This window comes from Canis lupus, chromosome X (assembly GCF_011100685.1).
Source record: "Canis lupus familiaris isolate Mischka breed German Shepherd chromosome X, alternate assembly UU_Cfam_GSD_1.0, whole genome shotgun sequence".
NCBI lineage: Eukaryota > Metazoa > Chordata > Mammalia > Carnivora > Canidae > Canis > Canis lupus.
The window spans coordinates 122,351,665-122,627,902 of record NC_049260.1 but is presented as its reverse complement, the minus strand read 5'-3'; the positions used below and the strand labels follow the sequence as shown (position 1 = coordinate 122,627,902).

At 57.5% G+C, this 276,238-nt stretch overlaps 11 protein-coding genes across 23 annotated transcripts; 4 read left to right on the top strand and 7 right to left on the bottom strand.

The window, feature by feature from the left end:
* Positions 1-19,207: 19,207 nt before the first annotated feature.
* CCNQ (cyclin Q) lies at positions 19,208-29,592 on the top strand. Of its 5 annotated transcripts, none has more exons than XM_038588654.1 (6): positions 19,227-19,338; positions 20,731-20,874; positions 21,378-21,561; positions 23,069-23,201; positions 25,273-25,500; positions 29,047-29,592. In XM_038588654.1, the coding sequence occupies exons 3-6, from the start codon at positions 21,392-21,394 to the stop codon at positions 29,134-29,136; spliced, it is 621 nt and encodes a 206-aa protein (XP_038444582.1). In that variant the 5' UTR covers positions 19,227-19,338; positions 20,731-20,874; positions 21,378-21,391; the 3' UTR covers positions 29,137-29,592. The 5 variants fall into 5 exon arrangements, with proteins under 5 accessions (XP_038444580.1, XP_038444578.1, XP_038444582.1 ...); XM_038588653.1 differs by having other exon boundaries at positions 19,248-19,338; positions 20,805-20,874; XM_038588651.1 differs by having other exon boundaries at positions 19,261-19,334; positions 20,805-20,874.
* Positions 29,593-35,429: 5,837 nt separating this feature from the next.
* On the bottom strand, positions 35,430-95,339 carry ATP2B3 (ATPase plasma membrane Ca2+ transporting 3). Of its 7 annotated transcripts, none has more exons than XM_038588649.1 (22): positions 83,226-83,383; positions 77,148-77,507; positions 72,152-72,349; positions 71,794-72,051; positions 71,439-71,564; positions 70,660-70,785; positions 68,581-68,622; positions 67,246-67,410; positions 66,707-66,921; positions 65,863-66,105; positions 65,249-65,490; positions 62,736-62,970; positions 60,535-60,714; positions 60,328-60,415; positions 59,669-59,775; positions 58,312-58,503; positions 56,487-56,700; positions 55,293-55,504; positions 54,067-54,174; positions 52,441-52,623; positions 47,187-47,273; positions 35,430-36,473 (listed from the first exon to the last, which is right to left on the bottom strand). In XM_038588649.1, exons 2-22 carry the CDS (start codon positions 77,353-77,355, stop codon positions 36,153-36,155), a joined length of 3,750 nt encoding a protein of 1,249 aa, XP_038444577.1. In that variant the 5' UTR covers positions 77,356-77,507; positions 83,226-83,383; the 3' UTR covers positions 35,430-36,152. The 7 variants fall into 7 exon arrangements, with proteins under 7 accessions (XP_038444577.1, XP_038444573.1, XP_038444572.1 ...); XM_038588646.1 differs by lacking the exon at positions 83,226-83,383 and adding an exon at positions 38,560-38,644 and having other exon boundaries at positions 36,321-36,473; positions 47,120-47,273; positions 77,148-77,355; XM_038588644.1 differs by lacking the exons at positions 47,187-47,273; positions 83,226-83,383 and adding an exon at positions 95,237-95,339 and having other exon boundaries at positions 36,153-36,473.
* Positions 95,340-103,801: 8,462 nt separating this feature from the next.
* On the bottom strand, positions 103,802-117,080 carry BGN (biglycan). The gene is given in 8 exon segments (NM_001003229.1): positions 103,802-104,254; positions 105,473-105,611; positions 105,697-105,790; positions 106,003-106,113; positions 106,636-106,849; positions 107,366-107,478; positions 107,793-108,052; positions 116,991-117,080. Coding segments are annotated over 7 exon segments (1,110 nt in total). The 5' UTR covers positions 108,034-108,052; positions 116,991-117,080; the 3' UTR covers positions 103,802-104,056.
* An 8,422-nt stretch (positions 117,081-125,502) lies between these two features.
* Positions 125,503-130,503, bottom strand: LOC102156225 (extracellular matrix protein 2-like). The gene is made up of 7 exons (XM_038588856.1): positions 130,486-130,503; positions 130,066-130,200; positions 129,580-129,712; positions 129,212-129,369; positions 128,618-128,757; positions 126,232-126,558; positions 125,503-125,779 (listed from the first exon to the last, which is right to left on the bottom strand). Exons 1-7 carry the CDS (start codon positions 130,501-130,503, stop codon positions 125,593-125,595), a joined length of 1,098 nt encoding a protein of 365 aa, XP_038444784.1. The 3' UTR covers positions 125,503-125,592.
* Positions 130,504-130,645: 142 nt separating this feature from the next.
* LOC119868341 (translation initiation factor IF-2-like) lies at positions 130,646-135,519 on the bottom strand. The gene is made up of 5 exons (XM_038588855.1): positions 135,439-135,519; positions 133,452-133,562; positions 132,535-132,754; positions 131,301-131,684; positions 130,646-130,943 (listed from the first exon to the last, which is right to left on the bottom strand). Exons 1-5 carry the CDS (start codon positions 135,517-135,519, stop codon positions 130,651-130,653), a joined length of 1,089 nt encoding a protein of 362 aa, XP_038444783.1. The 3' UTR covers positions 130,646-130,650.
* Positions 135,520-141,655: 6,136 nt separating this feature from the next.
* Positions 141,656-171,834, top strand: HAUS7 (HAUS augmin like complex subunit 7). The gene is made up of 10 exons (XM_038588641.1): positions 141,656-141,800; positions 142,635-142,750; positions 147,281-147,348; positions 150,053-150,114; positions 163,801-163,892; positions 164,240-164,398; positions 164,512-164,608; positions 165,173-165,397; positions 166,413-166,527; positions 171,698-171,834. The coding sequence occupies exons 1-10, from the start codon at positions 141,711-141,713 to the stop codon at positions 171,766-171,768; spliced, it is 1,095 nt and encodes a 364-aa protein (XP_038444569.1). The 5' UTR covers positions 141,656-141,710; the 3' UTR covers positions 171,769-171,834.
* Positions 171,835-173,300: 1,466 nt separating this feature from the next.
* LOC119878095 (three prime repair exonuclease 2) lies at positions 173,301-175,856 on the top strand. Its single transcript, XM_038588642.1, has 2 exons — positions 173,301-173,439; positions 173,926-175,856. The coding sequence occupies exon 2, from the start codon at positions 173,960-173,962 to the stop codon at positions 174,668-174,670; it is 711 nt and encodes a 236-aa protein (XP_038444570.1). The 5' UTR covers positions 173,301-173,439; positions 173,926-173,959; the 3' UTR covers positions 174,671-175,856.
* Positions 175,857-189,271: 13,415 nt separating this feature from the next.
* ZFP92 (ZFP92 zinc finger protein) lies at positions 189,272-200,113 on the bottom strand. 3 transcript variants are annotated; one of them, XM_038588638.1, is made up of 6 exons: positions 199,767-200,113; positions 194,921-195,018; positions 193,378-193,428; positions 193,060-193,186; positions 191,936-192,040; positions 189,273-191,562 (listed from the first exon to the last, which is right to left on the bottom strand). In XM_038588638.1, the coding sequence occupies exons 3-6, from the start codon at positions 193,408-193,410 to the stop codon at positions 190,208-190,210; spliced, it is 1,620 nt and encodes a 539-aa protein (XP_038444566.1). In that variant the 5' UTR covers positions 193,411-193,428; positions 194,921-195,018; positions 199,767-200,113; the 3' UTR covers positions 189,273-190,207. The 3 variants fall into 3 exon arrangements, with proteins under 3 accessions (XP_038444568.1, XP_038444566.1, XP_038444567.1); XM_038588639.1 differs by lacking the exon at positions 199,767-200,113 and adding an exon at positions 195,511-196,030; XM_038588640.1 differs by lacking the exons at positions 193,378-193,428; positions 194,921-195,018; positions 199,767-200,113 and adding an exon at positions 192,539-192,685 and having other exon boundaries at positions 189,272-191,562.
* Positions 200,114-209,890: 9,777 nt separating this feature from the next.
* On the bottom strand, positions 209,891-214,727 carry LOC119878132 (basic proline-rich protein-like). The gene is made up of 5 exons (XM_038588854.1): positions 214,703-214,727; positions 212,090-212,948; positions 211,225-211,923; positions 210,714-210,986; positions 209,891-209,945 (listed from the first exon to the last, which is right to left on the bottom strand). Exons 1-5 carry the CDS (start codon positions 214,725-214,727, stop codon positions 209,891-209,893), a joined length of 1,911 nt encoding a protein of 636 aa, XP_038444782.1.
* PNMA6E (PNMA family member 6E) lies at positions 210,853-217,612 on the top strand. The gene is made up of 2 exons (XM_038588637.1): positions 210,853-210,952; positions 214,860-217,612. Exon 2 carries the CDS (start codon positions 214,870-214,872, stop codon positions 217,186-217,188), a length of 2,319 nt encoding a protein of 772 aa, XP_038444565.1. The 5' UTR covers positions 210,853-210,952; positions 214,860-214,869; the 3' UTR covers positions 217,189-217,612.
* Positions 217,613-259,468: 41,856 nt separating this feature from the next.
* Positions 259,469-273,869, bottom strand: ZNF275 (zinc finger protein 275). Its single transcript, XM_038588636.1, has 4 exons — positions 273,743-273,869; positions 263,642-263,746; positions 263,149-263,236; positions 259,469-262,807 (listed from the first exon to the last, which is right to left on the bottom strand). Exon 4 carries the CDS (start codon positions 262,737-262,739, stop codon positions 261,612-261,614), a length of 1,128 nt encoding a protein of 375 aa, XP_038444564.1. The 5' UTR covers positions 262,740-262,807; positions 263,149-263,236; positions 263,642-263,746; positions 273,743-273,869; the 3' UTR covers positions 259,469-261,611.
* Positions 273,870-276,238: the final 2,369 nt, after the last annotated feature.

Sequence of the window (276,238 nt, the reverse complement as noted above, 5' to 3'; positions counted from 1 at the left end):
TTCAACGGGAGAAAGAACAGTCTTTCCAACAGGTGGTGCCGGGACAACTGGATATCTACATGCAAAAGAATGAAGTTGGACCCCTACCTTACACCACACACAAAAAGTAACTCAAAATGGATCAGAGACCTACATTTGGATGGGGAGGTCTCTGGTGCAGTGTTCTGTTTCATAATCTGTGCACAGATCATATGAGTGTATCCACTACGTAAAAATACATTCTGTGGTGCAATTATGATTTGCATACCTTTTTACATGTTTTACTTTAATAATGTTTTCAAAAATAAAATAAAAAATAGTAATATAAAATTTTAAAAAAAGAGCTAAGTCTATGCAACTTTTAGAAGAAAAATAGATGTAAATCTTCATGACCTTGGACCAGGCAATGGTCTCTTAGCTATGACGCCAAAAGCACAAGTGACAAAAGATAAACTAGATAAATCGCCGCATATGATACTATCAAGAAAGTGAAAAGACAATCCACAGAATGAAGGAAAATGTTTGGAAATCATATTTCAGATATGAGACTTGTATCTAGAATATATAAAGAGCCCTTACAACTCCACGATAAAAAAATAAGTGACTCGATTCTAAAAGAGGGCAACGAATTTGAATAGCTATTTCTCCACGGAAGATCTACAAGTGGGTAATGAGCACAGGAGAAGATGCTCAACATCATTAGTCATTAGGGAAATGCGAACCAAAATCATCATGAGATACTACTCCACACCAACTAGAATGGTTAGAATCACAAAGAGGCCCAAAACATATCGATGAAGATATAGAGAAATTGAAATCCTCATACTTTGCCGATGGAAACGTAAAGTGGCACAGCTGCTTTGGAAAAGCTTGGCAGTTTCTCAAAATGTTAAACATAGAGTGTCCATATGACTCAGTAATTTCACTCCTAGGGATAGTCCCAATAGATAAATTGTATGGCATGTGAATTATATCTCAATTTAGCTAAAAAAAAAAAAAAAAAAAAAAGCATAGTAGATAGATTTCTTCCATACCCTTCATACAGATTCCCCAAATATTGACATTTTATGATGTTTGTTTCATTCTTGTCTCTGTATGTCTACGCCCTCCCACCCTCCCACCATCCCACAGTCCCCCCCAAGCATCCCCCCCACCCACACACTTATTTTCTGAATCTGTCTTTTTTTTAATTTTTAAGATTTTATTTATTTATCCATGAGAGACACAGAGAGAGAGAGAGGCAGAGACACAGGCAGAGGGAGAAGCAGGCTCCCTGCGGGGATCCCGACTTGGGACTCGATCCCAGGACCCCAGGATCACACCCTGGGCCAAAGGCAGATGCTCAACTGCTGAGCCACCCAGGTGCCCCTTTTCTGAATCTTTCAAATCAATTGAGACATTATGCTCCTTGATCTCTGAAAACTTCAATGTGTATTTCCTAAAAACAAGGAACTTTCTCTTATTGAACCACCGTACAGTTACCCACATCGAGAAATCAGCATTGATACAATCCTACAGTCTACAGACCTTATCCAGAGTTGGCCAATTGTCCCAATAGTGTCCTTTCTAGAAAAGGAGCATCTCTGATCATGCATGACTTTCAGGTATGATATCTGGAGTAGCTCTTCGGGCTTTGCGTTTTATGACATTGGCATTTTTCAAGGGCACAGGGCAGTGACGTTGCAGGGTGTCCCTCTGTTTGGTTTTGTCCAGTGTTTCCTTACCATTCGATTCAGGTTTTGCATTTGAGGTAGGAATGCCAGAGAAGCGATGTATCCTCCGTGCATCGGGTCCGGGGGCACACAGTGGTGGCTTGTTCCATTACTGGTGAGTCTGTCTTTGTCACTTGGTTAAAGTGATGTCTGCTAGCTTTCTCCACTATCAAGTTGCTATTATTTTCCTTTTGTGGGGAGACATTTTGAGACTATTTAAATATCCTATTCCTCATCAAACTTCCACCCACTACTTTTTTCATCCATTGATCATTTTTGCTGGAATCAGTCATTACTATCATGATTGCCAGATGGCGATTTTCCAGTTCCGTCATTCCTTCTACATTTATTATTTGGCTTTCTACCGTGGGGAAGAGCTTCTTTTCTCCCCCATTGACTTACTTATTTATATCACTGGAGACTCATAGATTCCTTACCTTCTGGAAGAACAAGACGTTCCCTGTCCCCCCATTCCTAGAACCAGCCATTTATCCTAGGATCCCTCGTTCAATTCGAATGAGTAATTGCACTTAGAAACCTATCGGAAGATCTCACACACGCAGCCCGTACATATATGCACACATATACACATTTATTACTAAATGTAGAGATAAGGTACATATATGTATGTACACTTACACATTTCCTTTTTTTTAAAGATTTATTTATTTATTTATTTATTTATTTATGATAGACATAGAGAGAGAGAGAGAGAGGCAGAGACACAGGCAGAGGGAGAAGCAGGCTCCATGCCCGGAGCCTGACGTGGGACTCGATCCTGAGACTCCAGGATCGCGCCCTGGGCCAAAGGCTGGCGCTAAACCGCAGACCCCCCCAGGGATCCCCTACTTCCACATTTCTACGTATCTATCATCATCCATCCACCTCTGTGAGTTCATACTGACACCCCTAATTCCAAGTTCATCCTAGCCTTCCTCCCACTTGCTTATTTGTAACTTCTCTGTCACTGAGAAAGCTGGCTCCCAGGCATCCACACTATATGTATAAGTATTTGTTCAACCCTAGAATCCTCAGAAAGCAGTTTCAGAATTGTCACCCCGTGTGTCTGCAAAAAAGAAAACTATTCCCTAGAGTTCAATATTCGTTTCTTTTCGTCTTGAGGGCATATCATCCAAGGACACCATTCAAAAGTTGCTTGAGTTAGTTCTTTTCTTCCCCTTCAGGGTGGTTATGGTATTGTCTGATGTATGGCTTTGTCCATTTGTTCCCATTTGTATTTCATTTTTGGATAATTCCCCGCAAACTTGTGATTTTATTTACTACAGATAATTTGAAGTTGAGATGCTCTCTGTCTTCTAGTGATGCTGAGGCCACGGGTTTTGTGTGTTTTTGTTCTTCCTTTTTTTTTTTAATTGATTTTTGTTTGGAAGCTATGTTGAGGGTTTTGCCATTATCTTGGTTACCCAGAATTCTCCAAAAAAAAAAATCAATGTTTTGAACATGCCAATTCTCTTCCATTTGATTTATAGGTTGAATGCAATTGTAATCTAAATGCCATTTTTAAATGAAGCTTGACAAGGTGGTTCTCAAATTTATGTGGAAGAGCAAGTGGCCAAGAAGAGCTAAAATGCTCCTAGAGAAGGAGGTGGAGACCGTTGTTGCCTTAGCAGATTCTAAGAATTATTCTAAAGGTAGTGCATTTAAGATGGTACAGTAATGGCAAAATGTTGGGCAGATAGACCAGGGGGAAAAAAAATGGATAGACCAGGGGACAGAGTAGAGAATGTGGAAGCAGACCGACCGTGTGTAGAAACTCCACTTACGACAAAGCTGGCGCTGCAGCTCAGGGGAGGAAGGGGCTTTTTTCCGCACGTAATGCTGAGGGATTGGTCATCCATATGGCAAATGAAGTGTGACAACGTCAGGTGTTGGCAAGCCTGGGGAACCGCAAGAAGCCTTCGATCCTGCTGGGGGGTCTGGGCCCTGGTGCAATCACTAGTCCTCAGCAACGGGAGCGGGTGCGTGTTTCCCGTGGCACGGGGACACCCCCGGTGTAGTTACTAGAGGAACTCGGGCTGGGCGTCAGGACACCTGTTGGAGACCTCACAAAAGACGGAAACGAACCCAACTGTCCATCGGGCTCACGTCCGCTGGCTCATCAGGCCCACAACGGGACCAAAGTGAGGGAGGGTGGGGGGTTAGTCCCACTGGGGACCAGACCGCTCAAGGACGAAGGGATTCCAGCTCTCCTGGAGCAGCATGGGAGAGTCTTGGGAATCTCGTGTTCAACGGAAAAGCAGGTTGCGGGACTATACAATCGGCGTGATTCCATTTCTGTAAAGTTCGAATCAGGCAAAAGGAAAGCAGATGTTGCTCGGGGCTGCGCACGAAGGTGGTGAAACTGTAGGGAAGAGCATGGGACTGGTCAGTGCACACTGCTCGGGAAAGAGGTCACCTCTGAAACGGGGTAGGGGGTGACGAGGAGGGGCACTCAGGCTCCTTCGCAGGTTAGTAGTGTCACCTTTCTTTTTTCCAAGCCGGTGAGCACACGGAGGCTCACGGGATTCTGGTAAGCGGGCACTTGCGTTTCCTCAATGTCTCATAGAAACCCTTTTAAACACGAAGAGTTCCGCTGAATTACCGACGGGGAGCCCCTGTGACCCAGTTGTGGCTGGGAACCTCGGAAGTAGCCCTCGGGCTCTGAGGCCTGGCTGGGGAGCAGGCCCCCCCCCCCCCCCGGCTCTGACCCTGCGGTCTGGGTCACAGCAGCTGACAGCGTGGGTTGGGGGGTACTTCCCCACCTCAACTGCTCCCCACCTGCCTGTCGCCCCAGCCTCCCCTGGGTTGGGGGGCGTCCTGCCCCCATGTGATTCTGTAACTAGCGCTTGCTCTCTGGATCCTGTTCCAGCCCCAGGAGGCCTCCCCTCCTGGGCCTCAGGGTCAAGTGCAAGGAATATTCATGCTGCCCACCCCCAGCTCTGCAGCAAGGCCCGGCACCCCCACTCTCGGAGGAGAGAAGACTCAAGGTTACCTCCGCACACCGGATCCATTTGCCATCCAGTCCACCCACAGCCAGTTTGCCTAATGACTAGTTGGTCTAATTACCGGGTCACCTCCAAGCCGGGATTTGGAATTCAAATGAAGGAATTTATTTTCACCTTTTATTCTAACAGTGACTCCAGCTTAATCAGTCCTTTAATGATCAATTTGCCCAATTAAAAAAAATCATGCATTTGCAACCAATTCACCGAAAGGCCCTTCTGTGGCCCTGGTGCGTTTCCAAGGATCCCTGTGCAGCTGGGTTGGGGGTTCCTCGCTCTCCTGGGAGCTCTTTCTCGTCTTGCCATCTTGCCAACGTGGCCGGGTCCCTGCCGCAAATGTGTCTCCACGTTGCAGGGTTTCCTAGAGCTGCCCATTAGCCCCTGCAGCACCGGCCACATGGCGGGGAGGGGGGCACTCGCGCCACCGCCACCAGTTTTGTCCACTGAAGGGGCAGGTGGGACAGCCAGTTACTGCCCTTGGCTGCACGTTATGTTGCACTCTATCGAATTCACAAAGGAAATGGGTTTGTGAAACACAAAATGTACAAAATATGTTAATAAAATATACTCATGTCTAGAACAAAACAACCTTTAGGGAAAGATCTTTATATACCAAAAGGCAAAGAAAAGTCCTTGATGTAGTCCAAAGAAGATAGAAGTGGACAAATGTGGTGGGTGTCCCCCTGGCTTCTCATGGCCTCTGGATCCGATGACTCTGCTGTCACTGGCCCTTGACCCCGGACAGGTTATACCAACCTCCTCCTCCCTAAAATGGGGCAAGAACAGCGTGTCCTTCAGAGGAGGAGGAGTAGGCGAGTTAATCCATTTACTGTTTGCTGTGGAGGCCAGCAGATCCACTTTAACTACTATAGAAACACAGATTAAAGCGAGCTACCCTGGGAGGAATGCTTTGTTTTCCTCCTTTTTTTTTTTTAAATTTTAATCTTTAAAATGCCAAAAAGTTGGGAGAAAATAAAGCCCTGGATATAGACGGGGTTTGATGCACCTGATGCCTGGGATGGGAGTGGAGGCCCCTACAGCCTCTGGGTACCTTCCTGGGGCAGCCTGGCTTCCTCCCGTTGAGTTGAGTTTCTCTTGCCTTTCCCTTAGCAAGGAGAGTTCCACCCAGACCTCTAGATCTTTCTCTTCCTTTACTATCCTCCCCTACAAGCCGTTGCTCCCCATGAGCCTCCACCACCTTTGGAGGGCAAGGCCTTCTCTGCTGTCCTTCACCCAGAAGCTCTTGATGGTCTTGTGGGGGGAAGGGTGATCCCCAGCCCAGGGTCGAGGGGGCTCAGAGTGTCACTTGGGAAGAAGGACCCCTTGCTGTGTCACTTCAGGGCTGCCTCCCAAGTGGGAAGTGAGGTATGGGGAGCGAATTCTAGGGAGAGCTGGGCTAGTGGCCCTGGGAAAGTGGGCGCACATGGACTCAGGCGTGGGTACCTGCGGCTGCCTGCTGGGGCTTCTGGAGGCACGGCATTTGCTGGTGGAGCTGCCCAGCTGGCCCAGGAGGGACTGTGCTGGGAGAGAAAGGATGGGGCACCCGTACCCTGGCTCCACTCCACCCTAGAGGCAGGAAACCTTGGGTCCAGAGGGCCGAGATGGGGAGCACTGCCTGGACAGCGGTCCTTGCAGGGGGGACTCACCTGGGGTGCGGGCTGTGGACGTGGCTGGGGCCCCAAGAGGATGGGGCTTGCCAACCTTAAAGAATTATCAGCAAAGAGGGGGCTGAGCCCACCCTGGGAAAGAGGTGACCCCCTTGGCAGAAGCCACAGGCAAAGATGGAGCACCCTCCTCCCTTCGACCTTGGGCCCGAGACAAGGCCTGCCGGCCTCAGCCCAGGAGGGGGTGGGGAGGGGAGGGGAAGTCAGAGCACCCTGTCTCTATTCCAGTCCATTCCAGTCCTGGGGCTGGGGAGGGGGAGTTTCAAATAGGATGTGAATCTGGGCTGAATTTTAATCACCCAAAAGAACCAGAAAAGTTAATGGTCAGGGGTGAGGGAGTGGGGGTCGGAGGAGGTGCCGGAGCACACCTGACTTGCATAAACAAATGTTACCCTGACTTCCCTTGGCAGGAAATGTCTGGAAAGGTTGGTGGAGCCCCAGGAAGTGCCAGGGCGGCCGTGGGCCCAGGTGCACCCCCTCTTGCGGGGCTCTGTATGCCCTGCCCCCCCCAGATGGGGCCATGGGCCATGGCTGGGGCTCACCCGTGGCCGAGCAGGAAGCATTGCAGCATGTGGGGCAAGGGCCCCCTTCTAGGAGGCAGCCAGGATGGGGGTCTGGGGGCAGTGGGGCCGCACCCCAAATGACTCTCTATTTTCCTAAAGCCAAGCCAGGCTGATGTGCAGCCCCAGGAGACATCTCCCCTAACTGAGGCTACGGGGACAGAGTCGGGGAGACAGTCAGTGAAGACAGAAAGGTCACTGGGCTGTGCTTTCAGGGTAAACTGGGGCAGAGGTGAGGGTCCCAGAGCCGGCCCAGGGCAGCCTGTAGATCTGGGGGGCAGAGGGACTCAGGTGTTTACCCGCTCTCCTGGGAGGGTGGCAGGTTGCCTGGGGTGGGCAGGCCTACAGGGCATCCCTGGGCCCTTGCAAAACAGACCTGGCTCAACAGCGGAGCCGCAGCCCATGGGGAACCCCCTTGCCCGCACCCCTGCTCCGACCTACTAGCAATTTCCTAAGGCTCCAAATGTCAGGGCGGAACAGAGCTGGACCTCAGAGTCTGTGGTGCTGCAGCGCAGGCTGGGGCCCCCCAAGACACTCCTCCCGTGGGTAGCATGGCCTTTGGCGCTCTCCCCTCTTGCTCTGCTTCCCGGGCCCGGAGAGAAGAGGGGCTCCCCGGCGGAGAACCCAGCCCCGTGGCCAAACCAACTGCACCCCCCCCCCCCCCGCACCCAGCTGTGTTAACTTTTGACTTTTTATTTATGAATTGTTTTGATGGTTTTTGGCAGTGCCTCTCTTCAAGGCCTCTTGATCGGTGTATGCTCTGGGAGTGTGTCACGCCCTGACATTTACTCTGGGGCGGGGGACCTCGGGGACCAGGGGTGTTCCCTCCGGGGCCAGCATCCCGTCGCAGGAAATGGCTCCCGAGCCGGCTGCCGGCTAGCAGGGTGGAAACCATGGCAACGGGAAGCTGGGAGGATCTTCCCGTCACCCCGCGGAAAGGGCAGCCTATTTCTGGGACCTGAGCCCAGTTATTCACTGGTTCTGCATTTTGCTGTGAATTTCAATTCTGGAGAGCTGGCGTCGGGGTGACTGGGCCCGAGCTTGGGGGCGCGGGACGAGGACGCGCTCCCCTTCTTCCTCGGAGGCCCCGCAGCTCCGGCCCCCAACCTTGGCTCCCCGCAATTCGATCCCTGGCTCGGGCGGGACGGGGGAAGATGGGTGCTTTGGAGGGGCCTGGGGGGCGGCCCGACCCCGCTGGGCTCCCCCTCCCGGGCCTCCCCCAATTCTTAGGGGCCTGCTTTCCGGCTTTCAGCAGAGGGGACCCTCCGAGCCGCCTGGCTGGGGGCAGGAAGCTCTGACGCGGTGGGGGACACAGCTGAGTCCCTTCAACCCCGCGAGCAGCACGGCCCCAACGCGCGGGCACAGGCGCTCGCTCGTGCACACGCGCCAGTTGTGTGGCTTTTGGGGTGGACTCGTGTGCCCCCTCGTGGTCAGCCTCCGCCAGCACCCCGCGCTCAGAGGCAGGTGGCTGCCCGCGCTCCCTGGGATTCCTTCCAGCCAGGACGTGGGACAGAGGGCTTGGGGGACGCGGGAGACCCATGGGACACTGGTCCTCCGAAGCGCGGGCCGCGGAGAAGATCGCAGGCTAAGCTGGGGGCGGGACAGGGTGAGCAAAGCATCCCAGGAGGGGGGACCACAGCGGGACCCTGCCCAGCCAGTCTCCACTTGCCCCACTGTCTTCTGGGGTGACTTCGGTTCCTCTCCTGTCTGCCCAGGCCCTTCCACTGGGGTCGCCCCAGACCGGGAACAGCTCCTTGATGCCCCCCTTCCACCTTCCAGCATCCAACTCCTCTCCCGTTCTGGGGGGCTTACATCCCAAATAGCATTCATTCATTCACTTGCTTATTTTTAATTCTTCTTTCTTTATTTTATTTTAAAAAAGATTTTATTTATTTATTCATGAGAGACACACACACACAGAGAGGCAGAGACACAGGCAGAGGGAGAAGCAGGCTCCATGCAGGGAGCCCGATGTGGGACTCGATCCCGGGTCCCCAGGATCAGGCCCTGGGCGGAAGGAGGTGCTAAACTCCTGAGCCACCCGGGCTGCCCCATTTGCTTATTCTTAAATTCTTTATTTTATTGATTTATTGATTTTTTAAAAAAGATTTTTATTTATTTATTCATGAGAGACACACGGGGGGGGGGGGTGGGGGCAGAGACACAGGCAGAGGGAGAAGCAGGCTCCTCGCAGGGAGCCCAATGCGGAACTCGATCCCAGGATCCGGGATCCCACCCTGAGCCAAAGGCAGATGCTCAACCGCTGAGCCACCCAGGTGTCCCTATTGATTTATTTTTAATCACAGTATGGGTGACACACACCGCGACATTAGTTTCAGGAGTACAGCAACATAGCGATTCAACATCTCTGTATGTTATGCTATGCTCAGCACGCGTAGCCACCATCTGTCCCTATACAATGAAACAGCTTTTAAAAGAATCCATTTGTGGAAAAAAAAAAACCAATCCATTTGCGGTAGGCATGATTTTGGCCCTTGTGACCTTTGCCCTCTGATGGGATGCCTGTGAATATGTTACATTGCGTGGCCAAGGGGACTTTGCAGATGTAATTAAGGCTACTGACCACTTGGCCTGAGTATAAGAATATCAGCCTACATCATAGGCTGGACCCACTGCCGTCACAGGAGCCCCGACACGCAGAACTTTCCCAGCTGAGACCAGACGGGAGTCCGAAAGATTCAAAGAGGGATACCTGGGTGGCCCAGCCGTTTAGCGCCCACCTTCAGCCCAGGGCGTGATCCTGGGGACCCGGGATCGAGTCCCACATCGGGCTCCCTGCGTGGGGCCTGCTTCTCCCTCTGCCTGTGTCTCTGCCTCTCTCTCTGTGTCTCGTGAATAAATATATATATATATAAAAACCTTTAAAAAAAAGAAAAGAAAGACTCAAAGATAACGGGAACAATTCCACCCACCATGGCTGGCGGCAAGAGGAAGAGGCCATGTGTCAAGGAAACGGTGACCTCCATCCCACAGCCTCAAGGACGTGGGTCCTGCCAACAGCCGGAATGTAGAGTCTTCGGGAGCCTTCACATAAGAGCCCCGCCCACCTGACATCTTTGTTGGGTTTTGTTTCGGTTTTGAAATGATTACAGTCACAGGAAGTTCCGAGGACAGTACAGGGACACGTGGGTGCTCCTCTCCCAGCTTCCTCCAATGGTGGCACCTAACACACCTACAGCGCAGCATCAAACCCGGCCTCGAGGTTGTCGCCTGGCTTCTTCCCACGCCAGGGCCTTCGCTCAGGACGACCTCCCTCACCTCCTAGCTAGAGTTGCTCGGGGCAGTAACAATGCAAGCCTTTCCTTCTGGCTTTCACTTTCAAAGTACAGCTTTGTTGAGGGATGATCTGCATACCAACTCCCCCATTTAGAGGGTACAAGTCAACGGGTTTTAGAATAGTCATCGCTATCACCGTATTGTTCTACAAACACCACCGCTGTCTCATTCCAAGCCATTTTCATCACCCCCAGAGAAAGCTCATGCCCACTAATGAGTCACTCCCCTCCCTAGCACCTGGCAACCATGAATCCGCTTTCTGCCTCTACGGATTTGCCTATTCTGACCTTTCCCACAAAAATGGGATCATACAGGGATCCCTGGGTGGCGCAGCAGTTTGGCGCCTGCCTTTGGCCCAGGGCGTGATCCTGGAGACCCGGGATCGAATCCCACGTCGGGCTCCCGGTGCATGGAGCCTGCTTCTCCCTCTGCCTGTGTCTCTGCCTCTCTCTCTCTCTGTAACTATCATAAATAAATAAAAATAAAAAAAAATAAAAAAAAATGGGATCATACAGCATGCGACCTTTGGGGCTTGGCTTCTTGGACTCGGTGTGATGTTTTCAGAGGTCATCTGTGTTGTAGCATCTATTAAGACTTGACTCCTCTTTATGACCAAATAATACTCCATTGTATGGCAAGACCGCACTTTGTGTATCCACTCATCTGTTGATGGACATTTGGGTTGTTTTCACTTTTTAGCGATCATGAATAAATCTGCTATAAGCATTCATGGATAAGATTTTGTGTGGCCATATGCTTTCATTTCTCTTGGGTATATACTTAGGAGTGAAATCGCTGTGCCATATGATAACTCTATATTTAACTCTTTTGAGGAACTGCCAAACTTTTCCATAGTGGCTGCGCCATTTACATTCCCACCAGCAATGTATGAGGGTTCCAATTTCTCCACATTCTTGACAACATTTGTTATTATGTCTTTTCAGTTATAGCTACCTTAGTGGGGAGGAAGTAGTATCTTGTGGTTTTGATTTGCATTTCCCTGATTGTCTGGTGATGCTGAGCATTTTTTTCGTAAACTCATGGCACGCTGTAGATGGTCTTCAGAGAAATGTCTATTTAGATCTGTTGGCCCTTTTAGTCGGGTTATTTGCGTTTTTATTATTGAGTTGTAATGGTTCTTTATATATTCTAGATACAAGTCACGTATCAGCTGTACGGTTTGCAGACGGGTTCTTCCATTTTATGGATTGTCTCTTTGCTTTCTCGGTGGTGTCCTTTGCATCACGGAGCCATTTAATTTTGATGAAGCCCAATTTATCTAGTTTTTATTATGTTGCTTGTATTATTGCTATCATAGGTAAGAAACCATTGTCTCATCCAAGGTCACAAAGATTCATGCCTGGGTTTTTATTTACTTTTTTTTTTTTAAGAAAGAGTTTTATAGTTCCAGCTCTTACATTTAGGTTTATGATCCATCTTGAGTTAATTTTTGTATTCCCTCTTGGGAATACAAAAGGGGGGTGTCCAACTTCATTCTTCCGCATGAAACTATCTAGTTGTCCCAGCACCGGTCGTTGAAGACACTCTTCTTTCTCCCATTGAATAGCTTGTCACTCTTGTTGAAGATCAGTTGACCATACAGTAAGTATGGGTTTATTTCCAGGCTCTCAATTCTATTCCATCGATCTATGTCTATCCTTGTGCCGGTAGCACACAGTCTTGATTCCTGTAGCTTTATGGTGCGTTTTAAAATCGGGAAGTGTGAGTCCTCCCACTTTGTTCTTTTTGAAGATTGTTTTAGCTATTCTGGGTCCCTTGCATTCCCATATGAATTTTAGGATCGGCTTGTCAATTTCTGCAAAAAAAAAAAAAAAAGCCAGCTGGAATTTTGATATGGATAGTATCAAATTCGTGGATCAATTTGGAAAGTATTGTCACTGTAACAATAGGTCTTCTGATCCATACCGAGAGATGTGTTTTTATTTATATATAGCTTTAACATCTTTCAATAGTAGATGGTTGTACAAGTTTTGCCGTCCTTTTGTTACACTCATCCCTAGGTGTCTTATTCTTTATGACGTCATCATAACTAGAACCGTTAATTTCATTCTGGGTTGTTCATTGGTAGGGTTCAGAAATGCAATTGGTGTTTGTATATTGGCTCTGGAATTCTGCAATTTTGCCAAACTTGTTTATTAGCTCTGAGAGTTTTTTTTTTTTTTTTTTTTTTTGTGGATTCCTTCGGATTTCCTCTATACGAGATTGTGTCGCCTGTGAATTGAAAGTTTTATCTCTCCCTTTCCACTCCAGAAGCACTTTGTTATCATTTCACTCACTTACCTTCACCGTAACATTGTAACTCCTCTAACAGCGGCTCCCTATCAGTAGACAAGTGCTTTCCACAGCTACTTCTTCATGTAACGAGTTAGACCTTCTCTGTTGACTGCCTGCCAGGAGGATTGAGGGCTTGACCTCCTTGCCCAGTAAACAAATGGCAAAGACAAGATCTCGGACTGGCTTCACTTGTCCTTTGCGGAGTCCCCTTCTGGGTGGAAGGGAATGGTTCACAAAGCGATGGCCCCAGGTACTCCCGGAGTGGCCCTGCTGAATGGATGTCCCTGGGCTCCTGGACTGACTCCTTTCACACAGTCCCTTCCACGAGACCCAGTAGGTCCATTGGCCTGCCCCCAGGGGACCAAAGTCGGCTCCCTGTTTCACAGCGACGACGACGTGTTCATTAACTAGGCTCATCCAATCAGATTCTCCCTCTGGACTTTGACTCTGGAGACAGAGTTGGTCAAATGATGGTGGGCACATGGTTGACGGGCTGGGTTGTGCTGGCCCCGTGGCCAAGGACACGGGAGCAGGGAAGCCAGGGGGGAGTGAGGAAGGCCGGTGGCTCTGGCTCCGGGCCTCAGTGATCCCAACCACAGGAAAGGCTCTGCGGGCAGTCACCCCGAGAGGGTCCTGTGGAAGCACTGAGAGAGGGGGCGCCGGCAAGGATGACAAAACTAGCCAGGACTTTACTTCCCAGCCTCAGTGGGGGACATCTGGGATGACAAAGAAAGCACTGTGCCAGGAGCTAAAAGCCCCGCGTTTGGAACGGCATCCCTGTGCTGCGTGACCTTGAGAAGCCACCTGACCTTCTTGGATCTGATGTCTTCATCTGCATTCCTCTCATCTTTTATTTCTCAACGCCCTCGGATGAATTATGCCTCCTCGGGCTTTCTTCCCTCCGACAACAGGGTTACCGTGCATGGGCGGCAACATCCGTCTTGCTATTCTCTGCGGTCTCCGTCTCGAGTTTATCAGCGGACATCAAGGGGAAGTCTCAGGCACCCCCTTCCCCCTTGCAGGAGGCTCCTGTGGCTGCTGTCACAAACGACCGCAAACGGGGTGGCTTAAACAACACATAGTTCTTCTCTCATGCTTCTGGAGGCCAGACATCTGAAATAAAGGTGTCTGCAGGGCTGCGCTCCCTCTGGAGGCTCTAGAAGGATCCTTCCTTGTCTCCTAGCTTCCCGTGGCCCCGGGTACCCCTTGACTTGTGACTATCACTCTGGTCCCTGCCTCTGTCTTCAAGTGGCCTATGGGTTAAGGAGGTCACCCATGAAATGGACTTGGGTCAAGATGTTTCCAGCAACTTCCAGTCGGGCAGGTGGGCCTCCTGTGTGCAGAGCTAGAGTGGACTTTTCCGCCAGCACCCCCGGGCCTGGGCGCTCCCCATCCCAGCAATCCACTCAAGCTTTCCCTGCCCAGGGGCCTCACATCTCAGAGTCTTGGGTTTCAGAACTGACACCGTTAGCCCCATTTCAGGGCCTCCGGGGCCTCCTTGCCTTTCCTTGAACTCCTGTCTCCTGCTACCCAGGGTCCCTGGGCCTTTCTCTAGCTCAGCATCATATCCTCGCTGCTGACGGCCCCCGGCTTCTCGGCTTCTGCTCCTCGGGTCTGTGTGTTCACTTGTCCGCGCAGGGCCTCAGCCCTTCGAAGAACCCCCTGGCTACATACGTATCTCGTGCTCCCTCCCCCCCCCGCTGCTTGGCCCTCTGCTTCTCTGTGCTGGCCAGTCTTCTGGCTCTTTTTTATGAAATCTCCTCTCCTCGTGAAAGGGTTTGGTCCTCGGTGGCACAATTGTCCATGGGAATTTAAAAAATAACAGCTTTATTGAGATACGATTCACATGTCATAAAATGCACTCATTTAAACGGTACAAGGCAATGGGTTTTACTGCCTTCACGGAGTTGTGCCACCATCACCACAATCCAATTCCAGAACATTTTTTATCACCTCCCCGAAGAATCCCTGTCCCTATTAGCAGCCACTTCCCTTGCTCCCCCAGCCCCCCCCCCCCCAGCCAGCCCCTGGCACCCACGAATCGACATTCTGTCTCTGGATCTGTAGCAGCCATGTGTGCATATCTAGCGCTGGGGTAGGTTTTCGAACCTTCGTGCCGACTCTCAACACTTCTGAGGTCCAACTTGGTCACACACCAGATCTCGCGGGTGTGCAGAGCTTGCTCAATCTTTCTCTCTACTGAGCTTGTTTTTACTCAAAACTTTGAAAAAAGGAAATAATCTCAGGTAGTAGATTAACCAAAACCTATAATCCCCACAGTGTCTCCACTTGTAAGGAAACTTCCACCTTCTTTAATAAAAGTGAACCCTGACCCGCCAGGTAAATAGAGCTGTGTCCGGGCAGCTTGTGTAGCTCCTGCAGGCTCAGAGAGGGAAGGGCTGCAATCAGACTTTGGTTTTACAAAGGTGGCTTTGTCTGGAGCGTAGGGGGTGGGGGAGGAGGGCAAGGCTACTGAAGGGAGACCCTGTCTGCTCCGTCCCAGCACCAGGCCTGAGCCTGGCTCATGCAGGCACTCGGTCACTGAGGGAAGGAGGCAGGGAGCCGGGAGAGTGGGGGGGAGGAATCCACAAGCGGAAGATGTTCGGGGCAGGAAGGAGTGTGTCGTGGTCTGTCTTCAGAGACAGGATTGACCTCCCACCCCCAAATTTGGTTTGGACAGAGACTGATGGCACCACATCCACCGGGAGGTTATGAAAAGGTTCCTTACTCACATACTGAGGCTTTCTGGGGATCGCAGGGCAGGTCCCCAAGCTGGTCAGAAAATGACTTGTGAGGGCACAGAGAGGAGACTGGCAGGGTTCTTTGTTACGGTTGGAGCTAGGGCAGGGGTGAGGGCTCCTGCATGTGGTTTGAACTCTCCTCTGCCGCCAAGGAAGGAGCACTTGCCCAGATGTGGGGCACAAGGGGACAGGGACGATGAAGCTCCAGGGCTGTCAGCAGTCAGACTTGAGAGCACGGAGAAGCCAGGGCTGCTGGGAGGAGGCCGCTGGCAAGCGGCGCCTGACCTTGGTGGGTGCTATGGTCTGAACGTGTCCCTCCTCCCGAACTCACGTGGCGAGCCGGAACGCCCGGGTGATGGTATTAGGGCGTGGGGCTGCCTGATTAGGTCGGGAGGGCAGAGCCCTGGGAACGGAGTCAGTACCTCTTAAGAGACCCCAGAGGGACGCCTGGGTGGCTCAGCGTTTGAGCATCTGCCTTCGGCCCAGGGCATGATCCTGGAGTCCGGGGATCGAGTCCCACATCGGGCTCCCTGCATGGAGCCTGCTTCTCCCTCTGCCTGTGTCTCTGCCTCTCTCTCTCTCTCTCTGTGTGTGTCTCTAATGAATAAATAAATAAAATCTTAAAAAAAGAAAAGAGACCCTAGAGAGCTGGCCTGCCCCCCTCCTTGCCCACCGTGTGAACCTGGCTTTCCGCAACCGGGAAGAGGGTCCTCCCCAGAGCCCAACCATGCGGCCACCCTGATCTTGGATCCCCAGCCTCCAGAAACCCGAGAGAGAGAGATGTCTGTTGTTTATCAGCCGCCTAGGCTGGTGTTGAGCTGTAGTAGCCTGAGCGGACGAGGACGGGGATGGTGTGGGAGGGCCGGATGTGGGGCCCAGGAGGCTGCGGAATCGGGGGACACACGTGGCTTCAGAGTCACATAGTGAGAAGGACGGGAGGGCAGAGGGTAGCAGAGACGGGCAGGCGGGCCAGGAGGGAGGCCGTCGGGCTTGCTCGTGCTGAGGGGTTGGAGGCGCAGAAGGTGCTTGTGGACAGGGGCAGAGGTGGGGGAGAAGGGGTGACAGTGGGCTGAGGTTCTCGGGTTGCGAGAAGGTTCCAAGGACACGTGACGGGACTGCACTTGGATGAGGCTGCCCTGCAAGTGACCACTCCTAGGGCGAAGGCCGCTGGCGAGGGCGTGGGTGGGGCGCGAGGGCTCTGGAAACCATCTCCTGCCTGCGGACGCCAGCCGGGCTCTCCAGCGGCCCTGCCTGGGCGCGGCCTTCCCTCTGCACCCCGATGCCTCTCCCCTTCCCTGGCTCATCGGTTGAGCTGCAGCCTGAGCCCTCGCTCACTCGCTCACTCGCTCACTCAGTAGTTGACAGCGCCATTGTGAGGAGGAGGCTGCGGTTCCTCAGCGTGCAGGCCCGCAGCAAAGGTTAGATAAGGAAGCGTTGGCAAATCCCACAGGCTCCTCCTCTGGTTCGCCTGTCCGCCCCTCCTTTATTGACCATCTTCTCCATACCGGGTCTGGAGATAATCCCCGGGCAAGGTCAGGGGGTGGTGGGGGTGGCGAGAGGAGGGACACCACCTTTCAGATTGGTGACAGGTGACAGGGAGGGCCCAGGCGGCGGGCGTGGCTTGATGGTGGGAGACCAAGCCCTGCCTAGAGGTTTGCTGGCTCCAACTGGTGGCTAGTGAATTATTCATTTGTCAACCACTGTGTCCAGGCTGCTTGCCAGGAGGGTGCCCTGTGACCCAGGGTTTTAAAAATTAATGTGTTCATTGAGTCATTCCCCTGACTCACATTCACCGGCACCTATTACTTGCTGAGCCCAGACGCTTCACACCACAAAAGGCCCAGGGGGGGAAGGAGGAGTTCAAGCCATGCTGTTTAACCGGCAAACACAGGGGATGGGGAGGTGACAGGCAGGCCACCGGGCCAGGGGCCAGAGGGGAGAGTGATGCGATTTGGATGTGTGCATATGTGTGTGTACTGTACGGTTTTGGGTGATTGTGGGTGTGTGCACCACCCCTTCAGGCTGGTGCTCTGGGTGCCTGGGTGTCTGGGTTTCGGCCTCGGACGGGGGGGCAGACAGCGGTGATGGGCATGACAGGTTTAGCAGCACAGGGGCCTTGGGCCCTGAGTCCCTCCACACCCACACACACGGGCATGCGTGCACGTACACGCACATGCACACACAGAGGTACTCAGCCCAGAGGGCCCGTGCCTTGCCCCTGACGGAGGGAGCTGGGGAGAAGGGTTTGTGGAGCAGGAATCCTGTCACTGGGGCCGAGCGTGTACAAAGACCCTTAGGTGGGACACCATAAACCTCCAGGGAGTTGCTCGAGGGTGTTGCCACGAGTGGCAAAGTGGTGAGACCCGAGGCTGGCTGGCCGACAGGGTGACTCCCCAGGAACTGGCATGTGAGGCTAAGGCCTCGGCTTTCTCCTGAGTTGGAGGGGTGCTGGAAGAGGGAATCCAGGACCGAGCCCCTTCTGGCTTTCATCCGAGGAAGGTGGCTCTGGCTGGTGGCTGGTGTTGCGGGCCAAATGGTGGCCCCCTCTGCTGTACCCGCCGGAACCTGTCAATGTGACCTTACTTGGCAAAAGGGTCTTTGCAGATGTGGTGACGTGAAGGATCTCAAGTTGACACCATCCTGGATTTCCTCAGTGGGCCCTGAAGGCGGAGGCCCGTAATAGGACGGACACAGAGACACAGAGAGGAGAAGGCCGCGGGACAAGGGGGCAGAGACTGGAGTGAGGTGGCCACAAGCCAAGGGACGCCTGGGGCCACCCACAGTTGGAAGAGGCAGGAAGGATTGTGCCGTTGGGCCTGTCGGCATCTTGCTGTCACACTTCTGGTGTGCGGAGCTGGGGGACGAGGAGTTCCTGCGGTGCTAGGTGTCTCACTTTGTGGTCACTTGACACAGCGGGCAGCGGAGATGAGCACAGATCACAGCTGGCATGGAGGGAACTGGGGGGGAGCTGGGCCGGGGCAGGGATGGGGGAGCTGAGGAAGGAGATCAGGCTGTCCTGGGTGGATCAGGAGACATCAGGATTGTCACCGGGGTCCGGTCACCCTGGTGGAAGAGCTTGGGAGCAGTGGCTTTTTCGTCTCAAAGCTCCCAAGTCTCTCAAGTCGTGGCCACCATCCGATTGTACCAGAAGGACGCAGATGCCGGTCGTTAGCTGGGGCGGGGGAGGGAGGGCCTGGTGCGCTGCATCCCTAATGCCTGTGAAGTGGCACCGCGAGCTGGGGAGTCAACACCCCGCACTGGTCTGAGGCTCCTCCAGCGTCCAGCGCCGGAAGGGGAGCAAGGAAGGGGAGCAAGGCCCGATCGCCCAGGGACGCAGAGCCAGTGCCCGGCCGAACCCCGCGAGGCGCTCTTTCCCCGCGCCTTACCCCCGGGGGCGCGCTGGGGCTCGGGCAGAGCTGGTTCCGCTGTTAGGGCGGCTGCGCCCAGTCCCGGGTCCCAGCGAGAGCGCCCGTAGGCGCCCGTCGCCAGCAGCTCTCCGGGGCCTGGAGCGCAGCGCAGCTTCGTGGCGCCGCCAGCCCTCGCAGCCAGGGTGCCGGGGTGCGCGGGGGGCCGGGGGCCCGGGAAGCAGCGCAGCGGGTCGGGCTCCGGGGAGCGCGGCGCGGCCGTAGGGGCGGGAGCCTCCCGGGGGCGGGGCGCCAGCTCCCCCCGCGGGGCGCGCGCTGCTCGCGACAGGCGGGCGCCGGCGGGCCACCCGGCCGACTGGGCCTCTGCGGCCTGCGCCGGCGCCTGCGCGCAGCCGCGCCGCCCGCTCCCCCACCCCCCCCCCGGCCCCGCCGCGCGGGGGGAGGGACCCGAAGGCGGGGCGGGCGGGGCGGGGGCCGGCGGGGCGGGGCGGGGCGGGGCGGGGCGGGTGGCCGCGCCCGCCGCGAGGACCCCCGGAGCCGGCCGCCGCGCGCTGGGGGCCCCTTGTCCTTCCGGCGGGGGGTCCGGGGCCGCGGGGCGGGGCCTCATGGAGGCCCGGGGCCCGGGCGGTTGCGGAGGGGGGGACGCGGCGCGGGGCGCAGAGGGGCGGCCGGCGCCCGAGGCCAGGGTGCACTTCCGAGTGACGAGGTTCATCATGGAGGCAGGTAACCGCGGCTCGGGAGAGGGCCGGCCTCGCGGGGACCCGCTGCCCGCAGGAGGGGGCGCCAGGGCGGGAGCCGGCGCGGCCGGCCGGGCGGGGGGGCTCCCGGCGACGGGCCTCCGCGTCGCGCCGCGCCCGGGGCTCGGCTCTGAGCTGCGCGCGGACGGGCGGGGGCCCGAGGAGAGGACGTGGGAGGCGCCGGCCCCCAGCCCGGGCGCCCGCCGCACCTGCCCGCCGGCGCTGCGGCCCGGGACGAGCCCGAGGGCCGGGGCCCCGCGCGCCCCTCGAAAGCTCCGCCGGCGCGTCCGCAGCCGCGGCGGCCGCCCGGGCTCCCAGTGGAGACAATGAAGCGAAGCGGATTCCGGTAGAAACACTGTCTCTCCCCGGCCCTTGCATCGGCTCTGGCGGCCACACAGTTACTTCCGATCTTTGTTACTTTGTGCGCCCCGTGCGCGTGCGGCCTCTGGGGGGTCCGCTTTCCAGGCCAGCTCAGCGGGGCCCGGGAAATGGTGCAGGACGATTGAGCCCCGGGATTCGGACGCTGCCCGGGGCGGGAGGGAGGACGGCGGGGCCTCTCGGAGGCTGCCGTGCTCCCGCGTGGACGCTCCACGTAACGCAGGGCAGCACGCGGCCCTCTGAGCACTCGCCACCGAAACAGGACTTGGAGGGGCATGCGCAGCTCTAGCGCCTTCTCTGACATCTCTGGGAATGAGGGGACCCTCGTCCCAACGTGTAACTGAATTTCAAAGCTTGAAAGGCCGAAAGCCCTTCCGGGTCCCTCTCGGAGGACTTCTTGAGACAATGGCCTGCATATGCCCTTGCTCCCCCGTGGGACGCTGAACACTGGCCCTCCGAAGGTGTTCCTATCCCAAGCCCCCGCACTGGTGACTGTTCTTACCCCACGTAACGACACGCAAAGGAGAGATTTTGCAGATGACATTCAGCATCTTGATGTGGAGGGCAAACTGCCCTAGATTACTCCCCGGGCCCAGGATGATGCCACCCACCACGTCCTTAGCGAGGCAGGAGTGATGGGCAGAGCGGAAGGCCACGTGAGGACGGAAGCACGGTTAGAAAATGCTTCCCCGCACTTTGACCAGGGAGGAAGTGGCCACGGGCCAAAGACTGCAGCCACCTCCAGAAGCTGCAAAGGGCAAGGAAACGTTCTCCCGTGGAGGCTCCAGGAGGAATCCACCCTGCCCACGCCTCCAGCTTAGCCCCCTGAGACCCATTTCAGGCTCCTGACCACAAGGGCCGTAAGAGAAAGGATGCGTGTTGCTTGAAGCCACGGAGTCTGTGGCGATCTGTTAGAGCAGCCCCAGGGGACTAACGCCCCTCTGGGAGAGGCTAGCGAGTGTAATCTTAATGATGTTGGTTGTCCTCCACCTTCTTTCAGTCTATTGGATGCCATTTAATCTTCTCATTGTGAACTTATATTGGTTCTGTGACCCAATGCCGTGATTTCCTTAGGAGCTGTCCAGAGGCGGGGCCGGGGCGGAGGCTTTCCCCTCTGCTGTCATCTTGGCAGGATTTTTGTTAGGTGAGCTGTGGGGGTGGGGCGGCCTCTAGTTAAATGCCCCCTAAGGTAGCCACAGACACACGACAGCGTGTGGCCCTTTCCGTGATGTGGTGCAGAAGCCGACAAGCCAGCTGCTAACGGAGCACTAGTCTGAAGCCTTGCCTCTCCTAGTGTGGTCTGCACATCTGTAGCTTGGGTGTGACCCGGAGTTGACCCCGGGTGGCGGGGGGGCGGGTGGCTTGGGAGAAGTGTGCAATCCACAGTGCTGCTGGAGGGGACACCGCATTTGCACACGACCCCCCAAGGGCCTCACTGCCCCATTAGGACCTGAGAAGCCTGGCTGCAAACCTCTCAGGTAGAGGGCCCAGTGAAAGACTCAGCACCCAAGGCCAGCTAGGCTCCAAGCTCCTGGTCTTGTCTGAGCAGTGGGGTACCCCCTTAGTGCCCAACAGCAGCTCCACTCACGCGGTAGCACACGCTGAGCACTGGACTGAAGTAGCCTCCTGCCTGCTTTCTTTTGGTAGGTGTCAAGCTGGGGATGCAGTCCATTCCCATCGCCACTGCTTGTACCATTTACCATAAGTTCTTTTGTGAGATCGACCTGGACGCCTACGACCCCTACTTGGTTGCCATGTCTTCCCTTTACTTGGCCGGCAAAGTGGAGGAACAGCACCTGCGCACTCGTGACATCATCAACGTATCCAACAGGTAATGGCTTCCAGGCCTGGGCCTCTGGGAGGACTCACTGGTGTCCACCCAAATGGGAGGGCAGAGAGGTCCTGCTGGGCCCTGACCCCCCCGGGTGCCAGCAGCCAAGCTCAGAAGGAAGCGCCAGGGTGGTCTTGAACCAGGGCAAGAGGCACTAGCCACAAGGGCAGGAATGAGGCCAGTGTCAGAAACCCCCGGGGGTCAGTGGAAGAGAAGCTGGGGCCAGATGAAGGGAAGTCTAGAAGGCCAGAGGGAGTGTAGTGGAGCCAGGCTCATGGCGTGGGGAGCTTGGCTAGAGCACAGGGAGCTTGGTGAGATGTGTCCAAGTGGATCGTTTGGAGTTTTGGGGCAGGATGGATCAAACCAGCTGTGTTTGGTGGGACCTATAGGACTTTTCCATGTGGGGGGAGGGCGTGGACCCAGTTGGGCAATGATTTTATTACGATGGTGTGAGAAGGCGAGTCAGAGTTGCTAACCAGCGTCTCTTGCCCTGCTGTGGCTATGGTGCTCTGCGCGCAGCACCCTTGGGCGCAAGCAGCCGTATTCCCACTGGGGAAGGGTATGGGGGTCCAGCCAGCCAGGCTGCATCGACTCCCAGGGGGCTCAGGAGAAAGCAACTTGTGGAAAGTCACTGACCAGCAGAATGGCATAACCTTTCTAGAAACCAGTCATTAGGAAAGAAACCTGTTTTGTGCTGCTTCTCTTTTAATAAACAGGTAATGGAAAAAGCACTCCCTCCCCCGCTAAGCATGACAGGTTCATGGTGTACCGCTAAAGGCTGAGAGAAAAACCGGAGAGGGAAGCAAGGGAGAGCTGCCAGAGTCCACCTGTAATTGCCAGGTCCCCAGCAGGGAGGACCGGCAGAGGGGAAATTGTGTGGCTCGCTAATTGGACATGAGCACCTGGGTGGGATTCCGTGGGGGAAGTTGGAAAAGGAGTGAGGAACTAGGAAGGCTGAGTCATCAGCAGGGAATTTTGATCACTTGAGTGTGAATTCTGTTCTCCTGCATCTTGGTGATCCTCCTTAGGTGGGAGTGTTGTGGATATATATGGTGTAAATAAGGACAGAAGGATCTGGAACAAAGGAAGGACGATCTGGGAAACGTAAAGCTGAAATACAGTTATTCTTCTGCATAGAGCATCGCCACCACATGTTCAAATACCTCCCGTGGGCCCAGAGTAAGAGCCCTGGGCACTGCCGGGCCAGGTGATCCAGACTGTCCCTCACAGCGGGCCGACCGTAACGGGAGCACGAGCAGTGCAGGGTACTGGAGCTTCCAGGGCTTCTGGAACAATTGCACAGAACTCGTCTTTCCCCTGGACATCCTGTTGAGTGATACGGGACAGCCCATGAGGGCTGAGACTAGAAGCTGGCTTCTTTTTGCTGTTGGTTACCGTTTTATCCTAAAGCCTAGACAGGTAGATGACGAATGAGTTGAAAAGCACCAGCAGAACTGGCCCGATCTATGGCCGAAACCCCCTGGAGTTTGTGTCTCTCTCCACGCAGGTACTTTCACCCAGGCAGTGAACCCTTGGAGCTGGACTCCCGCTTCTGGGCGCTCCGGGACAGTATAGTGCAGTGCGAGCTCCTCATGCTCAGAGTCCTGCGTTTCCAAGTCTCCTTCCAACACCCACACAAGGTACCTGCTGGGGAATCGGCAACTATTTCTACAGGCATGAACCTTTCCGTCTTTGATCCAGAAAGCGCGCCCACCGAACCCTCAAGAACATGTGGGATATGTGCGGGACAGCAGAGGCGCCACCGCCGGGCACCAGGGCTCCTGACTGCGCCCAGTGACCGGCTCAGGCGGCCTCTCTTGTCCCACTCACCGGGGCTTCTCAGACAGTTCCGATTTCTGCTTCTGCCTCCCCGCCTGCTCGGCCGAGGCCACCAGCCGGGATCCGCGCGACTCTTGAAGTCCTTGCAGATCCCGTGACCCATATGGCTTGTGTGCTCAGTGAGCCACAGGGAAGCAGGACGGGTTTCAGGACCTCCCAGACACCCTGGCCCGCAGAGTTGCTGCTCTGCCTCAGAGCTCACACGCAGCCTGGCTGCGCTCAGAAACCCACCAAAAAGCTGAGTCACAAAGTCAAGTAGCACACTTTTCACCACTAGGAACACCTAGGTCCCAATCGAACTGTTTCAGGCAGCAGCAAAAGGGACCTGTGACACCCCTAGAGCCCTTGGGCATGATACCTTCAGGGCCCCAGGCCCCCACATGGGCAGCTGGGAAGCACGGCCTGCAGGGAAAGATGTGGAGCCGTGCGGGGCTGGGACATGGGCTGCGAACAGGATTTTTTTTTTAATTGGCATTTTTATTGAGGCAATGGTAGATTTACAAGCAGTCGGGGGGAATAACCCGGAGATCCTATTTGAGCTGGAGACTTTGCCCAGTCTCCCCGAACGGAAACATTTTGCAAAACTCCAACCCATATACGAGCCAGGGTGTCGGCACCGACACAGCCCCGCCCCTGCCAGGGATTCCGGGTCTTGCCTGCTTGTTACCTGTACCGCGTGGTGCTGTAGGACTTATGACATAGCACCTGCGTATATCCTCCACCGCAGTTAACGTACAAAGGTCCAGCGGCACAGGGGCCCTTATAATCACACCCCACCCTTCCAGACTGCCTTTCCAGTCCCAGAAACCCCTGGTGGAGATTTTGAAATAGTTGTGTCTCCGGTCGGTCGGTCGGTCGGTCTGTCGGATTGTTGGTTGCACGACGCAGGGGGGAAGGCAGCAGCCGCCCTGCCTCTGTGGGGCAGTCACGGTGCCAGGCGCTGGGTCTGGGGAAGAAGGGCACCTGCCAAGGGGGCTGTCGGTGCCTGGAGCCTCGCGGCCCCCGCTTCCATCAGGTCGGGACGGGGCATACGGCGCCGAGGAGCCCCCTCTTCCGGGGCGTGCTGCAGTCCCGTGCGTGTGTGTTCGAGCCCGTCGAGCGGGCCTCTCGGTGGGTTGGCAGGTCGGGTGGTTCAAGCAAAGCAGCCGGCTTCCCAGAGCGGGAGCTCACAGGCAGCTGAGCCAGTAAAGCCAGTAAAGAATTTCCAGCTGAGGACAGCGCTCCTGGCAGTCACCAGCCTCGATCCCGAAAGTGGGCGTCCTGTCTCCGGGCAGCCCCTGGCCTCGGGCCGGGCACGGGGGTGCCATGGTCTGTTTGGAAGATGAGGACGCTATTCCTGGAGCTTATGTTGAGCTGGGCCAGGGCATACACAGAACGATTTTTGACGATGGCTAAGTAGGGCTGTGTGACAGAGAGGGACCGTGGTAGGGGTGGCCACCAAGAGTGGCTCGGGCAGGTCGGGGAGCAGGCCAGGAGTTGAGAGCGGGTGGGCACATGGGCCCTGGGGCGGAGAGAGAGATGATTTGGGGCCGAGGGAGCAGCAGGGAGCAGCAGCGAACGCCAGGGCCCACGCCAGGGCCCGAGGGGAAGCTTGCCTGGCAGGTTCCAGCACGTCGGGCGGGTGGGGCGGGGGTGGGGCGGGGCCCCGAGGCCCGAGGAAGACACCAGGGCCTTTATCCAAGTGACGCGGGCAGCTGTTGGAGGGTAGGACAGAGAGATGATTCGATCCAGTTTGTGTTTGGTTCCTGAGACAGCTCAGGGGGAGAGTGGCCGGTGGGTGGTGTGGGGGGCACAGTACCTCTCAGCGAGGAGTCAGGTGTCTCGGGGGCTGGAGCCCCGAAGGCCAATTGGCTGACTGGTGTGTCTTTGCAGTACCTGCTCCACTACCTGATTTCCCTCAAGAACTGGCTGAATCGTTACAGCTGGCAGCGGACCCCCGTTTCCGTCACTGCCTGGGCCCTGCTGCGGGACAGCTACCATGGGGGGCTGTGCCTCCGCTTCCGGGCTCAGCACATAGCCGTGGCAGTGATCCACCTGGCCCTGCAGGCCTACGGGGTCGAGGTGCCCGCCGAGGCCGAGGCCGAGAAGCCGTGGTGGCAGGTGAGGTGACTGCTCAGTATACTGGCCTGTCCCCCTTTCCTTTGCCTAAGGATTTCCAGATGTCCTAGTACCCAGATGTCCATGTTTCTCTGTAGTAACTGTCCACGAAGGAGGCTACGGGCTGCTTTGGAATGTAGAGGCTGGAACAGACCCCGTCATAGTCGTCTCAGGCGGGGGCTGTCCCCCTTGGCATTGTGGACTTTTGGGGCTAGGTCATTCTCTGTGGCAGGACCGTCCGCTGTAGATGCCAAGGAGCATCCCCCACCCGGGTCATGACACCCAAAAATGTCCCCGGACGTTACCAAGTGTCCTAGGGTGGGGATCACCCCCACTTGAGAGCCACTTTGTTCAGCCAAGCACTTTTATTGAATTGAGCGCAAGCTTGTCACATATCACAGGCTAACAGACTTGGAGTCACATCAGAAGAGGCATAGGGAGCCCTCTAGAAAGATGCATCGATGTTGGAGAGGCAGATAGATGACAGCTAGAACGACACATGACAGAGGGGGAGCGGGGTGCGGGACAGACACATGGAGGACAGAAGAGGGACGGGTGGATGGCTAGACGGCAGATGGTGAGGCTGACAGTCCAAAGGTTTGCCGGCCTGGCCCAGGCCTGCCGAACCCACAGCGCGGTTCGTAGAGCGCGAGCGTGGGGGAAGGGCCGCCGTCCAGGACGTCTGCAGTCCTCTGGCTTGGCCCCGAGGAGTGCCCACTGTTTCCCAGGGTGGAGTTTTGAGATCATTTCCCGCTTTCCCTTTCCCACGCTCGAACTTTGCTGTTCCTCTTCTCTCGCCTCGTTGTCTGGCCTTGCCCTGGACGCGTTCTCTGCGAGCAGTGTTTGCGCTACCTGGAGCTTTCTCGTCCTGTGCACCCGCCCTCCCTGGCAAAACCCCGAGGCCAGAGGTCCTCTAGAATGTGCCGTCTGTTTCCTGAACAGAGGGTGCCTCCTGGGCGCCCTCCTGGGGCCGCTCCGGGCTCCCCCTCCCTTCCTGCAGCCCCCCTCCGCGGACACCCAGCTTCTGCTTTCTGTTCTCTTGTCCTTTATTGTCTGTGGAACCCCTCCACCTGACCAGATGGTGGCTGCCGGGAGGTTAGGGCTCTTGTCTGCTTCACCAGCTGCCCTGGGTCCGGCGCCGAGACCTGGCACACAGTAGGTGCTCGTGCATCCTCGAGCAAACACGTCTGTCGCCCTGGTCTCCGGCGAGACGCCCCTCCTCTGGCAGCATGGGGTCGAACGCCATCTGCATAGACAGCAAGTACTGCTCCATGCTGGGCTTCTCAGGGAACTTCCAGGTCCTGTGACCATAGTGTCGCTGCTCGGCTAGAACCGGGTGGCAGCAGGAGGGGCTGCCACTTGCCAGCCCTGCTCTCCGAGGGCATCTGGTGGGCAGCCCCTGTCTCTTGGCTGCTTGGGTCTGCGATGTCATCACTTGCTTCCCACGTTTTCTGCTCTGCCCGTGTCTTCCTCTCCACTCTCCTTTCTTGTCGCCTGCTTCTGAACTTCCCGGGGCGCCACCTCACCGCCTCTGCCTCCCACTCCCGGCCCTCCGCAGAGGAGGGTGCTGGGAGGCAGCTCCCCCGCCAGCCTGCTTTCACAGGCTTACCCGGGACCTGTGACGGCTGCAAGGAGCGGGGTGGCATACTCGCTCAGCGCTTCACCTTTCCTGGGTGGCTCCGGGCCTCGGGCGCCCGGAGTATCCACAATCTGGGTGCCTTTGGGCTTGTGCCGCGCCAGGCCCAGCACCTTATGATAAACGGCTCTGGATGACGCCCCCCGCCTGCCCGGCTGTGGGCGCTGCCGCCTGAGCTCGGAAATACTTTTCCTCCTTGCGCTCGCTCCCCGCCACTCCTCGCAGCTGCCTCTGTCGTCTCTTGTCTCTTGTCTGCCGGGGGCTGGGGCTTCGCCGTGCTGGTCAGGAGCCCTGGGAGAGCTTGCTGTGCTTCCACACCCGGAGCCTGCCTGCACTTGAGCGTGATAGTGGCGAGGCAGGCTGCGTGCCAAGCTGGGTCGGGCCCTGGGCGGACGAGGCACCGACTCTAAGCAGTAGCGTGTTGTGGCAGGTGTCAGCATCTCTGCCCTCACGAAGGCTGAAAGCTGTTCCTCGCTACGGCTCGACACATCGTGTCCGTGCTTTCCTCCTCGGGGGGACTCTTGGATTGCTTCCACCTTTTGGCCCTGGACTACTTTTTAACAGTCTTTTCTCGGCTTGGGCTCCCCAGGAACATGCAAGTAGCGGCCCTTGGCAAGCAAGCCCAAGCCCATATTTCCGAGGCATTAATTTTCTGCCGAGAGTCTGGGGCGAGCTGGCCCATCTTCCTGAGCCAGGGCTTAGGGGATTTTCGGGCCGCTGTTTCCTACCTGCAGCAGTAGCTTATGGAGGGCCCTGGCTTTCTACGGGGGCCGTGGAGGGGGTACACTCAGGTCTAGTGTTTGCCCTGGCTTGGCCCAAGGTCTTGACCCTTCTGGTACCTTGGTTCCCCAGGCAGCAACCCCCGGCCCAAGGGGCCACAGCATCTAACCAAGATCTCCTTGTTTTGCTTTTTATTTGTGGTATCAGGGCTCCCCTAGCGCACCCTCGGGCTTGGTGCTCCACCAGGGGGGCTCCCAGGACTCAGAAGAGCCGTAGATCAGCTCACAGTTATGGTGGTTGTGGTCACTCACGGTGAAAGCACATGGGTTGGAACCAGCAAGGACGAAAGGAGCTCAGGGCAGGGTTCGGGAGAGAGCAGGGGCGAGCCACCAGGTCCCTTGCCGGGGGAATCTCCTGCGGTGATGTGTGACAACACGCACAGGGCGCTGCCACCAGGGCTGCTTCCCCGTGTGCTGGTGTCTGGGGCCTCGGGTGCAGGGTCGGTCCCGGAGGCCCGGAGCTCCCGCGGGGTGACCTCGGATACCCAGGTCCTGCCCCCCAGACGTGAGGCCGAGAGGTGTGGCCCAGGGCCCTACCAGGAATCACGCTGTCAGCACAGACTGCCTGGCGGAGCCCTCGGCCCCAGGGAGACAGAGACCCTCTCGTCAGGCAGGACACGCCAGGGGCCTAGAGGTCCTTTCCCAGGGGTTGGGCAAGGGCCCCAGCTTCCTTTGGGGACATGTGGGGTTGGCCCTAAGCTGTACAACCCTGTTGGTTTGGGCCCCTGGGGGTTTACTTTACAATTTTATAAGCTCTCCAGCATGGTCTGGAGGATGGCTGGTCCAGGTTATAGAACCAGGCCCCGGGTGTTCTCCAGGGGCCAGCTCAGGGTGGGGTGGGGTTCAGCAGTCTAGCCTGTTTACTTCTGGAAACGCGCTCCTGGCCCAGCTCTGTCACCAAGTCCCTGTCCTATTTGGGTCAGATGATCACCCAGGCCTCTTTCATCTGGAACGTTCTCTGCTTTGTGATCAGCCTTAGCAGGCTGGAGGCGAACTGGCTTTGCAGAGAGCCGCTCTCATATCTGAGAGCCACCCCCCCCCCGCCCCGTGTGATGGGATGCCCTGCTTAGTGGTGGGTGCCTCGTTTAACACAGAGGGAGTCTAATCAGCACCTGTTTTCCTTCTCCTTTCTAGGTGTTTAGTGACGACCTTACCCAGCCAATCATTGATAACATTGTGTCTGATCTCATTCAGATTTATACCATGGACACAGAGATCCCCTAAGGCCCTGGGCCAGGCCTGCCCAAAGAGAAGCCCGGGATGCTCAGCTGCCTGGGGATGGCACCACCGCATCGCCGTGACGGCTGGTCCCCAGACGACCAGCTGGGAGGACTGGTTTTGTGCTGCTGGAGACGGGCTGGCGAAGGCGATGACCTGCAGCCGCTTTGGTTCTCATGCTTTGACTGTCCCTGGCAGCTGCGGTCCGGACGGTGACGGGAGCTGTGCCTCCTGCGGGCAGGCCGGGGTGCGCCAGGGGAGGGGCCCCCAAGGCATCCGTGTCTGCTTTTGTCCTTTGAGAGGACACCAACTGCAGTTGAATGTGGAATCATTGGAAGGAAAAATCAAAGAACACATGAGACTGCACTCTTGGGGATTTTTTTAACGCCAGATTTATAGGAAGTATGAATGTGCAACATAGATGGAATTTTATTTTGTGTAATAAAAGATGATGCAAATCAATGGAGATGCCCTGTCTCTGCTCTGTGGCCGAGGCTGCTCTGGCTGCTGGGGGTGCCGTCCAACCTCAGTTTCCCCTGAAATGCTCTCCTCGCGTGGAATCGCCCCTTGTGCTCCGGAGGCGTCCTGGAGGCAGGCCCCTCTGTTGCCTTCTGAGGGCGTGGCGGCCCGGCGTGCACTCACACCGTGGTGGTGTCCCCCGACGGAGTCCCCGTGTCCTCCCTCCTCCACTACTGGGATGTTCGTGGAGCTTGGCGCTCGTCCTGTTCGGTGGGTGAGCATCGGTTTTGGAGAGAGGGATGAGGGCCTATCCTTTGGGTTCCCCAAACCCAGATCTGACCAAAATGTAACTGGAAAGTAATTGATGGAGTTTTCTTTAATGTCAAGACTGTGACTCTAGATGGAGAGCCTGGGGAATCTCGGGGCCACGGCACCCTCCTGACCCACTCGAAGGGCAGTTCTTCCAGAAGACCTGCTTTTGGGTGCATTAGAGAAACCGAGCAGCCTAGGTGGTTCTCCTGGGAATCCCCACTGGGCTCCACATGCCATCGAGGTGGGACTGTCCCTCAAGACATGATGGTGTGGGGGCCCGGGGACTGTCCCAGGTGCTTCCCCGGATTTGTGACGTTGTTGCCAGGGGAGCACGGGTTTTGGATACTGGCTGCTTACTGTCGGTTTCCATGGAACTGGGCCACGGCTGTTTCACCTTTGGAATCTGTCTTCTCTCCCCTGACCAGATCACAGGCTCTTAGAGCAGCTTCAGTTTCTTTGGATCTGTTCAGCTTCAGCCTCCCGTGAGGCAGCTGCCCTCCACCCCTCCCCGCTGGATGCGAGGTTGTTTTCTCAGCTCTCAGAAATCAGAACCGCCTGCTCTGGATGGGAGGGCTGGGAGGGCTGGGTGGGGGGGTCCGGGCCAGCCCTCTGGCGAGTTCTCTCCGTCTGCACCTGTTCAATCTGTTTGCTCGCCACCCCCTGCCCCGGGGCCTACCAGAAGGAAGGGAGGATGGTTGGATCAAGCCCTGGAGGGATTGGTGACCCTCCCCACCCCAGGTTGTGAGGCGCCGAGCTGAACTGGGAAAGCATAGCTCGGGGCTAGCGGCGCTGTGTGGAGATTATGCAGCTCTAGGTTTCCTTTTATGCCTGCCGCATAGCAGACCGCATAGCAGGCCGGTTCCTTTCTTTCTGTGGGACTCGGTTTCCCACTTGGTAAATTGAGCAGGTTGGACCAGATGATGTCAGACTGGGATTGCTGGTTGCTATTTTTATTTTCACTCTTTTCTGACTGCTGTTTTAGAGCCCTTGGCCCGCCTGTGTGCCTGTCCTGCTGCCCGGCGGGACTTGCAGGCCTCGCGGGCTGGCCCCTGGGCCTTGTCCTGTCAGCGCCGGGCGCTCTGGGGTCATCCGTCTGCCTCGCTGCGGCTGGGGCCCGAAGCTGTACCTTCAGTGTGCCATCCTCGGAACAGAGAAGCAGGGAAGGCACCGGTCAGCAATGCAGGAGGCAGATAAGATGTTCTGAAACCCCAAGCTTCCACGAGCTTCTCGGTTCAGAGCACGTCTTCCTTACTGGAAAGTGATAAATCGCCGAGCCTTGCCTGGCCTGTTGAACCGGTTGAAGGAGTGGGGTGGGGTGGGGTGGGGGCAATCCGGGTTCTAGGACAACCTGGGCCAGTCTCTGGAAAGCTGTGGTGCAGTGGACCCGGCCCCCAAAAGATGTGTTTGTGTCCTAACCCTTGGAACATGGGGTCTTTGTAGGAATTGTCAATGTAAGATGAGACCCTATGGGAGTCGGCTGGGTCCGAAGCCAGGGTGGCTGGTGACCTTATAAGACACAGTGGTGGAGTGTGCAGAGGGAGACGGCCGTGTGACAACAGAGATGGGAGCCATGCGTCTGGCAGCCAAGGAAGGCCAAGGGCAGCAGCTGGACGAGACGAGCTTGGGTGCCAGAGCCCTGGGAGGGGGCTCTGCCCTGCCCACACCCGCGTCCCTGACTCCTGGCCCCCGGAGCTGGGGGAGCTGGGGGACGCTAACTTCTGCTACTTTAACCACCGCCCCACCCGCCAGCGTGTGGAACTTCGGCAGCTCACACCGGGCCTTCCCTGGACTCCCACACCTGCTGGTGAAAATGGTGAAACCCTGGCGGGCTTCGTGAAGGAATGAGCGCCGGAGCGCTTCCTTGCGCCCCCTCAGTTGGCTAGCTACCAATCTGTGCACGGGAACCTGTGGTGTCCTTGATAGCGGGAGCGGAAGAGTGTCCACAGGCAGGAATGAGCAACGTGGGGGGGCGGCATCGCTCCCTAAGGTGCCAGCTGTCTTGACGTGGCATCCGGCCCCATCTAAACTCGCTCAGCCTTGTGCTTCGAGGTGGATTCACACATCCGTGAAGCAAGGGCTCTTTGCTATTTGTTTGCTGTTTTGTGTTATTTGTCTTTTTGCCTTTTTTAGAAGTATGGACTCGTGGTGGTGGGGAGGGAGCTTTTTTATGGGGAGGGTGGAGCTTTTTCTCCTTTCTTGGCAGCTTCCCTGGAAAAGGCATCCGCTGGCATTGCCAAGTTTGGAAGGGTGATGTGTGGAGTGGAAAAATAGAAACACAGGGAAAGGAGATGTGGGTAGTCTTGGCTGTCACCGTGGTCGTCATTTGCAAGGGTTGGACCCGAGCTGCCTTTGTGGGCAGGGGCTGGGTCGCAGAGCACAGAGGCCCCCCTCCCCACAGGTGTTCAGAGACACCAAGTGTGCGAAGGAACGGGTAGGGGAATGACCCGGCGAACAAGTGAATGAAATAATGGATTTTCTTTCCATGGCTTTGGCTTAAAGGGGAAGTCTGTGATTGCAACCCTCGTGTGCTGCTGGCGGGAGTTTAAAATGGTGCGGCCGCCGTGGAACACAGTGTGGCACCTCTTCAAAAAATGAAGCCTAGCACTACCGAATGACCCGGCAACCCCACTCGTGCATGTAGACCCAGGAGGATTGAAAACAGGGACTCAAAACACACATCTGCACACCCGTGTCCACGGCAGCATGGTTCACGGTAGCCGAAAGGCAGAAAGGAACCCAACGGTCCACTGGCGGGTGAACGGGTAGGGAAACTGCGGTCCATCCACGCAGTGGAATGTTATTCAGCTTTAAAAAGGCGGGAAATACAAAAATTAATAAATAAAAAAAATAAAAACAGGAAATTCTGACACAGGCTACAACGCGCGTGAAGCTCGAGGACACTAGGCAGCGTCTCTTGGAGCAGTCGATTCAGGGACAGGAAGGATGCTGGGCACGGGGACCTCGGGGCGCACGATGAGGGATTAATGTCTAATGCGGACACGTTTCAGTTCGGGGAGATAAAGATATTCTGGGGACAGATGGTGGGGATGACTGCGCAGCGCTGTGAAAGTACTTGATGTCATCGAGCTGTTTGCTTCAAAACGGTCAGGACAGTGACTTTTATGTTCTATATCTTTTGCCACAATAAAAAAAAAAAAGAGGGAGGCCGCATGTGTGCCAGGGTTCTAACATTTGGGTTGGTGGCCTCTGCCCTCACCTTCCTTTGAGGACCCCGGCCTGGACATTCAGGCTGGGAGCCTCTAGGCCACGACAGTTAGAGGACCACCATGCAAACCTCGGCTAGCAGGGCCTCCGACCCCACAGGGCAGCCGAGCCCTTTCTTCCTTCCAGAAGGATTGGGCAGGTGGCTGCATACCAGGGGGCGCTCCGCACACCCTTCCTGGGGCTCGTCGCAGCTTGGTGAAGCGGATGAAGACACCTCCTTTTCATTCCAAACGAGAATTCACCAACTAATAAATCACACATGTTACCCAGACTGGGACTGTAGCAGCCTTTCATTTTTTTTTTTTTAATACACAGAAATTTTGGTCTATTCTTTAGGAAATTCAACTACAGACTCGAAATTATTATGCATCTGGTCTTCCTCACGAAGATAATTTTTGTTCAACTTTATAACAGGCAAATAAAAAGGTAAAACATATTTAAGAACTGAACACAGTTGACCAAGCCATTCCGTATAATATGCTTTTATAGAGAGGGGCTTCCTCACGAGACAGGTCCCTCGGCCTGAAGACTGTACAGAAACCAGAGCGACAATCCGAGGTCACGGCGCCCCTTTTCTGAACCCCACACCCCGAGGAAAGGCAACGTAGAAACTCAACAATGGACACACACAGTAGGCAACTTTGTACAGCAGCAGTGAGGGTTTTTGTTTAATATATATTGACCGTTTGTTCTACCGAAGTGTCTCTAACAGAGAATGAAAAGAAGCCCATGAGCAGAGCGTATGCAGCTTATCTTCTTCAATTGAAAGATTTCCGATTTTATTTCTAGTTTAAGAACACACAGACCCTCAACAAATTGAGTTGCCCTTTTTGTTGTTGAAACAAGGACATTAGGGAACAGTTTACAAATGGGTAACATTCTCGATGTGCCCTTTGGAATAAAGGGATGGCTTTAAGTTATCTGTAGCTGGCATTTTGAGTGGGATTTTCTTTTCTAACTGAAATTCCTTTGCCCGAGATTGGACTACTCCTGCTCAGGGGTGACATGGCATTCGCGTTAACGGTAGGGACCGAGCGTGTTTGGGATGTCGACCCGGATGCTCACACAGGCAGGTGGAGGTGAGACGAGTCCCCTGCCGGTGGGTGCAGCACAGGGGACGTGACGGGTGAGCCAGCCTCGCTGCCCATCCACACCTGCGTTTCCGTTCTGACCCGTGTCCCTCAGCCCCCCGCTGTCCCTCAGTGGCTCAGCCTCAGGCCCAAGTGATAGGCACATGTACAAGCTGTGGTCGGGCCTCAGTGGCCTCTCTGCAAAACGTGAGACAGATGAATTCAGAAGGTAAAGGAGCCTCTGCTTTTCCTGCATTTCCCTCCCTGGTTAGTGTGCGTTCGGGGGAAACTGAGGCTTGGCACCAGCGGTGCCCATACGGCAAGGAGAGGTCCCCGAGGGAACCGTCTGGGGAGCCCAGGCCCAGCTCTCCCACCCGCAGACACGGGGCTCTGCCGGCTCGGCGAAGCTGACCTCCTCAGCCTTCCGGGGCGCGCGAGGAGGAGCCACAGGTGTGGCAGGAGCAGCAGCAGCCAGGTGCCCTTGCTCCCAGGTGCCCTTGCTCCCAGGGGCTGCACTTCTGCATCTGCGTCCCCTGCGTCGCCGCAGGTGGCCGCAGACACGAAGCCATGCCTCCGTGGGTCAGAGTTGTCCTTGAACGAGAAGACCCGGGTCGGAAGAGTGCTTTGGCGGGTGGCGACTGAGACCTTGGCCCAGTCACTCGACAGATCCCTCAGCCCACCTTCTCGCTTGCACTCGCGTCCGCTCCTCTTGGGTTTGGATGGTGCCTCTTCCTGTGCCACCTTCCACCTGGCTCGCGCTGCTCTCCCCGCCACCCCACTACCTCGGGGCCCTGGGGCTGCTCCGGGATTCTGGGCTCTGCCAAGGGGTCGACGAGGCTGGTGGGGGGGGGCGGCACTTCATGCTCTTGAACTTGGGCTGCGGACAGAGAGTCCACGAGGCCGACTTCAGGACTGGGAGCCGAAACCGACGGAAACCGAGAGCGAAACTCCCCTTTCCACCTACTGGAGGGGATCATTCTCGTCAATACTTTGGTATTTTCCTTTTAAATAAAAAATTCCATTGAAAGGGTTTGTTTCTCCGCTATAGGCAGGGGTCTCAAAGTGCAAGAGTTCCAATTAGATCCGCCCCGGCCTCGTGTCTCTCTCCCCGACCTTCCCAGGGGTCTGCACAGCGACGGTCCCCGGGACTGTGTGAGACAGAGGCCCGGGGTGGAGAACGGAGGCTGGGCGGGAGGTGGGGGGGCCGCGATCGGGGAGGCCGGAGGGCGGGGGGGCGGGCAAGCAACCAAAAAGATATTCTCGCAGTCTCGTTCCCTGAAAAAAACCTGCCACAATAAATAATGAAATTTCAAAATCAAAACACCTGATAAGAGGAATGGAAAGATCATGCTGATAAATAGCTCCTTATTCTTTAAATATGCATCTGGTCATCTGTGCACGTATATGTCTATACGCACGCACATACCTACGCACACACGCACACACATACAGACCGCACGTGGTCCTGGGGAAGGGGCGCTCGGTGATGCGGGTACATTTGCAGGCGGCTCCCAGCTTTTGGGGGGCTGTCCGGGCGGGGCCGTCCCCCCGGCCCTGCGGAGCAACGTTCATCCTTTCTCTTTCCGTCTGAACCTACCGGGCCCACCGCTCTCCGGCGGGTGCAGGGAAATAAAAAAAAACAAAAAACAAAACCTGACACCAGCCCCCTGCCCCACCGCACAGCCCCAGCAGCCAACATCTGGTGGAATTGTCGTGTTCATTAGAAAAAAAAAAAAAGCTTCGATAGAAAAAAGGGAAACACAGCTGTTCTCACGCTCCGGCTTCTCCGTCCTCGTCCTGGGTCCCAGGTCAGAAGCCCCGGGTGGGGAGGCTTCTTGCCAGCGCCGTGCTGCGAGCCCCGTCTCCAGCCGCCTCGGCCACGTCCACGTCCACGTCCACGTCCTTGCAGGCCCGAGCCGTCCGTGCGCGTGTGTGCGGCGCGCCGAGAGCGCTCCCCTAGAGGGACGTCTCCACGCTGTGGAGGGGGCTCCCCGGTCTGGAAGAAAGCACTGACGAGGTAGCTGACTTGGTGCCGTGCGTGCTCAGGTAGATGCCGCTGTCTATGGCGTTGTTGTTCTGGTTGGGGGACGGGGGCGGGGGGGCCCGCAGGCGCTCCTCGTTCTCGTCCACGTCCGTGTCATCGATGAGTGGGATGTTGTGGGTGTAGTCGTTGATCAGAAACTCGGGCGTCGCCATGAAGTTATGAATGGACGTCTTGGATTCGGGTTTCTCCAGGCCTTCGTAGAGCGAGCTACGGAATGCTTTCACCACCCGGATCTGGAGGGGGACGGGGGAGCCCAGGGGCCCGCGGCGGGAGCAGGGACGGAGGGACGGAGGGAGGAGACAAAGAAGGAAACAAGGAGACAGTCAGTGGCTGGCCGGTGCTGGCAACGTCCACCCACACCAAGAGCGCAAGCTAGGCTGCGTGACAAATGTTCATCCGCGGGAACGGGACGGCGGGGGTGGCAAGGGCCCTCAGGCTGGGGTCCGCGTCCCACCAACCGGTCCCTCTGCAGGACACGTGGCAGCGGCTCTCTCTGGGCCGGCCTGGGCAGGTAATTAGGAACTCGAGAGTGACCACTGCGCAGGACTGTTGGCTGTTGCCTCCCGCTTCCCAGCACTGGGAAGTGGGGAGGGGGGGCGGCTTAGGCGGCCCCTGGGCCCTCTGCCACATGCGAACTCCAATTTGGGAGGACAGAAAGGTGACCCCACAAAGGGACAATGCTACAGAGTGGACTCTCCACTTCCTCTTACCAGAAAGGCGGCAGAACTTTCTGGTAAGAGAAGGTCCCCGGCCTATGGGCGCGTGGCTGGCCTTTCTCCAGTGGGGTTTCCCTCCCTGGCTTCTCTATAGTCCTCCACTCTGTCCCGCCAGCTCTTGTGACTGTCGCCAGCACCCGCCATGCCCAGACCCATAGGGCCATCAGCCTTCCTTGCTGCTAAGTCCAGTGGCTGCTTTTGTGTCCCTGTCTTATGTGGTCTCTCAGGGGCACCCAACAGAGCTGACTGCTCCTCTTTCTGGAAGCTCCTCCCGCCTTCCCTGACATTGCCACGGCCTGGCCCTCCTCCTACGTCACCGGCCGCTCTGGCCCTGTCTCCTCCACTTCTCCTTCCTCTGTCCCACGGGGCCCCAGAGCCCTGGCCTGGCCCTGGTCCTCCTCTTCCTTTCCGTTCATAAGCCCGGGCCCGCCTCCGGCCCTGACCACTACCACGGGGCTCACCTGGCTGTAGCCGGGGGCTGTGGCCCAGGTCCCCCCCTGCCCCAGAGCTCCAGGCCCGAGAGCCTGCCACTCTCCCGTCTGGAGGCATCCGACCCTGAAAATGGCCCTACTTTTGATATGCACCCACTAAACCTGTCCTGCTTGGGTGCCCTGATCCCCCGCAATGCTTGCTCCTGCCTCCTAAAGCCCCCCCAGCCCGTGGCTGGGTGCCTCTGACTGGTGGTCACTTCCCTTCGCAGACCCCGCTGCCTCCGTGTCTCCTGCCTTCACAGGCACTTTGCAATCTGGTGCCGCTTGCCTCTCCAGCCCTCCCCGGCCTGCACTCTCCTCCTCCTCCTCCTCCTCCTCCTCCTCCTCTTCACTTTCCAAGCCAGACAACTTCTTTTAGTTCCTGGAATCTGCCCTGTTCTCCCTCTACTCAGGCTTTTCTACGTCTTGTTCCCTGGCTGTCCCACGGTCACTGGCAGACCTCGGATCAGCATAACTCCACAGGGAAGAGCTTCCCACAGTGCCCTGGGCCCCGGCTATGGTGGCCCTTGGCCCCAGCCGAGCTCAGGCACCCTCTGACCCCCGCACCTCCCCTCCTGCGGGATCTTGCTCCCAGAACTAGCCCGTCAGTCTGTGCGATCACACCTTCGCCTCCGTGAGTGCTCAAATGTCGCCGGGCCCATGAGCCACAGAGCCGCTGCCTCTCTCTGTTCCCTCCCTGGTGCCCCCACCTGGGCTCCCTCTTGGTTCTAGAAGCCCGACTTGCTGGGAAGGCCTCTGCTGGGCCCCACAGGAGCCAGCTGGCCTGGTGCTGAGATGGACCAGCCAGCTCTTCCCCACGTGAGAGGGTGGACATGGCATCAGTTCTAAAGTCATTTCCAGGTCGAAGGTTCTAGGGCTTGGTGTTCGTGGTCTAGACTAGGCGTTGGCCAATTGTGGCCCAAGGGCTCACGCTGGCCCTCAGCTTGGTCTTCTAAAGTGTTATTGCCACACAGCCACGCCGTTGGCTTCTGCATCGTCTACGGCTGTCTTCGAGATCCCAGGGCAGGGCTGGCTAGTTGTGACCAAGACCTGGCCTGCAAAGCTAACCCTGATTACTTGAAGGTCCTTGAGAGGAAAAGTCGGTGGCCCCTAGGTTAGACCGTGAATCGTACCGCTCACAACGAGTCCCTTTCGACCCTCCGCTGTCTGGATCCCGGCACTGCCATCGCGTGGCCAAGCACAGGGCTCCTAAGTCACCTGAAGCAAAGACAGTCAGCCAGAGCTCGGGAAACTGGGATTTCCTAACCCCAGATCTCACATCTGGTGAGGATTTTCTCGGAAGTTGGTGAAGTCACATCTTCTGGGTTACGGATGGCCAACTATTTGCCCTCACTCCCTTGACTCCCCCAGGCTGGCCTCTGAGAAAGGAGCCACCCAGAAATCGAGGTGAGATTCATTTGACACTTTAATGCAAAGAAACAGAATTCACGTTTTGGAGGCATTGCAGATGGAGCCTCATTCTTTGGGCCTTTTCTGGTGCCAGAATTGTGGGGGAGCTGCCGGGACATTTGTGGCGGCTGCGTGGCGGTGCTGCGGTGTCTGCCCCAGCTGTCGGCCACAGCCCTCAGGTCACCGCACCCCAACGCCGCCGGGCCTGGGGGCCTGGGGGCCTGGGGGGTAAGCCTGGCAGCAGTGACCTGGCCACGCTGGCTACACCCTTTCCTGTAGCTGAGCAGCTCCCCTCAATTGGACCGGGGTCCCCTGACGGCTGGACCCCTGCTGAAACCCATCTTTGGGTCTCCCCGTGCCTGGCTCAACTCCAAAGCCTGCCCCCAAACGGCAGCCAGCCCTTCCCTCTCTAGCTTCTGCAGTTCTGGAATGTTCCTTCAGGGCGCTCCTCCCGGTCTAATGACCCTCTTGCCACCAGCTCGACGGAGCGAGGTGGCAGGTGGCGCCGGGGCTGCTCACGCACCCACGCGGCCGGGGGCTCGAGGCTAGGCTTGTGTCACCCCAAGTGTCTGAGAGCTGGCGGACAGTCAGCTTTCCTCCACGTCCCACTTCCCCGCGTGAGACCTCAGCCTGTCATCAAGGTGCTCGGTGTTGGTGTTCTGATGGGGTGTTTTCAGGCCCCCCAACCCCGAAGAGCCCCGAAGAACTAACCTCTTGGGATGCTGGTTGGGTAAGAACCAGCCAACGCTTCGAGAAGAGAGGCCTGCCCTAGAGACCCGAGCTCACGCGCGGGGTGGGGTGCTGGGGGGACCTGGGACCGCCCCACGGCAGAGCTCAGCGTGTCCCGGCACGAGAGGGAGCGAGGCTGAGCCAGAACAGGGCCCTTCCCCCACGCCCTGCCCTGCTCCTCAAGCTCCAGCCGAGGCCCAGGGCGGGCTCCCTCGGGTCACCTCTCCAAAGGGACCTTGCCGCCCTCCAGGCTGTCCGTGCCACCGCACCACCCGTGTCCGCAGCCGCACGGGCCCGTCCCAGCGCACGCGGTGGCTGACGGCTCTGTCCAACCGAAGGGGCTGAGGGTCACCCCGGGCTGCCAGTCCCAGGGCCGCCGATCCCCGACCCCAGGTGCCGCGCTTCAGCATGTCCCGCAGCCCCCGGTTCCCCAGCCTCTCCACCCTAGAGCCCTTCGTGGCTCCCCTGAGTCCCTGGCGGCCCCTGGGGCTCGGCCCCCAAGGCCAGAGGCCCTGACTGCCCGGCCTCTTGAGCCTCCCTGCCTCCCGCCCGCGGGGCGGACGTCTCTGGGGCCCCTGGCAGCCTCCTTCCCCTCTGCCTAGCGAACCGCGCCCTGCCCTCCAGCCTAGCTGGTGGGGACGCCCAGCATTCCAGCAGGCGATGGGGCTGCCCTGGCTCCACCCTGAGCAGTGGCGGCATTCACCCCGCTGGACCCCGAGCCCCCCAAAAGTCCAGTGACTGTAAACGTTACAGACAGACACGACAAGCACTTCCCAGTAAAGATGCCTCCTAGGGTTACGGCCACGGCGTCTGGGAAGGCTGAGGAGGATCAGGTCGGGGCCCGCTGTGCCCCCCATTTCCTGAGGCCCGAGAGGCAGCTCTGCTTGCCCTGGCACTGCCTGGGTGCCCCCTCCCCCGGCCCCTGCACCCACTTAAGCATGTTGCCCCCCTCCCTTGCCTGCTCACACATCTTGTCTGAAAAAAGAGACCCTCTCGGTGCCGTGGTCCTCTCTAGCCGCTGCCAGTGGCTCCTTCCTGGCCCCCTGCTCCCCAGGGACGTCCCCAGCTGGGCACTCAATGCTCCCCACACCACACCCCTGCTGCCTGGCTGTAGCCGGGGCCCCAGGTTCTCCATCCTCTCCCCATCCCCCCACACCCGAGGGCCCCGGGGCTCATCTTTGGGCCTCCCCCCGCCCCCCACGTTTCCTAGCTGCTGTGACCCCAATGGCATCTGTCTGCTGACCAGCCCCACATCTCTATCTCCAGGCTCGGGGCTCGGCCTGCCACTGTAACCTCACCCCCCACCCCACGCCTCTTCCTCGGTCTCCCTGCTGCTGCCCTTGGCCTCTGCGGTCTCCTCTTATGGCAGCCCAAGGAAGCCGGTCAAACCGAAGCCAGAGCCTGTCACACCCTGCGCCCGTCTGAACCCTTCAATAGGCGGGGGTCAGGGCCTGCCTCAGTTCTTATCCTTGACTGTCTCCGGCCTCAGCCTCCTGGCTCTTCCCACGCTCCTACCTCAGGGCCTTCGCACAAGCTGTTCCCTCCGCTGGGAAGCCTCCTCCCCAGGGAGCCTCCTGGCCCCCCCTCACCTTTTCTGTTTCCAGGCTCAAACCTCCCGGCTCCCTCAGAAACCCTGCACCTGTTCCTTTCTTCCCCGGCGTGGCTCACTTTCAATTCACCGCCCCTGCCCATTGTTCTCTCCTCCGCCTCCTTTCCGCAGGCCCCTGAACACTGGGGTCTGTCTGGTTCACTGACCACCCCGCTCCCAGCACCCAGCACGGTGGCCGCGCGGCCGGGGCCCAGTGGGCGGCTGCTGAAGGTACCTCTCACCAGCTAGCTCGGGTCCCCCCGGCAACATGACACCTGCCCTTTCCGCTGCCTAGATTCTTTTGCCAGGATGTCCCGTGCTGGCCTTGTCTCTTTGTTCAGAACCCGGCTCACATATCCATCCTTCGAGAGGCCGTCCCCAGACAACCTTCATCCAGAATAGCCCCCCTGACACTTCTCTTGCTCTGCTTTCTTCTCTCCTGGGGCTTGTGACCATCTACACTTAACAGAAGCTTACTTCTCGATTTGTGCTTTGCTGTCCGAGCCGAGAGCTCCGTCAGCGGGGACAGGCAGGGTGACACTTCGAACCCACAGCACTGCTCCAGCCACACGGAGCCAAAGCAGAAGGGGTGCTTATGTCACACTGTGACACATGACCATGCTGCTGATGGATGGCTGGGGACGGGGCGGCAGCGGGGCTGAAGGTCGCGGTTCCAAGTGGACGTGCTCCGCTTTTGGTCTGACCTCCCATCGCTCAAGTTTGCAATGCAGGTGCTGATGGGGGTGGAGAGGGGACGTGGAAACGGGGAGGCGAGGCGAGGAGGGAACACCCACCCAAGGAAAGGAATGCAAAAAGGGAATGAAAAGAAAAGAAGAGAAGAGAAAAAGAAAAGCAAAGGCCCCCGAACAATGATGACAACGGCAACAACAGAAACTGGGTTCGACAACCTTCTGGCCTTTTCTGCTCTGTACCGTGGGACACGCAGACCCCGGATGGGGAGGGGTCGTCATGCTATCCGCCCCCTGCTTCTGTCTTGCTGCTGCTCCCTCAAAGCCCCCTCATGCCTGATGGGCACGCCTGCCTCTGTACCAGCCACTCATCCAGAGTCTTCTGCGGGAGGAAGGGGACCTTCTGCTCTCCTGGCATCCAGGCTGTGGGTTTATAGCACATTCTGCACATAGCGGCTGGGGAGAGCCAGGGGGACTGCTTTCCAGGAACTTCGGGGCTCCCAGGCCCCAAAGCATCCCTGTACGCATGAGGGGGTGTCTCGGGGCTTGGATGGGACACCAAGAGGCGTGGGGTGACATACCCACAATCGAAGAGGAAGGCTCCCTTTCCTCACCATGGAATCAGGACATGTGAAAATGCAAACTCCTTTCTGAGGGATCGAACCCCAAACCAAACTAAAGACAGGGCTTTGTGCGCGTTGGCAAGTCAAAAATGCTAACGGCCGGCACCTTTCGTGAAGTTTACCTCCCGTCCTGTGTGCATGCACCTGGGCCCAGCCTGGGAGAGTCCAGACTCACGCTGCTGCTGTCAACAAGCTGCTGCACTGAGCTGACCCAGGCACGGTGAGTCCCGGGCCTTTCGGGTGGTCGGCCTGGCTTTTCATCCCGGCCACGTCCGGCTGCAGGGCCTTGAATAAGTCTTGAGCTTCCCGGGCTCTGGCTCCCAGCCCCGGGAGTCAGCCTGGAAGTGCCTACTGGGGAGGGCTGGGAGCAGGGGTTCTGGGTCTGCCTCAGGCCTCGAGCCAGCCGGCACGTTAGGAAGGAGCCGGAAGGTCCCTCCCTGTGGTCGGGCCCTCGGTGACGGGAAGGCTCGGGCAGGGCACGGCTGATGCTATTCCTAATGTGGAAACAACGCTGGCGAATAGCTGAGACAAGATGCCAGCACACTGTTCCCAGAAGCCCAAGTGGAGAGACTTGGCTTGGAATCAACGAAGTTCCCGAGAAAGGCGCAAACTCCAGCAAACAAGACTGCTTGCCCTCCGCAAGGCTCCTTCCTCCGCGGGGCTGCTGCCCTGCGAGTGTGCGATGAGCTCGGCTCCCCAGGCCCCAGAGGGTGGTCCCAGGAAATCGGGGGGCGGGGGGGCTTACCTGGCATCGGCTTTGCCAAGTTGGATGGAAGGCTTTCGTGTTGCAAAAGGCAATTCAAACAAAGCAACTGCTACGGTCTGTTCCTGGCACGGAGGGTCGGAACCAAACAGCCCCGGGGAGCCCTTTGGGCCGCATCTGACCAAACTCCCCGGCCGCCCCTGCCGCTGTGGCCCGGCTGGGTCAGGAGCCCGCTCTGCCGCCGCGGGGGGCTGGGGGAGCCAGGGGGGCAAGCGGGGTGGGGGGAGCAGGAATGCAGGTGTGGCTGGGAGGGGGCGCCGGGGCGCTCAGGCCTGGGGGCAGCCACCTGGCGCCCGCCTGCTGCCCGGGAGTGAACCCGAGTGAGCACAACACCCTGTCGGGCCAGGCCTTCGGGCCCCCGCAGCCAGCCGGGGAGTGGGCCCGGGCGTCCTGCAGCGCGAGTGGGTGCGAGCGGGCCGGGCCTGACGGGCCTGGGGACGGGGCACGGGATGGCAGTCCCTGCTAGCTTCCGGAAGACGGACAGGGCTGGTCAACGATCGCAGGGACGACGACGGCCGAGGTCCCGTGCGGGCCGGGGGGTGGCCTGGAGGTGGCGGCCCGTGAAGGGCAGGTGTGATGCCCCGGCCAAGAACGAGAAGGCTGAGTGAGCCGTCCTGGGGCTGCGAGGTCGCCGTGTGTGTGGCCAGGGCAGTGGGGGCCGAGTGGGGCTCCCAGATCCAGAAGCCGCAAAGACACGTGGGTGTAGAAAGCCCGGGGGCCCGGAGGTTGGCTGGAAAGCTTGGGTGCGTGTGAGCGTGGGTGTGCTGAGCCCCAAGGATCTCTGCGCCGCCAACCGTCCTGCTCACCCCTCCAGGGGGCTGTCCCTTGCCTCCGGCTCCCCCTGCACCGCGCTGCGCGCTGGGACCTGTGTCGGTGAGCCACGTCCCCTGCCCTGCGGCCCCGGGGCTCCTGCACTCGCCCGGCCCTGGGCCTTCGGCCGGGAGAGCCCGGGTTTCTCGGCGGGAGTGAGTCAGAGCAGGGGCCCGGTGTGCTGGAGAGACTTGCCCCGGCCTGTGCGATCACGGGCAGACCGGCGGGGCGGTGGGCGCAGGGGACAGGAATCTTCCTGTGAGAAAGGGCTGGGTTTTCCTGGGGAAAACCTTGCGGCCTGTGAGCACTGCAGCCTCTGCCAGGCTGCCTCTCGGCTAGGCGAGGAGCTGTTGTGAGCCGCGCCCGGCCTTCCTTCCGGTAAGTTCCCAGAGGGGGTGAGGGCCAGTGCCCAGCCCCCCTCCCCGTCCCCCGTGCCCTGTCCTGATTCGTCCAAAGAGGGTGCCGGGCTTAATGATTTCTCTAGGTCCTCACAGCTTGCACTGGGGGCCGGTTCTGAGTTCCAAACCCGTCTGCCACACAGTGATGATGGCGGGAAGTGCTTTTGGTTGGTGGCTTCCAGAAGCAGGCATGTCCCCTGGTGTTGCCAGCATCTTCCTCCACAGGGGGGTCCTTTCTGAGGTGCGGCCGCTCAAGTGGGATGAGCCTTTTAGGCTGGTGCTCGTAGGTTGGGACCTGGGGACCCCCTCGCTATCACAGCAGCACCCTCCTCAGACAGAAGGTGCTCCGCTCTCACTGGGGCCCGTTCCTCACCCGGCGGCACGTGGGTGGAAGGGACGGTGGCCCTGTTTTTGGTCAGGCACGAGTTCGATTCCCCGGGAGTAGCTCGTGACCGGGGGGCGGGGGGTGTCTCTCGCACTGTTCTTACCAGGCACTGCTGGGCTCCCCAGAGTGGGAAGTGGGATGATAGATGGCTGCAGAAGGAAGGAAGGCGCTAGGAAGACAGGAGAGAAAGAGCCTACCGCCAGGGAGGAAGCCCAAGGAATCCAGAGGGAGCCAAGAGACAGCAGGCCTCGCCAGGTTCCCAGAGGGTGGCCCTGGCTGGCCCTGGAGTGGAGAAGGCCTGAGGGGTGTGACGAGTGGGGGCTCTGTCGGCTGCCTCCCCTCCCTCGCAAGTCAACAGACAGATGGACAGACAGACAGACAGACAGGAAGTGCAGAGAGAGCTGGCAAAGAAACGTATGGAAAAAAGTCAAGGGAGAGGGAAGAACAGGGGCAGGTCAGTATGTGCCCCTTGGGCCGACCCACGCCCCCTTTTGTCCCTTCATTTCCAGGAAGGGGGGTGCTGCTGCCTCAGCCAGGCCCTAGCTGAGGTGCTCCCGGGGGCCGAGACCCGTTTCTGTCCTCAAGTGACCTGGAGCTGAGCCTCCTGCACACCTCTCTGGGTGGAGTGGTGGCAAGACCCCTCTGGGACAAGCTCCCGCCTACGTGATGGCTGTTGGCTAATGTTTGTGGCCCGGGTGGGGAGCCCATTGAGTGTGCAAGGGAGCTGGAGGTGTGTGCGGCCCGTGGTTTGGGGAAGGGGTGTGTGTGTGTATGTGTGTGTGGGTGCGCGTGCGTGCATGCACACGTGCTGTTTCCGGAGGGGACAAGGTGGTCCGGCGGGGACTGGTGCGGCCCACATCCCTTCCTTAAAGGGCAGAGTGGCCTGAAACGATAGTGTAAGCAAGAGGAGGGATGCCCCCCACTGGGGACCTCTCACCAAGTCCTAAAAAAGGAAAAAGAAAACGAGAAAAAAAAAAAAGAAGAAAAACAAAGAAGGGGAAGGGAGGGAAGACAAAGAAAGACAAAAGAAAAAAGAGAAAGAGAAAGAGAAAGAGAAGAAATCAAGCAAAAAGAAAATCCCAGAGTCTGGTGAGGGAAAAAGCGTAGTTAACGGCTCCCATCTGGGGGGAAGCGATGTGTTCACGGAGGTGAGAGTTGCCGGGTCTCACTGGAAGGAAAGGAAAGAGGTAGCATCGAACCATCCCGGGGGGCTCTGGGCTCATACTCGAAGGCTCACTGTCTGGTGTTTGACATCTCGAGGTTGTTACAAGAGGCAGGAGGCCCGGGAGGAGCTGGGGCTCACACGGTTCCCGGCCCTCTGGCTCGTTGGGGAAACCCCGCCGTGGCGGGTTCGGGGGGGCTCTAGTGGCTTTCCTTTTGTCTTTGTAAAAAGATGTGAGCAATGGTGGAAGCTTCTACCTCGCTTAGGGCAGCCCTTGGGGGGGGGGGTTGCCCTGGAGCACAGAGGAGGGAGCCTCCTTCTCCCAGCTTCTCGGAGGAAGGAGGACAGGGCATGTGGACCGGATCGGGGTAAGACCTGCCAATGCTGAGGCCTGTTCGGAAAGAGCGGAGGTGCCTGGGGGACAAGTGGAAAGGTGGCAGGGTGCAGGCTCGGGCTGTGAGGAGGACTCCGGGCCCAGGAACACCTTGGACGCCTCTAGCGGCGTGGGCTCGGGGCACGTGAGCACAAGCGGCTGGCCACCCCGGAGCCCGCCCGGGACCCGGTGCCGGGGCCTCCCGAAGCCCGCCTCCAGTGTGACACCTCCGCAGGGGGAGTTCTGGAAGCTGCCGCTCCCGCCCCACGTAGGTGGGCTGGAGCCCTGCGCTGCCAGCGATGCCCGGGACGGCAGCTGCCTCCCCGTCCGGCCCTGGAGGGCAGCCCCGAGCCCGCGGGCCCCCCCACGGGCCGCCCCACGGAACCTTAGCAAGGCCCTGCCCCGACACCAGACAGCACCAGAAGCGGCCCGAGTTCATGAAGAACCATCGGCAAGTGCAGACAAGTTCAAGAAAAGAAAGACCGATGACAGAAGGAGCGCTAAACGAAAACCAAAAAAAACCAAACAAAGCAAAGAACAGGAGGTCCAGCAGTGCCATGGACTCAGGACATTTCATAAGAGAATATGGCTTTGGAGAGACACACCGTCTGGGCGGGAAGGACTGGACAGGGCGGTGGAGGAAGAACGGAAAAGCCACGGTGAGCGGAGGATGCAAGACTGGAAAAAAAGAGAAGGAAGAGGCGGGGAGGCTTTTCTCCCCCCGAGATGCCATTTATGAGAGAAAAGGGGACTCAAGACTCACTCCCAGCGGCACTGGTGGGATTGGCGGCGGAGAGAATTGCGTGAGTAGGGGTAGAAAGATTGGTTACGTCATGGAGCTGGCTGAGGACCGAGGACCTCCGGCGCACGGCACCCTGAAATGAAGCGCTTCTCTTGAAGGTACTCACTACCTCCATCTGTGGGAGAGAAAATGAGATAAAGGTTGGCTTGCACTGTTGTCCCTGCCAGCGCGCGGGGGTGGGGCTGGGTGAGGACGGGGCGCCACGCTGGGCTCGGGGTGTGACCGCGACGCCTCATCTAGGCCGCCCCGCTCCCTGGGAGCCGACAGTGCGTCCGCGCCGTCCAGCAAGAGAGGGACGGTTTGCTGAGCGAATGACGAGCACCCACAAGACCGGGAGGGCGGGGTGGGGGGGGGCGCCGCAAGCAACCGTCGGGGAAGGAGCCGCTTGCGTTCACCGCATGCTCATCGCAAGCCGCGTGTCAACAGGTCCCCGCGTCGGCCGGCTGCGGGGGGCATGTGACAGCTCCCCTTAGGACGAGGCCCCCTGCGGCCATCCTCGCGGGTGGGGTGGCGTGGGTACAGGGGCCCTTCCCTGGCCTGCCCTGGTCTACGCGACACGCATCGACCGCTTGGCACTCCGCTGGCCTGGCCCGCCCTGCCCTGCAGTGACTCAGGGGGCTCCCCCGTGGGCGTGGGCGCTCTCGGTGAAAGACTGGACTTAAAAAGAGAGAGGGGGGGATTTTGCCAAAGCACCCGCTCTGTCTTCCCGGACCCCTTCCGCAGGGCCACAGGTGTGGCGGGAGGGACAGCAGAGAGACCGGAGGGGCCTGGGAGCAAAGACGGCTTTTGCTTTGTCCTCCGCCCTTTAAGCCTCCCAGGCGTCAAAAGGCAGGTGGGTCTATGGGAAGTGAGAGCCACGTGGCAGCTTGCTCGGAGTCCCCGGGCCTTCCGACTTCCCGCCCGCGGCCCTTCACCGGCCTGGAGGCCTGGGGGTGAATCAGGCCTGTGGCTCAGTGGCCTCGCTGCATGTGGCCCCGTCGGAGACCGTGTGCCTGGGTTCCGGGAGGGGAGGCCGGCCCAGCACGGCACGCTTTTGGCTGCCTCTTTGGGGATGCCTTCCAGGGCTGGGGTGGGGGCAGGCCGTTTTGGCCTTCGAGGGTGGCTCTGATTTCTGGAAAGTGCCATACAGTTCACTGGATGATGTGAGCAGCAAAGCAAATATGCAATTCTGGACCTGATGCACACTGGCTACCTACTCTGGCCCAGAGCGAGGGGCCCCATGCCACCCCCAAGTCCTGCGGTGGCTCTGTGCTGGCCACTAGGTCCAGCGGGGTGTCTGACACGGGGCCAGGCTTCTCGGAAGAAGGCAGTTGAGTGCTCAGACTCCCCCACCCCAACCGAGATGAAGATGTGCATGATTTCGATTCCTAGACGCGCAGTGGAAAAGGCTACTGCCGTGTACTCTGCCGCCGAGCCCCCTTCCACCCACACAGCCCGCTCTTCAGCAAGGGCACCTCACTGCCGGGACGGACACCCATGCATAAGGCACACTGAGTGGCCACGGGGGGCTGGCACGGCGTCTAGTGTGCCCCAAGGCACGGAAGGAAGACGACCCAGGCCATAGGGCCCCCTCTCCCTGGGGGCAGGGAGGCTCTCCTCCCTCGATGGCCAACAGGTGTCTAAGGTCTGTCTCAAGAGGGCACTCTCTACGGCAGCAGAGGCGACGAGGGAAGGAAAAGATGCTTTTCCTGCCTCTGATTTGACCTCTCCTCACGGTGGCCCGATGGGATGATGGTATCAATCAAAATACCTCACACTGGCCCCCTGCCCCCCAAAAGCCAACTTGCTGCTGAAGCTTCTCATTGGCCCATAATGCAACGTGAAGTAGACCGCAGCATGAGCGCTTCAAAAAAGCTCCATGGTCTCCATTTCAAGGACTCTTAGCAATTCTGGAATGACCCCCCCCCCCCCCCGGTCCCCAACCCTTTGGGTGTATTAACACGTTAGTATGGAATGATGGTGACAGCAGGTAGCAGGTTACAAAATGCCTTCACTTAGCAACGTAAAATGCTGCGCTGGCCTCCCAAATCCAGAGAGCAACTTTGTGGTTCGCAAAATCCAGAAATCTAGGGCCGGCTGCCTGGAGCGATGCTTCCCTTGGCTTGGGGGATGCCTACAGCTGGAGGACTTGATTTGTTTCTCAAGCAGGTATTTTGAATCACAAAGAACAGATGCTCTTTAAGAAAATGAGCTCAAGTATCAAGTAGCCAATTGGTTTGGCACTCTTGATGAGCATGGGGGATGTGAGGTGACAGTGTGACCTCTGGAGGCAAGAGTGGCTGTATGGGGAGGGCTAGGAGTACGCTAGGGGATGGGGAGGGGAGACTCTTGCTGGGTGACTTCGGACAAGTCCCTTCTGTCTGGGTCCCATTTCACCATGTATAAAGTGACTGGTCAGCGTCTACATGGGCGGTGATTATCAGAACGGCCCGTAACTCCAAGACCCTGATTGAGGGGACACACTTGACTAGCCAGGCAGCGGTGGCAGGCCCGGGAGCCCATGGGCACACCGACACAGCTGGCCGGGAACCGCTGACCCCCAGATGCCTCACACTGGGCAGGGCTGCTGTCTCAGCTGCTAGAAAAGCACCATCACCTTGGGCTCATCAGCGGAAGTGGAGGGGGCTGCCTGGAGGAGCGGGGTGCTGCTGCAGTCACCCCCCGCCTGCCCCCCGCCGTCTCAGGCTGACTGGGCTCTGCCGCTGAACTGGGGCATGACAGATGGGAGCCCATGGGGCCAGGATGGGCTGGGCAGGGGCTCACGGCGTGCTGCAAGGCAATGAGGGGAGACCTGGACATCTGGCCACGGAGTCGTTCCTGTTCCTCTACTGGGCACTCAGCGGTCCATTTGGACCTAAGACATTCGTCCCTGGCCACGTTGGCCTAGGTGCTCGGGATGCAAAGACGAACGAGCCAGAGAACTGGCCTCCTGCTTCTCCGCTGGAGAAGCCCCTTGCATCCCTGGGGAGCTCCTTGAAGGTGACTTATTTGGGGCCGCCTCACCCAGCCCTACAATATCCCCAGCCCTGGGAGCAGCCCAGGACTCTGCAGTGTCGGTAAGTTCCCTGGGGCATTGTGCTCCTCGCCGATTCTAGCGCCCTGGGCTGGGAGCACGGAGGGAGTGGACTCAGAAGGCTGCAGGAGGAGGAGGGGCCCCGAGGGAGCACGTGGGAGCCGGGGAGTCCTGGGGCCCCGAGTGGCCAGCATGGACGCATAGCGAATGCATGTCTAGAAAAGCAGCCGGGGTAACAGGAACACAGGGTGCGTGGGATGACGACGCCAAGGGGCAGGGGCTGGAAGGCCACGGTCGGGACTCGGGACTCGGCCCTTAAGACAGGAAGAGCGGCTACACGGCCACGGCGGGGACGGGGGTCACCGGAGGGGCTCGGCGAGCAGAGGCTGGAGGGGCAGGCGGGAGGCCGAGAGCCTGTGGCCGGAGCTGAGGCTGGGGCCCGGGGAGGGGGCCTGAGGCTGCGCCCCGGGACACTGCCGGGGACCGTGCGGCACTAGCTGGCAAGCTGCGTGCGCCAGGAGCGTCAGGCCCGGGCGGGGTAGGCACGGCTGCTGAGGGCACCTTTGTGTGAGCTTCTTTGGGACGAGCCCGTAGCGCTGCGTGACAGGCCGTGTGACACCCCGGAGGCACACACTGGGGAGAGGTGTGCTCTCAGGTCATGCCCCTGGCCCAGGGGCCCTCGCGGGAATGTGCAGAAGGGCGGGGCTGGGCGCGAGGTGGGACCCCCAGCAGAGCAGTGGGAGCCAGGTCAGGGGCACGGGGCTGGGCGTCCTGGACAGAATGGACAGAATGTGGAGAGAGACCGGTGTCACCGGGGGCGACAGAGGCAGCAGGGAGACCTGAGCCAGGCAGACACTGGCGGGTAGGCCAGGAGGATGGGGGCCGGGGTGGCTGATTGAGGACATGCGTTCGAGGGGGACGGCTGGCATACCAGCTGTGTGCGGACACAGGAAGAGCGTCTGGGATGGCACTGGGGCCCCGGCTGGCTCAGGGGAGGTGACGGAGCCATCAGCCAGCAGCTCAGGGGCTGGGAGGAGTTGGGCTCCGGGACTGTGGTCTGGGCCAAGGCCACTGTGGGCGTCTCGGTTCAGGCGTGGCACTCTGGGGGCTTCGGGTCGGGCAGAGGAGGAGACGGGGAGTGGGGGGCACTGGGGCGCCGTGCGAAGGCTGCCAGGGAAGGGGCAGGCAGCGGGGAATTGGCCAAGAGGCGTCCACAGGGCCCAAGCAGAGGCCACGGGACAGGGTAAAAGGAGGGGGACTGCAGCTGAGGCAGCCGAGGGTGGGGTGAGCTCTCACCCGCTCTTCCTTCCGCCCCTACTAGGTCCCGTGCCCCCAGCTCTGTGGGACTGTGCACGTGTGAGGGCCGCAGCAGCGGGGACCAAGGTGTGGGTGGGAAGTGGGGGTGCCAAGCAAGCGAGGCTGAGGAGCAGACAGTGGGATGGAGGGGACGGCAGAGAGCGGGGCCGACTGCACTCATGGAAGGGCGCTGGGAAGAAGCCTTGACGCAGGATGGAGGGACAGCCCTTGGTGACAACTGCCTCTGGGACGTTGGGGCAGAGGCCAGGCTGTGGTGGGACCACCAGTGAGTGCGAGGAGAGGATGTGGAGAGACAGCGAGTACAGAACATTCCAGCAGGAAGGCCACCTGGGAAGGGTTGGGGGCAAAGAACAGGGGTTCCTCGGGCAAGCGAGTCTCGTGAAGCCTGGGAAAGCGCCCGAGGCCGAGTGGTCCCTGTGACCAGGTGACTCCGGAGACCCCGGGCTCCCCGAGCTCTGATATTTGGACACTGAGATGAACAGAAAGGCCCAACCCTGTGGCCAGAGTCCGCTTGCACAGAATTCACAACACAGGCCGTGAACGGCGAGCTCGCCAAAGGCTGTTTGTAATGGGCATCTGGCTCCTCCAGGTTGTCACCCCCCTGCCACCCGGCTGTGTCCGGCAAATGACGCAAGGCCCCGCAGCCACGCAGACGGTGGCTGGTCTGTGCCCCCCAAGAGACAACTATCGGTCACAACAGATACCTTTCGGTGACACCTGCACCCGGCACGGGGGAGGGCCCCCGGGCTCTGAGGGACGTGACAGAGACAGGCCATCGAGACACCGCAGCCACCAGCAGGCGCACCTGGGGATGGCCCTTGTCGCCGAGGCAGCAACACCCAAGGGTTTCCCTACTGGTAGGGGGCTCAGGTCGCCCGCTCTCTGCCTCTTGCTTGCTTGCCACCCTCCGAGGGCGGGAAAGCCAGGGTGGCCGAGTGGCACGGCGGCTTACCTGCGTCTGAATCCGATTGAGGCCCCGGAACCAGAGGATCTGGCCGCGGCGGAGCTCCCGCTCGGCATGGTCGATCTCTTCCTCCCCCTCGGCCAGCTCCTCGTCGGTCATCTCATCCTTCCCGGGCCCGTGCCCTGCTTCCTTCAGGCACTTGAGCTGGCTGGTGGGGATGGTGGCGATGACCTGCGGGGCCACAGGTGAGGGCAGCGGACACAGGCGGCTGTCAGAGCAGCGCTGGTCCTTTCCGGGGTGTGTGGGGGTGGAGGCGGTGGGGGCTCTGCTGGGCCCGGGAAAGGCCCCAGCCCGCCCGCCGCCCTCTGACCCAGGCCGAGGCCCGCGTCTATGCCCCTTGCGCTCCGGCCTCGTGCACCACTGTCTCCCCAACGGCTCTTCCTTGCGGGTGGAGCCGGGGACGGGATGTCCTTTCCTGGTCCCCGAGGCTGCCTGCCTGGGCCACCTGTGCCTGCTGCCAAGTGCTGCTCTCCAGAGAGATGCCAGCCTCTTTCCCCTGACCCGGAGCGGTCCTGGGGGAGCGGGGCGTGGAGGCCGTCGGGAGCAAGGAGTGGTTTCCAGCGAGGGGAGGTGTGGCCTTGGGCCTCGGCTCCCGATGGGACCTCTAGGCCCCCAGTGCATCCTGCCTGACGAGGGGGTCTCCGTCTCCCTGGGGCCGAGGGCCCGCCAGGCAGTCTGTGCCGACGCGTGATTCCTGGCGGGGCCCTGGGCCACACCTCTCGGCCTCACGTCTGGGGGGCAGGGCCTGGGTATCCGAGGTCACCCCGCGGGAGCTCCGGGCCTCCGGGACCGACCCTGCACCCGAGGCTCCGGACAGCGGCCCTGGTGGCAGCGCCCCGTGCGTGTTGTCACACTTCACCGCGGGGGGTTCCCCCCCGGCAAGGGACCTGGTGGCTCGCCCCTGCTCTCTCCCGGACCCTGCCCTGCACACACTCGATCTTGGACTTGCAGCTGCCAGAGCTGTGACAGGATGGCATCCGCTGTTTAAGCTGTGCTGTTTGGTTGGGGTGGCCTGAAGGGACTAAGACGCAGGACAAAGTGGATCCTGGACTTGGCCTCCTGTACAGTGTTCTAGAACTGCAGAGCAACGCTCTTGGGAGCCTCCTGTGCACTGTGGCCTGGGCTGTTTCCTAACGTAATCGCTGGGTGCCACCAGCCTCCCGCCGCACGTGGCTTTAACTGCCAAGGGCTTGAGGTGTCCGACTTTCACCTTCCATCATCTCAAAGTGTTTCTTCACTTCCCTTGACCCTTTCTCTTTGCCCTCGGAGAATTTCACAGGGTTGTTTAGTTTCAAATGTATGGGTACTTTCCAAGCCACCCCCATTTTAGGGGACGATTTTTGGCTTCTACCATGAAAAGGGGAGTGGTGGGTGATTTTGCTGGGGCTTTGTGACATCCCAGCCATGGCCCTTTGCCTTTCCTGTGCTGACACTGTCACCTGCGGCCTTGCCCCCGAGTGGTGACACGGCCCAGCCCTGAGCCCTGCTGTGAACCCACCGGGTGCAAGGGCCCCGAGGCACCACGATCCCCCCGCATCGTGCCCCTCTCTGGTGCTCTTGTGAAGGACACAGCTAAGGCGTGGGGCTGGGGAAGGCGACAAGGCAGACACTCACCTGTCCCCAGACCAGCTCCCCAACGCCAACGAACAGGCACCAGAGCCACTGCTCCGTGGACAGGGGGGAGCAGCTGAAGGGCTTTCCACCGAACTGGACGATGACAATCTGCAGGGGTGGGGTGGGAGGGAGGCAGGTCCAGCCCGGCACAGCTACTGAGGCCCCTCCTCCAGCACTCAGGGCCCGCCCTCCAGCCCCCCTCCCCGTCAGAGGTCACAGGGGCTGTTGGTTCCCCAGGCAGACGGGCCTCTGGCGGGGCTCAGCGGATGGGCCGCATTTCCAGCTTCTCTAGACCCGACGCTTTAACACCTGCCCTGCGCGCGTGCTGGCAGGCCGTGATCCGGACACCGAGGACATGCCCCGCTAGCCCTGCCCGGGCCACCTGATGCCCCGCGGCCCCTTCCTAGGGAAGAACAGCCCTCCGTGGGGTGAGCTTTTTCAATACAGACCAACCAATCCGGGGCCCACGCCGCAGCCACCCCTGTAACTGTGCTCTCCTCTCCAGGCCACTGCCCCTGCCTGCCTGACCCAGGGCCAGGGCCCAGACCAGCAGAGGCAGCCCTGTGGCCCCCAGAGCCCTGAAATCATTCATACCGGGAGTCCTCAGCCTGCTCACCCCACCTCAGTTTCTCCCAAGAAGCCTCCATAAGCCTCCCCGCTCCCTGCTCTGCCTCCTGACTGACCCAGGTGCTTCCGCGGGCGGCCCCCCCACGGCAGGGCGGCCCCCTCCTTCGGGAAGCGAGGAGCTCCTGTAAGGAGCGAACTGTGCTGGCCTGTTGCCCTCACCACGCCTCGTGTTTTCTATTAATACACCCCATTTCTGAAGGCTCAGCCTCTCCTCGAGAGTTGACTGGCCAGCCTGTCCACAGCACGGGGCAGGCAGAGGCTGGTGTGTCAGCACCGGAGCTAGGAAGCGCATCCCGAGGAACTTTCCGGGGTTCTGGTGGCCCCCCACCAAGGAATCATATGCTGGAAACGGGAGCGGCAGACTCCGAGAGGACGGTGAGGGGGTTCATCCTGAGTAAGGCCCTCTCCGGCTCTCTGGGACCCAGCGGGTGAAGCCAGGGCAAGGCCAGGACGCTCTGAAGATGGGCACAGAGGACACGGGGTCCCAGGGAACGCGGGCAGGGGCTGGGAGAGCACAACGGGATGGGCGGGCCCCTCGCGGGCCCGGGACAGAGCCCCTGCGCCCCCACCTGCTGTAAGAGTGGGACCGCCCCTCCTACCTGAATTGCAAAGGTGCCCAGGACGATGGTGCAGAAGATGGGGTTGCTGAAGATGCCATGGAAGACGTTCCGCTCACCATGGATCTTGCGGGCATTGATCTCGTTGAAGAGCTGCATCATGACGAAGGTGTTGAAGATGATGGTGTAGTGCTCGGAGGGTGGGGAGTGCAGGGGTGCGTTCCTCCCGCTGTCGATGTCAAAGAAGAGCTCCCCTGCAAGCCAAGGGGCGCGTGAGGGGAGCCAAGCCCTGGGCGGACACAGCTCCCTGCCGGCGTCACCTGAGGGGTGCCGGGGGGCCGTGCCGGGGGCACACGCAGCCCCAACCCTGTGGCGGGACGGCTGAGGGCAAGAAAGGAGTCTCACCCCACAACCTGACTCGCAGCCAGGTGAGAAACCCCAGGTGAGAAACCCTCCCCAGGGCAGGAACGGAGACGCTCAGGCCAGGTTGAGCCGCGGGTGGGCCCGGGAGGAAGCAGGCTGCAGGCCGGGCCTCCTCTCTGCCCTGTCCCTAAGCCCGGGGCCAGGCGACGGCCCTCAGCCAGGCCACGGGGCGCTTGGGCTCCCAGGACATCAGAGGAAGGCCCCCCGAGAGACCCCCTGCGCCCCCCTCCCCGGGACTGCTGTCCCGCAGCAAAAGCTGTCATTGGGGACTTGCCCAGGGCGCCCTGACATGAGGGACAGGGGCCAGGACCAGCAAACCCAGCCCCGCTGCGAATCAGGGGAAGTGCCAGACACAGAGGCAGACGGGAGGGGGGCATAGCTGCCACTGCTGAGGCTCGGGCTCCCGACTCCTCCCGCAACTGCCTTCCCCTCCTGCCCTCGCCCCCCTTCCCGCTTCCTGACCCTTAGTGCCTCTCCCCTCCTCCTCCTCTCTGCCTTCCTCTACCGCCTTCTTCTTCCTCCTCCTCCCCCTCCTGCTCTCCCTCCTCCTCCCTCTCTTTCCTCCCCATCCCCCTCCTCGCACAGGGCTCTGCTCATTGTCCCCTGGAGAGATGGTCGTGGGGCGCGTGGACGGGTGTGCGCGATCTGGCTCTGGGTGGAGGGTGACACATGCTGTCTGTTCTCTGGGGAGTGGACGGTTTCTCGGCTGCTCAGGGGCCTGTGACCCCTGGGGGGGGCACACAGACAGGGCCGGCAGGGAGGTGAGGGAGGGGGCTCCGAGGTGCTCATCCGTCCCTTCCGCGGGCGACCTACCGACGAACAGCAGCGTGAAGATGATGGTGAGCTGGTACACTGCGTGGCCCAGAATGTTCTTCATCATGGTGCGAGAGATCAGGGGCTTGTCGCGGCCGTACGGTTTCCGCAGCAGCAGTGCCTCGGTCGGTGGCTCCGTGGCCAGGGCCAGAGAGGCGAACGTGTCCATGATCAGGTTCACCCACAACATCTGCACGGCTTTGAGGGGAGAGTCCTGTGGAGAGGAGGCAGTCACCCGAGCGCGGGGCGGGAGGCCCGCCGGCGCCACTCCCGGCGACCAAGTCGGCTTGGGGGCAGCGTCCCTGGCAGGACATGCGGCAAATCTGACTCCCAGAAAAAACATGACCTGGGGCAGCCCGGGTGGCTCAGCGGTTTAGTGCCACCTGCAGCCCAGGGTGTGACCCTGGGGTACCGGGATTCGAGTCCCACGTCGGGCTCCCTGCATGGAGCCCGCTTCTCCCTCTGCCTGTGTCTCTGTCTCTCTTTCTCTCTCTCTCTCTCTCTCTGTGTCTCATGAATAAATAAATAAAATTAAAAAAGCAAACGTGACCTCTCCGTCCCTGTCGTTAAGGTTGGCGGCGAGTTTTTGGTGTGTTTTCGGAGTCCCGCTCCCTGTGTCACCTGGGGGCAGTGGTCTAGAAGGTGCGGTCCCAACTGTCAGCAGGAGCTTGGCAGCCCCGGCCACTGCAACGGGCGCTCTCCCGACCTCCCGCACCCAAGGGGCAGGAAGACACAGGGTCTCCCCCGCACCTTTCTCCTCATTGCCCCTGTGCTGGCGAGAAACCAGCCCCGCAGGAGGCAGACACAGAGAGCCCCGTTCTGGATGATTGTGTTGCTCTGAAACTTCCAGAACTACAGATCCACAGAGGCAGAAAGCAGATGAGTGGGTGTGGGGAGCTGGGGGCAGGGAGGCTGGCATCGGGGTGAGGCAAAGGTGGTGGCCCGGGTGCTGCCGGGCGGTGCGCGTCCAGTGGCTACGACAGGGCAGCGTATGCGATGTGGACTTTGTCTCCCTGAGGAAGACTTTTCAGAGGGACGCGGATTCTGGACACTCAACTACGGGGGAGAACTGGACTATCGAAAACGGGGAAGGGGCTCCTCCGTGGGTTTAAATACGGAGCTCCCATCGGAGCCGGCACTGGCCTCCCGGATCTAGCCCCACGAGAAGGGAGAGGTCCCCACAAACGCTTGTACGCGCCTGTTCACAGCCCACAAACGGTGGAAGCGACCCCAGTGCCCATCGATGGAGCCAGGGACAAACGAGAGGCGCTCGCTCCATGCGACGGAGCACGGGTCTCACCAGAAGGGACGAGGTGCCGATCCAAGCCATCGCATGGATGGACCCCGAAAACATGATGCGCACCGAAAGGTGCCAGACACAGAGGACCACGTGTTATTTGGTCCCATTTGCACGAAAGGTTCCAGAACGGGCAAGTGTGTAAAGATGGAAAGCAGACCCGTGGGTGCCAGGGACTGGGGGACGGGCACGGGGATGGGGTCTTCTTAGGGGCTGTGAAAATGTCCAGAAGCCAGACAGGGGCAGGGGCTGCACACACTGTGGCTGCACCGAATGCCACTGAACGGCGTGTGCTCTCAGATGGTGACCTTTTTAGCATGTGATTTCCACGTCAGTTAAAAACAACGTGCAGCGGAGCAAAGACCTGGCTGTCGCCGGCGAGCCCTCGGGCAGGGCTCTTCGCCCGCACGCTCCTGGGAGGGGGGGGTCGCACTGGCAGGGGGGGGAGCGCCGCCTTCTGCAGACCCCGTGGCTGGTGGGAGAGCGAGCCCGGGGTCGGCCTCGGGCACGGCACCCCCTAGTGCCCACCTGAGTGATGCAGGCGCCGGTGAAGGCCACGATCACGGCCACCACGTTGACCGTCAGCTGGAACTGCAGGAACTTGGAGATGCTGTCGTACACGTTGCGTCCCCACATGACCGCCTTGACGATGCTGGTGAAGTTGTCATCGGTCAGGATGATGTCCGAGGCCTCCTTGGCCACGTCAGTCCCTGCGATGCCCTGGTTGGGGGGTGCGGAGACACGCACAGTGTCCACGGGCCCCTTCCCCAGCCCCCCACCTGGGCCGCCGGCCCGGCCTCCCTTCCAAACGAGCCTCCCCACCAGCTAGACACGGATCTTGTGTCGCGCATCGCGGCCTCTCCTACGGGGCAGGTGGTCTCACGGCAAGGTGAGGGTCTTGGCTCAAAAACCGAGAGGGTGCCGCCACCATGGCCACCGCTGTGGCATCACGTGCGGGGCCCAGCTGCCAGTGCGTGGCCGCCGACCAGCCTTCCGTGCGGTGTGAGCGTGCCAGGGCCGCTTGCCATAGGAGCTCCGGGAGCGCTGGGCCGGGCGCCTCGGCAGAGCAGGGACATGGCTGTCCGACCTGCACGGAGCTGTTTGGAGGAGGACCTGCGTCCCTGCTGCTCAAAGCCCCGGGTGCCCGGACAGCTGCGGCCTGGCAAAGCTGCACACCCCGTCTGCTGCCCCGAGGCTGGTTCTCACCGAGCCTGGGGGCTGGGGCTTGGTCCCCTTCTGGGCCCGGGGTTCTGAGCCGGACTGGCCTGTACCCCTGGCGCCCGCCCACGGCGCGCTGCAACCACTGTGGTGCCAGGCGGGGAGAGGGGCTCGCAGGGTTTCCGCCTTCGGCCACCGAGCGGGCCTCGTCGCCCTGCCACCCGGGCAGCGGGCTCAGGGCTTTACAGCAATACTGGCTCCACAGAAGCAACAGGAGAGCAACACAGAGGACAAGCTCGTCTGGGGGGCTGTGGTGATCACACTTGGGCCTGAGGGTCACTTCATTTTATTTTATTTTATTTTATTATTTTATTATTATTATTTTTTCTGAAGGTCACTTCATTTTTTTAAATTTATTTTTAATGTATTTTTATTTTTTTTGTTTTTTTGTTTTTTTTGAAGGTCACTTCAAATGACCCAGTCCCGGCCGAGGCGGGTGCACAAGTGCCAAGTCCCCCCGCGTCACCTCGAGCATCCCCACACCGAGTGCCTTTAAACAAATCGCACGTTTGTCCCCTGCCCCGCAGAGCCTGTGGGGGCCCAAGTGGCCGGGATGAGAGAGGAGGAGGCCTCGACACCAGCTCCCACCTTCCTGCACGAAGCTCACATCCTCGAGACATAAGACACTACCTGGTGTGGCGAACCAGGTGGGCGCGGGGTGGCTTACCATGGCGAAGCCCACATCTGCCTTTTTGAGGGCTGGCCCGTCGTTGGTGCCGTCCCCGGTCACGGCCACCACCTGCCGCTGCTCGCCCGTGTTGCTGTCGATGATGCCTGCAATGCAGAGTGGGGCGTCTGTGCCCAGGGCTCCTGCCTGGGCGCCGTGAGGGGCTGGTGACTCACGAAGCCCTTCGGGCTCGCCACCGTGCCGACGGCCCCCCGGCCTCTGCACTTCTGTCACCTTCGCGGTCCAGTCCCTGTGCCTTGACAGCGGCCCGGCCCCCTCCCCCGGCCCCGGCCCCACACCCGTCAGATGTGACAGGATGGTGCAAAGGGGCAGAGGCAGGGGGCTCAGCACCGGGGGACTTGGAGAAGCGTCTCCCTCCCCGGCGCCTCAGTTTCCCCATGTGTTACAACGAGAGGCCATCCTGTTCCTGGCGTCTTCCACCCAGGTTGTCAGCCAGGAGGGGTAGAGAGTGAGCCCTGGCCTGTCAGCCCTCGTTACCCCCCTGTTTTCCTGGCGAGGAGACTAAAGTGCGGGGGGCGGGCATGTCCAGCAGCAGCCCAGGACCCCACCTCCTAGGCAGGCCCTGGAGCTGGGCTTTGGGAGTCTGGCGGGGCGGCACCTCGGGGAGGGGTGGGGCGTGGCGGGGCGAGCCCCATTACCTTTGACCAGGGTGTGCTTGTCGGTGGGAGACGATCGGGCGAGGACCCTCAGCTTGGGCCACACCTTGTCCAGCCGCTCCTGCTCTATCTGGGAGGGGGAAGCACACAGAGGCTGCAGAGCCCGGGTGGGGGGTGCCGGGCAGAGGTGGGGGGACAAACAGCCAGAACCCTGCACTGAGGCCGGGGCGCCGCCGAGCCCGGGACTACCTCGCCTTTCTCATTGCGGATCCGCCGGTTGAACTCCTTCCCCTCCAGGCACAGGAAGTCCTCCCCAGGCTGGATGATGCCGCACTTGGCCGCGATGGCCCGGGCCGTGTTGATGTTGTCTCCAGTCACCATGCGGACCGTGATGCCAGCACGCTGGCATTTGCGGATGGCCTCAGGGACCTGGAAGAGACGAGAGAGTCACTGAGGCCGGGCCCATCTGTGTCTGGGCTGTTCCCTCTCCCTCTGTGCCATCCAGATGTGCGGCACCCTCCCCCCATCGTGGTCCCCAAGGAGGGCATCTGGGGAAGACACAGCTTGTCTCCTCTACTGCCTGGTCCGCAGCGGGCAGGGTGCCTCCTCAGGCCCCCAGCACCCCTCCCCAAGCCCTGGTGCTTGCTTCACGGTGCTGGGCCCCAGGACCGGCGATGACTCAGACCCAGGCCTCCAAGCACCAAGAGGGCTAGGAGATGGCACTGGAAGCTTTTGCGCTGTCGAGGGGGCACCACCGGAGTCGTGTCTGGAAAGGTGACCAGAGAAATCGGCCGGCTCCGTCAACCCCATTTTCCACTGGGAAACGGAGACGCAGAGCCGCCGAGCCAGGAGGGGCCCTGGTCACCAGGCTGGCTGGCAAGGTGGCTGTGTCAGTTAGCTCTGCGAGAGTGAGAAGGCACCTCTGTCCCCAGCTACCCTGCCAGATGGCAGGGCTGACGGCAGGCCTGTCCCTTTGGGGCCCTGACTCAGGGCCGGCTTCTGGGCATCAGCAGGCTTGTGGCCAAGCTCTCACTCGCCCGCCCCAGCCCGCTCGTTTTTACGACAACACAAAATCTGAGACACATAGAGCCACAGGCTTCACGTGACAAGGTCCTGTCACTCCTCCTTAGGGGAGACGGAGCAAGTGGATGAGCTGCTGAGGTGGAAGGGGGGCAGGCTGCCTTCGGCGGTACAGAGATGGCTGTGGCCAGGGTCCTGGGAGTACAGGGACGATGCCCCCCTGGGTCCCGGGGGTGTTCCCACACCCAGCAGCCTGGGAGCACCGTTGAACGCCAGCCAGGGGCCTGTGGCCGTGCAGGGCTGTGGGGGGGCGGGGGCGGTGGTGGGCAGCTCCGTCCAGAAGGCGAAGGCCCTCGGGTCTATGCCAGGGGAGCAGAGCGGTGTGACTCGGCCTCCTCGTCTGTGCCTCCCCTCCCCTCTGGGTCGAAGAGGAGAAAGGCCCAAGACCGTGCATCCCCAGGGGTGGCCCTGCTTTTGACACGACGTGGGTGCCACCGGAGAGGCCTCGGGAGGAGACAGAGGGTCCCTCCGTGCCTCTGGCAACCCGCGCCGCCTGCACCTTGCACGGTCCCCATGGGGCCTGGTGTCCTAGTGCTGCCGTGGGCGCTCCACCCTGGGCTCAGCCCCGCGGCTCTCCCTCTCTCAGGGACCTCCTGTCCCTGGGGACCGACAAGTGGCCCCTGTGTTCCTTTGTTCTACGGCCTGTTCAGCTCCCGCCCAGTTTGTCCGTTCCCTCTGCAGAAAAGCTGCTGGTAGAGCCATCTACGCAGACCAGCTTCCCATCTGGACCCTTCCTACAAGTCTCTTTGAAGCCTCCTCCCCCATCTGTCCCAGCTGCACGCTCACTCCATGACATCCCTCAGATAAGGATGCTTCCGGAATCTCTCCCCCGCCAGGATCTTCTGCTTTGAGCTCCCCACTCCTACAGATGCCTACCCCTTGACATCTCTACGGGGATGCCCCGAACCTCACTTGGCCCCAACCGAACCCTTGACTGAGGACTGCCCCCCGCCCCCCAGACCTGTGTCCTCTCGGACTCCCAGCCCAGTGACAGCACTGCCATCCACCCGTGTGTCTGAACCAGAGCCCTGGGAGTGGCGCCTGACTCTTCCCTCTCCCTGACTCCATCAGTCCTGCGGGTGTCACAGCCCTCGAAGTCCTACCGGCGCCGCCTCTCACCTGGTGGAGGCAGAGCATGAGCAAGGGCGGGAGGGCAAGGGGGATCGAGTGTGCCGGGGAGGTCTGACCTGGGGGACTCCGAGGCCCTGCCCTCGCCCGCCTTTCCTGACCTTTCTGGATTCCAGCAGGAGGTCGTGCGGTCGCAGGGCAGGCAGGAGAAAGGGGCCATGCCGCGGAGGCCGGATGGGAAGAAGGGCTGCCCCTCCACCCAGCCAACCACCTGGGCCGCTCGCAGAGAGGCGGGTGGCTACCTCGGGCCGCACGGGGTCCTCGATGCCCACGACGGCTATGCAGGTGAGGTCGCCCACGACCTCGTTCTCGTTGTCCCAGTCGGGCTCCTGAGCCGCGGCAAAGTCCCGGTAGGCAATACATATAGTGCGCAGGCCGTCGCAGGCCATGGGCTCGATGATCTTCTTCACCATGTCATCCCGGTCCCGGGGGCGAAAGCCACGCAGTTCACCGTGGCTGTTTAAGATGTTGCTGCACCTGGGGGGAGGCGGGGGACAGAACGACACGGCTTGGTGCCAATGAGGCGAGGGGAGCTGGACCAGCCGGCGGTCTCAGCGGGCGCCACTCAGTGAGCCGTCCGTCCTGCGTGGCAGAGGCTTCTCAGGGAGGACGCGGCCTGCCTCTGCGGGGCCTAGCGGGGTCCCCCCACGCCTTCACGTTCCTCCCAGCCCCTCAGAATGTGACCTTATTTGGAAAGAAGGTTCTTGCAAATTCAGATGAGGTCATGTTGGTTTGCAGTGGGCCCTTGGTCCACTAACTGGTGTCCTCATAAAAAGGACATCGAGACAGAGACACACACGGACGGGGCAGCGTGAGGACGCAGGCAGAGATGGGGTGACACATCTCTGCGCCGAGGAGCTCCAAGGACTGCTGGCAGTCGCCAGAAGCTGCGAGAGACCAGGAAAGAGCCTCCTCTGACAGCTTCGAAGGGAGCACGGACCTGCCCACACCTTCGTCTTGGAATTCTGGACTCCAGAACTCTGAGAGAACAGTTTTCTATGCTTTTAAGCCATCAAGTTTATGGTCCTTTGTCCTGGCAGCTCCAGGAGCCGGAAACTCATAGACCTGTGTAGGCAAGGCTGACCCCAGCCTCACAGGGACTCTGGGAGTTGAGGCACATTGTTCTTGCCCCTCTAGGCTTTAGGGCAAGAGTGTGGGACACCAGCAGAACTGTCACTCCATGGAGTGAGGCCATGACAAAGAAGCCACGGTGGCGTAAGCCCTGGTGAGCCCACGATGGCGGGACTGGTGGGACTCAGGTGCAGAAAAGAAGGGGCAAAGGCACCAAGGACACCAGAAGCAGGCGGAGGGCGAACGGGAGCCCCAGACAGATTGGGGAAGGGCGGGAAGTCACCATCACAGGAAGAGCCGGTGGGGACTCCAGCCTTTCTGTGGATTCAGTCACGTAAATCTCACGACATTCCCAGGAGGGAAGTATTTGTGGTGTCTCCGTGCAGGGGAAACTGAGTCTGTGGCAGAGGAGTAACTCGATGTTCACATGCCGGCTAAGAGCAGAGCACGGGCTGGAGCCCAGCGCCCAACTACAGGAATCGGGCTTTTGGGCATGGTACTGTGCCTGCCGGAGGGGAAGGGAAGCACACGAAGGGGGCTGGGCCCCCAAATCCAGCTGCCACACCCACTGGGATGCGGCAGGACAGCTTCAGGGAGAGGAGATGAACCCCGGGCCTCCCCCAGTTGCAGCAACAACTGCTGCAAAGGGGGGGGCCTTTGCACCCGGGGAGTCTGTGCCTGGGCCGAGTTTTGGGGGAGGATATTCTTGTTTTAGAAGGTGGCTTTGGAGGAAGTGAGGAGCTAGGTGGGCAGAGTGGAGGGCGGGGGTGGGGGCCTGGAGGTGGAGCTGCCTGCTCCCCCCAGTTTAGTTCTCATTACAGCTTTATTGAGATCTAATCCACACACCACACAATTTGCCCATTTAAGATGTAGAGTCGTGGGCCGCCTGCGTGGCTCAGTGGTTGAGCGTCTGCCTTCGGCTCGGGGCGTGATCCCAGTCCGGGGATCGAGTCCCACATCGGCTTCCCTGGAGCCTGCTTGTCCCTCTGCCTGTGTGTCTACCTCTTTCTCTGTGTCTCTCATGAATAATTAAATAAAACCCTTTAAGAAAAATGTGGAGTCGTGCAACTGTCACCACAGTCGATTTTAGGACATTTTCATCACCCCTAAGAGAAACCCCATACAAGCAACACAAGAAATAAAGAGATGAACTGGACTTTGCCATTGGAAGACACTTGTGCATCCAGGGATGAGTCAAGAGGATGAAAAGAAAAAAAAAAAAAAGCCAATCAGGAGAGCGAAAGACGGACCTCGGCCGGGGAGAAGGTAATTAGAAATCAGGTGTGGTGAGGGTCTGGTACCCGGCGTACAGCAAGAGCTCTTCCAGCTCAGCGACATCAAACCCAAAAACTCAAATCGAAGAAGAGCAAAGGCCTGGACTAGCTTTTTCTCCAAAGAAGGCACACAAATGGCCAGGGAGGGTATGGGAAAGTGCCGACATCACGAGTCGTCGGGGAAGCGCAAAGACAACCACCGAGAGGCCCCAGATCACAGCTAGTGGGATGGCTACGAGGATGATAGCAGTCGTGACAGTCCTAAGGGACGCAGAGGGACCCATGTTGGCGAGAATGAGGAGACGCTGGAACCCTCAATTCAAGTGGCCGGGCTTGATGTCACAGGCACTCTACCGCCATAGGGCCCCCGTCCTGCGTGGCCGGCCGCCAGCCCCCGGGCGCCCGCTCACTTTTTCAGCAGGATCTCCGAGGCGCCCTTGCTGAAGAGGCGGAAGCCGCCGTCAGGCATGCGGATGACTGTGCTCATGGACTTGCGGACGGAGTTGAAGGTGTACACTTTGTAGAGCTTGTCTTCTGGAATCTGCTCCCGCACAGGCTGGAAGTCCCGCTTCAGGTCCAGGACAAAGCCCAGCAGGGCACACTCCGTCTTGTTGCCCACCTGGCGTGGGAGCGCGCCTTCCTTCTCTGGAGGCTACGAGGCAAGGGGAACCAGCATGGCACCGGGGCGGGGGCCGCGTCTGCCCTCCTGGTGGCCCCCGGGGCCCCGCCTGGCTGTGGCCGCCTTGTCTCTAGGGGGTGCTGGCAGGGAGCCGACGAGGGCCTCCGCGGGGACTAGATGGGCAGGCTGCCCACCGCGCACGGGGCTTGGAAGGGGTTTCCAGAAGCTGCGGGTGCCCGCCCCGAAGCCAGGACCGGAGCCCAGGGATGAGTGGAGGCCGACCAGCGTCCCGGAGACCACGGTGGCCCTGGTGCCAGCTGACGCTGCCGTCTCCCGGCTGGTCCCCTTCCTTCGCCCCGCCCCAGCCTGGCCCGGCCCGCGGCCCGCTGCCCGCTGCCCGCTCACTAGTATTTTCGTGGTGTAGGCACTGTTGATGGAGATGGCGTGGACCAGGAGGTCGAGGATCTTGGGGGTCAGGGTGCTGGGGGCTGGAACCTCCTTGTAGTGGGTGTCCCCGAGGTAGGACTGGACCACGGTCATACGGTTGGTGGTGAGTGTGCCGGTCTTGTCCGAGCAGATGGCTGTGGCGTTGCCCATGGTCTCGCAGGCATCCAGGTGGCGGACCAGGTTGTTGTCCCTCATCATTTTCTGTAGAGGGCACGGACGGGGGCTTGGGTAGCCAGCTGTCCCCGGGAAGCTTGGCCCATGGGGTGGGGGAGCGGGAGGTTGTCAGCATGTCCCGTGCCAGTCTGCTCGGGCGTGCCAGCCTTCTGGGTGGCACTAACAGCCCGGAGGGCCTCGGTCAGCTGGCCAAGCGGTCAACTCTGGGCAGCCGCTCTCCCTAGAGCTCGCCTGGGGCCTCCCTGCTTCCAGGACACCCCCCTGCGTGTAGCCCCCTCTCAGATCACCCGCTGTCTCTGTGGTCCCCCCACCCCGCCCCCCATGATCTCCCAGTGTCTTCAGCCCCCTCCTGGTCACCCACTTTGTCTCCGAGCCCTCTTCTGCGAGTGACACCAGCACCCTCAACGTCCTGCAGAGGCCAGGGCTATCCCACGGCCTCCCCGCTTCCCGGCTCATCTCACGGCTCCCCTGCTCAGCGCCCCCGCGCCCCCCACCCCGACCTGATCCCAAATTTCCTCCAATCCCCGCCGCGCCAAGTTGCTTAATGGCTTCGAACTCCGCCTTCTGGGTCTGTGTCCTGGTATCAAGGGATTCTCACTCCTACTGTGTTGTTCATTATTATGATTACCTTGACCGAGTAGGCTAAGGAGATGGTGACAGCCAGAGGCAGGCCCTCCGGGACGGCCACGACCAGCACAGTGACACCGATGATGAAAAACTTCACAAAGTACTGCACGTAGACGGGCGTGCACTCCGCCAGCCACACTCGGCCGTCCACGACGAAGGTCTCGATCACAAAGTAGAGGACCAGGATGATGACAGTGATGGCAGACATCACCAGCCCTGCGGGCCACGGGAGCCACCGAGGGTGGGGGGGAGGGGAGTTAGCGGGGTGAGGGAGGGACGGGGGAGAGCGAAGGAGACGTAAGGGGGGCTGCAGCAGGGGCCGCTCCGGCTCAGGGGGGCTGGGGGGCACTCCCTTCGCCCGGCCTCACGGAGGAGGTCGGGAGCCCCGCTCTCTGCCTGGGGCTGCGCCAGACCCCATGGCCACTGCGGCCCCGGCGGGCCCCTGGCTGCCTGGCTCCCCCCCGCCACCTGCGGCCCGAGCCCGGAGCCCAGCGTGGGCACCCACGGGTGGCGCCGCGGCCCCGCCTCCCCTGGCCGCACCTGCTTTCCCGATCTGCACCGCCAGCTTGGTGAGCTTGCCCTGCAGGACCGACTTCTCCTTCTTGGGCACGCTGGCTTTCTTCTTCTCCCGTTCCTCCATCTCCCCGCCCTCCGCGCTCTTCAGGGGCTGCATTTCCATGGCCACCGCCCCGTCCTGCTTCTTAGCTGCGCACAGGGGAGCCCCCCAGCCCAAGTTAGGGCCCCGGGGCGGCTGCGAGGGGCTGGTGGGCTCAGGGGCTGTCTGTGATTTCCGAGTGACACAGCCCAGGGGCGCTGTCCTCTCCCTCCTCTCTGCCCGGCAGCCCAGGCCCTCCTGACGTGGGCGGGGGCTCCAGGGCCGTCCTGGCCGGGGTGGACGTGGCCATCTCGGGCCCTCTCAGCGCAGAGGACACGCACCAGCACGAGTCACTGGGACACACACACACACACACACACACACACACACACACGGTGGCCGGTCCCATGAGGCCCCAAATCTCGACACCTGACAGCAGAGGCCCGGGACCCAGGGAAAGTTCCAGAACCTTGAGCTGACCAACTGGTCCTCCGGTGTCCAAGCCACCTCCCTGCTCTCCCCAGGAGGCCTAGGGCCCCCTGCACCCTTCTCCCCTGCTCCCTGCCTCTCCAGTGGGTGCCTTGACTTCCATCAGGCTCCGGGCCCGCCCTGGGCGCCCCCTCGGCCCAGTCCCTGGCTGCAGGTGGCTGCCGCTGGGACGGGCCAGGCCTCTACGGGCAAGCCTCGCCCCTCTCTCTCCTCATGGGGCCCTCGCTACTCTCCTGCAGCCACTTTGCTGTCTTCTGGGACAGGTGGCTGTCCCCCTGACCCAAATGCCCTCCCAACCTTAGCTATCCTCTGAACTCCAGTGTCCTTGTCTGACCTCCTCTTGGTCTCTGGGTCCCCTGGGTCCCACAATGCACTGGAGTCTTGCCCCAGGTCCGTTCCTCTGCACCGTCACCGTCCCAACATCCAGGACCGTGCTTATCCACCTGTGCATCCCAGGCACCTGCATCTGACCACTGACAAGCCTCATCCGGCCCCAGAGTAGCAGCACCCACCAGACACTCGGCTGACAGGAGAGCGGGCGCCAGATGGCCACCCAGTCACCCTGCCTCAAAGCTGCAGCCGAACTGGGAAACCCACAGGCCTGAGCCTCAGTTTCCTCACCCGGAAGCCCACTCACAGGTGATCTCTGCATACTTCTGGCAGGGTCTGCGGATGCCCCCCTCCCCCCGCCACCCCACTCACCTGGGTGCTGCTCCTGCAACTGAGGCGGGCGGCCCCCACCCCGTGCCACACCCCCTGCCACCCCACCCTGAGCACAGGGCGCACATTACCTTTGGTCTGGCTACTCTCCATCGCCCCGTCCTGCTGCTTGCCTACAGTGGAAGAGGAACGACAGACACGAACACTTGAGAACACCCACATGGTCCTGGCACACGCCCATGCACACGGGACAACGGGACACGGACAGCGAGGCCAGAGAGCACGGTGGAGAGTGCGGAGGGAGGGGACGACGGCTCCGTACCCCCAGCCACACTCCGGCGGCCCATCGCGGCCTCCCGGCACGTGGGCGCCCCGCTCTGGGCTTCCTGACGGACGCCCCAGGCCTCCAGTGATCCCTCAAAGCCGGCCCTGGACGCACTGTGGGTCACGCGTGGCCAGCAGTGGGAGGTCTCCAAAGAGGCCGCCACCGTGGGGAGCTAGAGCTGCCAGCTGTGCCGACGTGGAGCAGGGCCCCGAGCGGCTGACCCAGGGGGCCCCTAGCCCCGACCGGCCTCGACATCGGCTCTGCGCACAGCCAGCAGGTAGCTCCAGGAGGGCGAGGCTCTAGAAACCTGCCAGCTCTGGGTGCCCGCCCGGGGGCCCTGGAGGGGGGCCTGCGGGGGGGGTCATTCACGAACACGCTCTGTGACCACAAAGCCGGTGCTGCGGACCGTGGCAGTGGCTGGCTCCCCAGGCCAAGGTCAACAGTGCTGGCGGCGAGTCCGGCACCGCGCTCAGGGTCAGGCTCTGCAGCCAGCTCCTCCGGCCCCGTCTCTCCAGGGCATCAGGGGTGGGCCACCGGTGGGCTTTTGCCCAGCTGGGTGAGGAGGGGCCCAGAACCGAGTCCTGGAGACCTCGGACACTTAGGGGCCAGAGCTGGAGGCGGGGAGCCTGGGGAGGAGGGTAGAAGGAGCGCCCTTCCAAGCAGCCGTCGCCGTGTCGAGGCTTCCCTGGAGAGGGGGTGGGGACTCCGGCCCAGCCCGAGGCCCAGGGCCACCCACCCACCTGCCTATGGACCCCAGGGGGCTCACCGTGGGAGCCACTAGGCTGAGCCCTGCAGGGGGAGAGGCTTGGCACGGCCAAGGTGGACAGGGCCCGCGGAAGCTTCTAGGCCACAGCGGGTCATCCGTCCCCTCCTCACCGCCTCCAGGAGCAGAGTAGCCTAGGGCTGGGGACGCTAGCACACCCTTTCCCATGCTGACCTGCCCCCTTGTTGCCTATTTTCTGGGCCTAGGGGCCCTGACTGAGGTGCAGCCGGGGACTGGCACCCCGATGTCCCACTGCCCCAGAGGCCCCAGCTGCAGGCTTTTTACACGCTCTCTGCACACACGTGCAGGTTCTCTGTGCTTCTAGTAGACCCGAGTGAATTCTCTCGGAGGCACACATCTAGAAAGTTCTGCTCCCCACCTGGCTGGACTGCAGGAGCAGCCTGAGGGGAGACCCAGGTCAGAGCAAGGTGAGCGCTGAGCTGGTGCAGGTAATGGGGTCCTGACCCTGGGATTGGGACTCTGGGAGGGGGCTGGTGCCGAAGACAGTTCTGTCGTTTTGTCGGCGCTGCTCTGAGGACTGGAGAGGAGGACGCTGGCCACACCGGGGCTCAGAGCAGGGGCGGGAGGAGGCAGCAGGAGGGCCGTGTGCCGGGGAGGCCACGGTGGCTACAGAGCTGGGCTCTCACAACACATCCGTCCCTCAACACTGTTTACCCTGGGGGTGACGGCCCCCACCCCGTCCCAGCTTCCTCTGGCCCTGCGCGTCCTCTGGGGGCGGGGCGGTCCGTTCCGCTTGGGATGAGCGCACCCAGGGTGGGCACAAGGTCCCCGGCAGCACCGTCCCGAGCCCAGGTGGCTGGCCCCTGTCCCTCCAACCCCATTCCCACCCTGGCTCACACTTCCCAAAGCCTTTGGGGAATAGCTGCCCGAGGGAAGCTGCCCTTACGCAGAACTGCCCTCTACCCCATGCTGGCTCTGGGCAGACCCCAGAAGACGGGGTCCCCGAAAGGAGTGAGAAGAGAGGGTGTAGCCTTTCACCCCTGAGGGCTGGAGCTGGAGCATGGAATGAGGCCACAGGGGATGAAAGGAGCAAGAGGCGGCTGCACACACAGACGGCCAGGCCCTCGTCGCCGCTGGGGACGGACGTCGCCGTTTCCTTACCTTTCTTATCCTTCTTCTCCTCCTCCTCTCCACCGGCTCCGAGCAAGGTAAAGATGATGCCTGTCTGGGAGTTCACACCAACGGCAGTCACCACCATTCTTCCAGAACCTTCCATGACATGAGTACCTGGCAACACAGAGGGACCAGGACAGGGATTTGTACCGCTGGTAGGAGGCGCACCAGACACCTCCAGTTCTCTCCTACGAATCCCAGAAGCAGGGACTCATGTTTGCAGGCCCCTGGAGGCTCTGCTGACCCTGGCTCCGAGGGGACCTGGAGGCCCACACGGGAGCAGCTGCCTGCCCAGGAGCATAAGGCGGGGTCCTCGCAGGTCCCACCTGGGGTCTCCGGCCTCTCTGTCCTCTTTCCCCCTGCATTTGCCGCTGGGATAAGCACTGGGCTTAGCCAAAACCTTCTGGAAAGGGAACGCTACCCGCCTGGTTCTTCCTGAGTGTCTGGGTTGGGGCGGCCCACCGCAGGATGCTGACTCAGCCAGTTCCCCACCTCTAGGGGTTTTCGTCTGGGTATCGGGGGGCCCTTGGGGCTTGGAGTGCCCATTTCCGTTCCCAGTGGCTGGAGCCACCACCACCATGCCTGCCACAGGCCGCTCTGGCTCCTGGGCGGGGGGCGTCTTCAGACTCTCTGACCAGGGGACCCCTGGCTGCGGGGTGGCGGGGCCGCATGGCCTCCCAGGCTCTTGGGTGCTGAGCTGGCCCCCAGGGCAGTGGCAGCCTGCGTCCTGGCCTCCCCACAGCCTGGCCCGGCGCCCCGGGCCTCACCTGAGAGCAGCATGGGGTCCTTGTCAGCTGATTTGCGCACGTGGTCTGACTCGCCTGTCAGGGAGCTCTCGTCGATCTTGAGGTCGTTGCCTTGGATGAGCACGCCGTCAGCAGGCAGCAGGTCTCCTAAGGCCAGCCAGGTTCAGGTGGCCTTCCTCCCTGCCGCCTCCCAGCTGCCCAGGAGGGCTCTCGAGCCTGGAGTGTGGGGCCCTTGTCCCCGGGCTCCTCCCTTCCGGGCCGGATTCCCCCGACCCCCAGCCCTGTCTCCGCCCGAGCCCCCACCTTCGGCCCCCCGACCCAGCGGGTGAAGGCCCAGGCGCTCCTGGGGGGCAAGGCCAGCTCGGGGTGCACTCACCGTACTTGACCTGGGCGATGTCTCCCACCACCAGCGCGGCCACGGGGACCTGCAGCAGCTGGCCATCCCGGATGACGGAGAACCTCTGCTCCTGCTCGATGCGGCTCTGCAGGCCCCGGAACTGCCTCTCCTTGCTCCAGTCGTTGAAGGCCGTGACCAGCACCACGCAGGTGACCGACAGCAGGATGGCGGCTCCCTCGATCCAGCCCGCCTCGGCCTCCCCTTCGTCCTCTGCCCCCGCTGACACGTTCCCGCACGCTGTGCCCGAGGGCGGCAGGGAGGGACGGGGTGGCACACAGTCACGCCGCGTCCCTGGGCTCAGGCCCCCTCCGTGCCCCCTGCCGGGCCCGCCGCTCACCTTCGCTCTCCTCTCCGGGCGGCGCGTAGAATGACAGGCCCAGGGACACGATGGCGGCCACCTCGAGGATGATGAGGGTCACGTCCTGCAGGGCCTCCCACACCAGCTGCAGGAAGGTCTTGGGCTGCTTGGGGGGGATGAAGTTCTGCCCGTAGATCTGCCTGCGCTTCTCCAGGTCGTTGGCATTGTTGGCCAGGCCTGTGTGGCGCGGGGACGGAGAGCGGGGACACGGGGGACCGTGGGGGACCAGCAGCACCAGGCCCTGCCCTTCCGCCCCGGCTCGACCCGGGCGTCCGTCCCGCCCCCCAGCCCGCCGCACCCCAGCCCTTCTGCAAGCCCCAAGGGCACGGATGCGGGGGCGCACGCCCCCCAGCTGCCTGGGCCACCCTGGCACGCCAGCACCCAACATGCAGCGAGCGACGTGGAGCCCCTGGCATGCCCGCATCCCCCTCGCTGGACCATCACCCCGAGGGGCCCGGGGACATCTCCGGGCTGCGCTGGGTCCCCCAAAGGGCTGATAGGAAGGAGAGCAATAACACACAACGTGGGGGGGGGGGTGGGCAGAGGGAACCCAGCCGGGCCCGGGATGGCCGAGTGTCACCTGGACACAGAAGAGAACGGAGCTTGGTACGAGACTGGGGTGCACGGCCCGGGGGCAGCAGGCCACCGTCAACTGGGCCCAGTGGTTGGTCCCACTTGGGCCGTGAGCCGGCCAAAGGGCTCGCTCCGTCCCTCCAGGGTCCAGAGGAGGAAACTGAGGCCGGAGAGGGAAGGGGCCTTGTACCCGTGAGTCGGAGCTCTGGACGGCAGCCCAGGACTCCAGGTCAGGACGACAGGGGCCTCACGGATGCGCAGCCACCGAGACGGGGGCAGGGCCAATCACTGCGTGCGGGCCCCGGAGCCTTTATCATCTGACAGGACATGGGGGAGGGTCGGGCTAGGGGCCCCAAGACCCTTTCACCCGAGCACTGGGAGCGTGGGCCTCGCACCCATGGCGCCTAGGAGGTGCGCAGGAACCATCCCCGGCCCTGTGTCCTCACGGCCTGCCCTCTGGACACAGCTGGCTCCTCCCTGACGCCTTCTCTAGACCCCGCTGCCGTGCCAACCTTGAGCTCCGAGCTGGGCGCCCCGGAGAAGGGCGGCGATGGGACGCGGGACACCCTGCGCACGCGCACCTGCTCCGGCCTGGGCGGCCTGCGTAGGTGGCAGTTGGTGAATCAACATGTATGAGGCTAATGGGATTGCCAGTGATTCATGCTGATGCCACCGTGTCCCCGGGCCACCAGGCAGAGGACAAGGAGGGTGAAGGATGAGGAAGCCAGTCCCAGTGGGGACCCCGTGCGCTCAAGGCCCGGGAGGCCCCGTCCACATCCCAGACAAGCTGCTGTGCCGGCGCAGGAGGCAGGATGAAGGACTCAGGATCGACGCCCACGGAGGGGCGAGCTCCGGCGTCTGGAAGGTGGGCCCTTAGCTTACTTCTCACTCTTGCCACAGCCCACTTCCTACCCAGGCCGGCACCCAGCCCTCTGGGTCTGCCTCTAGAGCACGAGCCCCGTCCGGTCCATGCCTGAAGCTACCAGAAGCTTCCATGTGGGAACCGACACCCAGGCCACCGCCCCCCAAGGCCAGATGCCCACTTGGCCATCTTCCCCCGAGGCGGGCAGCCGGGACACAGTCCCCTGGACCCGCCCTCAGCCCTCAGGACGCGGCTTCCTTCTAGGCCTGTCCCCCGGGTGTCCAGTCCCACACTGACACCTGGTGGACGGACGGCGGCTCGCCGCTCCCGGTCCAGAGGAGTTGCAACTCCGTTGGCCTCCTGAGGGGGCAGGGAGCAAGCGGCAGGGCGACGCGAGGTGGGGGTCCCCATCCCCAGCCTCTGGGGTGTCCCCAGCTGGCTCGGGCGGGCACACAGGACGTGGCCCCCAGGCACCCTGAGAGCAAGGAAGTGAAGTGCTACGTGGGGGCGCGGAAGGACTGGGGAGGGAGGAGGGTGGGTGTCCCCCGGCAGGGACATCTGGCTTTGGGGGGGCGCAGTGGGGCCCACCTGAGGCGGGAGTAGAGCCAAAGGCCGCGGGCGGGCGGCACAGCCCCGGCGCGCCTCCCCAGCTGGGCCCCCCACCTCGCCGAGCCCAGCTGTCCCTGGCCTCCTCCCCGGGGCCTCCCGGAGCTGGGCCCTGCAGGGGCTCAAGTTTCTAGAGGCTGCAACTTTCCAGTTGGGTGCCCGGGAGCTCAGGACCTCGGCTCGTGGGGGCTGGGGGCCTGGCTGAGGGCCTGGGCCCCGCTCCCCACTGAGGCTCGGGCCTCTAAGCTACGAGACGTGTGACAGGTGGGGTCAGGACTCTGGAGGCCCCTGCACCCTGGCCCTCACGGGCACCCAGAGTTGCCACGATGCCTGCCTCAGGAGGCCACAGGTCCGGAGACCCTCAAGAGAGAGCCCACGGATCCCCTCGGCGCCCTAAGTCTGCATCCTGCCTGCCTCACTTCCCGCGCCAGCTTGTTCCCAAGGGAGGCCAGGCCCTTGGGGCCCCTTTCCCAGGACTGAGCTGGCTCGGTTCCTCCCTCCCCCTCCCCCCTCCCCCCCACCTTCAGCCTGTCCCTTGGCCTTGGGTTGCCCTTGGTGCTCCAGCCATGCTTCCTCTCCCTTGCCCTACCGCAGCCCGAGGCCACGGCATTCCTGTCGGGCTTGGGGGTCTCGGCTGCTCCCGGTAGTCATGTGGGGGTCAGAAGGGAGCTGCGGCCGCCCGGTTCCAAGCATGTGGCTGCCCGGCAGGCCCCCAGCAGCGGCCGGAGTGCCGGGGCAGGGGCGGGCCGGTTGGCATGGACACAGATGAGGGCCCTACCCAGAGCAGAGGCCAGATGCCATCGGAATTGGATTAGGACCACGCCGTGCGGTTCCTGCATAACCCGCCCGCTCCCTTCCACGGCTGCTGGTGAAGGCCAGGCCGGGGAGGGCTGGGACTCGGGTCCCTCCGGTCGCCTTGCCACCGAGCTTGGCCCAAACCCCAGTTCCCCCAGCTTCTGGAATCCTCTTAGAATAGCTACAAGGGCCGAGCCCATTGATGCGCTTATTGCCGGGAACAGACTAGGCCTCCTGCCCCGGTACGCCCCGCCCCCCGCCCCCCTGGCACACCTTGCCAGGGCATTGATGTGGGGCCTGGGGTGCAGCTAAGCCGCACAGTGGCCTCGGCGTTGAGAGGGGCCCAACGCCGAGGCCACCGTGTCTGGGCAGGAGCGGGGACATCTGGGTGACGGGCTCCAGGGCCGAGTCGGCCTGGGTGCAGGGGGCCAGGGCTCCGGGGCTCGAGAGGGGAGGGGTAGTCCTCACACTGCTGGTGCTTCAGGATGCAGATCAGGCCCGGCTGGCTCCCTCTGTCGCGGCCTGGCCACCCACCTGGGCACTTGCCCTTCCCTCCACCCACCCTCCACAGGCACCGGGCAGGCTCCAGAGCCACTGTGGCAGAATCAGGCAGGTTCCCAGGGGCCTTGACATTTTAAATATTTAACAAGGCCTGACAGGCAGAGGAAAGAGCTGCCAGCTGAAGCCCATCTGCTTCCTTTTATCTGGGAGAGGCCAGAGCCCTTGTGGCTAAATGGCCCTCCACCCCAGCCTCCCCCCAGCCCCAAATCCTGGGGGGGGGGGCAAGGAGGAGGGAAGGAGAGAGATCCCTCTGGCCCTGAGCCAGGCCATCTGCCCTGATAACACAACACACCAGGCTGAGTCCCTTTGGAGCACAAAGAAGAGAGACCCAGGCGGCCCGGGGAAGGCCACTTAGGCTTGGAATTTCCTGACCTGGTGCGGTGGGCACCCTCTCACCCAGCCCTCGGGCCCACTGCCTCCTGGGTGGGCCACCTCTGCCCCCTGCCCCAGCCATGTACCCCCCACAGATGGACAGGGCCAGGGAGCGGGGGACAGGGGTGACGGCCAGAGCCCTGGGTCGACAACGGTGTGACAGCTGAGATGCGAGCTGATGAGATCAATCAGTGCTGGCTGAGAACAAGCCTGGCACTGGGCTGGGACGGGCCTAGTGGCCCTGCCAGGGAGGTGCCAGCTGGGCCAGAAAACACTCCAACTGCTGGAATCTGGGGCCAACCTGGCTCCTGGTGGTCCCAGCCTCCCAGCAGCCCCAGCGAGCAGGACTGGGGAAGGCTGGTGCAGGGTAGGGCAGAGCTTTCTCTCCAAAGCAGGGACAAAGGGCTACTGGGCCTCAAGATGGCAGTCAGGCCTCTACCTCTGGAACCTTCTCGAAGTGGTTCCTCAGCCTTCCTAAGGCTCTGTGCGGCAGCTCTCTTCAGGTCTACGCCGCCTCAGGCTTGCACCCCGTTGGCAGGCGCCAACTCTACCAGCGAACCTCCCGTGCACCAGGCTTGTGCGTCTCTGGGACGGCCTGCGGCCAGTGGCACCTCCACCCAGCACCCTGCTCCCCTCGGTTTCCAGAGAGAGGCCCCCCGTAACCAAAGCCCTCACAGGACCGGGGCCCTGCACCCCTTCCTCGTCTTCCTGCGCCCTCAGGGAGCCCTGGGGCCGATAGACAGGGCCTTGCCCGCGTCCTCCGCCGTGCGCGGGAGGGTGCCCATCCTGTTGCTCACAAGAGCTTCTGGGCTTTCTGTACCGTCCTCTTCCTGCCCCTTCTCTGTTGCTCCATTTCTACCGAGTCCAGAGAGGCGAGAGCAGAGAGCTGCTGATTATGGAGCGGATCAGACCACAGCTCCTCGAGGACCCCAGGTCACCGAGAGGAGGACCTCCACACCCCACACACAGCAGCTCCCGCTGGAGGGCGGGGGGGGGGGGAGGTGGGCAGCCACCGTGGGAGGGCACAGTCAGGGTCAAGACTGCCTCTAGGAAGCGGCTGCAGTAGCCCCACCCAGCCTTGACCAGGCCTGCCCTGGGGGTACGGAGCACCCTCAGGACCCCTTGAATGGGGGGTGTCGGGTGGCCCGTGACCGTACGTCCCTGATGCCCGCGTGGCCTGCACCGGGGCCCTGCCGGGAGCCTTACCCTCTGTGGGCGAGGTCTTCAGCCTCCTGCAAAGCCCACTGACGTCGCCGTAGGCTTCCTGGACCTTCTGCAGCGCTTCGGCTCCTCGGAGCTCCATGAGGGAGCGCAGCTCAGCCAGTGTGCACCCGAAGCCGCCGGCATGGGGGGCCTCCCGCTGCTGTTGGGGCTTGGGGTGGAACTCGATGGAACTGTTGGCCATGTCGCCCATCCTGCCTGCCGCGCTGGGAGGACAGGGCGCCCGACCTCTTCACAGGTGCAGCCTCGGCTAGGGGCGGGCGGCCACCCGAGGTCCCAGGGCCCGGGTGAGGAGGGGTGCGGGGAGCTGCAGCCGGGGACGGGGACGCGGCTGAGCACGGACACCTGGGGAGAGGTGAGAAGAAGCCAGGGGTGAAGGTGAGACAAAACTGGGGTCCACGCTTCCCAGCCATTTTCCGCAGCTCTGCACTCCGTCGGGGCCACGGAGATGCCGACCGCAAGGTTCACCTCCGAGCCTGGGCCCGTGGCCCTCGTGCCCTGCCAGGCCCACTGCCGGGCGACCCCTAGTCCTGTGCAGCATGAGCTGGGGCAGGAGGACTTGCCTCGGTGCGGAGGGAGCCAGCGTTAGTGTCCCCTGGAAGGGACCTGCTGCTGCCGGCACAGCCCAGCTGGGATCCGGGGGCTCTAACTGCCTCCCAATCTGTCTAGGAGCCAACAGCGAAGTGGAGGCGATGTGCTGGGGGGCACGGCGGCACGGGCGGGGGTGCGTGGACCACCGTTCTCTGTGGCCGAGCCCCACAGCGGCGGGGGCGCTGGTCCAGCACAGCCTCTGTGGCTCCCGGTCTCAGGCTCAGGGCCGAGGGGGGGCGGCGGGCAGGGAGCGGGCCAGGCCCGGGCTTAGTGTGCAGGGGTCTCGGCTGCCCTGAGGGCACCTGGGCGGCTTGGGCAAGGAAGAGAGGTGGCCCGGAGGGAGGGAGCCCGGAGGGGGAGGGAGGGGGGAAGGGGAGAGGTGGGGGCGGGCACACAGGAGAGAGCGGAGGGCAGCGCGGGGGCCCTGGCCACTTGCGCATCAGCCCCCCCGCAGCTCTGTGCCACCCGCCCCGTGCACGGCCTCCTGCCCTCCACGTGGTGGGTGGAGGAGCCGCCACAGACACACATACTGCCAGCGTGAGTGCAAGCGTCCCCGAAGGTCACACTCCCAGGACTGCACTAGGCTAGGTGCACGCGGCCTTGGCCTTCACAGCCGCGGGCGGCCTCCTGACAGCGAGGCCCAGGTGGGCCTCACCCTTGCCTTCGGGGAGGCTCCGGGCTCCGAGGGATCTTCTGGGAAGCAGATCGTGGCCAGCGCCCCAGGTTTCTGACCTAGGACCGCCCGTGGAGGCCCAAGGGCCCGGAGCCCTGCGGCCTCTGCTCCCGGGAGAGCCCCCGCCTCCTACTGCGGGCCCAGCAGACACCACAGGCCCCGGGGGACAAGGCCAGGGTCCCTGGGAGGAAAGGGCCAGCCCCCGTGCCTACAGCCCCGACGGGCCTCGGTTCCTCCGGACGCTGGCCCTGCGACGTTAAGAAGCAGCCCAGGTCCCTGGGCCGGTCCCCGCCCGTGACGTCCCCCTGCGGTGGGGCGCAGACAGGCACCTCAGAAGGCGCCTTCCACACTCTGTAAGCTCGAGCACCGAAGTGTTAATCCTCTAGCCTCTGCACAGGGAGCAGCCTCCGTCCAGAAGATGCGGGAACATCTGCACCCTCCCCCCCGAGGATGCGCGGCCTCCGCCCTCCCACGCGGCCTCCCGCTGCCCGCCTCCCTGTTTGCCCTCTGAGGGGTCCTTACTGAGCACCTACTAGGTGCCGGGGCCCGGCCGCCCGGGGGGCTGACGGAGAAAACGGCTTCAGTCGGCGCCCGGGCCAGGGGGCACATTCGAGAAAAGACCAGAACGTGCTGGAGGAGTGATCCATTCCTCCGGAGGGAGGAGTGCTCTGATAGTAGGGAGAAGGCGGGGGCCCGGACAGGCTGGGGGGCGGGGGCTGCAGACCCCGCGGGGCCACAGGGGACCCGGGCATCACCAAGCAGGAGCTGCCGGCTGAGGACAGGCTGGAGGGGCGGAATTTGAAGGAAGTGAAGCTTTCATGTTCAGGGCGTGTGAGGCAGAGTGGGCTCCCTCCGGGGTGCTATGCCAGGGCACCCCCTCGCCTGGGTGGTCGCAGGAGGGATCACCGGGAACAGAGGTCGGCCGGATGCAGTGGGCCACCTGGGTACTCTGACCACAGGCCATTTCCGGAACCTAAGGAGGCAGCCGTGGCCGCCTTGGATCTCTCTAGATGCCTTGCCTGTTGCCCCCCGACCCCCAGGATCCTCCCCCGCTGCTCAGGACAGTGCCCCTGCTGGGCGCACCTTGTCCCCCCCCCCCCCCCGGACCCTGAGCGCCGCCGGTCTGCCTCTCCCTTCCCAGTACGTGGCGACCCCAGGGGGAAACCTGCAGTGTTGGGCTCCGTGTCCCAGCCCTCTAGCCTGTCGGCCGTGGGGCACAAGGGACAGGTCTGGCTCATCTGTGCAGACATTGGTCTCACCCCGCCAATGGGCACAGATGCCTCCGCGAGCAGGCCCCAGGCGGGCAGGGCTGCTGCGAGAAGACCAACCAATGGGCTGTGGGAGGTGTGAGTCCTGGCAGGGGTCGGGGGGGGGGGATAGGGCGGCACTTAGCAAAGATGTGAGTCAATTGTCCCCGAGCAGAGTCCCCATGCCACGTCAGTCCGGGCCGGCTGGTAGGTCCCCTCGTCAGGCTGAGGGGAACGGGCGGCACTCACCCCAGGCTCTGATGCCTCTGGCAGGCGGGCCACTGGCCAGCACCCTAGACCTTCCACTTGGGCTCCCGGGCCCCGGGGGCCAGCTATGTGTCTGCATGGCCCCCCCAGAGCTGCCTAGGGACTCCACGGGGCTCCTTCTAGAAGGGAAGCCAGGTGAATTATTTGGTTCCTTCGGAACCCTTTTATCTCTTTGGCCTCTACACCCACTTGGAGAAGGTTCGGTTGGAAGGCACCCAACCCCACCCAGATGGCGTCAGAGGGCTTCAGGGGTGACAGAATGAATGGTCCAGGGGCGGGCGGGCTCAGGGGCAGGTGCTGGGAGACGGCAGCACAGCCTGGAGGAGGGCACCCCTCCGTACACCTGCTCACAGCGGAGGCACAGCCCCCCCAACAGGGCTCCCCCAAGGTGAGCTCTGGCCTCCCCTCCTGTTCCCTACGCCTGCCCCCTGGGGTGGCCCCGCCTTTGATTAAGCAACAGCGGTGGCCCAGACAGCCACACAGGGTCCTTGAGCCGCTCCTAATTGGTGTGCTGTCATCACTGCGGCCTACTGGGCCTGTGGTGACTCATGTAAGGGAACCGGGCAGGGAGGCGAGGCCTGACCTTCGGCGGGACACAGCGCGCTCCTGCCCTCGCCGCTGCCTCTCAGCTGGTCCTGCCGCTCCTCCGCACTCAGTATCCCCTGGCTCCCCGCCTGCAGCTGTGGCCGCTCCCTCTCGCTCAGCGCCCACCGCGCAGGCCCCACGTCTCCACCTGCCACCTCACAGCTTGCCCCCAGCTGGGCAGCTTGTCACCGCCCTGCTCTGGGAGACCACTTTCCCCGGTTCAGATGCTGCCGCTCTCTCTGCCTCTTCGCTGCCTTCTGGGAAGCCATGCCCCCCGTTTCAATGTCCACCTCCCCCATGAAACAGAAACCAGCTCCTCTCTGCCTCCGCTGGTACCGCAGCTGCCTACCGTGGCATCATGCGCCCTGCCCCAACGGCCCTGCCCGCTCCGCACGCCCCGCTCGCTCCACAGGCACCTCGCCCCGCACACCCTCCGTCCCCTCTCCACCGGATGACCCCTGACACATCTGCGTGGCAATTCAAGGGGAACATTCTCCACAAAGTCTCTGCCCAAATTGATCACTGCTGAGTCTGTAATCCGGCGACCGTCCCTGTTCTACTGTGCTCGCCGGTGACCGGTGAGCGCGTCTTCCCCGCTCTCGGGGTCGTAAGCCGTTGGCGAGACGTGGTCATTGAACCGGCAGGAAGTCCACCCCGTGGCCAGCCCTGAACGGGAACGGGGGCCTGGAGGCGTGCGTGACCTGGGGCCTGGCTAGCGAGGAAGAGCTGGGAGTGTTTTGTGTGAGGTGGGGTCACCATCCCGAGAGCACGAGGATGAAGGGCAGGAGTGCCTGGACCCCCAGCACATCCCTCTCAGTGTGCCCAGGGGCTCCGCCCGGGTCTGGGGGGCCCCTGGAGTCCAAGACCGTGCTCATGCTAACCTTCCTTGGCTTCATTAACTCTACAGGCAACAGGGCAGCCAGGAGCCATCAGTTAAATCGAAGTCTGTCTTGCGTGACTGTTGGCTCCTGTAGAGACCGAAGGCAAATACTATCGTTTTTCTGGGGGGTTCTCTGTAAGCTGGGCAATTCATTCCCTCGTTCCGAATAAGGACAGTAACCGTCGCTGGAAGGGCCGAGAACAGAAGCGACCGGGCCTATCTGCAGGCCTGACGGAGACTTTCTGGCCTGGGCTGGCTGCCTAGAACGGACTGTAGGCACTAAAAGTGCAGGGAACATACCATTTTGGTACTTTCATCTTTCAGACCTTAATTGGCTTAATTGAATTGCAAACCTCCACAGAGAGGGACTCGCGCCTTCTGATATTTGCTCCATCCTGACCCAAGTTGGCCAGCACGTTAGGGCGGGAAGGGGGGGACTACAGCAGAGACCTGTGGCGGGTCCTCCGGCCCGCCACACCCCTGCTCTGTCACTTTCAACAGGGTGCTGCCAGAGGTCAAGTTCGGGCCTGTCACCTTCTGGACCCTTCCCTCCTGTGGGGCCTCAACACCCTGAGGCCTCCTGTCCCCCCGCCCAGGGACTCACGGCGATGTGATGAGAGACCCGGGAGTCCCCGTCTGCTCTGTGCCTGCCCTCCCTGGCCACTTCTAATTAGGTTTTGGAGGGTCTCCCAGCACCCCTGACTTACCCTGCCCTGATCTCCCACTTGGCCTCCTGGATCTCCTCCCTCAAGGCTCTGGGCAGCCCACCACCCGGCAGGAGGCTAGGAGCTTCCTGAAGGAGGTGGGGGCACCTCTGTTCCCAGGCTCCCTTCTCTCGGGACCCCAGTCCAGATGCTTCCCTCACGGTACCTCATAAGCAAGGGGCAAGAACACAGCTGTCCGTTTCACGGATGCAAAAACTGAGGCTGAATCCTAACGCGTCGCCACCTCTGACTTGCGGGATTTCGTTCTCCAGTCCTTGTCCCCTCCGTGAAGGCGAGCGTGGGCAGCCCCCACGGGAGACCAGGCCCCCTGGGGGAGCACCGGGGGGGGTCTCCCTCCTGGCAGCCAAGGAATTCAGCCCATCCTCAACTGTGGCGACACGGTCCCCCTGCAGCCCCTGCCCGCTGCCGCCGGGGTCTGAGTGGACAGGTGTCCCCAGGACGGATGGGTCCTGGCTGGCAGCAGAGACTAAAAGCCAGGAAGTCCCAGGTCCCTGCGTCACTCCAAGTCACGGTGTCCTCACCCTGTGGTCAGTAAACTGGTGACAAGAACATCCCCCCTGTGCTTGCCCAAGGCAAGAAAGGAGCAGAATCCGGCAGAGCCAAGTCACCTCTGAAGCGGGGTCGGAGGGCAGGACACGGGCCTCAGGGCCCTCCCGGGCACATGCCCTCCACCACCGGCCTCCTTGGGGCACACTGCCTGCCGCCAACTCCCGACAGACCCACCGAGCCGGGCCGCTTTCCAGAAAGACCCATGGCTCAGCAACGTGACTCACTGTGGGGATTCCTTGGAAAAACTGTCCCCTCCTCTGTCCACCTCCTGGGCCCCCGGAGCCTGAGGGGGGACAGCGGGAGGCCCCCCAGGCTGGCCCTGGGCCTCCCTCGCACCTGCAGAGGTGGGGCGTGGCCAGCGGGAGCAGGAGCAGGTGGGGAGTGGGTGCAGGGGCCCTCGGCAACCCGCCGCCAGAGCCCTGCCCTCTCCTGTCCCAGGCAGGTGAAGAGGTGGCTGGGCGCCCCCGGGACCCCTGGCCGCCCCCTCCCTTGCGGGGGGCCCTGTTCCTCCTGCCCAGCCCCGCCCCTCCCCTCTGCTTGACACACCTTGGCTGGCCACCAGGTAGGGGGAAAGAGGGCTCCGGGGATGAGGCCTGCATTCAGCCGAGGAGGGAGGGAGCGCGCTGGGAGGGGGGAGCCAGGCCGAGAGCAGCCTCATTAATATTTCAGAGGCACCGTCACTGCAGCTCCTGGGCCCTCGCAGCCCCAGCACTGGTGCTAGCCGAGGGAGGAGGATGGGAAGAAAGAAGGAAATCAAACAGAGAAAACAGATTTAAAGGGACAGTCCCCCCTCCGCTCCTTCCTCCTCCTTGTTCCTGGTACAATCTGTGCACAGCCAGGCGGCTCTCACGGGGAACGGCTTTGGGCAAAAACAGAAACAGCAGAGAAGGGCCAGCCCCCCGCTCCCCCCACACCCCTGTACCCCGCAGCACCCTCTTCCCAAATTCACGCACACACGCCCCCCATCAGCAGGTCCCTGCACCTCCGCCCCCGCAGGGCCGCCCCCAGGCCACAACCAGGCCACGAGGGCCACCTCAGGGACCCACTGGGGGCTGCCAGCAAGGGCAAAGGATGCTCCCTACCAGTGCCTGGTCCAGGCTCACACGACCGTCTGAGGCCGGCAGAAAGACAGATGCACAGACGCCAGACATTGGAAGTCTGCTAATTAGAGCCGAGCCAAGGAGGATTCTGGAACCCGGAGAAACTCAAGTCTAGATTCCTAGAGGCGGCAGGGACCTGGGGTTTAGCCCCGGCCTACAGGTGCGTGAACTTCTACAGTAGCCCTGGCTACTAGGGCCCAGGACTATTCTAGAGAGGTGGATGCCAGCCGTGCAGGGCCCCCTTTCCACAGGGACTTGAAAGATGCACAGCCCCAGCCGAGGCTTCGCAGTCGCGAGAGGGTGGCCCTGGGAGCGTGCAAAGCCCCTGCCCGCGGAGCCCCGGGGCCCAGCCAGCTTTGATGCCCCACGTTGGCCTGCCTTCGTGGCTCGGGGAGGGCCCAGAAGCCTCCAGCTAAAACACGCCCCGACGGATAATGTAAAATGGTGCAGCTGCTACGGAAAACAGTACAGCCACTCCTCAAAAAACCGAAACACACAATCACCGTGGGATCCAGCAATTCCGTGTCGGGGTCCAGCCCTAGAAGAATCGGAAGCAGGGTCTCTAAGAGACTCGCACACCCGTGTTCGTAGCGGCTTGATGCCCAGTAGCCAAAAGGCAGGAGCAGCCCCAGGGCCCCGGGGGCACGGGGGGATAAGCCCGATGTGGCCGGCGGTGCAATGGCACGCCGTGCGGTCCCCCAGAGGGAGGACTTTCAGACACCTGCTACGACACGACACACGTGAACGCGGGAGACATCCTGCTGAGCCCGAGAAGCCAGACACAAAAGGACAGATGCGCGGGAGTCCGCGTCTACGAGGTGCCCGGAGCAGTCGGATTCGGAGGGACGGGACGTGGGATGGTGGGCGCGCTGGGGGGGGGGTGGCAGAGGGGGCGTCCGTGTCTCACGGGACAGGGTTTCAGTGGGGACGCCCGAAAGGTGCCGGGGCAGGGTGGCAGGGGCGGCTGCACAAAATAGGGACGCTCTTGGTGCCACCGCGCCGTGCACGTGGTTAACATGGTGAATTTGAGGTCCTCGGGGTTTAACCACAATTGAGAAACCAAACAGGTCTCACCGCCCCCTTTGCCCTGTGTCCAGGGATCGCAGGAGTCCCACCGCCTTGACTGGCGGGCGGGCCGGTGGTCGTGCCCACGGAAATTTTAACTTTCAGGAGCATCCATCCCCTATCTGAGGTGGAAACCTAAGGCGAGCCGTCTGGGCGGCCCTACCCCCACCCTTTGCGCTGGCTCGTCGTGACCTTTGACACCGCCCACATCCTGCCTCGGCTGGGTGGTTGCCCTATTAGGTGGCAGAGACGCAGAGAAGCCGGGAAGCTGGGCTCACTGGCGGCCACTGGCACCGGCTGTTGCCCTCCTACCTGCCGGAAGTGTGGCCCCCCACTTCCCACGCGCCCCCCACCCTGTCCTCAGAAGGGACCAGAAGGGATGGCCAGAGCCGTTGGGGAAGGCCGGGCCTCCCCCTCTGCATTCTGCTTACATAAGAGGCCTGCGGAAGTGCTAACGAACCCCCAGGAGGTTGTGGCAGAGACTTGCTAGACATTCCCCGATCTCTGCGCCTCTTTTCCAATGTTGTATTTTAATTTTTAATCAGGCGTCTTGTCATCCAGCAGAACGACTGCATTCCCCCAACTCTGGTGCAGCTCCCTGTGACCACGTGACTCGGTCCTGGCCAACGGCAGCGGGCACAGGGACAGGGCCTCAGCTCACTCTTGGACTGCACGTGGGATGGCACACGGGACAGAAGGGGGACAGGGCCAGCTTCAGGGCCGCGTCGGAAAGGGCAGGAATGCCCCCGCGGCTCGCCGAAGTCTCTGCCACCTAACCCAGGCCCACGCGTCCACGCGCTCCCTGGGACACGCGACGACCCGGAGCTGGGCTCCTGCTCACCTGTGTATTGGACCCTGTCCCGGAAGTTGTAGCCGAAGCAGAAGACGCAACCGCGCTAGTACTGAAGACAGACAGAAGGACAGTCTGGTGACAGGCGATGCCCCGCGCCTGGGCCTGGGCCACGAGCAGCGCCGCTCCCCGTGCCTGACGGAGGCACGCAGGAACGGATTTGTTCCGAGCGGCCGGCCGCTCAGCCAGGAAGGGGGGTCATCCCCACTTCTGAGCTGAGGCCCAGAGAGGTTGAGGAGCTCCCTCGAGGTCACACAGCCAGCAAGGAGCAGAGGCCAACGTGAACCCGAGTGGTCTGGCTCCAGAGAATTCTACATCGCTCCTCTGCCAAGTGACTGCCCAGGAAACCCCAGAAAAGCAATGAACACATGATTAAAACCAATTAAAAGAGTTCAACAAAGTGGCTAGACAGGAAATCTGTTCCCATAAACCTCAGGGCTCGGGAGTGCAGCCACCGGAGCCAGGCCTGGCTGTCCCAGGCGGCTCAAGGCACAGTAAGCAGCAGCTCTCTGGGGCTCCACGTTCGCATCTGGGAAATGGCCATCGTTCCTCCCGGCTGGGTGGCTGTGAGCTCTGAGGACGGTCCCGCAGGCCCGCGTGCCTAGCCAGGTCCCCAGGGCGCCTGCTTCCCCGGAGGGAAGATGAGGAAGGCCCCGCCCCTTGTTGGCTGCTCCCTCTGCCACGCCCACCTGCCCGGAAGCCCTGAGCTCTCTCTGAGCCCATGTGGACCCCAGAATTCAGAGGTCGGAACCAGGCTCCACTAGAGAGACCAGAACATTCTGCTTGGTCAGACGCCAACCCCATGCAGCGCTCGGACGCTTCCCCATTCCTGGGGCCATGCCCCAAGCCGGCCGGGGCCACGGATCCCTCCTGGAGAGTGCTAGACACTGCGGGGACAGCTGGCTCCCCACGATGCTTCGGGAGGGAAGTCCACACCCCCACACCCCCACACCGGTGCCTCTCAGAGCACCAGGTGCCCCTGGGTCCCACAGGGAAGTCGGAAGCCCCTTTCTGGCTGGGGCCTTGAAGTGTCATTATAGGGGTCACAACTGTACCCTGGGGAAGGCAGTCATTTGTTTCCTGCCAGAGAAGGCGAGAGCTGGGGAAGGAGAGTGCGAGAGAGCAGGAGAGGAGAGCTGATGGGCAGGAAGCATAATGACACTAATTATCCAATTACAGCGGGCTGCTCAGGACAGAGCTGCATTGCAGCAGGGAGCCCGAGCCAGCCGCCCCTTCCCCCCCGGACTCGTGGCCTGGCACACTGTGGCCCACGCCCCTCCTGCTCTATCCCACGAGCACTTGGCAGGTAGTGAGGTCCCGGGCCTGCCCCACAGAGCGCTGAGCCGGGCCCGGCCTATGGTCTCAGGAGTGACGGGCGGGAGGGGACCCGGGCACACCACGGCTGGCCTCTGGGACCTGCCTCCAGCCCACGAAGGGGCCGAGAAAATACACGGGGGGTCTCGGAGGTAGCAGATCCCTGTTTCCCAGGCTTTCGTAGAGGACACACGGACAGAAGGAGGGGTGCCCCATCCCACTCCTCTCCCGTCTCCCCAGCTCTGTCCGTGGTACCACACACTGGCCGCCCCGCCAGCTTCTGATCCCCAAAGCCAGCAGCGAGCCACTGGAAGCACCCAAGGCCCAGACAGGAAATTAAGGAAATGGCAGGCCGCTGAAGGCCACGGGACGCTGCAGGCCCACGGGTGACCAGACAAGGAGGCTGCCGGGAAACACACGTGTCCCCCTGGGATCAGGCTCCACGGGGGTCCCATTGTGGCTCCTGCTGAGGAGAGGATCTGGTTTCTGGAGTCAGGCTGAAGCCCTTGGGAGGACGGGCTTGGGGAGACTCAGTGGGTCAAGGTCGGGGCCAGGAGGACTGTCAGGGAAGGAGACCCACTTCCTGGTGGCCAGTAAGAGTCTGGAAGACCAGGTGCAAACTCCCACACATGTCCCATCCCACAGACAAAAGGGTGAAGCCTTGTAAGGCCCCAGTTGGCTGAGGTTAGGGGCAGGTCCCTAGAGCCAACTCGACGTGGAGAAGGAGCTGACCGGGGCCATCACCATCTGGGGAACTTAGGCACAGGTCACTCTGAGCACTTAGGAAAGACCTGGGCCTTGGCCATTGCTTTGCAAGGGGAGTGGCAAGGGTGCGGGCCGAAGCGGAGAAGCCGTGTTCAGACTGCAGATGGCAGTTGACTCTAGCTGGCCTTCCGTGACCCAGACACCAGAGCGCTCACGCCACCTTTCCGGGCTGACTTTGGAGGAGTACCTGCTGCTAACGGCGGTGACAGAGGAGCCAGTGACGGGCAGGGAGGGCTAGCTGCAACGCCTCCAGGCCCGGCCCTGGCACCCTTACTAACCCCGGCCGGCCACTGTGGCAGGAAGCACCGGAAGGTCACCGAGGGCCTGGCTGCCATCTCCTGAAAGATCAAGCCCCGCCACGTCCCGAAAGCCTATTTCTGGCAGAGGACCCCAGGACACAAAGCCAGAAGCATCTCCTGCAAAGCCCTGAGAGGACACTGCAAAGCTCTCGCAGGCCCAGGAGGTGCCGAGAGGGACGGAGGGCTGGCGCAGAGGCGCGAGGGCCCCTCCCGTGTGGGGACGCCTCGACGGTGACGGCAACGTGGCGGGCGCTGAGCCTCCCCCCTCGGCATACCCCACACCACGGCCCATCGGCCAAGGACCAGGGGCCTCGGCAAGGAGGCACCAGGCGGGGGTGGGGGCACCCTGCACTGGCCTCTGCCGGGCATGTGCCCACACCCCTCTCCTGCAGGTGTTGGACCGATCAGGTGCGGGCCTTCCTCTGACCGCGGGGGCGCCCCACTCACGGGGCAGCACTCGGGGACCCCAGCAGCCCAGGGAGCCCAGGCTGCCTGTCCCCGGGCCACGTGCCTCTCTCATGGGCCTGTGGCTCCAAGGCAAGATGGGAAAATCGGGCCCCGAGGCACCAGCGGGGCCCAGGAAGCACTCGCCCGGGCACCTCCCCACGCTATGCACCCAGGGCGCTGAGCACTCCCTGCCGGCCGGGTTGACTGTGGAGAAGGACCCTCCCCGCACGGTCGCGCCCCGTGCCACCCTCGAGGCCTGTGCCAGCAATCTTGCCCACGGAGCTGCTGCAGAGACGGGCTGCCCACGCGTCTCGACCCCGGTGCGGGGTTTGTGCCCAAACGGCAGCGTGCGGGGATTCCCAGGGTCCGGATGGTCCAGGGACCCACGCCGTCCCCAGGCCACTTGGGGGGAAAGCAGGCGGTGGTGGCTCTTGGGACTCTCCTTCATTTGGGGCAAGCCAGCGACGTGACTCAGCCCTGTGGTCGAGTCCCACGCCCCAGCCGGGTGAAGGTGGCCAGCGGCGATCCCCACCTCTCCCTGCCCCTTCCCGGCTTTGCCAGCTTTGTTTTCCTGTTTCTTAATCAAGAGGCCCTGGTGCTCCTGGGCTGTCTGGCCGTCCTCAGCTGTGAGCCTTTGCTGCGCACACTCGCCTGCCCATACCCGCCTCCCCCGGGCATCTCTGTGAGGAAAACCCACGGTGTCTGTGGACAGCAGAGGACGTTCGTCTGGCTTTAAGATTTCTAAGGTGTGACCTGCAGGTCGGGTATTAAGAGATACAAGGTGTGGGGCCACACACAGGTCCGCAGAATGGGCCGGGCAGCTCAGAAACGGGCCCTACTCCACATCAGGACCCCTGGGCTTAGGAGGCCCCCACGTTAGCTGGGGCCAAAGCATCCGAGAAAAGAAACGGGGATGACGGGCTGGCCCTCAGGGAGACAACGCACCCCAGAGCCTCACCTTGAATTAGTCCCCAAGGCAGGTTTCCTTTGGATGAAATGGGGTTTGGTAAACTATGGCCCAAGGGCCAAAGCTGGCAGCCAAGTGTTTTTGTGAATAAAGTTTTATTGGCGCACGGCCACATCCATTCATTTCTGTCCTGTTTGCGTTTGGGACAGAGACTGTGTGGCCTGCAAAGGGGAAAATATTCACTCTCTGACCCTCTGTAGGAAAAGCTTGCCCACCCCTGAATCAAAGGGTTGAACATCTTCGAAGTGCAAACTACACACACACACACACACACGCACGCATGCACGCACGCACGCACACACGCACACCCAGGGCAAACCCCAGAAAGGCTAGCTCTCAGATTTTTGTCGGGGGTTTTGTAAGCCCAGAAGCAGTGGAAGAAATCACAAGAACCCGTGACATAGAAAGTGTTTATCTTGTACGTGAAAACATTCAAAGGCAAGGAACAAAGGATTTTCCAAATCACTTGCAACAGGCACGCTCAATTGTCAACAGCGTTCATGTGTCGAGTTTATCCAAACCCACGAGAAAACCACTAGGGTCGCAATAAAGGCGGGGCAGGGACAAACCCCTAAAAAAGCGAGAGACGCAACTAAATGAACGTGGGAAAACGCTCACGCTCACAGACAATTAAAGAAATGGATACTGAAGTCGATATTTTGGACCTGGATATTTCTGCCAGGTTGTTTGATTATAATATCTGATGCTGGCACGGCTTCGGTGAGCCAGTCTTTCGGATGTGCTGAAGAGCCCTTCTGGAGAACAATTTGGCAGAACGAGCTTCTGTCTGGGCACTCTCTCCTCGGGACAGGATGAGCATTACCCACCAAGATGCTCAGCAGAGCCTCACGTATGACAGCAAAACGGATCTGACTGCCTGGATCTCCACAAATAGCCAAATAATTAAGCGAATTATAATCTCTTGAGAGAATATTATTCAGCCATTAAAAATTGTAATTACAGCCCTGAGGACTGCCTTGATACATCCTGGGTGCCGGGTAAATCGCTGTTGAATGGGCAAATGAGCATTCGCAGCTCTTTCTTCGCACGATTCAAATGCCTTCCCGATTTTTGCAAGAAGCACTTACTGCTTTCGAAAGCTTCAAAAAATTAAACCATATCCATTTTGGGAAAAAAAATTCATTTAGGAAGGGATTATATTAATAAAGAAAATGCTTATGTGAAGTAAAAAATAGATTACACGATTGTGCCCACGGTATAATTACAGTAATGTGAAAATAAACGGCCTATGCAAAGAAAGCGGAGAGGAGCCCAGTCCAATAAGATGGAAACCCTGGCTTGCATTCTGGTGATAGGATGGAGGGGGTTCCTACGTCGTCTACGTCTCTGTGTTTTATGAATCTTCTATAAAGAGCATGCATGTTAAGAGCATGATTTTTAAATGGAAAGAAATAAATGGGTTTTTTTAAATTTTTTTTTTTAGACCCAAGAACCTCGCCCATCTGTGCAGAGCTGTTCAGGGCCGCCAGCATGTTCCAGGTGAGCAAGCCTGAGGCGCAGGGCAGGGCCAGATCCACATTTGCCCTCAAGCCAGTGTGCCAGGGCCTCGTGCACGTGTGCTCCCAGCATGAGGTGCTCTCTCGCCATGTTTGTGGGGGCCCCTGGGCTGGCCTTCCGCAGTGGTGGCAAAGGTCCCCAGGCTCCCCAGGGGGCAGGCGGGCTGCCCAGAGGCCTCCACACCACCCTTGACCCAGTCCCTTGCAAGGAACCATGGGGGGATAGGCAGGGCAGTGAGCTCGGGGTCCGGGTGACGACTGGAGTCTGTACTGGCTCCGGTGGCGCAATGTGACAGAAGCTTCTGGAATGATGGAAATGTTCTCTGTCTGTGGGCTGTCCGGTACAGTAGCCACCAGCCACGTGTCGCTACTGGGCACTTGAAATGTGGCTGCTGAGACTGAGAAACGGAATTTTTAAGTTTACTTAATTTGAACTAAATTACCACTTGTGGCTAGTGGACTGCGAGGCTCTCTGGACAGCGCCTCAACATCGTTGCTGCAGGAAAGGACGTCCCGTTTGTATAAGGGGTTCCCTTTTACTGAGGGACCCACCTACGGAACCTCAGGCAGGCTCAGGACCATTTCAAATAAGGCGCTCCCCGATAACACGGGCCCGGCACCCCATCCGCCCAACTCCGATTCCGAGCCAAGTCTCTGGAAACCTCTTGTGCTCCAAGGCCCCCGCCAGTGCCCGGAGGTGGGAATCGGGAGAAACCTCCAGCCCTTTCCTCCCCCCGGGCCTTTCCACTTGATCCTGTGGCTCTGGCCCGGGCTCTGCCAGCGACTCGGCCATGTGACCTCGACCTCTGTCCCCTCCCGACCTCGGCAGCCCAGGACACCCAGCCTTGATTGACTCCCGCATCCGAGATCCTTTCCCTCCATCCCGGCGACGCGTGGGCTCGGATCCCGCTCTCCAGGCGGTACCCCGGCCGCCTTCCAGCGCCTCCCACCCGACAGAAGGTGCACAGGCAGGGGACGGCGTGCCAGCCGGGCGCCACTTGGCCCGGCTTCTGCCAGCCTAGGCAGGGCAGGGAAGAGGGGCGCGGTGAGGCGCCAGAGCCCCAGCCCAGGACGCGGCCCTCCGGGAAATGACGGCGCCCGGGAGGGGAGGCCACATCTGCGCACGCCGCACCTCTGCCCTGCCCCGCAAGCACGCAGCCCGAGCCTGGCTCGCAGGCCCATCTCGGAGATGGCACCGGCGAGGCTCCCGCGCAGCTCGCCGTCGGAGGCAGGCACCCGCCTTTCAAGCCACAGCCGGGCCCGTCCACCAGCTGCCGCGGACACCCGCGGAGACGCTCCTCCTAGAGGTGACCCGGAGGGGCCAGCACACTTGCTGAAGATCGACCCCCAACTTGCTTGGGATTGACATCCACCCACCGTGGGTCCGACCCCCAACTTGCTTGGGATTGACATCCACCCACGGTCGGCCGTTTGCCTCAGTGGCTTCGGGGCGGCGGGGCCTTCCCGGGGCGGAAGGGCCCTCGATCATCGGCTCCCCCGTCCAGCTAAGGGCCTGCTCTCCGATCTTGGTTTTGCCACCTGCCGGCTGCACGACCTTGGGCAAGTCACCTAACCTCTCTGGGCCCCATCCGAAAAATGGGACAGTCACAGCCCTTGCTTCATTTGGTTGTCCTTTCAACGGAGTGAGGGAATGTGCCTGAAGCACTCCAGGGAAAGACGAGTGCCATTATGACGACTGTCACTACTGACTTTATTGAGCGGGCCGGTGACCTCCGACGCAGATGGCAGCCCCGAGTTTAAAACTGGAAGGCAGTGCAATGGGCAGAGCCCACGTGCGTGCTGACAACTTGATCCGTAAGTGGAAGCAGGAAGTGGGGCCTGAAGCTCAGCCCTCAAAGCCCCCAGGGGCCCGGGCACTCCGGTCCCATCCAGCGGGAAGGCAGGGGGCCCCTCTCTCCAAGCCACGCTGAGGAGGGGGAGGGGCCGGAGCTGCCCCCAGCACCCTTGGTTGCCTTCCTGGGCTGGGAGATGTTCTGGGGTGGCGAGCGCGCACTGACTCAGGGCCCGGCCTCTCCCCACTCGCTCACAAATGATTCAACCTCCAGAGCTCTGGGCTCAGAAGCCTGAAATGTCAGGGGAGCCTCTGAGACCCCCCCCCCCCCGCCCTCCCCAGGCCTGGAGCAGGGAAGGGACTTGGCCAAGGTCACGACGACCATCAGGCCGGGAGCTGGCAGCAAAGTGGAGCTCCCCGTGGGCCAGGACACCTCCGACCAGCGTCCCTGGCCCCTGGGTCCCCTGCAGCATCTCTGCTGCGCTCTCCCCTGCGCTCTTAGCCTCGGGGGCTTCCATCCCCAAGGCATGGCTTTCCTTCTGGCTCTGCACAAAGCCCCCTCCCACGCCACCCCAGTTCCATCTGCCTGTGCCCCCCCAACACACACACACTTCTGTGCTAGAGCTGCCTGCCCCTTCACTTGAACCACCTGGCAGCGCTGGGCAGGGACCAGGTTGATTTGATCAAGACTAGCCGTGTCCTTGGCCGTCTGTCTCCTCTGGGCCGGCAGTGGGGACAATCAATGCCCTGGGACCGACGCTGCCCGGCCCCTTCCAACCGGCTGGCTCTCCAGGGGCCAGCTCTACCCGCGGACGCGCCGCCAGGCTAAGGCCCTGGCAGCCCCGCGGCCCTCTTCTTTGTGGGCCAGTCGGTGGGGGCTCCCAGCAGCCTGCTCAGCAACCACATGGCTCGCCTGAAAGGGGGCAGTGCAAACAGTGCGGGCCTGTGGTGTTGACAGAGTCGGCCTCGGGGTGGGGGTGGGGGTGAGGGGGGTCCAGGAACCTGCTTTGAATGGTGCTGGGACACGTGGGAGGTGCTCTGTCCCACCAGGTGCCTGGCAGTGTCCCCAGCCATCCACCCAACCAGTCAATGCAGGGCCGAGGCCCGTCCCCTCCTGAGGCCTCAATGATCCCAGGTGAAAAATGGGAACAGAGAGCCCAGCCTTGCCTCCCTTGTTGGGTGATTCTGCAGATTCAGTGAGGTCAAGGTCGCCAACGTGCCACACAGACACCTGTGCCCACTGTGAGCCAGGCCTGTGCTGGGCACTCCAGTGCTCCCTGCCTTAAAGGGCTCCCAGAGGAGTGAAGGGTGATGGCCGTGGAGAGGGCACTGATCTCGTGGGTGAATGAGGGGGATGCCTTCCGGGCTGGGGGCCAGGGGAGACTGGGATGGCCAGGGTCAAGGCTGGACTCGACTCTGTGGCCCGCAGGGATCCACTTTCGGTCCCAGGCTCAATGACCTCATCTTTGAAATACGGAGTGGGAGAGGGTGCACTCACCTGCCCGGACCTGGGGAGTGTCACGCTCCCAGCTGAGGGATGCTGGCCCTGCCCTGCCCTGCCCCTTGAGGGAGTGTTCCCCAGGGTCTTCCACGCCCTCACAGGCTCGCACCCCAACACTGCCAACACATCAGCCCTGGGCCCTGCCTCTACCCTGCTTGCCACCCCTCCTCGCCTGGCCAGCTGCTAAGCCTGCGGGGGGTGGGGGGCAGCAGAAGGAGGGAGACCAGGTCCTAGAGAGAGGATCTAACTGTCAAAGGCGGAGACCCAGGGCTCCCTCCTTTGGGAGATGCCGCTCGCACCAGGCTCCAAATTCCAGAATCCTAAGCCCAGAGAGCACTGAGGCCCGATAGGAGAAGCCATCTGGCCAAGGTCACACAGGTGAGGAGGGGGAGGACAGCTGTGCGTGGAGGGATGGAAAAGGAGTTACCGAAGTGTGGCCTGGGAGGCTTGTCGTCGGCGCTGCCCGGGCCAGCGGCGGGGTCTGCTGGGCAGCTGTGTGGGCGTGCTGGGGACAGTGTGGGAACGCGGGAGGGTTTCTCGGTGTGCTGGGGAAGATGACACGGTGAGGGTGCACGGGGGGAGGGGGGGGTGTCAAGAGACTCCGGGAGGGTGCTTCGGGCGCAGCCTGGCTCCAGCCCAGGCCCCGGCGCCCAGGCTATGCCCGCCCAGGACCCCGCCCGCAGCCCCCAGCGCCTTTTCCCCCCCACCGCGGCGCAGATGCGCGTGCGCGCGGGATGCGGGGCGCGGGGCGCGGGGTGCGGGGCGCTGCCCGCCGGCCCAGGGCCCCCGGGGTGACGCTCGGCGCCGCAAGGACACGCAGGCCGGCCGCGGGGCGCAGGTGCCGTGGGCGGGGACCCGCGTCCCCCCACCTGCCGGCCGCGCCACCTGCCGGGCCGCCCGCCCCGCCCGCCCTTGCCTGCGCGCCCCAGGCACCACTCACCCGGTCCTGGGCACGGCCAACGCCGCGGCCTCGGCTCCAGCGGCTGCTGTCGCTGCAGGCGGGCGCCCGGCGGGCAGCGATCCGCTCCAAGGACGGAAAGGCCCGAGCACAGGGCGGCCTGGCCGGAGGCGCGGGGCGCGACCCTCCGCGGCAGGCGAGAGCTGCGGCCGAGTGCTCCCCACGCTCCGCACCGGCGGCGGGCGACGCGGCGCGCTCGGCTCCAGCCGCAGCTCTGAGCGCGGAGGGAGGGAGGGAGGGAGGGAGGAGGGAGGGGAGGGAGGCAGCGAGCGAGGGGGGGGGGGGGGAGGAGGAGAAGGGAGGAGGAAGGAGGGAGCGGGCGCGGGGGGCGGCGCGCTGCGCGGGGGCCGCGGGGCTCCGGAGCCACACTCCTGGCGCGCGCCCTTCGGTCCCCGGGATGCGCGGGGGTGTCTGTCCCTCCTGGCCTGCCCGTGCCCCCGGAGGGCGCCAGGGCGCCGGCGGCTGAGAGGTGGGCTTGGCTGCAAACCCGGGGGCCCTGGCACCTGGGAGCGCACAGAAAGAGCGCTGAGCGTGGGAGTGGGCGCAGGGCGGCTGCTCCCCCTCAAGACCCCGTCCTCTGGGTCCTCGCCCTAACAGTCAGGTGGAGTGAGGCGCTGGGTTACGGATCGGTAGCCTGGGGTGCTTGGGCGCCTGTGGTTTTCCAGGGGGCGGAGATACTCTAGAACCTGCCTGCTGTTGGAAGCATGACCATCCAAGGCGTCTTTGGGAAGGCCACTGGAGCTTATGACCCGTTCTCAAAGTTGGTGACCCCAAAAGGTCATCACAGAAACACCATTACACAGGACACCGAGATACTGCACGCAGGTGGACACCCAGAGACATGCACGGGGACGTGTACACTCCAGACGGAGGCCGAGACAGACACACAGACCCCAACTCGGAGAAGACCCACACCCACACCCACACCCACCGACACACATAGGCACACCCCCGGCCAGGGACCCGAGGGTGTGCCCACGGACACCTAGCAGCGGGGGGGGGGGGGGTGCTGGCTGGCCCATGCGGCTCCTCCGGAGAGTCCCTAGCTTCCCCAGGTCCAGGGATAGTGGGCGCCTCCAGACCCGGAGGAGGCCTTCCCCACCTTCCTCGAGCATCGCGAAGAAGTGCAAGGGGGCTGGGGTGGCCTAGGAAGGGGACCGGGTCTGTAGGGAAGAGAAGCGACAGGCCCACAGTATGCGCCACCACCTCAGGGCAGGCGGGGCTCAGAGCCCCAGAATGTGGCCGCTGGAAGACACTTGGACCTAGCCACACGGTCTTTCTTGCCTTGCACAAACAGGGCCCTGGGGTGTGCAAGGTCCATGCTGGGCGCCGGGGACACAGCGGGGCGCAGAAAACAGGGAGCCGGCAGGCAGAGACGTAAAGGACACAGAGGGTTTGCCCTGGGCCGGGGACTGTCGCACCTCCCCAAAGTGGGGTTCCGAGGGTGGCCCTGGAGACCCGGCACCTCTCCCCACAGGCGGAGGCTCACGCTCACATGTGCTCTCTCACACACACCGATGCTCGCTCACATTCATGCCTGCTCAGTCGCACTCACACACACTCACACGCAAGGTCACATTGCCACAACCCACACTCTGTCACTCACACACCCTCGTGCGGACACGTGCTCCTGTGCACTCGCCAACCTACCTGCGCACACCCACACCCGGCTCTTCACATGCACTCACCTACTGTCGCACTCACACACTTGGACACGCTCAGTTATCCACACGTGTATCTAGTCAGACACATCCACACTTACAATCATTTGCATCTATTCACACGCACACCCACTGACACCCATTGAGCTACGCACACTCTCGTACACCCCGACACAGAGAGCTCTCCCACGCACGGCTGCGCACAGTCGTTCAGCCCTGCTCCTGCACCCTCGTTCTCACGCACGCTCACGCGCTCACGCGCACTCTTGCACACCTCCTGCGGGCCTTTCCTGGCTGTTTGCTCTTGGAGAGCTAGCAGGCGGCCCCCGGCCGGGGTTGCCCCAGACGGCTGCAGCTGTCCGCCGCCCCAGAGCCCAGCCTGCCGCCGCACGGTGCCCAGAATAGGGCCCGTCAGAGGCGGGGCGGGCCGGGGCTGCCCGTGGAGCCTCCCGCCACGTGACGGGCGGCCTCGGAGTTGTTCTTGCTGTGCCGCCCTCCGAGCGGGCGCCCACCGGGCCCCACCTGAAGCCGGCTGTGAAGCTGGGTGGGCCTTCCCCCGGGGCCAGGAGATGGGGTGCCAGCCCAGCCCCGGGGCAGCCACACGAGGCAAGAGGAACCCTGAGGGGTGCGAGCGCCTCCTGAGAGCCTGTGGCCTCCTCTACCCCACAGACTCGCCCTGGGTCCCCTGCTCAGCCCCCCACAGCGTGGCAGGCCACCGAGCCTGGCCCAGTGGCATGTCCTTCCGTCCCACGCCCGAGGCCCCTGACTCCAGAGCCAGAGGAGGCCCTGGTGGCCCTTACGAGAGCCTCCCTGGGGCAGGACGCACACTCTGCCCGAGCAAACATTCGGTTATTGGTCAGCCTCTGAGCACAGGTGTGCGGGGGAGAAGTGGGTGCTGAGCTGGAGGGGGGCTCTCTGGCGTGCAGGCCTGGGAGTGGCTGAAGAGAAGGGCTGAGACTCCCTTGGGACCGCGTCACTGCCTTCCTTCAGGGACCAGCGGACATATGGATTGCCCCTGGGGACACGTTCATTTCCCCGCTGGCTGCTGTCGCCATGGGGGCAGTGGCACCAGCACGTGAAGTCCCCGAGAGCTTGGAGCCAGCCACCTCAGCTGGACAGTTACGTGGGCCCCCCTCCTTGCTCTGCATGGGGTTGCCCTTGAACACCCAGGGGGAAGAAAGGAGTCAAGGGGAGAAAGTGAGAGGCGGGGCGCACTCACCACCACCCCTCCGCCTCTTTCCTAGGGGTACTGCCAAGGGCTAGCCCAGGCCAGAGTTGGCCGGGCCACACGCCTTTGTGATGAGGCCTGCTGTGGCCCAAGTCAGCTGGCCAAGGAACAAGGTATGTGGCCTTCAGGAGAGCCCAAGGGACGGAGCCACAGCTCCACGGGGTGTCGTGAAAATCCCCAGTCTCTGGCTAACAGCCAGCCCCAAACAGCTCATGAGCCAGGAGAGGGGATGGCCCCCTTTCTGTGCTTCAGAACAGTTGATCCGAAGCCTGTGGCCCCGAGGCCAAGAGGGAGGTCTCAGGCCAGTGAGGGGGCCTGGGTGCCAGGGAAACTGTCCCACCGTCGTCAGCGATGGCCCTTGCTCATTGGCCAGCCCCTCTTGGCTTCTCCGTCTCTACAGAGGTGGGGGGGAGCTTCTCTAGAAAGTTCTTGTTTGCATCAGGCCCTGTCCCCTGTACTGGAAATGCTTAGGGGGCAGCTTCGCGGGGAGGCCCACGGCTGGGGTGTGAGCAGGGGAAGGCGCTGGGCTCGGGCCGGGCCTCCCTGCTTCCCTGTACCCTCCCTTGGTGGCTCCTGCAGCCCCACACCTGTCAGCACTGTGCTCGAGCCCCCTCCTGCCCCCTCGGGAGCCTCGGGCCTGGGCCTGGGTCACTGCCCCTCACTCCCGCTCTCCTCCTGGGACGTCTCAAAGGCACTCTTGGCCCAAGAAACAAAGCCAAGAACGGGAGGCCCGCCCTCAGGCCCGGCTCCCTCCAGCCCTTCCGCACACGCTCCGTGTAACAGGAATCCACCCTCCCCCTTCCTGCTGACCACCCCCTCCTTGTCACCTGCCTCCAGCTCCCCTCCCCCACCGCCGGGTGCTTTCTTTCCCAGGTCTTCAGCCAACCGTCCCCACTCCCCTCTTCCTGGGCCCAGCAGCTGCCGCCCCTCCTCCCCTGCCTGGTTTCTCTCCTGCTACTTTCGCTGGGGCCTCCGCAGCCACCTCTGGGGAGGGCAATTCTCAGCCCAGCCCTGACATGGGGGGCCTCTGGCTGGGCCCCGGGGCCTTCTCTTTTCTCAGTGCTCCCTGTCTCCCTGGCTGAGATCATAGACCCTTCCTCTCCCTGACCCCCAAGGCCTTGGGGGCCACCATCGTGCTGGGGTCCCCGGGTCAGTACTCCCCTGCGGCCCTGCGGCGGGCTGCCATGCCCCCCAAGAGCTGTGCATGTCCTAACCCCTGAAGCAGGCTGGGATCTTATTTGGAAACGGGGACTTTGCAGATGTGATTGAGTTGGGGATCTTGACGTGGAGAGATGATCTTGGCTTATCTGGGCAGGCCTGAGATGCAGTGACAGGTGTCCTCATAAGAGGGAGGCAGAAAGAGATTTGACACACGCACCCACGGAGGGGGAAGCCACGTGAAGACAGAGGCAGAGACTGAAGGGGTAGCCGCAAGCCAAGGGATGAGCGGGGCCACCGGAGGCTGGGAGAGGCAGGAAGGATCCTCCCCTGGAGTTTTCAGGGGGAGCAGGGCCCTTGACTTGAGCCCTGAGACAATCAGTGTTTGAAGCCAGGTGCAGAAAACTCATACCAGTCCCTGACCCGGCCCCCAAGAAGTCCTGGGTGTCCCTGAACCCTGCCTGCAGCATACCTCCCCTTGGGCCTCGCGGGTGCTTGGCCTCAGTAGATGATACCCCAGAGGTTCTGGAGAGCCAGGCTTCCCTCTCCATCCTCAGGAGCGGCTTGGGGCTGGCTGGGGGGAGGTGGCCTTTTGGCTCTGGGCTGCCCAGGGCGGCGGCCCCTGCCCTCCCAAGACCCAAGCCCAGAGCCCACGGGGACGGGCCTGGAGACCACAGGGGGAGCAGAAGTGAATGAACACTGGCCCCGCTTCCCAGCTTCTCGAAGCAAGCCCTCCACCTGCCCGTTCAGGTCCTTCAAGGAGGGGTTGTCCTTCGGAGGCGCCCTGCCCCCAGCCCCGGCCATGGGCTGTGGACGCCTGGCTGGCTGCCCCTCCGACAAGCCCCAGCTTGTCTAAACCCGAGCAGTGGATTCGGCTTAGGCTCCAGCTGGGCCCCGCTGCATTCAGAAGGCACCTGACCCGCAGTAAGTACTTGGAAATGTCCCCCACCCGGGCCCCGTGTCACTGACAATGCTCCTTGGCAGCCACTTCTTGCACGGGACAGCCCTCCCCGCGACTGAGCTGCTCCCGTGACTTTTATGGCCCTGTGTGCATGCGCGAGCACGCGCGTGCGTCTGTGTGTGTGTGTGTGTGTGCGCGCACGCACTTGTGCCCGCCTCAGCTCACTCTCTGCCTTAGGTCCCTCTGAGCCGCATCCACACACTCAAAGCGCCGGGGGGCCTCCTGGTCCTCATGTGATATTCCTGGCCTCCCCTTCCTCTGCCTCCAGAGGCCTAGGACCTGGGGGTGCCACACCCCCATCCTGTCACCATCCCACCCCCTTCCTGTCACCCCACATCCAATCTATCCCCAAGTGCAGGGGCTGGAGCCTGGTCCCTCCTAGCATCCTTCCTGCCGCCTTTTGGGCATAGCCGAGGCTTTGAAAACGGGCACCCCTGAGCCCATCTGCGTACCCACAGCTCATAGTGGGGCACCCCAGCCCTCTGGGGCTTCCTGTGACCTCGGCCAGGCCCTGAGCTCCACGAGGAGGGCACTCTGCATGGCCTGAGCCGTAGGTGGGGGCTGGCGGCTGGCAGGGGTAACCTTCATGTTGCCCTGGGTTTTATTTATTTATTTATTTTTAAAAGATTTTATTCATTTATTCATGAGAGACAGAGAGAGAGAGAGAGAGAGAGAGAGGCAGAGACACAGGCAGAGGGAGAAACAGGCTCCATGCACCGGGAGCCCGACGTGGGACTCGATCCTGGGACTCCAGGATCACGCCCTGGGCTAAAGGCAGGCGCCAAACCCCTAAGCCACCCAGGGATCCCCCCTGGGTTTTATTTTTAAGCCCAATCAGTCCCCACTTTTGTATCGTCATCATCACCACCTAACAGCTTGCGACACACTTGAAGCACAGGGAGACGACGTCCTCCATCTCTGACCAGCTGCTCTGAGGATAGAACCCTGTTTTCCAACCACGACTCACAAGCTTTTGTGGGGTGAGGCCCTGTTCACCTCGCTGGGCTCCCGCCACGGGCCCAGATGGTCCCCTGGGTGCCTCGAGGCCTCTGGTCTTGGCAGAGTATGCGTCCCGACTTCAGGGCATGGTCTCCTATTGTGCAGGGTGACCCACAAGGTCCACGGATGCTTTCCCTGGAGCCCAGCCACCGGGATCTTATCTGAGCCTAGCAGCATTATTACAGTTGTCCTACTAGTTTTTTTTTTTTTTTTAGAGAGAGAGGGAGAGAGAGAGTACACGTGTGTGAGTGGCTGGGGTGGGGGGGACAGAGGGACAGAGAGAGAGAGAATCCCAAGCAGACTCCATGCTCAGTGCAGAGCCCGAGGGGGGCCTCTACCTCACAACCCTGAGACCCCGTCCCCGGGCTCAGATCAGGGGTCAGCGGCTTAACCAACTGAGCCCCACTCGTCTCACTGGTTTGTCAGGGCACCTCTGTCCCTGCGAGAGAGGGAGGCAGAGAGGAAGGGAAGGGCGGGAAGGCTGGGAGAGAAGACTGAGACCTACGGGGACTACGTTGGACCTGCACGACAGGGTTCAGTGCCCCGGGCCGGCCCACAGAGAAATGGCCTGAGGGCTCCACGTCCCTGGCTCCTGCAGGCCCCAGTTCTGGCTCTCCCTCCTCACAGCCAGTGAGGGGACTTGACTGAGGCCCTGTCTCTTGGCCCCTGGCCAGTGCCCTTGCCCTGAGCCTGCCCAGCTCAGCAGAGATTGCTGGGCTGTGCAGCACATGGCCCAGAATAGTGCTATGATGCCGACGGGTGACATTCTATCACAGGGCCACCATGCTGAGCGGCGCCTCCCATCCCCAAAACGGGAAACTCAGGGACGCCGGGCACCCTGGTGCCAGGCCAGGCAGAAGGGCACGCAGCTCTGTGCTGGGAGCCAGCACGTGGAGCCTCCGAGCTCCTTCTGTCCTGGGCTGGCACTCGTCATGGGCTCTGCCTGCTGTATTTTCATGGGTGACCGGTGGCTCTGGGGAAGCCCTGGCCCCCCACCACCCGAGGCGGAGGGCCCTCGTGGGGGATGAAGGAAGAGCGGCCAGGCTCTGGCCCGCCACCACCTCAGTCTGCTGGGCCTGCCAACTGAGGGCACACTGCTCTGGGGACCGTCCCTCCCCTGCCCGTGCTGCCCTTTCTGGGGCAGACCAGTGTCCCCAGCGGGTAGGCTTCTCAGGCCGTGTCCTGGATCCTTTGTCGGGAGCCAGTGGCAGAGCGCTGCAACCTGGGCTTGGCTCTGCGGGCGCACGGTGCGAGCTCCTGGGCCGAGCTCCTGGGCCAGGCTCCTGGGCCAGGCTCCTGGGCCGAGAGGCCAGCGCAGGTGCGCGCTCGCGGCCCGTCTGAGGCCTGTCCTGCCCAGGTGTGCGCCCCCTGGTGCTGACTGGGGTGCTGCGCACGGTCCCCCCACAGCCGGGATGTAGCGTTGCTCGCAGCCTCCCCCAGCCCATCAGGACAGGCTCCCCTCTCAGAGCGAGGGTCTGGTTGGGTGCTCTGAAGGTGGCAGGTGCTTGGCAAATGCTCCGCTCTGGGAGGGCGGATGCTCCCTCAGCCAGGCCCGCTCTAGGGGCCCAGTATAAGGACCGCTGGGGCGATGGAAGTGCCTAGAAAGAAGTGGAAGGGATCTCCTTGTCCGGAGTCAGACCTGGAGGAATTGAGGACCCTGGCCTGCGGGCAGGGAAAGCAGCAAAGGGGAAGCCCACGGCTCGGAGAGGGCACGAGGAGGTGGAGCCTGGGCCCACCCCGGTTCCCCTCTCCGCTCGGTCCCCGGTGCCACCCCGCGAGTGGCAGCACACAAAGCCATATTGCACAGTGTTTCTTTAATTGAAAGACAACAACCGACCTCAGAAGCAGCCCCTCCTCAAGCTGGGTGTGATCGTTAGAAACCCCCACCATACCAGGGGCCAGAAGGCGAAGGGAGGGGAGAGCTAGCCATCTCGTGGGGAGAGGGGGACGATGAAAGCTGGCTGGGGCTCCAGTGGGAGGCTGGGCCCTTTCCGGGGCCAATGCTCCCCTTTGGAGTGCGGAGTGCATGCAGGGTGCATCGTCTCCACCTGCTGACCTCCTCCAGGACTGTCCAGGCTTGGGGGCAGCTGCCCTCTGCCCCGGGGCTTGCCTGGGTAGGGGCTGAGCAGAGGCCCCGCGCCACAGACAGCGGACCCAGCTGGGAGATGTGAGAGAGGAGAGGGAGGATGAGACGGACACGTGGAGAGGGACAGGGAGAGAGAGCGAGCCAGGGAGGAAGATCCTGGTCTGGAGGCCAGTAGAGGAAAGGGGCTTGGATGGACGGGCCAGGCCATGAACTTGCAGAAGGGGGGGGGGTGGGAGGCCAGGAGCAGCAGGCCAGGCCAAGGACGGTTGGGAGCCGGAAGCACACGAGAAGGAGGAACGTGCGCCCGGCAGGTGCGGTGGGCTGTGTCCATCCTTGTTAGCCCCTTCCCACCCCTAGACCCAGGGCCCGTCTTTCTTGGACTGGAGCCTCGGGCCGTTTGATTCGAGGGTGAATGGGAAGAGAGCTCTATGAGGGGGCCTCTGAGTGGCTAGGACGGTGGGGGGCGGGCAGGGGCAGCTCTGAGGCCAACAGGCATGTGATGGGCGGCTGGGTCTTGTGCCCCATCTGCGTGCTTGGGAGCCAGGATGAGGGCGTCAGGAGGCAGCGAGTCAGGGTCCGGGATCAGGGCGGGGCTGGGTTGGGCGCAGCTGGGCGCTGGCTCGGCTCCTTGGCTCTGCCCTCCCCTTCGGGATGTCTGCTGTGCTCCCCAGAGACCCGGCCCAGGCCACCACGGCGGCTGCCGCTGCCTCTACTTTTTGTAGTTGCCAAACTGGATGGCCAGGCGGTCAGTGACGCAGCGGAAAGTGGCCGGCTGCACCTCCCAGTAGGGCACGGGGTTATTGAAGAGGCTGATGCCGTTGTAGTAGGCCCGCTTGACCCCGAAGCCCACAGGGCAGAAGTCGTTGACGCCCACCTTGGTGATGTTGTTGGTGTGCAGGTACACCACCTGGGGGCAGAGGGGGTGGCTCAGGCCCAGCGCCTGCCCTCCCAGCCCGGTCCAGCCGGCCGCCCAGTGGCGGGCAGACCAGACGGCAGAGGGCTCGGGCCTTCCCTCCTGGCTGAGTCCCGCCGGGCCGCCCCACGGGTGGGGTTTCATGGCCGCGCTTGCCCTTGGAGGGCCAGGACGTGGTCCTTCCATTGTTGGGAGGAGCCAACCGAGGCTTGGGGGTGGCTCTCCGGTAGGTGTTGCTTGGGATGTGGAGGCACAGGTGCGTGGCCAGGGGCCGGGATGAGGGGCCCGGATGCGGCGCGTGGCGGTGGGAAGTGAGGGGCACGGGACGTGGGTTCGGGTGCAGGAAGGAGGGCACCTGGGGCTCCCCCGGGCTTCCCAAACTCCAGGCCTGCCCCTGGGCCGCAGCCGGTCACTCCGGAGACCCCGTGGCATAGGTGCGAGAGGAGAAGGAGCCCGGATATGACCTCCTCTTCCTTCCGGGCCCCAGGGGCGCTCGCTCTCCGGCAGCCCTCAACCTCCCGAAGCCCCACTCTGGATGGGGGGGCGGAGGAAACCCCCAAGCGAGGAGGTGCTCAGACTGCAGCAGCGCCCTCTAGAGGCAGAGCGGACAGCGGCCGCTAGAGGGCGCGCTTAGCCGGGAACGGGCCTCCGTGAGGCAGCATCTGGGCGCCCCCGCCAGCCCCCCTCCCCGGGGCAGGGCCCGTCCGGACAGCCTGTGAGCGGGCAGGTCTCCTGGCCAGTGCCAATGGGGCCGAGGAAGAGACTGGAAGCCAAGCCAGGGACGAGGTCCCTGAAAGAACCCCAGGCAAGACCCTGCACCCCCCTTCCCACCTCGACCTACTTCCTGCCCTGAGCTGAACCCCCCCAGCCGCACATCTGTGCACCTCCAGTGCCCAGGCTGCTCCCTGACCCCCCAGGCTCCGCCGTGCCTTTCTGGGGTCCCACCGCCTACGAAAACTTCAGCTGCAAAATCTACCAGGCCAACTCCTGCGGGCACCTCGCACCCCCACTCCACGCACCCCCAGCCCGCCATCCCCAGTGCAGTCCCCGCTCGCCTTCCCTGCTTCCTCAGCACGGATCCCTGTGATTGCTTCTTTCCAGATGACGAGGGGGCGCAGGGAGAGCAGGAGCGGCTGGCCAGCGGCACAGCAAGGCCCTACTAGGCCCCTCCGGCTCAGGGCAGCCGGCATGGGGGCGGCGGGCGGCTCTCACCTGCAGGAGCTTGAGGTCCGGAAGGCCGGAAGGCACCCTGGACAGCTTGTTATTATCCAAGTGCAGCTCCCGCAGGGTGGGCAGGAAGCTTAGGCTCCCGTTCTCGATCATGCGGATCTGGTTGTGGCCCAGGCCCAACCTGCAAAGGACACGTGACATGTACCGAAAGGTAGAGGAGTGAAGAGCAGTGGGGGCAGGGCGCCCGGCTTGGATCCCCAGCCCACCTGTACAGCTTGGAGTAACGGAGCAGGTCCTCCAGCTCGATGGCCTGGATTTTGTTGTGGTCCAGGTGGAGTTCATTCAGGGTCTCGGGGAGGTCTGCCAGGAAGACAGGGTGCTTGCAGGGGAATGCAGGTGGGGGGAGGCCAGGTGTGTGGGCTGGGTCTGAGTGCGGGGTGACGACGGGAGCACAGGGCTCCCCAAGCCTTCCCTGAGTTGACTGGTGACTCCAGATATCTCCGGGCCCCCCCCACTGGCGCCCACCTGTGCCATGGACGCTGGACAGCAGGGGGAAAGGGCTGCCTTCCTACCTTTGGGGATGCCGGTGAGCTTGGCCTCAGAGATGCGCAGGTAGTTGAGCTTCAGGCCATCGAAGGCTCCAGGCTCAAAGCCACTGTTTTCCAGGGGGTTCCCGCCCATCTCTAGGAGAGAGGCCCTGCTCAGCCCCAGCGCCGGCGCTCGGTGGCCGCCCGCACAGCCCCAAGTCCTGCTGGCCTCCTGGCTTGGGCTGGCCTGACGGGCCCGGCTCCCCCAGGTCCCCCAGAAAGCAGCCCTGCTAATGTACCGGGCTGATCGCGAACTCCTGGCTGTCCAAGACCGTGACCTCCCAAGGGTGTTGGCCCAGGCATCGGCCTCCGGGAGGAAGGGAGGCAGGAGGAAAGGGACGGGACCCAGAGATCAGCTGCTCAGCTCCTCTGGCTGGGCCCTTGGTGGACCCCGGCTGGCCGTCTGGCTGCACTGGCCCTTTCCCTTCCTTCTCTCTACGGACCCCAGGTTTCTCTTCATCTTGCCATGGCAGCCCTGGGGCATGCCCCGAGACCAGCCTCTGGAATGTTCTATGAAGCCCACCAGGCTTGTCCATGGCACCCGGCCACGCCGGCTGGAAGAGGTCCCTCTCCCTGCGCCCTTCCCGCCGGCCACGGGGTTGGCCAGGCCGCACTCACCGATGCAGTTCATGTTTCGCAGCCCGCTGAACACGCCCTTTGGCACCTTGCGGATGCGGTTGTCATGGATGCGGAGCTCCACCAGGGAGCTGGGCAGGTTGGGAGGGATCTCCACCAGGTGGTTCTTGGAGATGTAGAGCTTCTGCAGCTTCCGCAGGGGGCTGAAGGCCTTCTCGTGGATCTTGGAGATCTTGTTGTTCACCAGGACGAGAGCCTGGGGCAGGGAGGGCGTGGGACGTGAAGGCACCGGCTCCCCACTCCGCCCTGCCCTCACCACTTTCCCCCTCCCTGGCCGCCCGGGGTTGGCGATCAGTGGGGCTGCCAGTGGGGCCTTGAGGGGATCCTGCGGGCAGCGTGTAGAGCCCGGAGCCAGCGCTCGGGCCTGGCCATGTCATTATTGCCCGCATGGCCCACCGCCTCGCGGCACCCCGGTTTCCTGGCTGGCACCCGGGCCGTGAGAGACTGTTTCCTTCTCATGTCGCTGGGATGCAGCAGTACAGCAAGAAGTTCTCAGCTGGAGAGGGAGTGGGGCTGAGCGACTGTGTCCCGTGCTTGTGGCTGCTGACATCCACACATGTGACCTGGGTCCTGGGGCACTCCCACCGAGCCCTCGTCCAGACTCCACGGCCCCCGCCCCCTCTCGCACTGCACACATCTGCCCCCACAGCCGTAAGCGCCCAACCCCTGACACTGCCACCTCCGAGCCCCGCGGCGGCCCGGGCGGCCTTACGTAGAGGTGGTGGAGGCCCTTGAAGTCATCGGCGCGGAGCTCTGAGATGTCGTTGTTCTGCAGGTCCAGCAGCATCGTGTCGGGTGAGATCTCCTTGGGCACGGCCTTCAGACCTGGGGGCCGGGGCCGCCGTCACCAGTGTGAGCGCCTCCGAGCAGGGGACACACACGCACACACGCACACACGCGCTCGTGCAGGGGCTCTGCCACAGGTGAGGGCCCTTCTCACTCTCCGCTCGCCGGCAGCCGAGCAACCGGACACCATTCCACGCTGAAACCAGGCTCCCCACGCCCGCGCGCTGGAGTCACCCCATCCCTGACCCCACCCCTTCGTGCCATCCCGCCGGGCAGGTGTGTGTCTCCCCAGTAGGGCACCGAGGCCGGCCGGCGCCTTCCTGCACCCGCCCCGCCCTGGTCCCGGGACTGACCCAGGTCGGAGCACTGAACAACCCGCAGGTGGCAGTGGCAGCCAAAAGGACACATGGCGCTGTAGGTGGGCGTGAGGGCGTCCAGGTCCGGGACGCCTGAAGTTGTCTCAGCGCCTGAAGCCTCCTCGTCGTTCAGCATGGGCAGCCCGTCGTCCAGGGTGAAGTCCCAGAAGCCCTTCTGCTCAAAGGGCAGGGCCTGGCTCAGGGCCAGCAGGGAGGCGACGAGCCACAGGGGCCACATGGTGGGCATGCCTGGGAGGCTGGGGTGAGGAGGGGCGGTCAGGAGGGCCCGGCTGGCACCCGTACGTGCCCCCTGGGCCCTTTCCCGAAAACCTCCAAACACCAGGAGCTGAGGACCCGCACGTGTTGGCACCGTGTTCACCATCCCTCACATGGGGCCAGCCGGACCCCAAGGCGGGAGTGGCGTGGGGGAAGGTGGCAGAGGGACGGGGCGTGGGCAGGCGGGAGACACCTCCTTCCGCTCCCCTCTGATCCTGGGCAGGACAACGGCTTTCATGGGCAATGGGTCGTCTTGCCGGTCAGTGAGTCGCGTTCACCCCCCCCCCGCCCACTGCCCCCCACACACCCCCTCAGCTGGCAGCCTGCCTGGGGACAGGGGTCAGTGAGGCGAGCAAAGGGAGTGGAGGGGGCAGAGAGGGAAAGGCAGCTGTCTGCCCCATAAAGGCTTTGAAGAATTGGGATTTGAATAACCTATTGTGGCCAGGGCCGATCCCACATGCTCCGGGCCCTGTGGTGCAGTCAGCATTGAGCTAGACCACCATGAGTCACTTCCTTTCCTGCCTGAGCTCCCCCTTGCAGCACACCCACATTTTCTGAAGAAAAGTCGAGAGGCCAAGACACCCTGCTGGGCACGCTGGGCTGAGGCCTGGGGGAGCCACGGAGGCACTGCGGACAGAGAGAGGGGCGGCCTCCCGGCCAATCGCTGCCGGGGAGGGGGCGCGGCCCCCAGCTCCCCTCCCTAAGGCCCCCCAGGGCCTCGGCACCCTCTCCTGGCCCGCAAGACTCCCCCTGGCTTGGCCTGCAGAGCCCCGGGGCTCCCACACCGGCTCCTGCCTTCCTTCTGCCCGTGGCCCAGCCCCCCGGAGAGGCCACCAGAGGGGAGCTGGCTGCTGCCAAGGTGGCAGGCAGGATCGGGCTTGTCCGAAGTCTCCCCCAGGCCAGGCAGCGGGGTGGGCGTGAGGGGGAAGCTGCCCTGCCCGAACCTGCCCCAGGGGCCCGTTTTTACCACCTCCTTCCTTCCCCCATCCAGAGGCTCCTCTGCTGGAAGGTCCCGTACAGGGAAAGGCCGAGCCCCTGCCTCTCCCACCACCCTCACCCTCCCGGATTTCCCCCAGAAAGTCCCAGCCAGCCTCATTTCCCCATGTGTTCCGCGGGCGTCCGTGTGCCTGCCCTGCTCCGCTCCCGGGCTCCGGTGTCCGGGGTTGCCCCGCGTGCATCTGTGGGCAGTGAGCCTGGCCGGGGGCCTGGGGCTTCCTGCAGACCCTCCTCACTTGGGGCCGTGACGGGCTTCAGTGGGGCCCGGGGCACCTCTGAGCCTGACTGCTGCAAATAAACGTGGCAGGAGTCCCCGGGGACTGGAGGGCTCTGCTGGATTTAAGCCTCGAGAGCATCTCGGCCCGGTCTGCTGCTTTGTTGGGCGAGCCCGGTTGGTGTGGGGCTGGGCTGGGTGCTGCGCAGCCCCCTGGAGCCCTCCCACCAGCAGGCCAGGGCACAACTACTCTGTGCCCCAGGTTCCCATCGATCCCAGTCCTGCCAGCCCCTTGCATGCTCCCCAGGCATCCCCTAAGTGGGTCATGTAGCTTGCCCCGGCTCCCACTATCCCCGAGGACACTGGTGACCCGGGGTGCAGTGTGCTGGGCAGGCCGAGGTCACAGACCCAGGACATGGTTCAGTGGACTCGGCTGGAGGGCCAGCCCCAGAGTGCCCCCAGCAGGTCCCAGCGGCCCTCCTGAGTGCATGGCCCCCAGTGGCAAGCTCAGAGAAGCTGCCTGCCTGTCCCAGGTGACACAGCAAAGTAAGCGTCCCCCACGTCAGGGGAGCACCCAGTCTGCCTGGCTCCCTCAAGCCCCAAGACACCACGATCACACCCCAGGTCCTGCCAGCCCCAGACTGGCCGGGCAGGACCCAGCGGAGCCCCCGGGAGGTCCTGGTGTCGAGTAGGGAGGAGGCCCTGTGCTTGCCTACCTGACAAGGTGTCCCTCCTTCTTCCCCTGATTCTGCAACCTCCAGCGCAGAACAGGACAGGCCGAGGCCCTGGGTGCCTGCTGCCACTGCTTGGGACCCTTGCTTGGGAACCACTGGAAGCCCGGGGCTGGGACGAGGACGAGTGGTCGGAGAGAACAGGAAGGGGAGGATGGAGGCAGGAGAGCAAGATGGAATGGGAGAGAGGGAGGAGACTGTTGTCTTCTTGCCTGGCACCCCTGCCAAAGCCGCTACCTCACAGGGGGGATGAGTCAGGGCTGGAACGCCCAGTGGGAGCCTGGGAAGGCCTTGGGATCCACGGCTCACCTGGATAGGTGGGGGTGGATGGGGTCGTCTGGCCGGGCCCAGGGGAGGCTGTGGTGGGAGGTGGGCAAGACCAGGCCTCCTCTAGCCCGCCGGGGGCTGGGAAGGGCCAGGGGTCTCCCTGGGAGCCTCCGCCCCCAGATCTGGCCCGGCCGCCAGAGTAGAGCAGGACGGCACTGGAAAGGCCAACCGGGGTGAGACTGGCCACCCAGGCTCCACGTGGGCTCGTGGGACGTGTCCTGGAGGAGTGGGGGCTCGAGATGATTCGGCTCGAAGCAGCCAGGCTTGATGTTGCTGCATCTGGGGGCCACAGGCAGGGGCCCTGGGCTCTAGTGCAGGCTCACTCTCGGGGCGTGGGGTGGGGGGACGGAGGCTGACGGCCGGGAGGCCCTCCACCAGGGCCCTGTGACCGAGGCCGAGGACAAGGCGTGGCTGGTTCCCCCGCCGCCCGCTCCCGGCTGGGCCCGGGCAGTGGACAGGCTGGCAGGGTGGGGGCTGGGCGGGCTTGCCAGCAGAGCCTCATTTCCACTCTGGAAGCTGGTGGAACTGCACAGGGAGGGGAGGGCTGGCCGGACAAGGAGCCGGGCAGGGTGTCCCCGAGGACTCCGGGGAGGGCCTCGAGCCCTGTCAAGCTGTGCTTGGAGCTCGCTGGACCCCTGGCCCTGACAGCAAAGGCAAGAAGTGGTTGCGGCGCCGAGGCCTCCGGCCCAGTGCCCACAGGTGTGAGCGAGGGAAAGGGCCAGGCTTCCTGGAGCCCGCGCCCCAGACCAATAGGGCCTCCTTGTCTCGCTCTCTGAAAGCAGGCGCAGTCCTGCGAGCGAGGTTGCTCCCGGTCCGCGCCAAACAAGACGCATTGGCAGCCTCTGAGAACATGGAGCGGCCGTGCCAGGCATTCAGGCCAGGCCAAGGGCGGCGGGAGCAGGACTTAAGGTCTGGCATGCCCTGGGAGCTTGCTTGCGAATGTGTGGCCTGCAGCTGCCAAGTCGGAGACGCCGGGCACCGTCCCGAGGCCTCAGCCCGGCGTGTCCCCCCCCCCCGGCAACCCGACCTGAACTCTGGCGCGGGTGCCACCGTCTACCTAGCCTGCCGGGTCCCCGGGGCTGCGTGGAAGAGGAGGGGCGGGAGGGGACGGGCAACACGGGGTCCCCTTTCCCTCCGCACCCCTCTGTCCGCCAAAGGCCTCGGAGGCCGGCCTCGAACAGCCGGCGGGGGGCGGGAGCGCCGTCCAGAGCTGCGTTCCGCAGGTGGGTGCGCAGCCGCTCCTCCTGCCCCAGGCCCCAGCCCGCCCGCCCTCTGGCAGCCTCTCACCTGCTCTCGGGGCCACCCGTGGGCCTGCTGGGGCCCCCGCACGTGCGCGTGTGTGCGTGTGGGGGGACCGCGTGAGGGGCTGGCAGCTGGGGTGGCGAGGGCGCAGGCCTGTGCCCGAGCCTCCTGAGGCTGCAGGGCGAGCAGACGCCTGCACGTGGCCGGCCAGGGCAGCTCCTTCCCGTCATGGCCCTGGCACCGCGGGGTATTCAGGGAGCGATGCGAACTGGACGTGGCAGGCGGAGGCCGTGGGGAGCTGGCAGGGAGCCGGCCCATTGGCGGGAGAGGGCTGGGACCGGGGAGCTGGCGAGGTGGCTGCGCGGGCGAGGCCAGACCTCTGTCCCCACAGCATTCGGGAGAGCCCTCCGCTCTGTCGGGAAACCTCTGGAAGGTGGGGCGGGGGTGGGGTGGGGAAGGGGTTAAACTGCCGGCCAGGGGCCAGGCAGCTGATGACCCAGGTCAGCTGGGGGTCCTGAAGTTCCCAGTCCCTTCACACCTGGGCCCGGTGTCCTTCCTCCTCCTCCTCCCAACTCACTGAAGAAATCCTGAGCTCCGCCTCACCTCATTCTAGAATGTTTGAGGAAGAGGGTGGATGCTATCGCCTCCCACGGATGGGGCAGGGGACTCAAATGATCCCTTAACGTAGCCCTCCCAAAGACCAAAAGAAGAAAGTGCTGTTTTTGCCACTTGATGAAAAGGTAAACTGAGGCTCACACTTTGCCCAAAACTCTGGCCCGAGGCCACACAGTAAGGAAGCGGTAGGACTGGGGCTCCCTGTCTGTCCATCTGTCTATCTGCCTGTGTGTCTGGCTCCATCCTCTGCTGTTCCAAAGCCACGAGACCCTATACTCCCTGGGCTGTGCAGGGGGTGCTGGACCAGCCTGTGGGGCCCTGGCGAGGCTCCCCGGCAGCTCCCTCACCCGAGCTGGGAGGTGATGCTGTTGGAAAGTCAAAGGGCCCTGCTCTGTGGGCCCTTTGCCCATCGTGGCTCCTGAGGCACAACGGCCCCTGGCTCTGACCGCCACTGATGGTAGGTCTTCGGGTGCCTCGGGCCAGCCGCCCCGCTGGCCCCAGCACCCCCAGCGGGCTGGCCACAAGCCTGGGGCTTCGGCGTGCCCCGGATCTGCAGGGGCATGGAAAGGCCATCATCCCAGCCAGCCAGGGAGCTTCCCTGGAGCCGTTTAGGTCCCAGCTGGCAGCAGCCCCCACAGGGAGATGTCCTCAGCCTGGCTCCCAGAGCCTGGCGCCCCCCTCGCCTTGCTCCCTGGCTGAGCCCGGCCGAGGCGAGGGGGCTGGGCCCCGCTTCCCGGGCAGGACGGTGGCCAGGCACCCCTGGGAGTGAGGAGTGAGGCCCTGCCCTTCCTGGGCCCAGGGTTTCCTGCAGCTCCTTCCGCGCACCGGCTGTCAGCCAGGGGCTCCGGCTGGTGGTGGGAGCCAGCCCTCGGCACCCGGCCCTGGGCAACCCCCAGTGCACCCCGCCTTGCAGCCGGGGGCCTCCATGGCCCTGCTGGACCATAATCAGGGGTGAGCAGGGACTCAGACTGAAGGATGATCAAAGTCACCTTTGCCTCTGGTGTCCTGGGACAGAGCTGCTGGAGCCAGCCTCTCCCTGCCCCTTCCCTCTCTCCTCCAAGTCCCACTTCAGTTCCCCAAATCCCCAGCCCTGTGTGCTGGGTCCCCCTGGGCCATCTGTCTCCCAAGGGGTGGATGGTGGAGGAGAAACCAGGGTGAGTCTTGCAGCTCAGCCCAGGCTGGTGTTTTTGTGGAGTTTGGCTTTCAGGTGCCAGGGACCGGGAACGCCAGGTGCAAGGAGGCTGGACAGAGACCCCAGCCCCTTGAAACCCAGAGATGTGTCACCACAGGGAGGGGCCGGTGAGTCATCTGAGTTCCCGGCTGGGGAATGTCAGTGATGCTGCTCTGTAGGCTGCCGTGGGAACTGAGGCTGGTGGGCCCTAGGCGAGAAGGCTTCCTCCACGGCCACCCCAGGATCTGCCCTGACCCAGAGCGGGGCGGGGGACGGGGACAGGAGAAGCCAAATGGGGGGGCTCTGGGCAGCTCCCAGGAGCTGGAGTCCCGGAGGGAGTGAAGGAGGCCCCGGGAAGCTCGGGCTGGGGGCTCCAGTTGAGGGGGGACAAATCGCAGTCACCCATCCCTAGAGGAGGTGGCCACGCGGGCCCCACGCCCACCCCCGGGGCCACTGGGAGACTGGCTCTGGGAGACGGAAGAAGGGCCCGGCCGTGTAGCCTCCAGGGGTCTCAGGCCCGGGGGACGCGGCGGAGCTGACACCCTCCCGCCCCCAGCATAGCCCCTCTACCTGCCTCCTACTGCTCCCTGGGAGGTGGGACTTCCAGAAGGCCATTCTGTGGGTGATCAAGGTGTGGGCCCCAGCGTGTGAGCAGGGGACAGGAGGGAGAGGAGGGGCACTGACTGCCACAGGGGCCAGCTGACAGGAGGGGACAGAGCTGCCACGACTCTGCCTTCAGGGGGAGCCCTTGCTCACTGTCACCGCCACCACCCAGTGCCGCACACGGAGGCCCACAGGAGGGAGGGTGCCCTGGGACAGCCACCATCACTCCTCAGCCTCTCGATTTGAGCCGAGCCCTTGGGCTGGTGTGCCCCCCTTGCACCAATGTAGAGGGAGACAGCTCCGGGCAGAGACTGAGCTCTCTCACCCTGGGGTGACTGATGAGGAGGGTGGGGAGGGAGTCATGGTGGGGTGGGAAGAGCTTTCTTACAATCAGGGGTTTGGGAAGCTCCGCAGAGACGTGTGAGACAAATGACCCCGCGGCCCAGCAGATGAGGCTTCAGAGGCCCTGGGGCTGGGGCCAGGGCTGGGACCATCCTTGGGGCGCGGCGGGGAGGGGGTGCAGAGTGGACGGTGCCCGGGCCACAGCCTACTGCTTGTGTGTCCCAGGGAGATCCTGGGGGACTGCCACTCTCTCGTGCCTCAGCTGTGTCCCCGGGCAACTAAGGACAACTGACTGCTGGGACGATCCCGTGCTGCGCTGTCTCCACGGGGCTTCTCCAGGGAGTAGGCGAGGGATGGCAGTGGGTGGCCCGGGAAGCAGGGCGGCTGGGAGAGATGGGAGGCCCTATTGAAGGCTCTACCGTCTTCTGGGGACTTGGCACTGGCACCGGAAAGGCCACTCTGGGGTCTCTCCTCATTTACGCCCCCCAGTGAGCCAGGGCCACTGGTAGGACTGGGGCGGGTTCGGTCAGAGGATGGCATGCCAACTTTCTGGGCCCCTGAAATGAGCCTGCAGAGAACTGCCAGCAGCCACAGCTGGGCTTCAGACTCCCCACACACGCGACGGGGACTCGGGGCCCTGCTCCGGGGCAGGGCACAAGAGCGCTGGGACGGTTAATGCCCACCGTGGCCCGGGGTCTCGGGGCTTGCGGGTAGGCCCCTGGGCGGGCGGGCCCCTCGGCAGCTGCCCCCCGGCTCTCCGTCTGTTCTCGCGGTCCCGTGGGGCGCCCTCCTTTCCATGCACCCCACAGTCCCGCCCTCAAAGGCCGCCCCATGCTGTGGGGGGGGGGGCAGAGGGCAACTCCCCAGGGAGGCACCCACTGGGGGAGGCACAGGCGGCCTCGGGGCGCCAGGAGGCGCTCACCTGCGCGCTCCTCACTGCGGGCCAACCCGCGCCCCCGAGGGAGATCCCCAGGAAGCTGAGCATGTCCAGCTTGTCCCCGGGCCAGTCGGTCCCTCCAGGGCGGAGACCTGGCAGGCCAGGGAGCAGGGGAGGGCACAGATGCAGGAGCACACTGAGGATGGGGCTGGCCCTATCTGCCACCCCAGCGGCCCTTCACCAAAAGTATTCAAGAACAACCTCCCTGGCCGGGAGGAAGTCTACCCTGCCCGCCCCAGCCCCCCACCCTCTCCTGGGGTACCCCGGGCCTCCTGCTGCACCCAGCAGAACCGACCTGGGCAGCCCCCACTAACCAGTGCCCAGGCCCAGGCCCAGCCCCACCCACGGAGCAGTGGGGGGGGGGGGCGCTCCCCTCCCCCAACCTCCCAGGAGACCCCGCGACCGGGAAGAGAGCTCCGTTCTGCCTGTCTCCCGTCCTGGGTCCCCTGGCAGCCCCTCAGCACTCCAGCCATCCTGGGAACTTGCAGGACAGCGGCCAGGGGCCCTGTCACATCCCTCTCCAATGCCCACGCGGTGCCACAATTGTCAGTATCCATGGCCCAGTGACCCCGAGGCTTCCCCGGGTGCTATGGTGTCAATAGGCAGGGCTTGTGGGTCAGGAGCCCTGGCTCGTGGCCCCAGCTTTGTGTCCGACTCGCTGTGCAACTGCGGGCACGTGCCTGCCTGTCTCTGGGCCTCAGTTGTCCCTTTTGTACAATGGAAGGAGTGAGGGTGAGACCAGCAGGGGCCCCTCCTCCCCTCCCCGAGAACTCTGGGGGCAACCTCGCAGCTAGTTTTGCTTCAGACGTGGGGTGCACCCTCCGTTCTGGAGGCGTCCCATGCACCAGTAGGCGGGGGCTACTTTTGGGGGACAGAGCAATTAGTCAGCGAGCTCTTGAGCCTCACCGGTCGTTAAAGGCACCCATCCTGGGACCATGGTGTCCGAGTCTGGAAGTGGGCCTGTGGCCTCACTCCTCCCCAGGGTCCCCAGGGGCCCTCCAGGGCCCCAAGCCAGGCCTCACAGGGTAACATGGCACAGTCGCCTGCATCTCTCTGTGCCCACCCCTCCCCATCCTGAGTCTCAATCCAACGGGGTTCCGGGGACAGACAGGACCGAGCCCCCCAGGCAGCCGCACCCAGGGGACCCTGTGGCCAGGGCCTTGAGGAGCCACCCCTCTCTCAGGAGGAGGCAGAGGAAGGGAATTAGCCTGCGGGTAAGGGAGAAATATCTGGGCAGGCTGCCTGGGGTGTGCCGGGGAAACCAAGTCTCTGAGCCCACGCCAAGGACTGGTCCTGGCCGCCGGGGACCGCTCCCCGGCGCGGAGCCCTGCCAGCCCTGTCCCCAGGCTGCCCTCGGGACCCGCAGTGAAGGAAGAGGGCTGGGATGCCGGCCACCGGGCCATGCCCAGGCCATGCTCGGGGTGGGGGGGCGGCAAGGGGCAGAACCCGAGGGGGCGAGGGAGGCAGGGAGAGTGGAGCTGCGTGAGGTCAGAGGGGAGAGGAAGGCTGGGCAGAAAATGCAGGAAGGGCCAGGGACGGCGGGGCCGTGGGAATCACAGGAGCCCGGGAGCAGGACACGGAGGTAACGTGGCGGGGCCGAGGGGAGGGATGCGGAGGGCTGGCGGGGGGCAGCAGGGACGTGGGCATCTCCAGGGCGGCGAGAGGGCAGTGGCAGCAGGGATGAGACAAGGGGGGGACAGCGGGCACAGCGGGGTGGGGGGCGCTGGGGTGGGGACCCTACCTGGGGAGGGCGAGCGGCTGGGCACAGGCTGGCTGGCAGGCTCGGGTGTCTGGCAGTCAGCGCGTCCGTCCGTCCGTCCGGGCCCTCCGAGAGCAGCTGCTCGCTCCTGGGCAGTTCGCGGAGAGAGGGAGCCGGCGGTGGGAGGGAGGCTAAAGGCGGGGCGGGCTGGCCGCCGGGGAGGGGACGCGGGAGGGGGCGGGGAGGGAGGAAAGGAGGGAGGGGAGCTGCCGGCGGAGAGGGAAGGCGCGGCGGGAGGGAAGACGCAGGGAGGGGGCCGGCCTCCGGGCCCCCCTGGAAGCTTCAAAGGGAGCAATTTTCTCGTAGACGGCTGGGCTGGGCGAGCTGCGCACCCCCCTGCCGCCCGCCCACCCCAGGCGCGTGGGGAAGGGACACGCTCTCACTCACACAAGGACCCTCCGTGTCTCTGGGCCGGCACAGCCTCAGACACTCAAACTTTCCACTGCCCAGATAGGGACACTGAGGCCGGGAGAGGGGCGGGAGCTGGCTTGCTGGCACTTGCAGGCGGAGGGCAGAAGGGGAAGGGCGGCGAGGGGGAGGCGGCCTCGGGCTGCCGGTCCAGTGAGTGGCCCCCGGAATTCTGGCCTGAGCCCGCCCAGAACCTCCAGCAGCCCAGCCTGAACAAGGAGGTGGTTCTCCCCAGTCGGGGCGGGGTGGGGGGGTAGCGGCTGTGGCTTTCTGGAAGGCCTTGATGCAGGCTTCCAGGTACTCTGGACACCCCAGCCCCCCAGCCCTCGGCAGTCTTTGTCCCCCCTCCAAAGCAGGACTGGTCCTCTCTGCGTGATCTCACCCCGGGGCTCAGCTGGGGCCTGACGAGAAGGCGTCCCAGACTCTGGGGGGCTTCCCCAGCCTGCCTGCCCCGAGGCGCAGAGGCCCGGGCAAGCTGAGAGTGGAACAGTGAGTCATCTTTCTTTACTCCGTCCGTGCGGTCCCCCAGGAGGCAGTGAATGCTCTGTGGGTGGGCACTTCCTCGGGGCTGAGCCCCACGCTGGCCACGTACAGGGGCGAACCGGGCGGGCCTGCCAAGGGTCCCAGGAAGAGGCCGCCAGCGGCCACCACCCCACGTGGTCGCGCGGAGCTCAGCTGCTCCCCCAGGGCCTGGAGGAGCCCAGCTCCACCTCGGTCCCGAGCCCAGGGCCTTAGCACACGTCTTCCCTGTCCTGTGGGGTCCCCTTCCTCCCGTGGTCCGTGTACCCCACGTGCAGCAGAGCGGGGCCACAGCCAGCCTCTGTCACCGGCTGACACGGCCTGGAGGGAGACTCCCACCGGCGAGGTGAGGGTAGACACAGCTGGAAACCGAGGTGAGGAGGCCCACTAAGGGAACAGCCGGAGAAGCTAAAGGCAGGCAACAAGACGGGAGGGCATGGCCCCGAGATCGAGAGACGAAGGTGCATGGAGAGAGGACAAGCTGTCCAGGGCCACGTGCAGGTGGGCTCTAGAAGGCTCTGCCTGGGGATGTGGCTGGGCCCAGAGCCCCTCCCTTCCATGTGCACCAGTGTCAGTTCAGGGCCCCCCGCTGAGGACCTGAGACACATGGTGGCCTGATCAAGCCGTGGCGCCTACCTGCAAGAAGCTTCCAGGCCATGGAGAAGGGAGACGTGGGCAAAACGGGGTCTGGGGTGGGAGCTCTTATTTCCCTGGGGGAGATGGCTGCAAATCCCCGGACCCGGCCAGAGACTGGCGAGAACACAAGCCCTTCTAGAGAGGGGGAGCCATTGGTCTGCTTGCTCGTTGGTGTTTTTAACGTTTTTCGGAAACATCCTGAAACTTCTCTGGCAGCGGAAAGACGAGATCGTAGAAGCCCCCGTAGCCTCACGGAGCCTCGGCATCCCCACGCACAGTTCCTGGCCGTGCACAGAACACTGTGCTCTGGGAAAGAAGCCGGTCACAAAGCCCCACATATTGTATGATTCCACACGAAAAATCCAGAATAGGCCAACCTATAGGGACAGAAGGTGCATGAGCGGCTTCTAAGGAAGCGGGGATAGAGGGTGACGGCTGAAGGCGTCAGTTTTCTTTTCTGGGTGATGGAAGTGTTCTGAAGTGGACCGTGGCGCTGTTGCACACCACACATACTAAAAACCACTGAACTGGACGTGTTAAATCGGTGAATTTTATGGCATGTGCGTTATATCTCAATAAAGCTCTTTTGAAAAATGAAAAAAACCCCACAAAACCCCGCGTAAGACAAACCTGTGGCCCCAGGAGCCTGTAGCTGCGCCTGAGGCCCCAGCTGGTCTCAGGCCCCCGGGCCGCCCTCCACTGCACCCCGCACCGTCCTGGGGGCTGGGCCCCGGGAGCCATCACTCAGCTCCTCGGCCCCAGGAGTCGCGGTGGGGCAAAAAGCCGCGAGTATGGTGGCCGGAGCTCTGCTGGGGGACGCCACTCTGGGGGCTCGGGAACTGAGCCCTGCATCCTGTGGGGATGGGACTGGGGCACTCTTGTTTTCGGCCTCTCCGGGGCCACACACAGCACCAGAGGCTCCGAAGGGCTTCCTGGAGGAGGTGACTTGGAGTAGACAAGAGAAAGAGGAGGGAAGACAAATGTTGGTAGTGGAAGGAGTAGCACATGGCAAGGAGCAGCGGGGTGGGGGGCAATCGGCACAGTGGCACCCAGCAGCCTCAGTGTCCCCTGCACACTGCACAGCCTTGGGTGTTGGCCAGGCCCGCTCCTGGAGGGTGCTTGTCGGGGGGCGCGGGGAGGGACGATGGGCAGCACCCCGCACAGGGCCCATTGCGCGTCCTGCAGCTCTTTTCTGCACTTGGGGGACGCATCTGGAGCAATCCCTCTGTAAATACGGTTCTTGCGCCTGGAAGGCTCTCGTGTCTGTGGTTTGCAGTCTGCAATAAGGCCGGACTGCACGCCCGGCCCAAGGCCCACTGAATCACTCGGCCGGCCGGGCCCTCTAATTTGGGGGCCACTCCCAGCCCAGCCAGGCAGCACCTCAGTCCGGGCCTTCCCCTTCCCCCTCTTTCTCCCCAGGCCTCTGCTCCTCCCGGAGCCCAGGAAAAACCTGCCCCCCAGCTGGGAACAACACGTCCCTGCGGCCGCACAAGAGTCAGCGGGCCCCTGCCCTCTGGCCTCCCCGCGCGGGGAGGAGGCGGCAGGAGGCAGAGGAGGGCAGGCGTCGGGGGCAAGGCCAGAGGAAGAGCAGGCATTTCCTGAGGCCCCGGGCTGCGGAGGAGGCCCATGCGCAGCTGTCTTAGCTCCCCCAGAACACGTGGTGGACAGGGCTGGCCAAGTCAGGGGGTCCGGGGGCTGGGTGACGAGGGCGCTCTCCCGCCCGAGCCCGCACGCTTTCCCACCAGGGCTCCAGGGCGCTGGCTGAGCCTGCTGCTCCAGGCTCCAGGCCGCTCCCTCACCTGGCTGTCCTGCCCGTTCCCCCCGCACCCAGACCCGGGCCCCAGAGTTCGGGCGAGGCGCTCGAAGGGAGCGGGGCAGGGGCGGCAGGCAGGGGACAGGACAGGGGCCAGGCCGAGGGCGAGTGCAGGAGGGAGGGGGGCCGGGACGAAGGGAAGGCAGGGCTGCTAGCAGCTGCGAGGGGCTCCTGGGGCAGGGCCGTCTAAGCCAAGCCCACCGCCGTCCTGTGTGCCTGTGTGCGAAGGGCCTGGACTCAGCTGCAGCCTGTCCTCCGACAGCTGGCTCGCAGCTGTGTGTGCCCGGCCCTCGGAGTCTGAGGGGGACGCGGGGCAGGAAGCAGGGCACCCAGCAGGCGGGCTGCGAGTCTCCTTTGCACTTGAAACCCCGCATCTGCTGCTGCTGGCGCTCCCTGGGGCGGGGGGAGGAGGCTGGGAGGTGGCCCAGTGGGTCAAGGCCCAGGGGCTCCAAGGGGCCCCCACCAAGGTACCAGCAGTTGACGGAGCTCCCTCTGAGCTCCAGCCCACCCAGCTGCTGGTCCCATGAGCCTCCGGGGCCTGGAAGGAGCGGCATGGCCCGAGCTGCAGGGGCCCTCCGCCAGCCCCCTTCTGGCCTCCCTGCCGAGCCCTGTCTGCCTGGGCCCCTGCTCATTCGCTCATTCGCTCATTCGTCTCTGCCTCTACGCATTGTCCTCCCTGTCTGTGCTTCCCGGTTCCTCACTCTTTCCTCAGATCTCCCGTCTGTCCCTCTGTCCCTTCCCTGGGGACCACGTCAGCCAGCCTCACTGTTCTCCGCCCTGCCGAGCACATGTGTTCCTGGACCAGAAGCCAGGATGTGCTTGAGGAAGCACGATGGTGACCAAGTGTGATGAGCGCTACAGAGGGAGGGGCACCAGCCTAGGTACTAGCACCACTGGGGGTGCAGGGAGGGCTTCCTGGGGATAGGGGTGGCTCTCCAGTGGCCCCCTGGGCTGCCTTCCAGCCTCTCCCTGGAGTGGCCACACGGGGCTCCTGCAAAGCCAGCCCAGAGCAAGTGCTCTCACCCCAGGGAGGAGCCCCTTACGCCCTAGCCTCCAGGACAGATGCCCAGGCAGGGACGCAGCACATGCACACACGGAGGTCACATCCTGAGCAAGCGACCCTGCCCAGAACTCAGCCGAGATCCCAGAGAGGGCCCTGAGGATCTCGGGCACCGCAGCCCCCAAAGCCAAGCTCACGTCGTCGTTGTGCATGGGCCTCACTCAGCCTGCTGGCTTCCTGCACTCCCCATCTCCACGGCCTCGGGGGCTGGGCAGTGAGGGGGGGGGGCGAGCCACTGGGGGGCAGCCCCTCCCACCCCGAGCACCCCAGAGGCTAGCGTCGGAACCCTCTGGAGCCCAGACGTGGCCTACCTAATGGAGCTCAGGGGCCCCCTGGGTGTGGGAGCCTGGGAACCTTTCCCGAGGCTCACATTAAGCACCCAAGAGGGAGCCGACTAGTGCAGAGTGAGCCGAGCCTCCACTATCTGGAAGCTTCCCAGCGCCGATAGCCGAGGTGTGGCCAGTGAAAGCTGGCACTCTGTATGCCAGAGCTTTTTTTGACCTTCCCCCGAGGACATAATCACACAGCGGCTCTCTGGCCCAGGCCGCCAGGCTGTAATTTCAGGGCCCGAAGGGGTCTCCACGGAGGCTGGGCCTGTGTCTGGCTATCTTTAGAGAGGCATGGCCTGGGGTGTGGCCAGATGAGGGAAGGTGGACAGGGGGCTGTGCCACTGGGAGGCGTCTGCGGGCTGCCCGGCAGGCCGGTGCGACACAGGGAGGCCCTGAGGCACCCCGGGAGCCCCTGGTCTTCCGCCAGGGGGAGGCCGGCCCCCAGGAGCTGTGCCTGCATCTGGCTGCTGCCTGCAGGGCCAGGCGGCTCCGGTGGGGACAGTGGGTGAGGGCAGCACAGGGGAGGGGCCTGGGCAGCCCGTGTCTGGCCGACTGGCTCCGCTCACCTGCCATGGTGGCAACTGTTACGGGGCAGGGCCTGGGGGGCGGTGGAACAGGCATGGGGCACACCATGCGACACATACGCTTTGCTCCGCCCTGGGCCTGTTGTCCTGGAGGTGGGGCCTTGGGCTAAGCTTGCCACCACCTGGGGTACGAGGCAGGGGAAAGGCTTGGAACCAGATGTGCAGAGAGGTCGGCAGGGAGCCTGGCCCCCAGGTGGGGGTGCTGGGGATAGAAAGGAGAAGGCAGGTCGGAGGATTTGGAAGGCGATGGGCAGGACAGCGGGACTGTGGCTGGGCGGGGCGGGCAGAGGTGCGTGGCTCCACGGAGGTCCTGGGGAGGAGACATCGGTCCAGCCCCAAGGGCTACACCTCTGCTCCCTGTCCCCGTTCCCTACCACTGCACTTGTTGGCTTATGTGTCCCCCTTCCTGGTCCCCACTTGCCCCCACTGTCCTGACCCTCCGCCTCCCCCCTACATGGGACTCCTGTCTCAGTCGGAGGGCTGACAACGGCCTCCCTTCCTGCCATCTGACTGTAGTCACCCCTCAGATGCCCAGCGCTTTGGGTGTGACTGACTGGGCCTTGCCTACCCCTGTACCCTCCAGTGGGGTCAGTGGCTGCCCTGAAGAGGAGGGCAGTGGCCTCTCTCATGCTGGCACAAGAGCTGTCAAGGCTGACCCAGGATGTGGGTGAAGAAGGGGCGGCTGCAGGGCAACAGCGGGGGGGGGGAGTGCGGGGTGCTTGGTCCTGCCAGCCGGTATGACGTGTTCGTTCGCTGCCCGGGCTGGGGCTCCGTGGGGACGTCTCCCTGGGGGTGTGCCATGCCGCCTGGGCAGTCTCCCCTCTAGGCCGGAAGCCCCTGGCCTCTAGCTGCTGGCAAGCCTGCCCTGAGCTCCTGGCCCCTTTGCGGGCACCCCCGTGTAATGACGATGGGCTACGCACAGGCCGGGTCCGCTTGCCCCCCTCAGGACCCGCTCAGCTCCAGAGCACCTGCGAGGCTTGGCGTGGCCGTCATCCGTCACCGGCCATCTCCCCCCCCCCCACTGCTATTCCTATCCTCCCGTCCCCGGGGTGGTGGCCCCAAGAGCCTCCCAGTCAACCTCCTGGGGGCAAATCCAGTTTTGGGGGGCCCAGTGGCAGACAGCCACTCGGGGCTTAGATGCATCTGTGCCACGTTGGGCGCCAGTCTGCTCAGGCGTGGCTTCCAGGCCTGGGTTCAGCCCACCTGACAGCACCCCAAGGGCCCAGCAGCTTCGATCCGAAGTGGGATTTACCCCAGTAACCACCTGGGGCTGCCCACCTCCTGTGTCCCCTGCCCTCCTCTGCCCCTCCTCCTGCCTCCAGGCCAGTGGCCTTGACAAACTGCAGGCCCTGGGACCTGGGATATGGCCAGACTCCTCCTGAGCGCCCCCCACTCCCCGCCCCCCCATCTGCTCGGCAGAGGTGAGAACAGCAGGGGGGAGAGGCCAGCAGGGGAGGGGGTTCGCCTAGCCTGAACTCTCTGTGCCTCCCAGGGCCTGACCTCCGCGACTGCAGGGAAGGGGGGCACGGGGGCTGACCAGAGCAGGGGAGCAGCGGCCGGGCGGGCAGCTGGGGTGGAACGGTCATGAGAGCTGGGAAAGCAGCAAGCCCTCCCTCCCATCGGGGGCCAGCGCCTCCAGGGCTGCTGACCTCTGACCCAGCCCAAACAGGATGTGCCATATCTGTGGGCCTGGGCCCCGGAGGAGAAGGAATGCTCCGATGAGTCCAAAGCAAACACTCCCCAAGCTTCCCAGGCCTCTCCCCGCCCCCTGCCCGAGTCTGGCCCTTTCTGGGCTGAGAATTCGGGGGTGGGGGGGTGGGGGGCTGGCTCTAGAATGGGACCCACACAAGAGAGTTCCCAGGCCCAGACCCCAGCCAGAGGCGGTGGCCAAGCGGGGTCTCTGCAGCGGGTACTCGCTGCCCTTTCTCCCTCTCTCCACCCACATCCGGCGACACTGAAAGCCAGGGCCGGTCCTGCTCCCGCCACATCCTTGATGCCTGTCGCCGGGCTCTGTCTCTGGCCCCCACACCACTGTGAGCCTCCCACTGTCCCAGGGGGAGGGCAGGGGCAGGCTCAGCTGTGCTCTCCACTGGTTGCGGAACTCTGCCTGGTCCCTCAGCCTCCCTAGCATCGGGTGTGGTGGCATCGTGAGCTGTCAAGGCTGACCCCGTGAAGCCACTAGGGCAGTTGTCCCGCTGCCCTGGTGGCTTCAGGGAGCTCTGCAGATCCCATGTCCCCACCCAGCACAGCTGCCCTGTCCCGTCCTCGGGGCTTGGCCGGGCTGCGCTCTCACAGCTTGCTGGTGTCCGTGTCTGCCTCTCCACCAGGCAGACAGGCAGCAAGTCTGGCCCGGGGGATAGTCACCGCTGGGTTCCAGGGCCAGGCCTGGCCTTCCACAGACCAAGCACTCTCCACCCTTCCCTGGTACCGGGTCTCATGAAGGTACATTCGGGTCCCACAACACTGCCTGAGGACTTTGGGTGCGGCCCTGGTGACCCACAGGCTGGCCTGGGGATGTGCCTGCACCAGACATGGGGGGAGGGGAACCAGGATCAGGACCCGGGGACTTGGATTAGGGGTAGAGGGGGAGGCAAGGCGTCCCTGGTGTGACTGTGAGTGGCTTTAGGACAAAGGGCGGGCACCCTGGGCCTCCACATCAGCGTGCTCTGCCAGCAGAGCCAGGCCCTGTGGGTCCACACCGGGACCCAGATGCCTCCTGGAAGAGAGGTACTGATGCTGTCCTGAGCCGCCGCGCTGAGCTTGGCCCCCAGGTGGCTCGGAGCTGAGCTGCTGAACTGCCACATCCTTGTGAAGGGTGACTTCAGTACCCTGGCCAGGGCAGGTAGGGGTGGGGAGGCTCTTGGAGATGCTTCTGGAACCAGGCCCTCTTAACTCCCTGCTAATAGAGCAGTGTCCAGGATGCAGGCCCTGGGGGCTCTATGCACCACCGAGAGCCAGCATGCAAATGCAGCTTAAATCCAGGAGGGAGAGGGGGAGGCTGGTGCGGGCTCCGGGGCTTGAATGAAATGCATTTATTATGTTCATTATGTTCGAGTCCAAACCAGCGCTGCACCCTGCTGAGCCATTTACTAAGTGAAGGGGCCTCAGCCCTCAGTGGGAAGTGGGAGCATCTGAAGTGGCCGGGTCCTCTCGATCTTTCTCCTAGTAGTGCAAAGATCAAGTGGAGCTAGGCCTGCCCACCCCCTGCCACCAGTCCTAAAGGAGCAGGAGGCTCCTAGGAGCCCTCCGCCACCCCCTCCCGCTGCTGAGGCCGGAGGACCACGCTGCGATAGACCCGGATGCAGGAGAAGGCGGTGGGCGGGATGCGGCGCCGGTCAATAAGGTTGTTCTCCAGGTGTGTGGAGATGAGATTGGAGTTCTGAGCCACTCGAGCGTCACAGATGGAATTCAGGGGCATGTGCCTACAGGGTGGGGGTGGCAGCGTCAAGCGGAGGGGAGAAGACCTCAGAAAGGGGAGGCAGGTGTCACACAGGAGGAGAGGAGCAGAGGGCTCTGCGTGGAGGGGGCGGTGCCACCGAGGCACAGACACCAGACCCAGGGCAGTGGGTCAGGCAGGTCACTGCCACCACCTGCCACCTCCTCACCTGAGGCTCAGCCAGGGCCCTCTCACCTCCCCTTTGCCAGCCCCCGGCCAGATTTTTGCCATCTGCAGCCCTTGGCTGCCCGGGCCTGCCAAGCACCAGGCACAGCCTCCCGTGGTGGCAACCGTGATGGACAGTGGGGACAGCAAACGGTTTCTCCCGCGGGCCCACCTGGCAGGCAGGAACCCCTGGCCTCCGCTGCCCTTCCCCCCACCCCCGGCCGGCAGTGCGGGGGGCTGGGACGGCGCGAGGGGTGCAGGCGGCGGCCCTACCAGATCTCGTTGTGGCTCAGGTGCAGCACCTGCAGCCCCCTGAGGCCCAGGAGGCCGCGTGGGATGGCCCGCAGCTGGTTGTGGTCCAGCAGCAGCTCGGCCAGGGAGCTGCGAAGGCCCAGGAAGGAGGCGCCGCGGATGCCGTCGGTGCGCAGGCTGTTGTGGGACAGGCGCAGGAGCTCCAGGCCCGGCCTCATGTGCGCAAACACGTAGGCCGGGATGCGCTCGATGCGGTTGTGGTGCAGCGTCAGGCGCCGAAGGCCCCGTGGCAGGGAGGAGGGCACGCGCGCCAGGCGGTTGTGCGACAGGTCGAGGACCTCCAGCTTCCTGCGGGCCGGGGTGCAGGCGTGCAGTGAGCCGGCGGGCACCCCGGTCAGGTGCCCAGTGCACACCCCACGAGAGAGCAGGGTTTGGCTCCCTGCCGGCAGCGCCCAGCGGTGGGGAAGGGCCGGGAGGCCGGCCAGGCCCTGTCTGGCTTCCGCGTCCTCCTCTGTCTAAAGAGGCTGCGAAGAGGGGATCCGGGTGGGGTTCCTCCTTGTTCACCGCAGGGCCACTGAGGCCAAGGGGCTCCTCCAGTGCACACGGGACGAGTGAGGCGCTCGCCCACCTCCGCCTGTCTCTGCTCTGCCCTCCTCGGCCTGGGTCTCGGCCCCGCGGCCCTTGCCTCTCATCCCTACGCTCTCCTGTCATCTTCCTGTCTCACCCCAGGCCGAGAAGCAGAAGAAAGATCGGGAGGGAAAGGGAAGTCAGGCTCCCGGGGGTCAGGGCCGGGGACCCCGAGGGGTCAGGCGAGCAGGCGGTGGGGCTGGGGTGGCTGTTAGCCCGGGTCACTGGCTCCACGGCGGGCTGCGGGTCGGAACCAGGGCCGGGCAGGGGAAGAGCAGGAACGGAGGGTGGTGATGCTTCCAGCCCGGGGCCGAGCAGGGGAAGCGGCTTTCCCGGGCGATGCCCCCAGCTCCTGCGGCTGAGGTCGGCCCTTTGGCCTTGGGGCCCACGCGGCCCCCAGCCCCCGGGGGTCGGGGCTCCAGTGTCTCCCTAGCCTGCTTTGCCAGCAGCCCCCTCCCCTTCCCCGGGCCGGGACGAGCTGGGCGGCGCCAGCAGGGCTTGACTGGCCGCCAGCCCCCTGCCCAGGCCCCGCGGTGGGAGTGGAGCGGCTGCGTGGCCCCGCCCTGGGCCGCTGTCTGCTTTCCTTTGCCCCCTTGGCAAGAGGGGGAGAGGAAAAAAGAATAATTAAACCCAAACGTCCTGGTAACTTTTTCCTGGAACGTGAGGGTGCAGGGCGGGAGGCGCTGGTCCCTGCAATGTCAGGTTGGAGTGTCTGTTGACCCCGGCCTGCCACCCCGCTGCCCGGCCATGGTGGTCGCCAGACCCCATGGATTGCGCTCCCCAGCCCTCCTGCTGCTTCCCGGGCCGCAGCCTTGCCCCTTCGGTAGGCAGCGCCTGTCACGGCCGGCTCTCCTCCCTGGACCCCTTCTGTTGGCGCCTCCACCCTGCTATCCAAACCAGACCATAAGGACTCATCCTGGACCCTTCCTGTAGTGGGGTGACTAGTGGCCCCCAAATATGTGTCTGCCCAGAACCGGTGAGCACGACCTTATTTGGCAAAGGGATCGTTGTCGATGTAAGTGAGGGGTCTCCAGAAGAGCTCATCCTGCATTAGGGATGGCCTGAGATTCAGTGACAAGTGTCTTTATGAGAGACACAAGAGGACAGACTCAGAGACGGACAGACAAGGCCACATGACAACAGAGGCAGAGACTGGAGCACCCTGGCCACGAGCGGAGCCGAGGGACACCTGGGGCCGCCCGCAGCTGGAAGAGGCGAGGAAGGACTGTCCCCTAGAGCCTGAAGAGGGAGCGACGCCCTGCTGCCACTTGGCTTTTAGGCTTCTGGCCTCCAGAGCTGTGGGAGTAGAAAACTCTGTGGTCGTAAGCTCCCCAGTTTGTGGTATTTGTCTGGTACCCTGTGTGGCCCCAGGAAGCTCAGATGCTGTGCTTTCCCATGCCCACTGCCTCTTCCGTGCCCTTCCTGTCCCTGTCACCTCCCCGCTGAACTGCCCTTCTGTCCAGGCCCATGGCACATCCCAGGCCAGCTGGCTGGGGGCCTGTGGGGTGAATCCGGGTATGGGCAGAGGAAGGGGTTCCTGTGGCTTTGGGGATTTTGCTGGGTGGGAGGGACATAAGGAAATCTTGGAGGAGGACATAGGGGGCTCAGGACCACCCTGAGCCCTGGGCACAGAGGCTCATGACCCACCTGACACCAGACCTGAGCCACAGAGCCACCCCTCCTCCTGTCTGGGTTCCTCTGGGTGAATCCTCCCTCTCTGGCCTCCGTGCACCTGTCGGGGTAAAGCTCAGGCGGTGCCAGGGCAGGTGGCAGCACTCACGGGAGATCAGTCCAAGCTCGGGGTGCCAGCCGGTCCTCCTGGAGCTGGTTGTTGCTGAGCACCAGCACGCTGAGGCTGTGACTATGGTTCAGCATGCCCTCTGTCACCTCCTCGATGACATTGGTACCCAGGTGCAGCTCCTAGGGCCAGGGCTGACAGTGAGGGTGAGGGGCCCACCTGCCCCACCTGGCTCCCTCTCCCCTTGTACCTGGCCCCGTCCGTGAGACCCAGGTGTCAGCATCTCTGTGCCTCTCGGGGCATGGCCACGTGCAAAGGAGCCCAGCAACGTGTGGGAGCTGTGCCGCGGCTCCCCAAAGCCACACAAGACACAGCCCCAAGGAGCACCGTCCAACAGGGGGACCATGTGGCCCGGCGAGGGCCTGAGCCCTGTCCAGGGACACCCAGAAGGTCCAAGTCAGCCCCCAAAGCTCAACTCCGGGCCTCCGGAACGTCAGGTCAGCCAGAGAGGAGGCCGGGGAGCGCAGAGGCTTTGTGGGTTTATCTCTGAAACTCCCTTCCCAGGCAGCTGGACCCGCTGGTGGCAGGTGCTCCAGGCTTTTGCCTGCAGCGCTGCCTCCCCGGCCTGGGGCTCACCCGCAGGGAGGCTGGCAGGCCGGGTGGGATGGTCCGCAGATGGTTCCGGTCCAGTCTCAGGTAGAGCAGGCTGTGTAGGGGCTGGAAGGCCAGGGGAGAGATGTTGCCATCATGCAGCTGGTTCCCTTCCACCTCCAGGGTCAGCAGCCGGCTGAGCCCTGCGGGGTGGGGGTGAGGGTGGCGAGGCCCATGTGAGCCGACCGCAGAGCTCTGGGCGCCCCGCTGCCCCTGTACCTGCCGGGGCTCCGGAGACTCCCTGCCCCTAGACTCCAGGGTGCCCCTCCCCAGCCGCTGCTCCCTCCTCTGCCCTCCAGCTCCCCAGCCCCCCAGGCCCCTTCAGGCCCCCCGCCCCAGGGGCCTGCCCGCACCCCGGAAGCTGCTGTGCTGCAGGCCCTGCAGGACGTTGTCGTTGAGCTTGAGCTCCTGCAGGGAGGCGGGCAAGGCTGGCACTGCGGCCAGCGAGTTCCCATCCAGGTTCAGCCGTTTCAGCCGGGTCAGATTCTGCGGGGGTGGGGGGGGAGCAGAGGGGGCTGGGGACTGGGGTGCCACCAGCCAGGCCAGGCTTTCTGGGCGTGGCTTTGGGCCGAGCCCGCCCCGGGGACCCCATCTGGTTGCACTGTGGCTTCCTAGTCTCCCAGAACCGCTGCTCCCTCGCGGGGCCGCGTCAACCGCAACCACTGAGGCCCACCGTGCTGGGTACTCCGAGCACTGCCTCCTCCAGGCCTGAGACCCCAGGCAGCATCGGGGGTGAGGGGGACATCCATGGACACCGGGAGCCATCTCGGATATACAACTCCTGCCGCCGCCCCCGGTCTAGACCCCCTGGCGGCACAAGTGGAGAAGCTGCTGCACACCTTGAAGGCATCCGGGTGCAGGCCCTGGGCATCCAGCTTGTTTTTGCTCAGGTCCAGCCACTGCAGATTGGGCAGCCCCCGGAACGCGTGCGCTGGGATCTTGGCGATTTCATTCTCTGTGCAGACACAGGGTGGCTGTAGTCCCCGCTGCCTTGTCCCCCTGCGCTTTGCCAGGACCTCCCCAACCTGGGCCGGAGGAGCTGGCTCTTCTTTGCATTTATTTATTTTAGAGAGACGGAGAGAGAGAAAGTGGGCCAAAGCGGAGGGGGGCAGAGCAAGAAGGAGGAGCAGACTCCCTGCTGAGCACGGATCCCCCCCCACCCCGCACCCACGCCAGGACCTCAGGATCGTGACCGGAGCCGAAGGCAGACGCTTCACTGACTGAGCCACCCGGGCGTCCCTGGAGCTGGCTCCTCTCACTGTCCCAGGTCGGGGCATCTTCTCACGGCCAACCAGGACCCCCAGGGAGGTGGGCCTTCCAGCACAGCCGCGCAGCAGCCACCCTGGCTGGGGACCCACTAGAGGGCAAGCCCAGGTGTGTGGCCTTCTCAGTCCTGCCACGGGGGTGAGTGTGGGGGAGAGGGGTCACCTACCGGCCAGGTAGAGCGTGGCTAGGCCGGGGTCAGTCAGGGCAGGGATGTGTTTCATCTTGACATTGCTGCAGGCGATGGCCGCCCGGGCCAGGAGGCAGGAGGCTGGCAGGGGGGGCATGGCCTGCTCGGCGGCACCCAGGTCCGGAAACCTGTGTCCGTGCCCTTGCCTGCTCCTCGGCCTCTTCCGCTCACGGTCTGTGGTCTCCTCGGTGCAGCCGCCACCTTGGCCTTGGCTGTCATCCTTCTTTTGAGGCCGGCTCCCTGAGCCAGGTCGGCGGAGGACCCCTGGAGGACAACAGACGTGGCCCCAGCTTGGTCACATGGCACCAGAGGTCTGTCGAGGGGCAGGAGCTCACCTGGGGCCCCCTGGACCTGCCGGCAAATTGGCCGGAACCAGGCCGCTGGGCCCCTTCCCTTAGCACGAATGGGGGCCCCCAGGCCAGGGAAGAGAGCCAGGCTTCGAGAGCCCCCTCTCCCGCCTGTACACCGGGCCGCCCGGCTTGGGCTCGCTGAGAGTCGGGCGCGGTCCCAGGGGCGGGTGATGCCGGTATGATTGCGGGAGATGTGACCCGGCTTCAGCCACCGGAGGTTCGGGCACAGCCCTGTTACCCCCTGCAGGCTCCTGTCCTGGCCAGTTCTCACCTTTGGGGGGCCTCCTGGGCTTTGGGCCCCTTCTCCTGGCCCCCCGGCCTCCTGTCTTCCTGCCTTGACCTTCTCTGGTGGCCACCGCCCGCTCTTGGGCTTCGGCTACGGCCTGTGGCTGGGCCCACTTGCTGCTGGGCCCCTTGTAGTGACTCCACTCCTGGTCCCAGGCTGCTGGGGGCGACGCCTCCCTCTGAGCCGGCCTTGGCCTGGCAAGGGCCTTCCGGCTGGGGCCTGGGGGCTGGGTGCAGGCTTCATGGGCTCCTTCCTCAGGCCTGTCCAGGCCGCTGTTGCTGAGGGTGGGTCGCGCCTGACCTGCAGAAGGAGCCAGTGTGGGCTGGGGTGGCTGGGCCCCCCGCCTGGCTGAGAGGCTGCATCTCTGTCCTAAGAGGGGGATCAGCCACAGGCTGCCCCCCTTCCCTCCCCTCTCTGCCCAGGCCTCACTTCTTCCTCTCTCTCCTGTCCTCAGGAGATCTCAGCCTTCTGTCACAGACCCTTACCTCCCGAGGTCACCAAGTATCTCCTGCCCGCCTTTTCATGGCCCCAGACTGGAGGACCCCAAGCACCAGAGAGAGAGCAGCGTTCTGCTCAGTGTCACAAGCAGGCCAGCGGCCGCTGGGCTGGGTCATCCCACCTGCCTCCCCTCTAACACATGGCAGCCCCACCTTAACGATCCATGGGCATCCCTTGCAGGTCCTGCTGTCTGCAGAGGGTGGGTGCCTGGGCCCACCCACCAGCTCCTCTTATCCCAGCCCTGCACCTTGGGGTGGGGCAAGCAAATGTGGAGCCAACCACTGGCCTGTGAGATGGTCACATCACAGCTGGTCTCCCGGGGCTACTTGTGCCACCCCTCCCAAGCTCCGGGTCCCCCACTTGCAGCCTCCCACATGTCTCCCAGTCTCCTCAGGAGGTCTTAGGGCACTTGGATCCATAACTCCAGCCCTAGCTGCAGTGGCCCCTCCTAGGGGGTCTCCTTCCCTCCCCTGCCCTCATCCTGGGCTATGGGTACTGGGCCTCCCAGAGTCTGCAAAGCCCCTTACCCTCAGAGAGGGTTCCCTGAGGCCCAAGGGTCTCTCCTAGCCCCCTTGGAATTATCCAAGGGGAGCACTGGGTGGGCAGCCTTGGGGTTACCAAGCCTTCTTCTGCCCCTGCTCCCGGAGGGGGGATTCTAATAACAAGGCAGAGTGCTCCCCTCCTGCCAGCCTTTCCCTGCTGGTGCCACCTACTTACTCACCATTGGGGGGCCCAGGCCAGCTGGGCGGTGGGGGCTGCAGGGTCAGCATGCCCGGGGAGGTTGGCGTTGCCGCGGGCTCTCTCGGGCTCAGCCCCTGCTCGGCCAGGGCCCCTCCAGGGCAGCACCCCACCCAAAGAGCCAGGACTGGGAGCATCATGCTCCTCATGGCCACTTCGCTTGGGCCGCGCAGACCTCCTGGGCCAGCAGAGGGGCTGAAGAGCTGGGAGAGGTGGAAGCGGTGGCCACAGCGGGATGGGACACAAGAGGGATGGTGCACACGGTCCTGTGCCCTAAGCTCCTGGCCCTGGCTGCAGTGCTAGGAGCCTCCCCCACCTGCCCCAGCCCTCCCCCAGGAAGGACGCCCCCCCCTGCAAACAAATACCTCCTAGGCCTTGCCCCCAACCTCCCCCCATGTCCCCTTCTCGCACCTGAAGAGAAAGAGATGTTGATTTTTCTTGGACTCCAGTGCTCCCGGTCTTTTGCTGGAAGGCCTGCATTCTCCACTGGACCAGGCCCAGTGGCCCCCATGAATGGGGTTTCTGTCTCTGCACACAGTGGACCTGTGAGGCCCACCACAGGGCGAGCCGCCCGCCCCGGGCTGCCAGGTCCTCCGTCCACGGCCGGGAAAGGAGCGGATGGGCCGTCGGGCTAGGGGGCAGGTGCCAGGGCCGCCCAGGAGCCGCCAAGCCTGTGGGCTTCTGCCACGGGCGCCCGTGCCGAGGCCTCCCGATTCCGGAGGCGACCACGCTTGGGCAGAGCTAGGGTAGCGAGCCCCTCGGGTTGGGCCCCCCAGCGGCTCCCTGACTACCCCTAAGCAGCTCCCCTCCCTCCAGAACTCCATTTTCTCCTTTGGAAAAAGTAGGGGGGGGGTTACACATCCCGCAGCCTCTCCCGCTGCGCCACCGTCCCTCGCTAACCTGCACGTGCACCGGGGCTGCTGGGTCCGGGTGACCACTGTCAGAGGCGGTCCCGGGATGCCCCCTTGCCTCAGGCGTGCCCTCTTGGTCACAGAGGCACTCGAGGATCGGCTTGGGCCAAGGTGGAAAGGAAGCCGGTCTGAGGGGTCTGAGGGAAGGGGCTGCAGGGTGGACCAAGAGGCGAAGCAGGGGGGGTCTGACCGCAGGCCTCCGGCCGACCCTCGGAGGGCCCCAGCCCCAGGCCCCGCGGTGGGAGCCGAGGGCGGGCGGGCGGGTGGGGGCTGGCAGAGAGGCCCCGTCTCACCACATGGCTCTTTGGGGCCAGCTTTGAGGAAGCTTTTCCTACAGCTCTGTCCAGCGTTGACTTATGTTTGGAAGCGATCTGAAAAAATGAGTTAATTGTGGGCAAGGCCCGGGTGGAGGGGAGAGGGGGAAGCTTGGGGAGGGTGCAGGGATCGGGGAGCAGGGCCAGGAAGGGCCATCTGGATGGAGCTTCCCACCACCATCTGGGGTTCGAGGTCTCTGTCCAGGGCACAGGAGAGTGTGTGAGATGCAGGTGGAGGGGGCGGCTGGGGGAGAGTCAGGGCGGGGAGGCCCCAGCAAGAGGGTCTTCACTGGGCTCCTCAACATTTTTGCACACGCAGGTCTGAGAGCAGGGTGCGGCGGGGACATGGGACTTGCTGCCTCCAAGGAGCCCCCATGCGAGCGAACAGTCCCATAAGAGCTACCCGGGGTCCACCGGCACCCTCTCCTGTGTCCCGTCCAGGGCTCTGGGTTATGGCCTGAATCTGGGACCGTGCCACTCACAGATCAGAGACAGTCTGTGGAGTGAGCACGACCAAGGGCCTAGGGAGCCAAGGTTGAAGCCAGCAGTGTGCCTGTGTGGCCCGGGGTGACACAGGATGTCTTGGGCTGCAGGGCTGCTGAAGCCCAGGGACGGGGAGCACTCAGGCAAGGGAAGGCTGTGAGGAGTTCGCCCGCGGATCCCGGAAGACTGAGTGCTCCCAGCCTCCCCAGTACAGACAAGGAAGCAGGGGGCGGGGGTAGGGCTTGCCCAGGTCAGGGCATTGCCTGAGGAGGGGTAGGACCCTTTGTGAGGGGGCCCCTGGAGCCGGACTGTGGCTGGAGCCCTTGCTCTGACCCTCCCCCTGCCTGGTTCTGGAATCCTGGCCCCCAACCCATTTCCCCTGTTCGTGCCGCTCCCCAGGCGCTGACTAAACATCCTGCCATCTGGTTCCCATTAGCTGGGCTGGGGGTGGGAGGAAGCCTGCTCCCAGGTTTCTCTGGCACAGCAGTCTGGAGGAGGGAGGGACCCCGCTTCTACCCACCTAGGCAGGAAGGGGCGAGGCCTGGGCCCCGTCGAATCCCCAGCTCCCATGGAGTCCTGTCCTGCTGTCCTCCTGCTGGGGACCCAGGGGCCACCTGGCCACCTGCTTGTCCGGTCTTGGGGCACCTGGACATCATGGGGACCTTGAGGCAACCCCCCAGGGAGCAGAGCCAGCCTGCGGGGGTGGGGGTTCAGCAGAACTTGAGGTACCCTCCCACGCCCACCCTTCGTGCACACAGAGCTCGCTCGTGGACTTGGGCTGGGACAGGCAGGGCCCCCGGCCAACACTAACCCTGAGCCTAGTGTCTGGAGCGCAGGGCGGGAGGGGTGTCGGGATTTTCCAGGAACCACGGATACAGCCTGGGGGTTGCTGGAAAGAGTTTTGGGCTCACAGCTCTGCCCTGGACAGACTGGCCATGTGATGTCGGGAGCGAGTCTCCCCGCGCAGGGCCTCGGCCTCTCCATGTTAATGAGGTGGGTGTGCGCTCTCTGCAGAGTTCTAGAATCTGAGAGCTGGAAGGGGCCTAGAGTCACACTGGATGACCAAGGTTGCTTCCAGCCGCGGGGTCCTAGGACTCTAAGGGCAAGGAGCAGACTCCGGGTTCTCCTCCTCCCGCCCTGCCCTTCCACGTGGCCCACTGTCCACACACTCATGCACACCCGTGCGCACATGTACACCCGCCCAAGTGGGGCGCTCTGATTGGCAGCCGGGAGGATGCCAAAGCAACACTCCTCATCCATCGAGCCTCCTTAGAACCGCACAGCCGAGAGCCCTCCTCCCATCAAGGGAGGATCGGAAAACGGATTCTTGGCTCAGGGAACATTCCTGAGCCCCCGCTGTGGGCAGGCGCCATGCGGGGCACTGGGTGGGGAGCGCAGGGACCCCTCATCATGGTGACTGGGCGGAGGGAAGCTTTGGATGGCGGTTCAGGTGAGGACTGTGAGGAAGTGACATTTGGGGAGACTCTTCACTGGAGCTCTGTCCTCCCTTCCAAGGGGCAGGGTGGCCGGTGCAAGGCCGGGAGGCAGAAAGGGCAGGAGAAGCAGCGAGCGGACGGTGCGCTGGAGCAGGCTGAGTGAGGGACAGGCTTGGGCAGGGTGGCGGGCTGATTTTGCCTGCGGCCTTGAGGGTAGCGGGGAGCCACCGTGGGCTTCGGAGCAGAGGGTTCGCAGCACCCCACTTACGTTGTAAAGGGATTTCACAGGCGGAGGTGGAAGGCCGGCTTGTGGGGGGACACAAGGGAGGACACGGGAGCCAGGGTGGAGACAGCTGCACCCCCTAGGGGAGTGGCGCAGGGTACAGGCCACAGGTCAGAAAGTGAGTAGAGTCGAGAGCTGAGTGCCGAGTAAGCCCGGGCCGAGCTCAGGAATCCACCTCCTGACCCGTCAGGTGGAGGGCGGGCAGTGGTGAGACAGCCAAGCGGGGATGTCCAGAGGGTCGTCCCGCATACGACGACTCCAAAGCCCGGGGCCAAGGTCTGGCTGCCAGTCCCGCCCTCCCACTACCTGTCATCTGGCGAGTGCATCAAGGCCCTACTGTGTGCCAGGCCTTTGGCCGGGAGCCACGCTGAACGAGGGAGCAGGCCTGTTCTTGAGCCTCGTCATCATGTCCAGGTCACACTGACACCAGCATGTCCCTGTGTGCCCGGGCACAGGTGCCGATGCACTTGGGTGCTGGCCCTACCCACGCGGATGTGTGGGAGGGCCTCTCGGGGAGCGCACTCAACCATCTGTAGTGCGTAAATAAGGGTACGGGCCGTTTCCCCCTCAAGCTCTGAGAAGAAAAGAGCCAAACTTTCTATGCGCTCTTCCTGTTGCCCACAGTTTCTTCCTGAGAGAAAACCCATCTTGTTTCAATGCCATTAAAACCTCAGAGGATCTGGTCCCAATTAAACAACTTTTTTTGGCAGATGCTTTTGTGAGCACTAACTGCATCAGCCCGTCCAGAGACCTGGTGTTCCTGAGCGAGCCGGGGAGGGGGTAGATGGACGGACAGACAGACAGAGGAAGGGGAAGGAGGCAAGGGGAACACAGAACCCCAAGCAGCCCAGCCATGGCTGGGGATGGGGTGTTGGAGAAGAAGGTGCATCCGTGGTCCCCGTAGAGGAGCCATGGCCTTGAGCTGCTGGGGCACAGGCATCCCTGGGAAGGTCCTGTGGCCCGCGGCCTGGAGGGGGTGGAGTCCGGCAAGGGGGGCTTTGGGCCACAAAGGTCCCAGGTGGCTGCTGTGGCTGGGATGAGGGAGCAGGGCCATGATTGGAATGGGGGTGCGTGGGGGCCACTGGCCCATCTCCGTCCCGGCTCTGAAACCCAGTTGGATCCTACCCATAACTTGGGCCCCGGGGTGGGCGCGAGGGGGTGCTCGGGCAGGGATCCGGCTGGGTGCCGGCTGGGGGCGTGGCTCTGGGGAGACCAGGTTGAGCGCCCCCTCCCCCGCCGGGCCCTCAGGAGTGGGCACGTTCGTGTTCCAGTCCTGGCGCCTGCGTCTCCAGCTCCAGACGCATGTGACTCAGCCCTGCCGGCCTTGCCAAGCCGTCTAGACCCGAGTGTCTCCCTGCGGAGGGGGCCATCCCCCCCGCCGTTTCCTCTCCTGCTGCCCCGGCCTGAGCCCCAGCACACACGTGCGGCAGCCCCCTCCCCCGGCCCCCTCCCTGGCCCCACGGCGCCCCCTGTCAGCACCTCGCAGCCACCCCCAACCTTCACCCTGCAGGGTGCAGCACAGTCCCTGCACTAGGGGAGCACGGTTGGGGGGGCTTTAGCTGGGATCCCAGAAGCCTCCAGGGGCCCAGCCTGCACCCCTCCCCACGGCATTTTTGGAGCCTGGGTCAAGAAGGCAAGTGAAGCCCCTCACCATGTCCCTCCCCCTGTCTCCTTCTCACCCCGGGATCCATGGGGGCCAGGAGCCGACTGGTGGGTCCACCCCCAAGCCCGCAGCCTGGCTCTGTCCACACCCCTACAGATGCCTGCAGCGAGGAGGGACTTCTCAGACCCTCCCAGACCCTGGGAGTAGCCTGAGATCTGATCTGGGTCCTAGGCTGTGAAATGTGCCCTCGCAGGAGGTTGGGGCCTGGGAGCCGCTGACGTCCCCGCAGGCTCCAGGGGCCCCTCAGCAGCGGGAGGTGAGGCTGGGGCCCTGGAGCAGGAGGCCCAGGCCAGGCCTAGGCTCCCTTAGGCTTCCCGTGGGCAGGGAGCCAGCTGCCCTGCCTTAGGTTGCCGTGGTCCCTGCCCCAGCACGGGGACCAAAAGTGACAGGAAGAAGAGGCCAAGGTCCCCGGACAGCCTCTGCATCCTCACGTGCCAGTAGCCTCCCAGTGTCCACACAGAGGTCCAGAAGGACAGCATTCTAGAATGGGTTGTCATCAGTCTGCTCCTAGATTGACAGTCCCATCCATCCAGTACTTGGATGGGAGCCGACTGACTCTCCAAGCCTGTGCCTGGGGCAGGCCCCCATCTGTCAGGCCCATGGTGGCAGCTCTGTCACCCTCCAGACTTAGGAGACGCCAGTAGCCTGTGCTTGGCCAGACCAGTCCCCAGGGCCTTGAGGTGGGTGGGTCACTCTTGTTCCGAGGACCCTCTAGGCCTCATTGCCCATGTGGAAGTTCGGGGTCTCGGCAGCCTTTGTGGCTTTCCTGTCTCCCCTGCCACGGCCCTTCCTTCCCAGTTTTCCACTCGCCCTCCCATCTGTGTGAAGATGGCTGGCTTTGGGTGGGCTCCTGGCTGGCACCGTGTCATGGGCACCAGGGTGGATGGTGACCGATGGCTCAGTGCGGTGGCTCAGTCAGGGGCAGGAGGGAGCAGGTGGGGAAGGAGGACGGGGAGCCGGAGGCAGGCTTTTCCTCGCCTGTGGAGAGTCCTGGCCTCAGACCATCCTCAGCCTGACCTCATTACCCTGTCTCGTCCCCCCTTCCCCCCCTGACGTCAGGACTGGCCTCTTACTTCTCCCACGGACTGGAGAAGCTTCTTGTTCCATGAGTGAATTCTTCCTCTGTAATGTCACACACGCACTCGCCACTTGCCTTTTCTTCCAAGGCCTGCATTGGTGCTCACCAGGGCAGGTGGTGAGGAGTCCCTACATCCCCTCTTCCTACTGGGGAACCACGCAGGTGAGGGGAGTGGGAGGGGGAGGGAGCCTCGTCCCTGGACGGTTCTGGCTGTCGGGGCAGGAATGAATGGGCAACAAGGCCTCCTGGATGCAGCGGAAGCCGGTCTGCTCTCTGCTCCTTGATGGGGAGGTAAACCCTTGCACTCCACCTTCCCTTGATTGGCAATGCCTACTGCGGGGTGGGGGGCCCTGGTTAAGACCCCCCCACCCCCGACCCCTGGGATCTGCTGCTAAAGACAGCTGGAACGTTGCAGTGGAGATGCTCCCGGGGCCTTCCTCTGGCCTGATGCCCCGCATCTCCCACCAACAGCTGCTGCTCCGGGGCAGGAAGGCCATCGGGGGAAGGCAGCTGGCTGGCTGTCTGCTCCTGTGCCCACTGCACAGACTGAGGTGCCTCACGCAGCTGGCTGCCTTGGCCTCCACTGCCTGCCAGCCCATCCCTGGCACAGTGGGGCCAGTGCCTGTCAACTGGCCTCATTTTCCAACCTGTTTTCCAAGTTCTGACACATGGCTGAGGCCCTGCTGGGACCCATGGCCAAGTTTCCCCCATGATCAGGAGGTTGGCTCTTGTTGCACGAAGTGCCTCGGTCTGCCCGGGGTTCCACACTCTCCACCGACCCCCTACCCCTACCCCTACCAAATCCCCTCCTAGGTGGATGGGTCCTCGGGCCTCATCTTTGACCTGTGACCTGCCGAAGCCTCTTTCACAGGACCCAGGGGCTTTCAGCGGGGATGCTCCTTACAGGGTCGTGCTCTCCTTCCTCACTGTACTTACCCACCCTTTGGTATCCCTACCCACGTGGCTCCCTGGGCTTGTACACCTCCCAAGACAGGGAGCACTCTCCCTTTCCGGGCAGCCAGCCACTGTTTCGAAAGTGACCTCTGGGAGACGTGCTTCCTTGTGTTGAACTCCAGTCCAGGTTTCCAGAAGGTTCTACCAGCCGGCCCCTTCTTTCCCCCTCCCTGAGAGGCCCGGCAGTCTCTGTTCTCATCCCAGCCTCCAGCCTTTCCAGTGGAGGATGCTTGGGAGGAGGCACCATGATTTAGTGGTGGTGTGTGCAGGTCTTCAGCAGCCGTCTCCATGAGCTGAGGGCTGGCCAGCACGTCCTCCGCTCAGGACGATGGACCCCATGACCTCTCAAGACGGTTTTCTCCCTTCGAGGCCCTGCCAATCCCTCCACGTCCCACCCCATGCCATAGACGGAGCTGCTGAATTGGGGAAGGGCTGCTCAGAGTACTGGCTCCATCGGGCTGGGTGGAGAAGGGGAACTTTCTTCCAGAATACACAGGGGCTTGTTTCTTCCTGATCCTCAGGAGCAGAGGATATGGGGAGGGTGGGGGAGGCCACCACACTGCTGTGGTTTCTCCCGCCAAATTCCCCAGTCCTAGGAAAGATCCACAGAAAAACCCACAAGAATTTGAATGTCTGAGCTGGGGCTGTGATTGAAATGAAATTTTTTAAAAAGAAAGAAAGAAAAACAAAAACAAAAAGAGAAAGAGAGAGAGAGAGAGAGAGAGAGAGAGAGAGAGAGAAACGATTTAAAAAAACAGCCCAAAGCCCCTCCAGCCTTCAGCTGCCAGAGGGCCCAAGGCAGCAGGCCTGCTGGCCAGGGGAAGGGGCCTTAGGGTGGTTTGCATGAGCCTTCAGCTCACTTGCAAGGCTCTGTGTCGTCAGAATAGCTCGGAATTCCGAGTTCAGTAGGGAACCGGGCCCTGCCCCGCAAGGCCAGGCTCGGGTGTGTTTGTGTTGACCCTGACTCCTGCATACCCCCGGGCCTGGGACGGAGCTGAGAGACATTTCCGGTCACTCACATGCCTGCAGCTGCCTCTGCCAGGTCCCTGGGTCCCTCGTTTCTGGATTTGCCTCTTGATCCCTCTCTCCGGGAGGTGGCAGGGCAGGACACAGAGGAGGGAGACCCTCCGGAGAGGGCTGAGTGGGCAGCAGCTGCTTGCCACAGGCTCCCGACTCCCTAGGCACCAGGCACCCTTCAACCTTTCCTGCTCCTCACATCAGTAGGCCCCAGGGATGGGGTGTTGGAGTCTGGGGGCCGATGGGTCGTCACATTTCGTGCCAGACTCTTTGAGCTTGAGGGCTGTGAGAGATGCAAAAATATATATATAAGTGGATGGGGCAGGAAGGAGCCTCAGAACCTTCCAGAAGTATGAAAGACAGAATGGGGGAGGAGGAGGGGGAAGTAGCAGGATCCAGCATCATAACAGTGACCATCCACATAGTGCTTTGTCCGCGCCAGGCATTGTCGTAGGAATCATTACGTCACCCATGTTCATAGCAACCTAGTGAGGTCAGCGCCCCCGCTATTCCCCACTAGGTGAGGGCAAGGGGGCGCAGAGAGGGTAGGTGACGTGGCCAGAGTCACTCAGCTGGTGACGAGGGGGGCCGCATTCCCACGCAAGAAACTACAGCAGCGACTGCGGAACCGGGAGCCAGAGCCCCGCACGGGAAGCGGGACGCAAGGCCCAGCTCAGGCCCACCCGCCAGGCGGCTCTGCAGCGTCCGGGCGAGCCGGGCCCGGGCAGGAGCGCCCTCTCCTGGGGGCGCCGGGCAGGGGCGGCGGAGCGCGGGCAACGACGAGGGCCCCGCCCCTCCCGGGCCCGCCCCTCCCGGGCCCCGCCCCTTCCCGGGCCCCGCCCCGCCCCTTCCCGGGGCCCGCCTCCTGGGCGGAGCCCGGGCGCACGTGGAGCGGCGGCCCAATGGGAAGGCGCGGCGGGGCCGGGGGGGCGGGCGGGCCGCGGGGCTCCGCGTCGGATTGGCAGACGCGCCGGCCAGTGCCTCCGAGGCGGAGGTGGGCTGCGGCTCAGAGCGCGAAACATGGCTGGGCTGGGCGGCGGCGGCGGCCACAAGGCCGGGGACTACGAGGGCGTGCTGAAGGCGGCCGTGGAGGTGTTCGGGAAGCTCAAGGTGCCGCGGGCCCGGGCAGGCAGCCGGGGCAGCGGCGGCCGGGCGGCGGGCGGGCAGGGCCTACCGCGGAAGCCGGCTCGGTCCCGGGCCGCGGCCTGGGGCCGGCCTCCGCTCCCTGCGCGGCCTCGCGCCTTCGCGGCGGCTGCTTCTGTGGCGGGAATCCTGCAGGCGAAGCAGACGCAGACGCGGGGAGGGCCGAGGCCCTGGCCTCAGGGAGCTCGCGGGGTCCCGGGGGACACCGGCAGAGTCGGTGCCACCTTGCCGAGTGGGCGTCCGATGCCCGCGGTAGCAGGAGTGAGGAAACCGGTCCCAGGAGATCCGATAGCCGTCCCAGGGGCCGCAGGCACCCGCCCCGCTACGCCTTCCCCCTCCGCCACCCCTCCCCGCCTTCTCCCTCCCCCTCCTCCTCGCCCTCCTCCTCGCCCTCCTCCTCCCCCTCTCCCTGCCCTGGACTCCAGATAGGCGCTATGTTCCTCGTGGTCCCATGCCTGGGACCTTGGACCAGAGTCTCGGACTCATGCCGAGGCCCCTAGTTGCTACCAGGTTAAACGGGGATACGAGCCTACAGCGGGCATACTTAAAGGAGGTGGGTGGCAGGCCACTGGGGATGTGGGCTGAGAATGAAGAGACCTTAACTCCGGGCAAGATGGACGGAGAGCCCTGCCAACAGGCCACTTGCACTCAGTATGGGGGGGCCTGGGGGTGCGGACTGGATGTGTGCTAAGAAGCTCACATGTGCCTGCAGGGTAGTAAACGTGTGTGAAGAAGGAGCATTTCAGCCCTTAAGTCCTCCTCGATTTGTAAAGCTTCCCTGTTTTCCTTTTCTTTGCTTAGGATCTCAAGTGCCCTGTCCTTGAGGGTCTGTATATCACAGAGCCTAAGACCATTCAGGAGCTGCTGTGCACTCCCTCGAAATACCGCTTGGAAATCCTGGAGTGGATGTGTGTTAGGTAACGTCTTTGTTGCTTCCTCCCCATCCCTGGGATGTGCCAGGCACCACTCAGCCCACCTGGGCAAATTGGGTGTTTGATACTGTGATAAGCAGTGGTACTCCGAGATGTCTCCATGCCCTACCGCAGGTCCTCATGAGAACAGCTGTTGCTAAGAAGTGCCAACCATGGAAACCATGCTTGAATTTGCCTTGAAAGTGCCGCCCCCACCCCCCATGCCAGGGCTTCAGGGGGTCTGTTTGCCACATTGCTAAACTGTTAACTTGGGCTTCTCACTGTTCTCATTTTACTAGTTTCAGGGCTGGCAGGGGCCTCAGTCTTTCCCTTCTCACACCGGATGTGTGAACTGTCTTGTGTCTTGCCATTGAGGAGTGAGAAGTAGAACCAAGACCCTGTTTCCCAGTCCTTCACAGCAAGCAGTGTCCTGCTGGGTGTGCCTGGCACTGTGCAAGGAAAGGAAAGCCTACTCAGATGGCGAGGGGCAAGATCCAGAAAGTCCCAAGTAATGTCTGTCTCTTGGGAACAGCAGTCCATGAGTTGAGCATCTGTCTTAAAGCTACAGTGGGGAAGGCTTGACTAAGCCTGTCATGGAGCACATGCTATGGTGGTGTTGAGCGTGACCCCCAGGGCCCTCTCTGGAGTGGCTATGGTTGGTTGGTACAGGAGTCTCTCAGGAGGCCAGGCCTGTTCCTCTTCAGCCTTGCTTCTCTGCCCTTGTAGCTAAGGGAGATGCCTGGGCAGGAGCCTGGTGGTGGAGCGGTGACGGTGCAGCCTACCCACAGCTGGCGCATCTGTCAAGCCACGGGACATCACCAGGCCTGGCCTTGGGCTGGGTGTCCTATGAGTGGCTGAGAGGGAGAAGAGGCATTTTTATGTTTGAGCCTCTACCTTTTCCAGCAGCCTGTCCTGCTGTCCTCCAGCCCTCCCCCAGGTCCTACCTCGGGCCTCTGCTCACAGCGCTCTCATACCCTATTGTTCTCTTCCTGTACACACCCTCAGGTCTCTGCATGTCGCACATTCTCTTATGTAGCTCACACATCCCAACTTCTTTTAAAAAGTCTCCAGCTTCCAGGGAAAAGCATATCCTTCTTCCCCCACCTGGATACCCACATTTTGATCATGCCTCTCGCAGAGCCCTCAGCCCATTGGTTCTGTCTTGGCCTGCTGTCCTGTCTAGCTATCCAAAGCACTGGGAGCTGCTGGAGGCCAGGTACCAGGCAGGACTCCTGTGTCCGCCCCAGGCTGCGGCACGATGTTGTACATACTTGAAATGAGCTCCATGCTGTTGGCTGACAAGCAGGTGCATGGACATGTGCACACCCGTGTATCATTCCAGGCACCTCAGGCACGGATGGGTGTCCCCAAGGCCTGGGGGCTCTGGCGACTGCAGAAGGCCCAGGCATGAGTCCCACTGTTGGGCATACCTCTGCAGTCTGAATGTTGCGGATGTTGGCACGGAGGAGGTGGCATCTGGGAGGGGATGGGTAATGGTGGATGCTCATTTCAATAGGAGTGAAGAATCGAGGTGTGGAAGGGAGAGCTGGGCAGCAGTGGCCTGAGCAGCAGCCTAGGGCAGCTCATGCAGAGCCTTGCAAGCCCCGTGAGGGCCTTTCCACTTTATGCTCTGGGCAGGGCAGTCATGGGACCAGGGAAGCATCACACTGAAGTTAGCATTTTGGCAAGGTGACTCGGGAGTTCTGTGGTGGATGGATTTGGAGGGGTGAGAGTGGAGGCAGGGAGACTGACATGGAGACTGTTCCAAGAGCCCCAGGAAAAGGTGACAGGAACCTGGCTTGGAGTGACAGATGGCTCGCATCATGGCCACTGCCAACCCTGAAAGTGCATGGTCCAGGAGTCTGGGAGGAGAGGCAGTAGTGGCGATGGCCTAGACTAGTGCAGGGGTCTCAAGTGTTCTCCCAGGACGAGGGGGGCATAGCCATGTCTTGGAGGTGCTCTCATGGAGGGAGCCCAGATTTGCTGGGCTTAGGCTGATGCTGGGGACTGGGTCACCCTAGTGGGTGGGAGGGGTGGGTGGGAATCTATGGGTACATTCTTCAAATGCTTTCAGTACTTTTATAAATACAAGGAGCTGAATTCTTGGAGGAATAGATAGGGAATGTACAGTTGTATCCTACCATCCCAAGCTGGCAAAGGACCATAGGGTTTTCAAGGTCCCCAAAAGAGGATTGGATAGAGCTCAGCTTCTCCCACATTTCATGTTGGCTTTCTTTGCACATAGATTCACCAGTTCAGCCCTCACTTAGGGCTGCCTGGTCCACCCCGCTCTGGGTGGAACCTGGAAGCTGCACCCAGCCTTGGCCTTGGGGCTCAGCATGCTGGCTCTGGGGGACCCGTGGGCTGAGCTGGCCCTCGGTGTGGGGGCAGGGCCGAGCTGCAGGGCCCCCTGCGTGGCTGAATTCAAGGCACCTGGGTTTCCTTGACTCCCAAAGAGCTGTACTTGCTTTTAAGACCTTGAGTGCCTTTAGTGTCTGCCCTGCTCCCTGCTGCCTCGGGAAGATCAGCTTTAATGAAAGCCCTTTCTGAGTGAGGTCACTTAGGCTTCTGTGGATTTGTTCTTTAGTGTGGTGAAGTGGTTTGCCATAGTCCAGCCTGATGGATCGCTGAGTGTGCTCTGCTGCTTGCTGTTTCAGAAGTGGGAATGTTGCCCAGCAACCAGGCCCGGGGCCCAGCCTCGTAGCATTGCGCATGGTGGGGGCTTCTTCTGCCCCTCCTGCCCCACCCCTCTTTGGCAGAATAGCTGGTTGCCTTAGTGAGTCGTGAAGACAGGCGGTGCAGCCGAGGCCCCCCCTCTGCTCTAGTCCTACAGCGTGGGGCCTGGGACCTCAGGTCCAGGGTGGCCCCGCCAGCTCGCAGGGTGCCAGTACGGTCAGGGTAGGTGTGACCTGGGACGCAGGCATTCATTTGGAGGCATGGTCCCAGGGAAGAAGTGAGCCCTCTCCACGCTAGGTTGGCAGGTCCTGAGCGCCGGCGGGCCTCTGCACCGCAAGGGCAGAGTCGAGCCTGGCCCTCACTATCCTGTGGAGAGAACCTCTATCTTTCCGTAGGGAGGGCCTGCCCTGGTGGTGGGCCCCGAGGCCCCCTGGCAGGCAGGCGGAGCTCTTCCTCCCGGGCCTTGGTGCTGTGCTAGGCCCAGAGCTCAGGGCGGGGATGTAGTGCTCAGACTGTCCCCTGCTCATGATAGAGACCCCCTAGGGGGCCTGCCGGGGTATTATAGCTCTTACTGCCTTTATTATTTTTTTTAAAGATTTTTATTTATTCATGACATTCAGAGAGAGAGGCAGAGACACAGGCAGAGGGAGAAGCAGGCTCCACGCGAAGAACCCGATGTAGGACTTAATCCCGGGACTCTGGGATCACGCCCTGAGCCGAAAGCAGACGCTCAACCGCTGAGCCACCCAGGCGTCTCCCCTTACTGCTTTTAGATGTGGTCTGTGTCTGGAAACGATTTTGCCCATTAGCTTGCGGTCTTATGGCAAAGTGCTTATGAATGGCCACTGTCGCGTTTATCTCTCTGGTATCGTCAAGGTTGGGGCTCTGCTGGACCCTCGAGGGGACAGCTGGGATTGCTCTCTCTCAACCTGGGAGGCTGAAGCTGTGATCCCAGAGCCTATCACACTAGGAGCCCCCAAAAGGTTTAAAGCTGTGACCTGGAGCAGCATAATCTCACAACGATTGAAGCTTTTCTAAAAAGAGAAAATGTCCTTGTTTTGAAAGAGCTAAGCATGGACATTTACTGACGGCAGATTACTCCATGGCAAGAGGTCATGGTCATTCACTTATTAATATACACTGGCTGCCTGTTTTGTGCTGGTCGCCATGGCATTAGACCCCAAAAGCATAGAATAGAAAGTTGTCTCCGGGCCTCAGTGAGCCTGCAGTCTGGGAGGTGAGAGCCCAAGGGGAGGACAGTGCTCAGGTCCTGCTGTGATGGCGGGACACCAGAGTGTCTGTGGGCATGCCTGGCTCTTCCCCAGCTTCCCTGGGGAGGTGAAGTCAGTCGTGGCCTTCTCGGGACTCGTCAGAGCCAGTGTGCCTGGGCCAGGTGGGAAGAAAGTACTCCAGGCCGAGAAGAGCAGATGCACACGTGTACATCGTGGTGTGAGGGGACACCCAGGCAGGGCCTTGGGGGACATTCTTTAAACAAACTGGTATCATGGTTGAAAGAAAAGTCAGCCCCTTGGTTCCTCCTGAGAAACAGCTTCCAGCTCTGAGGAATTGAAGATTTTCCTCTTGGGCAGCCGTTTTGGTTTTTTATCATGAGAATTTAAATTGCAGTATTCAGATTCACAGTTCTGAGGTATGCTTTCAGAAATATTTTGTGTTTTTCTTCCGTGATACTTATGGAGTTGAAAGTCACATCACATAAAATCATCCATTTTGAAGTGAACATTTCAGCGGGATAGAGCACGTGCACAAATAATTCACTTTTTCAGAGCGTGTGTAAGGAGGGGTCATGAGGGGGCCTCTGCTGCCCACTCGGGACTGACCAGTTTTGCTCTTTCCCCGCAGGGTCTGTCCCTCCTGGCAGGAGAAGTCCAGCTCGCTAAAGGGGGCCCCAGTTGAGGTGAAGATCCAAGGTGGGTCTGTGTTATGGGAGTTTGGAGTGGGGTGGTGGATTCTGGACAATTCTGAGCTTATACGTGGCCTCCTTAGCAAGTTGTACTGAATTTCCCATGAGATGGTGTTTACTTCTGGCTGGTGCATACCCTGGAGATCTTGCCAGAGCCTTCTAGAATCGCAGCACACCCCTCCGCACTCACACACTGCAGATGGACAACGGGGACAGTTCTTATATGGGCATGTGAGCAAGATCAAGGATGTGTGACCCTGTCCGGCCCATCCATGAAGGCACTGGAGGCAGAGACTGGTTCTTGCCAATGCTTCCGACGGTTCACTCCCCATCTTCCCGCTACGTGCACGCTGGGCAGCTCTCCACAGGGGCTTGTCTTATAACTGTTTCTTTTCTATCCTTTGTTGGCAGAAACTGTCCTTAATCCGGTAACAAATATTAGGTAACGGGAAGTAAATTACAGCCCTCACCTTGGGGTCTCTAAAAGTCTAATTTTCTCTGGGCCTGCATTTGGCTCAGCAGCTCTGGTAGGGGGGTGACCTGGACCTTGGAGCCCAGCCCTCACTGCCAGATTAGATGTCCAGGGACAGTTGTCCTCGAGGCCAAAATGGGCCAGAAGAATGGGGCGTTGTATCTTGGAGCCTGCAGGGCTGGCCTGTGGGCCGGTCTGGGCTGCACAGAAGCACCGCCCTCCCCGGTGTGTTACATCTGGCACTTTCCTACTGCTGGGACCACGTCCAGGCCTGGCAAACCTGGCTGTCAGACGACATTGGAATTCTTTAACGTGCACCCCTCAAGGATTCCGACCCTGCCCTTAGCCCAGCCAAAGCCTTGACCTTGCCATCCCCAGCCTTGGCTTCTTCTTCCGTGATGCGGGGGTGATAACCTCAGCCTTGCCCACCTCATGGGAGTGCGCGGAGTGTCAGAGCAGGTGGTAGACACAAGTGTCTGTCCATGGGTAGATTCCTCCAAAGAGGATTTGGAGGATTCATGAATTCGTTTGACCAGTATTTGTGGAGCATTTCCTGTGCACCTGGCATTGTGCTTGGTGCTGGCTGCGGCTGTGGATCGTGCCGCTCACGTGGCACTTGGGTGCCAGATGGGGAAGACAGGTGGTAAATGAAGGCAGCAAAATTCTGTACTGGATGGTGAGAAGTGCCATAAACCGAGCCAGGTGAGGGCAAAGTGGCGCATGGGTGGGTTGGGAGAAGGGTGGTCCTGTTCAGTTAAGGTCATTGAGGAAAGCCTCCCCATTAAACACACCAATAAAAAATAAATTTATTATTAAAAAAACAAAGAAATTGATTTTAAAAATCATCTCCATAAAAAAAATAAATAAACACAGACTTGCAGTGAGGGAGGAAGCAAGCTGGGCACATAGCAGAAAGAATAGCGTTCAGGGCAAGAGAACAGCAAGTGCAAAGGGCCTGAGGTGGGTTTGCATGTGCCTTGTGGCTGTGAGGAGCACCCAGGAGGCCCGGGTGGCTGGTGCAGAGTGGAGGGCAAGGGGAGAGTGGCGGGGTGAGGGCAGAGAGGCAGCTGGGCTGGCCACATCAGGCCCTGGAAGGACAGCTTTTATGCTGAGGAAAGCTGCGGCCTGACTTCAGGTTTAACAGGGTCCCTAAGGCCACTGAGCTGAGAACAGGAGGCCTGGGCAGAGGCAGGGAGACCGCTGGAACGCTGTTGCAGTGATGCAGGCAGGAGACAGGAGGGGGCCTGCAGAGTGGAGCGTTGGCCAGATCCTGGGCTTACCGTGAACGGTGGGTTGGCCACACTCACTAAGACTTGGATATGGGCTAAGCAGGAGAGGAGCCGTGGAGGACACGAGGATTTGGGGTGAAGGGTTGTAGGCAGTGGGCATGCTTAGGGGTGTAACTGCTATTCATACAGTGTTTCCAGGGTTACTAATGCTTTCACGCGGACGCTCTGCTTGCTTCTTGCCCGGATCTTTCCAAAGCAGATGCCAGAGTTATGCCTGTTCTACTGCTGAGCCATCGGGGGTAGGAGCTGGGCCTTGCCTATGAAGGAGTAAGGGCATTGCTACAGGGCCAGGTCGGGGCTCAGAGCAGGCATTGGCCCCAGGCTTTCTAGCTCCAAGTCTTGGCCCTTCTCCATATACCAGATGCTTACTCAGAAAATGTCCAGAGCACCCTGTAAGATGTGGCTGGGCAGTCCCTGCACCACGCTGTGACTCGGTTTCCCAATCTGTAAAATGGGGCTGTGGCCCACCTCCTAGAGTTGCCAGCAAAGTGAAAGGAGATGATGCTGATAAAGGCCTGTGGGAAACTGATGCACATGAGCCGTGGTTCCTTCTGCTTTGACCTGGCGAGTTCTCTGGAAGGGTGGTGGCATACAGCAGCCTGGGAAGGTTCCCTGACCACTGTCAGCTTCTCAGGTAGCTGGCTGGCCTCTGCTAGATGCCAGGGTTCCTTATGTGGAAGAGCATCAGATGCGACCCCTTATTTCCGTCCAGGAAACTGGTGCCCAGGGATGTGCAAGTCATACAGCAAGGAGCAGTCCTGAGGGTGTTGTCCCCCTGCCTCCTGTCCGCCCAGGCCTTCTGGGCCCCAGCCTGGCTCCTTGGGCAGCAGCCTGCCAATGCCGGAGCAGGAGTGCTCTCACCAGAGTGGCGCCCGGCGCTCTGCACGTTCGTGCACCCCTGGGTGTTTGGCTGGGCGTCTGCAGTAACAGGAGACCCTGTGTTCCAACAGAGATGGTGAAACTAGGCCATGAGCTGATGCTGTGTGGGCTGGCTGACCAGGAGCTCCTGAAGGTAAGACAGGGTCCTCTCTGTCCCCACAGACTGGGGTCCTCAGTAAGGCTGGGTTAGGGGTGGGAAGGGTTTCTTCCTCCAGGCCTTTGCTCCTCAGGCCAGGGAGCCAGCATCCCCAGCCACTGCTCCTGAGTCTCCCCACCCCGGGGTGGGGGGCGGGCAGGAATCTATAGGATTCCCTTGCACAGACCCCAGCCCTCCCTAGGGCCAAGGGGGGATCACAACTAAGGAGGCTGGAGGCAGATCTTTGGTTATGGTGACCCGAGGGACAGAGCCTATCCCGTCCTTGGCTGAAGACTTCAGGCACAATGGCACCGTGGTGCTTTGTGTGTCGGCAGTTGGGACACTCATCTGTGGCGGGAGGTACTTGTCCTCGTCCCATTTCACAGGGGAGTTGTCAAACCTAGTCATGCTATGGTCACCTAGTGACAGGGCCTGGCCTCAAACCCAGGCCCCTGGTCCCCAGCCCGCGCACTCATCCCTGACTAGCTGCCCCCTGAAGCTCTCTATACACAGGCGGCCCTAATCCACGCCCACGTCACTCAAAGAATCCGCACCCCCGCCCTTAAAATCTCATCAAAGTTTGAAACTATTAGGTTTACATTTTGGCAATGATAAATAATGCTATGAATGCCACTGTGTGTGTTTTTAACTGAAGACATGTTTTGAGTTCTTTTGGGTATATAGCTATAGGTGTAGAACCGACAGACCAGTGTAGTGATGTACGCTGAACTTTTTGAGGAATTTTGTGCCAGGCTTTTCCAAAGTGACTGCACCATTTTACATTCCTACCAGCAGTTGTGTGAGGCTTCCAGTTTCTCCACACCCTCACCAACATCTGTTCATTGTTCGTTGTTTTGACTCCAGCCATCCTGGGGGGGTGGTGGTGGTGGGGAGGGCCATCTCATTGTGGTTTTGATTTGCAGTTCCCTGGTGACTGATGATGCTGAGCATCTTTTCACGTGCCTATTGGTCATTTGTAGGTCTTTACAGAAATGTCTATATTCGGTTCTTTGGCCCACTTGATTTGTCTTTCATTGTTGAGTTGTAAGAATTTTTTATATTTCCTGGATACGAACCATGTCAGACCATTCCCATTCCCGATGCATACTCTGGAGCACAAGTTTCTAGTTTTGATGAAGTCTATAATTTATTAACTTTTTCTCGTGTTGCTTGTGCTTTTGGCATTGTATCTAAGAATCCAGTGCCAAATCCAAAGTCATGAAGATCGACGCTTGTATTATCTTCTAAGAGTTATAGTTTTAGTTCTTACAATTAGGTCTTTGATCCATTTTGAGTTAGTTTTATATATGGTGTATGGTATGTGTCCCTCCTCGTTCTTTTGCAAGTACCTGTTTAGTTTTCCCAGCACCATTTGTCGAAAAGACCATTTGTGCCTCATTGAATTGTCTTGGCATCCTCGTTGAAAATCATTTAGCTGTAAATGTGAAGGTTTTATTTCTGGATTCTCCATTCTGTTCCATTGATCTGTACTTCTGTCCTTATGCCACACTGTCTTGATTACTGTAGCTTTATAGTCAGTCGTAATGTGTGAATCTTTCAATTTTGCTCTTTTTAATGATTGTCTTGTCTATTTTTAACCAAATCCAATTCAGTGAGCCAATTCAGTTCCCTTGGATTTCCATATGAATTTTGGAATCAGGTTGTAAATTTCTGCAAAAGAGCCAACTGGAATTTTGATGAAGATTTTGTTGAATCTGTGGATCATTTTGGAGAGTATTGTCATCAACTATATTAAGTCTTCCTATACATGAACATGGGGTGTCTTTCCATTTATTTAAGTGTTCCTTAATTTCTTCTGAGGCTGTTTTATAGCTTCCAGTGTACACATCTAAATATATTGCTAAGCATTTTATTCTTTATGATGCTGTTATAATTGGAATTATTTTCTTTAACTTTCATTTAAATTCACCTTAGTTAAAAAAATAAAAAAATAAATTCACCTTAGTTAACACATAATATATTATTATTTTAGGGGTAGAACTTTGTGATTTGCCAGTTGCATATAACACCTGGTGCTCATTACATCAAGTCCCTCCTTAAGGCCCATTACCCAATTACCCTATCCGCCCACCCCACTCCCCTCCAGCAACCCTCACTTTGTTTCCTAGAGTTGAGAGTCTCTTATGGTTTGCCTCTCTGTTTTCATCTTATTTTATCTTCCCTTCCCCTATGTTCATCTGTTTTGTTGCTTAAATTCCACATATGAGTGAAAACATATGGTATCTGTCCTCTCTGACTGACTTATTTCGCTTAGCACAATACCCTCTAGTTCCATCCATGTCATTGCAAATGGCAAGATTTCATTCTTTTTGATGCCTGGGTAATACTCCATTTGTGTGTGTGTGTGTGTGTGTGTGTGCGCGTGTGTGTGTACACCACCCCTTCTTTATCCATTTATCTGTTGATGAACATCTGGGCTTTTTCCATAGGTTGGTTGTTGTGGACATTGCTGCTATAAGCATTGGGATGCAGGTGCCCCTTCCAATCACTGTTTCTGTCCTTTGGTTAAATACCTAGTAGTGCAATTGCCAGGTCTTGGGGAGCTCCACTTTTAACTTTTTGAGGACCCTCTATACAGTTTTCCAGAGTGGCTGCACCAGGTTGCACTCCCACCAACAGTGTAAGAGGTTCCCCTTTCTCTGCATCCTCCCCAACATCTGTTGTTTCCTGACGTGTTCATTTTAGCCATGCTCACTGGTGTGATTTGCATTTCCCTGGTGACTAATGATGTGGAGCAGTTTTTTCATGTATCTGTTGGCCATTTGTATGTTTTCTTTGGAGAAATGTCTATTCACGTCTTCTGCCCATTTCTTGACTGGATTTTTTGTGTTTTGGGTGTTGAGTTTGATGAGTTTTTAAATAGACTTTGGATGCTAGCCCTTTATCTAATATATCATTTGCAAATATTTTCTCACATTCCATAGATTGCCTTTTAGTTTTATTGACTGTTTCTTTTGCTGTGCAAAACCTTTTTATCCCGATGGAGCCCTAATAGTTCATTTTTGCTTTTGTCTCCCTTGCTTCTAGAGACATGTCTAGCAAGAAGTTGCTGTGGCTGAGGTCATAGCGGTTGCTGCCTGTGTTCTCCTTTAGGATTTTGATGGATTCCTGTCCCACATTTAGGTCTTTTGTTAATTTTGAGTTCATCTTTGTGTCTGGTGCAAGAGAATGGTCCAGTTTCATTCTTCTGCGTGTGACTGTCCAGTTTCCCCAACACCATTTGTTGAAGAGACTGTCTTTTTTCCGGTGGATATCTTTCCTGCTTTGTCAAAAATTAGTTGACCTTGGAATTAAGGATCCGTGTCTGGATTCTCTGTTCTGTTCCTTGATCTATGTGTCTGTTTTTGTGCTAGAACCATACCGTCTTGATGATCATAGCTTTGTAATGCAGCTTGAAGTCAGACATTGTGATGCCTCCAGCTTTGGTTTTCTTCTTCAACATTCCTTTGGCTATTCAGGGTCTTTTCTGGTTCCATACAAATTTCAGGATTGTTTGTTACAGCTCTGTGAGAAATGCTGGTAGTGTTTCAGTAGGGATGGCATTGAATGTATAGATTGGTTTGGGTAGTATAGACATTTTAATAGTATTTGTTCTTCCAGTCCATGGGCATGGAATGTTTTTCCATTTCTTTGTGTCTTCCTCAGTTTCTTTCATAAGTGTCTGTAGTTTTCAAAGTACAAATACTTTACCTCTTTGGTTAGGTTTATTCCTAGATGTATCTTATGGGTTTTGGTGCAATTGTCATTGGGATTGATTCCTTGATTTCTGTTTCTGCTGCATCACTGTTAGGGTATAGAAATGCAACTGACTTCTGTGCATTGATTTTATATCCTGCAACTTTGCTGAATTCCTGTATCAGTTCTAGCAATTTTGGGGGGAGTCTTTTGGGTTTTCTACATGGAGTATCATGTCGCCTGTGAAGAGTGAAGAATAAGTTTGACTTCTTCTTTGCTGATTGGGATACCTTTTTGTTGTTGTTGTCTGATTGCTGAGGCTAGGGCTTCCAGCACTATTTTGAACAACAGTGGATGAGTGGATCCAAGAGTGGATGTCCTGTCGTGTTACTGACCTTAGGAGAAAAACTCTGTTTTTCCCTGTTGAGGATGATATTCTCTGTGAGTCTTTCATATTTTGCCTTTATGATGTTGAGGTATGTTCCCTCTACCCCTACATGGTGGAGGGTTTTTATCAAGAAAGGATGCTGTATTTTGTCAGATGCTTTTTCTGCATCTATTCAGAGGATCATATGGTTCTTATCCTTTCTTTCGTTAATGTGATTTATCACACTGATTGATTTGAACCACCCTGTAGCCCAGGAATAAATCCCACTTGGTCGTGGTGAGTAATCCTTTTGATGTACTGTTGGATCCTATTGGCTAGCATCTTAGTGAGAATTTTTACATCCATGTTCATTAGGGATATTGGTCTGTAATTCTCCTTTTTAGTGGGGTCTTTGGTTTTGGAATCGAGGTAATACTGGCCTCATAGAATGAGTTTGGAAGTTTTCCTTCCATTTCTGTCGTTTTGGAATAGTTTTAGAAGAAGAGGTATTAATTCTTCTTTAAATGTTTGGTAGAACTCCCCTCGGAAGCCATTCGGCCCTGGACTCTTGTTTGTTGGGAGAAATTTGATTACTGATTCCATTTCTTTGCTGGTTTGGGTCTGTTTAGCTTTTCTATTTCTTCCTGTTTCAGTTTTGGTAGTTTATATGTATCTAGGCATGCATCCATTTCTTCCAGGTTGCCTAATTTGTTGGCATATAATTGCTCATAATATTCTCTTATAATTGTTTGTATTTCTTTGTTATTGGTTGTGATCTCTTTCATTCCTGATTTTATTTGGATCCTTTGTCTTTTCTTTTTGATAAGTCTGGCCAGGGGTTTATTGATCTTATTAATTCTTCCAAAGAAACAGCTTCTAGTTTCATAGATCTGTTCTGTTTTTTATTTTATTTATTTTTAAATATTTTTTTAAATTTATTTATTCATAGAGATGCAGAGAGAGAGAGAGACGCAGAGACACAGGCAGAGGGAGAAGCAGGTCAATGCAGAGAGCCCGACATGGGACTCGATCCAGGGTCTCCAGGATCACGCCCTGGGCTGCAGGCGGCGCTAACCTGCTATGCCACCGGGGCTGCCCTGTTCTGTTTTTTAGAAAAATTTCTACATCATTGATTTCTGCTCTTCTCTTTATTATTTCTCTTCTCTTGCTGGCTTTAGGCTTTATTTGCTGTTCTTTCTGTAGTTCCTGTAGGTGTAAGGTTGTGTATTTGAGACTTTTATTGCTTCTCGAGGAAGGCCTGTCTTGCTATATACTTCCCTCTTAGGACCACCTGTGCTGCATCACAAAGGTTCTGAACTGGTATGTTTTCATTTTCATTTGCTTCCATGTGTTCTTTAAGTTCTTCTTTAATTTCCTGGTTGACCCATTCATTCTTTAGTAGGATGTTCTTTAACCCCCATGTATTTGTGGACCTTCCAAATTTCTTTCTGTGGTTGACTTCTAACTTCATAGCGTTGTGGTCTGAAAACATGCATGGTATGATCTTAATATTTTTATACTTGTTGAGACCTGATTTGTGACCCAATATGTGATCTATTCTGGAGAATGTTCCATGTGCACTTGAGAAGAATGTGTATTCTTCTGCTTTAGGATGGAATGTTCTGAATATATCTGTGAAGTCCATCTGGTCCAGTGTGTCATTTGAAGCCTTTGTTTCCTTGTTGATTTTCTGTTTAGATGATCTGTCCATTGCAGTGAGTGGGATGTTAAAGTCTCCTTGTGTTACTGTATTATTGTCAGTGAGTTCCTTTATGTTTGTTATTACTTGGTTTATATGATTTGGCTGCTCCCAGGTTAGGGGTATAAATATTTACAGTTGTTAGATCTTCTTGCTGATAGACCCCTTTATTGTGATATAGTGTCCTTCATTTCTTATTATAATCTTTGGTTTAAAATCTAATTTGTCTGATATAAGGATTGCTACCCCAGCTTTCTTTTCGTGTCCAGTAGCACGATAAATAGTTCTCCACCCCCTTGCTTTCAATCTGGAGGTATCTTTAGGTCTAAAATGAGTCTCAAAAAAAAAATAAAATGAGTCTCTTATAAGCATCATATCAGCGGGTCTTTTTTTTTTTTAATCCAATCTGATACCCTATGTCTTGTGTTTGGAGCATTTAGCCCATTTACATTCAGAGTAATTATTGAAAGATATTAATTTAGTGCCATTGTATTACCTATACACTGTTTCTGTAGATTCTCTCTATTCCCTTCTGGTCTGTGTTACTTTTGGGTTCTCTCTCTCCTGCTTATAGAATCCCCTTTAAAAAAAAATCCCCTTTAGTATTTCTTGTGAGGCGGCTTTAGTGATCACAAATTCCTTTAGTTTTTGTTCGTCCTGGAAACTCTTGATCTCTCCTTCTATTCTGAATGACAGCCTTGCTGGAGAAAGTATTCTCAGCTGCATATTTTTCCCATTTAGCATGTTGGATCTATCATGCTAGTCCTTTCTGGCCTATCCCAGGTCCCTGTGGACAGGCCTGCTGCCAGCCCTATGTGTCTACCCTTGAAGGTTAAGGACCTCTTGTCCTGAGCTGTTTTCAGGATTTTCTCTTTATATTTATAATTTGCAAGCTTCACTATGTCAAGGTATTGATCTATTTTTGTTGATTTTGAGGGAGTTTCTCTGTGCCTCCTGCACTGGAGTGCCTGTTTCCTTTCCCAGATTAAGGAAGTTCTCAGCTATAATTTGTTCAAATAAACCTTCTGCCCCTTTCTCCTGCTCTTCATCTTCTGGAGCTCTTATAATACGGATATTATTTCCCTTTATGGGATTGCTGAGTTCCCTCAGTCTCTCTTCGTGGTCTAACAGTTTTCTTTCCCTCTTCTTTTCAGCTTCATTATTTTCCATCATTTTATCTTCTAGATCACTAATTTGCTCATTTGATTTGTTCATCCTCATTTTTGTGGCCTCCATTTGAGACTGTGTTGGTTGTAACATTTTTAAATTTTGGCATGACTAGATTTTAGTTCTTTTATCCCTACAGTCGAGGATTCTCTATTGTCTTCTATGCTTTTTCAAATCCAGCTAATATCCTTATAATTGTTGTTTTAAATGATAGTTCAGACATTTTACTCATCTGCATTGATTAAATTTCTGGCTGTTATTTCTTCCTGTTCTTTTTTGGGGGGTGAATTCCTCAATCTTGTCATTTTGGAGGAAGAAAAAAAAGAAATAATAAGAAAAAATAAAAAGTAAAAAATAACGTAAGATAAAATAAAATATGTCTCAGAAGCTAGATCCTACGTGTGCTTTGGTCTGCTTTTTATGAGAAAATTCCACGGGTTGTTTTCCTGGTTTCTAGTTGTGCAGCTTCGTTCTCCAAGACTTCTGATCGATTTTGTGGGTGTTCAGAATGATCTGATCTTTATCTAGCTGTGTTCTAGTGAGGAGGCAGGCTTAGGATCGCCCTACTCCTACACCATCTTACCACTCCCCCTGGAATTTTCTTAATTTCATCTTTGTATTACTCATTGCAAGTGTGTAGGAATACAATTAACTTTTGGATATTGCTCTTGTTTCCTGTCAGATTGCTAAACTTGTTTATTAGTTCTAATGATTTTTTTAGTAGATTCTTTAGGATTTTCTATATATGAGGTTGTGTCATTTACAAATAGAGATAGTTTTGTGTCTGCCTTTTCAATTTGCATGTTTTAATTTCTTGTTCTTGTATAATTGGTCCGGACAACATCTCCAGCACAGTGTTGAATAGAAGTGGTAAGAGTAGGCATCCTTGCCTTGTTCCTGATTTTAGGAGGAAAGCATTTGATCTTCACTGAGTATGATGTTAACTGTGAATTTTTTTAAGATTTTATTTATTTATTCACGAAAGACACACACACACAGAGAAAGAGAGAGAGAGAGAGAGAGAGAGAGAGAGAGGCAGAGACACAGGCTCCATGCAGGGAGCCCGACGTGGGACTCGATCCCGGGTCTCCAGGATCATGCCCTGGGCCAAAGGCAGATGCTCAACCACTGAGCCACCCAGGGATCCCTAACTGTGAATTTTTTATAGATAACCCTTTATCAGGTTGAGGGTGGTCTGTTCTATTCCTACTTGATAAATGTTTTTATGACAAGAGGGTGTTGAATTTTGTAAATGCTTTCTCTGTATCTACTGAGTTGATTATGTGGTTTTGTCCTGTATTCTTCCTTTGAGTTATTCCAAGTTTGTTTCTGGTATTATTTCACTTCTGTCTGAAGGATAGCCTTCAGCAATTTTTTCAGTCTGCTGGGTCCAAATTCTCTTAGAGTCCATTTATTTGGGTATGTACAGTTCCCCTTTATTTTTGGTGTATAGCTTTACTGATACAGAATTCTGGGTTTGCGATTCTTCTTTCTTTACCAGTTTCAATGAGTAATCTGCAATCATTTGAATAATTTTTTCCCTATGGGTCATACATTGTTTTTCTCCTGCTGCTTTGAGAGTTTTTCTTTGTCATTCGTTTTCAGCAGTTTGATTATGTGTTTGTGGAATATTTCTTTGGGTTTGTCCTGTTTGGATTCTCTCAGTTTCTCAAATCTGTAAATTTGTGTGTTTTTCTAAATTGGGCAGTTTTCAGCCATTGTACTTTCAAATATTTTTTTTTTCAGCTCACACAGTTTTCTCCCCTCTTTTTGGGACTCCTATGACACATGTGTTAGACCTTTTATTATGGTACACAGGTCCATGATGCTCTTGATTTTTTTCAATGCTTTTTTTCCTCTCTGTTGCTCACAGTGGAAGGTTGCTATTAATCTGTTTTCAAATTCACTGACTCTTGCCTCTGTCCCCCCATTCTGTTGTTTGGCCCATAAGTGAAATTTTTATTTCAGTTATTCTGTTTTCCAGCTCAAAAAGATATTTCCTGTTTTAAACAATTTTTTTTCTTTGCTGTTTTCTATTTTTTGTTTCAGGATTGTTCATGATTACTTATTTAGCATTTTTATGACTGCTTTAAATTTGTCAAGTAATTCCAACATCTGTACCATCTTGTGATTGGTATCTGTTGATTGTGTTTTGTCACGCAAATTGAGGTTTTCACGGTTTTCTTCATGGAGCCAAGTAATTTTGGATTGCATCCTGGACATTCTGCCTCTGACTTTGACTCTGGGCCTTATGAGATTTTATGGAGAGTGTTGGTATTTGTGTTTGTGCAGGAACTTGACCTTCTTAGGTTCGAGCTGCACGTTCTGCCTCCTTCCCTGGCCTGCGGTTCCAGCCAGTGTCAGCTCGGTTTCCGCGGCCTGTGTGCTGCTATTCCAGCCTGTCCTGTGTCTGTACCCCCCGATGCTCAGCCTGGGACCTGGCTCTTGGTCCCTCCCCTGTAATCATGCTTCCGTATGCTCCTCAAGATCAGATCTACCCCTGCATGGGTGGGGATGAGCCTAGGCATTCGTAAACAGATTTATAGGGTCACTTTCCCTAGATCTTCCTTCCCTGTCATCTCTTTGATACTGTCTGGCTCCTGAGGAAAGAGCCAGCCTCTGCTGTCCTGCAGCCATAAACCACCCACTTCTGTGAGTGTACCACAGTGGTGGGAGGACAGAGTGGAAGAAGCAGTAACACGGTTTGGCCCCCCTCATAGCTCCACTGAATGCAGAGGAAGGTTCCCTGCTCCCAGAGTGGTTTTCTGTTATCAGCCGCTTTTGTTGCTGCTGCCCCCCCTTGACATGGTGTTGCCTGGTGTCTGGGGCCATAGAGCACAGGGAGAGAGAAAAGCCCTTCCAAGACTATAGACACCTGCCACATGCTTTCTGTCATGTGGGAGGAGAAACCTGGTCCCTCTGGCTTCCATGGATCTGTAACCCCTCCCTTTTTATCTGTAAGGATTTTTTTCATTGTGGTAAAATGCACATAGCATAATATTTACATTTTTTTTAAAAGAAGATTTTATTTATTCGAGAGAGAGAGAGAGAGAGAGGCGCGCAGAGACACAGGCAGAGGGAGAAGCAGGCTCCATGCAGGGAGCCTGACGTGGGACTCGATCCCGGGTCTCCAGGATCATACCCTGGGCTAAAGACGGCGCCAAACTGCTGGGCCATTGGGGCTGCCCAATATTTACCTTTTTGAAAAATAATTTACCTCTTATTTGAGAGAGAGAGAAAGCACAAGCGGAGGAGGGTAGGGGGAGAGGGAGAAGCAGTGGGGAGCTCAATGGAAGACTTGATCCCAGGACCCTGGGATCATGATCTAAGCCAAAGGCAGATGCTTAAGTGACTGAGCCATCCAGGTGCCCAAGTATTTACCATTTTAACCATTAAAAAAAATCCCAGCAGTCTCCAAAGGGTTCTTTTTAAAAATATATTATTTTTGTTGTGGTAAAATACACATAAAGTTCCCCATCTGAACTATTTTTAAGTGTGCAGTAAGCAGCACTAAGTATATCTATCTAGTCCCAGAACATTTTAATCACCCTAAAAGGGGATCCTGTGGTCATTAAGCTGTCACTCCCCATTATCCACAGGCCCTGGTACCCACTATTCTCCTGTCTCTATTTCATATAAGTGGAGTCATACAGTATATGGCCTTTTGTAATGGCTTCTTCACTTAGCACAATATTTTTTTTAAAGATTTTATTTATTTGAGAGAGCATGAGTGGTGGAAAGGCATGGAGAGTAGTAGAAGAGGGGGAGAGGAAGAAGAGAGGACGAAGGATAAGCAGACTCCTGGCTGAGCAGGGAGCCTGACATGGGGCTCCATCCCATGACCTTGGGACCATGACCTGAACTGAATGCAGTTGTTTAACCAACTGAGCCACCCAGGTCCCCCTAGGCACAATATTTTCAAGGGTCATTCATGATGGAACATGGATCAGTACTCCATTCCTTTTTATGGAATACAGAATAAATACAGAAGAATTATTTATGTTGGTATTATTGAGAGCTGGGAGTTGGGGCATGGGGGAAAGGAGATACTGGTGTAATATTATTAGGTTTGGTCAAACCCTGTAGTCTGGAATTTGGATTGGGAATATCAGTGTGAATTGTTACTGTTTATTTTCACTTAAAAAACAGTGCAGGAATATCTGTGTATGTCCTTGCTTTGTCCTCTTAAAAGGCCAAAGACAATGACACTCCAATTGTAAGACAGGCCTGAGACAGGAAATGTAGCAATTGAGTCTGGAATGGCTTGTACACGAGAGAACAGGTACATCTGAAGGAGCCAGCTAGTGAGAGAAGCCCTCATTGGCCAAAGAGAGGACATTGTGCGCATGGTGTATCATGCGTTGTAAGTACAGTGACTGTGGTAGACTGAGGACCTTTGTGTGAATTCTAATGCATGAGTTCACAATGCCTTTAAAAAATCTACTTTGATACCAAAAGGACTAGTAAAGAAAAAAAAAATAGATCAATTAGACTTCACTAAAATGAGCAACTTTTTTTAAAAAAGATTTTATTCATTTACTCATGAGAAACACAGAGAGAGAGAGAGAGGCAGAGACACAGGCGGAGGGAGAAGCAGGCTCCCTGTGGGGAGGCCGATGCAGAACTCGATCCCAGGACCCCGGGATCACGACCTGAGCCAAAGGCAGATGCTCAACTGAGCCACCCGGGTGCCCCTCCTTTGGTGTTTCAGAGGACATCAAGAGAGTGAAGAGAATGCACAGAATGAAAGAGTCTTTGTCATCCGTGGATCTGACAAGGATCTAGTATCCAGAATGTATACATAAAGAACTCTTAGAACTCAGTAAGAAAATAGCAAGTAACCCAACTCAGAAATGGGCAGAGGATCTGAATACATTTCTCCAAAAATATGAGCAAATGGCCAGGGAGCCCACGCAAGCATGCTCACCATTATGAGTCGTCAGGGAAAGGCAAGTCGCAATGTTGATGAGCTCCCCTTTCCTGCACCCTGGGCTGGGCAGACCCTGGGGCCGTCGCACCTTGCTGCTGGTGTAGCCACTGTGGTCTGGTGGCTCCTCGGAAGGACAAACCCTAGAGTTCCCGCACGACCAGCCATTCCTGGCTCTAGGGCCGGGAGAATGGATGTCCACACAGAAACTTGGACATGAACAGGAAATACTGAATAAGAGCCACAAAATAGGAAAAAAAAAAACCCCTCGATTCCCCTTAGGTGGTGAGTGAATAAACTAGCAGTAATAAAGGACAAACTACTGACCTGTGCTGCAGCCTAGAGGAACCTTGAAAACATGCTGAGCAAAGGGAGCCGCTCACAAGAGACCCCATACGTGAGATTCCATTTCTAGGAAATGTCCAGAAGAGGCAAATCCATAGACACAGAAGAGCGATCAGTGGGTGCCAGGGGCTGGGGCAGGGGGTGTGGGGAGTGACTGCTGGAGGGGACAGACGTGCTTTTGGGAGTGATGGTAATGTCCTGAACTTCCCTGGTGGCAGTGGCTGCACGGCTCTGTGGCTGTCCTAATAACCACTGCACTGGCCACTTAAAAAGGATCACTGGTGCGCTTAGCACCACGGTCCCAGCCCTACCCCAGGCTGGCACAGCCCTGAGCGGGACACCTATCCTTTCCTGGGCACCGGGGGTCTCTGAGAGTCAGGGCTGTGCAGAGGAAGGGGAGCAGGTTGGGTGTCCCAGGCCTGGCCACTGCTCAAGGCTCTGGGAGACCCCGAGCCATACTTGCGGTCATGTTTCTGTCTTGGCTGTCTGCTGTCTGGACGGTGTCCCACCCACCCCCACCTGTACCCTCAGGCCACCCTCATGCGTGTCACTCAGACAGTGTCACTTGGGCAGATGGGGAGAATGAGTCAACGACGTAGTAATCAGGCCCAAGTAGCCAGTTTTACTCGGAGGAGCTTCCAGAGTCGCCGGCCCTTTGACGTGGCTCCATGGCCCCGAGCAGGCTTGCAGGGCAGTGCCAGGCGGCTGTAGCCCAGAGGCCCGGAGCCCAAGGGCAGGGAGCTGGGCTGCAAACGCGAGAGCCGAGCACGCCCCCGGCCCCACATCTGCTGCCCCCCACAGGGCTGCCTAGCCCGAAACGCCACCACAGCCCGAGCCTCCCTTGCCCACCTCAAGTGCAGACACTTGGAGGAATCTGTGGTGATGCTGGCTGTGCAGATCATTCCGGGGCGTTCCTCAGAATAGTAGGCGTGTCAGGGCGAGGGGCAGCGGGGACCTAAAAGGGAGAGGCAGGCTCAGCGTTCCCCTTGATTCCACTGCTCACACGGGGCTCTCTGGAGCAGGCCAGGCCGCTCCGGTTGTCAGGGTTTGGGTCCGGAGGATCGGTGGTCAGCCTCCCCCTCCCTGAAGCCCTGAGCTCCAGGCCAGGCGGGTCCCTGTCGGGGATCCCAGTTGCCCTCGGGGTGGGGACTATGTCCGCTGGGAAGTCTGGCCAGCTGTTCTTCCTGTGAGGACCAAGGTCGTCACGGGCCTCCCCTGCCTGGGGTGGACGATTTGCCAAGGAGAATAAGCTTCTCCCGGAGGTGTTCCTGAGGAGTAGACTACCATCAGGTCCCCCGCAGGCTGTGTCGTGCCTTCAACACTCTGGATATTTCTACAGCGCTGGCCAGAGCGTGGTCCCCGGCACCATCACAACCCAGGCCAGTCCCAAGCACTCCTTTGCAGGGGCCCCAGCAGGGCAGGTGCGGGGCGGGGGCCCCCCGGCCTGGCCGGCTAGTGAGCGCCACACTCTTCCCTGCCCAGGGCCGGGCCTGCGCCCAGAAGCAGTTGCAACTCATGGACCAGCTGCTGGATGCGGTGCGGAGCCTGAACGTCGGAGGCGCCAGCTGCTCCAGGTAAAGGCTCGGGATGGGCCCTTCCCAGGATGGCTGGCGGGCGAGCCCAGGGAGGTCATCGCCCCTGAAGGTGCAGTGCCAACTGCGGCAGGTGGCACCGGTGCTGTCCCTGCAGGCAGGCGGGCTCTCCAAGGCGAGGGGCTCGGTCCCGGCTGCTAAGGCAGGGCAGGGACGGGGGATGGGGGAGACACTGTCTCCTGGCCTGTATGCCTGGTGTCGTTTTGCCCTTTCGGTCTCCCCCAGGGGCTGAGGGCTCCCTTGGCCCGAGGTCTCAGGCAGTCTGCCGGCCGGTCCCTGGCGGCCATGCTCTGGCCAGTGACACCATGGCCTCGGGGCTGCCTTGGCAGTGCGAAGGAGCACTTGGAGGACACCAGAGAGAAGAACGAGGCGCTGCTGGGGGAGGTCCTATCCAGCCCATGCCTGCAGACGCTCCTGAGCCCAGAGTGTGACCCATGGCCCGTGGATGTGCAGCCCCTCCTTGAGCAGCAGAGCGATGACTGGCAGAGGTACGTGTCCGCCTTGGCTCTGTCACCCGAGACCGGCCCTTCCACGGGGGGCCTGTGGGGGCCCCGATGCCTGCCGTGGCACAGAGCTGCCTGGATCCTCTCTTTCCCTGCAGGGCCCGCCCCTCTGTGGAGTTGGAGGAGGAGAAGGTGATGGAGCTGGCCAGGCAGCTTCAGGAGAGTGTTGCCAAGCTGCAGACGCTCAGGGTAGAGGTGAGGGGTGCCAGCTTCTGGGGGCCGTGAAGCTTGGGAGTGGGTGAGGGCCTGACTGGAGAGGCCCCCCACTGTGTGTCTTAGGGCAAGGAATATCACTTCCCCAGCCTCGGGTGCCCCATCTTTACAATAGATGTGTTGTGAGGCTTAAGGGAGGTGGTATATGCCCAGGGCTCAGTGGGTTCTAGAATGGTGTGGATGCTCAATGCATGTGAAGGGGAGAGGCAGACAAACCTTGGGCAGCTGTGGGGAGGCGTTCTGAAGAATGGAGAGGATCCCCCTCCTGCGGGCTGTGCACCAGGCCCTGGGGTCTGGGCTTCCATGTGCTTTCTTACATGTGGCCTTCCCAGCAGCCCTTGGCCTGGCCTTCTTTTCTCAAGGGGGAGACTGAGGCCCACACCGGCCGCTGTGGGGGGGCTGAGGCTGGTGGGGAAGCCAGGCGGCTTTGCTCAAAACCAAGCTGCTCTTTTTTGCGTCTGGTTTTCTGTACGATGCGGGGCGAGCCTCGGTGGCCCGGGGCCAGGCGGGGCAGCCTCAAGGGCCCCTCCGCCTCTGGCTTTGCAGTGCTTTGCGCAGCAGAAGCAAGGAGCTGCTGTGAGTGGGGCCGACACCAGCACCCTGGACCAAAAGCTGCGCCTGGTCATCTCCGACTTCCACCAGCTGGTTGTGGCTTTTCTGCAAGTGTACGATGACGAGCTGGGCGAGTGCTGCCAGCGTCCGGGCCCCTACCTGCACCCGTGTGGCCCCATCATCCAGGCCGTGTACCAGACTCTGACTTCGTGCAGCCAGGTAAAAACCAGCCTTTCCTCCCCTCCTCCCAGCGGCCACTGCCACAGGGGGCTGGGACGGGCTTGGCACAGGCCTGGGGCGGGTGGAGAAGGCGCTTCTCCTGGTGCCCGGGAGGGATGAGGACTGCCAGGGATGTCTCCTGACAGCCCCGCTCCCCTTCAGGGGGCTCTTAGCTGAGCCAAGCCCCCAGGCCCAGAAGAGGCCCATGTCCTGCCCACGCTGGGTCCTGCTTGACCGTGTGGGACCCTCGTCCCCGCCTCTGGCTTTGGTCTCCATACTGGGGTCGCTGTCTTCACAGTACGCACAGATGTATCATGGCCTCTTTATTCTGGTGTGCAACCAGGAACGACGCCAGCCAGCCAGCCAGATGTTTGGCTGGCTGTGCTCTTGACCCAGCTCAGACAGATAGGAAAAAGTGGTCTCACGCTGCTGAGCTGACTACATAAATATTGACTTACTCATTTTGTTGTTCACGTGTCAGATCCCTAGAGTCCAACCTAAAACCCTGGGTTGCTTAGGATTATGAGTGCACCTGCCACACGTGCCACACGTGCCACACGTGCAACTCGGACATTGACTCATGGCCTCCATGACATTTGTCTCGGTTTCCCCCTATTTTAGTTTAAGTGCTGCTGAAGCAGGCCCTGGCTTGGTTGTCTAACACAGAGACTCCTAGACTTCCAGACCTCTGACGGGCCTGTCCTTCGCAGTTCTGCCAACAGGGCAGGATAGGATACATTCCCTTCTCATCAGGAAGCCCCCCCCCCGCCTTTAAATCTTGGGACATTGATTTTCCCACTGCACTGGGCCTGGAGGAAGGGACCAACCATGGGGAACTCTGGTTGGTGACTCCCCAGCTGGCCGGGAGTCCTGTCCTCACCCCAGGCTGTCCGTCTTGCGGGTTGATGCCACATGCTCGAGGGTCTTGGGAAGAGCATGTGTCCCACGTGACCCTGGGTGGGAAGCGGGATCAGACCACCAGCATTTCATGCCTCCCTCTCACCTTTCCTCCCAGCTGTTGAAAGCGGTCACGGAGGTCACTGACACCTCGGCAAATGCCGTGCAGATGGTGGAGCAGCAGCAGGGCGAGCAGATGTGTTGGGGCAGCAGCAACTCCATCATGAGTCTAGGTACGTGGGTGCCGCTTCCTGGGGCTATGCCCACCCGCATGCCGGCGCATAGGGCTGTGCCACACAGGGCTGTGCCAGTGTACTTTGGCCGAGTGCTGGCCTCACACACAGCTCCTTCTTGCTTGAGCAGCATTTGGGGAGTGTCTGGGGACCGTCCCTGACTTTCTTCTTCTGACGCATAAGGTTTTTCTTCCCTTAAAAAAAATTGCTTTCTACAGATTATAATATAAAAATATTATTTGTGGGAAGTTGGGATAACTCAGAGATGGTTGATGTTCATATTTTGGTCTATTTAGCTCTATTTTAATATTTTTGCCTCTCATCGTTTTTTATTTCTCTGTGTAAGCGTAATCTGAACACATTTACACTTTTATGTTATGTTCTTTCCCTGGGACCACATCATAAGCATTTTCCTGAGGCGCCTGGCTGGCTTAGTAGAGAGAATGCGACCCTTGGCCTTGAGGTCATCAGCTCAAGCTCCACGTTGAGGGGTGTGGATGTTACTTAAAAGAATGTTAGAAGTATTTTTGCATGTTCTGGAAGTGAGGTTTTTAATTATCAAACACTCTTCTACTCAGGTATTTGCCATAATTTGTTTGACATTTCCTATTATTCAGCCTGTAGGTCATTCTCAGCTTTTTACTGTTACGCATGGTGCTTGGCCCGATTCACAGTAGTAGAAAATGGAAGCAATCCAGTTTTACCATTGGGTAGAGCTTGGGTAAATAAGGGTACGTGTGTATGGTGGGGTCATTGTTATTGCAAAAGTCGGTTTCGAAGACAAGAAGGACTGACTGCACACTGCAGAAGGTTAAAGGGAAAGTGCAGGATCATGTCACCTTTGTAAAGGACAGGAGTGTCGAAGACCCCCTTGTGGGAAGCGAGCTGGGACGTGGGCACTGGTTTACTCTGTGCGGGAGTCAGAGGCGGTGTGGTTTCTCTACCCCGCTCCGTGTTCTGCGGATGCTCCCTCATGAGCCTGGGTCACTTAGGTAAGCCACCCCTCTCCCCCGGGCAAGCTTGCCAAGAGATGCAGGAAACACATTTAGACGTAAAGCATGTTCCTTTCTTTCTTTCTTTCTTTCTTTCTTTCTTTCTTTCTTTCTTTCTTCATTCATTCATTCATTCATTCAATCCACCAACAGGTTATGTTTTATTTATTTATTTTTATTTAAAAGAATAGTTTTATTGGTGTTCAATTAGTGTTCCCAGTTTAGACTGTGTCCTGAGGACGGGGCTCCCGGCGTCATGGTGGTGTGGCCCGTCAGCATTTGTGTCTGAGGCCACGCTGGGTCTGTCTGTCTGGTCAGTGCTAGGTCAGACCCTTCTGACATTTCTGTTACTGGATGTGGCAAATTGTATCTGCAAGTAGTCTCAATTAAACTTTTTTTTCTGAATGAGTTTATTGTTTTATTACAGAAATATGCATTCGGAGAAGGTCTTTTTTATACAAATAATACTGTTCAGTTAGGAACCTCAGTTCACAGGAAGAGAAATAGAAAACAGTTGCTTATTTTCCCTGGGCTCTGGCCAACCCCCTTTATTCCAATTGAAGTGATTTTATTCTTATTTATTTGTCTTTTAAAGATTTTATTTATTTATTCACGAGACACACACACACACACACACACACAGAGAGAGAGAGAGAGGCAGAGACACAGGCAGAGGGAGAAGCAGGCTCTATGCAGGGAGCCCGACGTGGGACTCGATCCCTGAACTCCAGGATCACGCCCTGATCATGACAGCAGAGCTTAACCGCTGAGCCATCCAGGCATCCCCAATTGAAGTGATTTTAAAGTGACTACTTGTCTAACCATGACCCAGGTCAAGAGAGAGAGAATGTGCTAGCAAACCTAGAAAGCCCCACGTCTCTTTCTGTCAGCAGCTTCATCTCCCACGAGTGTATCTGTCATTTGTTCGTTGTCATCGCCGCGTAGCTGACAGTGGCAAACTTGTCTGGTGTAGAGCCAGATAATAAAGTTAGGCTTTGTGGGCCACAGTAGCTGGCGATGTGAAACTGGCGGTCGATGTCATAGAGATCCTCTTGGTCTGTGGCTCTGGACAGTCAGGTAATAATCTGCCTCGGTGTGGGTTGCTTTGACTTCACCCCATCTGGAGTTCGTGGAACTTCTTGGACAGGTAGCTTCATTTCTCATCCACACTCAGCCAGGCAGCGCACAGCTCTTGCTTGTCGTGCACTTCCTGCGTGCTCCGAGCCTCGGGGCCTGGCCAGGTCTCCCGGGGGTGTCGGCACAGCCTGGGCGCGCCCGTGGCCCGCTAGACAGCCGGGGTGGGGAGAACTCGGAGCCCTTGTGGACATCTCACTCCCCGGCCCTCTTCCCCAGCCCCAGCTTGTCCAGCCTCAGGCAGTAGCAGTGAAAGAAAGCATTGGACTGTAAAAGTTTCTCCTGAGCTCCGGCCCCCCCCCCCCGCCCCCGCCACCAAGGGGTGGCTTTGGGTCCCAGAGCCTCTGAGTCCTCCCAGTCCTCCCTGTGCATGGACTTCCCAGCCAGCCCTCTCCCCGGGCAGCCAACCTTCTTGCTGCTCTTGGCCTTGGCACACCTACTTGCCACATGTATACCAGGCACTCGGGAGTCTCTTCTCCCTCACTGGCCGGCCACAGAATCATCCGTTGTAAAATTTGTCCCAACATTTATCTTAGTCACCACTGTCACTGACTCCCCCCCCACTAAAGATAATTGCTGTTAATAAAATGCTCCGAACCATGCTATCATTCATAGAATAGTGGTCATTCGTGTCCTTCGCCGCATGCCGCCTCACCTGTGATTGCAGGCCTGCCGGCAGGGCTAACACACCCAAACTATGTGTCTCCCGCTCCCCCAGTGGGAGGCACCAGGGGGGCAGGCCTGGGGCTCGACTCTTATCGCTGCAGCCTCCAGATTTTGTTTGAGATGAGTTCTTGGGCTGCAGACACACCAGAGAAGCGGTCCGTGCCGACTCCAGGCCAGGACCCATCATCAGAACAGCCCTCCCACCTTCCCTGTTCCCACCTGACAAACCCAAGGCCTCGACCTCTGTGACCTCTTCAGGCCACTGTGGAAGGTCCCTGTGTCTGTGGCGTGTCCCTTCCCGGTAGAAGAAGCTGGGCCACTGTTCTGTGTGCTGGTAGCCACGCTGTGTTGGTGGCACATCACTGCCTGTGAAGTGAGGGACCTGAGTGAGGGGTTGGGTGCACCTGCTGGGCCTGTGCCTTGGAGAGGGCCTCGGTGACATGGCGTGGGCAGCTCGTCCCTTCGTCACTCACCAGTCACCATCTCAATTGGGTGGACGCGCAGTCCCATTTCCCTCTGTGCTGAGAGTCAGGGTGGGGGGGGGGGAGTTGACAGCACCAACACGGAGGGGTGGATGGTAGCCATCTGATGGCTGCAATGGTGGGGGAAGCCACAGCCCGAGAGAGAAGAGGGGGGTGTGTGTGGCAGGGTGCGGCAGGCCCAGGGAGGGGGCCGTAGCAAGGGTGCTGGAAGCAGAGGGTCCATACGAGGGGTGGGGTGCACCCAGTGAGACCCTTGCCCATTCTTTCATAAAAAAAAGTGACCGAAATGAATGGCAAACCCAGTCCCCTGGCTGGCCACCTGGCCGAAGCCATCTTTTTCTGGATGGGGGTCCGGGGCATGAAGGCTTCTTCCATTGCCTCCCCGCCCACGGAGCTCCTGCTGGGAGAGTCCACCTGCACCCCAGCTTCCCAGGCCTCCTGTCCCCAGCCTGGCCCAGCACCATGGAAGGGAGAAGAAAGACCTGGAAAAGCAGAGCTAATGGGTCATTCGGAGAAGAGACCTTTCCAGCACACCTTAACCTAGAAAACTGAAAAACCAGCAAAGAGAAAAGCCAACAGCCTTCGCAGTTACAAGTGGTTGCCAAAATGCTGACAAAAAGCAAGGGGAAGAGCTCTGTGGGGGCAGGACGCAGGAGCAGGCAAGTGCTGTGTGAGAATAGAAGAGAGACAGGTAAACAGAATGAGGGCCCAGCTGGGTGGCTAGCGGGCCCTCCGGAGGAGGAAGGGAAACAGGGCAGAGGTGACCCGTGAAGCGATGGGCGTGCGGATCACACAGGACCCCAAGCGTGCTGGGGTCCAAGCTTCCAGAGAGCAACCGCGGCCTCCAGAAGCAAACGCCTCGTATGTTCAGAGGGTCCAGGGCTTCCGGCCTCAAACCAGCAGCAGCCAGACTGAGCCGAGAGCACCTAGGACAATGGGGTGACGTGGGAACAGAGGGAGCACCCAGCGTTGGGGGAGCCCCCGGAGGAGGCTGGGAGAATGTGAGGTTTCGGGAAAGGCAAGTGATGCCCAGAGGGACCTAGGAAAACTGTACCTGTGGAGAAATGTGATCAGGACAGGGAGTGCGGTCAGCTGCCCCCAGCAGGGAGGGTCGTGGGGGCCGGGCTCTTCACCCCAAGGCACACCCGTGGTTCCTGAGCCTCAGAGTCACCCTCTGGACAGGCAGGGCCAAGTGTCAATTAAAGGCCTTGCCACGTGGAAGGGAGGAGACAGGCTGGAGGCAGAGGGGTAGGTGTGTATTTAAGTGAAGGCACCACTACCAGGAGAACCTGCTGGAAGACCCCAGAGCACGCAGGGTGGGGGAGTGGAGTGAGCTACAGTCCCTGAGTGGTCCCTATCTGAAATGGGGACCTCACGGGGCAGGTGCGAATTAAGGTGCCCCCCTCCCCCGCCAGCCCTGAAAGCCCAGCAGCAGGTCATGGCAGTTGCCTGCAGGGGTGAGGGACAGCTGAGGCCATGTCACTTGATGCACACGTGTGAGTGGGTTACCGGTCTGAGCAGTATTGAACACATGGTCACACTCAGAAGAACCCCCGGCTCCTGGGCTCTGCGGTGAGGGTCAGGGTGGGTATGGACGTGACCTGGTGAGTGCGACCTGGCCTGGACCTCAGCCTGGCACCCACAGGGGCCTTCCAGCTGCACCCACCAGCTCCCAGACCTCCGAGCAGCTCCTGCTCGGCAGTTTGTGGGTCACGGTGGGAGTTGGGCACCTAGGCTGCCGAGGGTCAGGTGCAGGGCCGCCTGGGCCCCGAGACCCAGTGAAGGCTTGGCTGCGGGGGTGGGGGGATGGGGGACAGAGAGGGAGCGGCCTCTTCTGGGCTGGAGAGCACTAGGGGTCACTTTGCTGTTTTATTGTTTTGTTTTTTTCCTCTGCAGCCAGCAAAATGGAAGAACTGACTCAGAAATACAAGGTCTTCCGTGACAGTCTGCAGAAAGGCGTGGAGTAGTCTGCGAGCGGGCAGCTGGGCCCTGAAGCGCCAGGTGGCGGGGGCGGGGGGCACAGGGCCGGCAGGAGAGGCCACACCACCTGCCTGCGCCTCTGCCTCCGCAGCAACTCGGGAGGGAGGAGGGAGAGTGCAGGGGAGAGCTGGTGAGAGGGAAGCTCGGGTTCTGAGGAGCCGCCTCATGACTGCCTCTTCCTCTGCCGCCCCACCGCCCGGCCTGCCCTTCTTCCCGTGCCGGCACCCCAAATCCTGGGCCGCACCTCGCTGTGGGCTCGCTCCCTGCTGTCCCGGGTGTCCCCACCCCTGGCCGTCTTCGCTCTGTCTGCGTCGCATCAGCTCCCGTTGCTTCTGTTCCTCCCCCTGCCCAGAGTGGGCGATGCCAAGCCCCAGAAGGCCCCCCTGCTGCCTCCATTGTGAGTGGCCTCGGGGTCCCACGTGAGGCCTCCCTGCAGACCCCCGGCCCAGCCACCCGCACTGGCCCCTCTGGGCCCCAGCGGCCGGGGCGTACGTTCACGGCCTCTTCAGGGCTCCCCCGCACCGGCCTGGGAAGTTCTTGCCAGTGGCCCGACTGGTTGTCCAGGAAGCTGCTCTCTGGACTTCCCAGGGTGACCCAGTACCTCCCGCGAGCACGGGAACAGGCATAACTGGCGGGGCCTCTGCCTCCGGCAGCCCAGGGGCAGGCGGAAGGGAGCGTGAGGAGGGGCCTGCTCGTGTGCCTTCACCTCCCCGGGGTGCTCCGGACAGGCGGGCCTGGGCTGCCTCCTTGTGCCCCTGGCAGGACGCTGGGCCTGTGGGCACCCGGGAGCTCTTGCTCCGGAACCAGGTCCTCGGGCACACCACCTACTTCTGGCCGGGGAGGGCTTTCTTGTGTGGGCCCTGAGGGGTGGGCTTCACTCCCACTGCCAAGCTCCTGGGCCGGGGGCGCCGCGGAGGCACCTCGCACCCCACCTCGCCCGTTGCTCATCCTTCATCGTTTGGTGGGGCAGGATTGGCTCAGCCGGAGCCCATGTGGCAAGTCCAGTCAGGCCTCGCCTCTCTTCCTCCGGCCCGGCAGCCTCTGCAAAAGGCCTCTTAGATATTATGGGTCATTGTCCCCGTGAAGCAGATACCATCTCCCCCTTCCTGGTGGAGGACGAGCCTGTGAGATGTGTGCGCCAGGCCGCGTGGAAAGGTGCCCGAGGTCACTGAGGCGACACCGAGGTCCCATCCCGCAGGCACCTCTCACCCGCTCCCGAGCTCACTGGAGCCTCGGGATGGGCAGCCTGGTTCTTTGTGACCCCGGTGGAGCTGTGCCCTGGGGAAGGGGACTTCTGCCCCGGTGGGAGTCGCCCTAGCTCGGCTGCTACATCCTGGCCCCGGTCAGGCTCGGAGGGAAGGCTGGGTGGGAGGCTCTCACTTCCTCCTCGTGCCTGTGACAACACGTTTCTCCCGGCTCGCGGGGAGCCTGCGTGTGGCCCAGGAGCCTGCTTCCCAATTTGTAAACACGGGGCGTGTGTCCCAGCAGCTGAGTGAGCGAGGGGGCGGCGAGCCGGCTGCACAGGTCCTGCGGCCTTAGGCCTCATTGCCCAACAGGCAGCTGGGGGCGGGCCGCGGCCGCTGATTAAAGGCCGCCTGGAGCAGCCTGTGTGGAGACAGGTGCCCAGCAGCCCAGGAAGCCGGCCAGCACCCGCCCAGGTAAGCCAGCAGCAGGGTGGGTGAGGACAGCTGCCGGGAGCCCGGACGCAGGTGGCCAGGTTGGGGAGAGCGCCTGTGTGCCGGGGAGGCCGGCGGAGGCCCGGCTGCGGAGGCTTGGCTGCCTGCTTCCCGACGCCGGCCCCAGGGCTGCAGGCCCAGGGTGCTGTGCCGCAGGCTCCCAGCCAAGGGGTGTCAGCGGAGCTCCCGTCCTGGGCTGCCACCTCCCCAGGTCCCTGGTGACACGGACCTGGCACACTTGGCCTCTCACGTCCCTGGAGGCGGGTGGCAGAGGCCTCCGGGCCGGGGTCTGGGCACGTGAGCGCTACCTTGTGCTGTTTCCTAGTTGGTAGTAGTGACAATGGCCGGGGAGAGACTGGGGCACAGGATGGAGAGGGTGCCTGGCCCTGGACAGAGGGCTTGGAGCGTCGGCCACGGGGGCATCCCCGTCACTTTGGCCTTCAGGTCTTGTGCCTCTTGCTCCGGCAGCTTTAGGCTTCGCTGTCCCTGTGAGCGCGTCACCATGTCCGAGGCGCCCCGGGCCGAGACTTTCGTCTTCCTGGATCTGGAAGCCACTGGGCTCCCCAATATAGATCCCGAGGTGGCCGAGATCTCCCTGTTTGCGGTGCACCGCTCGTCCCTGGAGAACCCGGACCGCGACGAGTCCGGGGCCCCCGTGGTGCCCCGGGTCCTGGACAAGCTGACGCTGTGCATGAGTCCGGAGCGCCCGTTCACCGCCAAGGCCAGCGAGATCACCGGCCTGAGCAGCGACAGCCTGGCGCGGTGCCGGAAGGCCGGCTTCGACCACGCCGTGGTGCGGACGCTGCAGGCCTTCCTGAGCCGCCAGGAGGGCCCCGTCTGCCTCGTGGCCCACAACGGCTTCGATTACGACTTCCCGCTGCTGTGCACGGAGCTGCGGCGCCTGGGCGCCCACCTGCCCCCGGACACCACGTGCCTCGATACGCTGCCCGCGCTGCGGAGCCTGGACCGCGCCCACAGCCACGGCACCCGGGCCCAGGGCTGCAAGGGCTACAGCCTGGGCAGCCTGTTCCGCCGCTACTTCCGGGCAGAGCCCAGTGCAGCCCACTCGGCCGAGGGCGACGTGCACACCCTGCTCATGGTCTTCCTGCACCGCGCCGCTGAGCTGCTGGGCTGGGCAGACGAGCGGGCCCGAAGCTGGGCCCACATCGAGCCCATGTATGTGCCACCTGATGGCTCGAGTGTTGAAGCCTGAGTGCCAGGGACTGGGTGATGCCACCACCCTGGGGGGGGGGCGGGACGGGGGATGAAGCCCACTCCCAGCACCGTGGGCGGCCCCGGTTTGACCCTTCAGTCAGGCTCTGCGGTCCTGGAGCTGGCACCGGACCAGTGCCCCGCGGCCCCTGCCCCTGCCCCCTTAGCCAGCTAGCCCCGGGCCCGTGCACCTGCTAGGCCTTCTCCTGGCCCTGGCCGTCTCACCTTGTAGCCCTAGAGCTTTCTCCCAGCTCCATCCCGGGACTGTGCTCTAGTGGTTTGCTGCTGCAAGCTTCCACCCTTCACTCGGCCTCACAATAAATTTATTATCAACGGCTACTCACCCGCTGAGTTTCCAATTGACCCGTCCACCCTGCCCAGAGGGGGCAGACAGGGAGCCAGGCCGGAGCGGAGCCCCTGGGGCTGTCCCCTTGTGACCTCTGCTGGCGGTGAGCCCGGTGGGTGGGTGAGTGGCCGTTGCTCACCAGCTGGGCCGAGGTGACAGGCGGAGGGCTGTGGGTCCGAGCCTCGGCCCTCCTCCGTCACTGGTCTGCTGTAGCCTCGGTTATCGTACCCTCCCTGCGTTGTCATCCCAGAGGCCCCGAAAATTGGTGAGCAGGGCCTTAGGGACATCTCCCTGGACGCGGAATCACCTGGGAGGGAGTTGGAAGAGAGCCGCCAGGCAGCTCTGGCCTTTTCGGCTCAGAGTGCTGTGCGTTCAGAGCTGTCCGTCTGTCTAGGTGCACGGCCTGCCGACCCTGGGCCACTCCTTCCTCTCCTGAGCACCTGGCCCTGCTCTGCAAGGTGGCAACAGGCTGAAAGGAGGCGGGCACGCAGTGCAGGACAGCTCCTGCCGTGCTCAGGGCGGTGGGGGATGTGGGTGCGTCCCCCTTCGCACACGGGCGCACACGGAAAGGGCCTCATGTGGGCCAGTCCTCGCCCAGGAGGAGCCACTAGTGCACGCGGGCTGGGGGTGCCTGGGGTGTGGGGCTGGCTCGGTGAGGAAGGACCTTGCGCCGGGCCCTGTGTCCCGTGTGGCTTGGCCTGAGGAGGGCCAGGAGGCTGCTGTGTGGGGAAGGCAGCTTCGCTGTCTCTGCTCGGCATTGGGGAGCCAGTAACCTGCCTCTGGGGCCCCGCCTGTGTCACCAAACAATGGGGCAAGGCAGGGCGGGATGTCTAGAAGACAGGGAGAGCAGGTGAGAAGGGGTGGGGTGGGTGGGGCGGCCACGCCCGAGAGTGACTCGCATGAGCAAAGGCCTGAGCCTTGAGCCAGCCGGGCCCTCTCGGGGGACTAACTAGGTCAGAGTGACTAGAGCCGCGGCAATGTGCAACGTACAGGAATGGTGAGGTCGGAACACAGGCAGTGGTCACCTCGGGCCACCCCCGCGGCCGGGGCGAGGGCTCTGGACTGACCCAGGGCGATGGGGAGCCACAGAGGGTCGTAGGCAGGAGAGGGGCAAGAAGTGATCTCTGTTTCTACGGGCCTCTCAGGCTGCTCTGCGGAGAACGGACTAAAGCCGGCCTGGGCGGGCGGGGCGGGGGGGGGACAGGATGGCAGCGGCCGGAGAGAAGAGAGCGGGGTTGGGGTTGCCGTGTTGGAGGGGAGCCGCCGGCCTGGCTGAGGGCGCGCGGTTCGGGAAGGCCGTCTAGGGCGCCAGGTCGGGGTGCGGGGTGCTGTTGAGCTTCCGCAGCAAGGCTGCTTGGCCGCCTGCCCCGCGACAGCACCCACCGGGAAGAGGGGCACAGGCCAGGCACGGCAGCCGTCAGCCCCGGAGCCCATACCAGGCAGGAGCTGGAAGGCCGGGGACCGCCACCCGGGGGGAGGCCGAGCCATACGGTGCCCGACGGGGCTGCGCCCCGGTTGTCTAGCCTCGGGGCTCTGGGCCGCCGCGTTGCTGATGCCAGGAGGGCCCCTTCTCACTCGGGGCCGGGGCGGGCCGCCAGCCTGAGCTGTGGTCTCCGGGCCCAGCGGTCTCTGGCCCCCAGCTCGGCCTCTCCTGGCCCCCCTCCCTGGGCCACACTGCTTTGGGCCCCACGCACGCAGCCGGGGGCTGCCCCACTGCTGCCTGGGAGCAGCGGCGTGCTGGGAGCGGGTGAGCCTATGGCTGTGTGTGCCTGTGTGCGCGTACCTCCCTCTCTGAGTGTGTGCGTATGTAAGCACACGAGTGTGGGTTCCGCATAGGTGTCAGTTGCTATTTTCTTTTACTGAGTAAGAGGAAGTGAAAGAACAAGATGTATGTGGGAAGCGCCCGTGTTCACTGTCACATGAGCCCGTTGGGTAAGAGTTTCCGAGATTGCACGAGCAGCCCCCCGCCCCCCGCCTTTTTCTGTTGCTACTCACGACAGTAGACTGTGGGCTCAGGGTCACACGATCGGCCAAGCGATAGTGGACTAAGGCCCGCAGGCCGCTTGCGCTGCCCCCTCGGTGTCAGGGAACGCCAGGCTGCAGAGACATCCACGCAGGCGCGCTGCGGGGGGACCCCTCCCCGTGGGCATGAGATGGAGCCCGGACATGGATGGCAGTGGGCTGCTCAAATGCAAATGATGGGTTTGGGGAACTCCTCTGTGTTTTTGTTTGTTTGAAGATTTTATTTATTTATTCATGAGAGACACAGGCAGAGGGAGATTGGGGAGTCCGATGTGGGACTCGATCCCAGGGCCCTGGGATCATGACTTGAGCCAAAGGCGGACGCTCAACCGCTGAGCCACCCGGGTGCCACTGTCCTTTGTTTCTACGATTACTGGAAGTTTATATAATTTCATTTCTAATCATGGTGGCGGTCCATAATCTGCTCTTCAAATCCCTAAGCATTTACCATCTATCAGAACGGCTGCCATCGAAAAGACAGGCCACAGCAAGTGCTGGTGACCACGTGGAGGGACTGGGAGAAAAGTAAGATGACACAAGCACTGTGGCTGTGTCTTAAAATGTTCAACGTGCACCTGCCACGGTGACCCAGCAATTCCACTCCTCGGTCTTTACTTACCCAACAGAGGTGAGTTTATGGGTCCACACAAAGAGGCACACGTGACTGTTCACGGCACCTCCATTCATAACAGTCCGGGACTGTTGTCCCTCCGCAGGTGGCACAGGCCACAGCGCCTCCCTGTCCCGCCACGCGGCTGAGCAACGACGGGGCTCTTGACACCCAGCAGTGGGGGACACACTCAGGGTAATTATGCTGCACGGAAGGGGCCAGACCCACAGAAGCAGCCCCACCGCTCCAGCCCACCCTGGCCAGCCACCTGCCTGTCGTCACATGTCACGGCCTCGATAAGCCATGTCCACATCTGCCAATGGGGATGTGTCTGTGATCGGGAGCACACTGGGAGGACGTGGCACGCAAGCCAACCAAAACCAGAATTATTGTGGTAGAGGGACGAGACCCAAAGTAACAAGGCCGGGAGCCCTTCAGCTTGTCTTCGTGTAGGACATCATGGGATGACGACAAAGTCTGCACCAGGCCACGCACGAGCCTCAGGCAGAAAGCTGGAGCCACGACCCAGGCCCGCCGTCCTGCCGTGCTTTCTTCGGGGACCCACTGGGCGTTGGCACTTCCCGCCCACGATGCCTGGCCTCGTACAGACTTCCTACACGGCAGACGAGTGTGTGCCACACTCACACAGCCCTCCCCATGCACCAGGTCACACAGGGTGCAGCCCCGCTGCCACAGGTGCCCCCCCACATTCTTAGATGCACCTGGTTCACATGTGCGTGTATGATTCTGCATAAATGAAATTTAAAAAATATTTATTCAGGAGAGACCCAGAGAGAGAGGGAGAGACACAGGCATAGGGAGAGGCAGGCTCCACGCAGGGAGCCCGACGTGGGACTCGATCTCGGGACCCCAGGATCATGCCCTGGGCCGAAGGCAGACGCTCAACCGCTGAGCCACCCGGGGGCCCCTGACTCTGTATAAATGGTATCTTATTAGATGCCGCTTTCAAAAACTCCTAAGCACCCGTCCATTGTTTCAGAGCCTCTACGGTCCGTCTCCTGGGGGTTCAGGTGCATCGCCAGGATTGTTGCTTCAGTGTGTGCTGCGCTATCCCCTGTCTCGTGCAGACATTTCCTTGGTCTTGGCAAAGGGACAAAACCCAGGATTTTGATTCACCCTTTCTTTCTTCCTCTCTTTTTTCCCCCCATTTTCTGCTTCATTAACGTCAGCCCTTTATTTTTTTTATAAATTTATTTTTTATTGGTGTTCAATTTGCCAACCTATAGCGTAACACCCAGTGCTCATCCCGTCAAGTGCCCCCTCAGTGCCCGTCACCCAGTCACCCCCACCCCCTGCCCTCCTCCCTTTCCACCTCCCCTTGTTCGTTTCCCAGAGTTCTCCTGAGGGTTTCTAATCCTGTTGGATAATGGTGTGAGGATGTCTCGGGGGTGTATGAGTTTCCTAGGGCAGCCGTGCCAAAGCGCCGCACGCCGGGGCGCAAACTCGAGGAACCCCTTCTCCCGCAGACCAGGGGCCGGAAGCCTGAGAGCCAGGTGTGGGCAGGGTTGGCTCCTCCCGGCGACTCAGAGGGGACGGTCCTCTCCTTTCCAGTGGCTCCTGGCAATCCGTGGGGCTCCTGGGCTTGTGGAGGCGTCGCCTGGATCTCCGCCTTCAGCCCCCCCACCGTGGCCTTCCCCCTCTGTGGCTGTCACTGTGTCCCGCTGTCCCCTTCTGATACAGACACGGTCCCGTTGGATTAGGGCCACCCCCCAATGACCTCGGAGCACCTTGATCACCGCTGGGCAGACCCTGTCTCCAAATAAGGCTGCATTCACGCAAACCGGGGCGGGGGGCGGCAGGACCCCAACATCTCTTTCTGGGAGGGACACAGTTCAGCCCATAACAGAGGCCAAATCTGTCAAGAACTTGGAAAACATGTTCCACAGACTGAAAAAAAAATGCATGTCCTTAAGTGTGCTCTTCTATATTTCTCCAGGAGCTGGTGTGACAGTCGTACTATGTGCTTCACGCTTTTGTCGACGACATCGATCCACTTCTGTGGCTTTATACGAAACGGTCCCATAATAACTGCCTTTTATTGACATGTGCCTGCGTGGGTAGTAGTTGTGCGTTCGTGCTTACGGCCTTATAACTGTCTAGCAGCCAGGATTCCCCTGAGAAACACAACCAGCACGATATATACACAAGAGACGGGCTCACAGGGTCTGGGGGTGCCGCTCGGGTGCCAGGGCCCACCCACAGGAACGCAGGCTCAGCTGCTCGCCTCAGGCTCTACCGATTTCAGTGTTAGTGTCGCCTGAAAGATCCCTTCACGGCCACATTGACAGTGATGTGTGACCAAACCCTGGGGCCCCTAGCCTAGACCAGCTGACACACAATGAACCGGCACCAGGCTGTTCTCTGGGCTTCTGCTGTCCCCCGAGGCAGCACTGCCCACTTTGCGTCCTGAGGCCCCTGCCCCGCTGGCTCTAGCAGCTTTTCCTTTACTAAACAGTCTGTGAGGGCAGCCCCGGTGGCCCAGCGGTTGAGCACCACCTTCGGCCCAGGGCGTGACCCTGGAGACCCGGGATCGAGTCCCGCGTCGGGCTCCCTGCGTGGAGCCTGCTTCTCCCTCTGCCTGTGTCTGCCTCTCTCTCTCTGTCTCTCATGAATAAATAAATAAATAAAATAAAATCTTAAAAAAAAGTCTGTGAGCTTTGCTGCCCCCCCTCCCCCGCTGGCTGAGCCACAGGCCGGGAGTGAAACCCCGGGGCCACTGTGCATCTGCCCTGCACGCATTTCTCCAGCTTCAGGCCTCCAGAGCTGCCCGGGGAGCCGGCACGCTTCGATCCACTTCTCTGGCCGATTCCTTCTGTTTGGAGCTTCTAAGAGCTACGAGGGTGTTCAGGAACGTTCACCGGGCAGTGCCCAGCTCGCTGGCAATCTGCTTGGGGGCCCGGCGAGCGCACGTGATGTGCAGCCGAGGGGCCTTTGTCTTCTCGAGGAGGTTTTCTCTTCTCAGCTGTTAGCCTCTTCCCTTCCTGATCCTGCTCCCTAATTCTTATCTTTTGGCTGCCATCCCAGGCAGCTCTCTTTTAATTTAAAATTTAATCGTATTTTTCTTCGTTCCAGCTTTATTGGGGGACAGTTAGCATACAAAACCTTGCATGCAAGCACCGTGCACACTGCTGAGTTTGGAGTCCCTGGAGTGGGGCGAAGTGCAACCGTCACTATAGTCCCAGCGAGGCCAGAGGGGGCGGGGAGGGCCACGGGCTCCTGCGGGGCCCGGATCGTCCCTGCCCCCAGAGCTGGGTGCATCAGTTGTGGCCCCAGGCCCCCTGCCTCTGCGCCCTGCCTGCGTGAGGAAAAACTCAAGGTCCTGCCCACCCACAGCCCTCTCCACAGGTGTGGAAAAGCAAGCAAACCATTTCACTGCCGCATAAGCATTAAGCAGACGTGGCCACCGAGCATGCGCACACTGCTCAAGATCATCCACCCAGGTTCGTGGCGAGTTCACCCGCTAATCGCGGTGGCCCCCTGGGCTGGGGAATTGCCTTCATCCTAAGGACAACGCAAGCTTGGTCTCCGTGGCGTGCAGGGGGCCAGAGCCCAGAGTGGGAGCTGACGGGCCTACCTGCCTCGACGGGTGCGTTTCAAAGAGGTGCCCCTGGGACCCTAAGAAGAAACTTCCTGGGCTCTAAGGCTGGCGGGAGGCTCGTTGGGGTTTCTCACGCAAGTGCTCTAGGGAAGGGACGAGACAAAGGTCTCCTTCTAGCAGGGAAAATTCTGCTGCTTTTGATCCGCAAATGCAGCAGATGCTGATGATGCATCAGCAAATGCGGCTGATGCTTCCAAGCCGGGTGAGGCGGGCGCCCAGGCCGAAGCTCACCAGGGCAGTTGCAGGCCCGAAGCGCGCTCAGGTGTCCTCCGAACTGCCTAGATTCTTCCTCGGACCGCTGTCTGCTGGGTGCAGCGGTCAGCGTCCTGGCACGCTCTGCGCCTGGCCTCCCAAATGCCTGACGTGGATCGTCCCTCCCCGGCGATCTCCCCTGCGATCTCTCTGCCTCTTCTCACCTCCACCACCAACCTGGCCAGACTAGGAGTCCTGGGAAGTTCTTGTTTTGCTGGCCTGGGCCTGCCCCACAGGCAAGGGAGGGAGGGCAGGCCGTGGGGGGCCAGCACACAGGGCGACGGATGATGGTGGCAGGGAAGGGCTGGTGGCCCGCCAGGCAGGGGGGTAGCAGGAGGAGGCAGGCTGGCTGACAGAAGGCTGGGCGCAGACTTTGAGGCCGTTTCTCCTATTGGAGGCCAGAAATAGGAGGGTATGTGGAGTATGTGGAGCATCTTAGCTGCCCGCCAGGGCGTGTCAGGTTGGGAACCTGGAAATCCTACTCCTGGAGAAAGAGGAAAGAGAGCCAGGAGTCGTGGACCTTCCCCGCACACGTGTCTATTGGGCCCTGGCCCTGTGGGGACAGCGAGAAGACACCCAGCATGGGCTTTGCAGCCACAGAGCCTCAAACACACCATGCGTGTCCTGTCTGTAGGGGCCCAAGTGGAGGCCATCCGGAGGATCTGTAGGTACGGCCGCATTAAAGATCTGGAGATGAGACCGTCCAGGATTACCTGGGTAGGTCCGGAAGCCAATGACAAGTGTCCTCGTGAGAGGCAAGAGAAGAGACCCAGAGAAGCCCAGGTGACATTGGAGGCGAGGATGGGAATGATGTGGTCACGAGCCAGGGAGCTGGAAGAGGCGAGGCAGGACACTGAGGTGCCCAGGATTCAGTACGACCAGCTGCTCGCGATGGACGGAACTGCAAGGAATCAGCCCCAAAGGGGAAAGGTTGGGGAAATGACAAGACCAGCCCGGAGCCTGTAGTTTGGGCAACAGTCAGAGGGAAGTTAGCGCCAGGCCCGAGTCCCCTCCGCACACGCTGGCACTCTGCCAGGAGGCGACAGACTCGCACCCTACCCCAGGCTGACCTCATCTTTCCTAGTTCTATCTGCAAAGACCCTATTTGCAAATAAGGTCACATTCTGAAGTCACCGGGGGTTAGGACCTCGACATATCTTTTGGGGGGACATCATTCAATCCATCACATCACCCAATATCCACTCTAGCCCTCTTTGGGGACGAGACCCCCGTTCTGTTCAGAGCATCATTAGGCTCAGCCTCAGGCGACAGGTCCTCTCAGGACAATCCTGTCCCCAGGTTTCCCCAGCCTCTCTTCCAGCTAAGGGTGGCCATGTGATTCAGTTCTGACTGAGACTTACATGGAAATCTCCTGGGCAAGTTTCGGGAGAAATTGTTGTTTTCTTGATAAAAGGGGACAGATGCGGTTGTCCTAGTCCTTTCCCTTTTCTGTCCTTGAAAGCATATGTGATGGCAGGAGCTTCAGTGGCCATTTTGTGATCACGAGGCAAAGCTACACTAATTGCATACTGTGCCTTGCCAGGGCTCTGCTGCGGAACCGATGCCAGCAAGCCACCCCTAGATTCCTCACATAAGAAAATCAAATCTCTATTTCATCACCACAGTCAGATTTTCTGTTCTGTTGACCCTTGAACAACATGGGAGTTAGAGGTGCTAATCCCCTGCAGAGCCGAAACTCTACGTGTCACTTTGAATCTCCCAAACCTTTACTAATAGCTGGCCATTACCTGGAAGCCTCATGAATAACAACAAACCCTAGTCACACCTATTTTGGATGTTGTAGGTATTATGTGCTTCATTCTCACGATACATCAGCTACAGAAAAGAGAATGTTCTTAAGAAAATCATAAGGAAAGTACACTTACGGTATCGTACTATACGTAACACGGAAAAAATCTGCACATAGGTGGATGCGTGCGGTTCAAATCCATGTGGTTCAAAAGTCACCTGTACTCATGGCTACTTTCCTGATAACCTGTGTGTGTTTCTACACCCCATCCCCTCGTCTGAGGAGATCACCGAGGTGTGTGCTACTTTCCTTGCCCCTTGTCTTTCTCTCCCCACCCTTTCTCTGCCTGCCTGGCTCATTCTCTGTCCACCTCCTTTCACCTTGTTCCCATCGAAGTAGCCAGAATATGGAAGAAAGCATGTTATATATTAAGCAAGGAATTTTTAAATAGGATTTATATGATTTTTAACATATATCACAAAAGACCAAAGATTAATTTGGTCAAGGCCGTTATCGAATACAAGCTGCACTACCCAAAGGCATCATAGGAACAAATGCATGCTCCTGATTCGGAAGGGAGGCAGAGAGTCATCCTCTCCTCCCAGCACCCGCTTAGATGTTACTGTATGTCTGTGGGATGAATGAGTGAGTGCACGCGAGTGCAGGGTCACCAGGGATGGTTGGAACAGCAACCCTGGAATCAACCAATGCTGACACATGTGTAAGACTAGGATGTTGAAGTCACAAGCCGTTGCCGAGAGGAAGTAGGGAAGGCCCTCGAATGAAGAGCTATGTGATGTCCACACACTGGAGGGCTTGATCTTGTTTAGATGTCAGTCCTCCCGCAAATGATGTATGGATCCGATGCAATCCCACCCGAAATCCCAGCAGGCTTCTTTTTTCATATAAATTGACACCGTACTCTAAAACTCCTACAGAAATGAGACAAACCGAGCATAGACAAAAGAGGTTTGAAAAAGAACCACATCAGAGGATTCACGTTACCTGGTTTTGGAGACTTTTTATAAAGTCACAGTAATGAGGAGTACCACAGTGGCAGAAAGATAGACAAGCCCGATGACGGAGCGCCCTAAAGCGTGCGGAGGCAGACTTCCGCACAGCCAGTTGCTTTTCCACCAAGATATCAAGGCGGTTCAGTTGGGGAAAAGATCATCTTTTCCACAGACAGAGCTGGAGAAAGTGGATACCCAGATAGGAGAAAATTAAACTGTTACATCACCTCACACCACACGCAAACCTTCACTCCAAATGGGTCATAGATGTAAACGTGAGAGCGAAAGCCCTGCAACTTCGACAAGGAAACAGGATCCCATCGTAGTGGCCTGAGTTTTGCAAAGACGTCTTAACTGTGGTACAAATGTGCGAACCATAAAATGAAAAAAATCCATACACTGGGCTTCTTTGAAATAAAACAAATGCGTGTTCTTTAAAAAACGCTGTTAAAGGAATCCCTGGTGGCTCAGCGGTTTAGCGCCGCCCTCGGCCTAGGGTGTGATCCTGGAGTCCCGGGATCGAGTCCCACGTCGGGCTCCCTGCCTGGAGCCTGCTTCTCCCTCTGCCTGGGTCTCTGCCTCTCTCTTTCTCTCTGTGTCTCTCATGAATAAATAAATAAAATCTTTAAAAAATATTAAAAAATTAAAAAACGCTGTTACGAACATAGAAAGGCAAGCCTCAGTCTGGAAGAAAATGTTTGCAAAACATGTGGGACAAAGGACTCGTATCTAGAACTTTACAACTGCATGAAAAGACAAACGAATCAATTATGATTTGGTGAAAGATTTGAACAGACACTTGGCCGAGGAAGATGTATGAGTGGCTCAGGACGCGAAAAGATGGTCACCGTCATTAGTCAGCGGGGAAATGCAAACGGAACCACTACCCGATGCCATTTCATACCGACCAGGGTGACTAGAATAAAGAGGATGGACACGCGGAGAAACCAGGACCTGCAAACACTGCTGCTAGGGACGCAAGACTTTGTCCCGAGTGGCCATAGAGCTCCCGGAGGACCCAGCACTTCCACTCCTCACTATATGCCTGGGATAAACGAACACACGTCCACGCAAACACCTGTACACGCGTGTTCGTAGCGGCTTTGTCTGTCATGGCCCCAAACCGGCAACAACCCAAGTGGGCATCCACAAGTATTCATTCGACAGGTCCTGTGGTCCAGCCACACAAGTGCTCAGCGACAGAAAGTGAAAGATTGGTAGGGGACACACACCAACCTGGATGCACCTCGAAATCATTCTAGAAATTGCAAGCTCATGTCTAGGGACAGGCACAGAGCAGGGGTCGTGGGCCTGGGAAGCAGGGAGGGGCAGGAAGGAGGGAGGGCTGGAGAGGGGCCCGGGAAGTTTTGGGGGTGCTGAGTGTCCATGTTCACCGTCTTCACTGTGTTGATGGCTTCGTGGGTGTATACGTGTGAAGGCTCATTTAATCGTGCACCTTAAACACGCACAGGTTCCTGTTGTGCCAGTGACACCGCTATGTAAGAAGGATGAAGCAGCCGTGACCTCACATCCTGGAGGGCCCCAGCACGCTCTAGCAGCCAGAATTCACGTCAACTCCCCCCCCCCCCAATCTTAGAATGATCCTTTCATGTTCACAAGAAATTGTCCCTCATCGGGAGTCACATCCACACTTCATCTGGCCTCCCAGGCTTTCCTGCTCTCGGCTTCCCATGGCCGTGTACCCCACAACCATCCTCCAGAAACTCCTCTGCTCTCCCAGGCTCCTGCCCACACCCTGTGCTCCCCCTCCTTCCCTCCATCCTGCCTGAAGTCCCTTGACCCCTACTTGGTGTTGCAAGAGCTCCCCTGATACTTCCTCCTGCTCTGGCCTCAGGACACCGCTTGTCACCTCTGCCACCTAACGAGACGTGCACTCGGCACCCGTGCTGCCCTAATGGCCAAGCAGAACCAACCCCGGGGGGTGAGAGCAAACCGTTCCACAGACATTTAGAAGCTAAGGGTGTTGGGCAACAATGGCAATGGGAGCCTGAGCGCCCCCTTCCCACGCCTGCTTTTCCCTCCCTTGGGGGCGAATCCGAGTCCCACGAACACGGCGTCGGCCTATGTGTTTGTTCAGAGCACCTGCCAGCTGCGCAAAACACAGCGAGTCTTGCAGGCTCTCTGAGCGAGGTTCTAGACAGCCCATGCTTGCAAGGTGTAGAGCCCCAGCGTGGGTGCTGCCGTGAGCCGGGTGAGCACTGGGTGACCCACCCTTGCTTGCACTCAGACGTGGCCGCGCGCGCGGACAGAACAGCTGGGGCAACCAGGATCCAGAGCGGACGGGATCTGGTGGCTCAACGATTATACCGATAGGGGACAGAGGAGAGGACCAAGGGCCCTGGATGTGGCCGGGCGAGGAGGGGGACAGCTGGCAAGACCAGGAGAAGGGGCCTCCGGGCCCACAGGTGGATAGGCGTCCACACTGGAGCCCCTCCACGCAGGGAGGCCATGAAGCAAACCACAGAAGGGGGAAGGTGGAGCCGCCTTCCGCACACAGCCCCCCGGGGCCGGACAGGGCACCCACCCGAGGGCGGGGGTGCCGCCACGCACCCGGAACACACAGAAGCCACTGGAGCCAAGACACGGCAGTGTTTCTCAGGGCACTGCTGTGCCGCTCTGCCCTTCCTGGCTTCCACGTCCCCGTGTCCCCTGGCCTCGGATGGCCGCCCCGCGTCCGAGGTGTCTCATCCTCCAGGGTTTCTGCTCTACCTTCACCCCGAACATCGTCCCCTGGCTTGGCCCCCGCAATTGCACACTGGTGACTTTAACCCAACTGCTATCTGGTGACCCTAAACCACGAGGGTGCTCCTTTCAGGGCCAGCACTCCCACACCCTCCTTCGATCGCACCCATAGTAAATGAATTCAGTCAGGACGATTTACTGGTTACACGGGGGTACCGCCACGGCATTTCTTTATTAATTTTTATTTGTTTTTTAAAGATCTTTATTAATTATAGAGCAAGAGGGAGAGAAAGTGCACGAGCGGGGGGAGCAGAGGGAGAAGCAGACGCCCCGCTGAGCAGGGGACCCGACGCGGGGCTCCATCCCAGGACCCTGAGATCGCGACCTGAGCCGAAGGCACACGCTTCACCGGCGGAGCCCCCCAGGCGCCCCCTGCCACGGCCTTTCCACAGCTCTTGAAAAGTTCACAGCTCTCCAAAGCTTCAGAGGGCAAGTGGTGCAGAGGCTCAGGCTGCGCGGACGCAGCGTCTCCCGGGGCCAAGTGTGAAGCGGGCGGCCCTCCAGAAGTGCAGGGGCGCTGGAGTCCAGGAAGGTTCTTGGGAAAGGTGCTTCCAGTACATTCCGAGGATCCCCAGAAAGCGAGTGTGGGCCATCACTGCTGTCCCCACACAGCCAGGGGTGGGAGCCCATTTTCCAAGCACTTTCGAAGGAAAAACACAGATGTCCACCCCCCGCCCCCCCGGCCCACTCTGACTTTGATTCCAGCCACCCCTGCCCAGCTCACCCTGCAAACCTGCTCACCAGTCAGGGGGGAAATGGTACTCCTGACTGCCCCGCACTGCAAATCTCAGGAAGACAAGCAAGAGCATAAGGACAACTGACAAAAAAGATGCATTGCTGTGCTATTACAAATGTCGCGTATCCGGGTAAGCGTTTGGGGACCGTGGGGCCTTATCAGGGCGCTCCAAAGCCAGGGCACGCGTGGCCAGCATCTCTCTTGGCAGATCCACTTTCTGCTGAGAACACCTGTCCATTGCCCCCCACCCTGTACTAGTCATCTGTGGACGTGAGTCCCATGAAAAAAAGAGCTCACGTTAATAGTCAAGTTGGCTTGTCCAGGAGAACCAATGGGCTGACACTAGACTGGCCTGCAGGAGTGACAAGGGTCACTTACCAGAGCGATGGAAATGGACATCAGAGCCCACGGATCTGGTTTCTTTCTGGTTCCCCTCACGTGGCACGTGTTGCCCCAGTCCGGGTCAGGCCACAGGTGACCCAGATGAGGCTGGAGTCCCAGTGCATGGCCTCCTGCCACTGTCCCTTGCTCTGCACAGGGACGGGTTTGCCAGCCCTGACGAAGATTGTGCGTCAGGAAAACACAGACTTCCCGATGACCCATGCGTGGGCTTCCAAGGACGCTTCCTGATACTCCTTTTTCCACTGGAAAACCCCACGTTGCAGGTCTGTCTGAGCAGAGCTGGAGGTAAGGTGCTAAGGGGGCCACAGCCACGCCAAGTTTATGATGCGCCAACAAGGACGAACGTGATGCAAAGAGCAGAAGACAATCAAAGGACAAGGGGATGCAAATCCAGTGAAAGGGAACATGAGAGAAAAGCAAGTTATAAGAAGGCTAGAACTTTCCAAAAGTTGTAAATGCCTGAAACTCATTTGAACAGGGCTATGTCAAACTTCTACGTCAAGGTCTTTGTTTCTATCGGTATCTCTCACTTCTGGAGCCGTCCTAGTGACTGGAGCTCCAAGAAGCGTGCTCGGAAGGAACTCTGCTTCCGGGTCTTCCCACGGGGTCCTGATGTCGCGGCCAGCCGCCCCTGGTGGCAGGGAAGGTGCACGCTCCTCGGAAGCCCAGCCCTGGGGCTGCCAGCACACGCTCACCTGCCAGAGATCCCGGCGGTGAGGACGGCTGGAAGGAGGTGGCAAGCCGATCAGGACGCTGGGTTGAGAATCCCCGGGGCAGAATCCCTGGGCCCAGCTGGGGGGGGCGGTAGGCAGTGTGGACGGAATAGGGGGAGCCTGTCCGCCGCTCGCCACCCCCCGCCGCAGCCCGGGAGCCTGAGGTCAATGCCATTTAGAAGGGTGTGCCCTGTCTCCTCAGGGGTCTGCTTCTCCTGCCTGAGTGCACCTCACAGGGTGCGGGGGGGGGGGGGCGCGGGGGGCGGTGATTCTTATTTAAGGAGTGATTCACCAACACTCTCATATGGCAAAAATCTCCATCTTTAACTTACGTTACTCCTGAATGCAAAAATATCCAAAGCAGCCGAACCTGCAATATTATAAAAATGTCCTGTGAAAGGCAGATCGAACGAGAGAGCCGTTACGGGGCCCGCTCTGTGCAAAATCCGAACCCATCCTGTTTCTTTTCCGATCCGACGATCGGCAGCAGCCTCGACGTGGGGGGGGTGGGCGGCTGCTTGAGGGGGAGCAGCTAAGTGTGAAGCTTCAGGCACTGAGGGTGGGAGGAGGGGCAGGGAGGCCGGGGTGGTCATTGCTGGGGGTCTGGGGGGGCAGAAGGCAGCGAGGAGGGTGAGCCTGGGGGGCAGGGGGGCAGCTGGTGCCCTGTCTTACCCGGAGCCCACACTGACGGGAGAGGCCGGAGGGTCCCCCGTCCCCCCGCCCTGGCCCAGGGCTCCGAGAAGAGGGGACCTGGGCGCTGCTTGGCCTCTAGAGGCAGCCGGGGGTGCCCATGGGAGGCAGTGTTCAGGCACAGGGACAGATGCTGTCCTGTTTCTGCCCACGGGGCAACAGGCTCAGAGGGGAGGCGTCACCTCCTGTGGCCTGACAACTGGGCACGAGCAGTCCATGAGTTTACTGGCCCTGAGTCCAACCTCAGACCCTTTCGCGATGACTTTGAGGTGATGTCCCAGTCCGGCCACGGCCTGGTTCTAGAAGTCTCTCCAGTCCCCTCCATCTACAGGCTCCTAGAGGATTAAAGTGCTTTCAGTGCTTCTACCTGGAAACACTAACAAGTCTTGGTGTGAGGCGAACGGTCCCACAGGAGGAGACAGACTGCTCCCCCGGAGCCCCAGGCACCCGAGCCCACGGCCGGCTGTCCTCGCACTTGCATGCGTAGCTGCGTGCATCTGCCCAGATGTCCGCTCTGCACGTGTGCCGGCACGCCGGTGCACGCCGCATCGTCACTGAGCACAGGGAGGGGAGCCGGGGGGGCCCCGTGTCCTAATCCCAGGCCTGTCCTGGACCGGCGCCGTCACACCGCGCTGGGGGCGGCCGCACATCCCGGGTCTCCCTGGAGTCTCCGAGCCGTGGGGTGCCGCTCAGACGCGGCTCTTCGGAGGGCCAAGGACGCCAGCGCCTTTTTGCCGCCACTCTTCTCCGAGGGCTTCCCTGCACCACGGGTCTTCTGAGGACGGCCCGGCCACGATCTGCCCTCGAAGGCTTTGCCACACTCGCCACCCGTGGCGCCCTGGCCGCCTGCACAGGGCTCCTTGCCCTCCGGGGCGCGCTGCTGTCCGGGCAGCTGGGCGCCGGGGCCACCCTCGCCGCCGGGCGCCAGCCGGTGCTCCCGCCGGTGCTCCAGGAGCACGAAGCCGCTCGGGAACGCCCGCCCACAGTCTCGGCGCCCGTGGGGCCTCTCCTGGTGGTGAGTGGCCTGGTGCTTGAAGAGGTTGGCCCGGCGGCCGAACGTCCGGCCGCACTCGCTGCACTCATAGGGCTTCTCGCCGCTGTGCACGCGCTGGTGCTGACTGAGCCCCGAGCATCCCCGGAAGGCCTTCCCGCACTCCTTGCACGCGAACGGCTTCTCCCCGCTGTGCACGCGCTGGTGGTGGATGAGCTGGGAGACGCCCTTGAAGGCCTTCAGGCACTGGCCGCACGCGTAGGGCTTGGCCCCGCCGTGGGTGCGCTGGTGCTCGATGAGGTTGGAGCTCCGGCCGAAGGCCTTGCCGCACTCGGGGCACGCGTACGGCCGCTCGCCGCTGTGCACACGCCGGTGCTCCAGGAGCGCGAAGCGGCGCCGGAAGGGCTTCCCGCACTCGGGGCACGCGAACGGCTTCTCGCCGCTGTGGATGACCTGGTGCTTGATGAGGTTGGAGCTGCGCGTGAACGTCTTCCCGCACTCGGGGCACGCGTACGGCTTCTCGCCGCTGTGGATGCGCCGATGCTCCAGGAGCGCGAAGCTGCGCCCGAAGAGCTTCCCGCACTCGGGGCACGCGTACGGCTTCTCGCTGCTGTGCACCACCCGGTGCTTGATGAGGTTGGAGCTGCGCGTGAACGACCTGCCGCACTGCTGACACAGGTAGCGCCTCTCCGCGGCGGCCGAGCAGCGCGGCCCGAGGACCGGCCCCGGCCCGGCCCCCCGGCCACTGCCCTGCCTCGCCTCTCCTGCCTCGCCCGGGCAGCCGCTCTGGCCTTCGTCCCCGGGGCGGTCACCCCCGCTGCAGCCTGCCTCTGGAGAAGAAGCAGCTTTCCCTCTGTGCCCCGGTGTGTCCCCCGGTGGCCCGGCTCCCTGGCTCTTGTTATTACCGGCTGGAAGGTCGGTCCTTGGGAGTTCCTCTAAGCAATGTTTCGGCTTCGAAATCGATGTCCTGGTCTTGATCCTGTCGTCTAGAAAGACAGAGAATACCCACTAGTGTCACTCGCTCCCTGGAGCTTGATTTAGGGCTCGTTCTCCCTTCTTACTCCCACACCAGAGCCCAGGAGGGATGAATCCGGAGAGGAGGACCGGCGGGAAGGCGCAAGGTGATTGCCCACACACAGGACAGGAAGGCGGGAGAACGTGGGAATGAGCTGGAAGCAGCAGAACTGCGGTGACCCCGCAGGAGGTGCTTCCTTCATCTGGAGCCTCAGCGGGAACTCCCTGTGACGTTTAGGTCTGCCACAAAAGCGAATTGCTCACCCAAAGTGGTGGCACTACCCTCCTCTGACTGCTGCTGTTTGTGAGTGGTGCGGGTGAGGCGGCCCAGGGCCCCACACTCACCTGTCTGTATCCCTGCGGCGGCCGGTGTTCCACACATGTCTGCTCCCCAGGGCCCCTCTCCTTGTTCCAGCCAGGAGACCAGGTGAGGCTTGGAGGACAAAAAGCCTGTCCATGGAAATGAAGCAGATCAGTCACTCTGGAACCCAGCCCAGCCTTAGTATCTTCAGGAACAGAGAACAAAGAACTTTCTAGAGAGGGCCACTGGGAAGGTCCAGAGTAAGGACAGAGCCTCTGTAAGGAAGGAAAGGACTATGAATGTACATGGGCCAGGCGGGCATGGTGGCGGTGAGGGGGGCCAAGAGGATAATGATGTTACCATGTTGTCTGCAGAGAGGACCGGAGGCTCGTGGGAAATGGGGAATGTGAGTGGTGATCCCAAGGGACAAGGGGCTGGAGCAGGGACCCAGAGGGGGCAAGGCCCCATGGGAGTATTAGGAAGCAGACAGAGCTGAGGAACGCCTGTGCCCCAAAAGCCCCGTTTCCACCATTCAACGGAACAGATGTCTCAGTTCCTTAGGCCAAACTCAACCGGCGATTCCAGAACTCCCCTTGAGCCTTGGATCTGCGCAGAGGGTCAGAAAGAACCAAGGGGAAGAAACTAGCCTCCCTCTGTGTGGTGAGATTACAGAGATGAGATCTGTAGGGAAGAGATGCAGCAGGGAAGCGTGCCTAGCTCCTTTCTGGATTTCTCCAGGCTCAACACCAAGTGCCCGTCTTAGCCTCGATACAAGGAAAAGGAGCAGCTCCGCTCTATAACGTGAAATGAATGTACGAGTCAACCTTGAGAAGAATGAGTTAAGTCTACAACAGTGGATATAAATATTCAAGGATAATGTGCACCCATCTTTTGCATAGAAGAGGTGCATGTGACCCCTGAGTTCATATGCAAAGTAAGTTTGATCCCCCCACCCCCACCCCGCGCGCATTTACCACTTGCAAGTCAAAAGCATCTAGCTGCAAACCATTCTACAGACACAGAAGCCAAAAGCTGGGCTGCAGCAGACTACTGCTCCCATGCAAAAATGCATTTATTCTTGGGCCCACAGTCACCAACAAAGCAACTTAAAAATAAATTGAGTTTGGAGACAGAGTAGTGGGACCGGACACGTGTGTCACATCCTTACCCAGTGACTCCAAATGGCCATAGTTCTCCAGCATCACTCTCTTGTATAGGATCCTTTGTCGGAGGTCCAGAAGCTTCCATTCTGTCTTGGTGAAGTACACAGACACGTCTTCAAATGATACCAGCACCTAAAACGAGCCATTGCTATGGCTGAGGGGCATTCGCCCCCATGAGTCCCAGGATAAGAGGGCAGCAATTAAACATGGGGTGGGGGGACCCGAGAACCCAGCATTTAAGGGGGGACCGGGAGTTGCAGGAGCTGCAAGGTGGGGGGACACGTGGAGGCGGCAGATGGAGACAATCAGGGAGCCCCACTCACCTTGGGTCTGGCCTTCAAGAGGATGGCTGCCATCGCAGGGGTGCAGACAAGCTATGGGGGTTGGAAAAGCCCAGTGTGAGATGAGGTGCACCCAACTCCACACGACCTCATCCAAGTCAGGTCCCATTCCCAGCAACTGGGGGACAGGACTTCGCCACATCCTTATGGGAGTCAGTCCAACCAACTGACACTTTCCCAAACCGAGCTTCTGTCCTCGCTCGTCACCTGGGCAGTGGGCCATCAGACAGGGAGTCTTTCTTCCTCTTTTTTGCTTCCTTCTTGCCATGCAGGCAGCACCCCACCCCGACTTTCCAGCCACCCATAGAAGCTCCACTGTCACTACCCCTTTTCCTCTGAGTGCCGGGTTGCTCACAGGAAAACTGTAGCACGCACACACACACACACACACACACACACAGCACTCCACCCATAAACAGACTCACTCTCCAGGAAAAGAGAAAGATGAGAATAGCAAGACGCACTTTGGGGGGATCTGCAATAGCTGGAGGGGCGCTCTCGGAAGGGGTGAGCTGAAGGCTGAGAACTGAAGGCTGGGGGCAAGCACAGACAGTAGCAGGTAAGGGCATGGCCCATATCCAGGCCTCAGACAGGCCTGGGCTTAGGGGTCCTGGTGTTGAAACTGGGGGCGGGTGGGGAGTGCAGAGGGCGAAGCCATGTGGCTGCTCTGGGGACAGAATCAGATTTCGCTGGGTCAGTTCTCAATGCTGGAGAACAGTGAGGGCAAAAGGGACTTTGCTCTGAGGATGTTATCCCCACCAACTGGAGACCACAGTGTGGAACTTCCTGGTGGGGAAGCCGAAGAACCAGGTGGTGGCTGGTGGGGCAGTGGGTCCAGGGTGCTTAGGCTGCGTGGGTGACTGCAGCTTATTTCTGCTATAGGAGAGAGGGCGACATTTTTGATACCTGCATTCTGTCATTTGGGATATTATGCTGCTTGAAATTAGCATCTCTAGCAAGGAGAGAGAGGGTATTTTGTGTATGTGTGTGTTAAGGATTAAAAACGACTTTACAGTCGGAGAAGGACAAACATTATATGTTCTCATTCATTTGGGGAATATAAATAATAGTGAAAGGGAATAGAAGGGAAGGGAGAAGAAATGTGTGGGAAATATCAGAAAGGGAGACAGAACGTAAAGACTCCTAACTCTGGGAAACGAACTAGGGGTGGTAGAAGGGGAGGAGGGCGGGGGGTGGGAGTGAATGGGTGACGGGCACTGGGGGTTATTCTGTATGTTAGTAAATTGAACACCAATAAAAAATAAATTAAAAAAAAAACGACTTTAACACAAACAGCAGACTTCCTTAGGGTTGAAGAAACCTTACTGAGAAACAACAAAATGGGAAAGTGTTATTTGGCTCCCTTATGACTTAGGAAATTCAAGACTATATTGGCTTTATCAGGATGAAGCAGGCAAACCAAAAAGGCTGGAAAACACCCTCCACATGATTAGCCACGGATCTTCTAAAATTCTCAGAAAAGTAGTGAAGCAATGCCAGCTTATCTCATTCCAATAAGAGCTACCCTTAGAGTCAGGCCAAGGGCGGACTGTCCTGTGTGGTCGGTGGGCCCAGTGCCCAAGGGCAGGCTGTCTCGCGATGGGTGCAGCTTCCATCAAGTGCCTAGGATGGGAAGGACATACACAAATGAGACTTGAGAAATAAAAACTCCTCCTCCTTCAAAAAAAAAAAAAAAAAGAGAGGGCGAGGGGACAGGGTCCCAAGGCACTTAAATTCCTGCAAGGTCCCTCATCACCCAGGATCAGCTGTCAATCAACATTGGCCCAGAATAAGTAAACTCATATATCAGATGAAGAAATTTCTATTAATCAGAGAGGAAGACTCCTTTTGGGTGGGATGCACACTGAGACCACTGGGTGGAAGACCCAGGGAGAGGGGATGGCCACATGATGTCAAAATGTCCTCCCCTGTGCACTGCTGGCCACGCGACAGAAAACCAGCCTGAGGGCTGGACGGAGGCAGCAAGGACCTGCTGTGAGGACGGACGCCACCCCAGGGGAGCGCCCAAGGCTCTTGCCAAAGCTCCACCCAATTCTCACCCAGCCTTGGGACCCCACACCCAGTTCATAGGGAAGAAGGAGCACTTCAACCCGCCCTGTGAGGAAGCAACCAGCACGTCTGTCTTCGGCTCTTGTCTTCGGCTCAGGTCGTGATCCCAGGGTCTTGGGATTGAGTCCCCGCAGGGAGCCTGCTTCTCCCTCTGCCTGTGTCTCTGCCTCTCTCTCTCTCTGGGTCTTTCATGAATAAATAAATAAAATCTTAAAAAAAAACGGCCAGTAGTCAAGTGCACCCTCCTGATGAGACGCTGGCGTGCAGGAAAGGGGAGTCAAAGGCACCGGGGACTCTGACAGGAGACTGCGGGGCGGCTCTCGGAGGACAGCGGGCGGGGGCCCAGTGGTGCTGCTCACAGTGGTGTTGGATGGATAATGGCCCTGGGTCATGGAAGGACATGTCCTTCTGGAAGCACTTAGGGAGAAAGCAGCGTGGGAACTTATTTTAAAATATTAGCCCTTAGAAACGACAAATACCCACCATTTGCTTCGACGTGGATGGACCTGGAGGGTATTATGCTGAGTGAAGTAAGTCAAGCGGAGAAGGACAAACATTATATGGCCTCATTCATTTGGGGAATATAAAAAATAGTGAAAGGGAATAAAGGGGAAAGGAGAGAAAATGAGTGGGAATTATCAGAAAGGGAGACAGAACATGAGAGACTCCTAACTCTGGGAAATGATCAAGGGGTAGTGGAAGGGGAGGTGGGCGGGGGGTGGGGGTGACTGGGTGACGGGCACTGAGGGGGGCACTTGGCGGATGAGCACTGGGTGTTATGCTATATGTTGGCAAATTCAACTCCAATAAAAAAATCTAAAAAAAAAATATTTCAGCAAAAACAAAGGAAAGAGAAAAGGGGGGGAGGGAAGGGGAAACAAAGCGAGGAGCAAACATGAGGCAGGAGGGAGGCCTCTGAGCTGAACAGCTGCGCCCTATTAGGCTCCCCCCCCCCCCTGTTGGCTTAATGCACTCCCCGCTCTGATCAAAAGGGAAAGTGGTCTGCTGCCGCCTCAGGACATCAACACAGCGACCACGTGACTCAGCACTTTCACTCCCAGGTGTATGTTCAAAAGACCTGGAAACAGGTGTTCACACGACACCGTCTGCAGCCAGGCTAACTGCAGCCTAGGACAGCAGCCGGAAGGCGGACACGACCCAAGGCGGTGCACAGACCAGATGTGGTCTGTACACACGACGGAATGTTCTGGCGCCGTGAAGGGGAGTGAGGTGCTGATCCACGCTACAGGGTGGATGAACTTGGGAGCCACCGCGCTCAGCGAGAAAAGCCAGACACGGATACAAAATGCCTCACACAGGATGATTCCACGTATATGAGGAGACCTGATACTTCACAAGAGTTGTCTTGACCTAGTTTTGAGGTCAGGTGCGAAAATTGTCTTTTCTCTGCCCTTTGCGGGCACTTTGCTAAGCCCCCGCCCCAATGATCTCCCTCATTGGGGCGCCTCCCTCTGGGACCACTAAGCACACCCCCCCATCTGGCTCCCACACTCCGGGGCCAGGTACCAGACAAGCAGGGACAGCTCCAGTGCCAGAGCCGGAGGATACCATCCCCACTCTGCACGGGGCTCCTGCAGGAACTACCGACCCCTACCCCAGGTGCCCCCCCACGTGGCCCCACGGGGCAGCTTCCTGTCTCTCGCAGCCCTAAGCAACACAGTTCTGCCTTTCATCACTCCGAATGTCACTGACCTGTGATTTGCCATCAAAAAAATCTTTGAGTCTTATAAAAGGGTGGCCCCTGCGGCACAGGGAAATCCCGAGGGTCAGAGAGCAGATGGGGAGGGCATGGAGACCAATGGCTCCATGGAAGGGGCTTCTCCCTGGGGTGATAAAAAGGTTCTGGAACTAGAAAGAGGTGGTGCTTGCCCAACACCGTGGATGTATTTCATGCCCCTGGATTGTTGGCTCTACAGCCAACAATTTTATGTTCTGTGAAAATCATCTCAAAAATCAAAGGGGGAAGGCGGGACGCCTGGGTGGCTCAGTGGTTGAGCATCTGCCTTCGGCCCAGGGCGTGATCCCACGGTCCTGGGATCCAGTCCCACATCGGGCTCCCTACAGGGAGCCTGCTTCTTCCTCTGTCTGTGTCTCTGCCTCTCTCTGTGTGTCTCTTATGAATTAATAAAATCTTAAAAAAAAAAGATTAAATGGGGAAGGTGTCACTGTCAAGTAATCCTTCTGATGTCCACAGGTTACATATGTTTTGAGAAATAGCACAAACTTCTTTGCCATGACTGTACTGCTAGGTCATGATCCATTTTGGAAAATCCACAAGTCGAAAGGAAGAAGTGTTATCCCTAGCCCCCCGCACCCCCAGCATGCTGGGCTCCCCTCTGAGCCCCCAAGAGAGAAGAGATGCTTGAGCTGTGACCTCCTGAGGGAAACACCATGCACAGGGGGAGCCAACGCTGAAGCTCAACGCCACGAGGCGCACCCAGGCGAGCCAGCCATGCGAAGCGGTCACACCCAAGTGTCCATCCCTGAGACCTAGGCCCCCAAAGGCAGCATACTTTCAAGTCTCGGAAAGAAAGATATGGCAAGCTCTCCTTATGGACCCTAATGCCAAGTAGGAAAGGGGGGACACTCCTGAGCACGCGCATAAGGAAGGACCAGGAAGGTGGGCTGCCTGAGCAAAGGAGAAGCTGAAGGATGATTGCAGGCCATGAAAACTCAGGTCTCCCCGAAACCCGAAACCCGACACTAAGCATACAGGGGAAGGGCCTCAGAGAGCAGTGCCTCAGGCAAGAAGCCAGGAAGGCCCCTCGGCCTGGTGAGCAGGTGCCCGGCATCCTCCAGGGCTGGCGCACCCCAAGGAGGGGAGCGGAGTCCCACCGTGCTCCGTGCTCGAGGCCTGGCCCAGGTGAAGCCGAGTGTGACCCCCGCCCCCGCCCCGGGGAAGGAGACCGGTGCTGCCAAGTGACATGCATCATGGCTCAGGGAAGGGAGAGGCAGCCCGTGGGCTTCGCTGCTGATGCCTCCAGGAGACCACGAGATGGGGCTATTTCCCCAGAAAAAGAAAACAGAAAACAAACAAACAAACAACGTGAAAGGCAGGCAGCACTGCCACCGGCCGATGAGGGAGACAGAACATAGACCCCTAACTCTGGGAAACGAACTAGGGGTGGTGGAAGGGGAGGAGGGCGGGGGTGGGGGTGACTGGGTGACGGGCACTGAGGGGGGCACTTGACGGGATGAGCACTGGGTGTTATTCTGTATGTTGGCAAATTGAACGCCAATAAAAAATAAATTCATTATTAAAAAAATAAACTAGAAAAAAAAAGGAATTGGGGCTGTTTCATCTGCAAGGAGTGACGCAGGGCGGCTGCAGTCAGGCTCCTTCCTTCCTGGTGGAAGTTGCCCTGAGCTCCAGCAATTCAACACCCCAAGTCCCTCCTCCTGGCGCCGGGAGTCTTCCCTGGGGATCACAGCACTTGCTACCCACCTGGTGGAAGGGCCTGGGGCCCCAGGGAGGCCACAGGTCAGCCCAGGGTCTTCAGGGCTGCCCGACCTGGCAAAGCCCCCACCCATGACGATCATCCTTGCTACTGCTGTACCCCTGCCCTGGGGGACGGGGGGGGGGGGGGTGGGCAGAGGCCGAAGCGCACATAAAGAGAGCCATCTCCTAATGGGGTTCTGTCCTTCCCTGCTCAGCGGCCTCCCCGGGGTGCCCGCCTGACCCAGAGTAAACCCACCTGGCCCTTCCCCACCTCACCGTCCCCTCCTCCCACCCGCTTGCTCCCTGTGCTCCTGCCACACTGCCCTCTGAGCATTCCCTCCCGAGCACCATGCCACTCATACCTCAGGGCCTTTGCACTGGTTGTTCGTCGGTGTGGAACAGTGTCATCTCCTAGCCACACTACTTAAACTTGTAACCCAACTCCTCCCCAGCCTTCCTCTGCTCTCTTCCCTCCGGGGCACGCACCGCCATGGAACACAGCCTAATTCGGAGTTTACAATGTCTGTGCCCTGCCACTGGCACTGGACCCCCGGTGGGGCGACAGGTCTGCAGCGGCCTGGCCCACCCTGGCTGCCCCGATGATCTGCTGGGCCCGAGGGCTGCAAGAACTAGTTCCCCCGGCTCCGCTCGGCTCACTCCCTCTCCGGCTCTTGAGGGGCTTCCGTCCCACCAACGTTTGGCACCAGCAAGGGGCAGGCCCCTGAGGCGCGGGGACACGTGCGGGACCCTCACGGCCTGTGCCCGCGGAGCGGAGTGCGGGACCTCGCACCGCCAGCCACCCCGCGCTCCCCAGCACCGAGGCGCAAGAACCCACACTTACCCGGTGCCGGTGCTCTCTTCCAGCCCTGGGGGCAGGGGCAAAGCGCGGTCGCAGGAGACGACCTGGGACACACAGAGGCTGACTTTCCCGGGGCGTCCCCTGGCCCCTCGCCCCTCGCCACCTGCCGGGCCGGCGTGCCGGGCTCCGCGGGCCCCCTCCCCGCCCAGGCTGTCCCCCGCCCCCCGCCCCCCGCAGGCCCGAGACAAGGCTGCCGCCTCCGAGAAGCCCTCCGGGACAACGGCCCCGGGAGACGGCCGGATTCCCTGCCGGGTGTCGTCCCGGCGCCGCTGCGGCGAGGCGCGTTCTGCGGGGCCGTCGTCCGTCCAGCGGACCAGCGCCGAGCGGCCCGGGGCGCGGGCGGGGAGCAGGCGGGGCCGGGGCGGCGCGGCGTGGGAACCCGGCGCGGGGGGTGGGGGGCATGGAGCATGCGCGGCGCGGCGGGAGCGCGGCCCGGCCTCGCGAGTCCCCGCGCGCCCCACGGGGGTCCTGGCCCGACTCCCCGCGCGCGCCCCGGCACCTCTGCTTCCCATCCGGGCGGCTTCCAGGACTTGGGGCGCAGCGGTCCGCCCGCCGCGGTGCCCCCAGGGGACAGGGGAGGGGCGGCATTGGCCCAACACCTCCCATGGGACAGAACCGGGGCCTTTCCGTCCGGCCTGTCGTCTGTGCAGCGGTTCCGGATCCATGAGACCCTGCAGGGCACCCAGGAAGACACGGGCGCCCTTAAGCCAGGAGGGCAAAGCTGAGAAAATGGGGTGCCCTGAGCAGGCACTGGGGAGGGGCCCCGCCCGTGCAGACACGGAGGGAAAGAGAGTAGTGAGAAGAGCTGCATCCGTCTCCCCTCTGCCGCCCCCCCCCCCACCCCCCGCCCCACCTTCTGCACGGTGAGCCCTTGGGGTATCCTTTTTCCAACAGGTCACCATTCAGGTGGCAGAACCAGGATTGAAATGCACGGCCTACCCGGGACACGCGCCACCCCCCCCCAACCCACCCCGCCCCAGAATGAATTCCTGGAGATCAGGACTGTGAGAAAGGAGGTCAAAGAAAAGCAACAGGAAGACGCAGCTTACTGTGGGGCTCCCCCTTGTTTCACCCAGTCCCAGGGTGGGGGTCGGGGTGGTGGGAATTGAGCACAAGGTGGGCACCCCCTCTGCCTCTGAGCTGTACCCCTTCTTACAAAACCAGAGCTCAGGCACTTCTTTCTTCCCAATGGCCCTAAGCCCTGGTCGGGACAGCCTTGGTTTTTAGTGAGAGCTCTTCAGCATGCCCATGCTTTCGGGAGGGCAGCCGCTTGCCCCCCGCTTTAGCGGGAGAGCTAGGACACCCACTTAGGGTGCTTCTGGCTGCAGGGAGCAGGCCTCATAGGAAGCCAAGGGCAGCACAGCTTTGGGGACCCTTCCTCGGAACTGAGGCAGAGAGGTCGCCTGTGGTCCCTCTCTGAGCTCTGATGCTCAATCTTGTCCTCTCACCTGGTGACTGGCTGAGCCGGCCTGGGTCTGGGCTCTTGAGGTACAACTGGGTGAACAGTGGTCCCTCAAAAGATGTGTCATGTCCTAATTCGTGGAACCTGTGACTGACCTTTTCAGGAAAAAGTATCTTTCTTCGCAGATGTGATGGAGGTAAGAATCTTGAAATCATCTTGGGTTCTCCAAATGTGCCCTAAATCTGATGACCAGGATCCTTATTTTTTTAATAGTATTTATTTATTTGAGAGAGAGAGAGAGAGAGCACGTAGAAACAGGGTTGCAGGACGGAGGGAAAAGTAGGCTCCCCACTGAGCAGGGAGCCTGTTGTGGGGCTCTATCCCAGGACCCTGGGACCATGATCTGAGCCGAAGGCAGATGCTTCACTGACTGAGCCCCCCAGGCGCCCCGACAAGGGTCATTATAAGAGACAGAAGATACACATGAAGAGAAGTCCACATGCTGACAAAGACAGAGGCTGGGGTGGTGCAGCCCCAAAGCCAGGAATGCTTAGAGCCCCATGAAACTGGACAAGGCAAGGAAGACGTCTCCGCTCCCTGACTTTGGAAGGAGTGCAACCCTGCCCACACCTCTATTTTGGGCTCTGGCCTCCAGAACCATGAGATAATACATTCTTACTGTTTCAAGCTACCTGGTTTGTGGGAATTTGTTGCAGCAGCCCCAGAAAACTCATACACAAGGGAGGGGCCTGGTCATGAGCCAGCAAGGGAAGGGGCTGCGCCTCTATGCCCCCCATCAGCTAGGAGTAATGGGAGGGGGCAACTGTGGATAAGGTAGCCCCTTTGGCCTTGGGCATTCAACCCTTACGGGAGGGAGGGAGCAAGAGCCTGAGGACACGGGGAAGGTGCTAGAAGTGCATTCCAGCATCCACTGCAGCGTGCAATGGCTGTAACAGGGCTATACAAATAGAGAAAAGAGAGACAATGCACAATTGTGTTCCACGGTTTTGGGTTACCATTAACTAAAGTTAGTTGGAGGGTATTATGCTGAGTGAAATAAGTCAATCGGAGAAGGACAAACATTATATGGTCTCATTCATTTGGGGAATATAAAAAATAGTGAAAGGGAATAAAGGGGAAAGGAGAGAAAATGAGTGGGAAATATCAGAGAGGGAGACAGATCATGAGAGACTCCTAACTCTGGGAAACGAACTAGGGGTGGTGGAAGGGGAGGAGGGTAGGGGGTGGGGGTGACTGGGTGATGGGCACTGAGGGGGGCACTTGGCTGGATGAGCACTGGGTGTTATTCTATATGTTGGCAAATTGAACACCAATAAAAAATAAATTTATAAAATAAAAAAATAAAGTTAGTCTGGAGAGCATCAGGATGCCTGAAGCAAAAGAAATGGATAAACCAGGACATCTGGGGGACTCAGTGGTTGAGCGTTTGCCTTGGGCTCAGGGTGTGACCCCGGAGTCCCAGGATCAAGTCCCGCATCAGGCTCCCCACAGGGAGCCTGCTTTTCCCCTCTATGTTCCTGCCTCTCTTTCTGTGTCTCTCATGAATAAATAAATAAAATATTTTATGGTCTCATTCATTTGGGGAATATAAAAAATAGTGAAAGGGAATAAAGGGGAAAGGAGAGAAAATGAAAATATCAGAGGGAGACAAAACATGAGAGACACCTAACTCTGGGAAACGAATAAGGGGTAGTGGAAAGGGAGGTGGGCGGGGGTGGGGGTGACTGGGTGACGGGCACGGAGGGGGGCACTTGGTGGGATGAGCACTGGGTGTTATGCTATATGTTGGCAAATTGAACACCAATAAAAAATAAAAAATAATAAGTTAAACATTTTTTTTCTTAAAAAAAAAAAGAAATTGATAAGCCCATAATTGTTATCAGGGGGAAAATTTTCCTTCTAGATTTTTTCTATTTTTTTTTTTCTTATGAGGAGTTTCAAACACACACCAAGCCTAGAGTAATGAAACGAAAGCCAGCGGCACAGTGGCCAGCTCCAACAGTGACTTGCACACGGCCATCCTGCTCCATCCCTCCTCCCACCTCCTTCCCTTATTGTGGAGGGAGGCCCAGCCTTCCTTGAGAGAGGCTGCCCCACCCCCACCCCCCACCCCAGCCAGGGAACGGTGCCCTGAGCACCACAAGCCCAGATTTGGCCACTCTGCAATAGGTCCCAGGGACCTCAGTGGGGAAAGGGACTGAGGAGGAGTCCAGGGGAATCTCAAATTGTCAGTGGGAAGTGAGGGAGCCTCTTGCTGGGGAGGAAGGGGCTTGTGCCAGGGGTGGGAAGGCCAGGCCTAAGGAGGCCATGGGACAAATTTGCAGGGGGCGGCCTCTGGGGTGGTGCCTGCAAAGGATACCCCCCACCCCCCTCCGCTGTGTGCTGTGGCTGACTTGCTCTGCCAGCCCATTCATGGAGGGGGCGGTCTGGGGCACCCGCAGAGCCTGGAGTGGTGTCCTCTAGGCCCCAGACACTAGCTGAGGTTGACAGAGCCCAGGCCTGACTACAACATGTGAGGTGAGCTTATTTGTGAACAGATGTACAAGACAAGCTGTTTCTTTTCTTTTTTCTTTTTCTTTTTCTTTATTCATTCATGAGAGACGCAGAGACACAGGTAGAGGGAGAAGCAGGCTGCCAGTGGGGAGTCCGGTGGGGGACTCGATCCCAGATCCCAGAATCCCAGGGGTCATGACCTGAGCCGAAGGCGGACGCTCAACTGCTGAGCCTCCCAGGCGCCCCAAGACAAGCTGTTTCTATGCAGGTCCCCTCACCTCTGCATGGATGGAGTGTGGAGGGGCGTCCAAACCGTAGCCCTGGGAGACAGGGGCCCTGGGGCGCGCTGTAGCTGGGGACGCACATGGTAGTCGGTGCTCCAGGTCACATGGTCAGCACACCAAGTGGCGCGTGGCTCATGTGGTGGGGGATGTCCTGTCACACGCGGGGCCAGTCCTCATACCCTTGGGGCCCTCAGAGCCAGGCTGGTGGGGGCAGCGATGCTGGGATTGGGTGCCAGGAGGGAGCAAAGCCCTCCCTTCCAAACAGGCCACTTTGGCATTTGTGGGTCAGAAGCTCAGCTGGAGTCGGAGGTCTTCTGATGACTGCAGTTGTTGCTCCGGGCCCTGAATGTCCCAGAGGGCAGCCACCACGGTCCCTTTGCCGTGTCTCCTCACTGTGGCCACCACTGTCCCCCACCGTGTGTCCCTAGGTGCCACGCTGCCCCAAGACCCCGCCTCTTTCTAGTGTCAAGTCTTGGCTCTGGCATCCGGCTGCTCTGTGGGTCGGGGAAGGCCTGTCGGTTGCAATCGGGACCCGCGCTTCCTCGATCCCGCCCAGAGAGAGAGAAGCCCTCCTCAGACAGAATGTGGATCCTTCCCTTCCTCTCTGTGGGCCATCTGGGTGATGGGCTGCCCAGATCACTAATAGTCGCCCTAGGAATGCCATGCGCCGCTGGCCTTGGACCACTCAGGTGTCCCTCTGGGTTTGAGGATGGGGGGTTACCATCCCTTGAGCTGCACGGGGGAGGGACAGACACACGTAGCAAAGATGAAAGGGGAAATGGCTTCTGGGCGGGCAGCCAGCAGTGTCCTGTCTCCAGGCATTCCTTTGGGCGACAGGGACTGTGGCCAGAAGGAACACCAGCTTTTCCAAGATGTCCTGGTGGAGGGGAGGGTAACTTTGCAGGAGCCCAGGACAGTTGCTCAGCCCGAGGCCGACCTGCCACCAGCTGTACCTCGCTCTCCAGTGACCATTCTCACTAGCGGCCCATCCCCTGGCCCATGCCTACACTTGGGAGGTGGGGGCAGGTAAGGCATGTCTGTATGTGGATTTGTCCTTGGGCCGCCTGGAATTTTCCATGACGCCCCACTTCTGTCCCAAGCCCAGACGTGTCCTCAGAGTCCCTACCCCTTATATCCAGCTGCATTCTAGACATCTGCACTTGGATGCTTCCAACTCACATGTCCAAAATGGAACTCATGATTTTCTACCCAGGCTGGTGCTTTTCCCGAGCCCCCAGCCACAGCGAGTGGAATCCCCGTACACTCATGCCAAAGGCCAGAAATTGAGGCTGTACCCCTTGCTCACCTTCCCCATCCAATTATTCCTAGTGTTTGGTTAGGTCTCCACGTGTTTTAGGTCTGTTAAATCTGCCCCATCAGTTCCATGCCACTGCCACTGCTGTTGCTCAGGCCACTGCCATCTATCATGGGACAGCCCCCGGTGCCTCTCAATAGGCTTTCTGCCTCCACTTCGTCCCCCCCTATCATTCTTCCAAAAGAAAGCCAGATGAAGGATCTGGAAATAGAATGTGATCATGTCACACGCACACAAGTGAGTGCACTTGCACCGCTGACTTCGAACTTTTCAAGGTGTTCCCAACTCTTTTAGGTAAAGACCAGCCTCTCCTTGAGGCCCATGAAAACTGCCCGGTCTGTTCTCTCTAGCCTCAGTGCATGACACTCGCCTCTGCTCCTGCCACACTGGTCTTCTTTCAGTCTGATGCTCACCAGGTTTCTTTCAGCCCCAGGACCTTTGCACAGGCAGTTCCATCAACTGATGTGTAGCCCACCTCCCCAAAGAAGAGCAGAAAATGCCAGGTCTGCATGCTCTCAGCTTCCCTTGGCTAATGCATGGTTTCACGACCCTGGCCCCATCAGTCAGAAGCACCTGCTGCCAACTGAATCCAGAGCTGGGAAGAAGCAGGGGCCACACATATTCCACTAGAGTGGGTGGGTGACAGCAGGGGCAGTTAAGACCTGTTTGCTGGGGAGTGGCTGCAGCCGTGGTTCTCGTGACAGCGCTCGCATCTTACATTGCTGGTGCAAACCAGTGTCTGTGCCCAGTTGTGGGAGGGGGCTTCCGAGGTGCCTTCACTAGCCCAGAGCAGCAGTGGGATTCAGACCCTCGCTCCTCTCTGCAAAGCCTCCAAGGAGGGCACTTGATGGGATGAGCGCTGGGTGTTATCTGTTGGCAAAATCGAACTTAAATAAAAACAAATTAAAACAAATAAAAAAAAAAGCCTCCAAGCCTGGCCCTCCAGCCCTCTGCAAATGCCTGTGGGACACCCGCCATCCTTCAGCTTATTCCCTTTGTGCTTCCAGCAACCAGTCTGCTTCTGTCATGTGCAACTAAGAACTACGATGGACTAAGGTTCTGCAGAGGCTGTGTGATCTCCCACTGCGTTAGGTAGTCCCTGCCCCGGGCTCAGGGGGCCTGTGGGCTCTTGGAGCTTGGCAGGTCTTTATGCAATCCTTTATCGGCTCTTCTTACTCCAGCCTTCTTTTAACATTGCTGTTTGTTAATAGTTATGAATATTTAGAGGCTTCATATTACTTGTTGGAAACCAGATTGAGAGAAAGGATATGTTTTGAGAAACTGAGAGGAAAAAAGATCTAAAGAAAGAAAGAAAACAACGGAACAGAACCCCAGTGATCTGTGGAACAGTATGACCAAAGGCTTAATGTGTGTATTTGGGATCCTAAGAGAGAAGAGAGAGAATGGGAGGAAAAACTGCTTAAAGAAAAAGTGACATTTTCAAAATTGGGAGCTAGACACAATTTGCAGATTCAACAAGTTCTGTGAGCCCCAAGGAAGAGAAATAAAGAAAAGTCACATGTAGTCGCATCCTGGTCAGAATAATAAATAAAGAGAAAATCTGGAAAACAGTCAGAAAGCAGTACCTTTAGCTAACCTTTAACAAGAACCCCACTGAGTTCTCATCAGAAACAATGGGCATCAAGAGTCAATTGGACTGCATTTTAAAGGGCTGAACAGGGCACTTGGGTGGCTCAGGGTGTGATCCCGGGGTCCTGGGATTGAGTCCCACATCAGGCTTCCCGCAGGGAGCCTGCTCCTCCCTCTGCCTGTGTCTCTGCCTCTCTTTGTGTGTCTCTCATGAATAAATAAATAAAATATTTAAAAAATATATAAAGTGTCATACAACAACAAAAGACAGCTTTCAACTCAGAACTCTCTATCTCTGGGGAAAAGATTATTCAGAAATGAAAGTTGAAATAAGGACCTTTTCAGAGAAATGAAAGCCAAGAGAATTCCTCAATAGACCTGTGCTAATAGAAATGATAAAGGAGGTCTTTCAATCTAAGGAAACACGATAGTGGAAGGAAAATTTGATTTTGGGGTAGAGATGACGAACACCAGAAATGGTAAACACGTAGGCAAATATTAAAAAAAAAACCCACATACTTGCTTTTGCTTTGTTTTTAATACATATGACTATTTATTTATTTTTAAGATTTTATTTATTTATTTATTTATGTATGTATGTATGTATGATAGACATAGAGAGAGAGAGAGAGAGAGAGAGAGAGAGAGGCAGAGACACAGGAGGAGGGAGAAGCAGGCTCCACGCCGGGAGCCCGATGCGGAACTCGATCCCGGGACTCCAGGATCGCGCCCTGAGTCAAAGGCAGGCGCCAAAGTAGGGATGAGCCTGGCTGAGCCACCCAGGGATCCCACATACTATTATTTAAAGTAAATATTATAATTGCATATTGCAGGTTTTTAAAATTTTTTTTTTATATTGCAGGGTTTATACTACAGGTAGACCTAATACACATGGCAACTACAGCATAAGGACTGAGGTAGGCGGGGAATGAATCTATCTGGTGGAAATCTTTTACTTATCTAAAGTAGTACAGTATTGATCACAAGTAGACAAGTGAACAGTTAAGGATATATATATATAGTCTCTAGAGCAACCACAACAAATCAAGGCAAAGTGATAATTTCTTTAAAAAGCAATAGACAGGAGGTGCCCGGGTGGCTCAGTCAGTGAAGCGGCTGCCTTCGGCTCACGTCATGATCCCGGGGTCTTGGGATCCAGCCCTGCGGGCTTTCTGCTCGGCGGGGAGCCTGCTTCTCCTTCTCCCTCTGCCGCTCTATTGCCTTCTCTCAAATAAATAAAACAAATCCTGAACAAAAACAATGGACAAGTGAAAATGGAATTTAAAATAATCATCTCAGGCAGGAAAAGGGGAACATAGGAACAAAGATAGACTAAACGTTTGTGTCCTTACCAAAATTCACACATCACATCCTCAGGCCCAATGAATTAGGAGGTAAGGACTGGGAGGTGATTAGGTCATAGGGAGGAGTCTTTTTTTTTTAATTTTTTTAATTTATTTTTTATTGGTGTTCAATTTACTAACATACAGAATAACCCCCAGTGCCCGTCACCCATTCACTCCCACCCCCCGCCCTCCACCCCTTCTACCACCCCTAGTTCGTTTCCCAGAGTTAGCAGTCTTTACGTTCTGTCTCCCTTTCTGATATTTCCCACACATTTCTTCTCCCTTCCCTTATATTCCCTTTCACTATTATTTATATTCCCCAAATGAATGAGAACATATAATGTTTGTCCTTCTCCGACTGACTTACTTCACCCAGCATAATACCCTCCAGTTCCATCCACGTCGAAGCAAATGGTGGGTATTTGTCATTTCTAATGGCTGAGGAATATTCCATTGTATACATAAACCACATCTTCTTTATCCATTCATCTTTCGTTGGACACCGAGGCTCCTTCCACAGTTTGGCTATCGTGGCCATTGCTGCTATAAACATCGGGGTGCAGGTGTCCCGGCGTTTCATTGCATTTGTATCTTTGGGGTAAATCCCCAACAGTGCAATTGCTGGGTGGTAGGGCAGGTATATTTTTAACTCTTTGAGGAACCTCCACACAGTTTTCCAGAGTGGCTGCACCAGTTCACATTCCCACCAACAGTGCAGGAGGGTTCCCCTTTCTCCGCATCCTCTCCAACATGTGTTGTTTCCTGCCTTGTTAATTTGCCCCATTCTCACTGGTGTGAGGTGGGATCTCATTGTGGTTTTGATTTGTATTTCCCTGATGGCAAGTGATGCAGAGCAGTAGGGAGGAGTCTTTGAATGGGATTAGTGCCCTTGTAAGGGAGACTCCAGAGAGGTTCCTCATGCCCTTCGGCCATGTGATGATATGAGAGATGATGAAGAGAAGGTGAGAAGATGGCTGTGTGTTACCTGGGAAGTGGGCTCTCTTCAGATATAGAACGTACCAGAACCTTAATCTTGGATTTCCCAGCCTCCAAAAGTGTGACAAATAAAGGTTTGTTGTTTGTAGGAACCGCAATCTATAGTATTTTGTTATAGCAGCCTGATGAGCCGACAAAGACAGTAAAAGCATATACGTAAAAAAACCCAAAAAACAAAAAAACAAAAAGAAAAAAATAAAAGCATATACATAATTCCTACTATTCAAAAATCATACTCAGTGTTAGTGGGCTACACAGTCGGATTTAAAGGCAGATATTGTCAGAAGAAAGAGCAAGGATTTTGCTATTTCCAAGGGACACAACTTAAAAATGAAGATTCAGATAAGGACGCCTGGGTGGCTCAGTGGTTTAGCATCTGCCTTTGGCTTAGGGGTGATCCTAGGGTCCCCGGGATCGAGTCCCACATCGGGTTCCCTGCAGGGAGCCTGCTTCTCCCTCTGCTTGTCTCTCATGAATAAATGAATAAAATCTTAAAAAATAAAAGAGAGTAAGATATGTTAACGGTAAGAGAATCCCAAATTATATACGATGCAAAGAGTGAGCCTAAGAAAGTGGGAATGGCTATATGAATATCAGACAGAAGGCGCTTAAGGTACTTTGACTGTTACCTGACATGAAAGGTAGTGATGATGTAAGGGTCAATCAGCCAGGAACACGTAGAATCGATCAACAGGCTTGCACCCAACAACAGAGCTTCGAAACACATGACAGAGAAGTCGACAGAATAAAGACAGAAACAGGGTCTTGCATAATTATTGGTGGCGATTTTAATATTTCCGCCACAGGGATTGACACCGCCCCATAAGATCTCAATAAAAATATAGAACATTTTGAGGACGTTACCAACCACAGTGGAAAGGCGACTTCAAAAGAAGGAGCCTCGGTGTCCATAGACAGATGAAGGGATCGAGAAGCTGTGGTCTGTGTATAGATGGAATGTTCCTCAGCCATTAGGAACGACAAATACCCACCATTTGCTTCGACGTGGAGGGACCTGGAGGGTATGATGCTGAGTGAAGTGAGTCAATCGGAGAAGGACGATCATCAAATGGTCTCATTCATTTGGGGAATATAAATAATAGTGAAAGGGAATAGGAGGGAAGGGAGAAGAAATGTGTGGGAAATATCAGAAAGGGAGACAGAGCATGAAGACTCCTAACTCTGGGAAACGAAGTAGGGGTGGTGGAAGGGGAGGAGGGCGGGGGTGGGGGTGAGTGGGTGACGGGCACTGAGGGGGGCACTTGGCGGGATGAGCACTGGGTGTTATGCTATATGTTGGCAAATTGAACAGCAATAAAAAAACAATGAAAAAAAAAGGAAATGGGAGCCACGGCCCAGCGGGGCGCAAGGCCTGCCCTCCAGGCCCGGCCGTGGCCTCCTCCCCGACGGCAGGTGCCCGCCCCCCGCTCGCCGCCCCTTCGGGAGCCTCCGGGCCTCGCTCGGCTCCGGGCAGGTGGATACAGTAACACTTGCCGCGTCACGTGCCCGCCCGAGCCAATCATCTGCCGGCTCCACCGACGCCCCGAGAACTTTCTCTCGTGTGCGCCTGGGGGCTTCTGGGAGCTTCCGGAAGCCCTCGAGGCCTTAACGTCGCGCGCGGCGGAGGCTCGGCCTCTTGGTTCCCGGCTGCGCAGCTGAGGCGACCTCTTCAGCGCTTGGCTTCGGCGCGGGCCTGTGGAGCTGTCCAGGACCCGGAGGAAGTAAGCGGCCCCCGGGGCTCGCGTGGGCCCCGCGCTAGGGGGGGGCGGCTGGGGGGCGGGGGGGCCCGCTGAGGGCCGGTGTAGGGCCGCTGTGGGGGGCGATGTAGGGCCGCTATGGGGCCCGCCGGGGGTGGGGGCCGCTGTGGGCCGCGCGGCGGGGTGGGGGCCCGCGAGGGGTGGGGGACGCTGTGGGGGCGGCGGGTGGGGGCCCGCGGGGGGTGGGGGAACGCTGTGGGGGCGGCGGGGTGGGGGGCCCGCGGGGGGTGGGGGACGCTGTGGGGGCCGCGCGGCGGGGGTGGGGGCCCGCGGGGGATGGGGGCCGCTGTGGGGGCCGCGTGGCGGGGTGGGGGCCCGCGGGGGTGGGGGACGCTGTGGGGGGCGGCGGGGGTGGGGGCCCGCGGGGGGTGGGGGACGCTGTGTGGGGCGGCGGGGTGGGGGGCCCGCGGGTGGTGGGGGACCTGTGGGGGCCGCGCGGCGGGGGTGGGGGCCCGCGGGGGGTGGGGGACGCTGTGGGGGCCGCGCGGCGGGGGTGGGGGCCCGCGGGGGGGTGGGGGACGCTGTGGGGGCCGCGCGGCGGGATGGGGGCCCGCGGGGGGTGGGGGACGCTGTGGGGGCCGCGTGGCGGGGTGGGGGACGCTGTGGGGGCCGCGCGGCGGGGTGGGGGCCCGCCGGGGATGAGGGAGCCATAGCGGCCTGGGGGCCCGCCGGGGGTGGGGGACGCTGTGGGGGCCGCGTGGCGGCGTGGGGGCCTACTGATGGCGGGGCCGCTTGGCGGCATGGGGGACGCTACGGGGGCCGCGTGGCGGCGTGGGGGCCCGTCGGTAGTGGGGGCCGCAGGTCGCCGTGAGGGCCCGCCGGGGGTGGAGGACGCTACGGGAGCCTCGTGGCGGCGTGGGGGCTCACTGGGAGTGGGGGCTGCGTGGCGGTGTGGGGGTCCTCCGGGTATGAGCGAGCCATGGCGGCGTGGGCGCCTGCCGGAGGTGGGGGACGCTGTGGGGGCCCGCCGGGGGTGGAGGACGCTACGGGGACCGCGTGGCGAGTGGGGGCCCGCCGGGGGTGGAGGACGCTACGGGGGCCGCGCGGCGGTCTGGGGGCCCGCTGGGAGTGGGGGACGCATGGGGGCATCGGGGATGCTACAGGAGCCGCGTGGCGGTGTGGGGGTCCACTGGGGGTGGGAGCCGCATGGCAGTGTGGGGGTCCTCCGGGGATGAGGGACCCATGGCGGCGTGGGGGCCCGCCGGGGGTGGGGGCCGCATGGCGGCGTGGGGAATGCTACGGGGGCTGCGTGGCAGCGTAGCGCCGTGGGGGATGCTGCGGGGGCTGCGTGGCGGCGTGGGGGCCCGCCGGTAGTGGGGGACACTGGGGGTGCCGCGTGGCGGCGTGGAGGCCCGCCGGGGGTGGGGGACGTGTGGCGGCGTGGGGGACCCTACGGGGGCCGTCTGGCAGTGTGGGGGCTCGCTGGCGGTGGGGACCGCAGGGCGCCTGGTGGCCCGCTGGGGGGTGGGGGACGCTGCGAGGGCCACGTGGCGCCGTGGGGGTCTGCCGGGGATGAGGGACCCATGGCGGCGTGGGGGCCTGCTGGGACTGGGGGCCGCCTGGTGGCGTGGGGGCCCGCCGGGAGTTGGGGAGGCTAGGGGTCTGAGTAGCGGCGTGGGGGCTACCCGGGAGTGGGGGACGTTATGGGGGCCGCGTGGCGGCGTGGGGGCCACTATGGGGGCCAGTGTGGGAGCAGAGGGCTCTGGACGGTAGGAAGGGTTGCTGAGAGAAGGTGGGGGCCAAGGGAACGGCACCCCAGTGTTGGGGGCCCCGGAGGCGACCTGCTGGCTGTGAGCGGTCTGGTGCGGGACATTCAGGTGGGGGGGGGGCCCTGGGGTGCTGCGGGAAGGCGGCAGGGCACGATGGCCTAGTGGGGTGCTGAGAGCACGTGAGGGTAGCTTTGGGGCGCTGGGGAGGAAGGCTCCTGAGCGCCGGGGAGGCGGGGGAGCGCTGAGGTGTCCTGGGGGGGACGGGCGGGGGAGGGCCCCCGCTGAGGTGGCCGCAGTGGAGCGGGCTCTGGGACCCCGGAGGCGGGAGGGGAGCTGCGGGGCCTGAGTGGGAAGGCAGGCGGCCTCGGGCCTCTGGCGGGAGGGGGGGCTGCCGGCGGGGCGGGGCGGAGGGCACGGCTGGGGACACAGCCGCTGCAGGCGATGGCGCAAGGCGCGCACGGGGCGAGGCACGCGGCTTCTGGGGGCCACGGAGAGGGGGATGGGCCGCGGGCGGGGACCGTGGGAGGGGAGAGCTCCCCGCGGTGAGGCTGCAGGGGAAGGCTAAGGTCTCGGCCGAGGGGGCGCCCCGCTTCCAGGACGCTAGCGGGCTCCGCCTGCGGGGGGCGCGGGCCGCAGGACGCTCGCTCCTCCGCGGTGGCGCAAACAGGACAGAGCTCGCTGGGGGCGGTGGGGGGGGGCGCCTCCGGGGTTCCGGAGGGGCTCTGGGACCCCGCACCCGGAATCCGACGGGCCCGGGTGGCTTCCGTGGGAGATGGCAGAGGGATTTTGGCAGCAGGAGGGGTGAAACCTTGTTCTCGACAGAAACTAGAGTTACGGAACAAGAGTGCTTCGCACCCATATAACACCATATGCTGGGTCGTAAAAAAGTCCGTAAATTTTAAAGGATTGTGCTTTTACGTACTAACCTTTCTGGTCTCGGGGTATTTTATTTAAAATTAAAGATAGGGGCACCTTGCTGGTTCAGTTGGTTAAGCGCCTCACCCTGGCTCAGATCATGAACCCTCGAGTCCTGGGATCGCCCCGCCTCCGGGTCCCCGCTTAGCCTCACTCCTGGCCCCCTCCCCGGCTTGTGCGCACGTGCTCGCTCTCTCAAAGAAATAAAATCTTAAAAAATAAAATGAATCATGATAGGATAGCTTGAAATATTTGGAAACCCATGGCTCAGAGAAGAAAACACGAAGGAACTTAGAAAATATTTCAAACTGAATAATAATAATAAAAAAATACCACTTACCCAATTTACTGAGGCAGCTAAAGAAGCAATGAGAACAAAATGCATTACTCGAAGTACATATATTAGAAAAGAAAAAGGGCATAAAGGTAGTGACCTAATGGTTCATTTAAACAAACTATAAAAAAGGTAAAATAATGCAAAATGAGTTGGCTGAAGAGATACTATACCTAACAGAAGAAATCAGTAATGTAAACCAAATTGGAGGCTTTTAACAAAGCTATATGTTGGGTTTTTATTTTATTGATTTTATTTTTATTTTTATTTTAAAGGTTTTATTTATTCATGAGAGACAGAGGCAGAGACACAGGCAGAAGGAGAAACAGGCTCTCTGCGGGGAGCCCAATGTGGGACTCGATCCCAGGATTCTGGGATCATGACCTGAGCCAAAGGCAGATGCTCAACCACTGAGCCACCCAGGCATCCCCCCTTTTTTTTTAATTAAAGAGAAACAAAACTGCTGAAACCCTAGCGAGTCTAATAAAGAAAAAAAAAAAAGCCACTTAACTGCCAACACCAGGAATGAAAGAGTGCTATCACTACACATCAGACATTAAAAAGAAAATGCAGTGAATATAATGGGAAAGTGTATGCCAAAAATGTGAAAACTGGACATAGTTCTTGGGGTGAAGTAAGCAACTTCCTAAAAGTAATGCCTGGAGCAGTAGAAAATATGACTACTTCTATACGTCCTAAATCAGTGTATTATCAGAAAGGTTTTCTAAAATCAAACAGAATGGAGAGTGGACGCACCACAGGCCACCACCATGAGGGACATGGGGCTTTGGCTATGTGGTAGGAGGTGGGCTGTGTGGTATGAACGTGACTCTCACCCCACTGCACCCACAGACTGAGGCTCACACGGTGACAGTCTGTGTGCACCTGTCCAGTCATTTCTCTCCATTCTCAGGTTTTCAGCAATGGCAGTGCCACTGGCAATACTGCATGACTGGTGCAGGTGGATGGGCGTGAATGCACACCGTTCCTTGCTCATCCTGGGCATCCCAGATGACTGTGAGGAAGAGGAATTCCAGGATGCCGTGAAGGCTGCCCTGTGGCCCCTGGGCAGATACCGAGTGCTGGGCAAAGCATTCAGAAAGGAGCTCGGATCCAGGGTCGCCTTAGTGGAGTTTGCTCAGTATTTAAACCGAAGTTTGATCCCCCGACAAATAGCAGGCAAAGGAGGACCCTGGCCTGTGGTCTTTCTGCCCCAGGCTCCTGATTCAGACTCACAGGATAGACCCGATTTCCCTGCGCAGCCCCAGATGGAAGCAAGGGCCGGCCAGGCAGGTGAGGCAGGAGCTGTAGGTAAAGAAAGGGCTGCAGGTGTCACAGGAGCTGCAAGTGAGGACAGGCGTGAAGGAGAGGAAGGAGCTACAGGTGAGGCAGGAGCTGCAGGTGTGGCAGGAGGTGCAAGTAAGGAAGGGCGTGGAGGTGAGGAAGCTGCAGGTGAGGCAGGAGCAGCAGGTGAGGCAGGAGCTGCAGGTGAGGAAGAAGCCATAGGTGAAGTGGGAGCTGCAAGTGAGGCAGGAGCAGCAGGTGAGGTGGTAGCCGCAGGTGATAAAGGATGTGAAAGTAAGGAAGAAGCTGCAGGTGTGGAAGGAGCTGTAGGTGAGGCAGGAGCTGTAGGTGAGGCAGGAACTGAAGATGAAGGGATAGTGTTAGATGAGGGAGCTGAAGATGCAGGAGCTGTGAGTTTGGTAGGAGAAGATGGAGGAGTACTCGGTGAAGAGGGAGCTGCAGGTGTGGCAGGAACAGGAGGTGAGGCAGGAGCTGCCGGTGAGGCAGGAGTTGCCGGTGAGGCAGGAGCTGCAGGTGTGGCAGGAGCTGTAGGTGAGGCAGGAGTTGCCGGTGAGGCAGGAGCTGCTGGTGTGGCAGAAGATGAAGGGGCAGTGTCTGATGAGGAGGGAGCCGCAGGTGACACAGGAATTGCAGGTGTGCTGGGATCTGTGAGTATGGCAGGAGCAGCAGGGGAGGCGGGCACTGCAGGGGAGGAAGGAGCTGCAGGAGCCGTAGATGAGGGAGGATCCTGGATCCAGCAGTGGGGCCAGGCTTGGCAGCCTGTGCCAGAAGACGCGGCCTACGGGGAATTGAGAACCTTCTCCGGGATGGAAGATCCAGACCAAGAGTCCTTTGAGGTCTGGCTGGAGCACGCCAACGACATGCTGTTCATGTGGCGCCACGTGCCAGAAGGGGAGAGGAGGCGGTGGCTGATGGAAAGCTTGGGGGGCCTCGCGCTCGAGTTCATGTGCGGCCTCCTGGCAGAAAATCCCAACATGCTTGCGCAGGATTGCCTGGCCGCAATGGTCCAGGTGTTCGGAGACAAGGATCCCTGCGTGACCGCACGGCTGAAGTTCCTGACGTGCGCCCAGCGGCCCCAGGAGACTCTGTTTGCCTACGTGATGCGCCTGGAAGGCCTGCTGCAGTCGGCCGTGGAGAAGGGGGCCATCCATCCCACCATCGCGGACCAGGTTCGCGCCAGGCAGGTGCTGATGCGGGCTCGCTCCAACGAGATGCTCCAGAGCAAGCTGAAGAGGATGCGGCTGGAGAGGAGACCACCCGGCTTCCTGGGGATGCTGCGGCTCATCCGCGAGGCCGAGGCGTGGGAGGCCGCCCCAGCTACGGGTGAGCAGTTCCAAGTGGAAGAAGGGCCCCCCGCGTATGTCAGGGTCCTGGCTGTTGTGCCGGCTGCCGCCGCCAGGCAAGAGCTTGCCGAAGCCTCCCCAGCCAACGAAGATGCTTCCCAGGCGGCCCTGGCTCGTCAAGTCCTCACGGAGGGCGCCCCTGCCGGGGCAGGTGAAACCAAGGCCTCCCCAGCCAATGAAGATCGCGCCGAGCCTGCTCCCGCCGACGTAGAGGCCGATGAGGCCGTTCCCGGCACTGCCGAAGCTGGTGGAGCTGCTCCTGAGCCCCACGATGGTGCCAAGGCCACCCCTGCCCCTGGGGAGGCCTCCAAGGTCTTCCTTGCCACTCGGGAAGATGAAGATGCTCCCGCCTCTGCAGGCCTAGGTCAGGGAAGATCCTCAGAGGCCCCTGGGGGCCCCACCCCTGCCCAGATGGGCGCTGCTTCCAGGGTGGGCCCAGGAGGTCCTGGCTGTGGGCCAGAGGGCCTCGCCCAGGCAGGAGACCGGGAGGCTGGGGATCCCCTTGAGGAGGGGCTCAAGCCCATCCCAGATGAGCCAGGAAACGAGGATGGGGCTGGGGGGACGGGCCTCCCCAAGTCCTCCTCAGGCAAATAGGCTCAGAAGGCCCAGGGGCCCCCTCTCCTCTCAGGCTGCCAAGTTCTGGAGGCAGGGGGAGGCCAAGCCAGGGCAGCAGCCTTGCCCCACATGAGGAGCAGGGCTGAGCAAAGGGCCCACCCGGCCCAAACAAATTCCCACGACCCCACCTTCCCAAGGCACCCTAGCCACCACCATTAGCCCTTCCAAGTGACCCAGATGGCCATGCTTGACACCAAATGGGGCGTGGAGAGCTGCCCCCTCCCATGGCAGTACCACCCCAGCCCCAGCCCCAATGCCTGTCAGCTGAGGCAGCCAGCCTGGGAAGCCCCCCAGTGTGGCTCCTGGTCTAGGTGAGGGGCACTTGAAGCCATCTTCCACCCACACTGCACTAGGAGATGTTAGAGGCCGTCTCAAAAGTGCCAGCCTCTTGGGCCTCCCAAGAGGGACACCCTCATTCACTGAACCCCGGGGCACGTTGCCCCATGTTCTGGGAAGCCCACTTGTGTTTCTGTGGGCTCTTCAGTGATTCACGTGTCCAGTTACTCCCCCCCCACTAGTTATCATTTCCATGCAGAACCTTGAGGTGTGCAGGAACCCGCCGTGGGTGTCCTGGCCTCCGGGGCACCCACCTGTCAGCACGGGTGCCGTGAGCTTGTGTCCACCAAGGCTCTGCTCGCTCTCCTTCACTGTGGTGAGCTCAACCTCCGCTTTCTCGGTGTAGATTTAGGCCGAATGCTGCTTGTTCTTGTGGAGACGTGTGTGTGTGTTCTTAACTGAGCAGCTGCCCCCACCCCACCCCGGAGACCCTGACCCAGTTCCAGGAGACGGCGGGACGGACGGAGGAGGGCACGGCTGGTGCTCATCCCTCGTGACCTCCAGAAGGAAGAACTGGCCCAACGACAGAAGTGGCCTGCGGCTGTCTCCATGGGAACTGTGCTATGATGTGCCACCTGTTGTCACTTGTGACTCAGTTTCCTTGGCTTGGCCGAGGGTCCCCTGCTGCCTTTTCCAGCGTCCTGGGACTGTCCCATGCCGGCCATAGGGCAGGACCAGGCCCCAGCATGTCTGCCAGAGGGGGGGGTGTCCTGGCGTGAGGGGACATGGCCAGCGTCCATCATCCTGGCCAGAGGTTGATCGTGGGGCCCTGGGGAAGGGAGACTGGCAGGAGGGCCATGGGAGGGGGGGACGCGGAGGTCCCTGAGAGGAGGAGGGCCGTGACCTATGGGCTCTAGTGACGGTTAGACATTCCTCTCTCAGTTGTCATTCCCGGTCTTCAATGGTTGCAATATGTTTTCTTTTCAATAAATTTCATTGAATGTTTCAGCCATGTCTCGCCTCTGCTCTGGGCTATGGAGGGAACAACGGTCTACTGGGGCTGGAGGAGGGATCCAGAAAAAGGATTGTCTAGTACCCATGGGAGACTTTTGCAGTGAGAGGGTAGGTGAGGCACTTGGATGAGGAGACTAGGGTATGATCAGGCCTGCCTTCTATTTTATAGGTGAATCTTAAAATTTTGGGGGTTGCATTGGTCCTCATTTTAGGATGGTGTCCCCTTTTCCCTTTCAAAATTGGGAATAATCATGGTTTTCTTTACTAAGCTATTGGGGCCACTGACATCCTGGGACTGAGGTATTGCTTAAGGCGTGCACTGCATGGAGTGGGATCATGCAACAAAGAGCTGTGATGCTTCTAACGCCCATAGCATCCTTGGTGAGAAAGGCAGCATTAAAATGTGATAGGGTTTTTAAAGGGTGCCAAGTGTGTTTTAACTTGAGTTGTCCTAAATGTGAAGATCTCACCATGGAACAACATTAACAACACTTGGTGAGCAACTGAGAAAATCTGGACACTTGTGGGGTTTCTAGGAGAATGGGCACCAACATTTTCATGGCACCTCCACTTGCAAACAGACTTGCTGTCAGGAAGAAGAACCAGACCAAGCTACTGAGCTGCACAAGGCCGGTGGACCCACAGTGGCTGGGGGGGTGTTGCTCTCTGAAGGGGTGGTGTTTAGGGATGGGGGTATGACTGGGTTTCACAGTAAGGGCAGCAGGAAGCTGTTGGACCATGTAGGTGAGCCCCATGGGCACTGCTCATGTCTTCTGTCCTAGAAAATTGCTTGATGAGGCTGAGCTCTGCTCACAAGAGGAGCAGAAAATGCCAGGTTGGCGCTCTTTCTGCCTGCCTCGAAGCAAGGGCCTGGGCGTGTGGCGGATGAATCTGGGGCCACGTAGGTTGCACTCGGGTGGGCTGGTGCCAGCAGGGGCAGCGAGGCTTGTGTCCTGGGGAGTGGGCCGGGTCTGTGAGAGGAGCCATAGGAGTGCTTTCACCTGCCCAGCGCAGCAGTGGGATTCAGAGCCTGGCCCTCCAGCCCTCCCCAGGTACCCTGTGACACCTGCCATGCTTCAGCCAACTTTCTCTGGCTTCTGTCAGCTGCGGGGAGATGCGATTGACCAAGACTGCGTGGTACAAGAGCCTCCGAATGACACCTGCTGGAAGAGCACCGGCCGTGGGCACAGGAGAGGATGCTGGTACTGCGCAGCTCCTGCTGGGTGGCTGGGAGCTGGGAAGGCCAGGTGGGAGCCACCGGTGGCGGGCTGCGGGAAAGCAGGTGAGGGGAGCTTAAGGTCTTGGCCCCGGGGTATGGGTCAGTGTGGGTGGGCCTCTGCTTCCTGTTCCGTGGAACGGAGTGCTACCGCTGAAGTCAGGGGGCGTCAGTCGGGGCTGAGCAGCAGGTCACGTGCCTGAGAGCCCCTCTCAGGCCCAGGTGAGGCTTGCGTGGGAATTGGAGGAGGAACACACTGGCTGAGCAGACTGCTGGGGGAGCCCCTGTCCCTAGTTCCCCAGAGCCTCTGGTGCCGTACTTGCATCCCAGAGGAGGCGGTCACAGACGTCCCCGCAGGCCTCGATACCCCTGTCCACATTGCCTTCTCATCTCCTTCCGGCGCCCTCTGCCTGGCCCACAGTGCAAGTCCACGTCTGTCTAGCCCTGTCCTGTTGCGGCCTGTACCCTGGGGCAGCTGGTAGAGCCCCGAGGAGTGGAGAGCCGCTGTACCCCCCCAGCCACCCCATTTCCAATGGGCAGGGGACAGGTGCATGGCTGATGGCTAAGGGGCAGACGCTGAGGGAGAGCACTGCCTTCCTTGCAGACCAGTGCAGATGCTGCTGACATCTGACCTGGCCCCAGGCCTATCCGGGTCCCAGCCCATCTCCTGTCTGTAGAGGGGGTGACTGTTCAGCAAAAAGCCACTAGGACTCCACTATGGAATGCCCTGAACCATGAAAAAGAGAGAAGCCTATTGACTGCTTGAGTGGGGGGTGCAGCTTTTTGCTTGCCCTTGGAGGGCACCCAGGAACGGGCCTCAAGCAGCTCAACAGGGGCTCCGTGAGGGGGCCTGAGTCTTGTTCTGCAGACTTATCTGATGGCCTCACTGGGCTTCAGGGGACAAATCCACTGGAGCATGGCTCAAGAGATTCTTCTAGAACCCAGGTCCCCAGGGAGCCAACTTACTTCTTCTGGGTAAGTGGGGATCCTGGCTCAGGGTGGCCTTGAGGGAGAGCTTGGTGAGCCCGTGCTCCAGGGACCACCCTCTGGGCCCCAGAGCTCAGTCTTTTCCAGGTTTAGGGCTGGAGAGGCAGTGCAAGCCCGTTCCCATGATGGCCCACTTCCGTCATTGTCGTGTTAAGTCGCTGCTCTTGCCATCTGGTGCGTTCCAGATGTGCTGGGATCCTGGTGGACTTGGGGAGCTGGCCCAGAGGGCTGCACCAGGAACTTGTGCTTGAGCTGGCTCCGGCGCTGCTGCGGGGCCGGTGCTCCCTGGCCGTGCTCCCTGCGTGGCTGGGCCGGGGCAGTTTCCCCTCCGTGATCCTCTCTCCCAGCCCCGCCCACCAGCACCCACAGAGACAAATGCCCACTGGGCTGTGGGGGGCTGAGGGAGCCTCAGGCACATGTGCTTCTGAAACACAAATGGATGTCCGCTCCCCAGGGTAGACGGGGGATGGAGAGGGGCAGAGGAAGCAGGGAGGCACCCCCAGATATGGGCTAAGCTGCAACTAGTTCTCCCAGAATTCCCTGCTCTTTATGGTCTCGAGTTAGCGCTGGCCATGGGAGAAATTTGCACAAAAATTGGAAGGGAGACATGAAACAAAGGTCACTTACAAATATGCTCAGAACGTCCGGGTAGCACAGTGTTGTTGACCTGATGCTGCCACCAAATCGCCTCCTACCCCTTCCCCGAGTGCTGGGTCACGGGTGAGTGTGGCTCCGTGGGGCCAGGCACTCACCTCCTGCAGGTCACCTGCCTCGTCTCGGTGTGAGGTGGTGGCACGCAGATGTGGCTCCCACTTTGTTCTCACCCCACCCCTGGGCCTCTCACCATCTCCGTCTCCCTGGTGCCAGCTCTGCTGAAATCAGCTCCCAAAGGAACAGTTCCCCTAACTGAGAGGGGGTGATCCCCATGGTACATCACCTGCACCCCTTAGGAAGTGAGGCCTGATCTCGAAGGAGCCTTGGCAGCCCACAGCGTGGGCTCGTACCAGGCCGTCGGCCACCCACCCTGCCCACAGAGACCTCCGTGCCCGGGGCCGCCTTGCCCGGGCCGCCCCCCAGCCCGCGGCTGCTGGCTCCTCGTTGCCCCCCGCTGCGCTCTGTCCTCCTGGCAGCCAGGGCCCGCCGTCGTGCCTCGTGGTCCTTACTGCCGTTGCCTTTTGGGGGCCACTTCAGGCCACGTGCTCTTTAACTTCTTCCCAGGTGAGTGAGAAGCTCCAGTCTCACGCCCTGCTGGGTGCGGGATTAAGAGCAGCTCGGACTCGGGACTGCCCAGGAAGCTGTACCGCGCCCGTCCAGGGGGCCAGAGCCAGGCCAGGAGGCCCTAGTGAGCAGCTCAGCCAGAGGCGGGTGGCGCTGGGGTGCTCCGTGCTCCGGCCGGACTGTCAGCTGCTCGGGCTGGGAAGGACTCTGACTTAATAAAGGAGATCCCTTTGTAGATTGCTGCTCTGAACACTGGGGTGCAGGTGTCCCGGCGTTTCAGTGCATCTGCATCTTTGGGGTAAATCCCCAGCAGTGCAATTGCTGGGTCTAGGGCAGGTCTATTTTTAACTGTTTGAGGAACCTCCACACAGTTTCCCAGAGTGGCTGCACCAGGGCACATTCCCACCAACAGTGCAGGAGGGTTCCCCTTTCCCCACATCCTCTCCAGCATTTGTGGTTTCCTGTCTTGTTAATTTTCCCCATTCTCACTGGGGTGAGGTGGGATCTCATTGTGGTCGTGATTTATATTTCCCTGATGCCAAGGGATGCGGAGCATTTTTTCATGTGCTTGTTGGCCATGTGTAGGTCCTCTTTGGAAAATTTTCTGTCCATGTCTTCTGCGCATTTCATGATTGGAGTTTTTGTTTATTGGGTGTTGATTTTGATAAGTTCTTTTTCTTAAGGATTTTTTAAAAAAGATTTTATATATTTATTCATGAGAGAGAGAGGGGCAGAGACACAGGCAGAGGGAGAAGCAGGCTCCCTGCAGGGAGCCCGATGCGGGACTTGATCCCAGGACCCCGGGGTCATGTCCTGAGCCAAAGGGAGGTGCTCAACTGCTGAGCCACCCAGGGGTCCCAATTTTGATAAGTTCTAGATAGATCTTGGATACTAGCCCTTTATCTGGTAGGTCATTTGCAGATATCTTCTCTCGTTCTATAGGTTGTCCTTTAGTTTTGTTGACTGTTTCCTTTGCTGTACAGAAGCTTTTTATCCTGATTAAGTCCCAATAGTTCATTTTTGCTTTTGTTTCTCTTGCCTTCATGGATGTATCTTGCAAGAAGTTGCTGTGGCCAAGTTCAAAAAGGGTGTTGCCTGTGTTCTCCTCTAGGATTCTGATGGATTCTTATCTCACATTCAGATCTTTCAACCATTTTGAGTTCATCTGTGTGTCTGGTGTAAGAGAGTGGTCTAGTTTCCTTCTTCTGCACGTGGATGTCCAATTTTCCCAGCACCATTGATTGAAGAGACTTTTTTTTTCCAGTGGATATTCTTTCCTGCTTTGTCGAATATTAGTTGACCATAGAGTTGAGGGCCCATTTCTGGATTCTCTATTCTGTTCCATGGATCTGTGTGTGTCTGTTTTTGTGCCAGTACCACACTGTCTTGATGATCACAGCTTTGTAATACAGCCTGAAATCTGGCATTGCGATGCCCCCAGCTTTGGTTTTCTTTTTTAATATTCCTCTGGTTATTCAGGGTCTTTTCTGGTTCCATACAAATCTTAAGATTATTTGTTCCAACTCTGTGAAGAAAGTCCATGGTATTTTGCAATGGAATAAACTCAGCCATCAGAACGGATGAATACCCACCATTTGCTTTGACGTGGATGGAACTGGAGGGGGTTATGCTGAGTGAAATAAGTCAATTGGAGAAGGACAATCATCATATGGTTTCACTCATACGTGGAATATAAAAAATAGTGAAGGAATTATAAGGGAAAGGAGGGGAACTGAGTGGGAAAAAGTAGAGAGGTAGACAAATCGTGAGAGACTCCTAACTCTGGGAAACAAAGGGTTACAGAGGGGGAGGTAGGTGGGGGATGGGGTAACTGGGTGACGGGGCACTGAAGAGGGCACTTGATGGGATGAGCACTGGGTGTTATCCTATAAGTTGGCAAATTGAATCCAAATTTTAAAAAGTAAAAATAAATAAAACTTAAAAAAATAAAATCCCTTGGCATTTCCTGTGCTGAAGCAAAAAAAAAAAAAAAAAAAAAAAAAAAGATTCCTTCAAGGCCTTGGGCTCTTTTCCTCTGTAGTCGGAGGGGAGAACGATGGGCGGGCTTTGCTTCAAAGACAGCTTCAAAGAGAGAAAACGGCATTGGGAACTGTAACAACCCCAAACCACAGATTAGGACACTCTCCAGCCAAACATTGCCATGTCTGGCCGGGGGTGGGGAGCCAGCTGGGTCAGCCAGGGCTCCCTGGGAATGGAACGAGACTCAGACTGTTCCAAAGTCAAGGAGCACAGTCTGGAAAGTCATAAAAAAAAATAAAAGAAATAGCAAACAAATCTCTGGTTAGACGAATGAAACTTAAGGTCAGGCCTCAGGAGCAGTGGGACATCACTGTGGAGACCCAGTCAGGTACCGTGGGGGCCAGAGACCACGTGGACATGTGGGCAAAATCAAGCACATCCCCAACACACCGTGGGGCCTCTCCATGAACTGGCAACAGCAACAATTGCACAAACAAGAGGATGAAAGGAGCAGGAGTAAACGTTAGCCGAAAGCACACCGCAAGGGAACGTGACACCCAAAGTACAGGAAGAGTCTGGACAACAACCAAAGCGAACCAAAATGCAACAAAGCCTTCCACTGATGTACAGCGATTCCAAAAAACGTGAGTTCTCAAGAGAAAGGTGGATTTAAAGAAGAGATGGGAAATCTCTTGCCATCAGGGAAATACAAATCAAAACCACAATGAGATCCCACCTCACCCCAGTGAGAATGGGGAACATTAACAAGGCAGGAAACCACAAATGTTGGAGAGGATGTGGAGAAAAGGGAACCCTTTTACACTGTTGGTGGGAATGTGACCTGGTGCAGCCACTCTGGAAAACTGTGTGGAGGTTCCTCAGAGAGTTAAAAATAGACCTGCCCTACGACCCAGCAATTGCACTGCTGGGGATTTACCCCAAAGATACAGATGCAGTGAAACGCCGGGACACCTGCACCCCGATGTTTATAGCAGCAATGGCCACGATAGCCCAACTGTGGAAGGAGCCTCGGTGTCCATGACAGATGATGGATAAAGAAGCTGTGGTCTATGTATACAATGGAATATTCCTCAGCCATTAGAAATGGCAAATACCCACCTTTTGCTTCGACATGGAGGGAACTGGAGGGTATTATGCTGGGTGAAGTAAGTCAGTCGGAGAAGAACAAACATTATATGGTCTCATTCATTTGGGGAATACAAAAAATAGTGGAAGGGAATAAAGGGGAAAGGAGAAAAAATGAGTGGGAATTATCAGAAAGGGAGACAGAGTATGAAGACCTAACTCTGGGAAACGAACTAGGGGTGGTAGAAAGGGAGGTGGGCGGGGGGTGGGGGTGAATGGGTGACGGGCACTGGGTGTTATTCTGTATGTTAGTAAATTGAACACCAATAAAAAATAAATTTATAAAAAGAAAAAAAAGAAAGCCGGAGTGCAAAAAATAAATAAAGAAATAAAGAAATAAAGAAGAGATGGTGAGAAAGCAGAAGGAAGCGAAAGGAAGAACTCGGAAAAGAATTGGAAGAGAGGAATACAAAGAGCACTGAGATGTGAAAGCCATCCCAGAGCAGTTCGCACTTGGAGGGAAGGTGACCGCGGGGACCACGTGCACCCTGGTCTCCCGGGGACGTGTCTATAAGTCCTGGACACAATTCGAGAGGGCAGAGGGCCGGAGGGAAGGTGGAAAAGGAAATTCTCCATGTGGATGCGAAAGCGCTGTTCCCGAGAGAGAGCGCAAGGGAAGAGCAAGTTCCATCGACCTTGTGCAGGTCGAAAAGCGGAGTCAAAATGACCATCGGACGATGAAGAGCAATTTAATTAAACAAAGAGCACACAAGCCAAAGAACAAACCCTGGATCCGCGTACGTGCAGGCCTCATATTCCACAAGTGCTGGTTCTGCACGCACACCCGGCCTGCTCTAGGGCACAATGCAAATCTTAGAAACCTTGAGAACGCAGAAGTCCCAACATAACACGAAGCCGGGGTGGAAACCCGAGGGGTGGGACGACGGGCACGGGACAACCTCTTCGTGTGTCAGAGCGGTCACTGGATACCGTGTTGGAACATGAAATTAAGCATAATGTCTCGGGTATTTAAAACCGCTTAGCCTTTTTCATAGTTCCGTTCCTTCACTTTTGTGGGATCTTTTAGGAACTAAGACTTCTAGAGAAACATTTATTACGATTTCAGCAGTTCTTTTCATTTTCTGTTTTTTTCCCCCTTTGTTCACGAATACAAGGAGTGTGATATTTTAGATTCGACATCAGGCATATGCCATGACCCTATTTTTACTGAGATATGATACACATGCCCTTTTCGTGTTCGAGTCCGTGCATTTGGTACTGTATACTCACAAAGTCATGCGGCTGTCATGACCGTCGGCTCCCGGGACTTTTCCGTCCCTCCCAAAGGGGACCCAGTGCCCATTAGCAAGCATCCCCCCATTCCCTGCTCCCCCAGCCCCTGACACCTACTGATCCGTTTGTGTTGCTTATGGATTGGCCTGTTCTGGACATTTCATATCAATGGAATCATACACTCTGCGGCTTTTTGAGTCTGGCTTCTCCTGCTAAGTATACTGGACGATCGTTTGGGGGAATAGTTCTGACTCACCTGCCTGTCCCTGCATCTGTCCACATTTTCCATCATTGCACACCCGGGGCAATGTAAATTGGTGGGGATTTCTGGTTGCTGGGATTTGGGCTGGATTCGATCTCATCTCTGGACTTTTCTGGAACACTTGACTTGTTCCGCCATGCACGTGTCCTCTTGCATTGTCTCCTCGCTGGTTGCCTCATGGTAATCTCTGTCTCCTGCTTATTTATTTAGGAAGTGTTTAGCGTATCCCTTCCATATGCAGTTGGCAAATAGTGAGGACGGGGCCTGGGACACAGTAAGCACCGGGCGGAGTGGACAGGGTCAGTGGCAGGACTGGCAGCAGCAGTCCCTGATGGGTTGGCGGAGGGTGCGAGCTTGTGGTCGAGGAAGAGAGTGGAGTCAAGGACGTGCTTGCTCCTAATCTGGGCTGTTCTCAGGTGGTGAGACGGAAGGGCCCTGGGCTAGTGGGACCAGGAAGCCATTGGACCAGAAGTCATACAATGCCTTACTCAGTGTCCTCTGCTGGAAGTGCCCTCTGCCACTGCAGTGGCATCTACGGCCACAGGCTCCCAGGAGGTCAAGGTGGCTTTCGTGGCTGGCCTGAGGGCACACATGGTTTATATGGGGAAAGAAACAGACTGGAGTCTCAGGAAGCTACTCTTGTATCAGTCTGCCCTTGGGGTGTGTGTATGTTGTGTGTGTGTGTGTGTGAGAGAGAGAGAGAGAGAGAGAGAGAGAATGGAAGAGAGAGAGAGAGAGAGAGAGAGAGCGCACTGCCTATAGATGGATTCAGGCGCTCTCTATGGGAAAGCAACACCTTCCAGCGCCCAGTGGGGCCCTCCCATGGTACCACACCTCCTCAGCTCTGGAACTGCGTTGGGCGACAGGGAACAGGCAGGAGGCCAGAGTTACTGCTCCCTTCCCCAGTAGCCTCCCAGTAAGAGATGGGAGAGGGCACTGCAAGCCCTGTCTGCTTCCAAGCAACAACTGCAGAAGCTTGTCTTGGCTTGAAGCTTCCCAATGTGTGCAAAGCGACGCTAGCACTCTCTCCCTTTTTGTGTTTGTGTCTGTCTCTGTCCCTGTCACACACACACACACACACACACACACACACACACACACACACAAAGCCTACGGGCCCCCGAGGAAGGCTGAGACCCCACTGGGTACAAGGTAACTCTGTGTGGCTTCCGCTCGAAGCCAAGAATGATCTAGCCCTTCCTGTTCAGTTTCCTAGACAACGTGTTTTGTGTAATCACGGTCAAGGCAACGTACGTTTCTGCTGAGAATCAAGGTCCCAGCATAACACGAATTCACCACGGCAACGGCAGACTACTCATCTGACACGGGTGATGGGATTTGCAAGGAAACCACTCCCGGAGTGCTCGTTCCCAGCCTAGCGGTGGAGCCTGCTGGCATGGCCTTTCTGCCCCACAGAATAGGCTCTACCCTAGTGGAATCTGGAATCCACATCCTTAAAAGGCACAGAATCCCCTATAAGTTCAACAGAAGCAATTTGCCATCCCGAGCCAGCGGGGCACATGGTGCCATTGATAACCAACGTGTCACAACAGGAGCCTTCCCTCCTGACCTGGCTTTTTTTTTTTTTTTTTTTTTTTTTTGCAAACAAATCCCTTTATTGTATAAGCCAGATAGAGCTGGGTTTCTCTTGTCAAGGAAAGCATCCTAACCGTGATCCAAAAACCATAAGTAAAATGCCTTTAGAGCTAACACATTGGAATGTATAGGGAAAGAGTAGGAAAAGTTTTGAAGCCAAGACCAGGTACAACAGAAACACATTTGGAGGCAGTATGGCTTGATGGTCAGAAAAGAAGGCAGTGAGCATAACTCATGTTCTGTCGCTAGTGTTGGCTGTGAGCTTGGGTAATCCGGGTGACTCTTGTCCTTGGTCCCTATCAACAGAGTAAGACTTGTACTAGATGACTGTTTCCCAGCTCTTTCACCATCAGTAGTTTTTATTATTGGTCCCTCTTGGAGATTTTGGATTTTTAAACATTTCCTGACCTGGCTTTAGCATTTAGGGCCGTCCACAAATTCGTCCGCGTCCCGTTGCCCTTGCGTTTGATGAATGCTGCCACGGGCTCCTCGTGGGCCTACCGGCACCTGCCCCTCGCGGGCCTCAGGTGAATGAGCTCTGACAGACAGTGGTTCTAGAACGAAACTTGTAGTTTAAGATTCAATCCGTTTCCCTGGTGCCCCGAAGCACGACTGTTTCTCGCAACTGCTCTCCCTGCAGCTGGAGTGAGACGCGGAGGGCCTCAGCGTCCAAGAGAGCGGGGCTGTGAGGGCTGTATGTCGGGGCTCTTGGGGCCCTGGGTCGGGCCTCAGGCCTTGAAGGCCAGTTTCAAGTTCCCCTCCCAGGCGAGGGGGGCATCTGGGGGACCTTTGGGGGCATGGCAGTAGTGAGACCCATGGCTCCCTGTTTGTGTCCCCAAGTGCCCCAGCTGGCAAGAAGGTGGCCCACAGGCGGTGGCAGGCATAGTTTGTCAAAAGAATCACAGCCCAGCAGGCCGGCAGCCTCGCTGGCCACCGGGGCCCTTGCCTCCTCAGGCTGGGTCATCTCCTCACATTTGGGACCCCTTCTGCCACAGGCACCTTCCCCCAGGGTCTCCTGCCTTGCCTCTGCTACTGCCTGTGACCTCATAGGCCACCTCTGTCTCACCCACAGGCCTGAGCCTCCCTTGGAGAGGGAGCTCCCTCTGAGGAGCCCAGCTGATCTCTTTTCTACTCGAGGGCACCATTTCCAGGAGCCCTGCCTTGGTGGTTTCTTTTTCTTTCTTTCTTTCTTTCTTTCTTTCTTTCTTTCTTTCTTTCTTTCTTTCTTTCTTTCTTTCTTTCTTTCTTTCTTTCTTCTTTTCTTTCTTTCTTCTTTCTTCTTTCTTTCTTTCTTTCTTTCTTTCTTTCTTTCTTTCTTTCTTTCTTTCTTTCTTTCTTTCTGATTTTATTTATTTACTCATGAGAGACACACAGAGAGAGGCAGAGACACAGGCAGAGGGAGAGAGAGGCTCCCTGTGGGGAACCCAATGCAGGACTCGATCCCAGGACCCTGGGATCACACCCTGAGCTGAAGGCAGGTGCTAAACCGCTGAGCCAGCCAGTCAACCCGGTGGTTTCTATTTCAGAACCCCGAGGCCTCCAGGTTGAGAAGTGGCCCTCAGTCAGGGACCATAGTTCCCAGGGTAGGGGACAGGGTGGGGGGTGGCCAGCGGTGACAAGATGTGTCTGGGGTCAGCAGCTCAGCTGATGGAAACCTGTGTTCTTACCTGGGGAGTCCCGTGACTCAGGCTGGGGTGGCCCAGGGAGGGCCCCAGGCAGCTTCTACGGCCACGTGGTCAGGTGATTGAAGCCTCCCTGCTGGGAAAAGCTCTGGAGTCCCCTGCTTTGGTCACCGACTTTCTGAAAGTCACATTCCGTTCAGATCTCAGTGTTCAAGGAAATACCAGAAGCGCCTCGCAGCGCTCTTCCACACTTTAGCCTCAGTTCGCCGTTACCAACCGTGATAGACAGGACCAAAGCGTGGACTATGTTAGGGAAACTGAGGCTCGCATTGGTGAGCGGCGTGCCCGAGATGGCTCGGCCAGAGAGTGGCTCCGCTGTGTGGGGTCTCGTGACAGAGTCCTGCTCTGCTCGGAGCTCCTGTCGCCAGCATGGTCACTTCCTGACCCCACTTCTCTCCTGGAGAGACGCCCCTTCCCCTTTTGTGCCCACAAGCTCTGTGAGGGCCGGAAGGCTTGGCGCCCCGAGGCACCCCCAGCTCTGAGCCTTTGCGTCCTCAGGCCGGGTCACCTGGGAGGTGGGCCTGCAAGGACACCGACACTCACGGAACACCCACTCTGGCCCCCCTGGTCTCGGGGTTTGGGGCACACACCTGGTGCTCGGGGTTTGGGGAGGGACCAGGGAAGCCCCCTGCAGGCCTGGGCCCTGTGCGTGGGCTGCCAGTGACCGCGGAGGAGGTCCCTTGCAAATCGTGGCCGCAGCTGCCTGCCCCAGACTCACGCCCTGCGCGGGGCGGGTGGGCACCAAGTGCTGGGCATCCGTCCTCTCCCCACTCCCTCCCTCATCCTCCCCGGACCTTCCACCGGGCCTGTCACCCTTGCGCCTGGAACCTCTTACCTCCGCCTCCTGCCTCAGAAGGGCTGCCACTGCACTCCTTCCCTTGCCCCACATACCACGGGGACAAAAAAGGGGACCGGCACCCTCTTTGCCCTACAGCGTTAACTTCCTGTAGCTGTACTTCTCCCCGTGTGCATAGAACCCGGCCCTTTTAGGCTCACGTCACCTAGTTGGATCCCGGATCCCTCTCGAGTGTCCCTGTTGTTTGTGTCCACCCCCTCCTCCCACAGCTGCCTTGGTTCCCAGCTGTCCAGGCACACCCTGGGCCTGCTGCCGTCGCCCACTCCACCTCTCCCCGCCCCCAGGTGCCTTCTCTGGGCCCACACCTCCTCCTTCCGACCCCCCACCCACCTCTGCTCCTCTGAGACCCCTTGACCTTGATGGGAGACAGTGCCAGTCCCTGCCTCCACCCACCTTTGCCCAGCCTCTTCCAGGCTTCCTTTCTTTGCCACCGGGGATTCCAGGGCTGCCCTCTGACTGCCTCCTCAGCATCCCCGCCTCCCACGTGCCCGCCTATTCATCCCAATTATTGAGCACCAACTGTGTGCCAGGTACTCTGCTAGGTGCTAGTCTATAGCTGGGACATGATGGGCTCCCCACTCTCTGGGATTGAATAGTAGGCTCACAGTTACACGCACGGTTACAAATAGAACTGCCATGTAGGCAAATGTAGCCAGGGAGGAGAAGGGGCAAAGAAACGATCCTGGAGGGGTGACCCTGGTGCTACAGTCTGCGGGAAGAGGAGGACAAGGGTCCTCATCTTTAGCCTGCTGGAGCCATGTGCTCAGCCCTCTCTAGCCAGGGGCCAAATCATGACTGCTAAGTGTACGCGTTAGCTATCGCTGCATAGCAAATTACCACGAACTTAATGGCCTTTAACCAGCACCCATTTATCAGCTCATAGTTCTGTTGATTGAAAGTTCCAGGCAGGACATGGGTGGGTCCTTTTCTCAGGGTCTCAAGGGCTGTAAGTCAAGGTGTTGCCAGGTTGCCTTTTAGTCTGAAGGCTCATGAAAGTCATTGGCCATGTTTGCCTGTTTGTGGCTCTAGGAATGAGGTTCCTGGTTCTTGCAGCCTGTCAGCCAGGGGCTGCGCTTAGCTTCCAAGTGCCATCTGCTTTCTTTCTTTTTTTTTAAGGTTTTATTTATTTATTCATGAAAAAACAGAGAGACAGAGAGGCAGAGATACAGGCAGAGGGAGAGGAGAAGCAGGCTCCATGCAGGGAGCCTGATGTGGGACTCGACCCCGGGTCTCCAGGATCACGCCCTGGGTGGAAGCTGGCGCTAAACCGCTGAGCCACTTGGGCTGCCCTGCCATCTGCTTTCATAGTCATGTGGCCTTCTCCATCTTCAAAGCCAGCAGGAGAATCTTCCTCTCCTTGAATCCCTTTCACGACTTGAGTCTCTGGCTTCCCTGTCTCTGGCTTCTGGATCCAGATTCAAAGGGCTCCTGGGATTAGGTGGTGGGCCTGGCTGCCTATTCAATTTGCAGGCTGGAGCATCACATATGGGGTATAAACCAGGGGGCAGGGAACTTGGGGGAGGTCAAAGAAAATCAAAGCTGAGGGGCACCTGGGTGGCTCAGCGGTTGAGCATCTGCCTTTAGTTCAGGACGTGATCCCAGGGTCCTGGGATCGAGTCCTGCATCAGGCTCCCTTCAGGGAGCCTGTTCCTCCCTCTGCCTGTGTCTCTGTCTCTCTCTCTATGTCTCTCATGAATAAATATATAAAAAATTTTTAAATAATAAAGAAAATAAAAGCTGGACCCTAAAGAGACAAGGATAGACTTTAATTAATAATATGGTACCACAATAGGGAAAAGAGCCCAGTGTAAACTCAACAGAGTTTTGATTCATAGGAGGTGAATGTGGATTTTCAAGGATGAAGGAAGGAGCAGGGAGGGCAGTTAGTGGGCTCAGTAGAGTAAGGGGAGTAAAAATCACAAAGAGCAAGAAGGGGTGGTGAGCCATATGAAGCCTGTCTCAGTTTGCTAACTGGTGCTTCTGGAAGTTAGGCTCCTGACGTCCTACCAAGACTGAGAGCCCCAGGTCTTATCTTCAGATATTGGCTGCAACAAAATGGAAATTCTTTTGGCCACCATGAATTTTATCAGCACGTTAAGGGGGAGTAGGCTCATCCTAGGGACACAGATTTGAGCTGTTTAAAATATGTTAGTGTTTGGTTTAAGTCTTTATAGGCCAAGGGTGAGGCCTGGTCAGGAAGAGGACAATGAGGAGCCTGCCTAGACTTTTACCAAGGCGGGTCTTTGTCAAGGTCATTTAGGAATGTTGCTGACCCGGTGAACCACTCACGGGGGTCTCATTCTGTTTATCAGTGGCTGGTTTAGGCATGGGCATGAATGGATCTGGGTTTGGGGGGCTTATGCAATTTGGAGGACCTTTTATAAGAAAAAGGAGGTAAAATTATAACTACAAAATTGCTAGGCATCATCTCAGGACCCGAGAAGGAGCCTGTGTAGGTGGGGGCCCTGGAGCTTATACAGTCAGTGACGGGGGTAAGGGGGTTCATTGTCACTGGGCCAAGGTCAAGGTGTTGGCATGGCCATGTTCCCTCTGGAGGCTCCAGGGGAAGAATCCATTTTCTGGTCTTTTCCAGCTTCTGGGGCTGCATTCCTTGGCTCGTGGCTCCTTCCTCCCTCATCAAAGCCAGCAGCAAAGCATCTTCAAATCTCTCTGTTTCCATCACACTGCCTTCTTACTTGTCTTTCAAATCATCCTCTTCTAAGATGATACGCATGGTGGCCCACCCGGATGATCTAGGATCACCTCTCCATCTCAAGTCCTTAATCACCTCGGCAGTGCCTTTTGCCATATAAGGTCGTGTTCACAGGTTCCAGGGATTAGAATGTGAACATTTTGGGGGGCCACCACATGTCTCCTGGCCTTGGTCAAATGGGCCCTGAGCAGTTCAGGGAGGGACGGAAGCCTGGGAGCTCAGCCAGGGCAGAGCCGGCCTTCTCTGGAAAATTCTGCTCCCTGCCAGGATTTCTAGCACAATTCAAAAGGAATGTAGGGATTGGGGAACAGGTCGAAAATATTTAATCCCTGCAGCAGCTGAGTCCTGTGTACCTAGGAGTTGATTATGCTTATTTGGGAACATGGAAAGATTGGGAAGGCCCTGGCCCAGCTGGAATCCAATGACCTCAGAATCATAGCCCGTGGAGGGAAAGGCCATGGCAGTCACCTGACTGGGATGAAGTTGGTGAATTGATCAGTCTACTGGAGACTGCCTGGGGCTCAGACAGGCTTGTGGGGTGGCCTCTCATAACTGACTTGTTTCCCATTTTAGCTGCTTTTCCTGCTTCTTCAGGTTAGTAAGCATTAAGCAACGTCTCCTTTGGTACAAAAATTGAGGCCCGTCTTTGGCCTCAGAAGTGCTCTGTGCACACTGTACATCTTGTCCCTCCTGTCAGCTTCGGGTTCTCTGTCACCCTAGTTCAAGGCCCGAGAGTCATTTCTCCCACCTCCTTTTATCTTGCCATTTGGCCGATTCAGTTTTCCCACGTGTCACCTTCTCCATTCACTTTGCTCACATGTCTCCCCTCTCTCCTCCAGACCATTGTGATGGCCTCCTCTGGCTTGCCCGGCCTCCAGGTTGGTCTCCTTCAAGCCCTTTGCCACCCAGAAGCAGAGAGATCCTTGACAAGTGTAAGTTGCTTCTTGCCTCATGCTTAAAGCTGCTCAGTAGCCCCTTGCTGCCCCCAGGGAAGAGGCCACAACTGGCAGTAGCACTAGCCCCAACTTCCCAGCTCTGGAGGCCAGAAGTCTGAGATGGACATGTGGGTGGGGTTGGTTCCTTCTAAGAACTCCAGGGACAGTCTGCTTCTCCATCTTCAGGTAGCAGCAATCCTAAGCATTCTTTGGTTTGTGGCCGTTTCACTCCACTCTCTGCCCTCATGTTCACATGGTCTTCTCCTCTGTTTCTGTCTTTCTTGTCTTCTGTACCTTATGTGGACACTGGTCAGGGGTTTAGGGCCCATCCTAATCCAGGATGATCACATATTGAGATCCTTCACTTAATTGTGCCTATAAAGACCCTTTTCTCAAATAGCTAACATTCCCATCTTTCACGTGGACATGTCTTTTGGGGGACCACCAATCAACTCTTTACAAGAGGTGTATTTGTTTTCTATTGCTGCATAACAAATGACCAAAAACTTAGTGGCTTAAAATGGCACACATTTATTATCTCCCAGTTGCGGAGGTAGGAAAGTGGGCTCAGCTGGTGCTCTGCTCAGGATCCCACCAGGCTGCCATCCAACTGTTGGCTGGCTGTTAATGATGGATTAGAGGAAGTCCAAAAAAAAAAAATCACCATTAAAGAATTTAAAGCAGTATTAAAAAATTTCCCAGAAAGGGACGTCTGGGTGGCTCAGTGGTTGAATGTCTGCCTTTGGCTCAGGTTGGGATCCTGGGATCCTGGGATCGAGTCCCGCATCGGGCTCCCCACAGGGAGCCTTCTTCTTCCTTTGCCTGTGTCTCTGCCTCTCTCTCTGTGTCTCTCATGAATAAGTAAATAAAATCTTTTAAAAAAATTCCCAGAAAAAAATAGGCTCCAAGCACTTAAAAAAAAACTTTTCTTTTACCAAGATTTCAAGGATTTCCTAATTTATACAAACTATATCAGCTATAAGAAAATGAAGAGAATCTACCAAAATTTATTTTTATAAATCCTGTATAGCATAAAAATGGACAGGTATAGGAAGTTACAGCTTAAAATCCTAAAGAGAATATTTACAAATAGAATTCAATAACTAGGGGATCCCTGGGTGGCGCAGCGGTTTGGCGCCTGCCTTTGGCCCAAGGCGCGATCCTGGAGACCCGGGATCGAGTCCCACGTCGGGCTCCCGGTGCATGGAGCCTGCTTCTCCCTCTGCCTGTGTCTCTGCCTCTCTCTGCCTCTCTCTCTCTCTCTCTGATTATCATAAATAAATAAAAATTAAAAAAAAAAAAAAAGAATTCAATAACTAAAGCCTCTGGTTTGTACATTTTAAAAGGGTGACTTTTGTGGTGTATAAATTATATCTCAATAAAGTTGTTATGAAAACACTGAATCTGGGACCCCTGGGTGGTTCAGCAGTTGAGCATTTGCCTTCGGCTCAGGATGTGACCCCGGGGTCCTGGGATCGAGTCCTGCACCGGGCTCCCTGCAGGGAGCCTGCTTCTCCCTCTGCCTGTGTCTCTGCCTCTCTCTCTGTGTCTCTCATGAATAAATAAATACAATCTTTTAAAAAATCTTAAAAAAAAGAAAACACTGAATCCCACTGTATATTAAGCCACACACATATTACAACTAAGTAAGATATTTCCCAGGAACACTAGGGTAGTTCAGCATCAGAAAAATGTATCATTGTTATTCAATGCATATCCAACTAAAGGAGAAAAATCATACTGCTGTCTCAATAGGTCCAGAAAAGGCATTAGACATAAATAAATACTTGTACCTGATGAAAATCCTTCTCAAACTGAGAATAGAGACAACTTCCTTAACCTAATAAAGATTAGCTACCAAAACACCTACAGCAGCCATCATAGTTGTTGGAGAATAAATTCCCTCTGCCTGCTACCACCGCCACTGTTTACCTTTGCATTGGAGGCACTAGCCAATGCAATGAGAAAAAGAAATGGGCAGGATGGGGATTTTTAAAAAGGAGACTAAATTATCAGTATTTGAAGATTATTGAATTGTGGATTTTGTATTACAAAAAAGAGAGAAGAGAATCAATGAGCAACTTAATAAAATCAATAAAAACCACACCAAGGTAGCTAGAGGATCAGCAGGTATAAATCATTAATATTCTTAGACACTATTAGTCACTAAGTAGAAAATGAGACAGAGACAAAGGATATACAATTCACAAGAGCAATACCCATGAAAAGGTATCTGTGAGTAAACCTAACGGAAACTGTGTAACACTTTTATGGAGATAATTATCAAACTTATGTGAAGAATGTAAAAGACTGCCTAAGGAGATATTTGAAGAGATATACTATACTCATGAATGAGAAGGCGTGGCATTGCAAATATGACAATTCTTACCCAAATTAAGCTCTGAATTAAATATAAATTCCATATATTTGTGGGAACCTGACAAGCAGATCCTAAACTTTATATGGATGCGTAAAGTGATAAAGATTGTACAGAATAGTTTTCTTTTTTTTTTTTTTTTTATTTATTTATGATAGTCACAGAGAGAGAGAGAGGCAGAGACACAGGCAGAGGGAGAAGCAGGCTCCATGCACCGGGAGCCCGACGTGGGATTCGATCCCGGGTCTCCAGGATCGCGCCCTGGGCCAAAGGCAGGCGCCAAACCGCTGCGCCACCCAGGGATCCCATTTTTTTTTTTTTTTTTATTTACAGAATAGTTTTCAAAAGAATGAAGAAGAGTACTTGCCTTACCAGATCTTGAGAAAATTTTCAGCATTTGTAATTAAAGCATCCTGATGTAGGCTCAGAAATAGGAGGAGACCCTTATATATCTAGTATATGACAAAAAAGGTGTCATGAACAAGTAGTAAAGAAGAATGTCTTCTGTAAACAGTGATGGGACAATTCAGTGCTCCACATGGACAAAAAGAAAATAAGTTCTTATCTTACTCTCACTTCCAGGGGAGTTAAATATATAAATGTGAAACAGCGAAATTGAAATACCATTAAAATAAATTCCAAGACAAATGGTCTTGTAGTAAGAATTTTCTGAAACATTCTTAAATAAGACATAAAAAGCACAAAGGCAAAGAGCCTACATCCAAGTTAAAAACTGGATTGATGAAAGTCACCATTAACATGGCTTATAACCAAATGACAGACTGGAAGACGATATTACCAGTGTATAAAATAGACAAAGAATTCATTTCGAGACTTTAGAAAGAACTCCTACAGATTAGGAGGAAAATGGCGAATCATACAACAGAAAAATAGGCTGAGATCTAAGCAGAAAATTCATTGAAGAAGAAATAAAAATGACCAACACATCTATAAAAAGATACTAGCTATGATTAGATATCAGGGTAATATAAGGTAAAATATCAGCAAGTTACCATTTCTATTCACCAAATTGACCAAAGAAATTTCAAATGCTGGCAGGGTGCAGAGAAAATGGTATTTATTCTCTTACATTTCTAAGAGGGCTGTAACTTGATGGAGCCGTTCTGTTCTACGAAACAGTTTGACAATAGAAAGTAAAATAAGTGTGAAATCTGTGTGATCCATGCTTGGGCAGCTCTTGTCCACGTAAGCAGGGAGACATACACATGGATTTTCCCTGAGACATTATTTAAATAATAGGGCAAAATTGGAAACAATCCAAACATCCATCAGGAGGAAAATAGAGAAATAAGACATTGTGATTATGTGATGAAATGCTGCACAGCAATCCATTCATTCAACTATATTCCAGTCAGTGAGAAGTCTTGTGTCCTCATGAAACATACACTCTAAAGAGAAGAGGCTGACAATAAACGTGTATGTATAGATTATCAGATGGTGGTAATTGAGAAGAGCTAAGATAAAGCAGGTGTGGGAGGTAGTGTATGAGGGAGGGAACAGTAACAAGCAGGAATATATATATGTATGTCATATATAAGATTAAAAATATATATATATATGTCATATATATGTCAAGTTTATCCTTCAAAGCAGCAATCCCACTTCTAGGAATCTACTCTCAAGATATGCTTTTTAGCAAGATGAAAATGCATATACACAGTGTTATTTATTGCAGCTTTATTTGTACTTGAAAAATATTGGAAACTACCCAGATGTCTAAACATAGAAGAGTGATTGAACAGACTATGGTATATACACACAACAGAGGATTGCACAACTGTAAACAATGAAGAAGCTCTCTGTGAACTGATACCGGGTGGTTTACAGGGGTTCTAAGTTGAGTGGAGAAAGTGAAGTGGAAAGTTAATAAACAGTGTGGTGTCTCAGTTAATAAACAGTGTGGTGTCTTTTGTGTAATAAAGAAGGGAAAGGCATCTGCTAAGTGTTACAAAAAGAAACACGAAAAGGATAACCCAGAAAACAAAGAAGTTGTTTATCTACAAGGGGTGGGGGAAAGGGAGCAGAGGGAGTATGGGAAGGAGCTGTATTTCTCTGACTATGCCTTTTTGATAAGTTTTGACTTTTGTGATCATGTTAATGTTCTTCATATTCAGAAAGAAAAAGCAGTAAGAATGGGAGAGGGGAAAAAACTGAGAGCAAACGAACCTGTGTATCAACTGTATACTATAGCCACATTGAAAGGGAAAGAGAACACCACGTAGCTCATAAACACTATTTTTGAAGATTCTTTTGAAAGCTTATTTGACTCTCTACTCTCAGTCTTGGGCAAAGTTGCAGAGGCAAAGGGGATTGCCAAGAAATCCCAAGCTCTTAGTAAGTTTGCTTTTGGTAGTGGGAAGTTGGAAGCAATTCTGAAACTACCTCTGATGTCTCATAGGACTGGGTAAAGGCGTAAACGTGTCATTGTTGGGAATGGGGTTTTCACTGTGGAAGGAGGGAGATACACACAGGAAATGGAGGAAGACAAAAAAGCAGCCTGTGGGGATGGGTGTGGGATGAAGACGCATGCATGTGTGTATGTACACAAACGTATATATGCACATTCCATATATATGGAAATATGTCTATGTGTATACGTTAATTAATTTATTATTTATTTATTTTTATATTTTTAAAGACTTATTTATTTTAGAGGGAGACAGTGAGTGAGCAAGTAGAGGGGAGGGGCAGAGAGAGAGGGAGAGAGAAAATCCCAAGCAGACTCCACGCTGAGCATGGAGCTCAACTTGGGGCTTGATCCCAGGACCCTGAGATCATGACCTGAGCTGAAACTGAGTAGGTCGCTTAACCAACTGAGCCACCCAGGCGCCCCTGCATGTGTGTATACATTTAAGGACATGCGTATAGTTCTAAGCTCCTTCCACTGAAAAAGCCCAGTAGCAACAAGCACACCCAACCATCAGATGTTGCTCCCTGTTACCATTTCTCACTGAAAGAAACCGGGGCTCCTCAGAAAAATGGCTAATCTCAGAACTGGAGCAGTCCTTCCTTGAGTGGTGTGTCAAAAGGACACTGGAGCTAGCCTCAATGAGCTTACACTGGCTAAATCTGGGGCACCTTGAGCACCAAATAAGTAAGGAAAGTAACAAACCATAAACCATTAAAAAATGGAAACTTGTGATTACAAACCAATGACAAAATAAGAGATAAATGAATAAATGAATGTTTGTTTTTGCTTTTGCTGCCCTTGCCTCGGGAGATATATCTCGAAAAATGTTGCTACAGTCAATGTCAGAGAAATTACTCCCTGTGCTCTCTTTAAGGATTTTTATGGATTCAGGTCTCACATTTAGGTCTTTCACCCATTTTGAGTTTATTTTTGTGCCTGGTGAAAGAAAGTGGTCCAGTTTCATCCTTCTTCATTGTGGTTGTCCAGTTTTCCCAATACCATTTGTTGAAGGGACTGTCTTTTTCTCATTGCATATTTTTGTCTCCTTTGTTACAGATTGATTGGCCATATAATCGTGGGCTCATCTCTGAGCTCCCTATTCTGTTCCATCGATCTATGTGTCTATTTTTGTGCCAGTATCATATTTTTTTATTACAGCTTTGTAATATATTTTGAAGTCTGAGACCGTGATCTCTCCAGCTCTGCTCTTCTTTTTTAAAATTGCTTTGTGTGTTTGGGGTCTTTTGTGGTTTCATATACATTTTAGGACAGTTTGTTCTGGTTCTGTGAAAAATGTTTGGGTAACATAGCAATTTTAACAATATTTGCTCTGATCATGCATTATCTTTCCATTACGTTGTGTTGTCTTCAGTTTCTTTCATCAGTGTTTTATACTTTTCAGAGTACAGGTCTTCCACCTCCTTGGTTAAGTTTATTTCCGTGACCGGGGCACTAGGGTGGCTCAGCGGTTGAGCATCTGCCTCCGGTTCAGGTTGTGATCCTGGAGTCCCGAGGTCGAGTCCCGCATCGGGCTATCTGCAGGGAGCCTGCTTCTCCCTCTCTCTGCCTGTGTCTCTGCCTCTCTCTCTGTCTCTCATGAATAAATAAATAAAATCTTTTTAAAAAGTTTATTCCCAGGTATTTTATTATGTTTGGTACAGTTATAAATTGATTGCTTTTTAATTTCTTTTATTAGTGTACAAAAATGCAACAGATTTCTGTATACTGATTTTGTATCCTGTGTATTGTCACATTTGTTGTCTTTCTACCTTGTTTGTTTGAATCAGGAACCAATTGGCATCCATATACCGAAGGATATGTTTTTAGGTTTCTTTTCACCTGCAGGTTCTCCCTCTAGCTCTATTTTTTTCTTGTGATTTATTTGTTGAGAAAACTATATTGTTTCTGCCCATGGCCTGGATGTTGATGATTGCATCTCTGTGGGGGTAGTTCAAGGAGTTCTTCTGAACCTGAGATAGTTCCTGTAAATTAGTAGTGGGAATCAGTGGGCTGATCAGATCCAGGTCCAGTTTTTTTTTGCAAGACTAATTCATATATGGAGTGGGGAGACTTTAACAAACCTCTCTCAGTAATTGGCAGATCAAGCACACAAAATATCAGTAAGGATATGAATTTGAATCACTGGCAGCTTAATCTAACGAACAAGTACAGAACATTGCACATTCTTTTGGGCACACATGGAAACTTCACAAAAAACCTGACCATATCCTGGAACCTAAAGCAAGTCTTAACATGTTTCAAAGGATCAAAATTATTCAGAGCATGATCTCCGACCACAGTGTAATTAAGCTAGAAACACGTGAGAAAGGGGGGAGAAAGAACAAAACAGCAGCTTCTGACATTTGCACACTGGCCTGGCACTCACAGCTAGGCCATGTTGTTCTCTTACTGGATATAAACAATCTCACAGAACACCAAACCTCAAACAAGGTTATTCTGAGACCGTGATAAAAAGAGATGAAGCAAGGCTACTTCATGAATTTTTCTAAGCACAGATAAAGCCAAGGTCAATGTGCAACCCACAAATACCAAACATCTCCCTCTTGTTTGGCTAATATGTTTTCCTAATCACAGCTTTAGCCTTGCTATAGTCTGTTCTCCCTATAAAGGAGATTTATTGAGATATTTAATCACAGAATTGCCCTTGCTTTCTGACAGCATCTAGAACAAACCCTTACCTCCCTGGACTCTCCCCAAGAACACATAAAGCCCAGATGTCATTCTTCCTTATACACTCTTTCTGAGACACCCCACGGCTCCACATGGTGTGGTCTCCCTCAGTGCAAAGAGTAATAGGCCCAACTTGTTCACCTATATATGGGTTCCTGGGTGTCTTTGGCATCAGGGAGTTGACACTTCTAACAAAAAGATAATTAGAAAAATTCCCACATGTTTAGAAATGAACACATGCACACTAAAGGGGTGCCTGGATGGCTTGGTGGGTTAAGTGCCTGACTCTTGATTGCGGCTCAGGTCATGATCTCAGGGTCCTGATATTGAGCCTTGCATTGAGTTCCGTGCTCAGCAGGGAGTCTGCCTCTGTCTCTCCCTCCTTCTCTTTCTGCTCCCCCACACTGGCACATGGTCGCTCACTTTCTAGATTAAATAGTTTAATCTTTTTTAAATAAGAGAAATATACATTTAAATAACCTATGGTTCAAAGACAATAACATGATGGAAATTGGGAAATATTTTATTGAATGATTAAAAAATACTACACATCTGAATCAGTAAGTGGTCTGACAGGAAATGGATGGCATATGCAAACTAAGTAATTTGAGGAGAGTTACTTAAAGGGATTGAGGAAGCTCTGTAATGTGTCAACTTGGCTAGCCTGAACTACATTTCCCAGAATTCCCTTTCTTTTAGGTTTCAGTTCAGGTGGTCCTTATGAGACTTATTTATTTATTTATTTATTTATTTATTTATTTATTTATTTGATGGAGTTCAATTTGCCAACATATAACACCCAGTGCTCATCCCACCAAGTGCCCCCCTCAGTGCCCGTCACCCAGTCACCCCAACCCCCCACCCACCTCCCTTTCCACTACCCCTTGTTCGTTTCCCAGAGTTAGGTGTCTCTCATGTTTTGTCACCCCTTGTGAGAGATTCTGATGGAAGATTTGGAGAAGAGAAGGGAGACACAGGTAACTGAGAACATTCTCATAAATAGAAGATAGAAGGAACGAAATAACAAGAAAAATGCAGATAATGCAATAGAACAAATGGATCAAAGGGTTGGACAGACTTTTTTATAGTAGAAGAAGCCTAAATGGCCTATAAATATATGAATGGTACTCAACTTCATTTGCCATTACAGAATTAATAGTACCACGAGATAGTACACACCCACCCACCCACTTTTTGGTGGAAACCAAATAGTCTGAGGATTCTAGGAGTTGGCAAGGCCGTAGAGCAATGGAAACTTTCACATACTGCTGATGGGAGTCTGTGTTGGAAAACTGGTTGGTACTTTGTAGAAAAATTAAAGGCATGCTTCCTCTATAAGCTAGCATTTCACTGCCAAGTGTACACATTCTGGAGAAACTTGAGTACATTGGCAGCAGGAAACAGTGTAAATAGTTGTGATGGGTTCAACAGTGGCCCCCCAAAAGATATGTGCATGACACTTCAACTCCCAGACCCTGTTAATGTGACCTCATTTAGAAAAAGGGTCTTTGCGGTTGTGATTAAGTTAAGGCTCTTGATATGGGTGAGATTCTCCTGCGATATCTCGGTAAGCCTTAAATTCAGTGACAAGTATCCTTATATGAGAAAGGCAGAGGGATATTTGAGATAGACAAAGAGGAGGCCATGTGATCAGAGGCAGAGATTGAAGTGATGTGGTCATAAGCCAAGGACTGACTCCTGTAGCCACCAGAAACTGAAAAAGGCAAGGACGGATTTTCTCCTAGATCTTTCAGAGGGAGCAGAGCCTCACTGACACTTTGATCTTGGACTTCTGGCCTCTAGAACTGAGACAGTGAATTTCTGTTGTTGTAAGCCACCAAGTTCGTGCTGCTTTGTTATGGCAGCCACAGGAAACTAATACAAAGGTTTGCCACCGCATTTGTGTGCTGAAAACAGCCCAAATATCCAGCAGGGAGAGAGTGAGTAAATATACTATGGTAAAGTTATACTGTGGAATACTCTATCAGAATAAAAAGGAATGAATTCTCTATATACTACAGCATGGATACATTTTAAAGGCATAGTGTTGAGTGAAAGAAGCAAGATACGGAATACACATATTAGAATTGCATTTATATAAATTTAAAAGCAGGCAAAATTAAACCATGTTATTTATGAATAGATGTACGTGTAGGTGGCAAAACTCTGATGATTACCCCAGAAGTTAGGGAATTGATTGTGGGGAGACATGCTGGGGGTGGAGAGTGGGGCTCTAGCTCTTTTTTTTTTTTAACAATTTATTTATTTATTTTATTTATTTATGATAGTCACAGAGAGAGAGAGAGAGAGAGAGAGGCAGAGACACAGGCAGAGGGAGGAGCAAGGCTCCATGCACCGGGAGCCCGATGTGGGATTCGATCCCGGGTCTCCAGGATCGCGCCCTGGGCCAAAGACAGACGCTAAATCGCTGCGCCACCCAGGGATCCCGGGGCTCTAGCTCTTGATCTGGGGGGTGTTACACAAGTATGTTCTTTCATATAAGATGCAGGAAATGCATGTAAAACATATGATTTACACGTTTTTCTGCATCTGTGCTGTGCTTCACAATTTGAAAAGTTTAACATTAAAAAGCAGAGTTAAAATGATGGCTATTTGTGATGATATGCCTCCTGTGTCTGGAAAATCCAAGAGAATCTACTCTTAAAAAATGTTACCAAGGGGCACCTTGGTGGCTCAGTGGTTGAGCGTCTGCCTTTGGCTCAGGTCGTGATCCTGGGGTCCTGGGATCGAGTCCTGCATCAAGCTCCCTCCTCAGCGGGGAGTCTGCTTCTCCCTCTCCCTCAGCTACTCCCCCTGATTGAGCATATGCATCCTCTCTCTCTCTCTGTTAAATAAATAAATAAAATCTTTAAAAAAAGGGTTACATGGAGTAAGGGGAATACAGTAAGTGGGCTGGTACAAAATCATTCAGATGAATGACAAGTTAGAAGACATAATCAGGGATCCCTGGGTGGCGCAGTGGTTTAGCGCCTGCCTTTGGCTCAGGGCGCGATCCTGGAGACCCGGGATCGAATCCCACGTCGGGCTCCCAGTGCATGGAGCCTGCTTCTCCCTCTGCCTATGTCTCTGCCTCTCTCTCTCTCTCTCTCTCTCTCTGTGTGACTATCATAAAAATAAATAAAAAAAATTAAAAAAAAGACATAATCGAAGAAAAGCCTCCCTTTAACAAAAAAAGAAATAAAATATGTAGAAATAAATGTAAGAAATATGCAAGATCTATGTAAAGAAATTTTATTTTATTTTTTGTAAAGAAATTTTAAGGGATCCCTGGGTGGCGCAGCGGTTTGGCGCCTGCCTTTGGCCCAGGGCGCGATCCTGGAGACCCGGGATCGAATCCCACGTCGGGCTCCCGGTGCATGGAGCCTGCTTCTCCCTCTGCCTGTGTCTCTGCCTCTCTCTCTCTCTCTGTGTGTGACTATCATAAATAAATAAAAATTAAAAAAAAAAGAAATTTTAAAATGTTCCTCAGGGACATTTTAAAAAAGGCCTGAATGAATGTAAAGATCTACTGTGTCCTCTGAAAAATGTGACTTCATAAAGGTGCAAAATCTCCCTACATCAATCTATAAATTAATACTATCTCAAGTGTTTTATGACAGTCCAATTTCTGGAACTTTTCAGGATTATTCTAACATTAATATAGAAAACTAAAGGAGTGAAACTCACCAGAGATATTCTGAAGGGAAAACTATGAGAGAAACACAAGTCCAATATATTGGATATTAAAACATACTAAAAGGAATCCCTGGGTGGCGCAGCGGTTTAGCGCCTGCCTTTGGCCCAGGGCGCGATCCTGGAGACCCGGGATCGAATCCCACGTCGGGCTCCCGGTGCATGGAGCCTGCTTCTCCCTCTGCCTGTGTCTCTGCCTCTCTCTCTCTGTGTAACTATCATAGATAAATAAAAAAATAAAATAAAAAATAAAATAAAACATACTAAAAGAACAGTAATTAAAAAACAGTGTGGTAGTAGTGTATAAATAGAATGACAGAACAGTAGAAAAAAATAGGTACTTAAAATACACCTAAGTCCAAACAGGAAATTAGTATATGATAAAAATGTTATTTCAGTTCACTGGGGAAAAATGGACACGTAGGTGGCCACCTGGGAAAAGTATAAAGTTGAAACCCTATTCACTAAATTTCAGATGGGCCAGACTTAAAGATTAAAAAAAAATGAAATTCTGGGATCCCTGGGTGGCGCAGCGGTTTGGCGCCTGCCTTTGGCCCAGGGCGCGATCCTGGAGACGCGGGATGGAATCCCACGTCAGGCTCCCGGTGCATGGAGCCTGCTTCTCCCTCTGCCTGTGTCTCTGCCTCTCTCTCTCTCTCTCTCTCTCTGTGACTATCATAAATAAATAAAATCTTTAAAAAAAAATAAAAAAAATGAAATTCTAAAAATACTAGAAAACCTGTGTTAGATTTGAAATATGGGGATCCCTGGGTGGCGCAGCGGTTTGGCGCCTGCCTTTGGCCCAGGGCTCGATCCTGGAGTCCCGGGATCGAATCCCATGTCGGGCTCCCGGTGCATGGAGCCTGCTTCTCCCTCTGCCTGTGTCTCTGCCTCTCTCTCTCTCTCTGTGACTATCATAAATAAATTTAAAAAAATTAAAAAAAAACTAACATTAAAAAAAATTTGAAATATGATGTTGGAGGAGGAAAGACTTTTTAAACTTAGACCTTAGAGTTTAAACTCTAAGAGTTAAACTTAGACAACTTAGAACTTAGAGGCCAAAAAAACAAAGCTTGGTTCATTCAATACATAAAAACAAGAAGTTTCCTTAATACAAAAATTACTGTTAAAAAGTCCAAGGGAAAAAAAAAAGTCCAAGGAAGATGATAAATCAGAATTATTTGCAACTCATATCAGAGACAAAGGGGCTATTTTTTCTATTATATAAATAGCTCCTACCAAATAGTAAGAAAAATGCCAATAACTCAATAGGGAAATGGGCAAAAGCTAGGAATACAGCTCACAGGAAAGAAATACAAATGACTTCTACATAAGTGAAGTAAAAATCAAAACCATATTGAGATACCGTTTTTCATTTATCAGATGGGCAAAAGTAGAACAGTTTGCTAGCATACGTTATTGGCATGGATGTGGGCAAACAGGCACTCTCTTGCATTGCTCATTGGAGTCGGACCTGGCACAGCTTCTATAAAGCTTACTTTGGTGACATCTACCAAGGTTACAAATGCATATACCTTTTGCCCCAGCACCTCCACATCTAGGAATTTATTCTACAGATATAGCTGCACACATGTGAAATGATAAAGAAATACAGATAGACATTAAAGAGCATGAAGAAACTATGTGCTGATATGGAACCATCTCCACCATACATTGTTAGCTTTCAAAAGGAAGGCAATGGAGTACGTGAATAGTATGCTGGCATTTGTGTAAAACAAGAGCATATGTGTGTGCACGCGCATGTATATGCATAGAATATTGACGGATATTTGTTGAAGCTGGGTGATGGGTACATAGAAGTTAATTATACTATTTGCTTTTTTAATGTGTGTCTGAAGATTTAAATAATATAAAGTAAAAAAATGTACTTAGAATAATGAAAATAAAAAGAATATCTCTAGAGGAGTACACAAGAAACTACTAACCCTGGTTACCTGTGCAGGCACTAAAGCATAGGAACAGTGTTTGATGGAGTAACAGACATGCAACAATGGTTGCTTAAACACAAAGGTGTTTGAAAGGAGGCTGGTTTTGGTTAGTTGCTCGAGGGTATCAAAAGAAAGGTCTTTATCATTTTCTTGCTATTTTTCCTTAATACACCAAGATAGTTGCTGAAGCTCCAGCCATCAAATATGTGTTCCAGGTTGGGAGAGACTAAAAGGGGTAGAAGGGGATCAAAAGAGGGGAAGCGGGCAGCCTGGGTGGCTCAGCAGTTTAGCACCGCCTTCAGCCCAGGGCCTGATCCTGGAGACCCGGGATTGAGTCCCACGTCAGGCTCCCTGCATGGAGCCTGCTTATCCCTCTGCCTGTCTCTCTCTCTCTGTGTCTTTCATGAATAAATTAATAAAATCTTTAAAAAAAAGAGGGGAAGCTCCCAGTAACTCAGCTTCCTGTAAAAAACTTTCCAGAAGCCTTACCCAATAACTTCCACTCTCATTTCATTGGCCACCTTTATCTGCAAGGGAGGCTCGGAAATGTAGTTTTGAAACTTGGCACATTGTTATCCCCAACAAACTCAGAGTCTTGCTACAAAAGAAATCACGAGAAGGGTCAAATAAATGGATAAGAAAAATTCCAGGAAAATACTAACAGAAAAAAGGCGGGTAGAGCAATACTACTACCATGTAAAATAGAATCCAAAGCCAAAAGCTTCCAACGAGACAAATATAAATATTCTTATATAAGATATAAGCCCAAAGAGGTTATGACAGGCATCAACTTTTGTGCCCAACATGGTTTCATAATATATGAAGCAAAAAAACCTGATAGAAGTTCAGAAGGAAATGGGCATAATCAGAGTAGAAGACACTGTACTCCTGTTAGGGATTGACAGGTCAAGGAGACAAAAGGTAAGTAATTTGAGTAACACGAGTCATGAGCTCCACTGACCAGATATGCAGCGTCTGTACAACTGCACCTTACAATCAGATGATACAGCTTCTTGTCAGATGTATATGGGACATTAGCCAGAGGTGGTTATGTATTTCATCACAAAGAAAATCCCAACAAGTTCAAAAGCAGAAATCATACTCATTGAGTCCAAAACATTAAAATTAAAAGTTACTAACCAAAGGAAAGCCCCTGACACTGAAATCAATGACTAATGAAATGAATAAAGACCAAAAAGCCCAGAATAATTGAATAACCAAAATTTAAAAATGCACAAACTCATGGTAATTTTGGTCAAGAGAAAAGAATGCGAAGAAATTAAAAAATATCGTAAGAAAAGGGTGGGTTATAATTTCAGATGCAGATACAATTTTTCTAAGAATTGTAAAAGAATACCAATTACGTACGACTTTGTATGAATGAATTGGAAAATGTAGATGAAATAGATAACTTTCTATGAAAATACAAACGCTAATAATTGGTCAAGAGGTGTTAAAATCAGAATAAACCAATATCCGTGACGTAAAGATAGTCAAAGATCTATCCTTCAAAAGTGCACCAGGCTCAGGTGGTTTTATGGTTAAATTCTACTAAACCTAAAAAGAAATAGGTAATCATATTGTCCAAACCCTTGTTTGCATTGGAAAATATGGAAAGCATTTGAACACATTTTTAAGGCTATTATGGCCCTGATTCCCAAATTAGGCTAAGATCGTAGAGTAAAAGCTCTGTGCAGACCAATCTTACAAAAAGACACTAAATCAGGGGCAACTTGGTGGCTCAGTGGTTGAGCATCTGCCTTCAGCTCAGGTTATGATCCCAGGGTTCTGGGATTGAGCCCCACACTGAGCCCTCCACATCCGGCTTCCTGCTCAGCGGGGAGTCTGCTTCTCCCTCTGCCTCTGTTTGTCCTCCTACTTGTGCTCTCTCGTTCTCTGTCACATAAATTTTTTAAAAAGACACTAAATCATATCCTTTATCATGCCCAAGTAGTGTTTTCCTCAGGGATGCAATGACAAATTAATATCCACAGTTATTAATGTAATTCACTTTATTACTAGTTAAAAAGGAAACATAAATGTATTATCTCAGTTGATGTAGGAACAGCATTTGCTAAAAATCAACACCAATTCATGCTATTCCTGCCACTCTTTTGTAAAGGATTCATCCAGAACAAGAAATACAAGATAAATATACTGGAAGAGGAAAAAAAAAAACCCTAATTATTCAGAGATCTTATGCTCATTTGTCTAGAGAATCTAAAAGAAGGGTCTGGCAAATCATTAGAGCTCGTATGAGAGCTTTTCACAAGCTCTCCCTTCTCAGCAATTAGCAATTAACTAATATGTCATATAAAAAAAACCCCTCCTGGTCTGACATGCAACACAAACTATTGAATGCTTTGGACATAAAAGCAGGCCTGAATAAAAGATGAGATATATTATGTGTTTGGAGAAAAAGACTCAGCTTAGAAATATGTCGGTTCTGCTGAAATTGAGCTATAACTTTGATGTGATCCCAATAAAAATCCCAAGGAGATTTTAAAGGAAACTGATGAGCTGGTTTGTAAATTCATTCCAAAGAGAACTGCACAAGATAGGACAAAAAAGTTTCAAAAGAAAACCCACTAGATATCAGGACATATTATAATGTTATGGTGAATTGAAATAGCATTGATACCAGAATCAGCATACTATTTTTTTAATAATAAATTTATTTTTTATTGGTGTTCAATTTGCCAACATACAGAATAACACCCAGTGCTCATCCCGTCAAGTGCCAGAATCAGCATACTAATTGATAGAATGATAGAAATTCTAGAAACACACAGAAGAAAATTTGGCAATGTAGTATCCATCCATCCATCCATCCATCCATCCATCCATCCATCCATCCCTTCATTCACTTGACAAACAGTGACTGTCTACAATGCATCAGATCCTGTGGAGTGAATAAAACAAAGCCTCTGTTCTCATGGAAGTGTGGAGCTTGTGTTCTATAAATGAATTTGGCATTTCAGTTAGTAGGGGAAAGGATGGTGGGGACAATTGGCAGTCCACATAAGGAAAACAAAACAATAGATTCTAAACAGATATCATAGATGAAAAGAGATTCCTGGGCAGCCCAGGTGGCTCAGCGGTTTAGTACCGCCTTCAGCCCAGGGCGTGATCCTGGAGACCCGGGATCAAGTCCCACGTCGGGCTCCCTGCATGGAGCCTGCTTCTCCCTCTGCCTGTGTCTCTGCCTCTCTCTCTCTGTGTGTCTCTCATGAATGAATAAATAAAATCTTTAAAAAAGCCCTTCATTTAAAAAAAGAAAAGAGATTCCTAACTGATAAAAAATCTAAACCTGATAAAAACCATGAAAAATAAACTATAAAAACAAATTTATAAAGAGGAAACTAGAGAAGTATATCTTTCTAGTCTTTAAATAAAGAGGATGCTATTAAGCAAGGCACAAAATGCAGACACCATAAAAGAAAAACACAATACACTTGACAGCATAAAGAAGGAAAACTATGACTTCTGCATCCCAATAATTAGGTAAAAAAAAGTGGAAGAAAGCATATGCAACATGGACACCAGATGAAGGGCTAATGTCAAGCATATAAAAAACCCTACAAGTCAATGGGACACCTGGGTGGGTCAGTGGTTTAGCACCTGCCTTTGGCCCAGGGCGTGATCCTGGAGTCCCATGTCAGGTCCCTGCATGGAGCCTGCTTCTCCCTCTGCCTCAGTCTCTGCTTCTTCTCTCGGTGTCTCTCATGAATAAACAAAAAAAAATCTTAAAAAAAAAACTCCTACAAGTCAATAGGAAAAATGGCAAAGAATAACAACAAGCAGTTTGCAGAGGTGTCAATGCAAATCTATTGGGTGGGGGCTGTTGTGTCCGTCCAGGGCTCCTCTTCCTGGGTGCTGGGTGGCTCAGCTAGACTGTCTCCCAGCCTGCCTGGGGGATAGGTACGGTGGCCATGTGAATAAGAGTTCACAGATGGAATGCCGAGAGTGGGGGTGTGCCCAACTTCTGCCCGGGGTGCTTACCGTGCACGTGCACCATCCTCCTGCCTGCACTTGACAGGATCCAGGGCACAGAGGTGCCTGTGTGGGGAGCCCACCGTGCAGGCAAGGCAATGCCCTCGGGCTGAGCTCCTGGGCCGCCTGCAGTGGGCCAAGGTGAGGCTAGTGCAGATAGCAGGAAGGAGTGCTGTGACACTTTTATAACAATTCAACATCGCCATGGTATCTATTATCTTAAAGATTTACTTATTCACTTTAGAGAGAGAGAGAGAGAGGGCACTGTGGGCAGGCATGTGCCAGTGGGGAGAAGAGCAGAGGGAGAGGGAGAGAAGCCGACTCCCGGCTGAGCATGGATCCTGCCAGGGCGCTTGATCCCATGACCCTGAAATCATGACCTGAGCCGAAATCAAGGGTAGGTTGCTCAACCGACTGAGCCGCCTAGCACCCTCTGATCTCTTTATTGCATTCTGCAAAAGCCTTAGTCCAAAACGGGTGTAGGGAGGTGGTGTCAACTGGTCTTGCGGCACAAATGGGAGGAGAGACAAGATAAAAAGCTGGGGTCCCCAAGTGACTGTGTGCAAGGGAGCTAGCCCTTCAACCCGGACTGCTCAGCTCCCCTTCCGTGAGTAAGAATCCTCAGGCCTCTTTCTCTGAGCCGCTGGCTGCATGCTTGCCGGTCTCTGGCTGCAGCCATCCAGCGCCGCCACCTGACTGCGTTGTCCTCCAGCAATGCTCCTGGCTGTGTCCACGCGGCTTTGTTCCCCCGAGTGAAACCCTGCCAGACCTCGAGATGCGCGTCCAGGAGGGGAAGTGGGAGCACCCTGAGCTGTAATTCAAGCCTCTCTCACAGGCAGCTTCCTTGTGTGATGAGAGCAAGTTGCAGAATAAGCATAGAGTATGAGAAACCCTCCAGGGCGTATGTATACATCCGCATATAGACGTGCAAGACATGTCGGAAAGGCTCTCATTTTGCCAGAATGGAACGAAGCAGAACCTCCAGGGGGTCAGATCTCCAAAGCTGTTTACAACTGTTTCTTTGGTAAATCATCTCTGATCTTGAAATGAGAAAGAATGTGAACGCATGAAGGAAAGAACCAAGTCTTGGAGGAAAAATAAGGGTCTTAACATACATTTGATCTCAAGTAAACAGCCTTCAAACAACACTCTATAAAATGCTTTAGGGAGACAATTGCTGAAAATTTTAAAAGGAATCTTGGTCACAAGGACTGCGAAGGAACTAAACGTAAAGTGTTTTTTGAGATCTGACCAAATTGTCAGTCCTAGGTACGAAGTTCCTTCTGGAAAACACGCTACGGAGACTTTTCTTCTGAAACCCGGTGGGCTGCTCGAAAAGCATCAGGCTGTCATGCACCCGCCGGGGTAGAGCGGGCAAGGACAGTGTGGGAACCCAAGGAACCGGCTGTAGGCAACTGAAGCCACGGCTCCTATACCAGCAGGCGGACCCTGAAAGGTGGAGGGCAGAGTGGATGACAAAACTATAGCAACAGTTGCATCGGGAGAGAGATTTCAGAATTCTCATTGAATTTCAGAAGTTCATTCTCTGATAGTGAGATTTGGCCAAATACATCTCCATGCCTTTTCGTAGCCAGCTGGGTGCCATGAGGCTTCTTGAAGGTCATTCTCCAGGAACCTGCCAACTCCTGCCATCTCCAGCCAGGAGATCCTGCCACCACCCCCGAAGGTGCTGTCCTGCCACACGCAGAGGCCCAGAAGGCCTTGGATCTGGCCGGGTTTCCTGCTCTCTAAGGTGCCAGAGGCCCTTTACCAGGCTCCCCTGGGTCTCCACCTTTCCCAGGGTCTAGGCCGAGCTCTCCCCTCCCGCCGTGTCTCCCCATCTGTAAAGGGGGCCGTCAGGACCCAGCTGGGGGTGTGGGTGTGGGCACAGGAGGTGCCCCAGAGAGTGGGGACTGGGGTCACCCCGCTCCCCAGCTCCCAGGCCCCGTTCAGCAGGCAAGTGTCAGCCTCCTATCCACGCTCCCCCCCCCCCCGGCGTGCCCCCCACCTGGACATGCTGCAGGATCCTCTGGGCACACCAGTCCCCCAGCTCCGCGTAGGTTCCCGCCAGCTCCTCGTCCGCCTCCCCGAGCTGGTCCACCAGGTTGAGCAGCATCATGGGCACCGCCATGGACTCAGAGGCAGGGGCCCCCGGGAGACAGGGCCGGCCCAGCCCCGAGGGGTCCTCCCACACCCAGTACACGATCTGATCCATCATCCCCACCGCTTCGTTCTGGGGGGGGAGAAGGGAGGCGAGGGGCGGCCCAGGCCGAGGCTGCGTCCCGTGCAGTGTGGTCCCTTGGGTCCTGACCTGGGCTGGGAGAGCCTCGTCCTCCCACCCATGCACAGGGAGACACCTCCACCAAGGGCCTACTCCGGGCCCGGCCCTGGGTTGGGTGCTGGCCCCCTCGCCCCCGAGGGGTTCTGCTCCACCCTGCCTTGGGCTCCCAGGCAGCGAGCCTGGAAAGCGGGGTGGGGCGGCTTCAGGGCAGAGGGAGCGCTCCCTTCCAGCCAGGGCCGGGTGTGGAGGTTGAGGTATAAAATCAACAGGACCTGCAGATGAGGGGTGGGCGGGTAATTTGCTAATATTGAGCTTGTGCCTTTAGCTTTGTCATTTTTCTAACTGAAGCGTAAGCTGCACCCACAAAAATGTACGAATCTTAGGAGCCCAGCTCGGTGAGTATAGGTCCCACTTATAACATTCTGGCTACTGTCTGGCCTTGAGGGTGAGGATTGTTTCAGCTGCTTTTGGAGTTTGGCACACTGCAGGTGCTCAATAAATGCTCGTTGCAGGAAGGTCAGAAGAGGGGTGAGGCAACGCCAGGATTTTCTGACCTGTCTTGCCTGCAAAGAAAAATTGGGGATCGTGTTTTTTTTTTTTTTTTACGTTTTTTTTTTTTTTTTTTTTTATTTATGATAGTCACAGAGAGAGAGAGAGAGAGAGAGAGGGGCAGAGACACAGGCAGAGGGAGAAGCAGGCCCCATGCACCGGGAGCCCGACGTGGGACTCGATCCCGGATCTCCAGGATCGCGCCCCGGGCCAAAGGCAGGCGCCAAACCGCTGCGCCACCCAGGGATCCCCGGATCGTGTTTTTTTTTATTATAGATTTTTAAAATCTTTTAATCAAAGCAATAATAGGACATGCTCAGTGGAAAGAAATTCAAACAGTTCACGGATGTATAAATCACACTGTAAGTGCATAAACCCAAGAGAAGCCCATGTACCCTCACCTCTGAATGTCTGTCCACTCCCCTGCCCCGCATTCATACATCAAAATCCTAACCCCTGATGTGATGGCATCAGGATGTGGGGCTTTTTAGGAGTGATTAGGTCATGAGGGCAGAGCCCCCATGGATGGGATTATTACCCTTAGAAAGAGGACAAACATTATATGGTCTCATTCATTTGGGGAATATAAAAAATAGTGAAAGGGAATAAAGGGGAGAGGAGAAAAAATGAGTGGGAGATATCAGAAAGGGAGACAGAACACGAGAGACTCCTAACTCTGGGAAATGAACTAGGGGTGGTGGAAGGGGAAGTGGGCAGGGGGTGGGGGTGACTGGGTGATGGGCACTGAGGTGGGCACCTGACGGGATGAGCACTGGGTGTTATTCTATATGTTGGCAAATTGAACACCAATAAAAAATAAATTTATAAAAATAAAAAATTAGAAAAAGAGACTGCAGACAGCTCTCTGACCCTTCCATCATGTGAGGACACAGCACAGTGACCGTCATCTAGGAATCAGGAGGCAGGTCCTCCATCAGACGCTGGCTTGGCTGGCGCCTTGGTCTTGGATTTCCCAGCCTCCAGAACCGCGGGCAGTCATTGTTAGGAAGCCACCTTTATGGCAGTTTTCTTATAGCAGCCTGAACACGCTAAGACAATGCCTCTGGCCCTTCCCAGCTGGGGAGTGAGCTGGATACAAGTGGGCTCGGCCCAAGGGCTGTGGGCAATGAGGGAGGCCCAGACGCTGGCCCATGAGGTGGGGGTCTGGGAACTCCCAGAAGAGCAAGACTTCTTGGGGGGTGTCTCAGAGGAGAGTGGTGCTGAAGCCGCTACAGGGCTCCAGAGGGCAGGGGCACTAAGAGAGGGGCAGAGGGGAACATTCTGAAACCCCTACTAGAAGCCTCCAAGGCCCCTAGAGAGAAGCCCCAGGCTGTCCCCTACCCTCTGGGCCCAGTATTAGATGTCCAAACGGACCTGTGGCCTTGAGTTTAGCACAACCAAAGCTTGCCTGAACAGAGCTTGCACACATTTTAAGAAAAAATAGGCGGACTTCTCAGTGGCAAGTACATCATGAAACCAGCAAAGCAGATGAATGCTTCTTTCCCAATAACCGGCACACGAGCAGAGATGGCTGGGTTGGCAGGGGGGTAAGGCAGTACCACAGCTCCTGCCCAGAAACTGCATTTGGGGTAGAAAAATGATTGACAGACCGATGAGGATGGGACCCTGGAGAAAAGATGACACAGGCCTTGCCTGGGAGCCTCCAGGAGACTGGGATGGTGGGCGAAAGCATGGTCCTTTCCAAAATCTTGCTCCTTGCTCTTGCAAGCACATCATGGCCCATGAGGTCCCAACCCAAGCACTCCTGGGGCCCCGTTTGTGCTTGTCCTTCTGGGGCCGGGCAGCTGACTCCACAGCTGAGCCTTGTTTGCATCTGGGAGGGCCAGGAAGCCAGGGGCCTATCCTTGCTACCTGCCTTTTTTGAGGAAATGGTCATTGGAAAGAGGGCCAGCCACCAGCCAAGAGGCCTGACCTCGCCACTCCCACCCTCACCTAGCCCAGAGAGGCTGGCTGGTCCTCAAGTTCCAGAAGCCACTTGTGTCACTCTATCCCCCCTGGTCCCCACAGGAGGAGCTCAGGGTCCAGCTCGGTGTTCTGCTCCCACCTGGAATACAGACTCGAGGGAGAGCCCTAGCCAGGGTGGGAGAAGGTACCTGGCCGAGTGACAGGCCTCTTCTGCCAAGGGGCGGCTCACATTTCCAGGGAAGCCAGCCCTCTCCCATCAGGGCACCTCCTGTCTCCTCCAGGCATCCAGGAAGGGGTGGGGGGCACAAGATAACACCCGGACCCCAGGAAGGGGCAAGAACTTCAGAGCACGGGGGAAGGGGCAAGGGAAGAGCGGTTGACCTAAACTTTTGACAAAAGAAGTCAAGGAACACCAATGCCATTTAACATATATTTATTGAAATCTACTTGATGCAAGGCACTGTGCTAGATCTGGTAGGGGAATCAGACATAAAGGGTCACCCCTGTCTTATAAGAGCTCACAATCTAACGGGGGAGGGGTGGGTGGGGAGGGCAGGGAGGGCGAAGCTCTAGTGCAAGGCTGATTATAGTAAGTGCCGTAAAACAGACAAGTTAAGGAGACCAGGGAGGAATGAGAGAAGAGCGCCAACAACTGAAATATGGACTGGGGCGGGCCCAGCTACTGTTCTTAGATATGCAAAGAGCATTGAAGGCCAAGTTAAAAGAGACCATCTCTAGCTTGGAAAGTAAACACCTACACCGATACAATGATGAGAAGTACAGCACGTGAGTATACTAGTAATAGAGAAATTCCCAATTCCCCACTTTAACAGATTCTCCAGAAGTAGCGAGACTTCCAAAATGAACAACAGGGCGGGTGTTGACTGACACTCGTTTCACGGGACAAACAGGGGATCCGTACAGGCACGGTACCCGGACAGAAAGGCATTGGTCAAACTCGCTGAGAGTAAAAGGCATAGATTTTTACCCATCGGAGCGAACAGAACACAGGACCACATTTAAACAGGTGTTTTCGACCATCAGGTGGGGCTGGGGCCAGGAGCTCGAGCGGGGTGGACCATGAGGAAACCAGCCATGTGATTCTTCTCAGGAGGCGGCCAGGTGGTAAAAGGCCACTGACTCTTGACGGGTTGCAGAAAGCAGAGCCCCCCTCAAGCTGGCTTCGGTCAAGGGAGACTCTGGTGGGGAGACAAACGAACTGGTGAGGGCAACTGCCAGAGATCCAAGAACATAACGAGGCCAGGACTCCGTCGGGGCGCGGGAGTTGAGGCAGCTCTCTGAGTGCTGAGCAGGAGCCCGCAGATCTTCCAACTGGTGTCACCCACGGGGTCGACTCCTCTAAATACCGCGTGGCTCCCTCTGTCTTGTGACACCAACTAGAAACTTCTCTCCCGTGTCTCTTGTTTCCATTTTGCGACAAACAGAGGAACTGAACGGCCCAGCCTGTCGCCTCCAGCCAGCTCTGATGACCAGTTGCTGCCCGAGTCAAGCGTTCAGTTCTGGTTCAACTACTATGGCCTAAAAGTGGGGGGTGAGGGCTGCAGCCCCGAGCCCGTGGAATGCCAACACTGTGACTGGGTGGGGCTCACTGTGGAAATGCAGAAGAGGGTGTGACACAACTAATCAACACAGTTAATCTTAATAAGCAGCAACAATGGTAAACAACAACTTTCATTGAAAAAATGTCAGCAAGTATTCAAAACTGTAATAAAAGCAATGGAAGGTTTCTTTCGGAAAATAAGAAAAGGATCTATTTCTAATGAGAGTCGGCATTCTGTGTAACCCAACTGCTCTTCATTTCCCTTGCAAAAGGAATGTGTGTGATTAGAAAGAAAAAAAACGAAATGAGGTAGATACACAAATGCATAGACGAGCACACACAACAGGAAGCTTGATCACATTTTGCATCTGACGTAGCAGTACACCTACAGAATCCAAGGAATCCACCCCCAAGTTACCAGAGGCAAAAAACGAAACTTGGCACAACTACGGGACACACGTTAAAGCCACGCATGCTTGCGCGGGAGAGAGCACGGACTTCACCCGCAAACACAGTGGCAGAAAAGACGCGGTCTTTAGTGTTAACTCTAGAGGAGGGTTGGTTTTGGAGAAAACGACAGAACCGAGAACGGAAAAACCTCAAGGACGGCACGACTGCCAGGATGCCGTGTCCTGCCTGCTGGGGAGGAATGGAGCGGTGGCGACAACGCTAAGTTCTGAGTTAATACTGTATCTGGATCCTTCATGAAAGCTGGCAAAATGGCTAGTGAACAAGCAAGAAATGGCAGAGTACTTCCAGCGACAGTCGCCAGACTTGCCCCTCGTGAATGTCAGATTCCTTACCGGATGACAGCTGTGTCGAACATGTCCTGACAGCTTGAAAAGAGAAAACGGATGCAGAAGGAAGCAGTGATTTCAGACACAGTTTCACAACTACTGCAAGAACTGAAGCCACAGAGCAAAAGGAGCGGCTATGTAACAAGTGCTGTTGGCTTCTCTCCAGCCTGAGGGTCAGGGTGGAGACGTCACAGAGAGCCACCACTGTGGCCTGGGGGCCACTCCAGAGTACCTTCTGGCTAAGGTCACAGGGGTCACCGTGGGACCCTGCTTCCCAGGATGGGGGCCTGAGAAGCTCTTCCAGATGTGCCTGCCGGGAAGCTCTGCCTCAACCTGGGTGGGCCCATCAGAAGGGTACACTTCCTCCATGGGCCCTCTAGAGGCCCCAGGGGACAGCTGCTGGGAAGTCACACCACAGCCCCAGTGAGGCTGGCTTCCACCTGCAGGTTCTGCAGGTCACTGGGGGTCAGGTTTCTGGCCAGCCCTTGCTGCTGTTCCTCTCGAGGGAGGCTGTTGGAAGGAACAGCCTGACCCCGGGACGATCAGCTTCTATGTATATGCCACATGGGCCATCAGAAGGGCATCATTGCCCTCCAGACCCCTGTTTTATTGCCCCTCCTGGGCATGGCCGCTGAATGTCATAGCTGGGGCCTATTATTGGCCAGCTTCTATCACCGAGACACACACGGCATCAGAGGAGCATGGTTCCTCTCCGAGCCTTTGCTCTGTTGTTCCTCTTAGGTATAGCTGCAGGAGGTAACATCAGAACATGTGGGTGAATTTCCCCCTAGTTGCCCAAAGCAAAAGCCACCAAGCCGACCTCTTTCTGGTTCCAGAGTCACTCACTGAGAGGAGGATGCAATCCACACGACAGCATCAGTTAGGTGAGTCTTCTTATGTTCGAGGAGATGTGTCTTGGGGGGGGGGGATCTGCTGCTCAGGCACTGAATCCATGCTGGGCATGGCCAAAGCTCCCAGAAGCTTGAAGGACAGCCAGCTGCAGCCAAGACCACATTTGGACCACCCCCCGTTGATCTAGTGGAGGCCCAGCCCTGCTGCTGACAGGTAGGGCTATACTGAGGAACAGTCAGAATGTTCTGGCCAATCCGAGATGGAAGTTTCTCTTGCGTGTCTGCGTGGCCAGGTTGGATAGTCAAGTACTGCCCACAGACATGCACAGAGTCTGCATCTTGGATGAGGAGAGAGCCTGCTTCTCTGGCCCATTCCCATCCAGCCTGCCCACCTGGTGCATCCACCTTCTGGTGGGGCAGGGCTTTCAGCTTTTCATTTGTAATTAAAATTCTAGAAGAAAACATCATCGTATCTAAGTACTGAAGCAATGAAAGTTACGGCTTAACGGACAACGGTGAGTGCTCGGATATGAAAACTTAAAATTCGCACGACAAAAATGTAATAAAACGGCTACAAAGGGCAAAAGCAATAAAACTGGAAAAAAGATAATCACAATCGATCTAGAAAGAACTGCTGTATAAAGTCAATATATCCAAAGGTAACTTGATAACTGGTCAAAGGAGATGAACGTACGATTTGCATGCAAGAAAACGGGAACACGATTTAAGTCATTGCATGAGAGAAAGAAGATGAGACTAGGAGTCAGGAGGCCTGGGTCCATCCCCAGTTCTGGTACTAATGAGCCATAGAATGACAGCAATAATTATGGTGATGACGGCAGATGACCTTCACTGAGGGTGCACCTTCGGGCCAGGCGTGGCGTCGCGGTTCTCACGATAACCTTAGGAGGTAGTCCTGTGATCACCCCTGTTTTACAGAGCCCAAAACGGAGGGCTGGCTCCGTTTGCGGGGAGGCTCACATTCCTGAAAACGAGCCATCAGCTTATACTGGAGTCCTCGAGATGTCCCTGTTACGGGGATGCTCTCTCAACTACTTGAGTTTGAACCAAATAGTGCTGCTTGAGGACAAGACCTATTAGCCCGAAAACAGACCCCAATCGATGCTAGTTTTGGACGCACATGGAAGTCACCAGAATGAATTGGTTTCAGAAAAATGAATGCAAAAGAAATTTAACCCAGATTCAATACTTATTCCTAGGCATATGACCTCACGATGACAAGTTATAGATGCTTCAGAAAAGTCTTTTGAAGGTCATTTTCAGAAAGCAAAACACGTTAAGTGGTTACGTTGTAGAGCTACGGGATGAATTTAAGGAAAACAACAACAGTTGTCCTAATGTAATGTGACCGTGTACTTATGGCTTGGGAGGAAATTTCTAGAGAGGGCCTTGTGCAGGGATTGTCACAGTGCTACGTGGCACACAGCTTGGATGAACGGAAGCCACTGGATGTGCTTTGAAACTGTCGGGTGACTCCAGAGGGGCTACGATGGTGGTGAGGACGGTGAGGACGGTGGTGAGAAACGCACGTGAGGATTTAGAATACGATGGTCTTCGGGAGTGGCGTGAGGGAAAACGGGGGGTATTCTCTAAATTAATATATTATTCTATGCAATATGTGATTTACAGTATGTATGCAGAACTGAATTAATAAATTAAATATTATAAGACCTTTCTTTGAGTGTTCTATTTACATCCCTAAACATTTCTAAATTCAAGTAGGCCAAACGACTTTGGGGCTCTCTTGTCTTCAGGCAAGTTGGGGTCACATGATGTGGCGGCCGTCGCCGACGCGCTCTGCGTCTGGCTCCCGGAGGGGGTGGCTCGGAGAGGCGGGCCGCGAGCCCCCCTCCGCCCCGGCACACGCACGTTTCTCTTCTCTCCCTCTCCGTTTCCAGGCCCGTGGCTTTAAGTACCCTGCAGGGGCTGTAAGCGAGTCAAGCTAGTCAGAATAAATCAGAACGTCATCGAAGCTACTCTCGATAGGCAAAATGGGCAACACGGACAGTTAGAAATTGCTGGTGACGGTATAAATCGGTTCCGACCTCTCTGACGAGAAAATATAGAAGCGCTACAAAAGTGTTCATCTCCTTTGACTCTGCCCTGCCCCTCCCGGGCCTCGCCCCCCGCCCCCTCGCAGGAGGCCGCCGCCCGCCCCGGGGCCGCGTCTAGTCGCGGTGGCTCGGCTGGTGCTTCTGCAGCGCCGAGCGCCGCTTGAACACGCGGCCGCACTCGCTGCACTCGCAGCGCCTCGCTCCGCTGTGGGTCCTGCGGTGGCGACTGAGGCCGGAGCTCCTGCGGAAGGCCTTCCCGCACTTGTCGCACTCGTAGGGCTTCAGTCCGCTGTGGATGCGCCGGTGCTTGATGAGGTCGGACGGGCCGCGGAAGGCCTTGCCGCAGTCGCCGCAGCCGTACGGCCGCTCGCCCGTGTGGATGCGCTGGTGCTCCAGGAGGCTGGAGCTCTGGCGGAAGGCCTTGCCGCACTGGCCGCACTCGTACGGCTTCTCGCCCGTGTGGATGCGGCGGTGCTTGGTGAGCTCCGAGCTCCGGCGGAACAGCTTGCCGCAGTGCGGGCAGCCGTACGGCTTGGCCCCGCTGTGGATGCGCTGGTGCTCGGCCAGGCCGTTGACGCCGCGGAACGACTTGCCGCAGTCGTCGCAGTCGAAGGGCAGGTGGCCCGTGTGCGCGCGCTGGTGCTTGAGAAGCTCCTGGCGGTCCAGGAACTCCCGGGCGCACGCCTTGCAGGCGAACGGCTTTTCGGCCGTGTGCAGCTTCTGATGGCGAAACAGGTGCGTGCTCACTTTGAACGAGCGCCCGCACTCCTCACAGTCAAAGGGCTTCTCTCGGCTGTGCACGCGCAGGTGCTGGCTGAGGCCCGCGTTCTTCTTGAACCGCTTCCCGCACTCCTCGCACTCGAAGGGCTTCGCCTCCCTCTCCACCTGCTCCCTCTTCTCCAGGGCGGCCTCCGGGGCGCGGCTGGGGCCCGGCTGCGGCTCGGCGGCCGCGTGGCTCTTCCGGTGCTCGTTGAACTCGGACGCCCCCCGGAACACGCGCCCACAGTCCGCACACTCCCAGCCCTTGGCCTCGCTGTGAATCCTCTGGTGCTGGACGAGGAGGACCTTCAGCCGGAAGGCGTCCCCACACTCCTTACACGCGAAGTGGTGCTCCATGGGCAGCTCCTGCAGGCCGCCCGCCCGCCCCTCAGGGTCCCGGTTGGCTCTGACCTCAGGGCCGGGCTCGCCGGCCCGCGGGGAGCTTGTGGACGCCATCTCCTGCGGCTGAGCGTCCTCGCCCATCGTCCACCACCGGCTCAGGGCTCAGCCGCGCGCTCCGCTCGGACACCAGCACCGCAAGACGCCGCGCCCTGCAGAGGAGGAGGGACCGAGGTGGCGATCCTCTGTCAAGAATCGCATTCCTCCGGAGACGGCTGGTGACCCTGGGGCCCAAGCACGGCGGGGGTAAGGACGGGGTGCAGGGGACGTTGGGGTCGGGGGACAGCATGGCTGGTGCCCATCCGCCCAGAAGCAAGGACCACAGACGAAAGGGGCATCGACGTCCCTAGGGTCCCACACTCCCTGCCACCAAAGTAGCCCCGAGGAGCTCCCCGCCTTCTACACTGAGAAGGAGCCACAGCCCTCCCCAAAGGCGCAGCGGGCTTTACCCCACGATGTGTTCACTTTTCCGGTTTCTTTCTCCCTCACTCACCAGAATGCTTCGCCCAATCTGCATTAAGGGATGGGCGGTTGCCGGCAGCAGGTGTCCTCACACCAGGGAGGATTCAAAACAGGAACTCCTGCACAGGGAAGAGGGCAGACGACCTTCCTGGGTCAACCTCACTCTTGACAATATGCTATAACAAATCGGCCGCGCAATTTTGGTGTCATTTGTGATTTAAAAAAATTTTTTTTCTAAATGACAGTGTCCAGTTTGTTCTCATTTCTTTGCCAAGGAAGCACTGAGGGGGCTTCTTTGGATGCCATTAGGAAGTGGGAGGGAGCCCTGCTACTCTGAAATGTGGAAAAAAAGGTTGAGGGTGACAAAACCCTTTGGGTTTTCTTCCAGCCAATCCCCAACGTGGGGGGCATAGGCCCCCAGAAGGCAAGCTTGTGTAGGCCTACTCCAGGTGGCCCTCATCCCACACCCAGCCGTGGAGGACCATTCAGCTGTGAGAAGTGGTGAAGGGCTGGGGCATCCTTACCCAGAGGTTGCACTCCTGCAATATGCCAACATCCTCCTCTCACTGTCCAGTCTCAGCCACTCCTTTTGTGAGGTACTGTGCCACGTCATCAAATGTCACTGAATCCTGAAAGAATTCCCAGGGATAAGTAGTCCTTCTAACTACTCTAGAATGAGGCAGGGGCAGTACTAGTAAGAGCAGGGATAAGAGGCGAGGGTCTGCAGTGGTGTGTGTTTTGCTAGCATGGAGATTGAAGCATAAGCCTCAAGAAGTCCTGGAAAGAGAATCTGACCAAGCATCACAAGACCTGGGCCAGGGCCCGGGCCTCCCACTGTCTTCCCAAGGGACCTCGGCTCAATCGCTTTCCTGGACTGAAATGCAGCTCTCCACCCCCAGCTCAATGGGAATTACAACCCCAGCAGGCATCCATTTCTCTGTAGACTCTGAGGAAGAAAGCAGAGGGAGGGAAGGCAGAAGCTGGAGTTCTGGTCCTGTAGTATGTCATGCTGGGAAAACACATACAGGCCAAGGCCAGAATCAGGGAGCAGTGACAGATTCCTAACCAGGCAGAGAGAAGCACAGCTCACCTGGGCCTCAAGTATTTCAAGAGGGCCTGCCAGGACCTGGTTTCCAGGGGGTCCATCCTAAGAAAGGGCAAGACTCTGAGGGGCAGGCAGAGCTAAGGGAAGTGAAAAGAGCCATGAGTGACAGCTACCCTGCCTTTGAGCTCCCTAGGACAAGCCTAGTGGTTTCCTTTTCCCTGGTTTTAAAACTTATTCAGGCTTCGCTTGCACTGCAGCTGAGTGACAAGCCGGAGCATGAGTGTACCTAAGAAAACATACCCCAAACACTGGGGAGAATAGGCTGGCAAAGAATTAATACAGGCAGGCCAGAGAGAACCCAGAGAAGACAAACAAATGTTAGCCCAGAAACGGCCCAGAGAATATAGACACAGATGGATAGCCAATGGCAGCGAGACTGGCTCTCTGAGGCAGGCTGGCCACAGGCCTCTTAGCAGCCAGCCCCAAAGAGGTCAATGCTACCACTGCGCAGGAAGGAAGTGTCCCCAGAAGAGTATCAGAAGAAATAACTAAGTGACAAGTGAAAGATCTTTCCAACTTTGGAAGGGTGACAAAAAAAAACGGGGCCACTGAAAGGAAGATGGGCAACGAAAGAGCAGGATCCAGGTCTTGTTGGCCAGAGGCCAGGCCCTTTAAGGTTCACAGCCCACCCAACTGAAACAATCAAGTAGGTGACAGTGAGACAGGTGCACACAAGAGCATTTCTGCGAAATATATGCCAAAATGAAAAGTTAAACAAAACAGCTAGAAAAAGAAGCCTCAAAGATCTTCAAACACAAAGTTGCTGAATAAAAGATCTGAACAGTATGAACAATTTACCTTTTTCTTCCAGATTGCAAAATATGTGAAATGTTATAATTATATGACCACAAATGTATGTGCCTTATATAGGCCTCCTGTTTCGGCAAATTCAAAGAAACAGGAGGAACACAGTTTCTGTTCTGATGGCCGGTCAATTCAATTCCATTCATAACTAAGTGAAAAGGAGGCATTCTTATACTAGCTCACGGAGTAGAAAACCCAGACGCTCCAGAAAGACTTTTACACAAAATTAGATATTATATTAAAAGGGATAGACAGACACTTCTACTTCTGGCCATGATATTATAACAAGGAACAGACAATGTCCTGCCATAAACAAGTATAAAACTGGACAAAATGAATGTGAAACAAGTTTTCAGACACTGAACAGCAGGAAGTGCAGGATCACCATCTCTCGAGAGAAACAACTGAGGTGAGAGCCTTATCGTGGCCCTGGCTCTGCCTGGAGGCAATTTCCAGACTGAGTGCAGGGAAGGTGGACTCAAATAGAGCCTGGTGGCTTCATCAAGACACAGACTAGCATTAAGAGCAGCTGAGGCAGCTAGAAGTTGTAGAGCAGAGTTCCAGAAAGGAGGGAACTTCGCAGGAAAAAAAGAGCTCCAAAAAAAAAAAAAATCAGCATAAGGCTCCCCTTGAGCCTTTTCTGACTCCTAAGCCACACATACATAATAACACTCCCAAAGGCTAGGAAAAGAATGGCCAGGAAGCTTTAGGCTGAACAATCAGAGGACACACACAGGTAGGGAGATGTTCAGAGTCCAAGCAACCAGAGTAGGGAGTCCTCCAGGATCACCTGGGACATTCAGTTGGGAATCAGAGGAGCCATGCTTTAGCAGTAGGACTTATAATAGACTCCTGAAGCCACAGCTACCCTGAACCTGCTCTAGAAAAGCTTAAAAATAGGCCTCAATGTGATGAAGCTGTTCCACAAATAACTACTTTCCAAAACAAAGTCCAACACTCTTCAAAGAGAAACAACAGAATCTAGACACTCAATGATATAATCTCTATGATGCCCAACATCCAATAAAAAATTACTGAAATGTCAAGAACCAGGAAAATGTGACCCATGGCAAGGAAACTCAGGTCAACAGAAACACTCAAAAATGATTATTGGTAGAACTTACAGAGAAGGATAATGGCTAGTTTAACTACGCATGAATATTGAAAGAAAAACAAACATAATGAAAAAAATGGACAATATAAACAAGATCCAAATGGGACTTCTGGGGGTGAAAACTATAACAGTTAAAATGAAAATTTCACCGGGTGTGATTAACATCAGATTAGACACAATGACTCCCCCTCCCCCCAAAAAAGACTAGAGGATAGAAAATAGAGACTATACCAAATGAAGATCAAAAAGAAAAAAAGATATTTAAAAAAACAGTCTCAGTGACTTGGGCATAACAGAAAATTGTCTAACACACATATAACTGGAATCTGAAAAGATGAGGAAAAGAGGGAGATGATAAAAATATAGTTGAAGAAATAATAGTTGAAATTTTTTCCCCAAATTTGATGAAAACTAGATTCAAGAAATAGGCCCAACCAAACCCTATCAAGACTAAACAGATGACAAAACTAAAAAAACCACACACGTACACCAAAACACATCATAATGAAATTGCTGAAAACCAGTGATAAAGAGAAAAATCTTAGGGCAGCCAGGGGTGGGTGGGGGGAGGGGAGAGGAGGGGAACCCCGTGATAAACAAGAGGAGCAAAGATAAGAGTAACTGCAGACTTCTTATCAGAAAATGTCCAAGCCAGTAAACAATTGAATGACATTTTTAAAGTGCTAAAGGAAAAAAAGAACCCTGTCAACCTAGAATTCGATATTCAGAGAAAATACTCTTCAAAAATGAGGGCAAAATAAAACTTTTTCAGACAAAAAGCTAAGAGAATTGGTCACCGGCAGACATGTACTATGAGACATATTAAAGTTCTTCAGGTGGGGCAGCCTGGGTGGCTCAATGGTTTAGCACTGCCTTTGGCCCAGGGCATGATCCTGGAGACCCAGGATCGAGTCCCACATTGGGCTCCCTGCATGGAGCCTGCTTCTCCCTCTGCCTGTGTCTCTGCCTCTCTCTCCCTCTCTCTCTCTCTCTCTGTGTCTCTCATGAATAAATAAATAAAATCTTTTAAAAAAAGTTCTTCAGGTGAAGGAAAATGATACCAGGTGGAAACTTGGATCAACACAAAGGAATGAAGAAGACCAGGAATGTAAAACACTTTTACCCCCTTTACTTTTAAATCTTTTAAAAAATAACTGACCATTAAAAGCAAAAATAATAATAAGGTACTATGGGGTTTATAACATACATATAAGTAAAACATGATTGTGTGTTTTAAGAAGCCCTCTGAGACTCTGGTGCATGCTAAGCCAGGAGTGGAAATAAAATACAACTCTAAAAAATAATCCAAAAGAAGAAAAGTAAAGAAACGAAGGAAAAAGAACAGATGGGACAAACAGAAACAAATATCAAGATGGCAAACTTAAATCCAACCACATGGATAATTAAGTTAAATGTAAATGGGCTAAACACTCCAAATGAAAGGGAGAGATTATTGGACTATATTAAAAAACAATACTCAGCTCTATGCTGTCTGTAAGAAACTTTTAGATGTAAAGACTTTACCTGTAAAGACATAGATAGGTGAAAAGTAAAAGGGTGGAAAACAATATACTATAGGTCTAAATAATCCCAATGTCAAAAATAAGAGGCGGGAGTGAATGATGAATGTGGCTCAGAGCTCTGGAGACCTTACTGAAGAGTCCTAGAACTTAGAGCAGGAGAAAACCGGAGTGCTTGAATATAAAATCAACAAGTGGTAGAAAACAAGAAAAAAAGAAAGAAAAATGAAAAAAAAATCAACAGGTGGCTAATACGGATGACACAGATTAAAAAAATGCAAATCCTTCATAGAAGATACAGACAGACAGTAACTTTATTAAAAAAAAATCCAAAGTGAGTAGGGGAAGGGGAGAGAACAGCTAAATATATATTAACATTTTAGGAGAAAAAAGGAATAAACAGAGTGACTTGTAGCTAAAGTAAGCACACCTGTACTGTAATGTGCGCCATACTGGGGTAGAGTCTAGATTTAGCAAGGTCTTCTGCTTTCTGTTTCTGTACCTTGTGAATTTTTAGGAACCAAGCTGCGTTTCTTTAGTAATCAGAAAAGAATAAAAATTTACAAAGATTTGGGTAGGCTTTAGATAAGAAAGATTCTCAGCTTGGGAGAGAGCAGGGTTGAGGCCAAGGAGACAATGGGGAATGGGCCTCGAAGCTGAGCAACATCCTGAGGTACCCACATGGGAAGGGCAGACACAGAGGAGAGAGGCTGATAAGAATGTGTGGGCAGTCCCAGAAAGCTTAGAGATAGGACCCTGGGGAAGGGACTTCCTGGGCTCGTCTCCCCAGGCTCAGTGCCGCGGGTGAGTGTGAGCGGAAGGCCTCCTTTGGTCTCAACATCCACAGGAGCCCCACTCCCACCTTTAACCCAGTGCCCAGCACAGGTGCTTCACTGGTGTGAGTGAAGCCCCAGGTACCTAGCAGCCAAGGCCTCTGTGTCCCACTGTCACCTGGGGAGGGTCCCCTCTGAGCAGCTGGATTCTTCCCGGGATGAATGTGAAGTCTGCTTTGGCTTTGGCTTCCAGTACAAAACAAACTGGTCATCGATTACTTACACAATTCAAGAAAACTCACTTCGAGGGAATGGACAGAACAACTCACATTTACCTTCTGAAAAAGATGGCCTGTTATAAACTGGTCTCACCGTCCTCAAGCCAGAGCCTAAGACCCTGGCCCAGCCCACTGGACCCAAATCCTGCACCCCACATCTCAGTCATCCCTTCCAGACACTCTAGCATTTGTTCTGTCCTGAAGATGCCAAGGTGATGCCCCTCAGGGCTCTGAACACGCCACAGGTAGTTCTTTGCTAAGAATTCAGGCCTCATTCAAGTATCCCCTCCTCAAAGTGTCTTCAGTCTTGAGCCCGATCAAGGTTCATTTATAACACTTTTCACTACCTAAAAATCATCCTCTGAAATGAAATTGTCTTCACTGGGCTCCCCAGGAGAAATGTCACCTCCCACAGAAAAGAGGCCTTCTCTCTCTTGGTCATCCCTGGGTCCCCAGCATCTGCAGGAGCTCCTGGCACTGAGTGGACATGGGATAAACTGTAGGGGGAAGGCCTGTTAAATGGAGCAAACCTCTAGTTACAGAGCACCTACCACGTGTTTGGTACTGTGCTTCCCCCTTCACATAATTTAATTACTGCAACCTATAGTTATCACTACCTCCATTTTATACAGAAGGAAGTCATGGATCTAAGAGGTTAAGTAACTTGCCTAAGGTCCAGCTTCCAAGATCTAAGACTTTTCGAGCCACACCAAAGAAAAGAAATATGCAGCCCTCTAACACTAGGTCAGACCCAGAGAATAGGCAGTTCTTGAATGTCCTCATAGCCTAATGGTATATATGGGCTTTGGGGACTGGCTTTAAATCATCCGACTGATATACAGACCCTCACTGGGCAATAGTCACACATATCATTCTCTCTCTTACACACTCATACACAGTTCTTCAAGCCACCCATGGTTAATTGAGCACATCCTCCTGAAGTGTTCTAATTGAGCAGATCCTATTGAAGTGTTTTTGCTTAATTGGCATGATTAACTGCTGATATCCTGAAGCCACAACCCCCAAGTGAATGATTATCCTTTCCCTCGTAGCAACAGGAGTGGCCCTTCCTGTCCAAGGCTTGCCCAGGGGACCTAACCCAAGAGAACTTCAGATCACCACCCACAGTAACAGCACTCATGATAGACAGGGATCATTTACAAAGTTCTCACAAAAAAGGAGGGAAAAAGTGAGCCCTGCTTTCAGAAAAGGAGCCAAATTCTGTATTATTAACCAAGTGTATTGGGTAAAACCTTTAGGAGACAGAAAGGAAAGGAAAGATCATTAAAAAAGATTAAATACACATTAACCCCCACTGTAGTTAACAGTAAAATGATCACCAATCCCGAAGATCATCCGATCACTTAGAAGCCATGCCATACAATCGCTCTACTTTGAAATGGTGGAACTGATCTGGAAAAGAAGCTGGATGCTGTGACAAAAGTGACAAATACAGATGTCCACCGCCTTCCAAGAGTGGACTTTCAGGGGTCAAGGGCAAAGCAATTCCAGGAAGAACAGGAAACCATAGTAATGCACCTGATGGGTACAGAGGGTGAGGCTGACCTTGACTGTAAGGCACTTTCATTCACCCAAGTCTCATAAGGGGCACTCCTACACCCACCCAGGAAATGGCAGTTTGGAGAAAGATTAAGGGAAAACAAATCTCTGCCTCTTAATATAAATATTATCTGCCTTCTTTTTTTTATTATCTGCCTTCTTTAAGTGGGATCTGAAGTAGTCTAATGACTGTACACTTCCGGAGAGTAAAGGCCCTATCAAAGGTTGACTTCGGATTCCACCCCGGACTAAGCGAAGTGCCACAGACACTAGCTGTTCGAAGAACACAGTGAGATCCTCTCGACGCTAACCCACTGCCTGACAATCAAAAATCATGGACTCTACAACATGAGAGCTCATGTGAGCATAGAAATGTTTCCGATATGTGCTTTTGGTGGCAGTGTAAATTTTAATCAACTTCTTCAAATTGAATTTTCTGTCTAGAATCAGAAATGTTTAACAGAACCAAAATAACCATTCCACTTTGATATGAAAGAATAGAAATTAAGAGTTGGATTTGATGGAGACAAAAGCCAACTCATGTCAAAAGGAGTATGAACTGGGTGTCTTCTGGGTGCATTTGAGCTCAGAACCCCTCCTCAGAATGTACCAGCAAAGTTTGCATCTGAGCTTAAAAGAGCAGTATCTGATCAATTCCATGGCACAAACAGTCATGCAACTTCCTAGCAGGTGCCATTTTTGTCTGGGCAGTGGGACAGGGGAGAGGCAGCAAGGCTACCCAAAGTAGATCAATCTAGCAGCTTCCAGAAACTTCTAAGGGAGGCTGGAAATACCTAGATTCCCTGGAATATCTAAATAAGGACCTGTAGTAGAATGTCCTTAGGCCCTGGAAGACAATAGGTAGCTTGTGGTGTTCAGTTCAGTTCTGGGCCAGAGCAAAAATGCCCTGGAAGGCGTCTTTATAGGTCAGACAAGAGACCTCAGTCTTCAGCATCTAATTCAGATGGGTGCCTACGGCTTTCTGTCCCAGACAAAGGATTACCTAGATCCCAAATTCTCCTTACTGGGTATCTGTTCTCTTCTGAGTCTTGTTGCTTAGACTGAGAACTGTCTCTGGGCAAAGACGGTTCAGTGACACCGGCATATATGAAAATATAAGTGCTTCCAGAAAGGGAAGGACATCTCGCACCATCTTGCATCCTCACCCATGGGGCCTCTGACAGCACGACCAGCTTTAAGGCCAGCAGATGTGGTCTGTAAACTCCCAGGCTTACCCAAAAGAGACGGTCAAGGATGGCTCATTGTGTCTCCAGACAATTCTGAGTGATAAGTCAGGCAGGTAAGTCCCCGCCTGTTGGACTGAAATAATTCGGGGGTGGGGGGGCAGAAGCAGAGTTGGGTGCACCTTCCAGGAACATGTCTTTGGGTCATGAGTGCTTGACCGAAGGACAGGCTGAGACAACACGCACTGCTGGGATCCCGATCCACTCCAGCCAGGCGAGGCCAGGATGCGGACCTGAGCCCCTGGGCTTGCGCTGAGGTCCCGATACAGGGCCCACCTGTGCTGTGTGCAAATGCACTGCGGCTATTAGTGACAGAATCCTAAAGGGCCAGGAGAGGGTGTTTCACCAGGAAAGTCTGTTTCTCTTGGGATGTTTGTGTCTGTGTGTGTCTTTTTCCATGTGCGTGGGTGGGAGGCATCTGTCTCCATCTTCCCCAGTTTTCCTCTCTCCCTTTGCCTGGGCACCTGTCCTTCTCTCTTTTAGGTTTCCGTTTTCCTTCCCTTCTATAAAAAGCCAGAAGGTAGACCAGAAGGGGATTTTGTAGTGTTTGTTGTCCTTAAACTGAGAAAAGGTTTATGTTCCCTCTTTCCCAAGAAGACGCATGGCATCTTTCTAAAAATCAAAATAAATGGGAAGTATGAGTTCGTTTAGGTTACACTGCCCTGGGTATGAGAGTCTACATGGGTATGAGGGATGCTCATTTGGGGAGCCCAGGCAAGTTAGGACCAGGCCTGGATCAAGTGCGCTGGAACCCTGTAAGAACTCAAGGGGCAGAGGAGCAGTGTGGGTAGGGCCAAGGAATCTGCATTTGCAAGCAACACTTTGTTTGGGGCCTGGGCTGTAGTACTGTGCCTTGTTAATACTGGCCTATCTAGAATCTGGAGTGTTTCTCACCACCAGAAGTCAGCAGACAGGATTCAGGCCTGTGAGCTTCCCGTGTGGGATCCCAGTGTTTGTGCTGCTGTCAGACTTCTGGGAAGAGAATTACTGCTTCCTAGTGATTTTCCAAGGGGTCTCTCCGGCAAAGAAGGCTGCAAATCACTGTTCCATAGGATTCTAAACATAGATCCAGGGACATTTGTGGGGAATGGACTGGACTGTGCCAGGCAGTGTGCAAGCTGCTTCTACTTAAAGGCTCAATGGGGGAGGGGAGGGGAGGATGGGAAATGGGGTGAGGCAGCATTAGTACCCAGAGGGGGTGCTGTTCTGGCAATCTCATCTGAAATCCTTTGGTAAAGGAAAAATGTCGGGTCTGAGGTTTAAGAGAAAATATTTCACTGACCAAGGAGAGTGGAGGGGGCTGGCAGCCAGGCTAGGCCAACGCTGGCTGGAGGGCGTCAGTTGGAACAGGGTGGGACCTCTGGGAAGAGGGCCAGCATTTGGGGGGGGGGTTGTTTGAAAGGGGCCATGGGTCTGGGCGCAGGCAAGTGTGTATTTGTGGGGGTAGGATGGAAAAAGACATGTAATTAATCACCCAAATATAGACTAGAGGAGGCAGCACAGGAGTTGAGGGGGGAGGCACGGGAGCAGGAGATGGTGGCCCCCAGAAGGGCGACAGAACAAGCCCTGTTCAGACCTAGAGCCTTGAGCTCATCTTCACCCAGCAAGCGCAGCTCCCCAGCGCTCCCTCACAGCTCTTGGGCTCTGGACTATCCCCCCCATTCCTCCCCACCAACCTGAGGCTCAACCCCCACCCAAAAGGAAAGGAGGAACTCCATCAGCAGGAACTGTCCCCAGCTCGTCCACCCAGCACCCCTGACTGCGGCTCAGCCCCTCCCCCAGCAGTCTGGGAAAGCCCTTTAACCTAATCACCGCCCCCTCCCCCTCAGCCTCCTTGGGGCAAGGATCCCCTCCTTCCCATAATGACCAGTTCCTGCTTCCTAGTATCTCCCCCAAAGCAGCCTAGGCCTCGGCACATCCGCGATTCCCGCCCCTGACCGCCGCCCCCCACCCGCCGCCCGCCGCCCGCCGCGACAAGGCCTTCGGGCCTCCTCGTACCCGCCATCTGGGACTCGTCCTTCACTTCGGATGGCCTCAGGGCCGAGCAGCTTCCCGCGGGCCCCGGGACGCCCCCCACAGACGCTTGGCCTCCACCCCCCGCACACTCTGCGGAACCCTCGCCTCAGCCCCGCGCGCTCTCCCAGGCCGCCCCTGCGCATCCTCCCGTGGCCCAGTCCTGCACACCCTCCCGCAGCCTGGGCACACCGTCCCGTGGCCCCGCGCTCACCCGGGCCCCGTGGCGGCAGACGCGCGGCCCTCGGCGGAGCGGCGCTGGCGCGGCCCAGGCAGGCCCGGCGTGGCAGGAAACGCCACGGAGCCGCCCGCGCCCGGCTGAGCCCAGCAGCCCCGCGGCGCGTTTCCGGAGCCGCGGGCGCCGCCGCGGGTAGTGGGGGAGCAAGGCCCCGCCCCGGCCCCGGCCCCGCCCGGCCAGCCGGTCCCAATTGGCCTGGAGAGGGGGCGGGGCGGGGCGGGGGCGGGGCCGAGGCCCGGAGGGAGGGCCAGGCGCGCCCGCGGGGGATCTGCGCGTGCGGCCCAGACGCCTGGGTGGAGGGGGGAGGCCTGGAATGAATGTACGAGTGAATGAATGAGCAAACGCACGAACGAGCGAACGAATGAATGAATGAGTGGATGAACCTACTAGCCCGTGAGGGAAGGAAGGAAGGAATGGAAAGAACCCTGCCCCCTCGGGAGCCTTCTGGAGGTGAGGGTCAGGAGTGGGAATGGCGAGCGAAGCCGAGCAAAGCCAGATCTCACGGGAGGGGTCAAAGCGCCTCACTGAGTCACGAAGGCTGTTGTGAGCCCTTGTTGGGCCAGGCGGTAAGAACACGCCTGTGAGCAAAACCAGGCCGCATCCCTGCCCTCAAGGGACGCGCATTTGGCGCCCAAGAGCTCCCGCGAGTGTGTGTGTGTGTATGCGTGCACGTGTGTGGGAACGGGGGTAGAGGGGGAAGTATCTGACTTAATTTCAAGATAGGTCATACTATGAAAAAAACCCAACAGGATTCTTCGATGCGAGGCGGGGGGGGGGGGGGGGGGGGGGGCGTTGCAAGTAGTGACAGCCAGTTCCGAAGCTGTCAATTCCGAAGAATTGGCTGCCAGGCATCAGAAATGTAGGCAGTTGTGTCGAAGACAGTAACAAACAAGGATCAACATACAACACAACACCTAAGAGTGATAAGAATTGGGAAGAGCTTCAATGACGGTGATGTTTCGGATTGATACGCAGGGGAACTCAGTGAGGCTACCGTTGATGTGAGACTTGAATGACAAGGACTCAACCATGGGACGAAGGTTGTTGAAGACAGGAAGGGCATCTGCAGGCAAAAGGAACAGCAAGTGCAAACAAATTGGGAATATTCTAGGATCAAAAGGAGGGGAACCCTGGGTGGCTCAGCGGTTTAGTGCCTGCCTTTGGCTTAGGTCGTGATCCTGGCGTCCCGGGATCGAGTCCCACATCGGGCTCCCTGCATGGAGCCTGCTTCTCCCTCTGCCTGTGTCTCTGCCTCTCTCTCTCTTTCTCTCTGTGTCTGTCATAAATAAATAAAATCTTAAAAAAAAATCAAAAGGAAAATGCTGGATTGTAGTTAGCCACGGGGGAAAAGAAGAGCCATACTGGTGGGCTTAGGCTGGGCACTAGAATTGAGTCTGAGCAAAATGTTTTAACATTTTTTTCATTCGTTATTAATAAGCATTTAATGCTTTACTAGCAATGATGATAACCAACTTCTTAAATATTCTTGAAACAATTTTATCCATTATGTGTTAATGACTTTACTCTTCTTTTCCTTCAGGTTTTTTTTTAAATTTTTTAATTTATGATAGTCACAGAGAGAGAGAGAGGCAGAGACACAGGCAGAGGGAGAAGCAGGCTCCATGCACCGGGAGCCCGATGTGGGATTCGATCCCGGGTCTCCAGGATCGCGCCCTGGGCCAAAGGTAGGCGCCAAACCGCTGCGCCACCCAGGGATCCCCTCCTTCAGGTTTTATTATGAAGACTTTGTAATATACAGATCGATGCAAAGATCTGTACCTAAGGACCAATCACTAATATTCCACAATTAGCTTGATGCTCTACTTGCTTGATTGCAAGGTCATCCTCATTTTACTGATCCATTTCAAAGTGAGCTGCAGACACCAGTAGGCTTTGCCTCCAAACACTTCAGCAGGCATAGCATTAGCTAGAGATGAATACCTGTGTGCTGTTCTTTGGAGGTAAAATTTGCCGCATCGGAACACACAAATCTTAACCGCCCCATGTAGGGGGTTTAGACAAATGCATGCTCCAGTTTCCTGTTAAAATACAGAACACTCAACACCCCAGAAATTTCCCCTGTGCTCATTTCCAGTCAGCTGCCGCCACAATCCCACACAGAGGCAACCGTGGCTCTAATTTTGCTCCACCATAAATACCTTTTGCCTATTTGAGAGCTTCATATGCATGGAATAATACAGAATGTACTATTTTGTATCTGGGTTCTTTCATTCAGTATGATGTTGAGATTTATATATGTTGTTGAATGTGTCATTGCTTCTTTCCTTTTATTACTGAGTAGTATTCCATTCTCTGGATGTATCCGAGTTGCTTTATTCATTCACCACCAGTTTATGATATGGGCGGTTTCCATTTTGGACTATTATAAATAAGGCTGCTAAGAACATTTGTGTACAAGTTTGTGTAGACATATGCTTTCATTTTACTCGGATAAGTACCTAGAAAGGGAAT

Coding starts and splice junctions, on each gene's coding strand:
- HAUS7 (XM_038588641.1), top strand. CDS start 141,711: ATGGCTGGGCTGGGCGGCGGCGGCGGCCACAAGGCCGGGGACTACGAG. Junction 164,399..164,511: donor CAGAGCGATGACTGGCAGAG/GTACGTGTCCGC, acceptor CTTTCCCTGCAG/GGCCCGCCCCTCTGTGGAGT. Junction 166,528..171,697: donor CAACTCCATCATGAGTCTAG/GTACGTGGGTGC, acceptor TTTCCTCTGCAG/CCAGCAAAATGGAAGAACTG.
- ATP2B3 (XM_038588649.1), bottom strand. CDS start 77,355: ATGGGCGACATGGCCAACAGTTCCATCGAGTTCCACCCCAAGCCCCAA. Junction 58,504..59,668: donor CAGATGTGGGCTTCGCCATG/GTAAGCCACCCC, acceptor CCCCCCAACCAG/GGCATCGCAGGGACTGACGT. Junction 56,701..58,311: donor CCGGCGCCTGCATCACTCAG/GTGGGCACTAGG, acceptor TCCTCTCCACAG/GACTCTCCCCTCAAAGCCGT.
- CCNQ (XM_038588650.1), top strand. CDS start 19,221: ATGGAGGCCCGGGGCCCGGGCGGTTGCGGAGGGGGGGACGCGGCGCGG. Junction 23,202..25,272: donor CCTTCCAACACCCACACAAG/GTACCTGCTGGG, acceptor GTGTCTTTGCAG/TACCTGCTCCACTACCTGAT. Junction 25,501..29,046: donor CCGAGAAGCCGTGGTGGCAG/GTGAGGTGACTG, acceptor TCTCCTTTCTAG/GTGTTTAGTGACGACCTTAC.
- ZNF275 (XM_038588636.1), bottom strand. CDS start 262,739: ATGGGCGAGGACGCTCAGCCGCAGGAGATGGCGTCCACAAGCTCCCCG.
- LOC119868341 (XM_038588855.1), bottom strand. CDS start 135,519: ATGGATGAGGAGTGTTGCTTTGGCATCCTCCCGGCTGCCAATCAGAGC. Junction 132,755..133,451: donor CAGCCCCGGTGCACGTGCAG/GTTAGCGAGGGA, acceptor CACCTCTCCCAG/CTCTTCAGCCCCTCTGCTGG. Junction 130,944..131,300: donor GCCCAGGAGGCCCCCCAAAG/GTGAGAACTGGC, acceptor GTTGTCCTCCAG/GGGTCCTCCGCCGACCTGGC.
- LOC102156225 (XM_038588856.1), bottom strand. Junction 129,370..129,579: donor GCAGCACAGCAGCTTCCGGG/GTGCGGGCAGGC, acceptor CCCACCCCGCAG/GGCTCAGCCGGCTGCTGACC. Junction 126,559..128,617: donor CGAGCTTGGACTGATCTCCC/GTGAGTGCTGCC, acceptor CCCGGCCCGCAG/GAAGCTGGAGGTCCTCGACC.
- ZFP92 (XM_038588638.1), bottom strand. CDS start 193,410: ATGGCAGCCATCCTCTTGAAGGCCAGACCCAAG. Junction 193,187..193,377: donor TCTTGAAGGCCAGACCCAAG/GTGAGTGGGGCT, acceptor GGCTCGTTTTAG/GTGCTGGTATCATTTGAAGA. Junction 192,041..193,059: donor TGGCCATTTGGAGTCACTGG/GTAAGGATGTGA, acceptor TTCCATGGACAG/GCTTTTTGTCCTCCAAGCCT.
- PNMA6E (XM_038588637.1), top strand. CDS start 214,870: ATGGCAGTGCCACTGGCAATACTGCATGACTGGTGCAGGTGGATGGGC.
- LOC119878132 (XM_038588854.1), bottom strand. CDS start 214,727: ATGTCCCTCATGGTGGTGGCCTGTG. Junction 212,949..214,702: donor CCTCATGGTGGTGGCCTGTG/GTGCGTCCACTC, acceptor CGTCCCCCCCAG/GACACCTCAGCGCTCCCCCG. Junction 210,987..211,224: donor CGCCGCGCGGCCCCCACAGC/GTCCCCCACCCC, acceptor GCCCCCCCCTAG/CGCGGGGCCCACGCGAGCCC.
- LOC119878095 (XM_038588642.1), top strand. CDS start 173,960: ATGTCCGAGGCGCCCCGGGCCGAGACTTTCGTCTTCCTGGATCTGGAA.